Here is a 288,358-nt window from a genome sequence, read left to right on the forward strand (position 1 = left end):
CTCCACTCCAGGTTCCCTTTCTCTTAGGGAGAACCCATGTCTCATGGCCTGCTCACCCATTCATCACTGTGCTACTGAGACTAAGTGATTTTTATGTCTTTCCTACAGTGTAGCCAAACTTGTTGATTAAGCTGGCTTCTTACAGAAAGTAGTGCTATTATTCAGCTGTCTGCATTGGACCTAAACTCCATTTTGGAACCAAACTTGAGGTCAATAGTAACTGAAAGTGCTTAGGGCAACCTCAGAGGAAGCACTCAGTACACGATAGACACCAAAAAGTACGCAAGGATGGTCAAGTGATCATCAAGCTATGATAGAATGGGATGGGTGTATGTACGTATGTGTGGCTGGCTGGATTCTGTGCTCATAATTCACATGAACAATTCACTCCATTGTTGTGCTATGTTCATATTAAATATTTTGCCTCTGTTAAATAGAGGGATAGTGCTAATTTGACACCTCAATCTCAGAGTTAGGAGGGAGAGTTGTATAGATTATGTGGGTGGAAGGAATTTCTCCTTGATAATTAGTCCACTTGCTTTGCTTCAGCTTTCAGCATTGTTTTTCTAAAGCTGGCCTGGCCTGTAAAATCCAGGTCTTAATTAATACTATTACCTCAGGATGACATTTCCTCAGTCTGTCGTTGGTTATTTTTTAATTCTCTAATTTGTTTTAATATGCGCATTGCCTGCATATCAAGTCAGCCATGAAGACTCTGCATTTCCAGGTTCCTTCCTCTCCATCCTCCCAAAGAAATTAAAGCAAAAAGGCTGCGGGACCACAAGTGCAGGAAATAGAATTAGGGGACATATTAATTGGGGCATCAAGTAGGATTTCGTTCCAGGCGGTTTCCTTCCGTGAGCCACTTTGATGCTTCCCCTTCGCAGCTCTGTTTCTCATTAAAAGTATCCCTTAATGGCAAATGTTGTTTATGCATGTTGCAATTATGTCATGCTGTAACCCCTATGCTGGCAGGCTCAGCAGATTGACGGGGAGGGCGGGAGGAGGAGGAGGTCAGTTTTGAGAACGGGTGCAAGAATCAGTGCAGAGGAGGAAGAGAGCAATGGAGAAATGGTTTCAGCTGCTTAGTGTGATTTGATGGCTGCTGTGTTGTTTGAAACCTCCCTGATGTACTTAGGCTGTAAGTTCACTTCAGATCTCAATGTTGTTGTTATTCTGCTTTCTTCTTTATGCAGCTCACTGGCTTTTGGATTTTCAGCTCTGCCAGAAAGTGCCTAAATGGCTGGATAAAAATTAGAGTCCTGCTTTTCTGAAATGAAGCACATGTCCCCTCTTACTTTTCTAATTCACAGGGTTTTGTTTTTTTCAGAGAAGTCTGGTTATTTTTGTACTTTCTTTCCTTCTTCCCCCTCCTTTTGCCCTCCCTGCATCCTTTCCATCCATGTTATCGCAGGGGATGATTTCAAACTTTTGATGAATTGCAGAGGATCTTCTTCAAGCCCCCAAGGTTTGTTCCGGTCCTTCAGCAACATTACCTTGAGCAGCAGAGCCCAGAGGTGGTTTTTGCCAGCACTAATTCAAGGCTGTGAGAATAGTTCATTGTGGGAGGGCGTTTGTTTTTCCATCAAGGCAGCCAAAACCTCTGGCTTTTCTATTCATTCTGGAAGGGATGAGGGACACAGTGGGTTCATTTTGTCCTTTAATCTTCAGCCTGTACAGTCAACTCTGGACAAAACTGTTGAACTTTTTTTTGGTCATTCCCATTGTAAAATGGCTTTGTCCTATATCCGGATCACATAGGCAAACAATAATGATCATAATCATATATAAAAAAGCTAATGTATATGGGAGTGCAAGCCAAGCCATGTTAATACCCAAGCAATTCCATAAGCCAGTACAAATACCACAGCTGTGCTTTGGAAACTCAACTGGCTTCTTTATCTACCAAGCCAATGTAAAGCAACCAAAACTTTTAGTGCAAGCAGTGAGTGAAAACCTCAAAGCCATAAAAATCTGAATGTGAAACAAATCAAATAGCAAAGAAAACTGTTTCCTTCCCATCTAATATCCTATTTTAAGTGACTGGAACTTAAGCAGTCAAACAGACCTGAAAAACAAGAAAGATGGGATGATAAGACCTGAGCAAGGAATGAGGGGCAGCAGACAAGTGTAGGAGTCAGAGAGGAGAAATCATTCAATGCCTAGAGCTAGAGCTGCTGTGAAATGACTCATTTTCACTTTGCATATATGATATTTGCATGCAAAACACATTCTTGCTCTATGAACAATCACATGGGCATTTGATTCATGATTTAGATCAGGGATGAAATTTCACCCTTTCCTACGGAAAAGGCATATATATATATATGGGGGTTGGAGGAGGAGTCAAACCTGTGGTTATAAAATTATTAAGTTTCATGACAGTCATTCATCATTTTCATAGCACAGGGGTCAGTTCCAATGCCCCCATTGCACAGTCATCGGATGTGTTTCCATGTTCTTCTGCGAACATAAAGCAAGGTACAAAGACAGGACTAGTTCTTGCAGGTCTGAATTGGGGGATTAGTCCCCCCTTGAAGCTTTTACTTAATTTTCATCTGAGTTCTTCCTCTGACCAGAATCTCAGCTAAAACCAAGTGAAAGCTTTAGACCCACTGACCTTACTGGAGTTCCCGGTGTTCAGGATATCAGAGCAGTTCATGAATAGCTAGGTTCCCATAAGGTAGTGCTGTGACCCTGTTTCCCAGCACCATGGGTAGATTTGGAGCTGTTATACCTCCCACCTGGAACTACACACCGCTGCAAGTCAGATCCTTGTGCAACGTGGACTGGCACTGTCTTGCCCATACTGCAGTGTCAGGGAAACAGATGAATAATCACAATGCTGTGTGGTCACACCCTAGGTGATAAATATTGTCTGTGAGAATGCACCCTCACACGCTTCATTCCTAAGCAGACCTTTGCCATAAGGATCTTTGGTCTATTTTAAAACAAAGCCTCCTTTGTCAAGACTGACTTGTAAGCCACTTCCAGTGGAGTCTGCTACTGATTTTTCTCCTCTCTCCACCTCAGTTCACTGGGCTTTGTGAACATGCTGGTGATATGTCAGAACAAAACAAACACAAGGTATGAATTGGTGTCAGTACACTGTGACAGTATGTTTCCTAAACCCATCTGAGCTGGATTTATGGGAATATAGCTTAAGTTTTAGGGTTGATGGTCTTTATTCTAGAGATACTGGGTTCTGCCCCCTTTGATGAGCAGATGAAGCTCAATGACATTCCCAGTTTAGTTTGTCAGTATTGCACCATATATTAGCAGGGTATGTGAACAATTAGACATTTGCCCTTCTAACTTCTCTGAGCTTAGACTAAACCTGTTTCATACAGCAGACCTAAATATTTCCACCAGGTCTCAGGGTTTATTCACAATATCCTTTTTACTTTAGTTTCCATCTTGAAACATATGAAGGACTTTCTCAAGGTAGGGCTGCTACAATCCCCATGTAGATATACTGGGTAGCTTGCTGTCTATGGCATGGTACATATAGGGACTTATGGCATATGTACAGGCAGCATGCTACAAACAAGGTTGAATCACTTCCTTTATCCTTGTGCTCAGAGGCATAACAATGTGGCTGAGTGCCCATGAGGCAGTGGCAATTTCTAGTTGCCTCCACACCACTTGTGTGATTGCGTGGCTGCAGCAACAGCCACTTTTTTCTGCTCTGCTTGGCCCCCTGCCCTCCCAAGTCAACTTCCAGGGTGATTAGCCCAGTCACCCTACTCTAATTATACCTTGTGCTGTTAGTGCTACTCTCCTTTCAAAGTGAGCAAGCCCAGTTGCTGTTTTGCAAAAATTGTTTAGTGACTGAATGAGGGAATTCATGTTGAACACCCTAGGTGGAGGTGGTGATCATGGGAGTCACACCTCCATAAAAGAGTGTAAACAAAGAGGTCCCTGGCAGAGCAGATATTTGGACAGGCACATGTTGATTGAATGCAGAAACCCTTTGGCCTTTGAGGAACTGTATAGCAATTAGTAGGACTGTGGGAATCAGAGATTAAGGACTTGTCTACACTTGCATGGGCTTATGCCTTTATAATGAAACTAGCCAACTGCCTGTCAGGAATGACAGGGGGAGGAGGAGAGCGGATGGGGATGGAGGCCCATGCTCCCCCATCCGGGCCCGCTCCCCCTTTACCTCCTGTTGCTTGGGGTTCGGGCCCACTCCCTCCCTCCCTGCTGCAGCAGCCCGGGGAGAGGAGGAGCAGGCCCAGGTCTGACGTGGAGGAGAACTGGGCCCAAGGGTGGGGAGAAACTGACCCGCTGTGGCGGGGGGAGCAGCAGGCCTGGGCTGACCCGGCAGCAGCAGGGGGATGGGAGGAGCGGGCTCAGAGCCAATGTGGGGGAGGAGGGGGTGGGGGCTTGCTCCTCCCGTCCCCCAGCTGCTGCTCCATCAGGCTGAGCCCGCTGCTCCCCCTCACTGCCACGGCATGCCAGCTTCTCCCCCAGCTTGGCCTTGGTCCTCCTTCCCCACCCACAATGGCCCGGGCCCACTCCTCCCCTCCTGCCACCGACACTGCTAGCATGGCGCGCTCACTATTCCCCCACCCCATGTTGGGCCCGCTCCACCCTGCAGTGCTGACATGTTGTTTCATGTCTGACCCAGCAGGCAGTGGTGATGGAAGTGGGGAGGGGCAGGCTGTGGCCAGATCCAGTGGCCATGCCCCCCCTCCTTGGCATCCGGACCCTGCTCCCCACTGCATCGTTGCTGCCATCACCTGCAAAGAGCAAGGGGGGGTGCAAGGCCAGGTCTGCTGGCCTTGCCCCCCCTCCTCCACTCCATCGTTGCCCCCTGCAGGGACCAGGGCAGGGGGGGCGAGGCCAGCGCTGGCCTTGCCCTCCTTGTTCCGTCCCTCTGTTGCCCCCACTTCCAGGGAGCAGGGCGGGGGGTTGTGCGCCACCAGCTCCTGTTCGAACACTTGCTCGCACTCTGATTGGCTGTTTGTCAGCCAATCAGAGTGTGAATAAAGTGTTATGGACAGACAGACAGGCGGATAAACAGACCTAGGCTTTTATAATATTAGAGTTGGTTGAAATCTCCGTATTGACCCTTTTTAATCAGTACCATAGTAGTAGAAAGTAGTAAAGCCGTTAAAAGGGTCCTTCTGGCACAGCTGAATAGCTGCAAGGTAAAGGAAAAATATCCAGGGACAAGCGAATCTCATAGCCAACTGCCTGTAAAAGCTTTTTCTAGATAGAAAACAAGTGATGTGCTGCCAGTATTTTCATATGGACTTGTACCATTTCCCTTATCCCATTAATCTATATTAAGTCCCAAGTTACAGGGATGCACATGCTTAGAGATAGGCAGCAAAGCTCTTTTGATTTCATTCATTTGCCCTCCCATTTAAACACAATCATTCTCCATAACCATAAGCAAAGAGAGAAGCTGTGCCACAGGGCAAGCAAACTTAAATGAAAGCTACTTTGCTGGAAATGTTTATACATTGTTCCTGAAAAGTACACAGAAGATATTGATAATATAGCACAGAGTTCAACTTGTGCAATCAGAAATGGGATGTGTATGTGCGTGTGTGCGTGCACGTGTGTGTGTGTGTGTTTGTCTCCCAAGAGTCTCCTTTCTCTGGACTCCTGATGATTCCAAAGGCAAGAAAATATTTTTCAAACATTCTCCGCTCATCTGGTTAAAGTCACCTCTCTTAGGAGTGTTTAAATAGAATCTAGGTAAGGATACACTTCAACAGTAAAAGGGAAATCACTCCAGTTGTCTCTCCCCAGTTTGAGGACAACATTTTCATAAGGTGATACTAGGTGCCCTTCTAACCCATCATTATTACATCAACTCTAATGTCTGAAAACAAAGACTACAAATATCGCTGGGGTATTCCACTTGTGACATAGCACTGGTTTGCCATGGGTAGATAAAGCCAGACATACAAAATCTCCATCAGAAATATAGGCTGCAATACCTTTGAAGAAACAAAACAGAGACAGCACCATTTCCTTAGAGCTGTGCAGGTTCACTGAACTTTTATGCAAAACAAATAAGACTCAAGGAAATTGGAAAAGTAAATTGGTATGAAACTATCAAGGTTGTGATCTATTTCCAACAAGAGCCATACAATTTTCTGCCTTTTATAAGCATTTCCCATGTGCTGCTTTTCTCCCCTTATTCTGCTCTCCCCATACACTTATACACACAAACAAACACACTCCTCATTTTATATGTCCTCAAAATCACATGCATGTGTACACATTCTGCCAATAAACACTGATTTCCATTGACCTTGTGGTATCGGAAATCTCTTCAAATGAAAGATTTTCATATGAAAATTCCTCCCAGTTTAGTCTACTTATGAAAAAATGGAAACACCCAAAGTAAACAAAACAAGAAACAACTTGGGTGGTCGAACATAACAAGCAATGAGGTGCGACTGAAATAATCCCTAAGTTAATTACAGAGACATCTGTCAAGGACTGATTTTCTTCCTTCTGCTCTTTTCCCCAAGATTGAATAGAATATGGATTGTCATGACCTTAGAACTTCTCCTTATTGCCTTACCCATGACTTCAACTTTTTCATGGAAAAAGTATAAAGAACAATTGAGCTGAGAGAATACCATCAAATCTCCTTGCTTGGTCATTCCTGGATATCCTAATCCCAGTAATGTCAAATAGTACTAGTCTGTTTTTTTTTTCCTTTGGTTACTGGTGGATATATCAAAACCTTGTTACTAATTCCTTCTGCCTTTGGCAGATAGTGAGGCATCTTCATTCCAGATCCAAAACTGATTTCCTTATCTGATTTGCTAAGTGACCCATGCACCTGTGTGTTTGATGAAGGCACACAAATAAACACGCCTAGTTTGATCCCCTTCTTTCACTGGTGTTCATCAGGAACATCACAACTGAGGTCAATAGAATGTAAGTGCAAAACTGGAGTAAGTGAGAGAAGAACCAGGCCCTTTGTTGCAAGAACTGAAATCAGCCAGTTAACTTCACTGTTTAGTGTATTAGTGTTGGTGGAAATGAGGTGTTGTATTGCCAGCAGTAGGGTAAGAGCCACAAAGTTGCAACATCAGGGAGGTTAATTATATACAGAATCTTGGCTAGTGTTGGGTTTGACATCCTAGTGTACAGCAGTGCTACTGAAGCAAACAAAGGTGACTATCTTTTCCCAAAATTTCATCCTATTAAGCACAGTGGCTTAAATTCATACCTACTCTAACTTCAATTGAGGACGGGTGCTAATTCTGTATAAGGTTCTAGTTTCATGACATAATATTCTTTCTGCGAACAGTCCAAGTTCAAAGAAATGACCCTGCTTATATGGAAGATTAAAATTCTCAGTAAAGAAACAGTAATACAAGTGCGTTTAATTTTAGATATATTTTTCAGGGGCTGGACAGATTTGAAATTGCCACTTCCAAACAGGTAAACCTTGGAAAAGCTCCAGATAAAATAAAAGAACAGTCATAATTTTTGGTAATGGAAATAAATTTTACATTGCCAATATTTTAGAAATGTTAATGAGTGACCAGCTTTGTTTTGGCATTTTTTTCTTTAACTGGGGGTAACTAACAGTTTTTTAAGAGTCAGGGAATAGATTCAGTTCTGAGGAGACACCTCACCAATGACTGTGCCTGAATCATTTGTCATGTACACACAAGAGAAAATGTTTTATTTTCTTAGATATTTTCAAATAACCCACAATATTTCTACACCCCCAGCAATACTGAAGTCCAAAAAAATAAAGCCCATTGATTTCTCAATATTTGTAACCTCGTCAATCAGGGCTTATCTTCCTGATAAATAAAAGGACACAAAAAACACACATTCCTTATCCCTGAACTAACAGACGACTCTCCTTACCTCACAGAAGGTGAAGCCATGGGAAGTACGCTGTCAACAATTTAAAACAATGATTAAAATATATATTGATTCCTTTCTCACTTGCACTGATTTTATACCAGTGTGAGCCATTCAAACATTTTTGATTTACACCTAACTTAAATAAGAGGGTATTAGTGCTGCTTTCTAAAAAGAAAATTAAATTTCATCTTTTATCTTTGTACTATGCATTAGCTAGAACCAGAGCCAGGATACAGGATTAAACTGATCAGCCATGTCTTGAAGCTCCATTTGCTTATACTAATTGAAGAAATGTGGTTGCATTGGATAATTTTAAGAACAATAGGCTTGACTTGGTTCCTAGTTCATAACAATTAACTGCAAACTTGCCTTCCTCACTCCTATGCAAATGATTTCTATCCCTTTAAGAAAATGTCCTGGCATTCTTGTCCCTTTCAGATGGGCTTTTTAATTGGTTTAATTTGATGCTCTAATTTAGTGTCCTCATGGCCATTGATTGATTTCAATTAACATTCCCATGCTCCAGGCACTATAAATAACACTATTGGGGCTGCTCCTCCACTGGCAGTTCAACCTTTCTCCTTTAGCTGCTGCTGCTCATCTTGCTTCTTGGCTTGGCCTCAGGCTCAGCCTATAATTCTTTCCAAACTTCCCTGTATAAAATAATCACGTACATGAAGTAAAACAGGAGTCTCATATACACACTTAATAACTCTTGTGTACTGTATGAGTGGGAATTCCACTTTATAACCCCCAGAGCTTTCAAATGGTTCTCATTTTCAGCAGCATTCCTCTTGTGAGATCTAAAACTTCCCATTTTGTCCCAGGCCGTTTCTTCCCCTTTCAACCCCCCCCCCCCATTTTTTGTTGGGTTTTTTTTTTTTTTTTCATTTAGATTCCTGGGGACAGACAGCTTCTTCTTCTTTGTCTGTGGTTTCAGGAGTAAGGCGTCTAGGAGCTGATAGCACCACTGTTTAGCTCTTAAGCCAAATGTCAGGGCTTTTTCCACAATCCCACATTTTCCAAATTAAAGATACAACTAGCTTGCAATTTAGAGTGAAAGTCTGTGAGTCAAGATGTAAATTGATAAGATAAGATTGCCAGAACTTTGTCTAATATTCTACATATGTCTGTCTGTCTACCTGGCTGGCTCATATTTTATCGGTCATATCTATTCCTTGGGCTACTATGGCGACATTGTCAGCATACATGTATCGCTTAGATGTTATATGCAGGAAGTCTGAGGTATATACATTGAAAAGTATAAGTGCTAGCTCTGACCCTTGGGGGAATCCATTCTGCAGAGTTCGTACTCTGCTTTTTTCTCATTGGCTGGTAGTGAGTTTGAATGATCTGCTGGAGATCATGTTCAAGATGAAAGCTCATAGCTTAAGGTCAGGAATCATAGAGTGCAGTTTATATTTGAGGCCTTGGTACAATACAGTGTCATAGGTGGCTGTAAGGTCGATAAAGACCGTGCCTGTTTTCTGTCTCATTTCAAATCCATTTTCTACGTCAGATATAAGTAACGTAACTTGGTCAGTGGTACACCACTTTTTCCAAAAGCCAGCTTGTTCTTTTGGGAGCTGGGGGTCAATGATGTTCTCTATTCTATTCAGGATTATGCACTCCATGGGTGCATCTACACGAGATGCTTTACTTGAGATTAGAGCAAATCACTGTGCAGTAAATACAAGTAGCAAACTGACTTGCACTTACTTACTGCACTGTACAGCATGTGTATACAGCTGACCAGGAGCAAACTTGCTCTTGCTCATCTGGGCAGCAGGGGGTGGAAGATTTCTCCCTACCCCTGGGAGCTGCCTGCTGCTGGGGCACCGGAGCCCAGGTGGAGACTGTGCCCCAGCAGCATAGAGGTCCCAGCCCCCGCTCCCCAAAGGGCTTGCTGGGGGGCTTTCTACAAACAGCTTGGGGCAGGGGTCTGGGACCTGCCCCTCTCCTGCAGCTCTTTCCAAATCCCCTGCTCCTGATCAAGGAGCTAGGGCCAGGAGCTCCCTGCTGTTGAGACAAAGGATTATTGTCCCCACCTGAGCTCTGTTGGCAGAGCCTGCCCTGGCAGCAGGCAATCCTTCCCTGGGAGTAGGGAGCCATCTCCCAGCCCTAGCCAGGGGACAGCTGTCTCCCAGCCCCATGCCCCCTGCCAACCCCTGACCTAGCTCCCAGGGAGAGCCTAGGGGTCCCCCTGGCTCTGCAGGGGACCGCTGCAGGGGCGGAGGAGCTGGGAGCAGACTGCTGTCAGGAGCAGCAGATCTGCTCCTACATTCCTACACGTGTAGACACTTGCCTGGCGTAGGTTTATTCTAGAGTAATTTACTCTAGGGTTTACTCTATAGTAATTTACTCTTAAGTAACCCCACCCTGAGCATTTACACATGTAGACACGCCCCATGAGTTTATATGTAATGCAGACTAGTGAGACGGGTCTGTAGCTCTTTGGATCCTCTGGCGGTTTATTGGATTTCAGGATAGCAATGACATCAGTTTTTTTCCCAGATTTTTGGAAGTCTGTTACTTTCTAGACATTTACACATGGATTTCTGTAGCCATCTGTTCATTGCAGTTCTGATCTTGATAACAAATTCTGGGAATATTTTATCTAGTCCAGTAGCCTTGCCAGTCTTGATCACATTAATACCTGCATTTAACTCATTGTCAGAGATGGGGGCAATTAAATTAAGTTTGATGTAGGGTATTTTAAGTTGTTCACAAGCCAGGTGTCTAATTATTTCTGTGTTGCTTGGGTTAATGTACTTGCTGTTGTTGCACAGTATTTTCATGATGGAGTTTGCTGACATAGGGCAATAACATTTTTTGGTGCCTTTGCCTGTAAGGTAGTTAATGATGCACCATCCTTGTCTGCTTGAGTGGATCATATCCAATCCTTCTATGGTAGTAAGTCATCTGTCCTTTCTGATATTGCTCAATGTGGTAGCCAGCTGTTCTGTAGCTCTTTTTATGGTTGCAGGATCATTTCATTGCTTGATGATGTCAGCTGTTTGCACTGCTTGTCCCAGTATGGCACCTAATGGCTTCTATAGCCTCTAGATACACAGAGTTTGGCTATTTCAATTAGGCAGTTTGTAAATGTATTGTAGCCTCAATCAATGTTAGCTTCTGATGAAAAAGTGGTTTTCTTTCTCGTTGGTCAGCCTTTGGTATTTCTGCCAATCTGCCTTCTAAAAGTTCCATCTTGGAGCTGGTCTGGATGGCATGGGCTGAAAAATCATATTGTCAATGCTGATGAGTGAGGGTCTGTGCTGAGATGATGGAAACTTGTAAAGTACTTTTCTTATTGGTATTTTACTCGAGTCACCCTTGCACCAGACAAGATCTGGGTTTGTCCGAATGTTCCAATGTCCAGAGTAGAAAGTAAGTGGCCCCTTCAGGTCATATATGAGGGACATCATTCAGGTTTGCCCAGAGACAAAGATCGTCTCCATTGCTACTGTTAATAGAGTATCCCCAATCTTTATGTTGACAGTGGAAGTCACCTGCATATAAGGTCATCTGGTCATAAATAGGCAGGGATGTGATTGACAATACAGCATGTGTGCTGATGATGTTGCCATAGTAGCCCAAAGAATAGATATGACAGAATTGGAAAAGATACTGAGTACTGACCTGGAACTCATTGCTGAATAGCTCCACAAGTGGTGCTTAAAGTTGAGTATCAATAACTCAGTATCATCACTCTTCCACCTGGACAATCATTGAGCCAAGAGCATGCTGAATATCAGAGTAAATAACTACAACCTTACCCATGAACATACCCCAAACTACCTAGGGGGTCACATTAGAACATTCCCTCACCTATAAGCATCACATTCTGTATGGGGAGCTGCCTTACAATGTTTATCCAGTACAACATAGGGTGCTAACTTCAAAGTGCTCAGAACCGCTGCACTTGCAATCATATATGCCCCAGCAAAATATTGTGCTCTTTTATGGTCCAGAAGTTGTCACACTAAAAAGCTTGACACTGTACTTAACAGTGCACTGAGACTCAACGGGCTGCACAATTTACACACACATAGATGTACTCCCTGGCAAAAGATGACAAAAATCATCTGCTCCACCAACTGTTAACTGAAAACCCGAACAAGTAGAGGCTCATAAGTCATAAACTGTTTATATATGACACTCACAAGCTCCTGGAAGAGATTGGGGAGGCTAAACTAAACCTAGGGCAGCAATGGAGTGGGCTGACTGTTGGGAAAGGTCAGATCTATTACTACAGTATTTTATACCAACACCAGATGAATCCCCCATTGGGCACATCCTTGACAAAGAAGCATGGGTCAAGCTGAACAGACTGAGATCTGGATGTGGATGCTTCAAAACAATACCATACAAGATGAACATGATGTCATAGGGATAACGGAGACCTGGTGGGAATCCACCCATGACTGGACCACAGGTATAGACGGCTGTATCCTGTACAGGAGGGATCGAGTAGACAAAAGGGGTGGGGTGTAGTTATCTATGTCAAGGAAAGCTATGTGCCCCTGCAAGCCATTGGCACCCACGGTGGACAACTTGAGACCCTCTGGGTTAAAATCCATGGGGAACACAGCACAGGGGATACTATGGTGGGAGTCTAATACAGACCCCCTACCCAGGGTCAAGACCTTGACCAGGAGTTTGCCAGGGAATTGGTTGAGGCCGCGCACTCCTGGTGCATGGTTGTCATGGGAGACTTTAACTACCCAGACATCTCGTGGGAGGAGCACTCAGCCATATCCGAGCGGTTGCGAAGTTTTCTCTCATGCGTGGATGAGCTCTATCTGACGCAGGAAGTCTATGGGCCGATGAGAGGTAAAGCGCTGCTCGACCTGGTACTGGCAACTGGGGACAACATAATCAGCAACCTAATGATCGAAGGGAAGCTGGGTGACAGTGACCATGAGCTGATCACCTTCACCATCCACCATAAAGCTGGTGAGTCAGTCAGTAATACAGATGTCCTCGACTTCAGGAAAGCTGACTTTGACAAGCTAAGGAGGCTTGTCAGTGAGGCCCTGAAGGGCCACAACACAAAGGGGAGGGGAGTTCAGGATGAGTGGTTGCTCCTCAAGGGAGTGATCCTGTATGTCCAAGCAAAATCTATCCCATCTCAGAGGAAAGGCAGCAAAAGGGCACAGCAGCCCCCTTGGCTCTCTAGAGAAATAGCAGACCTTCTGCATCTTAAAAGAAAGACCTACAAAGGATGGAGGACCAGGACCACCACCAAGGAGGAATACTCTGCTCTGGTCCAGACCTGCAGAGAACAAACCAGGAAAGCCAAGGCTACGACAGAACTCCAGCTAGCTACAAATATCAAGGATAATAAAAAGTCTTTTTTTAGATATGTGGGGAGCCAGAGGAAAAGCAAGGGAAACATTGGACCCCTGCTAAACCAGATGGGAACACTGACAACCGATGCCCATGAAAAAGCAAACTTGCTAAATGGGTACTGTGCGTCAGTTTTTCACATTGGGCATCCCACAGTACCCACTGTGGGTCAGGCCCAGGTGAGGGAGCTTCCTTACCCTCCACTGAAGCTGACCTCGTGAAGGAACACCTTGACAGACTGAATACCTTCAAGTCAGCCGGCCCTGACCATTTACAGCCAAAGGTACTCAAGGAGCTGGCAAACATCATAGCTGAGCCCCTGGCATGGATCTTCAAGAGCTCCTTGCACCCTGGTGAAGTGCCCAAAGATTGGAAGAAGGCCAATGTGGTGCCTATCTTCAAGAAAGGGAAGAAAGTAGATCCGGCAAACTACCGGACCATCAGCCTGACCTCTATCCTGGGGAAGGTCTTGGAAAAGATTATCAAAGAGGCCATCCTTAACAGACTAGCTGACAGCAATATTCTACCCAGCACAGGTTTGTTGCAGGTAGGTCTTGCTTGACCCATCTCATTTCCTTTTATGACCAGGTGACCTGTCACCTGGACAGGGAGGAAGAGATTGACGTCATATATCTTGACTTTAAAAAAGCCTTCAATCTGGTATCCCATGATCACTTCTTGGCAAAACTGGCTAACTGTGGCCTCGACCTCACCACGATCCACTGGCTGGGGAATTGGCTTGGTGGTAGGACCAAAAGGGTGGTGGTTGATGGAAGTCAATCATCGTGGTGCCCTGTGACCAGTGGGGTCCGTCAAGGCTGTGTCCCAGGGCCTATACTTTTTAACATCTTCATTAATGATGTAGATATTGGTGTCAGAAGCGGGCTTGCCAAGTTTGCCTATGACACCAAACTCTGGGGTAAAGCATCCACACCTGAGGACAAGACAGTGATCCAGGCAGATCTTGACAGGCTCATGAAGTGGGCAGATGAGAACCTGATGGTGTTTAACACTGAAAAATGCAAGGTTCTCCACCTTGGGAGGAAAAACCTGCAGCATGCTTATAAGCTCGGCAGTGCTATACTGGTTAGCACTACAGATGAAAGGGACTTGGGGGTCATGATTGACCACAAGATGAACATGAGCCTGCAATGTGATACTGCATTAGTAAAACAAGCAAAATGCTGGCTTGCATCCATAGATGCTTCTCAAGCAAATCCTGGGACGTCATTCTCCCATTGTACTAGGCCTTGGTGAGGCTGCAGCTGGAGTCCTGCGTCCAGTTTTGAGCTCCACAATTCGAAAAGGATGTGGAGAAGCTTGAAAGAGTGCAGAGAAGAGCCACGTGCATGATCAGAGTTCAGGAAAACAGACCTTATGAAGAGAGGGTGAGACCCATCGGACTCTTCAGCCTGGAAAAGCATAGGCTCAGGGGCGATCTGGTGGCCACCTCTAAGTTTATCTGGGGTGTTCACCAGGATCTGGGGGAATGTCTGTTCACCAGAGCGCCCCAAGGGATGACAAGATCAAATGGTCATAAACTCCTCCAAGACCGTTTCAGGCTGGACATAAGGAAGAACTTCTTTATTGTCTGAGCCCCCAAGGCCTGGAACAGACTGCTGCTGGAGGTGGTTCAAGCACCCACTTTGAACGCTTTTGAGGCACATTTGGATGTTTATCTTGCTGGGATCCTATGATCCCTGCTGACTTTCTGCCCCTGGGGCAGAGGGCTGGACTCGATAATCCTCCAGGGTCCCTTCCAGCCCAAATGTCTATGAATCTATGAGCATCTTGCACAGCCCCCATGTGCAAATGTGGTGTCCACAATCAGCACAGCACTTAATCAAAAGCTGCTATCTCTAAAAATACCCAAGTGGGGCAGATGGAATCTGCACATTGAGCAGTAATACCAGACAGTGGCTCATAGATTTGGAAATTCATATCTGATGCCATACAAAAGAAGAAGATTTTATCTCTTTGCTAATGAAAGAGAGGTGAGAGAAGAAAGAGAGGATCATGTATACTTACACTCTCTCTGTCTTCTCTCCCACTCCCCACCCCCACAGAACTATAACACCTTTATATATGCACATGGATACAAATGCTAAACTGACATAAACTGACAGGTGCAGATTAACAGATTTCTAAGGCCAGACAGGACCATTAGATGGGACTTCAGCTAGTTGGAATTTTTAATTCAGAAACTTATTGACATTTTGAAGTTCAGAGGAACATATGTAAAATTCTAAGAGCATTTCACGAATCCTTTACAGTTTTCAATCAACTCTAGATCTGGTTGAAGTTTTTTAAAATGTTGATAACATTTTGAATTTAGAGATACTGAATTAAAAAATTACCAAAAAAATCATAATTTTACCCCCTACCTCCACCCCCAAACTTCCAAGAAGACTATGGAAGTCTCAGAAGCCGCAAGGGATGGATCCAATGGCAATTTTAATGGGAATGTTCTCGCAGATTCTGGATCAGGCTATGAATTTGGAGGAATTAAGGACTCAAATTTTTATCTGCAGAAATCAAGGCATTCAGAATTCAAGACTCCGTTTTGATTTCCGTAAGATAGGGTAGAAGAGAAAGGTTGTGATCTTCCCTTTAGAAATGTGGTACATTTAAATAGTTTTTTTCTTGCACAAAGCAGTCAGTAGAGGACGATGAATTATACATTCCTGGGCATTGGTTTCTTGCTTTGGGACACAAGCAGGTATGAAGAGGTGGACACTGAAGCGATCCATGAAAATAGCTGGTTGAAAAAGTGGGTGGAGAAAGCAGGAAGGAAGGTATACAGCCTAGTATGGCACTTCCTTATTTCTAATGGGTATGTTCCACAGGGATCAGAAGTAATGTCACTTAGAGCAGTGAGAAGCTACAAGAATGAGGTCCCACATGAGGTGCATAGCACAGACAAATCACTGCACAGACAGCTTATTGGTACTTTTGATGTTAGGCTGGATTGATGTTTAAGTCTGTGTGAAAACCCATGTAAGATGTACGTATTGTCTCCCTTTCTACAACTTGGTGGGCATGAGCTGCCATATTGCTGACTGCTGTGCTAGACATGCTTGTTGCTCTAACTTTTATCCTTCAATAGTGTGACATTATCCTTGTTGCGTGCAGGAACCCATGTGTTCTTTATACATTGTCATACAGCTGCTCATTGTCGGTACTAATTAAGACATCCTTCCTAATGACAATAACTTTGTTTTTCACAGACCACATGTGGAGCCTGATTTTATTCTTTCCATTTTGTCAGTTGTTCTTCTCACTGTGATCTATGCAAATGTGCTGTGCCTTCAGCCCAGCTGTTGCTTGGTTGCTCCCCCTCCCGTAACATGCACATGATTGTTCTTTGTATGTCACCAACATACATCTCAACACTACAGGCCATCCCTTACTGCCCCTTATGGAATCTTCCTTTGGTCAATAGAATTAACTACGTTGGTTTACTTAGGTTGGAGGAGTCAAGGAGGAACAATGTTGTTGTTAGGGCTGTGCAAAACACCATCATTTCATTTCAACATCCATTTTGAAGGGACAGTGTTTTGTTTCATCATTTAGTTTCATTTTATTTCGAAACATTGTCCCATTTTGTTTTGTTGAAACTGTTTCGCTGTTTCAACTCATTTCAACGTTTTGCTCATAGGCTATAATGGGGAATCATGAAAATGCCTAAAACATTGTAATTTCCTCCCTGATTCATATGCAAATTGCAGGGATGGTAGCCCCTTTGGAGAGCATGAAGCCTGCCAAGTTCCAAGGAGATAGGTGCAAGGTTTCTTGGAAACTGCACCTCAAATTCTTGAAAGCAAAATTTGCCAGCAGCGGCAGCCTCCTATCATCGAGCACACAGATCCGGGGGCTCACACCCCTGGGAGGGGTGCGGGGCTGTGCCAGACTCCTCCCAGGGGTTCAGGCCACTGGATCCGTGCTGGATTACAGGAGGCTGCCGCTGCTGCCTGAGAACAGCGCTGGGTGCAGCTCGCACCCAGTATAGCTCCATGAAGCTCAGCCCAGAGGCAGGAGGCAGAGCACAGCCCAGACTCTGCCTGCCTCCCACTGCTGGGCTACACTCTGAGCATCTCCACAACCTGATGGAGCTCAGCCCGGTGGTGGGGGCAGGGTGCAGCACCAGTTTTGCCTGCCTCCCACCACTGGGCTGATCTCCAAGCGGCTCCACAGCCCCATGGAGCTCAGCCTAGTGGCGGGAGGTGGAGTGCAGCACTGGCTCTGACTGCCTCCTACCACTGGGCTGAGGTCTATGGGGCTGGAAGAGCCAATCAGAGCACAGCCCAGCGGCAAGAGGTGGGCAGAGCTGGCGCTGCACTCCGATTGGCTCCGCCAGCCCCACAGAGCGCGAAACATGTTGAAACAGCTTCAAAATGAAACACTTGGTGGAATTTCGCACAGCCCTAGTAGTTGTTAACTTTAATCATGAGCACAGGTACTTTTACAAGACTTCCATATGCATTTCTGTCATCTAGCTGCGACATGGTCCCTAGGCAATAGGCTTCTTTTGTGGACTGTTCAGCTTCACAGGCAGCACTGTTAGAAGGAATGGGCCTGCTTCATTATTGTCTGACATCTGGTATAGTCACAACAGGATAAAGCAAATGTAAAATGAAACTATTTGGATCTGAATTTTGCGTTGATTCAAATAATTATCTAGGGTCAGAGCAGTGGTGAATTAGAGATCTGAGTTAAGTGCATAATTTTACCTTATCCTTTCTCTGAAAGCATCAGAAAGTCTCCATGAAAGTAACAGTACTAACACATCCAAATTATATTGAAGAAAAAACTGAGAAAAAAGAAATACATTATATATATATACAATAATTATTTTATATATTACACGATTGTTAATACATAATTAATTATTGCAATTAAGTATGATAATTTTATATTTATATAATGTCTTTCTTTTTTTGTCTCAGTTCTTTTTAAAGTATATTTCGGATGTGTTAGTACTGGTACTCCTATCTATCTATCTATCTATCTATCTATCTATCTATCGGCAGTTTCAACATGGATTTTTTTGGTTTCTTGGTAATTTCAAAATTTTAAAAAGCTCCAATTTGGAGTTTTAGCACATATTTCCAAAATTTAGGCTGAAATAAAAATTGCGAAAATAATTTTGAGTCATCAAAATATTTCAGATCAGTTCTAACATTTTACTTTCTTAATAAAACTAAAGGAAAATTAGAAAAATGAAAGAAATTTCAAAACAAAAAATTAAAATATTTTGTTTTGAAAATGTCCAAGCTGGTTTTTTTTAATAAATTCTAGAAAAAGAAAAAACAGAAAATTCTATAGGTTTGGCAGCCATTTGAGAAATATTTTGATGTAATATGATCTACATTTTCTTCCAAAAGAATGTTTTGGGGGAAATTTTCAACCAGCTCTACTAGCAAGACCTTCTACTAACTCCCACTTCTGGAGAGGCTAGAAACACTGTAGCACAGAGATCCTGAGATCAAAAGGAGAAATAAACAGAATGTAGGAAAAAAAGGAGGGAGTGAGAGACTGATGGTCTGGATGATATGTGAGACTTCTAAAACTATTTTTGTGCTATAGGATGTAATTTATTCAGTTAGAAAAAACATATTACTTTTTTCTTTCTTTCTGAGTTTCTAGGCTTGTCTTGCTGACTTCTGTGTCAAAGAGCACTTAGGGACTTAAAGCCTTGACTTATTTGACTGTTACCAACAAATAATACTGGTATTAAATCCCCGAAAGCCACTTTCTTCTTACAAAATTAAGTTGTTTTACTCTAACACAGGCTTTCACGGCATGCAGATACTGTGTTATTATTAGAGGGATCACACAATGTGAATTGTAGAACCAGGGAAGCAGGGCTGGATCTTATTTTCACACTAAAAGGTACTGAGGCCTGTAGCATTTCATGGTCTTTTCTCAGGAAAAGTTTCAATCGCCATCATAGTAAGTAACCTGTTATTATTAGACAGCTTTGGAATGGGCTCAACTTTAAGTAGTCAGTGTGAACAGTGCACACAGTGCTTTATATGGTCAGGCACCAAGGAAAATGAAAAGATGATAGTTTCTTATAAGACTCATCAGGCAAAGGTCTTTAGGATAGGAGTGAGATGTAGCTGCTCCTCGCCTTCTTCACAGATCTGCTGTAACAGAGGACTCCTTCTGCCTGTTAATTGGAGCAAATGCAGCTTGCAAGGAAAGCTGTGCTACCTGCATCTGCTGCCAAGTGGGCTGCAGGGCTCAGCCTGCAGATTGCAGGCAACAGGACAGCTGGCTGCTGAATAGGGGATAAGCAGCACCTGGGCCCTATTAATAACCAGCCAAGTTAGGTGCTGTGAGAGAGGAGGAGAAGTAAGGGTTGTATGTGCCTGAGCTTGGAATCTCACTATGGCAGGAGCTCTATAAGCATGCTATATATAAGGAGATAAGTTCTGTATTTTTGCTTTTGTTGTTGTTCAGATCAGAAGACTAGGCTGTGGTTGTAGAGGAGGAAGACACCTAGCAGGGTGCCTGGGGCACTCGGGGCTTTCAGCTTTTAAATTGGATGCTTATCTTGCTGGAATCTTATGACCCCAGCTGACTTCCTGGCTTTGGGCTGGGGGCTGGACTCGATGATCTTCCAAGGTCCCTTCCAGCCCTAATGTCTATGAAGCCTACAAGGGAGCAGATGGAGTCAGCTGGATCAAGGCTGAGAGGGCTGAGGCTCAGGCACAAGCACAGTGAGGCCGGGAGGGATAGGTGCTGCAAAGGACAGCTGGTTAGAGACTGACAGCAGGAGGATGGCTGGTGGGGCCTGATGTTCAGGCACAGGCAGGGCTGAAGCCAAGGGGCTAATGCCTGAACAGAGAACCAGAGATGAAAGGGGGCATAGGGTGAGTGCCTTAGAGACAGCCCCTCACAGTATGGAGGAAGGCCCAGACAGACCTGGTAGACAGCTAGGGCTAAAGCCCAGGGTGGTGGCAAGGGGGGAGCAGGCCCAGGTGGGTGAGAGGGACAGATTGGGCCAGGGGAGCCCAGACGAGAGAGAGAGAGAGCCCTGCCACAGTTAGGGACAAGTCAACTGGTGGCCTGATGATGAAAAGTCAGGGCAAGGAACTGAAAGCCAAACTCTGGGCATCTGAAGGCAGGCTCCCCAAATGTGTTAATTTTTGGCATCAGGACATGGCAGACAAGAGAGGAGGAGGCCCAGTGGGAACTGGAATAAGGGAATGGGTGTAGGGTGGACTCCTAAGGGGCACTGCAGACACCCCGTGAGGTGGCACCCATTACACCTACTTAATAAGGTTCATGGTGTAGCTATCTTAAATACCAGTTCTCCTCGCACCAACATGTCTTATAGGTAAGAGCATAAAACCATCTGATCCAAGAAGGAAAAGGTCTCTAAAAGGCTCTCTCCCAGTGCTACAAGGAGACTATCCACTGGAGGTCCAGACTCTGATGGTAAGAGATCCGATGTGTTGGAGGAGGCTTGCATTTTGCCAGTGTCCTTCATGTTTATGGTGCTGTGATGCTGTGTAATTGTACCCAGCTGTCCAATTGGCCGTCAGACTCTGGCTCCACACAGCAATGGATCCTTCCCTATCCCTTTCATAAACTCTTGTAAAACTGGTGAAAAGCCAAAGTGGCCTGCTGTCCCATGCAACCCATTTCAAAAGCGACTCTGCTAAAAGGAAAGCCATTTTTGCTAGCAATCAAGTAGCCCTCACTAAACCAATCCTCAGTAGTCTAGGTAACAAAGTAATGATACTAATGCCATGTTTACACACTACCTGGACCCCACGGACTGGTTAAAGCCAAAGTATTACAAGGTTCAGATTCTGTTTAGGATTTCCTGGCTCTTCTGTCATCATTTCTCTGACAGACTAAGCATGTCAACACTAGCTATGTACTGTGCAAGGGTGAACTAGAGTGAAATAATGCATGCCCACTCTGTGCTCGCTACCTCCCAGACCAGAAATGGGATAGCCTGCCTCTCAGAAGCACTCCCTACCATCATCCTAGGGCATTTTAGACATGTCCACTGTTCCCCTGCCTTGTTCCCAGTTCCCCTCCTTTCTTGCCTTCTATTCCATCTCCATTCTGGAGTGAGGTAGGATTTCTTAATATTTTCACTGCTACATAAAGTTCACATCTCTGAGTAGGTATAGACTCTGGCCCTGAGACCAGGGTCTCCAGCTCTGCTAAATCATTTAAAGCATTTGCAATAACTGTTCTTTCTTTGACATCAAGGTCTCTTATCCCAGGGAGACTATCAAGGTTAGCTCTAGCAGCTCAGTTTTTTCTTCCTAGAGCAGAAGCTGTTTCACAGATAAAGTAAAGAACATGTCATCTTCAGTGCTTCTGGACTGTATGTGGAGTTTTTCATACTTCAATGAAATGAACTGGTGAAATTCTCAGCTTGACTATTAATGGACAGTAAGTCTACTGACAAAATTATCATTTATATATCATTTTAAGTGCTGTAGCAACACTTGCTATAAGCCCAGAATTAAACAAATAAGAAGCTAATTGTTTTATAGTGGGACCTGCTAGACTTTTCTACCAGAGCTGAATATTTGTTAACATTTCTTTAATGAACTCTTATATGAAATTTCTAAATGGTTGATACCAATTGAAATTACTGAGCATACCCTAGAGTCTACGTTGCATGTAGAGGGCAAAGACACAACAGTGGAGTGGGTATTTTAGAGAGGAAGAAAAGGCTTGTGGTTAGGACACAAGAACTGAGAATCAGAATGTTTATACTCCATTGCTGGCTTGGCAAGTGATTCCCTTATAAGAATAAGCCAGTTGATCTCTGTGTCTTGATTTCCTGTCCGTTATATGAACATAATCTTACTTGTCTTTTGTCTAGATTGGAAAGGTGACTTACCGTGCTTAAAAAGCTGGGTCAGTAGACCCCAGGGACTGAACCAGGATCTCATAAGGTTAAAAAAAAAATATGGCTCTCTCTCTTATTCCAACAAACCCAGTGCTAACAGTACAGGCTCTTAGACATTTTCCATGAAATGGGCACATATGAAATATACTGACTAGTGGGTTACGCACAGATAGCACACTGGCTGGAAATGTTGTTTGTTATTATGACAACCCACCTTTCTCAGATAGATCTAGCATTTATGTCTTCTGGGTTGGATTCCATCAGTGTGTTTCATTTGGGAACTTGAAGCCATGGTGGCCAGAGCCCTATTCAGAGAAGTTAGAGAGACATGGGTTCAAACTCTTTCTGGGTGAGGGGAGTCTGGAACCCAAGTTTCCTGTTCCTGAATAACCTAATCACTCAGCTATTAGAGACGAAATACAGAAAAGTCCTTCTCCTCTTCTCCACATATATGGCTGTCTACCTGCCCAGATAGAGCATAGCCTACTGTGCTTGCCTAGTCTATCCCCACACAATTACATGTCCGTAGTGCAGAAATAACAGAATTACAACCTATGTGTAAATGCCACTTGTACAGCTGGAAAACTGTCACTTAGGTGCACAAAGGGTAATTGAATTCCTCTTGTGGGCACAAAAAGTTTCAGGGGGCTCTGATCGTGCATTTTGTTACAATCAGTCCTGTGTTTTTCTGCTTGGGTAGGCCAGTGGTTATACATGTTCTGGGATCTCTTCTTTGATTTTGACTGGGGTTGGGACCAGTGCTTGACTGGCAATTTCCCCAAGTGTCTTAATCCTTGGCAGTGCTTGTACTGAGGATGCACTGTGGTTATTGTTGGCAGTTGCTTGGTGTGGTTGTAATTGATGTAGATATTTGTTGGCTGTAGCAATTGTTTCAGCATGTGGTGTGCGTTGGTGGTTTGTTTCTTGTACATGTTGTGTCTTCAACTGCTTTTTTGTTGTGGTCATTGTGTTTCTTTTGCATTCTGATTTTTGGTGATCATGTATCTGTGGAGACTGTTACTGTTCCTTGCCTCCTATTGTTGTGGTTTCTTGTTAACCATTGTTTGTTGCTGTAGATAATATGTGGTGGTGTTTTTCAGCTTGTTCTTTTGCTCTGGCTGTTTGATGTTTGTACTGTAGCAGTGGATTTCCTCAGTAAACCCTCAGAGCTCGGACAAAGAACAAACAAGCTTTCTCTCCTGTAGTCATTTGTGAAACTCAAACATGATCTTGTTCAGTTCAACCACTAAAACTCAGAGATCAAAACGAATAAATTGAAGTGGTCCCACAACACAGAAACTCACTTCTTCCTCCTCTCCACTTTCCGCCCTCCACAATCAGATTCCTCATGCCAGCTCCAAATAGAAGGAAGATGTGCTTACCACTAAGTGGGCTGCACATGTTTCCATTGAATGGGATGTGTCATTAATTATGGCTCATCACCCGAACGTTATTAGCTCTCGAGCTATGCAAGAGCTTTTCATCTCCTCAACTGCAAGCTCTTGAGTTGGTTTTGTTATTCTTGGCTTTATAGCTCCTAAATTTTTTTAGTATATATTTTTATTACTGAAGGGAGATTCTGGGAGCATTTGGGCAAAGAATAGAGAAAAGGAGGTGCATCTAAATATCATATTTTTCCCCATGTAAAATTAAACTGGATTGTTTGCATATTGGGCAGATTTGACTAAAAATCCCCTCAAATTAACTCTTCTTCTATCTATATACAATGAATTTGTTTTGTATGTTTCACAAGCCTTGTGCAGTTTTTTCACAGTGTTCTTTTTCTTTTTATAGGGGGGAAAAAAAAATTTGATGGAGCAACCATAATGAAAAACATGGAATTAAGGTAATTATATCTGGAAATTTCATGGAGTTTGCAAAAAGTTTTGCTCCTTTTTTACTCATGAAAATTTAGCTAAACATTTTTAATCAGAAAAATGACTCAAATAGTAATAGAAAATTCAAGTGTCATGGGATTTATGATGTTGTCCCCTGAAGTGCCAATAACTTGCTTGTGCTGTGATAGCAGAAAACAGATGTAAGAACAATCAATGAAACACTGAAACCTTTCAAAACCCAGGTTTGCCATTCTGTTTTTAAAAGCCCTGTTATGTCACCCATATTCTTCTTGAGTGGCACCATACTCCACAAATAGCCCTCACATGACTTTTTGTCTTATGCCCTGTAACAGGGGGCCTTCTCCGGGGGCTGATCTACCAATGCCCTGCCCACCTGTTCTGGGCCAACCGCCCACCTTCTTGCCTGCCTCACCTTGATTATATCTAATTAAGTTGTTAATTAGGCAGGAGGCTGCCCATTTCTTGCCCCAATGCCAAGGGGCACTATCTGCAGCTCTGTTCCTCCCCTACACAGCAGCCCAAGCCTCACAGATGGCATCCACCAGTTATTAACATTACTGGCCCCACTCTGGGCCCCAGAATCCTCCAGTCCAGACCCCTACAAGATCCCTCCCCTCAGATGGCCGACTCCACTGCCCAGCTCCCTGAACCATTTCCCCTCTCAGGCATGGTCCCCCCAGGACCTTTGGCCACACAGGCCCTGGCCTCGCCTCCAGGCCAGTCGGAAACCCCAGGCCCTCAGGTCTGGGCATCCCTTGCAGTGGGCTCCTGGCCCTTTTGACCATTCTGGTCCTGGCCCCAGTATGGACCAGTCAAGAGTACTCTAAGTCAGGCCTCTGAACCTCTAGCCCATTCTCTCTTTCTTGGGTCTGCCTTCTTGGCCCTACTAGGTGTAACCCACCCAATTGTGGGAGCTGGGGTTCTTAAGGTGCCCCAACCCACCTTTCACCAGTTTTAGGTCATGCCCAGGACCAGGATCCTCCAAACCATCCCCTACAGCTCCTCCCTTACCTCCAGAATGTTGCATGCAGCCCTGCAGCCAGGCAATATTTCTGCCAGCAGCAAACTGCTCTGTTTATACATGCAGCCAAAGATCTAAAACGGCCACCGCAATCAAGCACCTGCTGGCTGCTTGGCTGAATTCTTAAAGTGGTAGGCACCAACAGTGCCCTGCCACAAGCTCCAACCCTGCAAATACATGTTTTAAACATTATGCATAGTGAGTAATCCCATTAAAGTTCATTGGACAGTCCACAGAACTACTGACAGGGTCTAATCCAAAGTTCTTTAATGTTACTTGATACTTGAAGACTTCCGTTGGCTTCACTGAAGCTGGATCAGGTCTATAATTAAGGATGTGCATAAACCTTTTTGCAGAATTGGGTCTTTCCTCTGCCAGCAGTCCCATTGATTTTAAAAAGGCTTGTTCACCGTGTAAAATAATACACAGTATGAGAAAAGGAGGCATTATTTGGCCCTGTGCTACTACTTTCTAACCTCTTTCAGAGGTTAACTTGGCAACATTCAAAGTTCTCGATAAATTTAGCTCAATGTTAGCATCACATCTACCCACTCATATGCTATAATCCCAAAATGTCAGAAGTCATGGGTATTTTTTTAAGCATGAAATCCATGACTCCCAGGAAAACTATGACAAAAAATGTAGGCTTAAAAAGAAGGGTTTTGAAAGAAAAGAAGAGAGAAGGGAAGGGAATTATTTTAGTGGTTTAGCAAACAAAATCAAGAGGGTTTTGGATTTTTTGTCAACATTTTATTCAGGTGCCTACAGATTTGCAAAATGAAGCTAATCTTGAGAACCATATGTGCATATGTTCATGTGTGTGTGGCTCCAGTTGTGTTTGTGGGTAGTGGATTCAAATGATATATTGCTAAAGCACATGCAGAGTTTTACAAAACAGCTACAAAATTTTGCCAAGCAAGTATCTGAACATTTTGCCTAGGCCTTAAGGGAAGTTGTCAACCTATGTAAAAGACATCAGTCCAATTAAACCATATTTATTTGTTCTGTTATTACTCCTACTGCTCTTTACTATCTCGCAAGGAAGTAATAGTTTTCTTCAACAGATCTTAGGTGATATTCTTTGAAATGTGTTTGTTTTTTGTAATGTCCCTGTGGATTGTTTCTTATTTAGACTAAACTCCTTTTACAAAGCCACAAACAGTCTTTTAGGGATAGGTGTAAAAGCTCTTTGTATTGCCTGAGCAGTGTATATGGAGTTTAAGGTAAATCAGAATCAAATTCTTTGTTTCTAGCTTAAGATCATGAAAGGCTTCTCTGTTGCTAATGGGCATTGTGTTATCTTTCCTCTTTGCTGGCAGAATAACCAAGATAAATAAAGGGCTATCTGGAGAGATTGTAATGTTTCTGTGAAGAACTAGATTTATGTCCATGTTACGTAACTCCCATGCTGCTCCCAAATAGGACTGTGCGAAGCTATGGGTGGTGATTTGATTCAGAGGAGATTCAGCCCAATTCAGTGGCTGAATCTATGAATCCAAATTGAATCAGCAGACCAATTTAAAGGTCTGAATGGATTCCAAGCTCTCCGAATCTTCGGAAAAGATTCGGAGAGCTTCGATGATTTGGGCAGTCCCCGCTGGCTGCAGCAGGGAGCTGGAGCTGACTCCAGCTGGTAAGTATTAGGCGCGAAGGAGGGGGGCTGGGGAAGGGGTGAGGAGACCATGGGGGGAGCCCTGCCAGCCCCTCCGACCCCCCATGCCCCCAGCCCCTCCCCAAGCCACTCCCGCAGCACCCCTATAGCTACCCCTGGCTGCCCCAGCTCAGTACTTTTAAAAAAAGCCCTGGCTCACTGGGTGCTGCCGGGTAGGGAGGCAATCCCCACTGCCCCCACTGCCCCATGCTGCATGGGGGGCTCTGCCATGAGCCCCCCGACCCCCCCTCACCCCCCAGCCCCTCCATGGCTGCCCCTCCCCGGCCAGCTCTGGCTCTTTAAGAAAAATAAAGCTGAGAAAAGCCCCGGGACTCACCACTCCTGGTGCGGCCTTGGGGCTTTGGGGGCTTGTGCAGTGCCCCCCATGTGGCACGGGGCAATAGGGGAAGTGGGGATTGCCCCCGCTGGCAGGAACGGTGAGTCCAGGGTTTTTTTCGGGGTTTTTGTCTTCTTAAAGGGCCAGAGCTGGCCCAGGCAGGGCACCCATGGGGGGGCTGGGGGAGTGAAGTGGGGTCAGGGGGTTCCCACACAGCATGGAGCAGTGGGGGCAGCAGGGATCATCACCTTCCCCCCCTGCCCAGCAGCACCCACTGAGTTGGGCCTTTTTTTTTAAGTGCCAGGAGCTGGGGTGGGTGGGACAGCCATTGCCGGGATGGGGGGGATGGGCCTGGCTGATTCGGAAATTTGGAGACAGTGAATCAATTTGGGACAGTGATTCGAATCACCAAATCGAATCACTGTCCCCCAAATCGGCCAAATCTGAATCTGAAATGAATACTAGCCACTTCGCACAGGCCTACTCCCAAAAGCTCAGGTGTGAAACAGGCCTTTAAAATATGAAACTAAGCACCCCTCCACCCCCCCCCCCCCCAAAAAAAAGAAACACACACAACCATAATAGGCTGAGAAGGGAACAGATGGAAATGAGTTATTGGGGTAAACATGGTTTGATGAAGGCAGGGCAGGGTGACATCTTGTAGGCTAACTCACTAGTCCAACTGTATGAAGTGCCATCCTCCCCCTGCCTTCTGCTCAATTTTAGACTAACACAGCTAACTTCTTTCTCTCTCCCCTCATAGTTTGATGAGTCAGTGTCACTGATTCTGGGCATGGGGGAAGGAGGGTGGGCTTAGTTTAGAAACCTGTGGTGGGCTTTGTTCCCTGTTCTGCTTCAGACTTGGGCCAAATCCTAACCTCCACGGAAACCAATGAGAATTTTGACTTCCATGTGTTTGGAACTGAACCTGTGTGTGATCCTAAGGAAGTCACAGAGAGATAGGTTATGCTTTGGCCTAGCACTCGTACACATGGAGAATGCAAGCCACTTTCACTCCCATAATTTCCCCTTAGATGGACCAAGTTCAAAATTGCAGAAAATATTCCTTTTTAGTACCCCCCAGGGGGGCAGATTGCCCCAAAGACTTTGATGAAGGGTGAGGAAAAGACAAGGCCATAGCCCTGCTTCCTCTTCAGAACAGTTTACGGAGTTATCTGGGACAAGAGGAGAGTATCACAAATGTGAATCCCGCAAAAGTGAAAGTAGGTGGAAGCAGACAGTGAGAATGAGTCTTCGGAGGCAAAATCCTGCTTGGAGCTCTCTGTGGGGCCGATGTGACTCTCCTCCATCCTTTACAGGCCAGTACATTCAGGGGACAGTCTCATTCTTAATTCATCCTCTGGCTAAACTTAGCTTTGGTATGAGTGACTTGCCATGCAGTAGACTATAGTCCTGTGAGCCTCTGTCTAGTACCTTCTTCACAGTCCATTGGAGGACTCTGCTCTTTAATATTTGATTAAAAAAACTGTTGTGAGATCTTGGCCTGGAGGGTTCTCAGTCCCAGTAGGTTATTATACAGAGGAGAATGATGAAGGGTAAGAGTAGGCTTCCATGGGAGGGAAATGCAGTGAGCAGCATCCTCCCATTACCAAGAGCTGCAGGGAGATCCTTGCTGGCAATGCTTCCAGGGAGAGGATTTGAGGAAATGCTCACATGGTAATAAGCAGAGCTGGCAAGAAATGTGCATTTCATTTTATGAACATTTCATGGTGAAACTTAAAACTTCCACAAAATTTGGGGGACTGGATAGCTCAGGGGATTAGTAATGGGATACAGAGCCTTTCATCTTGCCATTGCCTTTTCAACTGCAGCTCAAGCTGATACCAGTGACTGAAAGTTGTTACCATCTGATGGCTTATGTGTAATGAGTTGATGGTCTCATTCCATTTCCTGGCAGTCAGGTATCCCCATGTCACACACAAAAACATACCATAAAGCCTGGATCATTGCCAGCCTTGTTGACAGCCAAGGGCTGGATTCTGGATGAGAATGAGATTTAACTGCCCCATTCACCTCTAGAAAAAACCTTTGCAGTGTGAGGAGCTTGTAATATAGAAAGAAGTTTGAGGCCCATTTTGATCATCTGCTTTCTATGAACCAGTTCTTCCATTCCTAAAAAACATCATAGGAGACAGCATCTCGGTTGAGATGCCTCTCCTCTCTCTCTCAGTTCTTGATACAAATAATAATACTAGTAGCAATAATAATCATATTAATGATAATGATGATGACAGCAGCAGAAACAATAACAATAAAAAAGATGTGTATGAAATATTTGTTTTGCACACAGAACTAAGGTTTGTGAAATAAATTCAGACAAGGTCAATTTTGCATATTTTCACTGCCCCCCCCCCCCCCCAATAATTCAAGTTCAGGTTGAAAAGCACTTTATGAACTTGAATTAATCAATGTATCTACAGTACTGCTCTGACATAGGAAAGCATTATCATGCACATTTCATAAATAGGAAAACCAAGGCACAGAAAAGCCAAATGGTCTGCCCAAGACCACAAAAGGAATCAGTGTGTTAGGACTGAAATGCAGGAGTTCCTAGCTCTTGGCCTTCCTTAGACCATTATCTGACCAAATCACGTGCTTGGAAGAAGAGCAGTAAAAAAGAGAAAGCAGATTAAGAGACCCAAGGAAATGGCTGGAGGACATCACAATGCCAAAGCCACTGCCACTGCCTCTGCTTGCACCTGTGAGGTTTCTGTCCAGGGAAGACCACTCACCAACAAGACTTCCACCCAGGTCCAGGTTTGGCACTGGGGGGACTGCAGCTTGCAGGTTCCTTCCAGTGATGGCCAGATTGGGGAGTGCCTACGGTGTGAGAGGTGCCTGCAGTGTGAGGGAACTAACTACAGGAAGGCCAGTAACTACAGGAAGAGGTGGTGAGGCTCTGAAGCATCCTCTGCCATGAGGAGTTCATCAATTCAGTGCTGGAGGAGACCTCCAGAACTGTGAAGGAAGAAATGCTAGAGGCAGCGCTAGAGAAGAGAGAGGACATGGACTTGACCACTGGCAACAAGAAGAGATCTTCACCTCCCCCTACAGTGGTTCATCTAGAGAACAGGTATGCAGTCCTATCAGCATAGAGGGAAGAGCATGTTCCATTGGTAGAGGAAAACAGGCCAGGCCTCACCAAGGTGGGAAGGATTGAGATGACTACCATCAAGAAGTGACAGGTGGCCATGGTTGGAGACTCCTTTCTGCGGGGGATGGAAGGAGTCATCTGCTGACCTGACCTGTTGTCTCGGGAAGACTTCTGCTTGCCTGCAGCCTAGATCTGAGATGTCATGGAGGGATTACAGAGACTCATCCAGCCCTCTGACTACTACTCCATGCTGATCATCCATGTGGGCACCAATGATACTGCTAGGGGAAACCCTGAGAATATCAAAAGTGACTACAGAGTTCTGGGTGCAAGGGTGAGGGGGTCTGAGGCTCAGGTTGTATTCTCATCGATCCTTCTGGTCAAGGATCAGGCAGGAGCAGATGCATCCTGCAGATCAACACCTGTCTGCACTGGTGGTGTCACCAGCAAGGATTTGGCTTCTTTGACCATGGGATGTTGTTCGAAGAATAATTGCTGGAAAGAGATAGGATCCACCTGATGAAGAGAGAGAAAAGTGTCTTTGCAGACAGGCTCGCTAACCTAGTGAGGAGGGCTTTAAACTAGGTTTACTGGGTGATAGAGACCAAAGCCCTGAGGTAAGTGGGGAAGTGGGGAACATGGAGGAATAGCAAGCAGGAGGGGGCAACAGGGGATGTGTTCCCATACTTCCTGAGAAATCAGGACAATCAAACTTAGGTGCCTGTACACAAATGTACGGAGCCTGGGAAACAAGCAGGAAGAACTAGAAGTCCCAATAAAGTGCACAGAGTACACCCTTAGCAAGTTTGCAGCTGACAACAAGCTGGGGGAAGTAGTAGATATGCTGGAGGGTAGAGCTTGGATTCAGAGTGACCTAGACAAATTGGAGGATTGGGCCAAAAAAGATGTCATGAGGTTCAACAAGGACAAGTGCAAAGTCCTGCACTTAGGACAGAATAAGCCCATGCATCAGTACAGACTGGGGGCTGCCAGTAGTGTGCCCTTGTTGGCAAGCAGGCTAACGGCAGACTGAGCTGTACTGGTAGGTATATTTGCCAGTAGGTCCAGGGAAGTGATTAAGATTATTCCCCTCTGTTCAGCACTGGTGAGGCCACATCTGAGTACTCTGTTCATTTTTGGGCCCCACGCTACAGGAAAGATGTGGACAAATTGGAGAGAGTCTAGCGGAGGACAACAAAAATGGTTCAGGAGCTGGGGGGCATGACTTATGAGGAGAGGCTGACTGAACTGGGCTTATTTTGTCTAGAGAAGAGGAGACTAGGAGGGGATTTAATAGCAGCCTTCAGCTACCTGAAGGGGCTTCAAAAGAAGATGGAGCTAGACTGCTCTCAATGGTTGCAGATGACAGAGCAAGGAGCAACAGTCTCAAGTTGCAGCAAGGGAAGTTTAGGTCAAATATTAGGGAGAATTTTCTCACTAGGGGGGTAGTAAAACACTGGAACAGGTTATCTAGGGAGGTTGGGAAATCTCCATCCTTGGAGGTTTTCAAGACCCAACTAGATAAACCTTTGGCTGGGATGATCTAGTTGGGATGGTCCTGCTTTGAGCAGGGATTTGTACTAGATAACCTCCTGAGGTTCCTTCCAACCCTAACTTTCTATGATTTTATGATTCAGTAGCTTCAATTTTCTCCTTCTCAACACAGCTACCTAATCTTCCTCCATCATGAATCTGAGCCTGCCTGGGCAAACTTTTCTCTATTTAACCTTAGAAAACCTGCTGCATCTGATGGAAAATATTATTTCATGCTGAATTCCCCCAGTGGCAAGAAAGTCTTGTGATTAGAATATAGAAACTGGCTGGGAGACTTTGGTTGTATTTTGGGTTCTGTCAGAGACATTCTGTGTCTCCTTAAGCAAGATGTTTAGAGCTAGGTTTTCTATGGTCCATGTAAGATGATGTTGTGGCAAGAAGATTCAGAGTCATTTATAAACACTTAATTTGACGTGCTCCCTGGATCTGAGTGCATGGAAATTCAGTCCTTCCTGGAGTTCTTCCTGGAGCTATGTATCTTTGAACCGCCATTCCCCAATTCAGAACTGTGCATAATTTTATCCTTATTATCCCTTACCATTATCCCAAGCCATTCTCCAAAACTCAAGCAGGAGTTCAGGAATGAAGGGCTCTGCTTCATTTAGACCATGTCTACACAAGACACTTAATGCACAGTAAACTAATTCTGCGCATTAGCATATCATGGCAAAAACTGTGCATTAGTCTACTGCATATTAAGCATCACAAAAAAGACCGTGCGCCTTTGCTACTATGCATTAGCGCTGGCTATGTGCATTTATGTAGTACCTCATATCAGAGGTACTAAATAAATGCATAGTAGCAAACACACACTAATGCACATGTAGGCATGCCCTCAGGGTATAATATTGCAATAAACAAATGTCTTCCCATTCTAACAGAGTTGCCCTCCCTGATAAGGGATCCATTACCAGGTGAAACACATGGCTGCATCCCAGCAGAGGGCTCCAAAGCAGCAGAAGCTAAATTCAAGTGAAGAGGCCCACCAGGAGGGAAGGTGGTTTGGGTATTTTGGTGAACCTTGTCAATAGCTGGCAGAGCTGTTGAGCTGCATCCCAGAGTTGTAACCAGGGCCTAATTAAGGAAGCACTAAAAAGTGACACCGGGGCAGCATTTTCCCTGGGATGAAGAAGGGAGCAGAAGGAGGATTTGGGATGAAGGGGGGCTGAAGAATTCTGGGTTAATGCTAAACTATATTTGAAAATAACATCTGAGAAGCAAGAGCTGAATTGCATTTATCCTCAGTCCCAATGCATTCACAAGGTCCTGCTGCTACATGACACAATGCACCTAGGACTACCATTACAGCACGGTGTGCCTTTGATCTTCCCCATTCCAATCCTGGAAGGGGGCAACACTGGGTAAGTCTAAATGAGATGCTGACTGCACAGTAGCCGAAAAATACTGTGCAGTAGTGCATCATGGCACGGACAGTGCTAATACGCTACTGTGCAGTATTATTAGGCTACTGCACAGTAGTATCACCTAAAAAAAGTTTGCTGGCACTACCGGTTAGTGCAAATTTATTTAGTACAGTACTTGCTAATACAGGTACTAAATAAATGCTCAGTAATGACTGCACAGTAGCATCTCATGTAGATGCATCCACTGGGACCTACTTCCACTCCCTTGTGGGATTTCTAACCCTGTCACCAATATCAGACAACCCACATCCTCTGGATTGCACATAGCCACGTTCACAACAATGAGCCAACATGGAGATGAGGCAAGGCTCCTCACGGCTCGCTGGCCTTTCCGTGCTTATATAGAGCCAGCACAATCTGGCCTTCAGTAATCAAGTGATGTCAGCTTCCACTGGAGTTATTTTAAGCTGATTGTATACATTACTTGACTATATGTATCTCTGGACTGTTCCTCACTCTTCCAAGTTCTCTCAATCACACACACAGACCCTTTTTTCCATTTTTTTTTTTTTTGGTTAGGGCCAACATCTGTAGGTTTGTTCTTAACAAAAATAAAGCCATCTATCTCCTTCGAGCTGCAGTTATGTCATGCAAGCTCAGGAAAGCTGGCTCAGTTAAGGTTTACAGTAGCCGTCGCAACCCTCAGTGGGAAAGGCACTTATCTGTATAAGACTGTTCACAGTTCTCAAGAATGCATCCTTCCCTCAGACCGAGGGGGTGGCTTTTGTTTATCCTTTGGCACACAATGAAATGATGGGAAAACATGCTTGGATGCACTGCTGTAGTGAGGTGGGGCAGGGCAGCAGTTAAAAATGGAATGGAGCCTTTGATCGCAGGCCAACACAGATGACTCCCAGGGTTTGGGGTTTAGAGTGGACGTCATGTTCTTTCTCTCCGTCTCTGTGTACAGATCTAACAGTTCCCTCCTACCTAGCAAACGGAACAAAGCCACAAAGACAATCAGGTTCAGGAAAAAAGAGGGAAAATAATCAAGGTTAGAGAAGGAGCAACAGTTAGGAAGGGCCATGGGGTAGAATACATTATACCAACCCTATTTTTTTTCATTACTAAGAGGCCTTGCTCAGGTGTTTGGTAGGCTCCTCACAAGCCAAAGTTTTCCTGTCATTTGACCAGATTAATGAATGAGCACATCAATATTGCATATGTCGTAGGATCTCAAAGCACTTTAAAAAGCATACAATTGAGCTTATGTGTCATTGCCTCAGGGGTGGAATGTGGGGGCCATTTTTCTTGCCAGGCAGCTCATCATATGACCGCTTCTAATTTTTTTGACAAGGTTTTTCTTATTAGTCTTTCCCCTGGCCTTCCCCCGGCAAATGAAAGAAATGGAAACTTCATGAACAAAGAGAGAGGGTGCAGCTTACCACCATTTGTAAGGGTCTTGGGGAAAGGCTCTGGGTCCATTCTGAATTCCCAGGTAGTAAATAAATATAAGTCCTTAAGATGGTAGGAATGTGATGTAAGTATTAACATGGTTGTTCTTTAGTCCTGCACTATCTCAGCTCTAGAGTGGGTTGCTTACAAGACTAAAGTCCTGACTCCATGGAGCCAGAATGTGTCATCTGCTATGTCTCTGGGAAGAGAAACAAATTAAAGGTCATCTTGAAAAATCTGGTTAATGCCCTTGCCTAAGTAGACAGAGAGAAATATACAGATGCCTGATAGGTGAGTAGGTAGGTGGATAGATCTGTGGCTCAGGACATGTTTGCTTTCTATTCAGCTTTGTTTCTGCAGCTAGGTATATTGTTTTTATTATTTATAGTGTGTGTGGGAGGGATGCTGTATGTTTTAATTTATTTGCTCTGCTCTGTGGCTGATTTGGAACATGTCCTATTGCAAATGTGGTTTTTAGTAATTTTTTTTGTCAAGGAGTCCAGAAATCTTTTGGCACAGGGTGCTGAAAAGTAAAAAAAATGATTTCATTTAACTGTTTACTTTTTATTAACTAGAAAACTTGATGCTTCTGCTTCATCTCTTCTTTGAGGTCCTCAAACCACTTCACATGCCTTCACTATCTACACTTACCAGCACATCAGAGGTAGATGATGGAAACAGTATAGCCTCAATTCAATGGGATTTTAATGGAATTTAAGCGCATGCTTAAAGCTAAACCTGTGCTTAAGTGCTTTGCTGAAATGGGAACACCATAAGGAACACTTTGCCTGACACTGAAACAAAGCTACCAGGGAGATGGAACACAACAGCTGTTTAGCAGCACACAGCAACATCAGCCAACATTGTACAGTAAGCCAGGAAGTGAAAAAGAATCCTTTACAATGCAAGTTAGCTTTTGGTTCAGTGATTTAACATGAATGATTCAAACCACTGCTAAAATGATGAAGGAGGCTCTGAAAAAAGTGATCATTGCCGAGGAATATGTGAAGGGCCAAATTCTGGAGACAGTGGAATTTCAGCCAAAGTTCTTTGCCAACTTGAAGGCATCTTAAAATAGTTTAGCAAGGAAAAAAGAGAAGTACAACTCCTAGTAAAACTTAGATAGTCTGGGTCTGCTTCATCATTACTCAGCAGTACCTTTGCACCAGCTAGCCTGACAAAAATGGGCCACAGTGTACATGTAAGGAGCTTCTAGTGCATATTTCCAGCATATATAACTACTATTCCTCTGAACCACTCTCTACCAGTCCCAGGTGCAGGAGATGTTCTGGGCTGGTAACAGATGATGGAAAGAGCAAGCCAGAGAGTGTGACCAATACATAAGCACAAAATTTTTCTTTGCACCTGTAAGCCTGCATGGGGTCATTGCATCAGGATCAAAAGCTTGAATAGGGCCATAGAGGCTACAAAAGATACAGCTGTATGCCCTACTGGAGACGTTAGTGTAGTCGCTGCCATATTAGCTAACTCATCAGGGACTGAGCCAGGAAATACCAGACTTAAAAGCCTGCAATTCTTCAGTGTCTATCTGCAAATCAGGCACAGTGGGGAACTCCTGGCACTTTCTGAGCAATGGTTATTACCTACTTCTGCATAGAAGTAGCTCATGACAAGCCTTAGAGGCCGTGACAGTTCAAATGCACTGGATGAATTCCCACTGATGTGAGAACTGCTATCTTATCCCATACAAGGGATTTACCTGAAGTTCTCCAGAGCTGAATAGCTTGTACCAAAGAACCAAGGTCTGTAGCCAGCAGCTGTAACAGCACCCATTCTCTGTAGATAGGTCATACCTGGCCACATGTATTACACACTGCTTGGCATATTTTCTTTGTTAAAGTTGTTTAAATGCAACTTTAAGGCTGAGCAGTCCAGCACTTGGAGTCTTGGAAACTGTACAATGTAAACAGATTGAGGGAACATTAACTCAGCAATATGGCACACACATGGCATTAGCTATACTTGTTTTCCTTAGCAGATATAAAACTTAACGCTTTCCCTCTTTGTGTCATTTCATCTGTACCAAATTGTCATTATGCTGTACAAAATATATGCAACCTGGCTGAGTTAGGAATACAGTAAAAATCTGAGTTTGATTTTTGGTCTTTGAAAGATTGATTTCTCAATTCTAACATCACATTGACCATAGTTTTTTGCATTCAGTTAGTATTGTTACCCAAATGGGAAGGAGCTGGGAAAAAGACATAGATAGACCCTTCTTTTCACAAATGGCATGGTCTGCAGTTCTCACCAGTAAATTTCAAAGAATGTTACTGGCTGTTTACATCAAAGTGTATTGTTGCATTGTGCCCTCAGTCCTAACAAGCTCTATAGACTCCTGTGACGAGTCCCTCTGCCAGTGACTGGAGATACAGAAGGGTAGAGATTACACAATGAGAGATTCATCTCTAGTGGCCATGGTTCTGGGTCATTACTAGGCTGGTGTAGATGTGCCTAATACAGCATGTCAAAAATTTTTCTACAGCAGTTTTCTGTTGAAAAAATGTCATTTTGACAAACTCTGAATGTTTTTATGGGCCTGTGCCAATTTCAGCTACATTTGCAACAAGTAAAAGTCGACATGAATCATTTCAACTTTTCTGTTTTGTTTCAATAACGTCAATATGTTTCATTTTGATAATGTCAAAACATTTCACTTTCATAAGTTAAAAGCTTTCCGTTTCAGCTTTATCATTTTGATGCATTTAATTTTGACTTCTAAATGATATTAAAATATCAATTTTAATACATTTTAAAAGTCTATTTAATATGAGATAATATATTGCACTGAATATATTACATTGTAATATTTTGACTTTATTGAACAAAATAGTTCAACATTAGCTAAATGAAATGATTGCAGCCTCCTTTCTAGTTCAGATTTTTCAGAATTTTCATTTTGAGGGAATTTCAGAAATTCAGCTTTGTACTCTAGATTGGAATGGAAATACAATTTAAAATATCAGAATTTCTGTAGAACTTACATTTTGGTTTCTGGCAAGCTTTTATGCCTATTGATAATCTTAGAGTCTTGGAGATGAGCCTGGGCAAAACCTACCATAGACTAGGGCAAGGCATTTAAAAAAATCCAGAGAAAACTATATCAGGGAGGGATACTTTTCAAGACTCAAAGAAAAACAATTGCCTGAGATACATAATAACTAGCTGCTGCTTGGCGGGCCCCCATCCTGGATAACATTGCTTTTTCACTGCTCAACTCTGTTTGACAAGTAGAGCAGTTATAATAACCCACAACCACAAGGGTTATTCAGTTGTGTTCCCTTCTACCCATGATGTTTACTTGAGAGAGAAGAAAACTCTTCTTCTCTTTGGTAAGAGGGATAAAGGCAGACTCCCGGATCCAAAATATGAAATGGAGGAGGGTGAGCATTTCAAGAGCAGAATGTATCAGAGCAACAATGTGGCTGGTGTGAGCACTACAGGGCATAGTGCCATTAAGGGCACAAAGTCTTTAGTTTCTGAACAGTAAGCAAGCTGTGTTCTTGTGGTAAGGCACACAGGCTAATAAGCGTTGCTGCACAGCAGAACTAACCTACCTGCAGCAGCGCGCAGATGAAGCTATACTGTTTTGAGGTTTGGAGTTCGTATGTACAGAGCAGCAATGGCATAGCTCTGAGTGCATGCTCTGTGCACACTTCCTGATTATCAGTTGGTACTTAGTTCGGGCTATTTAGCTCCTCAGAAAGTGTAGCATCCTGCTGCAGGGGAAGAATACACCGTGATGAGGGAAGGGCCTTACTTGGGGGGGGGGGGGGGGGCGGGGAGCGGGGCAGGGTTTGTACAGGTGGTGCCCTGCTGGATTTGAAGAATGAACTTCTTTGGGTACAGAAATCTAACAGTCCAGCTCTGGAGTTTGCTAGTTCAAAATGAGTTAGCTTCACTGCTTCATTGGTTTTCAGAGCAATTGGAGATTCTTAGCAAGCTCAAAGGGTGATTTTTCTGCGTTGTGTGGGGCATTGTTTTTAGATTTCTATAAGAGAATGAGAGCACCTAATGTTTTTACATTGCTTTTATTTGATTTTATTGAATCCTGGTGTCATTCCTTAGGAATATGAATTTGGTTTTCCTGGATACTGTGTCAGATTTCCTTTCTGCATTTGTGTAAATTGTGATGTTCCCACCTTTTTTTTTTCATTTTTTTTCTCCATGTTTTCTGGCTCAGTGCAAGTTCATCTACACCTTCAAATACAACGTCTTCTAAAAACCCTTTGGTTAATTACAGCATTTCTTGGAAGATACCGCTAATAAAATCACCAGCCTTTGAATTGGACACATTGTTTGCTTCTCCAGCAAGCCTTATGTCTCACATGGCAGCATCAGTGAAGAAGAGCTGAGATTAATCTGCTTTCTTCTCTATTTTGTTTACAATTTCATCTTATGGCTGAGGGCCATTGAGCATGTGAGCATGCCTTCTTCCTGGTGGCTGGCTACGCAGGACAGGCTTTGCCTGTCCTACACTGAGTCAGATGACATATTGCTACACATTTAGGGGAAAGAAGGAGCAGAAACCAGTTTTGTTGGTTTCATAAAAAGCAAAATAAATAAATAAATAAGGAAGAGTATATTTTAACAGTGTCACTAGATTTCTCTCAAATTTAACTAAGAGTGGTGAATTTTGTCCAATTTTTTCATCATAACACAAGCAGTTTTTATTAGTGGTTTCATCTAGGGACAAATAATTGGCCACCTGGCTGTGGACATCTGATCTTGGGCATGAAAGATGTATTTGCCTTGACACCTGTAGTTCAGATGTTGGGCATGGTCCAGGGTTTGTTTTTTGTTGGGTTTTTTTTTTGGGGGGGGGGGGGGGGCGGGGGTTCCCCAGTGATTTACCATATGTACTTGAATACAAGATGAGGTTTTTTTCCCCTAATCAGTTTGTGGCGGAAAGCTCCTCAACTTATATTTGCATACAAGGAAACCTCATTAAATGCACCATCTATCATTAAATTGCTGCACAAAGCAGCATGTACTCAGTAATCAAAACCAACTATCAAGTTAATTAAATACAGCCAACACAGAGCATGACTATAAAACACATAGCCCATATTGGGCAAACATACTCATGGGAACCTACCACAAGGATAGGTTCATGCAACCCATTTAAAATATATGGTAGTGCCCACTAAGATCAATCGCCCTTAGCACAGGAAACCCTGAGCGTATCAAAAGTGACTACAGAGCTTTGGGTGCAAGGGTAAGGGCATCTGGGGCTCAGGTTGGTCAAGAGAAAGGGCCCAAGCAGGAGCAGGTGCATCCTGCAGATCAACACCTGGCTGGGCAGGTGGTGTCACCAGCAGGGATTTGCTTCTTTGACCATGGGACATTGTTCTAAGAAGCAGAATTGCTGGGAAGAGATGAGATACACCTGACTAAGAGAGGGAAGAGTGTCTTCTCAGACAGGCTCGCTAACCTAGTGAAAAGGGCTTTAAACTAGGTTCGCTGGGGGATGGACACTAAAGCCTGGAGGTAAGTGGGGGATCTGGAGGAAGAGCAAGCAGGAGGGGGCAACAGGGGAGGTGTTCTCATACTTCCTGAGAAATCAGCGCAATCGACTACTTACCTCAGGTGCCTGTACAGAAATGCACGGAGCCTGGGAAACAAGCAAGAATTGGAAGTCCTTGCACAGTCATGGATCTATGATGCGATTGGAATAACAGACTTGGTGGCATAGCTTGCATGACTGGGCCACTGTTGTGGATGGATACAAACTTCAGGAAGGACAGGCAGGGAAGAAGAGGAGGAGGAGTTGCACTTTATGTAAAAGAACCACATGATTGCTCAGAGCTCCAGTATGAAACTGGAGATAGGCCTGTTGAAAGTATCTGGGTTAGGATCAGAGGGGAGAGCAACAAAGGTGATGTCAAGGTGGGTGTCTGCTACAGACCACCAGACAAGGAGGAAGTGGTGGATGAGGCTTTCTTCAAACAACTAGCAGAAATTTCCTGATTACCAGCCCTGGTTCTCATGGGGGATTTCAATCACCCTGGCATCAGCTGGGAGGGCAAAACAGCAGTGCACAGGCAAACCTGGAAGTTTTTGGAGAGTGTTGGGGACAACTTCCTGATGCAAGTGCTGGAGCAGCCAACTAAGGGCCATGCTATTCTTGACCTGCTGCTTACAAACAGGGAAGAATTGGTGGGGAATGGATGGCAACTTGGGCAGCAGTGACCATGAGATGACTGAGTTCAGGATCCTGAGGAAAGGAAGGATGGAGAGTAGCAGAGTAAGGACCGTGGACTTCAGAAAAGCAGACTTTGACTCGTTCAGGGAACTCATGGTCAGGATCCCCTGGGAAGCCAAACTGAAGGGGAGAGGAGTCCAGAACAGCTGGGTGTACTTGAAAGAAGTCTTACTAAGAGTGCAGGAAGAAACCATCCTGATAAAGACTAGCAAACATGGCAGAAAACCTGCTTGGTTTAGCAGGGAACTCTTCAGTAAACTAAATCACAAAAAGGAAGCTTATAAGAAGTGAAAACTTGGACAAATAACTAGGGAAGAATATAAGAGCATTGCTTGGTTATGCAGGAATGAAGTCTGGAAGGCCAAAGAACAATTGGAGTTACAGGGACGTAGCAAGGGACGTAAAGGGTAACAAGAAAGGTTTCTAAAAGTATGTAGGTAGCAAGAGGAGGATCAGGGAAAGTGTGGGTCCCTTACTGAAAGGGGGAGGCAACGTTGTGACTGGATGCAAAAAAGGCTAAAGTGCTCAGTGCCTTTTTCACCTCAGTCTTCACAGGCAAGGTCAGCTCCCAGACTACTGCACCAGGCAACACAATTTGGGGAGAGAAGAGAGCAAACAACAGTGGTAAAATAACAGGTTAGGGACTATTTTGACAAGACGGGCATACAGAAGTCGATAGAGCTGGATGGGTTGCACCTGAAGGTGCTGAGGGAGTTGGCCAAAGGTGAGTAAGGGAGACTACAGTATTAGTAGTAGTTCAAGGTAGAAAAGAGGCATGTTATAATGTGTCATAAATCCAATGTCTATATTAAGTCCATGATTTTTTGTACTCAGTAGATTTATGAAGTGAAGTTCATAGGCTCATCTACAAAAGGTGTTTTATAAGTTCCCTTTGAGGTTTAGAACTGAGAGATCAGAAAGGGAGTGATTGTCCTGTGTGAAGTGCACCCCCACAGGTAGTTGGGTATTCTTGTCTGATAGATTTTTGGTGTGCATTCATTCTGGTGCGCAGTTGTTGTTTGGTTTCTCTTACATGTTTTTCATCAGGGCATTTGGTGCACTGGATGAGATATATAACATTTCTGGAGATGCAGGTGTAAGATCCAGGAAGGGTGATGGTTCTGTTGTGGGGTGTGGTTATTTTGGGACTGGTGGAGATGTGTCGGCAGGTTTTGCATTTCTTGTCCTAGCATGGTCTGGATCCATTCCAACTACTCAGTTGTTCTAATAAAAGATATCCCGTCTACTCGAAAAACCTTGCCTGCCTATGTCCTTAGACGAACACGGCTACAACCAAAAACCCATATATAGAATCTGATTATTGGTGGATCATCTTATATTTAAGGCTGTCTCATATTCAAGTAAATATGGTATTAGGAAAGAGAAGCCAGGCATATTTTCTTCTTAAACTAGCCACAGCTTGAATGTGACTAATCAGAGCTAGATTGTGGCAGGATTTGCTCTCAGTGAGAGGTGGGACATAAGTATGCTGCCACAGAAGCAGAATGAGAAGGAACACAAGAGCAGACAAAGACCTGTAACTATAGTTGTCCCTGTGTGTCCCCCTTTTGTTTCCAGAGAAAAGTAATTTTCTACTTGTCTATACTGATACCAGAGTTCTTCCCATTATATACTAGCTCAATACTGCTGACTTGTACATCTTGGAGGCAGAGTCAAGGTCAAGACTGAACTTTTATCCGTTCTTTACTTACTGACTCCCTTGCTCACCTGAACAGGAAGGAAAACAGTTACTGCATCCTCTCCTTGCCTGTGTTGTGGTTCACAATGTGGGTAGCCTATGTAAGTGAGTGAGGACATGCCTTATATGAATAAACAACACAAAGAAAAATAACATCCTAACCAGGTAACATATTTTTCCATCTCTCTATTTTGCTGACTGCATTACAGTCCAGTATTTATTTCACCACGGCGATGAGATCACTGAGTGATTTCCCCACTTTGAGGTATTTTACCAATGAATCGCCGATTTTGGGGGCCATATACTGATATCTTCATTCATACTCAATGGCAGTACTAGGCTGCAAAAGTAATCCCATTGAATTCAAATGGGACTGGCTGAGGAGTGATGTACTACTCAATCCTTAGCCTTTTAACAATGCAAGGGCTTCAGACAGATTCAAGGATAAATCTAAAACATAGCTCTGGCTTTGGGAGGGGCTAGGGGTAGCATGGGGCCCCAGATCTGCATGCAGGATGACAGCAGGCTGCCGCTGCCAGCAAGTGATATGAGTTTTGCTCTCAGCACCTTGAGGTGCAGTTTCCCAGAAACCTCTGCACCTATCCCCTTGAAACTTGGCAGGCTTCATGACCTTAAGGGGGTACCATCCCTGCAATTTTCATTTGGATCAGGCAAGAAGTGACAAAGTCATAGGCATTTTCATGATGCTCCATTATAGCCTATGGATGAATGGTCGAAACGCATTGAAACAGCGAAACAGTTTTGACAAAACGAAACAGAACAATACTTCGAAATGAAATGACGAAATGAAACAACTGTCCCTTCGAAATGGTGAAATGGAAGTTGAAACGAAACTGCTGTTTCAACCTCATGCAGCTCTTGTATGGGATTTGGGAGCAAGAATGCTTTGTAGTTTTCACTAGGCAAAGTAAGGGATATACAGATTGCATCTGTATCTAGTAAGATGCAGACTGAGAAGGTGTCTGTTCTCCTGTCACTAAAAAAGTTAGAAGAGAAGAAAAGGATTGAGACCAGCAGTGAATTGAAAGGGTTCTTCTTTCCCCGTCAAATAAAAAACATGTGGGTCACAAGTTCAAATTCAACCAAATCTTAACAATATACATTGGTAATGCTAGCAAAAAGAGGAACTGATGTTTCCTATTTATGATGCTTTTGCAACCAAAGACCACCACATTACATCCATCAGAGCAGCTGGAACTAGTGACTGGTCCATTTCTTAATTCTCGGAAAGCAACACACTTGGAGATTCCCTACAGTGCTTTAGGTTGTGACCAGAGAAAAGAAACACCAGAAAAATGCAGTGAGACCCTAATGTATCTGTATGAAATTACACTGGAGAGTGTGTGTGTGTGTGTATGTGTGTGTGCGCGCACATGCGCGCGTGCACGTGCACATATGGACACAAGTGAATGACAGCCATACATCCTCCTCTTGACAGGATACAGTTTATACTAATTTGGTTATTTTTTTACTATATTGGACTCCAGAAATCTGCTCTGTACTCTGCAATGTGACTGAATGCAGTCAATCTGCTGTGATGAGATTTTAGCAATACCACAAAACATCTCACCAAAAGACAGAGCATGTGCTTTCTGAGTCAGGAGTTTACAGTGAAGCCAGATTTTCAGCAACGGGAGAAGTGGGTCAGATTGAACTTTGTGGCTCAGAGAGTTTCTGTTCTGCTTGCATGATCTCCCACAAAGCCTCAAGGTGGGAGCCCTGAAGTCCTTTCCCCTTCCCAGTCCCTGCCTTCACTCCCAAGGTGCTTTTTCTCCCTTCAGTTAATGTGAAATTAAGATAATGAGTTAAAGAGGAGAGAGGGCTGGAGGAGGGGAAGGGGAGAAGAAAAAGAAATACAAAGATGAGATATTCTTCTGACAGATAATTAGGGAGATTGGTTTACCAGCCAGGGACTAAATGCTAGCTTCCCAGCTAAAAGAGTCTCTGGTGACTCATTTTATGACTTTTAATTTCTCAGGGGTTCCTTAAGCAGGTGCCCTCTGACAGGTAGTCAATAGAGAACTTCTGGCTGAGCACCAGCAGCTCTTTGGAGAGGTCAAATCCAGAGGTCAAAGGGCAAGGCTTGAGAGGTTGTCGGGTCAGGAGCCATCATGGTGACAGATGAACCTAAACATGTTCCCTTCTCTGTTGCTCTCCCTTGTAAAGAAGCTAAGCTGGCATCTCTTGAGACCAGCCCCCCTTCACAATGAAAGGTTCCTGTTAGTGTCCTGCCTGCACCTCTCAACTGGTCTTCATTAGCTGTAGTATACTGCTTGTTCACAGCCCTCTGTCCCATACTGAGAGGGTGCTGTCTCCATACCTCTCAACTGTTCCTCATTAGGTAGAACAGTCCCCTATTGTCCGGCATGAAGACTCCTTTGTTTCTTATCCACAGCAGGGCTGGAAAAGCAGAAACTGATACAAAACAATGCAGTACTATTTATAGGGAGCCTAAAGTCAAAGAAAGAGCAATGTTTCTCACAGCTGTCACTAGACTGGGGTGGGGAGGTGTTTGTGTGCGTGTAAATATAATATAATATCTATCTATCTATCGGAGACTGATTCATTCTTGCTGTATAGGGAATTATAATTTACACCTCCCTACACCAGCATATCCTGCTGCACCCTAAGGGAGAACATATCTCAAGGGAGGTCTGGTGTTATTACTACCAGCCCCTCCCTTATAGTCCCACTGGCAGGGAACAGCTAAGAAGGTGCAGTACATGCCCAGCTGCTCTAACCTGGCCCCCATGTTTAGGGCAGAATTAGCTCTTCTGGTGGATGGGGAGGTTGGAGCTACTTTGCATTTCTTCCAGCCTGGCCTGGCTGACCCTTTGCCAGAAACTGAAGTCATGGCAGCCAGTGCCAGTTAAGACTTTTTTTCTGAGATTTTTCTTTTAACTTAATCTTTTCTTAGAATGCAAATTCCTATCTTTTCCTTAGGAAGTGATGCATTTGTCAAACAGAGTTGTATTTGCTGTGAACTGGCATTGCAGCACAAGTGTCTAGTGGGTTATAAATCACATAGAAAAAATAACAAAAGTCTACATGCAAAGATGTGCTGGATTCTGCTCCAGTTAACTGCTTCTCAATGCCCAGAAACATCTGTAACACAGCCCAATACTAGCTATGGAATTACTAGATCAAACAGAACGTTTTGGAGGTTGGACTAAAACCCAGGAACCAGTAGGATTCACGCCCATCTAGTTCCAAAAAAGGGAAAAAATGGATTTTGCTCAAGTAGCACTTTGAACCCTATGAGACTAAGCCATATAAATGCCTAATTTTGAGAAATGCAGGACACCCAAAATGCAATTGAAATTGGGAACACTGAAAGCAGACCTCCTGAAAATCAAGCCTTACAATAGATCAATAAAATGAATGCTGTACCATACCATGTGTAATCTAGCCCTCATAAAACTTGAAGCAAGGGGAAAATAGCTGACCAGTAGGGCTGTGCAAAGCTTCGGTCCCTGGTTCGATTCAGCGGAGATTCAGGCCAATTAGGTGGTCCAATCTCCAAATTCAAATCTAATCAGAGGACCCTTTAATCTCTCCAAATCAAACCAGAACCCTCTGAACTGATAGGGAGAGATTCAGAAAGATTCAGTGATTTGGACACAGAGACAGCTTTAAATGTTTTTTCTACATACCTCTAGTTTGGAGGCAGCTCGTGAGTGCTGCAATGCTGGGGTGCATGGAGTATCCCATAGAAGCGGGGGAGGGGGGAGGGGAGGCAGCAGGCCCAGAAGCACTTCAAATTCACTTCCAGGCCCCACCAACACCTCCCTGGCTCAGTAACTGGTGCCTCCTGGGTCTGGGGGGCGGGGAGGGGACACCCGGAGTCCCCCTGTGGATGATCGCCAAGCCGGGGAGGCCCCAGCATGCTCCCTGGCAGACCCAGAAGTGGACTGGAAGTGCTTCTGGTCCACTTCCAGTTTCACCACCAAGCATGTGACGGATATGGGGAACAGATACGGGGCCCTAACAACCGTGAAGGAGACAGAGGAGGAGCATTCTCCTGCAGAGTAGGTGATCCCTGTAGCCCCTACCGGACAGGCTGGGGGATCACTGCCCAGGCAGAAGAAGAAGAAACGCCAAGTGATTGTGGTGGGCAACTCGATCCTGAGAGGCATGGAGGGGCCAATCTGTCGACTGGATCCTATGGTGAGAGAAGTCTCCTGCATGCCTGGAGCTCAGATCAGGGATATCACTGGGGCAATTCCTGCTCTCATCAAGCCCTCTGACTACTACCCCATGGTCCTTGTCCATGTGGGAACCAGCGATGCGGCTAGGACGAGCCCTGACTGCATCATGAAGGACTTCTATGAACTGGGAGACAGCCTCAAGAAGACTGGAGCACAGGTTGTATTCTCTTCCGTCCTTGCCTTTGGCAGAAGCCAGAGACGCCAGGGTCCCCGCATCAAGGAAGTCGACCGGCGGCTCCAGAGTCGATATCTTCAGGAGAGCTTTGGATTCTACAGCCATGACCAGCACTTCCAGGGAGGAGGCTTTCTGGGAGATGACGATCTTCATCTCTCTCCCAGAGGTAAGTATCTGTTCGCCCACAGGTTGGCTGATCTCCTCCGAAGAGCTTTAAACTAGGCTCATCAGGGGTCAGGGAACCGGTGGTCGGAGAGAGCCCAGGGTTGGTAAACCACAAACAAGACACCAGATCGCACCAGGTAAGTATTAAGGGGTTGGTAAGTCATAAACAAGGCACCAGACCACACCAGGTAAGTAATAAAGGGAACACATGCCATCAAGGCACAGGGGCACCAAGAGTCCCCATTGGGGGATTAAAATGTCTTTATACAAATGCCAGGAGTATGGGCAACAAGCAAAAGGAGCTCACACTCTTGCTTGCTAGCACCCAGTATGACCTAGTCGGACTAACCGAAACATGGTAGGATTCTACACACGACTGGGCGGTAGACATTGAGGGGTATAGGTTGTATAGGCATGACAGAGTGGGGAAAAAAGGTGGGGGGGTAGCACTCCATGTTAAGGAGCAGTATACATCTTCCATCATCAAGGCAGGGATGGAGGAGGGGAACACCGAGGCATTGTGGGTCAGGATCCAGGGGGGGCCAGGGGAAAAGGACTTGGTTGTGGGGGTCTACTACAGACCTCCTCAACAGGATCAAGAGCTAGAGGATGTATTCTCTGGACAGCTAGCAGATGCCACACAGGCGAGGGAGGCGGTGATCATGGGAGATCTGAACTACCCAGATATCTGCTAGGGGGAGCAGACAGCCAAAACAAGCTGCTCATGGGGGTTCTTACACTGTGTGCAGGACCTCCACCTAACCCAGGTGGTGTCTAGTCCCACCAGGGGTAGCGCCTTGCTTGACCTGGTCTTAGCAACAAGGGATGATCTCGTGGGGAACATGCGAGTTCACGGTAGCCTGGGAGACAGTGACCATCACCTGGTTGAGTTCACTATCCAGCAAAGGTGGGTAAAATAAGTAGTGGGGCTAAGGTGTTGGACTTCAGAAGGGCCAACTTTAGCAAGCTTAGAAGGCTAGTGATGGGATGCAACTCAAGAACATAGAGCAAATGGGGGTCCATGAGGGTTGGAGGTATCTCAAGGGAATGATCCTTGGGGCTCAAAAAGAGTCTATCCCATTACGTAGGAAGGGAGCTAAGGGGGCAAAAAAGCCCCCATGGCTGAACAGGGAACTCCAGGAGAGTCTGGGGGCAAAGAAAGAGATGTATAGGCAATGAAAGCAGGGGGCAGCCACCAAGGAGGAATATATCTCCCTGGCATGCTATTGCGGGGAATCAGTTAGACAGGCCAAGGCAGGGCTTGAGCTCAGGCTGGCTTCAACAATCAAGGACAATAAAAAGTCCTCCTTCAGGTATATAGCGGGCAAAAGGAAAGCTCAGAGCAACATAGGGCCCGTGCAGGACAAATCAGGACAGTTGGTGGTTGATGTGGGGAAAAAAGCAGAGCTCTTCAATGAGTTCTTCGCTTCAGTATTTCTAGGTACCGACCAAGCCAATTCCCCCACCTCGATCACTGACGGATGTCCACGTGGCACCAGTCCACCTACCTTTAGTTCTGAAATAGTTAAGGAGCTCCTGGAAGAACTGGGTGGGTACAAGTCAGCAGGCCCGGATGACCTCCATCCATGGCTGCTGAGAATTTGGCCAGTGTCATAGCTGAGCCACTGGCACAACTGTTTGAACACTCGTGGTGCTCCGGCCAGGTCCCTGAGGACTCGAGAAGGGCCAATATGGTGCCCATTTTCAAGAAAGGGAGAAGGGATGAGCCGGGTAACTTCAGGCCACTCAGTCTTACCTCTATCCTTGGAAAAATGCTAGAGAAAATAATCAAAGAACACATTTGTGCAGGCCCAGCAGGGGAAACGATGCTGATGGAAAACCAGCATGGGTTTGTCACAGGTAGATCCTGCCTGACAAACCTTGTAGCCTTCTATGACCAGATCTCACACTGCCTGGATGCGGGAGCTGAGGCTGATGTAATCTTCCTGGACTTTAGGAAGGCCTTCGACACAGTCTTGCACCCTATCCTCATTGAGAAGCTAGCAGACTGCGGAGTGGATGCCTACACGGTCAGGTGGGTGGCCAACTGGCTTAGGGACCGCACCCAGAGAGTGGTGGTGGATGGTTCCTTCTCAGCCTGGAGGGAGGTGGGCAGTGGGGTCCCACAGGGTTCAGTCCTCGGACCAGTATTATTTAATATCTTCATCAGCGATTTGGACGAGGACACGGAGAGCACCCTCTCCAAGTTCACTGATGATACCAAGTTATGGGGCAGAGTTAGTACACCGGAGGGCAGAGAGCAAATTCAGCCCGACCTGGACAGGTTGGATCAATAAGCAGAGAGAAATAGGATGCAATTTAATAAAGATAAATGTAAGGTACTCCACCTGGGAAGGAGGAACCCCCAGCACACCTATAGGTTGAGGAGTGTTCTTCTCAGCAGCTTGGAGGCAGAGAGGGATCTCGGAGTCATAATTGACTCCAAGATGAACATGAGCTGGCAGCGTAACGAGGCCATCAACAAGGCCAATCGCACCTTGTCGTGCATTAGCAGGTGCATGACTAATAGATCAAAGGAGGTGATGTTCCCCCTCTATGCAGCACTGGTCAGGCCACAGTTGGAGTACTGTGTCCAGTTTTGGGCACCACACTTCAAGAGGGATGCGGAGAATCTGGAGAAGGTTCATAGGAGGGCCACTTGCATGATTAGTGGCCTTCGGGAAAGACCCTACAGGGGGAGGTTGAGAGAGCTGAATCTCTTCAGCCTTCACAAGAGACAGCTGAGGGGAGATCTTGTGGCCACTTATAAATTTATTAGGGGAGGTCAACGGGAAATAGGTGATGCGCTGTTTACTAGGGCGCCCCAGGGAGTGACTAGGAATAATGGGTGTAAACTAGTTGAGAGTGGATTTAGGTTAGATATTAGGAAGAAAATTTTCACAGTAAGGGTGACCAGGATCTGGAATGGACTTCCAAGAGAGGTGGTGCTTTCACCTAGCTTGGAGGTCTTCAAGAAGAGGCTAGATAATCACCTGGCTGGGGTCATCTGACCTCAGTCCTCTTTTCTGCCAGGGGCAGGGGGTCGGACACGATGATCCATTGTGGTCCCTTCTGACCCTACAATCTATGAACCTATGTGGAGGGCCCCCCAAACTCCTGTGGGATGCTCCATCCCCCCAGCATTGCAGCAATCACAAGCCACACTGCTACCTCAAGGTATGTAGAAAAAACATTTAAGACTGTGTCTGTGTCTGAATCGCTGATTCTCCAAATCAGCATCAAAGCTTCAAATTTGGATTTGGCCAAATCAAATCAGGGACAGTGATCTGAATCAACAAATCGAGAATCACTGTCCCTGTTTTGGGCAAAATCCGAATCCAAATCGAATAGGGCCCGCTTCATACACCCCTACCGATTATCTAAAGAAATTGTCAATGAACCAGGAGGATAAGGGAAGGACTTCCCTTCCATAGTTTCATAGTTGCTGGGGTCAGAAGGGACCTGAACAGATCATCTAGCCTGACCCCCTGCCACAGGCAGGAATAAATGCTGGGTTCACAAGACCCCAGAGAGGTGATCATCCAACCTCTTCTTGAATTTGCCCAAGGTAGGGGTGAGGACCACTTCCCTGGGAAGTTCGTTCCAGATTCTGGCCACCCTAAGTGTAAAATATTGCTTTCTGATCTCTAACCTAAACCTATTCTCCATTAGCTTATTATCATTGTTCCCTGTCACCCCAGGTGGTGCTGGGGAGAAAAGGGCTCTGCCTATTTGCTGATCTCCCCTGATGAGCTTGTAGGCAGCCACCAGGTCCCCCCATCAGCCTCCTCTTGCTGAGGCTGAACAGGTTCAGGTCCTTCAGTCTCTCCTCGTAGGGCCTGTCCTGCTGCCCTCTCACCAAGCGGGTGGCCCTCCTCTGAACCCTCTCCAGACTGGCCACATTCCTCTTGAAGTGCGGCGCCCAGTACTGGACGCAGTACTCCAACTGCGGCCTGACCAAAGTCACATAGAGGGGGAGTATCACTTCTCTGGACCGGCTTGAGATGCACCTTTGGATGCATGACAAGGTATGGCTGGCCTTGCTGGCTGCGGTCTGGCATTGGCAGCTCATGTTCATCTTGGAGTCAATAATGACTCCGAGATCCCTTTCCACCTCTGTGCTTTCAAGAGAGGAACTCCCCAGCCTGTATGTATGCTGTGGATTCCCTCTCCCAAGGTGCAGCACCCTGCATTTGTCTATGTTGAACCCCATCCTATTCTCATCTGCCCACTTTTGTAGTCTGTCTAAATCTAGTTACAGCCTCTCTCTCCCTTCAAGTGTGTCCACCTCACCCCACATCTCAGTGTCATCAGCAAATTTGGACAGCGTGCTTTCCACCCCCTTGTCCAAGTCGCTGATGAAGATTTTAAACAGAGCGGGCCTAAGGACCAAGCCCTGGGGGACCCCACTGCTCACATCTCGCCAGGTTGAGTACAACCCGTCCACCACTACTCTCTGGGTGCGCCGCATCAACCTTTTTTTTACCCATCCAACTGTGCAGGCATCAGTGCCACAGTCGCTTAACTTATTGATGAGGATGGGGTGAGAGACAGTGTCAAAGGCCTTCTTAAAGTCTAGAAAGACTACATCCACAATGACACCATCATCCAAGGATTTAGTTACTTGGTCATAAAAGGCAATCAGGTTGGTCAGGCAGGACCTACCTTTGATGAACCCAAAGGATTCTGGGTAAGGATTCTGGGTAAGAAGTACTTTAGGCACCATGAGTTAAAGCAGCCCCCCTGACCCAACAGACGTTCACCTGTTGGGCCTAGGCAGGAAGGGGTAAGTATCGAGCTCCACTTTGGTGTTGATGGAGTGGAGATGCCTCCCTGCAGCCTCTCTCCCTACCCTCCTCCCCCAGCTCTGGTGCAGTCTGCAGAAAGGGAAGGGAGAGGAAGGAGGGGGAGTGAGCTGTGGGCTAGGGTTTGCCCATCCTCAGCTGGAGGGGGAGGAGGCTGGGGGTGGAGCTTCCAGGTTGGGGGGAGCTCCAATCCACCCCCCCCCCCAACTCAGGCTGGGCAAACCCCAGCCTGCAGCTCATCCCCATCCCTTTTCCCTTCCTGTAAATAGCACCTGGGCCAGGCCTCAACTGCACTGTGGATTAATCCTAGGGACCAGAAGTTCCCTAAGGTGCTCCAAAGTGGAGCGCCTTCATCTGATCTCTCATTAGATGAGATTTAATTTGTTGTGCAATCAGCCACTTTTAAAGCACTCTGCAGCCATGCACATGTCACAGCAAGGCTGTAGAGTGCTTTCAGGGGGGCGATCACATGATAAATGTACTTCTGTCTATGCCCTTGGAGGAAATGGGATGTTACATGACATGTGGAGTACCCTGGATGGGAAAAAGGACTGGAATTATGGAAAGGAAGGTAGCTTTTGCTGTTTTTTTCCACAGCAGGACTCTGTTGGTTTGCTTGTACAGTCTTATTGCTGCACCCTACTGTAGTAGGGATCTATGAATAAATACTTACAGTAGTCTACTGTACCAGGCTGGCCTGCGTTTGTTGCAATACATCAGTGAACTGACGCCTATATTTTGCTTATGCAACAACAAAGCTACCCACATAATCCTTTGGCTGTGTGTATCAATCCCTAAAATTGAACCCAAATGGCCGATAGAAGCTGAGAAATGCCCCTAATACAGCATCCATAATGCCCTTTGTGTTGTGAACATTCTCACTCTGATGTATGTTCCAATCTTGTTCAGCTCATGCAAAGAAACCATCGTGGACACATGGAGTCAATAGAAAAGTGACACATGCAGAGTTCGGGGTATCTGGCAAACAGATGTTTTATTGGGTAGCGTAATACTTTTTGGATGCCATGACAAATCTTTTGCAGCAACCATGGAATAGTTGCTGATTGGCTCTTGTGACAATATTGTACCCTCTTCCATTAGATTCTGTTCTTATCCCTGGTCTTTAACATTCACTTCTTATGCCCCATGTTTCTATACCCCTTGCAATTTGGGGGCTGGCTCTGTGGACTGGCATCAGAAAGATATCACTTGTACCACTAGCAGCTGGTCTTCCAGTCCCTTTTGGAACTATTGTAACAACAGATTTTTATCATGACTTCAAGCAGTTCAATATTGAGAAGTGGGAACAACCGGGCCTTTGATGCTGTATTCTTTTTGCTGCTCAGGTTGGAGGTTGGCACCGCCTTGGCCTGGATGCATGCCCTTTGTCTGTAAATGGGGCTCTTTGAATGCAAAACTGATGTGCCAGGGTGGAATGTTCAGACTTGCACCACCCTGCATCTTTACTGCAAATATAACAGTAAGAGGTTCTACGTGGTTTTTTGATGGATTAGGAGCTAAATTTAGCCATTTCTTCCTGCTCATTGATTTTACAAGGATATATATTTGTCTGAAAGACTTATCACAATCAAGTTTTGCTTGTAGCCAGACTTTGTAACCATATGATCTCATTGCTGCTATCCTCTTACATTCTCTACTCTTTCCCCCTGCTGTTTGCTACTCTAACTTATGATTTATCCTCAGTTAGGCACAATTGTTCAAGGCAAGTAACATGTCTCTCTGTTTATGCAGCACCAAGCCCAATAAAGTGCTAAGATTTCAGGGGCAGAATTCTTACAGGGTGTGAATCAATAATGGCCCCTTCAGAAATGCTGGACCTACACCAGCTGAGATTCTAGCCTTAGGTGTTCAAAATGATCACAAAAAACATGAAGGATCCAGATTAAATAGCCAATCAGATTTGGACCCCAAGCTACCACCATATTATCTGTGGGGGAGGAGGGAAAATTTTAGGTATAAATCCAATTTCACACTTGGATATCACCTCCAGAATGATCTGAACTAGAACTCTGGGTCAAGATCTCCATTTTGCAGTTTTGTCCAATCTCCAATCAAAACAAAGGGGGCACATCCAGACGAGTGCACATGTGCGTCTTGCAGCATCTCAAACCCCTTTGAGACGCTGCAAATTTGCAGTACAGAGGCAAAATTAGAGCCCTGGATACCCAGGGGTCAAAAAATATCCCAGGGGGAAAAAGCGGGGCAGGGCACTGTCTGGGATCGTGCCCTGAGGCAACTGGAGGTTCGGTCCTCCACAGAGACCCTCTGGCAGTCAGCCGAGTGTCACTATGGCTGGCCCTTGCTCCGGTGCTGAAGCATGCTGCCTGCTCATAGGAAGCAAGCAGCGATGCAGGCTGCAGGGACCTAGACCCGGCTTCATGGCAAGTAAGTAGGCGGATGGGGCCATGGGGGGGCCCGCCTGGCCCCAGCCCCCGCCCCCGCCTCCTGTTCATTCCCCCAACTCCCCATTTATTTCCCCTGTCCCCTATTTGTTCCCCCAACTCCCTGTGCATTTCCCCCACTCCCCATGGCTGGGGACAAGCGGGGGAATGTCTCCAGTTCATCTCCAGGGGCTCATCTCCAACCACCTACTTGTTCCCCTGCTCTCCCCTGCTGTCCCCTCATTTTCCCTGCCTGGCACACCACCCCGCCCACATGGCCTGAGCTTACCAGCAGCAGCAATCGGGGCTTCTTGGAGCCTCATGGCAGAACCCCCCTGCATGGTGGGGGGCAGCAGGGCTCAGCCCCGGCTACCTGGCACTTGAGCTGCCGCTGCCCCATTGTGCAGGTGCAGCATGCTTCAGCAGGACGCCACGCAGCACTGCATGCTGTCTGGCAGTTCTGGCTGTCACCCAGGCTGGCACTGCTCAGCTCCAGTGGCCCCCAGCTGCCAGACAGCACGCAGCACCCTGCCAAGCCAGGCTGCACCCACATGAGATGCAGCACTGGCAGCTCATGTCAGGCAGCTGGGGCTGATCCCCGCTGCCCCTCACTGCTCCCTACCATGTGGGGGGGGGCTGTGTCATGAGGCCCCAGTGGCCCTGACCGCTGCTGCTGCAGCTGCTGAGTGCAGGGATGCTGAGGCTGGGTGGGGGAGCGATTGGGGGCTGTGACCGGGGGAGGAAACGCTGGGGGAGTGAGCGGGGGCTGGCTGGGGCCAGGCGGGCAGCACATGGGCCATGCGGGGGAGGGGGTGATAGCCCCTGTGGGGGGGGGGGGGGCATGTGGCCCCTGTGCTGTAGGCCCTTGGGGGATTTGGGCCCTTCTTGAGGGGCTGTGGTCCTGTGGGGAGAGCAGTCTGTGAGCTGGGGGTGGGGAGGGCTGTGCCTTCCTGAGCAGCTCCCCCATACACCCTCCCCACACCCACAGTCCTCCCACAATCCACCAACAAACCCCACACTTCCAAGCCCCCCCAACAAACACCTCACCCACATACCTGGCTCTGTGGGTCAGGAGTGAGGGGACTGGGGTGGGGGCCAAGCTGTGGGTTGAGAGTGAGGGGCAAGGGTAGGGGCAGGGCACTGGCATTTCAGTGCTGCGCTGCACATTCTGGTGAGCAAAGCAGGTAGGGGCGGCTCTGATTTATCTATGACAAAAAGCCAAAATTCAATGCCAAACTATATAGATATTTAGAATTTATTTTATTATGATGATGGAGGCACTGGTAGGCTTCCAAATTATTTTAAAATTGTAAATATATCAATAAAACATTTGCCAACTGATTTGATCTCTCTCTCTGTATGTATGCCTTGTGGTCTTTTCTTTTATTTGTGGAAGAACATGGATTTTGGGGTATTTTAAAGAGTGACTTTGGGATTTTTTTATAAGGGATTGTGCAGTTTTTAAATAGGCAACACCAAAATTCCTGCTAGGGAGGCAAGTGGCAGGACCCAGGCAGAGGAGCCTGCTCAGAGCTGGCACCCAGGACCCGGCTGGATATGGCCAGGAGGACATGCTTTGACAGTTCAAAGTAGGCCATCACCCTGAGAATATATTCTGTGCAATAGCCGCCCAGATGGCCAGGCAGTGGCACACATGGCTGTAGTGCTGCACAAAGGCCAACTAGGCTGCCACAGCCCTGGCAGCTGGCCCATAGGTACAGATGCCTCTAATGTCTATGCAGTCCCCATCCAGGTCTGGCAGGTATGCAGCCTTGGGGCCACCTGCTGTTGCAGGTGGCAGCAGGTCACTGCCAGGTAGCAGCCCCCATTGCAGTGGGTAGAGGGTGCTGGGAACTCACAGGGCTGCTTCAGCAGTCCAGCTGGCACAAGGGGTAGTGTCCCCATGTACCAATTGTCCAGGCCCCAGAAGCTCCTGAGAGTAAATAGCCCTGAGCTGCTTGCCAGGGCATCTTTGTATACTGCTGGGGCCAAAACAGGGCAAATTTTTATACTGCTGGTGACAGCACAGGTGCTGGCCCCAGGATTTAGCTCCCCCTGCTGCAGATCCAGGAGGAGCCAGGGTTATTTTGCCCCAAGTGGCACAATTTGCCCCACACCAAAGTGTATGTCCAGGCATGTGCATTGAGGCAAAAAGCCCTGTCTCAAATTTGCACTGCTTCTACCCGGGGTGCTGCAAGTTCATGTGCCTGCATGCGTAGACATGCCCAGAAAGTCTAAATACAGACTGGATCAGTGGGCCAGGTGCTGCTGGAGTTGTATGTATTTCAGGGGTTTCAGTTCATGGGGAATCTGTTGAAAACGTTCTTTGTTTTCACTCCATGGTGTTTTGAGCAAACCCACTGAGATTTTCTTGGAGATTTAGGTCTGAATCATGAGTTTCAGTGGGGACTATAAAACAGCCTGTAGTTTTTTGGAAAAATACAGTAAAATCTCTGTTATGCGGTACTTCACCAACCAGAATACTCTATTAACTGGAGTTCTAGCTGGCCGGCCGGACACAGGAGGGTGCACCCACTACCACCACCCACTACCCCACACTGCTGCTGCTTTGTGTGCGCCCCTCCCGCCCCACACTCCTCTGCCTGGACATGGGGAGGAGAGGCAGGGAGAGCTCACATGCAGCAGTCACCACCACCCTGTGCTGCCACCGCTCTAGATGCAGCTGCCGCCACCCCTCTCCCCCCGACCCCCACTCTGCGTTTTCTGAAAACCCTGCTTGATTATTTCACATAACCAGAGTTTTTACATAAACCAGCAATCCCCTTACCCCGGGGATGCCGGATAACAGAGATTTTACTGGACCTCTATTGTGATGTACAAAAATATTCTTGAGACTAGTGAACTTACATAGTAGTGAGCATGTCTACACATTCATTAACGCACTATAGTTCCTGTGCATTTAGTTTAGTACTTCCTTAATGAAGTAACTGCATTTAAATAACATACTTTAAAGTAACTACAAATAACTACATTTACTGTGCAGTAATGCTGGCGCATGGGTTTTTTCTGACTGTTTCTGCACAGTAGCCTAATAACACTGTGCAGTAGCTTATTAGCACGTTTTTTGATCAGCACACCACTGTGCAGTGTTATTAGACTACCGTGCAGTAAGTGTCTCATGTAGATATGCCCAGTGAGTTTCATACAGCAACAGGCAGTATCACTCTTCAGCAGGAAATTCAGAATCTTCATGCAGGAGATTTTCAAAGGCGGAAAGCAGAGTGTAGCAAAATACCATCACTAACTTCCCATTGTAGTTCCTCACCTAATTACTATGTGCCTTTGAAAATCATCCCATTACAGTCCATCTGAGCATGAAGGAGGGTGTAATGGGAGCAACTAGGTTACATGCATTCAAAACAGATTTATTCAATTAATACCTGCTTCTGCTATCCCTTGACACCTGCTTCTGCTATCCCTTAGCTCTATAAAATAGAGCTACCTTGTGGTTTGGGAATGAGTTTCCAAAATCAAAGGCCCATCTCCTTCAAAAATCTATAAGAATAACTGTTTGGTTTCAATTGAAAGATGTTGTTTCCTTTAAAATGTCAAGATTGTTCATAGATAGAACAGCTGCAACAGTTTCCTCACTGTTATCACTCACTCAGCACTTTGTGTTTTTAAAGCTATGCATAAATATTCTCAGCACTTCTCTAGCACGTTATCTCTGTTTTACAAGTGGAGTAACTGAGGTAGAGTACTTAATGGATGTGCTCAGGACAGCACAGTGAATCAGTGTCAATGGCAGGTTAGAGCACAACTATTTTTATTGTTTGGTCCTTGTTCTGATTTTTTCTTCATTAAACCAAGCAATGCATTGTACTTTGCTTGTGTTCCCAGCTGAAGAATTTGAAGTGCTTTATGAACATCAGCCTAATGAAGCTTCAGGCAGGCATACCTATTCCACATAGTAAATAAATACCATTCCGTTTTACAGCCTAGGAAACTGAGGCACGGGGTAAAGTGTCCGAAGTTCTACAGTATACATGTGGCAGTACTGGAAAAAGAACCTACATATCTTGACTCCTGCTGCTGAGTTGCCACATTCTACCCTTCACATTTAGTAGCCTTCACAGTTGATCCAAGACCTGGTTAAAAAATGGAAATATAGCAGGGGTTGGAAAAGTTTTTGGGTAGAATGCCACAATCATCTGCAACTTTGACTTGTAAGATGCTGGCGTGCAGGTGGAGGTCAGGGGGCTCGTAGCAGAGTCCCCCATGCAGTGTGGAGTAGTGGGGGGCAGCAGGGATTGCCCCCCCGCCTGGCAGCACCTGCTGGGTTGGGGCTTTTTTTTTTTTTCAAAGAGCCGGGAACTGGAGCTGGCGAGGCAGCCATTGCCAGGCTGGGAGAGCGGGCGGGGGATAGGCCTGGCCTGAGTGATTTGGAGATTGAGATTTGGCAGCCGAATCTCCAAATCAGATTTGGCCGAATCGAGTTGGGACAGTGATTCAAATCACCAAATCGAATCAGTGTCTCCCGAATCGGCCGAACCTGAAGTGCATACTAGCCACTTTGCACAGGCCTATTGCCTACCCCTGACTTACAGTTTAATCAAAACTGTATACATTATTTTGTTTTTGAAATGCTCATGAGGGACCAAGTTTCCAAAAATTCCTCATTTTTTCTCTTGCAAATTTTTATCAAACAGTATTGAAAAAAGTATTCAAGAGCTATTTGAATTTACTGAAAAACCCAGTTTTCAATACATAAAAACTATTAATGTAATCAAAACCAATTTTTGGTAAATGACCAGTTGCTAAGTGAACTATTTAAGTAATGTCTTCAAAAAAATTCCTCACAACAAAATTTGAACTGCTCTTTTCAAATATAGGCTATTCTTGGGAAGAAAATTTGATTTACAACAAAGATACTCTTGACTGTAAGAGTTAATGAACCTAATCTAGTCTCCATGTCAGGGAAGATAAATCTTTCCATTGACTCCCATAAGGTTTGGTCAAGCCCATGGGCTGCATGTAACAGGGTAAGTTCTAGGGCTGTGCAAAGCTTTGGGTGCTGATTCAATTCAGAGGAGATTCGGCCCGATTCTGAGCCAGGGAAGGGGGGGGCTGGAAGAGGGGGGATGGGACCATGGGGGTCCCTTGCCAGGCCCCATCCCCTGCCTGCTTCCCCAGCCCCCCCAACCCCCACCTGCTTCCCTGCCCCCCACCCATGGCTGCCCCGCCTGCCCCAGCTCCTGATGCTTTAAAAAAAGCCCCACTCACCGGGTGCTGCCAGAGAAGAGGCAACCCCTGCTGCCCCCCACTGCCCCATGCTGCATGGGGGGCTCTGTCATGAGCCCCCAACTTCCCCCTCACTCCCCCAGCCCCCACATGGCTGTCCTGCCTGCTCCAGCTCTGGCCCTTTAAGAAGAAAACAACCTCAAGGCTCACCAGCTCCTGCAGCAGCCTCAGGGCTCCTGGGGGCTCATGGAAGAGCCCCCCACATGGCACAAAGCAGCAGGGGGCAACAAGAGATTCCCCCCCCACCCAGCAGCACCCTGTGAGTCCAGGGTTTGGGGTTTTTTTCCCTTAAAGGGATGGATCTGGGGTGGGTGGGGCAGCCACTGGGGGGGGGACTGGGACGGGGGGGGGTCAGGGGGCTCATGCAGAGCCCCTCACACAGTGTAGGGAAGTGGGGGGCAGCAGGGATTGCCCCCCTGCCTGGCAGCATCCGCTGAACTGAGGCCTTTTTTTTTCAAAGTGCTGGGAGCTGGGGCAGGCGGGGCAGTCATTGCCGGGCTGGGAAAGTGGGTTGGGGATGGGCCTGTGTGATTTGAAGATTCGGCCAAATCGATTTGGGACAGTGTTTTGAATCACCAAATCAAACTGCTGTCTCCCGAATCGGCCGAATCTGAATCCGAAGGGAATATTAGCTGCTTCGCACAGGCCTAGTAAATTCTTCTAAAAAGGGTGATATTTCGAACTCTGGTAAATGTTTCAGGGGAGAGGTCAAAAATATTTTAGGGCCTTTGGCAGGCACTACTCAGAAATGGTGTTTTTCAGTTTCAGTCTACATTTTGAAGCAAACGGTCACTTTTGTACACCTGGAATTTGCTTGCCATTTCAGCTTCCTCTCAGGAGAAACACTTATTCCTTTCTGGTCACGACAGTTTGATGTACAAAGGAAGTATCCTTGATGCTGTGTGGGAGACATGGAGGGAAGTGGCTTGGTTGCACATGGTCAGTTAGACAGTTCTGTGGTGGACAGAATGGAGCTCGAGATTCTTCAGGCCTACTGGATGACGTACAAAGCGGATGTTCACGCGTATTTTTAATTTTAGACCTAGCCCATCCTTTTTTTGGAAAGCCAGATTTATTTTTAAAGATTGGGCATTGTTGCAATGATAGCAAGCAAGAAGGTGCCCAACTCTGTCGTAGATGCTTCCCATAGTCTCTTCCTCTGCTTATTCCCTGAACTCCCAATCCCATGCTAATTGGGTGCTGGATCCAAGCATTCTATTTTAATACTGTTTGATGATAATAATCGCTCCTGTAGGATGAATGTTTGAAAACAAAGACAGGAAGCATCCCCCTGATTAGATAGAGGCAGGGCAACCATTGGAGGAAAAAAAACAAATGACAAAAATGATAGATGAGGGGCTCATGAATTCTACCATCCTTTGGGGAAAAAAAGGAAAAAATAACTGAAAAATAATTCATAGATTTGACAAACCAAGTATTAGAATTTTAAATCATTCCCACCCAAAAATGAAGGCAGACAGAAGAGGAAAGACCCATCAAAGAATATAATAACCAACACTGGGTTGCTTTCAGCAGCTTCATCAAGCTTCGTTCATTAATCACATAGAAATGTATTAGGAGTTTTCCTTCTATTGCTGAAAATGGGCAGCAGATTCAAGGTTTGGTGTTGGGTTCAGATGCTGATGAAGATAAGAGCTGTCACCAACATTCATACTTTTCTGGTCTTGGAGTTGGCTCCACTTCTTCAGCCATGTTTTTAAAGGAAAGTTGTGACTACCACTGCATTTTGTGGGGAGCCCAGTTCAGTAGGTATACTCTGAAAATGACTGTTGGACCATATCCCACAGCAGAAAGAGGTGAGATGGTGCCTAGTTTTTGAGTGTCTGTAGTTGCCATGCTGTTTAGCCCTGTCAAGAATGAGGTGCTTCTGGGCCTGGGCAGAGAAGGACTCAGGCACTTGGGGAGCATTCACAACAAAAAGTGAGGCACATGTGGAGTTTCCGCATCTCCAAGGCAAAGCAACAGCAGAGTAGAGAGATTCAGTACTGCAATATTGGACTTAGGTGCGTAAATTCTGCTTAAGCTTCATTTTGGATCTGACACTGGACTACTCGAGAGATAATCTGACTGAATAAATAGTCCTAGATTTTTAGCCTCTTGAGTATGCATCCATTGGATTCCTATAAAGTTTTATTTAAATGACTGCCATGATGCTTTGTGGCTTCAAAGTCCCTAGAAGTCCATGGAAAGACTCCCACTGACTCAGTAGGTTTTAGGTCAGGCTCTATGGTGTGAAATATGCTTTCTAACACTGCAAGGTTTTTATTTTCTTGAGGAAAATATTTTTTTTAGTACATTGTTTGAAAAAAATCTTTTATCTGTTTAGTGGTATTTATAACCTCTTTCTCAGTCCTGTGCTGTGAAATAAATGAGACACACTCTTGGAAAATACTGGATTTGCTGAATTTTTTTCCTTATCCCACATTTTAAATTAAAGAAATGTGATGATTTAAGTCATTTAATTTTGGGATGTTGCAATTTGCTTTCAGTTGTGTTTTTCTTGGAAATCAGTTTATGAATTTTTTACTTCTTGTTGTTGTCTGTGGGCGCATCTACATGAGACACTTACTTACTGTACATTAGCCTAATAAGACTGAGCAATAGTGTGGCAGTCAAAAACATGCTAATATCCTACTGCACAGTATTAGGCTAATGTGCAGTAAGCATCACAAAATAACCATGCCCTGGAGCCACTGCACAGTAACTCTAGTTACTGTGCATTCAGTTTGTACTTTATTAAACAAGTACTAAACTAAATGTGCAGTATCTAAGGTGCATTAATGAACATGTAGATGCACTCAGTGTTGTTGTCATCTGTATTGGTCAGAACTTGCCACCTGAGTATTCTGCTCCCAACGTTAAATAAACTGATCTTTTCCTAGAAGTCAGGAGACTCCACAAATCCAAACTACCACTGCTGCAACTGGCACTTATTAGCATGTTTGTAGGCAGTCTTAGAGAGGTCAAGAGCTAAAAGAACACAAAGAATTAACTATTCTATCACCTCAAAATAGGTTAACTTCAGGCCAGAGCTGTTAACCAGGATTTCTATAAACCAAGTGAATCGAGTGAGAGTCCAAACCAGAATCAATTATTTGATTTTTCACCCCGACTGTACACTTCTGGGGTTGTGATAAATTAGGACCTAACCACTCCAATAGGAATAAATCTGACCCTATTTTGATCATTTCAGGATTAAATCTGTATCTGTTGGAAACTCAGAACATTATTGGCAAGGAAGCACCTGAATGATTGCTTTAAACAGATATTTTAAGGCATGAACAAACTTAATTTGAATTTCAAAATGACAAAATGGTAAATTTTGAAATTAAAAAAGGAGAAAGTGGGGGAAGAAACATTTCTGAATTTGGTTCCCTTTTATCCAGCCCTAGCTAATTAATATGTCAAATACATCTTTTGGGGGGGGGTTCAGACAATGCAGCATTTCTCAGGGCTCCAGTGCATATACCAACATGTTCATGCACCACCTTTGTGAAGTTTTCATGTTCATAGTACTTCCTTCCCAGCATGTTCTTGTCTTCAGCTCCTGTGTCTAGCATATCCCAGATGACCTACTACTGAAGCAAAGTGTTGTTCCCTTTGTAAAAAGGTGAAAGCTATAATTTGGTATAAGCAGACACAGCTTTGAGCCTTGGATCACTCTCCCAAAGCATGGCCTATCATTCTGACCTTACATAAGCTTAGTAACATGTCGTTCCAGCCTTTGTGTGTGCACACGCTAACTGTTTCCATGTTTTTGACAGATGGCTTGGTGTACCTCACAGCAAAGCCAACATCCTGTTGAACAAACAATGAGGAAGGGGGGAGGGAGGAAGAATCGGGTGTGGGGGAGAACGCAGGATGCCATTTATATTTTTCTTTATTTAAGGGATGGATTTTTTTTAATATAGTATGCTGGCATGTGTGGAGGCAGGAGAAAATGGCTCAGAACCTGACTTCAATCTTCTTTATACAAGTATTCCTTAAATGGGAGATCTTAAATCACTCTTCAGAGACCTGTTATTCCTCGAACTTGTATCTACATTAATTAGATGAAGGTTAGGGCAGAGTGACCGCATCTACACGTGTAATTAATACTATGAAGGATTACTGGGCATGTCTACCAGTTAATTAATGTGCCATAGTTACTGTGCATTTAGTTTAGTACTTCCTTAATGAAGTACTACCTGAATGTACAGTAACTACATTTACTGCGCAACTGTGCCAGCGGATGATTTTTTTGTGATGGTTACTGCACAGTAGCTTAACAACACTGTGCAGTAGCTTATTAGCATGCTTTTTAATCAGCCCACTACTGTGCAGTGTTTTTAGGCTACTGCCAAGTAACCATCTTGTGTAGACATGGCCACTGTGCAGTAAAGTACTGCTCAGGAAGCCTTCCTGGGAAGCATGACTGTATGTGCTCCCTGTTACTAGCAAATCTGTTCCCAATGGGAGCAGCCCTGCTCTGGCCCCTGCAGCAGGCAGGGGGAGCTCCAGGCTCCACCTGGGTGCTAGCTGGGTGGCTGGCAGGGAGCATGGGGCCAGCCCTCATGCACATGGGGCCAGAAAAGCTCTGCTGGCTACAGCAACAGCTGTCTCCTGGCCCCATGCACATCAGGAGGGATCCTGATGTGCAGGGGCCAGGAGACAGCTGCTACTGCAGGGCTCTCCTGGCCCCCTGCACATGGGGACAAGCCCTGTGCCCAGCAGGGCTTCCCTCCACAACCAGAAGCTAGCCCAGAGCTGGCCCACTTCTGGGGCAGCTCCCAGCCAGGTCTGGGCCATGTGGGGATTTCCCTGCCCAACCTGGGACTGGCCGGGAACTGTCCCACTTCTGGAGCAGCTCCCACCCAGTTCCAGGCTGTGGGAGGATTCCCTCAAACAGCCCAGGGCTGGCCAGGAACTGTCCCTTCTGGGGCAGGTCCCATCCAGCTCTGGGTTGCATGCAGAAGTTGGACAGTCTGCACCCAGAAGTGGGATAGTTCTCAGCCAGCTCTGGGCTGGGCAGGAAAATCCCCACGCAGCGGAGCTGGCTGGAACCTGCCCCAGAAGTTGGACAGTTCCTTGGGGAGCCAGGAGCTGAGCAGTGCCAGGACCGGGGGGAAGGAGGGGACAGAGAGCTACCCCAACTTGGTGCTGTTCAGCTCCCACCTCCTATGGGGAGCTGGGAGCTGAGTAGTGCCAGAACTGGAAGTTTCCCATCCCCTGCGGCCCTCTAGTGTTGGGGCTGACGGGGAGTAAATTTGCTCCTAGTCAACGTCTACACATGCACTACTGTGCAGTGTCTACTGCACAGTTAGATTACTGCCTGTAGTTACAGGTAGTAGCTCACTGCACAGTACACTAATTTATTGCACAATAAACGTGCACACGTGTAGATAGTGATGCTTTACTGAACAGTAGATTAGTCTACTGTGCAGTAAGGTGTCTCATGTAGTCACACCCAGTGGCACCCTTAGGGGTTAATTGGTTCAGAGAGGGATGAGCTTTTGTAGGCTACAACCTATTTCATCAGATGCTAACTAACATGCAACCTATCATCGGACAATCTAGGTTGTGGCCTATGAAAGCTCATGCCTCTCTAAACTAGCTAGTCTCTAAGATGCCACCCTGCCCTACCTTCTGCCTGACTTAAGATTCATACAGCTACCCTTCTCTGCTGATCTCAATTGGGACTGATTCTGCTTGAAAGCAATAGAGTATCTGGTATGACAACTGTCAAGTAATACCTCATGGTAAACCTTGAGGCTCCATTCAAGATTTCAGCCGCTATTGTGCTAGGAACGGTGTAAACATAAAACACTAGATAGTCCCTAGCCCAAAGAGCTTAGACGTTAATAGAAACAGGATGCAGGGAAAACATAGTGGTAAAGTGATTTCATCAGGGTCACACAAAAAGTCAATGACAGAGTTGAGCTATAACAAGATCGTAAATACTATGAGCTAGGCTCCCTTTTTTATTCTGTGGATGTACAGCATTTAACCCATTATGGTCCCAGTCCATGACTAGGGCTCCTGACTGTTACAGCAATATAAATAATAATTGAATTCATGTCTTCTGCCTCCCATTCTTTTGCCTTAGCCACTAACTTGCAGTTGTTGTTGACCATATTTATCTCATGAATTAGTTTTGGAGTAATGGCTCTTCAAATTTGAAAGAAACAGCTATGCCCTGGCCGCATCTACACAAGACGTTGACTGCTCAGTAGCCAAGATTACTGCACAGTAGTGTCATGTGGCAGCAACCATGATGCAATGCTACTGCATAGTAGTCTCAGGCTACTGTGCAAACAGCATCACAAAAAAGCCGATCGTTGCTGCTACTGTGCAGTAACTTGAGTTACTATGCAGTCATTTAGTACATGTTTATACAAGTACAAAATGACTTCACAGTAACAATTGTGCAGTCAGCATCTCATGTAGATGCAGGATTTCCAAAATAGACACATTTCTTAGTATCTTAAATTGCTGTTAAGGAGTAGAAGAGTGCTTCCTCCTCTACAGACAGTCCCTCCAGCAAACCCAAAAGATTTGTGTGCTTCTTGGGAAAGTTTCCAAATTCACTTTTCTCTTTGTAGAAGGAGAGCTCTTGAACCCTCAGCTTGTCATGAAAGTAAATCAATTATATAAAGAGCTGGGAGGAGGTGTATGGCTTTGGATGGAAAAAGAACCCCATGCTTCTGAGTAGAACCAAACTGCACTGACTCTGTTTTGGGGTTTCTGGGGCTGTTAAGAGGGATGGTGAGTTAGTTGAAATGGAAGAGGTAATATGGCTATCATTGTCTGACAGATATTGTACCAGAGGACTGTCAAAGCTCTGCAGTGATGGAAAATGCTGGTGCATACTTCACAGGAGATTCTTAACCCAGCTCTTTCCCTTAGGCAGAAGTAACACGCTAGTGCTACCAGCAGTAGAAAATTCTAACTTTTTTCAGCAGACAAGCTTGTGTTACACATGAAGGAAGATGCATGTTGCCTAGTGGCTAGAATGTTAGTGTTGGACTTGAAAGATCTGGGTTTCGTCCCTGGCTCTGAATGACTTTGAGCAAGTTTCTCTCTGTGCCTTAGTGGTTCCATGCATAAAATGGGGATAAGGATACTGACCTCCTTCAGTGCTTTGAGATCTGCTGATGAAAAATTCTGGAAAAAAAGTAGGCATTATGGAGAAACAGTGCCTTCAAGGTGCTCACTAACTGACTGCTGTCTGAGGTTCAGAGAGCCTCACTGATATATAAATCTATGGGTATGTAACTTTGACAGGGGTACATTTCCAGCTCAGCCAGAATGCTGAGAATGAGTAACATAATGAGACAACCAGTTTGAAAGAAAGGAAATGTGGATTGTGGATAACAGTAGTTTTGTTATTATCCCCTTTGTACTATAGCTGCTGTATATATATTTCCCCTTTCAAACATACAAAACACAGTAATTGACTCTCACAGATAACCATAGAGGTGAACTTCATTCCAGAGATAACTTCATGAATAATTTTGCATGGCACAGGTGGGACTCTCAAAAATGCTCGGGATTTGCTCCACCCTACTTTCAATGAAACCAGTAGGATTAATTTAGAAGAGAGCAAGAGTTTGGTCCCCGCTGACTGTTCATGAAAAATCCTACCTTGTGTCCCTGAATGCCTTTCTTTCATCTACGTCTGTCCATTCATACATTAATCTACCTTCTGTCTACTGATGCCTAATTATTTTATTTGCTTCTCTCTTCCCCTTTATATCCCACTATCTATATCAGTGATTCTCAATAGGGGTGTTATAAGATCCTTTTAAGGGTGCTCTGACTTGCTGTGCAATATTAGTCCTGTTAAGTGTGCAAGCACATACTTGTGATTCACAAAATAAAACCAGAGATTTAAAAGGGAAATCCATAGTGTCAAAACCATTCTGTCCTCTTGTGGTCTTTCTGTTTTCTTTCTAACAAAAGAATTGCGCTATTATTTTTCCATAATCAAAAAATAAGTGAAAGCTAAGAGCTGGCATTTTCTGAGTGGTGCCTTGAGTCTAACAAGGGATACATTAATTCAGAAAAGTTTGAGCACCAATAATCTATATCTACTGCCATATGCAAATTTCCATTTTCTTCTGTCTTTCCTCTTCCTTATTTTGCTGCTTTTTTCTCTTGATATTGCCCTAGTTTACCATAGCTCTGTCTGGTCAGATTCTGTGTAAGCACGTAGCTGATTTAACTAGATTCTCCCCATTCAGGATTTGCCTGACACAGAAAGGAACAGATTTTGTTCCCTTGTTTGATGGTGTAGGTCTTTGATAGTATTACACCAAGCTGCTCCAGGGTGCAGTCAAATTGAGGTTGTCAATAGCTGTGGCTGGAGCTGTTGATTTTTGATACCACTCTCTTCTGCACTTGTGTCCTATTAACTTTAATTAAATTTACTATCACAATCCCTTCTGTGATGTGGCAAGGATCTTCTGAACCAGGCAGCAGAGCTGTCAACATGGGCATCTTTGATGATAAGCTTTCTGCCACTGGAATTTCTGGATCTAGCAATCTAGGAGCAAAGAGCCAAAATATCAAATAGACGTTATCAAAATGAGGTAAGAACAAAGGCAGTATGAGTCTTTGCATCCAAATGGCCTTAAAATTACAGCTGATCATGAATTATTAATGTCAAATTTTGGTTTTATGTCTCAATTAGTCATGCATAATGACTGTTCTCAGGCCCTCAATCCAGAAGGGCATGAGGTGAACTTGAAATGAGCGGAAAATGCAAAGCAACAGGGTATTTTTACAATAGGAGTAGTGGAAGAAGAGAAAGAATGGCATCTATGGAAAGGCTTCTGTAGACTTCAGTGGGTTTGGAATCAGGCTCTGTAAGAATTGAACCAGCCCCCTTCTACTTTAGCAAAGGAGGCCTTGCATGGAACTGATTTTGAAGATGCATGCCTTCCATCTTCCAGGTGTTCTTCTTAAATTACTTCTAATATTGTTTTATCCCCTCAAGGTACCTGAACATCTGCACGCAGAGCATGTTAGTACCCTTTCCTCTGCCAGAAGTACCCCAAATTCTAATATTGAGAATGATCTTTGAAAATCTCAAGTTCTGTGGAAGTATTTGCCTAGAAGGCTAAAGCTCATGTAGCCCCCAAATAACTCAGCCTGTTAATAATTGCTACCAGCTTAAAAAATGTGCCATGATAGCCAGTTTTCATAGAGTCCCTCTGCCAAGTTCCCATTTGTAAAACACAATCCTTAATTCCAATATTTTCCCAGACAATGCTAACATTTTTCTACTCTGCTGTGTTGAGTAGAAACCAATATACAAAGTAAACTATAAAGATATTAAGGGTAGCATTTGCCGTTTTCTGGACTGGAATATCTGAGGTCATCCATAGTACTACAATATTAGTAAATATGTATTTGGCTTTCAGAGGTTTCTTTCAGAGAAACAGCTAATAAAGCTACTTGCCTGTGTTTGTTGCTCATGCCAAGACACTTTTCAGTATCTGATTATCATACTTCATTTCTTTACTGTGGTATGACAGAAAGAAAAGCTTTGCTTTGCTTGTTCCAGGTGGGTAATCTTTTTTGAGGGGTCACAGTTGGAGTGAGTGGTTTGGATTTAACATTGACCCAAGCCATTTCCTGCATTCAAACTGCATTCAAAGAAAATTTTCAGAGTGTGAAGTTTAAAATTGTGACAGTTAGTATTAATTTGGGGGGAATTCTTGCCTTCATCAGTTTGGGATGGGACTAGAAATAGAAGGGGAAAAAAGCAACAGGCATTTTTGCCATGTATATGACCTGACTAGAAGAAGGAAGTAATAGAAACCATGCAGCAACCCTTTCTTTACAACATTTGGACCATCTTAAACAGGGAAACCAAAATTTCTGTTCCGTGAGAAATTCTAGCATTCTGGAAAAACCTAATTCCCAGTTGCAATGAACGCATAAAGCATATTCCAAACGAATGCAATGCTTCAGACCAGTCAAAACAGTTTTATAGGGTCATTCTTTTTTTCATTTCAGCTTCTATAAATAGCATAGATATATTCAAGAGTGAAACTAACTGAATCAAAAGCAAATGTGTCCAACAAAAATGTCATCAGGATCAATTGGTTCATGTGGATGTTTCAGAGTTCAACAAAACTGATTTTTTTTTATACTAAACAGTTCTGTCAATTCTTTTTAACAACTTTAATCCCACTCCTAAGGCCTGATTCTTAGCCCTGTAAGCAATGCTTGATCACATGAGCAGTGCTGTTCAATTCAGTGGAATTGGTTGGATGAGTTAAGACTAGTCAAATTTGAAAATATTATAGGTAAGGGGAATATACAGCTGGGTGTGTTTTCACTGGCCGTGTCTACATGAGACACTGACTGGTGTGTGAAGAGGGCCCTATTTGATTCGGATTTGGATTTGGCCCAAATCAGGGACAGTGATTCGAGTAGTTGATTCAGATCGCTGTCCCCAATTCGATTCGGCTGAATCTGAGGATTTGATGCTGAATTGGAGAATCAGCGATTCGGACATAGACACAACTTTAAAAGCTTTTCTACATACCTCGAGATAGCAATGCGACTTGTGAACACTGCAATGCTGGGGCAGAAGGAGTGTCCCACAGGAGGGGGGGGCCCTCCACACAGTCAGTGGTGAACCCAGAAGTAGACCGGAAATATTTCCGATCCACTTCCAGGTCCACCAGGCAGCACACAGGGCCCCCACCCTCTCACACCCTGCTGCCTCCGTGATTGGCCATTGGAGGACCCCGGGTGCCCCCCCCCCAACCCAGGAGGCACCAGTCACTGAACTGGGGGGCCCCCAGCACGCTCCCCAGGAGACCTGGAAGTGGACCAGAACTGCTTCTGGTCCACTTCTGGGTCTGCTGCCAAGCATGCTGGGGAGCCCCCCCAGGCTTCTGTAGGACACCCCATCCACCCCAGCATCACAGCATTCACAAGCCACCTGCTGCCTAGAGGTATATAGAAAAATCATTTAAAGCTGTGTCTATGATCGAATAGCCGAATCTTTCCGAATCTCTCTGAGTCGATTCGGAGGGTTCTCATTTGATTCAGAGAGATTAAAGGGTCCTCTGATTCGATTCGGATTCAGAGATTCAGCCACTGAATCAGGCTGAATCTCCACCGAATCAAATCAGGGACCAAAGCTTCACACAGCCCTACTGCACAGTCATTTAGTACTTGTATAAACTACTAAACATTTAGTTCTTGTACAAACAAGTACTAAATGACTGCACAGTAACCTAAGTTACTGCATAGTAGTGGCAACAAATTGCTTTTTTGTGACGGTGACTGCACAGTAGCATTACGTCACAGTTTCTGCTGCACAACTCTACCATGAAATAGTATCAGGCTTCTGCGCAGTCAGTATCTCATGTAGATATGGCCACTGTGATCTAACTTGGTTGCTGTAATGGCTTTTCTTCTAATTTCTACAGGTGTAACTGAGATCAGAATCAGGTCCTAAATTACCAGACTCAAAAGTCTTTAATTCTGATCTCGAGCTGGTTTCACACTAATATAATTCCATTGATGACTCTTCTTAATTTATACTTGTGTAAGTGAGGAGAAACAGGATGAAAGAGCTTTGATAGTTTTTGTTGGGTTATTAGATATAAACATTAATGAATGGAAAATTAGAAATCCTCTTTATCCAGTGAAGTTCTACTTTGTTATCCCTTTAATAACTGCAGTTCCAGACCCCATAAAAGTTGCAAAGTGTATTTGGAAATAAAGAGCCTTATTACCACTGATGTTGCTAATCCTTTTGCTGGCAATAGCTATCTGGCTGAAGTGACATAATTTTTGATTTGCCATATATCAGTGGTATCATATATAAGTTAAAATTAAAATCCAGTTTCCAATATCCTGCACCTATCACAGGGCAGGGTTGAAATAACTTGCCACTGCCAGAGACAACAACATTGGACTAGATGGACCTTGCTTCTAATCTGGTTCTATGATTCTTATTCTAGGAATGCTATTGCAGTTCTAGATGCCCTGAGAAGTCTCCCAAAAAGGTGGTATAGTGAGGATAGTAATTAATTGTTCTCCATGCCCTCTGCATGTTGGACAAGAATTATCTGGCTTGATTTGAAGCAAAGATGATTTAGGTTTGAGCTTAAGGGAAAATTAACTGTAAGAGGAGTTGAGCACTGGTACAGGCTATTAAGGGAAGATGGGGAATCTCAGGGCAGGATTTTAAGAACAGATTAGACAAATGTCTGCGCACTTAATCTTGCCATAGAGCAGGGGGAGTGACTCGGTGACATCTTGAGGTCCTTACAATTTTGTTAGTACAGAAAAACGAGGGGAACGGCCCAACTACTGCTCATGCTGTAACATTTTGTGGGCAGAGGTAGATTTTAGCTTCCAGGGTGATCCATCTTGTACTTTTCACCAACAGTAAATTAATTTGCTAAAACAGAATCAATTAGTTTTCATGCCTTAATATAGTCCCCCAAAATGGTATTTCTGAAGGATTCTAAGGAAACTGGATGTCCAAATTACACTGACTTTTCCTTTAAAAACTTTAATCTAAATCAGTGCCTCATCTACCAGGGGACCTGATATTCAAGAGTGCTAAGTACTATAATCAGCTCCCACTATTGCCAGTTGGAATTGCTGGGTGCATGTGGCATGGATTAAATAATCCCCTGAAAATAGGTGGATAAAATTAGGCTCCTGGGAAAACATAGACAGGAGTTGGTAGGAGCTTTAACGACCTGATAGGAAGTGATCACTAGCCAATAGATTTACAAAACAGGAGGATGATAGCACCTGATACTCCATTTGATTCTCAAATGTGGTGCCTAATATACAGATTTAAGACCCTTATCATAAACTCTTAGGGTACCTATACCTGTGCAGAGAGGCTGCTCTGACACACTGTAATTACAACACATTGGAATGGATTTAATTAATCAGGTCTGCTGGAGCATGGTAATTGCCGCAATCCAGCAGACTTCAGCATCACATATATCAGTGTCCCCATGCTGAAAAATGGTGGCATTCACACTTTAAAGTGCTCCCACCACCATTTTTCAGTGCAGGGACTTTTGATGCACATGACACTCCAAGTGCTTTCATTAGAGCTACTCTCAGAGCCATTCTAGTTAAATTGCCTTCCCCGAACCCCAGCACATCTGTACACGGGTGACTGGTGCCTTCCAAGTCTGGGGGAGCACCAGATCGCCGATGGGGGGGGTGCACCCGTGTGTACCCCCTATGCATCACCAATGGATCTGTAGATGCCCTTAAAGTTTGAAAACGTTGACCTCAATGACTAATGAAACATGGCAAAGAGGGATTCAAGAAGCCATAGATTTTCAGTACAGGGCTAAATTTGAAACATTGCAATGCTCAAACTCCAGGACAGTCAGATCCTAATAATTTCCTTAGGCCTATTATAAAAATAGAGCCAACTGCTAAAATGTGGATTTGTAACAAGTTTCAGATTTTGAACATACACTAAGTTTGGGTACTCAATAATGATGCCTTTAATACAAGCATATAATTAACCCATCCAGTTTAAATGCTTTTTTCCCTTTTGCTGAGTTTGTGAAGGCTCCCTATTAAAAAGAAAACTTTTAAGGATTTTATGTAGGTTTTGATGCTGAGAGGCAAATGGAATCCATCAAGTTTCTTATCTTGTTTGTTAACAACTGCTAAAGTTTAAACAAGGATTTGTGCCTACAATCCAGATTTCTCTTCAGCTGGCTCCAGCAGCAAAAAAAATAATAAGTATTATGTCTTATAATTCAGAATATAATGTTCACAACGTCAAGACTCACTATGCTCACCAGGGACAAGAAAAACATGACTAGGGTATGAATCTTGGACTGACTTCAGTAGGTTTGATATTGGCAAACTCTATGGGGCTGCTTGTTTTTGTTGGTTTCTCATGCAAAATCAACTTTGTAAAAGGAAATTATATTGAAAATAGGAGACTGACTGAGATTGTGATGCAAACTGGAACCTTTGCAACAAATGGTTCAAATGGACACAATAATGTTGAGAGGACCCAACAACTACAAATAACCTGGGATAATTTGGGGTTTTTACCAGGCCAGGCAGCAGAGGTGGTTCTTAAGGTACAAGAATCATGGGGAAATAAAGTTTATTAATCTGTGCATATTGAAACACTTACAAAAGCTTTGTAATGAGACACATCTCCAGACCCTTGTGACATTTTTAGAGAAAGGTTCATGCTAGAGTAGATGGACTTTTAATTTCCTACTAGAAAGTAGAAATCATCTTAGTACTATCTGATTGTTTTGAATGCCTTAGAGAGTAGAAGAAAAGGTAGAGGAAGATATGGAGGATTTCTTAAACTAATAATATCTGATAAAAATGTTTGCGAGCATTTTCAGAGAAAATTTTCAAAGAAAACATGCTCCTCTTAGGACACAATTTCTATCTAGGGAAATGTTCTTTCTTCTTTTTTTTAAAACTGAAACTAATATGCCCAGATGTCATTGACTTCTCATTCTGAACTAGTCACTTGCATTTGCAGGCAAAAAATTGTCCCAAAAGGGAGACATTTCTAGTAGGCCACTTTAATTGCATTTATAGAATTCAGTTCTGTTCTGCCATACAAACATAGAGCTAAGAGAGTAGTAAAAAGAAACGGTTTTACAATAAATGATTCCATGAATATACCATTAACTCACTGAATAATTATTTTCAAAATATTATTTAACCATCTCTCTGAAACAAGCACATTCCAAAATTTCATGCATAAGGTGGTGCTTGCATGCACCATTACCCATTTAGAATGCACAGCTAAAGGTGTCCTGCATGTGACGCGGATGTGGGGGTAATCAAGGAGGCTCGGTGTTGTTTGTACTTCCCTTTGTAACACTAGCACTAGATTAAAAGCAACTACAGTCCTTCAGGTCTTGAAATGTGGCTGGCAAAGGACAAAAATTCCATCTTGGGAAGGATTTTTCAATTTGGTTTCATTTTGATTTGAATGCAAAACCAACCATTTTGAAATTCTCCACCAAGCAGAAATATAAAAAAGTTATTTTGGAAATATGGTAATAGATTTGGTTTTGGATTTTGAACCATTTCCAAAGCAACTTGTGTAAAACTGCAGCAACTCGCTAAGCAAGGAGCTAGGCAGCTTGGGAAACATGGGAGCCAGGAACCTAGCAGACTTGTGAGGAGCTGAATGGGTGAGCTAGCAGGGAACCAGGCAGGTTTCAATTTTACTGATGCCAGCACATCTCTGCAGAACATTTCAATTGATGTTTGGATTAAATGTTTCTAACCTATTCTAATCACAAATTAATGCATTTCTCTCAGCCAGTGCATTGGCATCAACTGTGTCTCAAATAAAGAAAGATCCTGCAAATACAGTGGACTAGGTCCTTAGCTGTTATACATCAAATTTGAAGGGGATTTACATCAGCTGAGACCATGGCCCACTAGACCAGCTAAAAGTCAGTTTAAGCTGAAGGAAGTTTAGCTGTAATCGGGACTGTCCCACACACTGGGAAGACAGAGCAATTCCAAAGGAGAGTAAGTCCTGACCCCACTCTCCACCCTTGCCATCCATCACTGTATGCTGGTGTTTTATTCCTCTAGTATGTCAATCATCATTTCAATTAGTGTGTGGGAGGAGAGAGTAGGATGATAGCACCTGATATTCCATTTGATTTAGGATGAATCACACTTAAGAGGGCATCTGAGGTTAAAGAACACAGAATTCTGGACACATGTATAAATCAGCAGGCCTGAGGTTTTCATTATTCACCTTCTAGTGCATGAATTGATATGACTCATTGGATCATAAAAAAGATCAAATAGCTTTGTTGCTAATAATTCTTTCCTTGACCATTGCCTGGCACATTAGGTTTGTAAACAGAGTTTTAATGGCATCCCTTGGACATAATAACATCATGACTTTATAGCACCTTAGCTGCCTGTACACTCCCGGCTGTAACTGTGCTTAGGTTTAAGCCTCAGAAGTTTGTGGGAACTACAGTAATGTACATTCATATCTACTGAAGTTTTCAGTTATTGCCTTTAAAAGAGTGAGCCTCCAGTTATTCCACCTCCCCTTCTCACCTGATCTCATGCATACATCGTTTGAACTATCTCAGAAGATTTCATAGACTTAATCTCTAATTCCCTAATCCATCTCTCCCCAAGTGATAAATTGTCCTGTTAATATTCTGTTGGGATCATGTTCTTGATTGTCAGTGTACTCTTAATGCCTAATGGTCTTGTGGCGCCACTTATTGCTTTATGAGTAAATTGTGATTATTCATTAACAAAAGAGGCAGCATGACTATGCTCCAGGTTTGGATTCAGCAGAAGGGTGGGGAAGAATGATATGGCACTTACCTGTACACTCAGCAGCTGTAGAGGATAAGAAGGACAGAATGTATAGGATGGTGAATGTGGCATAGAAACACAAGCTTTCTCTTAGTTTCTGATTCAGTGCTGAGGAGATCTTTTTGTGGTGATCTCTTGAGCAAGAAGTTGGCAGCTTTTGTGGCAAAAGTACCAAGAGACTCTAGAGATCTGGGTTCAGTGCTCAGCCCAACCACAGACCCCACTCTGTAAATTTAAATTAATTGTCTAATCCAGTGGTTCCCAAACTCTAACAAATTGCACACCACCAATTTAAAACGATGCAACCTTAAGTGTCACCAGCAAATTTTTCAGTTCAACCTTAAGTACCACCAGCAAAATTTTGTCATATAAATTAATTATAATAAATCTGTTAATGTGTACCACTAACAAGATGTCTGTGTACCACTGGTGGTACCCATACCACAAATTGGGAACCACTGGTCTAATCAATCCTGTGCAGCAATCGGAAAAATGCTTCACTACCTCATAGCAGGGATTGGAGTTTATCCTTGTAAACTCCAATAATGATTTGAGTTGGTCAGGTGAAGGCCGATAGAGGCACCCAGACAGAAGGAAACAGAGAAACCATTCTACTGGAATCTGAGTTGATGGTGCCAGGGCTATAAATCTTGTCCTGCTATAGGATCCTTTGTTCATGCTATTATTTTTAAGGGTCACCTGCCTTAAATTAGATCCACTGGAAAATATCTCCATAATTCAAGAGAGGCAAACGAGCAGATCTGCCTATAAAGAAGAATGAATGGATGAGTGTGAGATCTCAGGGTGAGGAATGGCCAAGAGATAACCTGTAGTCAGACAGCTAAAATATGCACAGAAGAAAAATTAATTCCAATTTTCCACCTGCGAACATTATGGAATTGGATGGAACTGAAGATAGGTGTGGAACTGACTTAGAGGAAAGGGCTACAAGTGCTGAATGACATCAAAGTCTACCAGTGCAGTCTATGTGCAAGGCAAATTTGACATAAAGACTGTCAAAGCCAAGTGGAATCAAAGGCAGGTAAAAGACCTTGGTGGTGATAGAAACTGAAACTAAGAACTGAGCAAGGAGTCCAGAAGCTATGTCTATTTGAAGAGGGTATCTATCATGTGTGGAATGGAAGATTCCCAAGGACAGCAATCTGTAACCATGAACATATCAAAAAGGGCCTTGTCTGCACTAGAATTGAAACCCTCTAATTATGGTTTGGGGTTTGAGCAATAATGCATATATGGCCTACTAGCTAGACAGGAATGTAAAGGAAGGAAATATTACAAATGACAAACATTAGCTAGCTCTCTGGAAGGATCTACATGACTTCATTCTGTCTGAAAATGTTACTGACTGTATCAGAATTGGTCATTCCTTTCAATTTGAGACTGTCACTTGCCCTAGATGATGGTCTGCTTTTGGTACAAATGATCCTAGCAGAAGACTACCACGAGCTTGTCTACACAACACTTGTATTGTGGTAACTATATTCATTTAGAAAATTTGCAGGAATAAATTATACTAATATAAGTACCTTCTTACTGATATAACTGACTCCACAATAAGGAGTTATACTTCTTTATACTGGTTAATAAACCGATGTAGCTGTAAGACATTAATTGAAAAATTTCATAAAGAGATGCTGTAACTTAACCAGAATTAAGGACCTAATGCATAAATTACTAGGGGAGTGTCTCCGGGCTGTGCTATTTTTCTGATAAGGCTAGATTATTATTTTGGGTCCTTCTGGCCTTAAAATAGCTAAATCTACACATATATAGATCCAAGCTGTTGCCTGATGTTCTTGGCAGGGATTCTCAATGGAACCTAAAGGAGTATGGAGGGATCTACTGTAGTGAGATTTGGGCATCTCAATTAACATTCTTTGAAAACTCCAGCCTAAGTTATTAAGAATATGAAGGAAAAATCATCCCTGACTTTCATAAAATCCACTGGCTTCACTAGAAATTTATCTGGCTCTGGGAGGACAAAATCCTCATCTCTGATCCATACTCTAGGGCACATACTGCACTCAGACTGCATGACAAATTCCTACTGGCTTCTAGCAATGGAAGTGTGGTACAAGGAATGAGTGAAGAGCTGCCAACAGAGACCTGTGGTGCCAAGAAATTTGCCTAAGGACTTGTGTAACTTTTCAAAGACAGAGAGAGAGTAGAATAGAAAGAAAGTAAGGTCACCCTATTGCTACAGGGCAGACGTCCATCATTAACTCCTTTGCCTTAAGAAGAAATGTTCCCTTTAGGCAGTTTATCCCATAATGGTACATTATGTATATTCCTCTTGATCATAGCGAGTGTTTTTCATGCACTGTACTCAAAATTCTTTACAAGGGAGGTAAATATTATTATCCCCATTTTTCAGATTACAAAACTGAGGGTAAGAGATTTGCCAATTTACCCAAAGTCACCCTGCAGGCTGTGGACTCACCAAGAAAAGGTTAAATCTCCTGAGTCGGGTCCATCAGCCTGTGAAACAGCAGGCACTGGGCAGGTTCAGAGACATAATACTAGGCTTCTGGTCTGATTTGATTCCTCTGTGCCCTCTTTTTATGGGCAACACCTGAGCCTGCTTTGTGGTGGCACTGGTATTTCTAGTCCTTATAGGAATTGCTCAGAAATGTGGAGGCCCCATTTTTTTTTATCCTGTTTGATGGTATTTCTATACCAGCTGTACCACTCAGCTCCTCCCTGCTCTCACAAGAGCCGCAGTGCACAGGACAGGAAGACTGACTCCACAGACAAAAACAGAAAAGCCCATTACAGAGTTATTAGCCTTGTCTCGCATATCCTGCGGAGTGAGAGCAACTGCCAAGCCCACTTTGCCTTAAAATGTTTAACAGATTTGCCTACGTCTAATTTCTGCCATTGTGTTTACAGAAGGTGGGTGGACGGGGAAGGGGAGAGAGTTCAGGGAAGAGGGGCAAGAAAAAATTACCAGCATTCCATCAAAGAGCTGCATTCCTGCTTGCGGTTTCAAAACGCTTCCTCTTTCCCCAGCCGTCCTGTAATCACTCTCCAACATTCACCAGAGCAGTGTTTACATCCAGCACCATTACGGGCAGGGGAGACAGGAGAAATTAAGGCCTCATAGGCCCCATTATCTCTCCCACCTCCCTCCCTTTCACCCACTTTCATCAAATGCCTCCAATCCATGAAGGAGTAAAAGCCTTTAATGGGATTCTGAAGATCTTAAAATCCAGGTGGTTTGTTTAAAAAATAATAGTGTTGGGAGTGGGGGGGGACCCAACAGTGCAGCCTTCTTGGCTCCTTTGTTCCTTCTCCACAATGTCCTGAACCTCCTTCTCTTCGCCCTGCCTGCCAAGCAGAGCAGTGGAACTGCAGTTCAAGTTGGATGGCTGGCAGGACCACACATAGCTTACTCTGACTGGAATTAATTTCCTACATGCAGCTGAAGAATCCCATGCGCACAGAAATGCAAGTCTTTTTGTTTCCTTTTGATTTCCCGCGCACTTCCGTCTCTCAATAAACTTTGTCAGTAGCAGAAATATCTGCAGTACCATCAGTGCAGATGACCTTGCAAGCAGAAAAGGGGGTGAGGGAAAGAGAAGTTGGGCCAATGACTTTAAATGTGCAAAACTGTGAATATTAGACAATACATGTGATTTTTAATTTGTTTTTAAGGGAAGGGTCAGAAAAGCATACTCCTTTGGTTCTGGTGCTTGACTGAAGCTCATGAGATTTGGATTCAATTCCTGGATTTAAAATGTTTATTATTTATTACTTATTTTTAGTAATACAGTACACGCTTTGTTATCTGGCATGAGTGGGGTAACAGTGGTGCCAGTTATATAAAAATTCCAGTTACCTGAGGGCAGGGGGTTTTTGGCCAGACATGAAGTGGGGGCGAGGGGGCATGTGGAGCGGCGGCAGCACAGGGTGGTGGGTGGAGGCAGCGACAAGCTTCTCCCTGTCCCCCCGCATCCGGGTGGAAATTCCAGTTAATAGAGTGTTCCGGTTACTTAAATGCAGGTTAACACAGCTTTTACTGTCCTTAGATGCCATCTGAGAGCCGGATTCCATTATTATTAGGCACTGTAAAAACAGACCATGAAAACAGTCCCAGTTCCAAAGAGCTTCCGATCTACATGATCAAAGAGGGGGAAAAGGAAACAGAGGTGAAATTACTTCCCAACTTCACCTACTGGTGATAAATCAAAGATTAGAACTATGTCTCTTGACACCTCTTCTCTGATCTATATTCACTATGATTTTAGTGACTCTCATTTTCTAGGCTTCGTATGTCCTCCTATAACAGAGGGTTGCTAACATTATTTAGTAATAGGGAACATGTGCATAGAAAACTCTGAATCTATAATGCCTCAGAATACTGGGATAGTTTTACATCTATGAACATGGGAACTGAGTGACTCAGGGTGTTGATGAGTATGGAACTTCTCACTTCTAGGTCCCTGTGAATGAGGTCAGTGGTGACTAATATACATTGCCATGTGCTGGTGGTTTGATGGCCAAATGAATAAGTGGTCTCAATTCCTAGTGAACCACAGTTATATATCTGATACTAAATGGTATCCCTCTGGGCATTCTCATAGGAGTAGCCGAGGATGAAACAGCCACGGAGAATGATGTTGCTCTCTTGCTCGGATGCCATGCCATGAGCTAGAGTGATGCATTGTGGCAGAGTAGTCAGGAGAAGTTCAAACTTCTGTTGCCAGTTCTGGACTGTCTTCATTGCCCATCTCCTCCTATATGGCAACCATCATTGGGATACCTGAGCACCCCTCCCGCTCATCATAAAACATATAGACAGGGATGGATTTTCAAAAATGTTCAGTATTAGACCAGCTCCTCCTGTCAATGCTAAAACTCCTATTCACTTTATCAGAAGAAAGACAAGCCAATGCCAGAGCTTTAGAAAAGACCATGCTTACACGTAGCTCACATGCCTCCTTTATCAGTTGCCTTAGTGCTGTGCAATACGCAGCTGAAAACAAGCACTCCCTTCAAGAATGAACATTTCTAGATATGTTTTAGATCAAGATAGTTATTCTTGCATGAAAAAGGAAATGACTATACTGGCATAACTGCGGCCACATCAGTGGACTTTTACCAAGATAACTAGCCTGGGAAAATAGCAGGCATAAGTTATGTGTGTAAAACTTTTAAGTGTAGACCAGCCCTGTTTGAGGTAGCATCCTGAATCCCATTTAAAATGGCTTTGAAAACCCACCTAAACACATTTATGTTAAAGTTAATAAAACAGGGGTAAATGCATTGATGTGGGCCTCACAATACTTGGTGCTTCACTTAAAGCCCTAGTACCTGAAGTTATATGATTATTATATATCATAAAAGGAAAGTAAATTTCTAAACCAGATGGCTACAGAGAAAAGCCTGAAAATGAGATCAGTGTGAACCCAAATGGCTCAAAATGCAGAAGGGACATAAAAATATTCACCAGTGTAAAATTTTAAAACCCTCATGATTTTTAAGCTCATTTCTTGATTTTGAGTAGTCTGACTCCATGTTTTTTAAATTTGGGTTGGAGATGTTGCAATCCTTTGAGTTTATTCACGGTTTTGGTGAGTTTGGGGAAGGCTTGTATATAGGAAGGCTATGCTGGGGGTTGGACAGCGTGGGAGTGCTAACACTTCTCACTTGACTGTTCTCAGTAGAGCTGAGAATAGAAAAGTTACCAGCAATCTGATTAGAAATGAAAGTTCATCTCCAACCCTGTTCCCAAATTGCTTGATCCTTTTTTTATGCTCCAAACAGGATGACGGGTTGACCGTGCCTCAAATCATACGTGCTGAAAAGCTTATTTCATGAGATTCAGACAGTTACTGCTTTTCGCACTCCTTGAAATTGGACTCCCACCCTCACTCAGAGTTGCAGAATTGAAGTACAGGGAAGAAATAGGCCCAAATGGGTTATTTTAACATTCTGTTTTCAACCTTACCAATATAAAATGTCCATAAAATTAAAGAGATTGGCTTGATGATCATCCAATTTAAAATTCTGGGGATTATGTTTATCTGCTTTCTGGATTTGATTCATTTGGGGTTTATTTGGGTCACATTTTCAATAATTATTCCTGAGACAAAGTTACAAACTATTATAGCTACAAACTATTATTTTGTATGTGGAAGTTGGGATTCTTGTGTAGTTAATTTCCTGTAGTCGGGGCTTTAATTAAAATATCATATATGAGACTCATGTCAAAGTCATGACAACAACGATGTTTTATTCTAATGTAGTGAAGTTTTTATTAATGTTGGAGGTCCAGTTCAACAAGATTACCACATAAACAACATAATCGTTGATAGTGCTGTTGTTGTTATTTAAACTGGTCAATTTTTTTCTGATGGAATAATCTTCCATTGGAGAATGCTAATTTGATTAAATCAAAATATTTTGCAAGAATGTAGCAATTTCAATGAAATTTTCATGGGAAATGATTTAAGATCAAACTGTTTCATTTCACTAAGACTGCAACATTTCCTTTCAACTTGATTGTTTTGACTTGTCTTATATTATATGTAGTTTATCGTATAATTTAATATAAAGGGTGAAACATTTCAACTTTTATAATATAGGCCAAATGCTGAAGTCAAAACTAAACATTTCAACCTAATTGAAACAAAGCATTTTGATAAGAGCTAAACAAAATATTTTGTTTCAGGAATTCTGAGATTTTTGGGTTTTTTGTTCTGATTTGAGATTAACCCAAATATAGAAATCTCAGAATTCCCCACAGAACTGAAATTCCATTTGTTGTTGTTATTTCAGTCTAAAAAGATTATTATGATCATAGAAATACCCCACAAAAATTATCTGACTTTAAATAAGACTTTTCTTGCTCTCCTGTTCTCCCTTTTATTGGAACTTTGTTCTGAAAACAGTGGTTAAGAGCCAAAAGAGATCATTTCTGATGCAATGTTAATAAGTGCAAAGAGGCTTAAATTACAAAAAATAGCTGTCCCCATTACACACAAGTAGTTTTAGTCTCCATTTGGCAGCAATTTGATGGGTAAATGTGTAGAAGAAAAGGGGGGAAAGGATTTGGAAAAGAATAGTAATATCTGGTCCAGGTTAATAAAGGAGATATGGTTCTTATATAGATTTATTTTATTTGCTGTTGGAAATCAGGATTAATGGTATTATAAGTGGAAAGACAGAACAACCATGGATAAGAAACATTGGTATTAGTGGTGGGTGAGCAGCTTTAGATGTTGTAATAGGCCTAAACAGTGGAAAAAGCAAGGAACACATCTGCAAATTTACCACTGATTTAGGTACTAAACATAGATTATGGGGCCAGACTTCAGGGGTCCAAGTCAGAAAAGTTTTCCTTAATGTCTTGCACCTTGTGAAGAAATAAATAAGACCTCCTAACTCACAGGTCCTTATTCCAAGCACTAGGCAAGCTGCTTCTCATAATGCTTGTGGGTCTAGGCCGGGCTCGCACAATCAAATGAGAAGCAACCTGTCCCTGGCTTAAATTGAACCTAAAATGTTAACTTGTTTATAACTCTTTTATTCCCTTGTTCTTTTGATCATTCATATTTTGGTAATACCTAATGAAATCAGGGCTGTCTTGTATTAAACTCTGTTTGGACACATACTGAGAGTCAGTCCTAGTACAAATTACTTGTGTGTGATAATTTCTTTGACCCTAAATGGTGAGGCTGACACAGTTGGGAAGTGACTTATTTGGGGTTAATATTAAAAGCAAGAATACAACACAGGTTTTCTAGCTGCTTACCCAATGTCTTGAATACTGGACCGCACAATTGTAGTCTGTCTGCTGGACTATCTATAACTCCTGCCCAGTTTCTGGTTTCAACTGAGACAAGAGTCCTGATTGTGATCTTAGCAAACGTGAGTTCTGCTCTCATGTCACTGGGTTTACTCCTAAGGGATTTCTTCTGGTTTGCACAAGTATAAGTGAGATCTGAGTTAGGCCCATAAAACAGAAATAGCTGAACACCAAGAGTACAGCTCTTCTCACAGATAGCTGGAGTGCTGGATCCATCTATGGTATAACTCCATTGATTTCATAGCATTAGCCCTTATATAACACTTTACTTCTTCAGAGTGCTTTTGCAGACCTTAATCAGTTTTTGCAATGAACTTGTGAGGTATCAAGGTAGGTACCATTATTTACATTTTACAGATTAAATAAATAACAAAGAAGAAGCTTTGGGAACTTGCCCAAGATCACACAAGCAAGCAGTGGCAGAACAAGATCAGAACTTTACTCTCACAGGACTTTTTCTCAAAGCCACCAGACATGCTATCCTGAAAGTAGAGCCAAGGAAGAAGGAAGCCAAAACTTAAAATACAAGTCCCTGGCTCTTGACTTCACAATGGTGAACTTGAAGAACAAGTTTTAGTTTTTGCTTCAGGGACCTAAGAAAATGCTTTCTTTGTCTTGCAACAATGACACACTTAATGCTGCTAATCACTGTCCATTCTCTCTCATGGCATCAATGATTCTAGTCACTGCTGGCTGCCTGCAGTTGAGGATGTGAAACCACAAGCAGTGTGCCATTGATGTCATACCATGAACATACAAGAGCATGATGATACATGAGATCTAAGAGAAGATCCTTGAGACTAAAAGGGAAGCAATCTCACAAGCCATATTTTCACGCCCCTCCCATACCCCCAAAGGTGGACAATGGCAAGCCAGGCCTGCACTTGCTTAACTCCATTTGTCCTTCCCTAAGGGAGGTTAGAGGCATTGGACACCCATGATAGGCACACCCCACTCTGTCGCAATATCCCAACATGAATGTCCTCTGATCCACAGTCTCTTGTGAGTTTGCAGTCCTCATTTGGAGCAATGAATGATAGCCTCCAGTGTATTGGGAATCAGGCCTGTGGGTCTCCAGTGTCAAGTGAGTCATAATGTATTAGATCCGAGCACTGCCCCCACGGGTGTTTAGTCTCAACAAACCCAACTAATTCAGATTTAACTTAGCTCTTAATATGCTACATTGCTGAGTCTTCTAATTAATGCCACATGTTGCAGTCAGCTGTCACACTGAATAAATGTTTACAAAGCTATTAACGTACTGTATTTGTAAATCAGCCCAGCTCCTCTTTGGAAATCATGTGGTATGCATTTTCCCCTCAAAGATGAAAAAGTTTTAACAATAATGAATACATTATTTTGCAGCGACAGACACTTCCTGAGAATTCGCTGTTAGTTTCCCTGGGCCACAGCTGCTATCCAAAGGATATAGGGTTGTTGGTTGTAGCCATGTTAGTCTAAGAACATAGACGCACAAGGTTCTTTGGGGAGATGTGATATCTTTTATTAGACCAACTAAATAGTTGGAAAAATTGTTCTTTGCAGACCTGCATTTTGCATATTTGCTTCTATTCTACCCAGGAGAGCACACGTTCACCAGCAGGCTCTCCCTTATGCCTGAAGAAGGGTTTTTATGCCCGAAAGCTTAGAAAGAATATTTTTTCCAATTATTTAGTTGGTTTAATAGAAGATATCACATCTACCCAAAGCAACTTGTTTATCTAAAGGATATGAAGGTTATTGCTCTCCTTGTGGCCATTTCGTTTCGTTTCAGATTCAGACATGTTGACAGTTGAAACGCTGAACCTGAAACGAAACACAGGGCTTTGAAACAGCTCCAAAATGAAACAGGCCATCTGAAATGTTTCAGAAATTTTCCGAAATGATTTGGATGTTTCTGATCTGTTTCGAGCTGTTTCAGAGGCAAGCTTGAAGCGGGGAGGGAGGACTGCTCTGATATTGATATCTGGAACTGGCCAGTGACAACGATCTGTCCCCAAGGTCCCTTCCAACCCCAGTGCTGGGGAATTGAACCGGGAGCTGGGGAATTGAACCAGGGGCTGGGGAATCAAAGAGGAAGCTGGAGAATCGAGCCGGGGGCTGAGAGAGTGTTCAGGTTCCTGAACATTGCCCCAATTCCCAGTTCAATTCCCCAGCTTCCCGATCTTTCCCCCAGCTCTTCTCAGGAGGGGCGCAGGCCCCCAGATGATACAGGATGACAGCAGGCTGCCACTGCCAGCTGGTGATGGTGGCAGCTCTGGGCTATTTCCCCAGGTGGCAGCAGCAGCCTGCTGAAACCCCATGCAGATCCAGGGACTGCACCCCCTGAGAAGAGCTGGGGGAATGATCAGAGAACTGGGGAATTGAACTGAGAGCTCCAGATGACTGCTGGAGCCACCCCAGCTCCCAGGCAGCGCGCCGTGCCCTGCTGAGCCGTGCTGCACCCACCTGATGGTGCAGCTGCTGTGCGGGTGCCAGGTGGGGGGAGGGGGTGATCCCTGCTGCCCTCTGCTGCTGTGCAGGGGGGCTCTGCCAAGCCTTCAGAGGCCCCAGCCCCCGCTGCCAGAGCTGGAGAGTATGGGGCTTTTTTTTTTTTAAACTCCGCATTCACTGGCTGTGGAGCATGTGGATGACAGCATGCTGCTGCTGCCGGCTGGGGCCAGCACTAGCACTCAAGTCTGCTTGGCACAGCCTGTGCCAAGCACAGGGAAGAATGCAGTGTTGGCACTGGCCCCAGCTGGCAGCAGTAGCCTGCTGTCATCCTGCACACAGATCCAGGGGCCCATGCCCCCCAGGAGGGCTGTGCGGCTGTGCCAGACTTCTCCCAGGGGGAGCAGGCCCCAGATCTGCATGTGAGATGAGAGCATGCTGATGCTGCTGGCAAGTGATACCCGTTTGCTTTGAACAGTTTAAGGTGCAGTTTCACAAAGACTCCTAAACCTATCTCCTTGAAATTTGGTAGTCTTCATGACCACAGAAGATGCTAGCATCTCTGCAAGTTTCATCCAAATTGGGCAAGAAATCACAACATTATAGGCAGTTTTGTGATTCCCCATTATAGCTTACGGCTGAAACACCGACTCACCGTTGAAATTCCGAAACAGCTCTGAAGCGGTTTCGACCGAAACAAACGGGACAGTGATCCAAAACACTAAACAAATCACTGTCCCTCCAAAATGCCGAATCTGAAACAAAATGAAACACAGCCATTTCAGACAACCCTACAAAACACTGAAATGAAACACTGTCCCTCCGAACTGCCAGATCCAAAAGTGAAACAATACACAGGTGTTTCGCACAGCCCTAATGACCAGTGTCTTTCTGTGAAGTGCCATGAGTTAGACCAGGGAACTGCATGTCTATCAGCTCCCTCTGTTTGCAACAGCTCCCCTTAAGAGAAACCACTTCACAAAACTAATGACACTACAGCAGTTCTTCAAACTGTGTCTCGCTTCTAGGCCAAGAAAAAAGAACTTGTTGGAAACTCTGTAATAAAAGCAGCAATTTATTGAACCCCTCTATAACAATAGTATATGAAATGAAAAGAGGAGAGAAAGAGAGAGCAAAAGTAGAAAAGAGTAGCAGTGAATGAATGCAGTACAGGAAGTTGATCATAAGGCAGGTTGCTAAGGGATTCAGGTTTAGGAGACAAAATAATAGAATAATAGAAAATTAGGGTTGGAAGGGACCTCAGGAGGTCATCTAGTGAGTCCAACCCCCTGCTTAAAGCAGGATAATTTCCAACTAGACCATTCCAGCCAGGGCTTCGTTGAGTTGAGCCTTAAAAATCTCCAAGGATGGAGCTTCTACCACCTCTCAGCCTGTTCCAGTGCTTTACCATTCTCCTAGTGAGAGTTTTTCTTAATACCCAACCTAAATTTCCCTTCCTACAACTTGAGATGATTGTTTCTTGGTCTGTCACCTGCCATCACTGAGAACAGTCTAGCTCCATCCTCTTTGTAACCATCCATAAGGTAGTTAAAGGCTGCTATCAAATCCCAGTTTAATCTTCTAAATAAATAAGCCCAGTTCCCTCAGTCTGTCCTCATAAGTCATGTGCCTCAGCCCCCTAACCCTAACCGCTCCCCCCCTCCCCCCCCCCCCCCCGCTGGACTCTCTTCATATTGTCCACATCCTTTCTGTAGTGGGGGGCCCAAAACTGAACACAGTACTCCAGATGTGGCCTCACCAGTGCTGAATAGAAGGGAATAATTACTTCCCTCAATCTGCTGGCAGAATAGAAGGGAATAATTACTTCCCACAATCTGCTCCTACTAATGCAGCTCAGTATGCCGTTAGCCTTCTTGGCAACAAGGGCACATGTTGATTCATATCCTGTAACCCCCAGGTCCTTCTCTGCAGAGCTGCTGCTTGCCCAGTTGGTCCCAAGCCTATAGCAGTACATGGGGCTCTTCTGTCCTAAGTGCAAGACTTTGCACTTCTCCTTTTTGAACTTCATGAGAATCATAGAAATTAAGGGATGGAAGGGACCTTGAATGATCATCGAGTCCAACCTCCCTACTCTGGGCAGGAATGAGATTTCTTTTGGCCCAATCCTTCAATTTGTCTAGGTCTCTGAATCCTAGCCCTACCCTCCAGCATATCTACTACTCCCCCAAGCTTGGTGTCATCCACAAACTTTCTAAGGATGCACTCCATCCCATCTTCTAGATTGTTAATGAAGATATTGAACAAAACCAGCCCCAGGACCAACCCCTGGAGCACTCCACTTGATACCAGCTGCCAACTAGACCTTGAGCCATTGATCAATCACTACCCAGTGAGCCTGATGATCCAGTCAGCTTTCCGTCCACCTTACAGTCCATTCATCCAACTCATAATTCCCTAAATTGTTTGCAAGAATTCTATGAGAAACCGTATCAAAAGCTTTGCTGAAGTCAAGATATATCATGTCCACCGCTTCCCCACATGCACAGAGCCAGTCATCTCATCATAGAAGGCAATCAGGTTATTCAGACATGACTTGCCCTTGGTGAATTCATGCTGACTGTTCCTAATCACTTTCTTCTCCAAGTGCTTAGAAATGGATTCCTAGAGGACTTTCTCCATGATTTTTCTGGGGATTGAGGTGAGGTGGATTTGGTCTGTAGTTCACTAGATCCTCCTTTTTCCCTTTCCTAAAGACAGGCACTATATTTGTTCTTTTCTAGTCATCTGGGACCTCCCCTGTTTGCCATGAATTTTCAAAGATAATGGCTAGAGACTTCCTCAGCACTCTCAGATGCATTGCATCCAACCCCATGGACTTGTACCAGCTTTTCTAAATAGTCCCTAACCTGTTCTTTCACCACTGATTGCTGCTCCCCAGACTGTGCTGCCTGGTGCAATAGTCTGGGAGCTGACCTTGCCTGTGAAGACCGAGGTAAAAAAGCATTGAGTATTTCAGCCTTTTTCTCCTCACCTGTCACTAGGTTGCCTCCCCATTCAATAAGGGACCCACACTTTCCCTGACCTTCCTCTTCGTGCTAACTTACTTGTAGAAACAAACCCTTCTTGTTACCCTTCATTGTCGTTTGCTAACTGCAACTCCAGTTGCACTTTGGCCTTCCTGATTTCATTCCTGCATACCCAAGCAATATTCTTATACTCCTCCCCGGTATTTGTCCAAGCTTCCACTTCTTGTAAGCTTTCTTTTTGTGTTTAAGCTCACTGAAGAGTTCTCTGCTAAGCCAAGCTGGTCACCTGCCATATCTGCTATTCTTCCTGCACATTGGGATGTTTTGTTCCTGCACCCCCAGTAAGGTTTTTTTTAAGTACAACCAACTCTCCTGGACTTCTTTCCCCCTTGGACTGGCCACTGAGGGGATCCTGTCCATCTGTTCCCTAAGGGAGTCAAAATCTGCTTTTCTGAAGTCCAGGGTCCATACCCAGCTGCTCTCCTTTCCTCCTTTTGTCAGGATTCTGAACTCAATCATCTTGTGGTCACTGCTGCCCAAATTGTCATCCACTTCTACATCTCCCATCATTTCTTTTTTTCTGTTTGTGAGCAACAGGTCAAGAAAAGCCTGGCCCCTAGTTGGTCTCTCCAACACTTGCACCAGGAAGTATCAAGAGATTCTGAGGAAGAAACAACAAAAGCAAACCCTTCCTGTCAATTGTCAAGCTACATACCCTCTTACTGCTTTTTTCCTTGCCTAAAATTTTTGGAAGAAATATCCTTAGGGGACTTTTATATCTTCTGCTTCCTAGGTCCCCAAACCTTCTACATCTTGTTCCTCTAATATCCTGCAGAAGCAATGGGAGACTCTAAGACTTGGGAGGCCTGGGTTCAAGACTCACACTGCTACAACTTTGTGCGTCACTTTGGACAAGTCACTTAGGCTCAGACTCTCAAAGATACCTTGGGAAATCCAATAGGATTTAGCACCTTAGTGGGAGACAAACACTTTTGAAGAGCTTGTCTTTACCTTTTGCATGCCACAGTTTCCTTCTCACAAATGGGGATATTAGCTTTATCTTATGCCACAGGGTTTGTGAAAATAACTACATGGAGGTTTGTGAGTTGTTGAGAACAAGGATAATGGAAACCATATAAAGGATAATGGAAACCAAGTTAAAACCTGGCAGCTACAATAGGAAAGCTTTCCCCCAGTCTTCTCTGAAGATATTTGCTCCTCAGACAAGGAGACTGCCAGGCTTTTCCAGCATACAAAATGTCCATTGTATTGAATCCTGACCCACAGGTGGTTCTGTGATTCAGGCTTTCTGTGCACTCAAAGAATGAACATAAAATGACAGCTGGGAACTGGAATCTCCAAAAAACTGAAATTCCATTTAAGCATATCAGAATAAAACATGCTTTCCTTCTTAGCTCTGGTCACTGTAAAAATAACAATAGGTCTCTACAGAGTTACATTCAAAGAGTTTTGCATATGATAACAAATTTTTCCTCATAGCAAGCCTTGAGCAGGTAGTTGATACTGATAGACCTAGCTGAAATTTTCATTTTTTTTCAGTTTCAACAAAATGTCAATGGAGAAAAAATAATATCTATATCTGTGTTTCATCTGGATGAAACATTATCCCCAATTTTTAGCCAGCTATGAAGAGGGTAAGAGGCTTCAAAATTTGAAATAATAGCTAGTCCTCTTGATTTTACAAATTGCTAAACTGAAGCAAAGCAGTTAAGTGATTTTCCCAGTGCCACACAGTGGATGAATTCGGATTAGATTTGATGAATGTCTTGTTTGCAGGAATGAGCTCATCACACTAGGAATCTACTATACCAGTTAAGAACTCTACTTCACAGCTTTTCTGTTTTTGTAGTATTCATTGCACATCACTCATAATGCTGGGAGAGTTTTGATTTTCAAATAGGAAGTAAAAAGTAACTTCGTGCCAGAAATAATAATAAGACCATATGCTTGGCACCCTACTTCTATATACCCTTGTTCAGCTGATTCCTTTTCATCCATGAAGGAGTTAGATAGATCCCTCCAACAGTTTATTTCTCTCCACTTTCTCAAAGACTGAGGGCCAACCATCCATTGAAGGAAAGCATAAATTCCCCTAAATCAGAAATGAGAGACACATACACTCATCTTACTTCTTTCTTTACATATGTGAGGAGAACTGTCTATTGCAATACTTGGCATTAGCAGCATATGGTTCACAGGGCATTGGCTATCTAGATGCTTTTTGGAGCCTCCGATGCATTGTTGACCCTTAAAAATGATAATTCTGAATAAGAATGGCTTGATAAATCATCATCATCAATAATTGTATTGTTGGATGTTGGATGCATTTACAAGGAGCTGTGTGAGATTAGGTAATAAAACATGCATAGTGATGATTATCTTGCATTTGTGTCTAAACCCCAGATACAGCTTTTGTCCCAGCATCAGAGAAGGCTGAATGATATCCATAGTCCTCTAGCTTTTCTCTTTCTTTGACTCACTCCTGCCCCTTCATATGCACATGGGTATGAGTGATCTTTGCTCTACTGAGCACTCAGAATTGACTCTAGTTCAGACAGGGAGAGGGGGCTTGTCCCCTTATCCCTTACCTAATAAATGCTTATATTCTAAATTGAGACTAAAGGCATGAATGTATGAACAGTTTAATGGGAAGAAAAAAGGAGTAGGGCTTTATGGCACATTAGCACTAACTGCCTATGTGCATGTTCTTACCCTGTGGCAAGTAGCCCACAATGGAAGGCATGCATATATTTCTAAACTCCTCACTACCTTTGTTCCAGTCATCCAAGGAGCTGTCTCCACCATGGGCAATGTCTACATTGCACAAAAAGGAATGTTTTTAACTTGGTTTGGCTAGCCCAAGTTAGTCAACTTGGATTAATCATCAGTAAAGGCAAAGCAAGTTGGTTTTTGATTTGGATTAACAAGTTTGGTTTTTACTTTGGGTTGAACTTGAGTTCAACCCTGTGTTGCTCTATAGGCCTAATCTCAAGCTGCTAACTTACCTTATGTCTTGTCTTCACTACTATTTTAAGCCAGGTTAAGAACACACCTGTTTTTTGCCATGCAGACATACTCTAGGGTTCTCTCTAACCCCTGAGACTAGTTTGCCTTGCGCACTGAATGGGGAAGTGTGCTCATAACATTAAACTTCCCTCATTAGGCAGAACATTCCTCTTTTTAACCTCTTTAACCTACAGCATTCCCATTGGGAGGGTCCTGTCTCCATACTTCTCAACTGCCCTTAATTAGATTGGGCATTCCTGCCTCCACTGTATATTTACAATTTAGGAACAGGAAAAAATATAGCCCACACTTAAGGGCTTTCTTCCCTAGTTTGTTTGCTTGGTTGAGATTTCGGACAGGGGGAAGTAGAAGCTTACAAAGCCCAGTGGAACAAAACATGGCCTTTGATTGCTTGAGAGGGAATTTGTGGGGTGTTTATATAATTCTTTAGGGCACACCAATTTCATATCTTGATGAATTTTCCCAACAGCTCTCTTTCTCCTTCCGCATATGTGCGAGCACGCACACAAACAAATCCTCTGCCTTTCACTCTTATTGTGCCATCAGCCTCTTAATAATATTATTGTTGATGTCTTTTCATTCCCAATGCCAAACCTGATTTGGAGATTGCGGCACTGAGGGCTTCAGTTTGAGTGCTGCAGACAGAAAACTGGAGTCCTAAGTGACTAGAGCCTTCAGACAATCTAATTGTTATTGGCATTTGTGTCTGATTGTTCATCAAAGGGGATTTGACTTGCAGGCCAAATCATTCTATTACTGGGGTTCCTTTCAGCCTCTCTTCTAACAAAAAACACAGTCAGCGGCAGAAGAATCAATTGCAATATCTATATACATCTATCTATCAGTGCGGCATTTGTGTGTGTGTAGAGGGGATGGAGAGGAAGCGGGGGAGGGAGATCAGCCACATTCCATTTGAAATGGATGTGTGAGCAAAGGATTGGAGAGGCGGCAGTATTGCATTACAGAAAAAGACCTAATTAAAGAATATACCATTTTTTATGGTAGGTGGAGGAAGGGGGCTAATTATATTAAGGTCATTTCACCTGTCAAAACTTTCCCTTTAGTAGTGTCCTCAGTGCCCCGGGATAACATCCAGATTTCTGCTGAATGGCCCCTCTGTTCCTGCTCAGGAGGCCTGACTATTGGATCATGAAGCAAGCTGAATGAAAAGAGCCCTGAGAGCACCCTCTTGCATTACTGCCAGTCTGGATTCTTTTCCTCAGATTTTTACTACCTTTCGTTCCTGCCATCACCTAGTGCAAATCAGCCTGGTCTGATGTAGTCCATCCCAACTGCCAGGAGGGGTTGGGGGAGATTTTAAGGCTCTTGGGTGCTCTCCTGTTGTCTAGAACACAAAAGGATCGGTCCAGCCTGAAATAATTAATTAGACCTGTGGATGCCACTTCTGAGATAGGCACGAATGGAAATATCAAAGCAGAGAAAAGGGGAACGTGCTGTTATTAATTACAAGTCAGGGGAGCTGAAGATATGGGTGAAAAACTGGGTGTCCTGCTGATGAATTTGTGAATTGCCAATCTCTTCTGGAAAGTATTCCAATTCATTAGGCTGTTTCACTATTTAAGGGCAATAGGCAGACCTTCTTTTGTAAGATTATTTTTCAAGGCAGACAGATGTAGGGTGGAGGACTTTGCCCTGCTGACATTAACAGGTACAGGTAATTTGGGGAAGGAGAAGGTGGAAGTTTCACAAAAGGTCCATTCACAATCATGCAGTTTATAGTTGTTACCATGGAAGCAGAGCAGAAATTTCTGAGATCAAAGGCCTCTCTCCAAAAGTGCTGCCCAAGTACATTGGATAGAACACCATTGAAGTCAAGGAAAGAAATTGGCCTGGAATATCTTATACCAGCTAAATACCAGTATGAGAGAGAGGGATATAATATCTGAAATCAGATACAAACTTCCTCAGAGTTTAGGAGTGTTTTTGGTTCCTTTGACTGGGTATTCAGACACTGAAATGTTAACAGCCCCATAAGTAGTTAGATTTTTATTCCATTATGGAGATAAGCTTAGATCCTGATATCCAGAGCAGAGCTAGTCAAACTTCCCCATGTTTCAGTGGAACTGCTCATTCCAAATAATTGCTGCAGAATCCAACAGGAACCTTAGTATTTGTCTTAATGAGATGAAATCCCTAGTACAGTACTAATTTAAGGGGCTCTCCATAAGGACAACATTTGGAGCTGATAGCTAAAGGAAAAGAAAAGTCTGAGAAGGCCAAAGGGATTGTTTTTCACTGTGTTCAAAATCACATGCATTAATGACAACATATTAACCAGTCTCTTGTGTGAGAACCTCCTCCTGTGCAGCTTCTAACATGAGTCAGGGTTCCTTTGTCAGTCTGCTTCTTGAATCTTCATACTTTTTCAGTTGTAAGTTTAATGCATATTTTTTCCACTGTTATTTATATTGGGCCAAATTCAAAATTTGTCCCAGGGAACCTAGCTGACTTGTCTGCCTCTGTCTTTGATTTTTCCTTTCAATTTTCTAACTGTAGGATTTAATTTTGTAAAACATTTTGGATACAATTCTTATTAGCAGTCTAACTGAAATCAGCTAGATTGGATTAATGGACATCCATTAGGAAACAGGACTGGTTGTTTGGAACTGACTGGGTGGCTACTCAGATTAGAATAGCAAGGTCTGTACATGCTTTTGCCTGTATTAACACTGAGGACCAGACCCTCAGCTGGGATAATAAACAGAAGTCAAAGGAGTTATGTTGATGTACAATCACCTGAAAATTTGGCCCAAAGCAAGTTGTGGGAGTGACTCCTAGCCAGCCTGTGCCTTTTGGAAAGCCTGCCACATTTTCAATAAAACTTGAAGCAATGGGAAACACAGACTGAGGAAGAGACAGCACTTGAATATTTTGGTGTCTCTCTTTTGACAGGCACTCCAACTGCCCAAGTAAAGCACTGCAGGAGAGAAACCTAAAAAAGCAGAGGAGCATCCAGTGCCGTAACTTGAATCATATAAAGAGCAGAGACAAAGCATGGCATTGTAGGCAGTGGCGTTTGAATAAGAAGACCCTTAAGAGACCTGCAACTTCTCTCTAATCTGATCAGAGAGCAACATTCTTGTAATTCCCTCCAGGTCACTCAGAATTCCTTGGGCTTATCAGCCAGGTAAAAAAGAAACCTTCCCATTTGATATTAAAACCCCACAGGCTACATCTAGCAGGATGGAATACAATGCGATAAACAGAATATATGCAATACAAAACATTGCCTACTTAACATGCATACACAGATATTTGCATACTGCTTCTATAGCCTCTACTACCACTAGTATTATAACATAATTAATTCATGAATAACACTTTGCATTCAGATAATGCTTTGTACCTTCAAATCGCTTTGCAAAGTAATAATTCATAAGTATGCTGTTATTTTCGAAATGTAGCATGCACCACCTATTATTTCCGTCCCCTGCACCAATATCCAACAACACATCTACTCTCCTTTACATTTTGCTTCCAGGTGCCAGTAAATTACAGCACTAACCCTGAAGAAGGGACAACAAGGCACAAAGCAGAAGCAGCTCAGAAAGTCACAGTTCTCTCCTTAGTTTTCCAAATGCTCCAGGAAGGAAGAAATCTGATATGAGCCTTAAGTCCATGACTAACCCATACAAAATGAGCTCAGCTCTGCTGGACAGTTAGTGTTAGAAACCTTCCCACCTAATTCATGAAGGGAGTAAATAGGCATGTACCTTTTTATGCCTGTGTGTCTTGAACCATCAATGTAAGAGGTGGCTCCTGCTGTAGCGATCTGCATGGAACCAAAAGGGAGGTGCACAAGTTGTAAGAGGGAAGATTTAGAAAGGCACCAAGAAGTTAGTCTGGGTGCTTATGGCTAAACTGGTGTTAAAACAACTTTGTAAATGGTTGCTTTACTAAGAAGCTGATTTATTTAAGAAGCATGGAGTAATCTGGATACTTAGCAGTTAGTACACGAAACACTCCCTGATATTACTGTCTTGCAGGAAGGCCTAAGGAAATGTCTACACAGGCAAATGAAGGTCTGATTATAGTTTGGGTAGGCATATGCATACCAGCTTTAATCTACCTAGTGTAAGTAATGATAGTAGTAAAGGCACAGCTGAGTAGAGCAGCAACATGGTGTATAGCTAGGGTCCCTTGCCAGGTTGTCTTCTGGTTGTTACTCCATGCTGAAACTTGTGCATTACCACAGTTACCCACAGAAACTAGTCTAAAGCCAGCGACTGCAGTCATACCACTTGGCTGTTTAGACAAACTCACTAATTCAAGCACTTTGTACCTAAAATACCACTACTCTCTTCAGTTGGTACTGGTCACTTTAAATCAGCAGAAATGCCAGTGCCCAAGATCTCAGTGATTTCAAATGGAAAAGGAATCAGTTCTGGAACTTGCATTTGCCCTCAGTCCCACAAAACCCATGCGTGAGCTGGAAAGGTGGAAGGGCTGAATGTATGGGGTAGGGAGATAATAAAAATAGAGTTATGTTACCACTGAAAATCTGAAAGAAAATTTAAAAATGATATTTTCTGAAAACTTTCATTTTGAAAAAACAATTGATTTTTCAATCCCCCCCTGCAACTCCCTCCCCACAAAAAAAGGATTACTGAACATTTTGACCATCGCTACCTGGGTAGAATTTAAAAGCCATACTCAAAAGTATTTAGGTGTCTTATTCTACTTCAAATCAATCTCTTTGAAAAGCTAGGTGTAATGGTCTTACCAAAAGCTTGATTCATTTAGAGACCTCAAAGAATAATCTGGGAAAGATCCTAGATGGAAACCCCTTGACATTCAGAAAAGATAACACTGATACAGGTAACAAATTTTGCAAATAGCCCAAGTCGTCATATTGGAGTGAACCAAACCCTTTGATTCAAACACCATGAATTTTAGGCTGTTTCAAATGTAATGCTGATTCCCAGTGTTGCAGTTTGAGCTCATCTCTCGTTTCATTTTTAGAAGCATGTCTCAATCTTTATTTTCCTTGAATATGTCACACCGACCTGAATAACACACAACGCAGAGGAAGTTCATGGCTATGTGTATGGGAAGGAGGCTGCCAATGCTCTGTGGTATCATATAGAAGTACTAAAATGCAGGGTCATGCACTTCTCCCCTTCAGTGCACACACAGTTACCTCTGTCGGCTTTTTCCTGAATTAGAATATTTTGATTCACTCCAAAGAAAACTGGAGAGCTCTTGCTTCCTTTATAAAGGTTTCTCTTTGAATTACCCTGAGACTGGGTAGCCAACAGCACCCTGATTTTGCTTTACTCTCTCATTTCAAGTGGAGATGTTGTTCTTATTTGATTCATACACAACGACATAACATTGTTGCAAGCTGTTTAATAGTTGTCACATTCCATCCTAGAATAGACTGCATTGCATCCATGGGTTCTCAGCCTGTGCCCAAACACCCCATCTGCAGCTGCTGATTCATAGCTAACATGAAATTCCCATATGGCCTGATCTAGTGGCCAGAGCCTGGCTTCAGTGAAAGCAATAGCCTTCCATTGACTGCAGTTGGCTGTGTCTCAAGTCTTACAGGAGCCTGTCCTTTCCACAGAGTTACACTGTGCTAGAACTGTTAGTGCTTGCGTGGGGGGAGGTGGAGTCCCTTTAGGATGATTTCAGCCTATGCCTCATGGTGTACTGGAGCATTTGATAACTTTTATTCTGGTTTTCTATGAATAGAGCTTTACTCTAAGATCGTTACAAGCAGATTTCAACCCAGTTTGCAAAATGGAAATGGATATAGCTTTGCCTGCCTTGGAAAAGGACAGAGGACCTGGAGAGAGAAGAGTGATATGATTGATGATGATTGCCACATTGCTTATGGAGGAGGCACATAAATAGGATTTTTTTTCCAGTTGTTTAGTTTATTCTGATTATTGCCAATTGCAGGGTTTTTTTTAATTTCCTCTTCCATATTGTTCTTGATCCTCTAAATTAATTTAGGTTCTGCTAGCCCCGTATCCATTTCCCCCCCCCTTTTATTTTCTTTCTATTGCTTTCTATCTGCTTTTTCTTTCTTTCTTTGGAGAAGGGTACAGCTCTCTGGGGACTGGTCATTTGAGGAAGTATGGTTAAAGACTTGAGTTTGGGGAATGATGCAACTGAAAACTGAGTTCACTCATTCAGGTTTATAACACATTGTAAAGGTGTAATTAAGCTGGTATATCTGCAAATACATTCAATGTGAAAAATAAAAGTTCTGGTGGTGAAATAAGGAACCTGATGGTCCTGATCTCCAGTTTTACTTTTTTTTGTGGGGGTGAAGGGCATGGTGGAGGGGTGGGGGCTTTTCTAAGCTTAGCTCTGAATTCTAGCTGGAGATGCTTTCTCACATGATGATACTTTCAGTACTTTTAAATCAAGCTCTTCCAGGTTTTTCAAATATTAAGAATTCAGATATTAACTTGATCTAGTTTTTTGTGATTCTCCTGATTTTGACCTTCCATAAAACTGGTGGAAGTGTTTCTAATTTTGACAATATTTCACATAAAATATAAAATAATAAAATATATAATAACATTCTCCTCGTGTAACTAGCTTCCCTTTTGATCTCTAGTTGCAGGCAGACTCTTCTGAGATACTGAAGGGCTCAAAGATTTTTAAGGGGACAGGGTGCTTTTACTTCCACTTACTGTTTTTTAGCTTAGCCCTCATATTAGTGACTGAATTTTATCACCACATATTTGGTGAGCTCTTTCTACTACGCATACCAATCAGAAGTTGCAGGAGTGGGTATGTACTGGGGCTGATGTTCTGCAGACATGAGGACGGGGCTAGAGTGGAGCAGAAGACTCTTCTGAGGCAACTTGAACTGCCACTATTCTTGTCCTGAACCTACTGGACACTTCAGTCACCAGCACCATATGGGAAAGATGTCTGAAATCACTACATTTCGGATAACTCTTCAAAATCCCTGCTCCACCCAGTCTTAAAGCTCCATTTGCTTCTGGTGTTCTGAACCCTAAATTACATGAAGGTCCCCAGTTGCTTCTATTTCATCTCCCTATGCAAAAGTCCCTATTGTGCTGGAAGCAAACAGTACTGCTACCGGAAGTGTTCTTGACACCTATATAAATGTGTTCTTTGTGCTTTTGTGAGTAATCTCTCTGCCCTTCTGCAGCTCTGTCTATACTGGGTAGATGTGCAGACTGGGAGGGCCTGAGTTCCAAAAGCTACATTTCATTGAGTAATTAATTAGTGATTCTTGACCCCAGGCAGCATCAGCCCTTTGACAATAACAAGATTGCAGCCTTGTGTATAAAAGGGACCCCTTGCCCTTGCTTCTCTCATTACATTAGCTAAAACCCTCTACAGGAGAGATATAAACTGCGTAATGGTGTGTACATGCAAGCAGTCACGCTTACTCACACTTTCAGTTTGTTTTTGCTTCAGAGTTAACTCAAGCTGTTACAGAAGTGTTGTCCCTAATATGCCCTGTCATCTACACACAAATCCCCCTCGCCTGTGTATAGTGATGCTTTCAACCTGGCACTCCTGTGACATAAATCAGGCTTCTGCTTAAGCTGGCCATTCACCCATTTTGCAGTGGGGACATAGGTTTAATCATTTGAGTCACAATAATCCTCCAGTGTCTTCCCACAATTCTCCGAGTGTCTAGAAAGACAGACCAGTTCCCCCTCAAGTCATTCATCATAGAGTGGTTCCACTTATTGCAGTACAAAGAGAATGGAGTGCGTTGAGAAAAACAAAGACGATTATTCAGGTCTGTTTATTTTAATGAGTCTGGTTGCACACAGGTGTTGCTCACTTAAGATAGTTCTGCTGTGGAGACATGATTTGTAAAGTTACTGTTACAGATCAGTATGCACAGAAAAGCTTGCCTTTACACATGAAATCTTTAGCATTTGAAGACTTCTAAAACAAACTTCTCTGATAATGAAGGAGCTTCAGGTGGTGGAGCTCATCCAGAGGTGTATGTGTATGGCTTACTTTGTTTAGTCATGGCCAAGGTTTATTTCTGGAAAGAATGTATTTACCAAGGGATGCTACAGGGACGGGCTTCAGTGTAAGACCCTAGGTATTTGAACAGAGAGGAATTTGGGAACAGTTAGTTTTGGTGCTGAGATCCAGCTTCATTAAATTCCAGATTAAATTGTGATTACCCATTAAGTCTCTTTTCTGATTATTATATGCTTTGAATATAATGGGGCACTTTTTTCCCAACTAAGAGAAAGGTGTAACATCTCCTTTGAAATGATGATCATGTGGCTTTGGAAAAGCAATTGGCAGATGCCACCAAGAAACCTGTCTCAGACCTCAAAAAAGGAAAGGTGGCTTGGTTGTTAAGGGATTAGACTGGGAGTCTGGAGAACTAGGTTCATTTTGCAGATCAGTCTTACGTTTCTTTTTCCTTCATCATTGGCCCACACAATATAAGACTTGATGCAGAACCCATTGAAATCAATGGAAAGGCTCCAGTTGTTTACAGTGTTCTTAAGATCAAGCCCTTAAATAAGAAAAGAGAGGCAGGGGAAAAATCAAGAATAGAAACTGCTACAGATATGAAATGGAGTTGAGTGCAGTTGCCGTACGAATCTTAATTGTTGCATTTCCTGACTTCTTGTGTTTTTAGCTGTGCAGACATAATGTTGTGCTAATGGAGTTTTTTGTAATAGTCAAGAGAAATACTGTAATGCAATGCCAGGGCTGCATTCTAAATTGGGAAACTTAAAGACAGCTAAATGCTCAGCACTGCCCCCTACACACGGACATTGTAGCAATTGCAATCCTTTAAAATCGCAAACAATAAATGCATTTTGTCACAATCTGACAGTGCAATCTTATGGAATAGTAGCACACAGTAAAGTATGATACAGTACAAAACCATACCTTTTTATTATAGAGCAAAGTACAACTGAGTGTAATGCAACACAGTACAGGGCAGAGGAATATAATATATTGCAATTCAATACATGATTATAAAGTAAAATACAATATAGTGCAATGCAATTCAATACAATGTAATGAAGTACAATACCATAGACTTGTAAATTACAATATACCATGATGCCATGCAGCACAACACACATGCAGTGGAGTGCAATACGATACTTTATGAAAGCACATGGCACAATGTGATATACTATACAATCCCTGACAAATGCAATAAGTATCAGCTTTTGTTTTCAGCTGACTGTACTGTGTATTTTCCAGGGAAAACACATCCTCTTTTAGTGGCTTATCCTCTCTTGTCATGTTTAGAAAAGTTGTTTTTTTGTTTTGGGGTTTTTTTGCATGTCATAATGTTTTTCCCTCGTGCCGACATCTTTCAATACAAAAACGATTCTTTGTGTAAACATGCTGAAATGTTGATAAAGGCTAACAACTGAATGGCTAAAACCTAAATAAAACAGAAAGTAAATTAATTTGCATATAGTTTTTCATATAACTCAGTTCAGAGGAAGTAGAGGAAATGGAGAGATCTGAATCTGAGTTTCTTATCTCCATTTTCTGCTTCTCTCCCTCCTTAACCTCTGCCCCTTGAATGCCATGGGAGAGTTGTCTGGATTTTCCATTCTGATTTGAAGCAACAGGTCGTTCTTGTAGGTCTCATGTAGGTTCTGCCCCCCCCCCCCCGTCTTGTTTTTCTCTACCCAGTCTGGTCATTTTATTTTATTCTTCTGTTAATAACCATAAAAAGCTGATGTCAGAGGTTTTCATCATCTGAAAAACTATCCTTTTGCTATTGTCCATATTAGCCACACAGAAGGTCAAAATGCTGATGTGTTAGTATATTAATGCTCATCTTATATTGGGCTTCTGTACCACAAGGTCTCAAATAATCAGTCTCATTATTCCCATTTTATAACTGGAGAAACTGAGATGCAAAGAAAGAAGGGACTTGTCTGAGGTCACCCAGTAGTCCAGTCCAGTGTTGACCCAAAAACAGAACCCAAGTCTCCTGAGTTCCACTTTAGTATAGCCTTTTCACTAATACAGGACTCGATGCACATACACAACAGCCTGGGCTTTGTAAATCAATTCCATACCGATGCCCACATTTGCTTGTGACCACACACAATGCTTTGCTTTTGAATAGGTTGTTCCTGGCTACTATGTTTAGAAGGATTCTACCATATTTGCTAATTTTTAGCAAAACACATCTGAACAATTAAATAAGTCTTGGAAATAAATATAAGGAAAACAACAATCAAATGTCAAGTTGTAGACTACCTGTGACTTCTTGCAGGATGGTTGAGATTAAAAGGGATTCTGAGCCTGGAGACCCTGGTCCTCTATAATAACATGCTTCATCTGTGTCTTTGTAATTCTGTCTGTTACACTCAAAAAAACATATTTACACTCACTTTGCTGGACTTTTAGTGATGGATTTCAATTAGTTATGGTGTACTCAGTATCTGAGCAAAAACTGTCCCTTAACACTTTACTTAACTTTAACCCATAACACCCTTACCAAGGTGAAGCAAAGAAAGACAGCAATTGAATGCAGAAAGAATGGCAAGAGTAAGACAAACTGAAACAAATGAGCAAAGAGTACATCACAGAAGGGATGCAATGGAAAGCAAAGGGTTCACAGAGACAATAGAAAGCAGGCTGAAGGAGTAGGCAACAATAGATTCACTGAAGATGAGATTGAGGAACATAGTTGTGGATTGATAAATGTGGTGTGCCAATTTTGGCAGACAAGGTTCCTTGGGTGAATTTGATATCTTTTATTCGACCAACCCAAATGGTTGGAGAATAGTTATTAAGCAAGCTTTCGGGTTCAAAAACCCTTCGTCAGGCTAAGGAAGCTTCAGCAGTTGGTACGTGCTCTTCCTGGATGGAATGACAAGTAAAGAAGCCAGGGGCTGGGCTGGGCTGGGCTGGGCTGGGGAGTCAGTTGCCAGGCAGATTATAATGTATCAAAAATCCAGTGTCTATGTTTAGTCCATGATCTCTAATATCCAGGAGATTGATGAAATGGATCTCATAGGCTCGTCTCTGGGAAGTGTTGTGTAAGTTTCCCTTGAGGATCAGGACTGAGAGATTGGAGAGAGAGTGGCCCTCCTGTGAGAAATGTGCCCCCACCGGTAATTGGGAGTTTCTGTCTTTGATGGATTTCTGGTGTGCGTTCATTCTGGTGCGCACTTGTTGTTTGGTCTCTCCTACATATCTTCCATCAGGGCATTTGGTGCATTGGATGAGGTATATAACATTTCTGGAGATGCAGCTGTAAGATCCTGGGATGCTGATGGCTCTGTTGTGGGGTGTAGTAATAGTGGGGGTGGTGGAGACGTGCTGGCAGGTTTTGCATTTCTTGTCCTGGCATGGTCTGGATCCTTTTGGTGTGTTCTGGGGTTGAGGAAGTTTGCTTCTGGTGATGAGGTTGGCGAGGTTCGGTGCTTGTCTGAAGGCTAGGATGGGTGACTCTGGGAAGATCTTTTTAAGAATAGGGTCTCTGTGTGGCCGTGTGCCAATTTTGTAACTCTTTAAACTTCCAAGCTGAAAGACTGTCAGATGGCCAATTCTGGAATTGTTGTCATAAGGGTAAAATGATTCTGCCTCCAAGAAGACCATTTCCAGAGTATTTGTGGGATTTGATGACGAATCGGAACAACGAGCACTACCAGAACTTTAAAACAAACATTCAATCATACAACAGTGCATTAAGCAAAGATCATTGTGATGAGATGTATGCTTCATGGACTGTGTGGAGGACTGAATCCAAATGCACCGTGCATGGAAAATCATCAATGTCTGAAGAAATATCTGAAGGAGTTTACAGAGGAGACACTTGGGGAAATGTTCATGAATACCTTGTATAGAAGAAGACCAGGTAGAACAGCTCAAGTTGGTAATGACACAGTGGATAACAGAAACATGGTACCCTATAACAAGTATCCTATTTTGCCTGTCATTTTTATGGACTTTTACACTAGTCAGAAAATAAAAATGAATCCAAGACAGAGTTGAATGGAAGGAGTAGAAGAAGAGGAACAAAGGGAAATGACAAATGCAAGCTATGAAATCCAGATATCAAGTCCATTTTTCAAATATTTCTAAAATTGGAGGCAGGTCAGGTACAAGGTATTGGTTTGGTGCCAGTCCTTAATAAGGATAACTTTCTTCCTGCCCCATTCCCCTCTTATATACCTTCTCAATCAGGCATTTATATTACAGGGAGACAAGCACAGCTACTTCACATCTTCAGTTTCCTGCAGTTGAATATTGGCTGGGGGTTGCTAAACTTGACACAATGGTGTCATCCAAGCTAGAAAACCCAGGCATTCCAATGGTTTGCTGTACAGGAATTTTCATATACCTGATCTTCAAAGACACTAGTAAGCCATGTCAGAACCAGGCTTTCTATTATCTTCAATTATTTGAATCCTATTTGTAGCCATCTTGCAACAGGGACTGTCCAATTGACTGCTAATTCCCACACTAACTTCCCCTGAATGCTGTCATAATTTTTTAGATTGGACTAAGTAGACTGGTAAAACTGTCAGCGATGTATTTGGGGGTTTTTTCAAAGAAACTAAAGTTAGGTTCCCAGGTCTGAGTTTGGTGCTCAAGTCTCTTAGTTTGTCACCCTGGGAAAATGTCAGTGCACAGTTAAGCTAGGGAGTGAATTTAGAGTGTACTGGCTATTATGAGCTTTCTTCCTTTCTAGCACAATGTGTATTTGAGTGCCCCTGCATGACAGTCTAATCCACTTTGAAACTGCAGTGACCAATCTCGCGCTTAGTAAGCACTCATGGCCAGATCCTACTCCACCTATGATGCACCTAAATGTGAACCTATTCTACCTTGCTCACATTCCTGAAAAGCTGTTAATGCGAGAGAGGTGTGTGGGTGTTAGGGCTGTGCGAAGCTTTGGTCCCTGATTCGATTCGGTGGAGATTCGGCCCAATTCGGTGGCCAAATCTCCGAATCTGAATTTAATCAGAGGACCCTTTAATCTCTCTGAATCAAATTGAAACCCTCCAAATCAATTCGGAGAGATTCAGAAAGATTCGGCGATTTGGACATAGACACAGCTTGAAATGTTTTTTCTATATACCTTTAAGTAGCACGTGGCTTGTGAACACTGCAATGCTGGGGTGCATGAAGCATCCCACAGAAGTGCAAGGGGCTCCCCTGTGTGCTCGACAGCAGACCCAGAAGTGGACCATAAGCATTTTTGGGTCCACCAGAGAGCACATGGCCTCCCCCCTCCCCCCACGTCCCCCCGGCTCGGTGACTGGTGCCTTCTGGGTCAGGGGGGGCACGCAGGGTCCCCCCCATGGCCAATCGCTGAGTGAGGTGGGCGCGGAGGGGGCCCAACGCACTCCCCAGTGGACCCAGAAGTGGACTGGAAGTACTTCTGGTCCACTTCCGGGTTCGCCGCCAAGCACGTGGAGGGTCCCCCCGCACTCCTGTGGGATGCTCCATCTGCCCCAGCAATGCAGTGTTCACGAGCCACGCTGGTACCTAGAGGTATGTAGAAAAAACTTTGAAAGCTGTGTCTATGTCTGAATCACTGATTCTCCGAATCAGCATTGAATCTGCAGATTTGGATTCAGCCAAATCAAATCAGGGACAGTGATGTGAATCAACAAATCAAATCACTGTCCCTGATTTGGGGCAAATCCGAATCAAATAGGACCCGCTTCGTACACCCCTAGGGGTATGCTGCCTCCTTATTGCCTTTCAGTGGTTAGTTTTGAAGGCTAAGATGATAGCATGTTACAAAAATAAATGTATTAAAGAATTTTCAGGGATGTAAGCAAGGTGGAATAGGATCGCAGTTAGGTTTCTAATAGGATCAGATCCCATAATGTCTACACAGGGAATTAAAAAAGAATAAGCAGTGCACTGAAATACTTGGGATTTCCTGTGCTGTTGCCACAATATAGAAAAGCCTTCAGAGTTCTTTGAAACATCCAGCTCTGTTCTTTCTAGCCTAGCAGACAGACCTTGAGGGGAAGCTGCTCACCTTGAGGAAGTGTCATCTCATCGTTGGCGATAGAGCAGAGGAAGAGGGAGTGCTTCAACTATTGTTTACCTTAAGCAACTCCCTAATCTGTTTATGTGTCTTTTGTGGCTTCCTTTCCTAGGGGTCTCTTTCCCCACTCCCACCCCTCCCATGTGCACTGGATTGAAATTTTAGGTGCCTAACTCAAGGCTTTGAGTTCTACTATAATGGCCAGGTACCTAATACTGGTAGTTAGGTGCTGTGATGCATAGTGTTGGGGCATCTGTCTCTTTGCAAATTCAGCTTTTGATCCCTGAGGTCCTACAACCTCTACAGCTCATTTGCTAGCCCAGTCTTGAGTTCTAGAGCCAGTGTGAAGAAGGCCAATGCTCCCTGTCAAACTTCTTTCTCCCCTTTTGGTATTGAGAGTTTAGCAGGACAGAACTCTTAGCATTAAAGTAGTAATTGACTCCCAATAATTGCTAGGCCAACCCCATCTAGAGAAACACAAAGAAGTAGACCCACACATCAGGGGTTCTGGTGACAACATCGCAAGCTGGATTCTGGAGCTAGGGTGCTTTGTTATGTCAACATAACCCTGAGATTGCTTTGTGTACCCTTATTTACAGTTTCCTTGCACTGTTTCATATGCTGCTTGGAGTTTAACGAGAAAAACATGTGTTTATGAAAATCCTAGACAAAATGTCCCCACAGCCAGAGTCTTTGTGCATATTTGTTTTCTCAGATGCTGAGATTTCTTTTTCTTTACAGGAAGCACGCACACAACCTTGGAAAACTATAGAAAACCATTTTTTTAAAATTCCCTTGAAAGTAATGCTGAACAGTAGGGTAGTGGGTGAAGCTATAGGGCCATGGTACCTGGGTCATGAACTCAAAGGCTAGGGACAGACATTACACACTAACTGGTTTAAGTGATCAGAAACTGGTTGAAACCTGTAACAGAACAGATGTTCAGTGCACATAAACCAGTTTGAAAATGGCTGAAATTGGTTTGAGAGAACCCTGGTTGAATGTAGTATCAGACTTAACTGATTTGGCTCAAACCGGTTTATGCAATGTCTATCCCAGACCCTTTGCTGGTTTAAGATAAATCAGAGTCCCCCAGCATCCCATCATGTTCTCTGCATTGGGCAGGGCTCTCTGTTCCACAGCAGGGCTGGTCCCTCACCTCTGCTTCCTGGCTGCAGCTCCAGCAGAGACTTGTAGGCACAGCAGTGCCTGCCTGGCTTCTCCCTGCTAATCAGGAATTATTCCCCCCTCCCCTCTGCCTTATGTAGACACCTCAGCATTAGCTAGCAGACCACATGCCGGCTATGGTCTTTGCTGTGGGAGACAACAGACAGACAGGCTTTTTGGAGCTAATCAACAGGTAGCTTAATGTCCTTCCTTGGAAAAGCTGTTTAAGAAGAGCTGTTTTCTCCCCCACTTCCCCTCACCACTCCCTGCTAAGCAGGAATCTCCCACCCCCGCCTTGCTGAGGAGGTGTCTGTGTATTAGCTAGCAGACCACATACTGGCTACAGTCCATTCTGAGTCAACAGGTAGAATCAATAGGCAGAATCAACAGATAGCTGGTAATATCCCTGTGTTGTTTTCTTAATGGGGTGATAAACACTGAGTTAGGGGTGATAAACACTGTTATCAATTCCCTGCTGGACTAATAGGAGCATCCTGGGGGGCCTGGCCATGCTCCACCCCCTCAGCTCAGTGCTGTACAAGGGAAGGAAGGACTGCTCTAACACCCCCCCAGCTTCTAGCCTGAGCCACTGTAGGCATGTGCCTGCATGTCTGGGATGTCTGTACAGTTACAAAGTGATTTAGCCTAGCCAGATGAGACTAACCTGCAAAGATTGAATTATAGTTTCATAGTTTCTAGGGTCAGAAGGGACCTGAACAGATCATCAAGTCCAACCCCTGTCCTGGGCAGGAATGAGTGCTGGGATCATAATACCCCAGCCAGATATCTATTCAACCTCCTCTTGAAGACCCCCAAGGTAGGGGAGAGCACCACCTCTCTTTGCAGCCCATTCCAGAGCCTGACAACCCTAACCGTAAAGTAATGCCTCCTGATATCAAGCCTGAACCTACTCTCAATCAATTTGTGGCCATTATTCCTTGTTATCCCAGGTGGTGCCCAGGGGAACAGAGCCTCATCTATTTTCTGCTGGTCCCCCCTGGTGACTTTATAGACAGCCACCAGATCCCCTCTCAGTCTTCTCTTGTGGAGGCTGAATAGATTCAGGTCCTTTAGTCTGTCTTAGTAGGGCCTGGCCTGCTGCCCCCTGACCATGCGAGTGGGCCTCCTCTGGACCCTCTCAAAGTTAGCCACATCCCTCTTGAAGTGCGATACCCAGAACTGGATGCAGTACTTCAATTGTGGCCTGACCAGCGCCGCATAGAGGGGAAGGATCACCTCCCTGGACCTGCTTGTGATGCATTTGTATATGTACAACAAGGTGCGGTTAGCCTTACTGACTGCTGCCTTGCATTGGCAGCTCTTGTCCATCTTGGAGTCAACAACGACTCCAAGATCCCTTTCTGCCAGCGTGTTGACAAGAAGGGTGTTCCCCAGCCTATAGGCATGTTGTAGATTCCTTCTCCCTAGATGCAGCACCTTGCATTTTCTGCGTTAAATCAATTCAGGCTCAGACTACTTGACTGTCTGTCCCTAGCCAAAGAAAATTCCCTCAGATCTAGTTCTATGTTTATCATTAGATCTCTTCTATATTGCAGCCATTTTGGGGGATTGAGGTGGCAGGGAAGGAGGTGACTTGCTTTAGTCATTCACCAATGAGTAAGATTACAACTGTGCATTCCCATGTTTTTTCTAATATCCATATTTATTTAGTTTAAGTAGTAATTGAACCTCAGGTTGCCAAAGCTCATAGATACAATTCTAAGAAAGATGGTCTTGTGGTTCAAGTACTGCTCCACTTCTTTAAAAGATCTAAGCTCCATTCCTGGCTCTGTGAAAAAGTCATGCTTTGCCTCAATTTCCCCCTTGTCACATAGGAATCATTAAACAGCATTGACCATCAAGTCTCTTTTTACTATATTTACTATATTGTATTTACTTACTTTGCTGATGCAGTACCCTGGCTTAAGCATGTAGCCCCCATAGATACAGAAAAATACCTGAAAACAACAATCAAAAAAATCAACCCCACCCCCCCAAATATATTCCCTCCCTCAGTTGCCTTTCTTAGATGTTTATGCCAACTTCTTGACTTCTGGGGCCTGACTCATGATTGTTTTTGTTGTAGTGCTTAAGGTTGACAACACTTGTGGGTTTCAAGCCAGAAGAAAGAAGGATCTATCTAATATATCTGTATAGCCTGAGCCTATTCCAAGGGGGGAAACATCCCATATGGATCCAACTAGTGGCTGTCCCACAGTCTGTGTTCTCACTCATCTTCCTTCACTGCACATCAGCAACAGGGTTCCCCTCGTAAGTGAGGTTCTGTGGCTCTCACTGCCTATATGCCCTGCGCACTGCTACAGAAATGCACTGGTTTCTCTTTCCAGTGGGCCCTCCACAACAGCAGTACTATGATTTGCCCCTAAGAAAGACCTCAGCTTGTTACTCTCACCTAAAGGTAGGGAGACATGGTTAGCCAAGTTGGTCTGAAGTCAGGCAGAAGGCAGGGCAAAATGGCAACATAGAGACTGACTGGTTCAGAGAGGCATGAGCTTTCATTGGTTACAGTCTGTTTTGTCAGATGGTTTGAATGGCTATTTAAGAAAAAAAAAAGAAAGAAAAAATCAGTGGAACTGCTTAAAGGTTTACACTGTTGTAACTAAGATCAAACTCTGGTTCAAGTCTTCTCTTTTCCTTCCCCAAGTACCAATCACAGGAACCACTGAGGAAGTGAATAGCCAAATTCTGAAATCATTTACAGGCTAATTAGAACAGGAGCCCCACACTGCTGCAAGGGCGGTTTGGTTTTTTTTTTTAAGCAGCTTTTATAAAAAGGGGAAGTCAAGCCTGGCCTGGGAAGACTGAAGGAGTGGGGAGTGTATTGGCTGTCAAGGGTCAGTCTCCCAATAGCCCTGTGATCAAAGGCTGCTCTCGGCAGCATGAGTTTATAGGCAGCCAAGACAAACAATGAACAACTTTATCTCTCTTCAGAAAAAAAAAATAAAGGGACCTAAGTTCCAGGAAACTATTTCTGGACTAGAGAAATTTTAGTTAGTCTCTCCCTCCCTCTCTCTCTCCTTGTGTGTTTCATAACTAAGAACTATTTCTAGATGAATGATAATAACAGTAAGATAGAAGGAAAGCAAAGCATTAAACAGAATGTCCCATGGATCGGCTGGTGTAAAATGGCATTGTTCTGCTAAAATCCAAAGAGCAACCCTGATTTACAGCTGCTGGGGATGTCACCCAACAATCAGCATTGTAAAAACAGCTGGGAAACTCAGAATTGAACCTTAGCCATAAATCTGAGCCCTTCTCTTAAGGTGTTGCCTCATTTGTTTGCAGCTGGAATATTGCTGCCTCTTCCCCAGTTCCAGCTGTGGCCTCCCATGTCAGCTGCTTAGAACACAGCTGGCCAGTTTCAAACATACTGATTCCAGTGCCAGTTCACTGAATAAAGAGGACAGGAAAATATTCTGGGCTCCAATGGACTACATAGCTACACGGTAGGGAGAAGAGTAGAATCACTAGAAACTTGCACTTTTTTTTCTTCTTTTAATCCTTCTCTCCCCCACCCCACCCTCCCCTCCCTATGGGCCTGGCTCTAAAATATTTTGCCAGGTTTAAGTCTGGGTTTGGATCAGGAATGTTTATTTTTCCCCAAGACCAAAGAATGCTGCCCCCTCCTCCTGTCCCCCCCCCCCAATCACAAATGGCCAGATCTCAGCTGGTATAAATCAGTATAGATCCACTGACTTGTATGAAGTTATGCCAGTTTATTCCAACTAAGGATCTGGATCTTGATTTGGTTTGCATTTTAGGAACCTGTTCTCTCTGGATCTGACTTTTAGCTTCAGAGTGTGGTCAGGTAAAAAGAGAGAAACTAGTTCTGAGATTCAGATCTGGGTGTTTGCATTTCTTCTGCTTACCCACAGAGCAAATGCAAGTGACTTGAAATTCATAGAGGACTGCACATGTTTGTCCATGATACTTAAACATTATTTTTCTTACAGGGATAAGTAAGTCAGGTCAGAAAAACATTGCATCTCACCAGCTTCAACAAATTTTCAAAGTCAAACTTGAACAAAACAGTCCTAAAGGTCTTTAAACACATAATTATTATTCAATTTTTGCACTACGCATTTCTACCCTACTGCATTTTGGAAGTGAAAATCCAAACTACTACAGAAAAAAACCATTCAGCCCAAATCTCTGGTCCCAGTTCTTTAACTGATCAAGATAGACACACAGGAGGATTCAGTTATGAATGTCTGTATCCATCCATAAAGAGGGAGTATGGTTTATGAACTAATGTTTTGCCAACAGCTAGACTGACCCTGACCTAGCAAATAATCATATGGGATGCTGATGGGTGCAGGCTTTGATAGGCACTTCAGTTTATTTTCAACCCATAAGCTATTCATCCTGGTGCCTTCCTCATATATGCTGCTCATTCTTAGGGTCTAGACCAGTCGTGGTCAACCATCTGGCCTTGCCAGACACCAGGCCCTGCCATCTAGTCCAGAGAGCACACCACAGGTCTAGAAATTTGCAGCAAGGGAAAAACAATTAACACTGCTACTTCTCCCCCAGCCGCAAATTTCCAGACCTGTAGGAAGACCCACAGGCCAGATGACATAGACTTGTGGGCTGGATCTGGCCCACAGAGTGGAATTTGAACACCATTGGTCTAAACTTTTCAGGTGTAGAGTCCCTTCTTAATTTATCTGGGATTTTCAAAGGAATCTAATGGATCTAAGAAATCTGCCTCCCATTGGATTTCAGTGGGATTCATGTTTCTAAGTGCTGTGTGCGCCTTTGAAAATCTTACCCAGAATGCATTGCATTTTACAGTACCTTTATTACATAGGTCTCTGTGCTCTGTGGATGCTAAGAGATGGCTTCTAATTTCATTTACACAGTATAAATCAAATTCTATTTGTTAGTAATTCTGATTCTCCAATATCTTGCATCTTATGTGGCTTTTTTCTCAAGCAAAATTCAGGTAGATACTAGGTACAACTCATTCCATAAAGAGTCTGGAAATTCTCAACTTAAACAATTTTTTGAAAATTCTCCTACATTTCATAGATTTCATAGACATTAGGGCTGGAAGGGACCTTGGAAGATCATCGAGTCCAGCCCCCTGCTCAAAGGGCAGGAAGTCAGCTGGGGTCATAGGATCCCAGCAAGATAATCATCCAGTTTGCTCTTGAAGGTGTTCAATGTAGGCGCTTGAACCACCTCCGGTACATCTAAAGGTGTAGAACCATTCTAGGATCCAGCTCAAAGGGCTTGGCTAGGGAAAAGGGGATATTACTGAGCATGGATGACTGGTGCCTCCTGAGTCTGGGGGAGCACCCGCAGAAGCCGGCGGCAGCATCAGTGGTGGGGTCAGGGCTGGCAACCACCTGCAGAAGCCAGCGGTGGTGGTGGCAGTGGGGACAGCCCTGTCAGGGGGGGCACATGCCCCCTGATACCCCCACTACCAGTCGCCTATGCTACTGAGATTCTTGTACTTTGACCACTCTCAGCTAGTCACTGCAACAGTTCTTCAGAGCTGTGGGCAGCCAGATGAAAGTTAGTTTCCCAAAGGCAGCTTCAGTTGATGATGGGGATAGAACCAACTATTCACAGAACCTAGGAAGTTACTCTAATCCATAGTGAGTTACTCTGGATTTCCACTAATATAGTTACAGTTAGAAAGTGTCAGCACAACAAGGATTTTTGAGTGTCTCTAACTTATTGTGCATCAACAGCAAAGAATTCCTCCCCTGCTGAATTGCAGCTGCTAAGGTGGGTCGCTACATCTGTGTAACGATACATAGAAATACAATACAAAACTTTAGGTTAGAAGTCAGGAAGAATCCTATCACAGCAGCTTCCACATTGTAATCTTTGGACCATCAGTGATCTTGTTCCCTTCAGAGACTGCTTTACAGATTGTTCTGGTTTCCATTGTTCATGTTGCATGAAGAAATATGTTTTGAAGTGGGACTCCTAACTTAATACAGATTTTCTATGGGGTATTATATGATGCCTTTACTAATTATGAATCTATAGCAAGACTGAGATTGTCAACACTTCCACAATTCAGTAATATATTTATCTAGACTGGGATGAGTCAAAATAGATCTTCTATTCTCTATAAAACTTAAGAAAATTTGCATATTTTCATCTACATTTTTTTCCACAATTTCTCATGTTTCATGAGTTTCATCACCCCGCCCCCCAAACCACAAAAACTTTGTTTTGTTGTTGTGTTTGGAAAGAGGAGGAGGCTGAAGCGTTTCTTCTTGTTGTTGTTTCCTAACATCCCAAAACTGAAATTCTTTTTGCTTATGTCAGTTGAAAATGGGGAATGGAAGGAAATCAATGCTTGCTTGCTTGTTTGTTGTTGTTTTCAATAAAGCCCTGACCAACTTCTGATAAAAGGAGAAACTTCCTCATGGGAATTTTTCTTTAATCAAAAATCTGCTTTTCATCTCCCTTCTTCATCCTCCTACTCCTTGCCCTGCTTTTCTCCTCCTTTCCCGCCACCCCCCAAAAAAAGAGTTGAGAAGGTTTTTTTCCAAGTAGCTCTAGTTCAAACCCATCTCTGCAAGTAAATGCACATCAATACACTCAACAAAATTCCACTTCGCCTCAGTGCTTACTGGATTTATTCAAATGCCATAAACCTTCCAAGTGCAATTTCTTCCGTTACAAATGTGTTTTTCATTTCATGTGTTTCGCTGTTTGTTTAGGACCTCAATTCCTTGCTTGGTATGAGAAGCTTCTGCACTTTCCCCCAACTTTGTCTTTTCTGAGCATTTATTATTATTGTTTTGTTCATTTGGATTATTTTTAATTTACAAAACGGATTAAAAATCTTCGTCCCTGTGCCCCTTCACTGTCAAAAACCACACGAGAGAGAGAAAAATATGTAGAGCTCATTTATTTTTAAATAACTGTAACTAACGGCTTGATCAGCTAACGTAGTGGAAAATATGCAAACTGCTCGGAGGAGAAGGGATGTTTAAAAATGTAATTTACCCATTATTGAGATGTCTCTTCCAGCTCTAATGACAGGATGCATAACAAACATGTCAGAAACTTTGTTGCTTCTCTCAGCAAAACCAAATCACTGCGTTTCTATTTTGTGACAGTTTTGCCCTTCATGAACTGATCTGCTTGTCTGTTTCACTGCATTTTTCTTCCGATTTCATGTTAGCCACTTTTCTTTGTGCAGGGTTGGAGGGGGAGCAAACCTTCTTGGTAGCTTCCCTCTTTTTTAGTTTCTGCTTTTCCCCTAGAGATGCAAATCCCTACAAATTATTAAGTCATCTCTGTGTACCTTGGGTGTGATCCTCCACTGATGTAAATGACATTAGCCCCTTAATTTCAAGGAAACTGCTGCCTTTTGCCATCTGAGGGTCTGGTCTCCCTATTTTGGGGCCTGCCAGGCATTGATGTAAGTTAAGGCAGCCTAAGTGCTGCTCTAATTTGCACCTATGAGAAGCAGAGAACAACCATAGGTGGAATTTAAGGTACAGCCCTGGTCTTGGCATTTCCTACCTGCTATTTTAGATTACACCCTTCTTGGACAGCTGTTTTTTTGGATCCTCTTCTTAGGTGGATAGCTCTACCCCCATATAATGTGCTGTGAGCCTGGCCAACCAACTCAGAGCTGCACACTTCTGGAAGGATAATGCCCAAAATACCTAAGTCATCTTTTGGGAACCAGCTCCAGAAAACTTGCCTGAGATTGCACAAGGAGTTTGTGATGGAGTTGGGGATTGAACCATGGTCTTCTAAGTCTCTGTCTAGCACTACAACCACTAGATCTTCTTTCCTTTCTGTTTCCACCCACTTTAAGGCTGATTTATATGGCCTTGGTGCAAATGGGTGAGGAGCCAATATCTGTCTGGCTCCACTCGGTGTCCCTTCCAGGTTAGTCAACAGGGGTTACTCTAGAGCAGGCATCAGCAACTTTTTGCTGCTACAGACCACTGGTTGTGACCCAGCTCATATTGCAGGCCACAAATCTCTACCCCCAGGAGAACCCAAGCAGCTTGCACTTACTATTAATCCCTATCCCCAAAACAGCAATGGAGAAGGGCAAATCCCACGGCAGGGATAAATGCAGACATGAGAGAACATCAGGGAGGGCAGTAGAGGGCCTGGGTGGCAGAGTGCAGCTGTCTGCCTCCAGTCCCCTGGGCTAGATCTCTCCTGCAGGCTGTAGGTTGTTGACCCCTGCTCTAGAGCACTAAGTGCTGCTTAACTGGTAGTAGATCCAAGGGCAAAGGGGGTGCAGCCCCACACGCACGCTGGCTGTGCCACATGTGAGCAGTTGACTCTGAGATCACTGCCCAGTCCGTGTGGGTTCCTGTCAGCACTCTGCCTGAGCAGTGAGCTCTGAGCTCACCAACTGATAGGGGTAGGGTCTGGCTTAGGGTAACCATTGGTCCTGTCTTATAGTGGACCATCCTGTTTTTAAACCATTTGTCCCCTGTCCATTTCTGAATAAGGAATAGACTGCAAAAAGTCCTGTTTTTCAGTTCATTTGTAGAAATATATGTCAATGGTTTGTCCTCATAATTCTATTGTTTGGGCTTATAGGTAGGGTGGTGCACAGCCAAGAAGAGCAGGGTTCTGAGCCAGCGAGGGAGGGAGGTGGAGGATCCCAGGTGCTGGTCGCTCTGTACCTGGAGTCAGACCAGAGCCTAGTGGAGGGGGGACGGTGCTCAAACCTCACGCCTACATGCTGTCTCAAGGTCGGACTGTCCGGAGAGAATGGCAGAGCTGTGGAGTATGTGAAACTACGATGTAGGGGGTGGGAGTTGAGGCTCCGTGCTAGTTGAACTACAAAGGCTCACACACTTGCTGCCGCTTCTAGTACTGACTCTCCCTTGTTTTATAGGGTGTCAAATTATTATTTATTATGTTTTATTTAGTTGGTACTCATGAACAAAATTGCTGCTATCTGCATTCGGTGCCATTTAAAAGTGCAAAATGAAAGCAAATTAATATTTTATTATAACAGTCAGCAATAAGCCAAGGCTGGTGACATTTTCCTGATCTCATTGTGTTGGCCCTGCCCTTTATTGCTGATTGGCCAAGGGGCCTGGTGGTACCACCCCTCACTGCTTATTAGCTGAGAGGACTGGTTGTCCAACCCACCACCAAGGGGATATCTTATATTCTGGAGATGCATCAGTGGCCATCCTACTCTGGCTGGAATCCCTGCTTTCACATGGCTCTGGAGCCTGGGGGATGGATGCTGCTACCATTCACTCTCCCACTCCCTGCTGAATTCACAGAGGGCCAAAGAGGAGATAAGTGGCAATGGCAGTTCTTGTCCTCAGGCTCCATGTGAAAGCAGGGTCTTTGGGCAGACCCCCCAACCAGCGCTCATCTTCAGTGTAATCAAAACAGGGTATGGCCATACTGTTGCACCCCCTCTGAATCTGCCCCTGCATTACCCCCCTGGGATATGACCCCCCACCCCCTTCCAACAAATTCCCTGTTAATCCTGGCACAAGGAAGCAAAGTGGGGCTTCAATTCTGCTTCCTTCTTTGAGCAGCAAATTCTGACCCCTCAGCTGGCCTGCAACTTCTCTTGTCATTGGAAAGGGGAAGGGGAAATTATACTAAATGTTATTTAATGCAGAGCTGCAGGGCACCATTCCACCCGCAGGTGAGATCTTTGGAAAGCTAACTGCCTGAAGCTCAGAAGCTTGCAGGCTTCACACCAACGCATGGGCCCAGCTGGCTTGAGATTAAAGAGTGAGTCTGAAACCAAAAAGCATTTGAAATCACACCACTGCCCTGGCAGGAAATTCCAGCTTTTGAAGACGTAGGAGTCGTTGGAACTGCTGAGAACCATAAGGTAATATTCAGAACTGAATCACGTCATCTGCATTTCTTTGGAAGAATATAAATATCTCATCCCACCCAGCACAGAGCTTGCGATATGGATTATGTAAACTGCAGATTAGCTGGGTCAGAATGGCAAGGCTGTTCTTCCTGAATGGGACTGCTATTCCCCTCTGGTCAGAAGAAATCTCTTGTCCTCGGGGTGAATCCCACAGCATAATCATTTACCATCTGTATGGAGCTAGTTCTGATGCCAGTTTTGCATGCAGAGCATGCCAGAGAATTACAGTGCAGATAGGATCAGGAGACTGTGCCTGTAATCAGCTGGTTCTCTCTTGATGCAAGTTGCACATGAGTCTCTGGAGAAAACTGATTCATAATTTTTTTTAATTGTCCCAGAAGAACCAAAAGAAGGCACTATGCTAATAGAGCACCGAGATTTGCCTGAAAGGAACAGTGAACTCTCGATAACTTTAGAGAAGGCACCTCTGGTTGACGCTTCTTAAATAAAAAGGTGCCAAGACTTTCCTTCCCCCTCACTCCCCTCTTCCTCTCTCCACCCTCTCCCTCCCTTCATTCCAACTCTAAATACTTCCAGACCTGCTGGCAATCTGTACCTGGACTTCACAGCTGGTCCCTCCCTATAAAAGGCTAAACCAAAACTCCACGTGTTCAAATATGCCTGAACCTTGAAGAAGGTAGGGACCAAATATATAGCTGGCATTAGAGGCACTGGATAAAATGCATAAATGGTATTGGGAGCAGAGGCTGGAACCCTGGAATTTCCTGTTCTGGAGAGCGATTTCACCACTGAGTTCAGACTCATTGCTCCCTCTACCTGGTCCTATGCATCTTGCTTGGCCTTCTACACAGTGGCTTGCTTCAACAGGAGGGCTGAAGAGTGCCCCTCCCTCCCCCTGTAACCTAGTCTGTAGCCTGGTGGTTGGGGGGAGGAGGGGAAGCAGTCTATTTGGAACCCTTTGGCCTTAAGTAGCCTTAAAGTTAAATGTCCCATGACTTGGGTAACTGCTTTAAGCATTGGGATTTTATGTTGAAGATGGACATTAACACCATCTCCTGCTCCTCTTTGATATTTTAAATAGGTGAGCCTGTTGTTCTGTGCCCAAAAGACTGACTTGAGCCTGTAGGTCTAAGAAAGGATTTGGGGCTGTGAATCCCAGTCTCACATATGTGACTAATGCAGGACCTCAGCACCCAAATCCAGAAGGCAGGCAGGACCTTAGCCATGCCCTTCTCTGTGGCTTTTCCTATTTGTGAATTTAGGCATCCTCCCACTCAGCATTCTGGGTGGTATGAGTCCCAGTTTTGGACAAGCAGCTCTCTCTACTCGCTGGGCCCAGCTACATGTGCAGTTAGCTTGATGCAATGAACTCCGCCATGTTTATACCTGCATCCAGGATGGCAGCATGTTGAGCTGGGTCAGAGCAGCCTCAGCTGGCAGGGGTCTGGGAGGTCAGCCTGCCACCCAGGGCTGCTCTGACCTGGCTCAATGTGCTGTGGGGGGCTGGCTGAGGTACACGGGTGCTCCAATGTGAGGCTAGCCAGGAGGGAGCCCCCCACAGTGAAGCACCCTTGTGCCCCAGCCAGCTCTGTTGGCAACTACATGTGCATTGCAGCACCCTAAATTAATGCTGCTGTAGGATAGTACTTGTATTTAGTACTTGTATTTACAAGTACTACCCTGATGTGGAGTGAATTTGTTTACTTTGGCTTAATAGGGCCACACATGTAGATGCAAAAACTTTACGGTGGAGCTAATAAGGCAACTGCAGTAAATGTCTCATGTAGATGTGTCCACTGTGTAGAGAAACTAGATTTGTGAATTTTACTCCAGGAGCCAAGAGCCTGAGGGTATGTGTAGACCAGTGATTCACAACCAGGATGACATGGCACCCTGGGATACCTTGAGTTCCTTTCAAGGGTTCCACCGGGTGCTGCACATTGTTACCACTGTTAGGTGTGCAAGCATGAGTCCCCACTCCCCCCATTTCCAAATGGGAATCCATAACGTCAAAACCATTCTGGCCTGCTGTGGTCTGAGTCCTTTGCAACAAAAGAATGATGCTATTATTTTGCTGTAGTCAAAAAACAAAACAAAAAACCCAAGTGAAAACTAAGATTTGGTATTTTCCAAGGGGTCTCTGGAGTCTAATGAGGAGTGCCTTGAAGCATAAAAGGTTGAGAATTGATGGTTTAAGCCAGTGGTTTCTCAGCCTTTTTAGACTCAAGTCACCTCTTGGAGAATGTCAGCTCTAAGCTTTCATGTGTGGCTTATAACTGTGCAAAAGAAGAACATAAGAAATGCCATACTGCATCAGACCGGTGATCCATCTAGCCCAGTATCCTGTCCCTGACAGTGGCAGAAGTGGTTGCTATACAAGGAGAGCATTAAACCGGATATCTCTTGAGTGATCCATCTGCTATTCAATATCGTCCCTAGCATCCACCATTATTGATTTAGAGATGCTAGAGGAAACATCCAATGAATCCATTCAATCACCATTAATAGATCTATCATCCATTAATTGATCTTGGGTATGACCATAAACTGCATCTGACTGGAGGGCTTGGTGGCAACGTGGTAGGGCTACTGGTGTTGGGGCAGCTCTTATAAAATACCACAGTGTTGCAACCACCAGAGTAAGGTGAGTGTGTATAGGGTGCCTCAAAACCCTAGCTACCACAGCTTTGTTGGTATTCCTTGGTTGGAGAAAGGCTGAGGGACATCACTCTGAGAGAAACACGCCCTCGCTGAGGTGTTGGGCAGTCAGCAGCAGTTCTTATCTGTTGCTCTGTAGTAGGAGCTACAACCACTGAGATACTGAACAACTGGACTCGGTCTGTCCTTTGGATTCTGTCTCAATAGTCTAAAGGTGGGATAATAGGTCTTGGGCAGCCTCCATTCCTCCATATTCTTGCCTAGGTGTAAGCGTCAAAGGTCTCAATGTGATGGTCACAGGGCTCTGTACAAATGGATTCATCAGGCACTTGGCTAGACTTTTTATATTGTACACCATGATCCAGAGGATGAATAGTTGCTCATTAACATCCATTAATTTATCCAGCCTCTTTTTGAACCTGACTGTGCTATCTGCTTCCACCACCTCAGTTTTTTATGCAATTCATAGTTAACTTAAAAGGATAGAAAAGTACAGTACAGAGGTAAAGAGGAAAAAAATAGAGAAATTCTTCTGTTGCAACAAACTCGGAGGGCTCCTGTACACATGCAGGGAGGCTGTTCTAATGCGCTGTAATTTCAGCCATGCTCCAGTAGACTCCAGTGTCATGTGTATCAGTGTCCCTGTGCTGAAAAATAGTGGCAAGGGCACTTTAACTAAAGCTCATCAAACAAGGTTTAGTTTAAGTGCCGCTGCCACCATTTTCCAGCACCAACCCACTGATACATGTGATGCTATGGGTGCTTTAATTAGTATGGCTCTTATAGCTGCACTAACTAAAGTGCCCCCCCCACCCTCACCCCAATGCTTCCTGGAGTATGTCTATAAACACCTGGAAAGACCACAAGAAATCAGAATGTTTTTGACACTAAGAATTCCTATTTGGAATCTCTGTCTTTATCTTGTGCAAGTGTTTGCACACCTAGCAGTACAAATATTGCAGAGCACCCCTTGGCACCCTTAAAAAGATCTCATGGCACTCTGGTTGAGAATCACTGGTCTACACCATGGCAGTAGTGTGCCCCAGCAGGGACACTAATCAGTATGCTCCCTGCCTGTTCCCACTTCTATGATCCAAGCCAGAAAGAGGGAGGTGACGCAGCTCCAAAGTGGTCCCTTTCAAGTACAAGAGACAAAGATCACTGGGGAACATCCTTGCAGTATCATAATCACCTATATTTCTAGGTTTTGAGCATGCAAGCAGGCGTGGGTAAGTGGGGAAGGCTTGGGAATGTCCTTGCCAGGACATGCTGCTGCCACGTGGTACCAAGTCCCTTTTTTGCAGCAGGGGTGACATAACTAGCCTGAAGTCATGCAAGAAGCCTGTGATGGAGCAGGGAATTGGCCCATGTCTCCCCACTGCCAAGAAAATCCCCTATCATCGGGGCCTGAAACTCATGGAAAACAATTTGTTTTTTGAGCATGAAAAATAAGGCAAAAAATGTAAACACACAAATCCCCTTTTTCTTGGAGGCTCTTTTTTGTGCACTCTACATAAAGCCAAGCCAGAGAGCATTGTTTTCAAAGACACAGAACTAGCAAGGGTATCTGGCTCCTTGGAACTTTTCTTTTTAATGATGCATTTTAGATCATCTAGGGAGAACCTAAAAAGGAATGTGCTCTTGGTGGATGTTACTGACTTATGAAATATTTTAATTCAATTATTAGCAGGACTGCTCCTTCCCTTTTTCTCCTAAACAAGAGTTGCTATAAAAAGGGCAGGGAGTAAAGAACTAGCTCATAGCTCCAAAGCTCACAAAAGTGGATGACCGCCTTTTATCTACTTCAGTGGACTTTGGATTGAGCCTTTGCAGGGCAAGTTGTGAATAGCAATTTAGAGATGAACAGAATGCTGAGACCGTATACTTCAGCCAAGGTGTTGTTTTGTTACCTTTACATGGCAACTTTTGCTATGTAAGAATACCTTGCTGAACTAGACTTTCAGGCAGGACTTAATTTTGTGTTCACTTCTACCACAGCAAAATTGCAGGCACAAATAATTATGGATGTTGAAGCACCCCATTTCACCCACAAGCAACAAGGAATTGTCTCCGATCCATTTTAGATGGACATGTTCACCTGTGTAAATAAGAAATGCTTTCTTTTCAGGGGAGGGAGGACAGGGGAGAAAACAAATTGCAACATGAAGCAGATTATCTGACATGTCAGGTATGCCCAAACTGACCTGAGGTCCTTGCTGTAGAACACTGAGCCAAGCCAGTCGTTGCAACTTGGAATATTAGTCAGATGCTACTTGTATTACACAGCACTGTCATATATCAATACGTACCTGCAATAGTGCCACCTCATGCATTTAGACATTATGGCTAAGTACAAGTGTTCAAGAAGCCTGCAGTGGAAGTGCTCTAACTTTTGAGCTTTACTCTAAGTGCCTCTGTTTAGGTCAGGAGGAAGAACGTTACCCCTTGTGTGTGGGGGAGGGAGCAGGGAAGGCAAGGCTTGGAGCCTGCCTGCACGTCCGGAGTGCAGCTGGTAGGTGGCAGAGGAGGCTGCTCTTGCACACCTCCCAGCATGCCCCACAGGCTCCCCAGGCTGCTGAAGATTCCCAAGCGGAGCTGAATGGCCAGCCATCCTTGTTTGGCTGGAGTGGACATCATAGCCACGCACCTGGACCTGATGAGGCAGCAGCTTGTCATGGCATGAACCCTCATGGCCACAAGCTACCTGCATGTCCACTTGGTGCACCCTGCACCTACTGAGTGTGCATGTGTGTATGTGTATGTGTGTCCCAGATGCCTGGGTTATGTGTGTGCTCTGTGCACACATGCACACACAGAACCCAGGCACCCTGGACACACTCTCTCTCTTTCGCAAACACACACACACACACACACACACACACACACACACACCCAGGCATCCAGGACATGGCTGTGCCACCCATATTCATGCAGCTGATGAGGATGATGCCCACTTCTTGCGTAACTCCCTGTTCCTCAGGGCAATGGAGAGCAGGCACTATGCTCTTGGCATCTCCAATTTTGTCATCTGTGACATCATGACCCCCCAATCCCTGTGAGGGCCTGACTTACCCCTCTTGCTGTGGCTTATGTGGCCCTATGGAGTGTAGCTGGACTGTCATAAGGAGCACTTCAACTATGGACTAGGTGTGGCAGTGCAAGCACATGGAGGGCAGGAATGCAGGGCAGAGCAAGTCCCCATGCAGATGTGTGTGGCCCCAGCCCCGCATCATGACAGACTGTCCACATCCATGAAGCCTTGGTCAACTGCCTCCTCACCCATGTGGTCCAGGAGCCCTCCCTGAATGAGTAGGACCAGAGGGCTTTGAATGCCCATACCCTGGCACCACAAGCTCCTCTGGCTCTCCATCACAAGCACTGCTGCCCACAACCCAGGCTGCCTGGGCACTGTCCCCCTTCCCCTCGCCCTCCCCAACCTGACCAGAGGCATGCACTGGGGTCTGGGGGATTGTGTCCCAAGGAAGAGACATGTCTTGTTCTAATCAAATGTTGAAGCTGCCAAACTGCTAGTGTGTGTATTACACAAAAACTGCAATGTGGCCTGCTCTAGATCTTGGAAGCTTCTTCTCAGTTAACCATGAGAGAGTGGGGAAAGACTCTGCTTGTGCCTGGGGGGAAGGAGGGTGGCAGCCTGCCCCACTGCTCTGGCCCAGGACGGCAATGTTTTTCCCATGGGAGGCAGTGCTGACACGACTTAGGGGTGTCATAGCTGGATCCCAAGTGGTCTTTGACCCTGTGCATAAACTCTTTATCCTGGTAAAGTGGCTCGCTCAACTTCATAGCAGTTCATGAGGCCTGCCTCAGAAAATGGTTGGCCATCTTTAGACCTTATTCTTGGACCTTTACAGCATGTTCCTGGTCCTGGACAGTTCATTCACATGTTGTGGCACTGTGGGTGCAAGCAGTCACTAACCTGTCCATTTCAGCTCCCCACAGTGAGGGTCCCTTTTGGTCCCCATATCACCAGCACCATCTACACACACATCTCTGGCACTCTGCAGATGTCCAGATGACCATCCTGGATCCAGCATCCTGGGCTCCACAACTGGGCCGACTGTGCACAAATGTGGAGTCTTCAAATAAGGGAGACACTGAAGGACTTCTGTATGGCCCCTTTCCCCTACCTGGGGCTGGGAACCGTGCAGCTCCCTGTGACCCAAGGCTGACCATGGCGCAGAACGCCTGCGTTTTGTCTCCCAGCTGGGAAAACCTGGATGCTTAGGTTCCTTCTCCCTGCTGTGGGAGTGGGGAGGGCTGAAAAAATCAAGTATCAGGGCCCAGAGGCATGAGCCTTTTCCAGTTCTCTGAGAGAAGAGGGAGGGAGGGATTGCCATGTGTTGATTTTGGTGTGATATACATATATGTATTTAGACTCTTCCATTTCCATTCAAAAATATTTTTAATGGCAATGGGGGTCTAAATGCACCATCTCAGCTTTCTTTCTTTTCTTTCTTTCATTTTAGTAATACATTTCATTTTAGTAATTCATTTTTTCATTTTAGTTTTGATAGCTACAATGAAGTGACCTCTTTTTATCTTGTTTCATTGTTTTATATTGTAACGCATTTTATATTATGTGTTTAAATATGCATAATTTAATATTTATATTTGTCTGTTTTAAAAGAAAATATTATGTTCTGACACCGTCAAAGCAAAACACTTTATATTAACTTCCTGAAATTAAACAATTCAATATTTCCAAATCAAAATTTTACGGAATGTCTGTTCCACAGAAAACTTCAATTTAAAATGACAGAAAAAGGGAGACATGGAAGAAAGGACCCTCCTCCTGGCAAATTAGTTGTAGAAGTAAATGCCTTGCATGAGGGGAAGTGGATAGTTGGACCTACTGGGCCAGAAAAGGACCTAGATAATGTTTAACTTGTGGCATGATGGTTAGAGTACTGTGTTGGGGAGTCAGAGAGATGTAGATTCAAAACCTTTAGGCAAGAGGGTGTAGAGCCTGGGTCTGTACTTTCTAGGGCACGTAAACTAACCACTCAGCTACTGGCATTAAACCATGACAAGGCTGTCTTCCTTCTCCTCCTCATCTAGCACCTATTAATCATGGGTTTCTGGCTGGATACATTTTCAGGACTTACACATACATGTACATCCACAATGGCCATGCATACATAGCCATGTACCTACCCAGGCAGTGCATAATCTACTGAGCATGCTCAGTCCAAGAGCGCACACTTAAGTGTCTACACTACAGAGGAAATAATATTGGTACATGTATTTTACGAGCCAAAAATGTCACTTATGGGTGCTAACAAACACGGAGAGAAAACCCAACCCACTTTACCAGAAAAGGAATTGCATCAGTTTGACGTAGCACGCCCAGCGTCTGTATAGCTCTTGTGCTTCAGCAGGGCTTTTTGGTGTACTTTTATCTAATAGCTGATTGAATCAGCTATTAGATGAAAGCACCAAAAAGCCCCACTGAAGGGTGTGAGCTATATAGATGCTGGGCAAGCCGGGTCAAACAGACACAACACCTCTTCTGGGCATGTGCTGTGCTTGGTGCTGGCGCATGCCAAGCTGAATGTAAAGCACCATTTTGGGGGGGGTTCTACATTTGTAAGCACCCTAGCACATTTTTAAGCATATCTGTTTCCCCTGGGACAAGAAGCAGCAGCACACCTTGTGCCCTCTGGCATGCAGCAGGTTACCCTGGGTTGGGTAGAGGAGGCTGGGGCCAGCACTGGGCTGGCCCCAGCAGCCTTACTGGGGGCTTCCTGGGACTGCAGCAGTGGCAATTCTGCCACTTGGAGCCTGACCAGCAGCTGGAGCATGGCTCTGGCCAGCCAGGCTCTGGTTTTGTACAACGTACGTTGCCTCAGTATGCACTACTCCACTTTTTTTTTTTGCACACTTTTTTTTGGCCCCAGGATCTCCCAGGGTCAAAAAAACCCCCTGTGCTGCTACCTTGCAACATGAAGAATGTCTGCAGCACCACATTGTACATGGCTGTGCTTATCTGGACACAGCCTATGTGGCTAGGAAACTGCCATTTAAACACACAACGGGAAATAGAAAACCTGCCTTGGTGAACACTGAGTGGAGCAAGCTATCTTGAGCTAATCATCCACTTAATACAGCAGCTGGTAAAAGTTAAGCATGGAGTTGCACATGATCTGTAAGTTCAAATCCTATCTTAGCATACACTAACTTCTAGGGCTGTGTGAAATTTTGCCGGGTGTTTCATTTCGAAGCTATTTCAATGCGTTTCAAGCTCAAAACAGCAAAATCAAACTGAAACAAAAGGCTTCAAAACACCTTCAAAATGAAACCAGGGCTCTTGAAACATTTTGAAAGTTTCAAAATGTTTCAAGTTTCAAAGCCGGGCTTACTTGGCTTTAGCGCCAGTCACAGGCAGCAGCAGCAGGCTCCTGTCATCTGGTGCACAGATCTGGGGCCTGCGCCCCCAGGAGGGCTGTGCCAGACTCCACCCTGGGGTACGAGCCCATGGATCTGTGCGCCGGATGAGAGGAGGCTGCCGCTGCCACCTGGGACCAGCGCCAACAGCAATCTTCCCTGGTGCTGGGTGTGGGCTGCACCCAGCGCCAGTCCCAGGTAGCAAAGGCAGCATCCTCTCATCCAGTGCACAGACCCTGGGACCCGCACCCCTGGGAGGAGTCCAGCATAGCCCCACAGCCCTCCTAGGGGTGCAGGCCTCCAGATGTGCGCCCCAGATGAGAGGGAGCTGCTGCTGCCGGCAAATGTCAGTTTTGCTTTGAACAGTTTGAGGTGCAGGTTCCCAGAAACCTCTACCCCTATCTCCTTGAAACTTGGCAGGCTTTGTGCCCTCAGAAGGGGCTACCATCCCTGGAATTTGCATCTGAATCAGGGAAGAAATGACAAAGGTTTAGGCATTCTCATGATTCCCCATTATAGCCTATGGGCAAAATGTCAAAACACATCAAGACAGCGAAACAATTTTGACAAAACAAAATGGAACAGTGGTTTGAAACAAAACTATGAAGCAAAACACTGTTATGGTGAAACGAAAGTTAAAACAAAAAGGTGCTGTTTCTCACAGCTCTGCTAACTTCCCTGTGTAGACTCAGTTCAAAACCTATATGCCAACAACATTGCCATGTTTCCTTTCTAAAGGCCTGATTCAGCAGTACTGATCCCTCAAGAGTTGGGAGAGGAAGTTTCCATGAGAATTCTGTTTCCTGCTCCTTCAGCAAGGGAAATAGTACTCTTCTGTGATGTCACAGTTGTTATGATGTCACAGAAGTAATACGGTCAGCTGCAGGAAGTAAGGAGAGACCTGCAGCAAACAAGAATCCTGGACCTGGTTGTCATTAAAGGAGCAGTAATGTAGATGTACATGTAAATTGTTCCTCCTTTAGGGCCCCATTATACTGACAGAGAGCTGGTACAAATGGAAGTCAGGTGCTCTGTTTTGATGCAAAACTCCCTAGATGGAAGAAAAAATATCACATACGATCTGTATCAGCAAAGTTGCTTTTAAGTGGCATCGGGGTGTCTTTTTAATTCAATGAAATCTTTCTGTTTCTATTGATGCTTCACCATAAAGCAAAAGTAAAGAAAGAGAAGAATTAAGAACTGGAAGACTTGGTTTTTAAAAGGTATATAAAAATGAACATAAAGCAAGAGATGAAGAGAACAAGAGAGTCATGGAAATCCAACAGACAGTTCCCAGGCCACTAAAACTGTATCTCCCCCACCCCAAAATACCCCAAAACAAAACATTAATCATTATTTAATGGAGGAGGAGGGGAGGGAGTGTTTTTTATTGTGAACATGTGCAAATGGAGACTTCAGCCATATAAAACCATTGCCACAATAAGTATATTTGTGTAACAGTTAGTGTGAGAACAGAGGTTCAACTTTTGCCAAACAGTAATGTCAGTAATATTATGTGTGTCAAGAATCCAGTTCCCCAGTGTGGAATACTTTGGAATAGTTATAATTAAATGTTTTGTCACTGAAGGGCAAAGCTGCATTCATTTCAACTGAGAATTATACCTAAAACACAGTTTCCAAACATTCCTTTTTTGGCAGCTCCTGAAGGAAACTTTATGCAGAAGGAATTTCAAGACACTTGTAATTAGAGCTTTCCAAAAAGGAAAGAAAAGAATATGCACAGGGCAGTTTTTATTTTGTCTCTTAAGACAGAGAGACCCAGTCCACATTTTTCCTTATTGTAGCAGGGATTATCTCTCAGGTTTGTTCAGTTGATATATCTTTTCCATTAGGTTTCTGTTAAGGTTTCTAATAACACTTCTGTGAATCCAATACTTTCTGGGAAGTTTATTACAGCAGCTGTTAAAAGCAGAGCAGAGGTATCCAAATAGTAGAAAAACATGCATTTACCACACTTACAGCTCCAACAGATTTAGTTACCATGTACCGCTTGTAGTGTTGTGTCTTTTCCTCCCATATATTCCTTGTAGTCTTATTAAGTACGTGGATTCAAGCAACACTGTGGCCCCCAGTATTATGTTTTGGAATTCATTTAAGTAAGCTGAGGTTGACGTGTAGTATGGGAAGGTTCTTGGCAAACGTGGCATTGGCTAAAGATTGTGTAAAAAGGCACATTTGTAGGGGAGATGCATGTGTGAGAGAGCGGATAATATATTTTATTCATTAAGTGCTCCCTTCACACACACAGAGCTATCTACAGACCTATCAGGCTTTCATCACCCAAATGTGATCCAAGGGTGTTCAAAAAGTGAAACACATCATAAATCTGGAGGTCTGGTCAAAACCTGGAATGTTTTAAAAAGAAGCAGGGGTGGGAAGGGCAGGGGTGGGGGAAATAGAGAGTGAGGGGTTGATCAACACAAGGTCTCTTGCAGATGAAGCACCTTTCTATGGCTTCATGTCTCGCAGTCATATTTTATCTCATTATTAGGTGGGACAATTCCCAACTCTTTTTCCTTTTCATCCAAAGGAGCTAGAACAGATGTGTCCCACTTTATAAATGTTGACCAGCTGAGAAAGATACTTGGATAGTTTACAGTGATTTTCTTTAATGGTTTCCCCAGTGGCAATGTGAATATCATGTTAGAATAAAGAACACACAAGACCATCTTTGTTTTTACCTTCTATGCTGCTGCTAAGGTCAAGAGTTGTTTTTTTTTTCTCCCAACAAGTTTGGCTAGGAATCGTTAGACTTGGGAGAGCAGTGTTAAAGACAAATAATAGTCCAGACTCTTCTCTCTGCCTCCCGTCCTCCCCCTCCACTTTCTGGATAAAATTAAACACAAGACTTGGGGACTTATTTGCTTTTCCTTCAAATATGGTGCCAGATTCTGATGTTTTCCCTCACATTGAACAACACCTTACTCCAAAAACAATTCTACAAGTCAAGCCCAATCTTGCTGATTTATGTCAGCTGAAGGCCTTCATTTGCTTTGTTACAGCTATGCTAAGTTACACCAGCTAGAGATCTAGCCCCAAAAGATCACTTGCCTAGTAAGGTTATGAACATTTCATGCACGCTAATCACATCAGAATTCCTTCCTACCACTGATTCCCCCGGTACACGTATAGAAATCAGTGGTATCATACATTAAAATTGTTTGTCATAATGATTTTCCTCTGGTTCTACTCTGGGCTAGATTATATATAGAAAATGTTGTCACCCCAGGAATAGCCCTCCTGTGCCTTAAAAATACACCTGCAAATTTAGCCTTAGGGTCTTGGATCCAACTTTTTGGGAATGGTTCTTTAAACTTCTTAAACTCCTCTTTTAGAAGTTTTTGCTTCCTTGAATAGCTATGCAGTTGATACTATAACCCTGTGTCATTACATAATTTGTATGTATTATCATGCATTTGATTGTAACTAATTTCCATTTATTATAGCAGATGAATGAGCCAGATTGTTTTGGTTTTTTCTTATAGGGGTTGCCAAGAGATGCAAACTAGTTTATATATATATAGTTATATATAATGAGTTAGGTACTTTTATTTTATATAAGTTCTTTTATTATATATATAATTTATAAAAGTATATATATATATAAATAAGTATATATTTTATATAAATATATATAAAATAAAAGTACTTAACTCATTGACTTTCTGAGCACTTGCTGCATGGCATACTGCCACCATGCCAGATCTATGGAAGATATGAGCAGTGTATCCCCAAATAAGAAGCCTTCACTAGAGTTGTAAAAGCTCATGATTTTAGCTTTGAGGTCATTGGTTTACTGCCCAGTGCTTTAGCCAACATGGCTATCACACACACTATTCTGAGTTTGACTTGAATGGAACCAAGCCTCTGGGTGTCAGAGCTAGTAGAGAGGAACATTTGGAGGGGAGAACAGTTGGTTGCAATTTTTTCTATGAGAAAGTAAAACATATTTTGTAAAAATGACTTTTGATGGGGGGAAAAAAAGAAAAATCTCCCACAGAAATAACTAGAGCTTTTCAACCAGCTCTGCAATGTCCTAGGTAACATTTTAGTTGACCAAAAGATGAATTTTCTGACCTTCTCTAGGTTATGTCAAACAAGTTAACAGAAATATAGTACATTTAGTTTGAGATTTCATAGGGAAACTGGACATTTTTACATTGCAAATCTCAGTGACCCCAGATTACATTTTATTTGAGCTTTTGAGGGCTTTTTGTGGTACTTTGGCATCACTATTTGTATTTGGAAAGCCGGGGTGGGGGGGATCTGGGTTTCGTGAATTTTGCATTTTGGGGCTGATTATTATGAGTATTCTTGGGAATACTTAAAACTGAGTTCTACTCCTACCTCTGCTTTGCTGTGATCCTGGGCATAATACCTAACCTCCATATGTCTCATCTTCTCCCTACCCCTCTAAAAAGGGACTAAACAACATTTCTGGAATAAGTGAGAATGTGTTGATTCAAAGGGCTGAGCAAATATTTTACTTAACTATCCAGTTTTCTTGCAATTGGACAAAGTATTGCAATTTCAACATTCCAACAGAAATGTTCACTGTAATTTCAAGTCACTACAAAGAGGAGAAGGGATGATTTTTCTTTTCTCTTCCATGGCTTCTACAGAGCTTTGTTTGTTTGTATGGGCCCTGTGCTCAAGAAAAATCTTAGTCCCTTCATGTTTTTTCTTTTGAGAATTATTTGCTGCATAACTGCCACTCCTATGTTCCCAGGAGTGCAAGAACCACTGAAGGAGACTGAGACAGGAAAGGAGTTCTCATTGCATCAGCCAAAGAAGAGTGGCAGCTATGATAGAGTATTGCTCATCCATCCTAAGAAGTATAGAAATGGCCACCCTGTGTCTAGTAATGGAGGGGAATCTGTAGACCAGGTGCTATTCAACCTATTGGGAGTCTAGGTAGACTTAGATGCTAGAGTGCAATACTATTCCACACTGTCCTGAAAATCCATTAACACATTCACTAAGTAACTGATGTCATCTTACCTTTTAGATTGAGTTGGACAAAACAGCAAGGAAGAGGACCTACCCACCCACCCACCTTTGCATGAACTGTTCTTCAGGAACTGGAGTAGGGCGGAATTGTACTTAAGTGCCTACATCCACTTATGTACCTAAAAGATGTGTTTGTACCGTTCCTCACTTCTTCCTTTAGCTTCTCTTCTGGTTGCAAACAGGAAGCCAAATTAAGGCCCTGCCTCCCAGTCTTACATCGGGGGTGGGCAGAATATAGATTCATAGATTTTTTTTTTCCAGCCCAAAGGAAGTATTATGATCCCCTGCTTTGATCTCCAGGATATGAAGCCAAAGAACCACACCCAGTAACTTTTGCTCCTATTACCAGTAGTATTATCATTATAGATCGGGGTATCAAACTTATCAGATGCTGTGGGCTATATGAGGGGCATGGGGTCAGTTCATAGATCGAATTAGGCCTGCAGACCAGCCCCATGTGCCATGTATAGCACATACCCTAAACCATCCCTGTTCGCTATATGAAGCATGTGGGGCCAGTCCAGGGCTCACAATCAGCACCAGGGGTGTATGGTAGGACTCCATGGGCTGTATCTTTGATACCCCTGTTGTAGATGAAGTCATCCCCTGAAGTGATGCAGCAATGGATATACTCCCTTTGCATCAGTGAGGAGGCCAGATTCTGTCCTCCTTTGGGCTAGTACAGTTCTGTAGTGACCCCAATGCAGAGCTGCTTTGGGTGGATGCCTTAATGGATTTTTCAGACTAAAGCAGGGTAGAATAGAGTCACACCTATGTCCACCTCGATGATACCCAGTCATTGGAATAGAATCTGGCATAGGTGACCCTTCTATTCTTCCTCAATCCACACTGAGGTAAAATACCCACTGAAGTTAGTTCCTAATTGGTTCCCTCTAAAACTGAGTTAGATCTAGAGATTCAGTCCTATTAATCATAACAAAATACAGTATGCATATACTTGGCAACAATCTCTACTGAATTCTTCTGAAAATGAATGAGATTTTCCCTGCTGTTATGATCTCCCTGAGAAACCTATGTTCTGCAGCCTTCCCCTCTACATCCAAAGCAAACTTTTGAACTTTACCTTTAAGCTCCAGCAGATTAATTATTTTCTGATTATCCTTACACAAATTGTTGCACATATGGAAAAATAAATATATGACTCAATTCTCCACTTTGCCATGTCTCTGTAGATGTCTCTCCCCTTCTTTGTGTACTTTAGACTTTGTGTTCTCTGCCTGCTACAGGGCATCCTTTCAGGTGGGCTGAGTGATGTGGAGCTACTCTTTGATTTTCGGTGGATGAGAACAATGTCTATAGTGAAACCACTCTACCATCCAGTATACTAGTTGATCAAGGTACACAAATACATTTTTCTTGAGGAAGATCCTTCCTTAATGGGCGCTCAAAATATTTTACTAGATGCCTCCATTGGCTTAACATAAACATTGCTACCTGAGTTAGTGTTCAGCATACATGTAGTCATTTTCCCTAACTAAAACCAGCTAATTACTTCTTGTATAAAATAAAGAACAATTTATTCTAAAAGGCCCAAGCATTCATAAGGTGGTCTCTGAATTTATCTTCCCAGCATGAGCCACAAAGTTAGGAGTTTAATTCAAATCCAAATTTGTGAGAGTTCAAGATAGCACTTGTAGTAGTTGTGATGGCTCAGTGAATATGTGCGAAGGAAGATATTACCAAACAAATCTTACTTCTCCCAAAGTTCAGTTTCATTCTTTGGTCCCTTGATCTGGTCTTGTATAGCAACAATGTTTGATTATGTTTGTGTTTATAGCAGTGCAACTGCACTAAATGTAGGAGAATTGCATCTGTGTTAAACCACTGTCAGAAAAGAATTGAGGTCAAAGGGGCTGACTGTAAGAACCCCTCTGATCCTTTCCTCATTCCATGTAATGTGAGATCTGCTGTGAATTCTTCATTCTTTGTATGACACAGTCTACACACAAGTTTGCATGGGTTTAGTTGAATCAGTTTAGATAATACAAATGTTTGTACAAACCTTCTGCTTCAACCCAGGCTTGTTTCAATTTAGCATAAGTTGAGTTGGAATTGGTTTAATTATGGGTGGTTTAAGCTGCTCTTAAACCAATATAAATGTGTCTGTACAAGAGTTCACACCCATTTAACAAAACTGATTTAAAATTATTTAAATTAAACTGTTGCAATTTTCCTGTATAGATAAGCCCTAAACTATGTTTGGAATGAAATAAACCAGTGCAAAGTCTCTGTTAACTCAATCATTTTTTTTTAAAAATCATATCTTAAATTAATCCAGTACAGCACTGAGTCGAAAATGGCCCTTAGGGTAGACTCTTTTTCCAGTGGGAATGTTAAGCATTGTTGGGGGAAGGATTGTTAGATTTATCCCTTCTATCTACTACCCTTTTTTAGGTTGGTTTATAAGATCTGATGAAGGACATCAGACTGACAACTCTGTCTATGCTAGGATCTGTCTTCACCAGTGGTTCTCAACCTTTTTAGACTCAAGGCACCCTTGGGAAAATGTAAGCTTAGTTTTCACTTGTTTTTTGACTATAGATAAAATGATGGAGCAGTTTTTTCTGTTGCAAAGAACTCAAAAAGCCCACAGAAGGACAGAATGTTTTGAACACTATGGATTCCTATTTGAAATCCCTGGGTGTATTTTGTGAACCTTGTTTGCACACCCACCTAACAGTGCTAGCAGTTTTAAGACACCCTTAAAATGATCATGAGGCACCCCAGGGTGCCATAGCACCTGGTTAAGAATCACTGGTCTACACTGTAGTCTGAGGTGTAATTGTAGTCATGGAAGAGCTTGATCTGACTTGTGTACTGATAGCGGTGAAGCTACAGCAACATGATCTTGAGACATGGGTCATGGATGTGTCTGTGCAGCTCACCCTGACACGTGGGCTGACCCTGCTTCTCTATTATTGGTACCTGCTCTAGCTAATTAAAACTAGCTCAATATGCCTTCTAATTGCAGTGTAGACATAGCCTGAGACTGACATGCTATCACATAAAAAGCACGATATATGATCTAGGAAGCAGTATCCTCATGCAGGATTTCCCCAGATCTAAATGGATTATATCCTGTTCAGTCCTTGGCCTCTCTTCAGAGACTGCTGACATGGATATTAGCTAGTGCCAGTGGTGGAAGGTTTCATTATATGTCTGTCTGAGATGGTTACTGAGAGCACATTCTCATCCAACCCATTCTTCATGTGATCCAGTTGTGTGAGATAAATCTGTCCCCCATTTTCCACCTGCTTTATGAGGCAATGTTAGTGATCCAGGCATTTGGCTCTTTTCAACACTCTGTCATCATGTATTGGGGTCACTCTGCTGCTGGCCCTGATGTCTTTTTTTTACGTGATGTGAAACCAAGGTCATGACCACTTCTGATCACAAAAGATTCCATTATGTTTTTTCCCAAGAGTAGCAATGCTACAGGTAGCATGCTGGCCAGTTTCTAGTTTGGATAACAACATTACAGCCTGCTTAACTGCTACAGTGGGATCTAGGGTAATAAATGAGTCCTTATCACTGATAACCCTTTACTTGTTGTCACCATCAAATAAGCAAACAATTTTAATAAAGAAATTATAAATGAAACTTGTACTTCATCACATGTGCCCATTCCCTACACAGAAACCAAAAACTTGTCAAATCAAAGAAGGCTCTCTGACACTGATATCCAGAGGAAGCAGGCAATAGTATCATGGGCCATCCTGTAATAAGGCCCTGCTTTCCAGCTTTGTAAATATATTACATAAGCTTGACATCGAAAGCAGTGCTGCAGATCTTAAATCCTATAGGTTGTCAGGAAAGGATCACCTTTTATCCAAGGATCTGGCAAGCTTTCCTGGTTGAGAAATGTTGTTTAGTCCTCTTTTAAAGCTGTAGGGAAAAGATGAGACATACGGAGATTAAGTATTATGCCCAGATTCACAGCAAAGCAGAGGTAGGAGTAGAACCCAGTTGTAAGTCCTCCCAAGAATACTCATAATGGTCCAAAATCAGCCCCAAAATGCAAAATTCACAAAACCCAGACCCCCTCCCCTTTTCAAATACAAATAGTGATGCCAAAGTACCACAAAAACCCTCAAAAGCTCAAATAAAATGTAATCTGAGGTGATTGAGTTTTACAATGTAAAAATGTTGTTCCCCTATGAAATCTTAAACTAAATGTACAATTTTTCTGTTAATTTGTTTGATATAACCTAGAGAAGGTCAGAACATTCATTTTTTGGTCAACTAAAATTCTTAAAATATAGTTCTGGTAAAGTTTTGTTTTGCAAATAACTACAGAATTGTTTCTACTTATGCTGAAAACTATAGGCCTAATCCTGCAAACAACCATGTGCTTAATTTTAAGCATGTAGGTAGCCTTACTGACTCTTGTGGGATTATTTCTGTGCTTAAAATTAAGCATATATGTCGAACTTCTAGGACTGAGGCCTTCTGCATTTGATGCTTTCTGGAAACCTTGTTCAGAAACATTTGTGTATCTGTTTCCCATGGTTAGTGTATATTTCGTCCTTCATTCTAAATTTACTAATATTTACATTCTTGTAACATTGTTGTTTTTTAAGAGATCATCTGCTCCCACTGCTTTTCTCTGCTTGAAACCACCATCCTGTCTGATGTCATAAACATTTCTGTAGGAGCCAATTTTGATGTCACAAACAGAAGCTTCAAGCAGGAGATAAATGGCAGGACAGTAAAAGAAGCAGATGAGTTCTTTACCCTAAGATCTTTGTGTTTTTAAGTCAACCCAAAGGCGAATAAAAACAACTCTGATGATGTTGGTGGACTGTTACTACTAGAGCTCAGTTCAGACCTGATACTTCCCAACAGCTAGTATTAGCTAGGAAGAAAAGGAAGCAGAAACAAAATGTTATGGAACCTAATTCTCATTTCACTCCAGTTGGTGTGAATCAGAAGCAAAGGCCTTCTCTGAAGCCATTTGATTTACAACAGTATAGAATCATTGTGCACAGAAGAGTAAAAGGAGAGAAGCATAAATGGAGCTATGCCAGTGTTACACAGGCTGAGGACCTGCCCCCTCCGATGATATGAATGTCTAGTCCTGAAGTCCTTGATGACTATTAAATGGGGAAGAACCCTTGACATCTTGTTTCAAAAGCAATTTTTCCCAGTTTTCCCCCAAGGAGACAAGTCCTCATTGGTGTAAATTAGCAGAGTGCCAAGTGTAAATTAGCGTCACTCCTTCCACTTAAGAGCTACATCAGTTGAGGATGTGGACCATAATCTCAAACTTGACCTGTGACCTCAGTGTCACAGTGTATTAATGATCTTCAGAGTGGAAGGATACTGGAAACAAATGCATGCTTTGATTTGGGAGGCAGGGAAGGGGGCTTTTCTATGAATACACACAATTAGCACAACACATTCATTTCTAAAGTGTAACTTGTTTCCACCTGTTTCTCAAATGGATTCTGTGGGCCAGTTGTGCTGTCACAGCCTAGCACTGAATAGGAGGTGGTGCAGGGCTGTGTGGCCACCATGGTTTCTCTTTGGAACACTGCACTTGATTCTCCCCTGCCTTGTAGTCTGCATTGTTGTTTGAGCTGATTGCAAAAAAAATAAAAATAAAAATTGTCAAAGTCGTTTTCCACCAGACAATGCCATTTTTGGTGGAACAAGTATTTTTTTTTCCAGGGACTATGATGTCACTGAGACTCTTTTTGATAAATTTGGTAATATTGTTTGCAGAATGGAAAGTACTTTGGATTTTTTTGATGTATTATTTTTTAAATGTAACTTTTAAACTTTTTTCGCTGTAAAACAATGAGGAAAACTGATCATTAATTGACAACCCATGATTTTTTTTACAATGTTCCTTTGTAAAAAATTTGTCCCAATTATGATGAATTAGGAAAAAAAGTCTCTCCCTCCATCTCCTGCTCCAGGCTAGACAATCCTTTTTCTGACCAGCTCTATTCATGATCCTGGTTTCCATGTGGACTTATTCATGTACAGTTGTGATTTAGCATTTGTGTTCAACTATATATCAACATACAAAGGCCAAGGCAGTGGCCAGTTGGTTCCAATCCCTCCTCAGATCCAAACCATTTTTAGAAGAGTGCTACATATGCTTCCTTCTGCAGGTAATCCTCTTCAAGGGCCTGCAGGACAATAAGGGCATAGGCTATGCTCTACCAACTAAACCTGTCGTTAAGAATCTAACACCTGGGAAGATGGTAGCCCCGATGAACAGCAGCTCTTACATCTAGGAGAGTAGCCCACCCCTGTAAGGCACAAACAAGGGAACAAAAGACTACTTCCTTTTCTCCCCCATTAAAGATCCATGTGTCACATGCCAGTTGCATTCTGACCTTATCTGAATGGATCTGTTTCTAACAGTAACATCTACAAATACCTTTATCAGCCAAACGATAAATGTTCGCAGCTTCAGTTCTGTCCTTTATCCTACTGCAGGCGAAAGGTATTATGGCTTTGAATCCTGTCGCTGGTACTAAACCAAAAAGTTGATATGTCCTGAACTTGCAGTTTTTTGTTTGTTTGGAGGGGGGGAGAGGAAGGTCGTTGTCAAAAATGTAGTGTGGTATTTACTTCACACAGAGATGGTGAAGGCTAGCATGTCTGAATGCTGAACAGAAGACTTATCAGTCAGTAAGGCTGGCAAAACCTTCTTGACATTCCTTCTATCACAGCACAAAAGGCAGGGGTTATGTTTACCCCTTTGGAAGCTATAGTCAGAGAACTGGGCAGACATACAAATTATGCAACAAATGGCTGTGTGCATGCATGCATGCGTGCATGCGTGTGTGTGTGTGTGTGTATGTGAGAGAGAGAGACATGCAAAAAGAATAGATTAGTGACATTTTTAGTTTTGCTACAGGAAGAAAAATATTTTACCTCTACACATACTTACATGTACTCACAGAGCTTCATGTGATAGGCAAACTGATAGGGTGAGAAGTATGTGATATATCCCTAAACAGATCTATGTATAAATATTATGACAGATCAGTAAATCCCTAAAGCCTGGCTACTCCTGTCTGTTTTCCATGGATGCAGTGAAGGTGAGTCTCTTTTCACCCATCTTTGAGGAAAATGTTTTTCTCTGAATCCTAAAGGATTCTAATATCTCCACTTCTTTTAGTGCCTTCAGGAAATTGCTAAGGGAAAAACATGCTGGGGAAAGGTACAGACCTCTGAGATGAGCAAAGAATTTGTTGCCTTTCAGTTGAATGGAGGGGGTGGAAAGAGTTGCATTCAGACTTAAGGTGGTGACAAGATATTGTCCCTTGTGGCCCAGAGTCCCTGGTAAACCAGTGGCAGAAGGGGAATGCCAGGTCCCATTGGCACGTGGGAGGTAGAATGAGAAGCATTGCATGACTTCAGCAGGGGAAACAAGCAGACACAGTTGCTGCTGTCTGGTAGATCTGGAGGACTGGTGGAAAATGTGTGACCTCTGGTTCACATCACTGCTGATGATGATCAAAAGGAACTTCTCTGACCCTAAAAGACCAGGCTTTTCCACAGCGCCTCAGCCTCTATATCCAATACAAACAGAAGAATTCAAAGCTACTGGATTAGGAGCTGGTGTGGCTTCCATTAACCCAAAGGTTTGGCTGAGTTGACTCCAGGAAAAGCTGTGCATCAAACATAATGAATCAGAAGGGAAGCCTATACATCAGACAAGCCTGGTGACCTTTGGGGCTCGATAGCATTACTTACAATGAACATATTGGGGTGGGGGAGGGGGAGATATTCAGAAAAAAACAGTATGGGTTAAAAAAAAAAGTCCCTGCTGATAATGCATTTTAATGCATTTTGTTGCTCCATTTTTCTCTCTAATTCTTCCATTTCTATAAAGTATATACACTGGCTCCTATATATATATATAATACACACACACACACACACACATATATAATATATATACACACACAGTAATTTTTGTCAACAGTGACAACTTGCTGATGGGAAGCAAAAATTAAAGCAGGAAATCATTTCCAGTGAGAAGCCATCCTCTTGTAAGCAGCAAGGATTTACTGTACTGTGACAAAAATGCTTATTCCTTATAGCATAGTTCAACTGCTCTTTGTTTCCTACTTGTTTGCTGCATGCACATATAAATATTGATACATTCTTCCAGTATATATTCAAGCCTGGAAATGCATTAGGGAGTCCAACAGAAATGCTCCCCTTCCTTGTCTGTCTATTTGTGTGTGTAAATAGTTAGATATAGTTACGCTGAGATATATGGGTGGAATCTGCACTCAAAGGAACCAGATCAGTTTCATACACTGATTGAGTTCATCTGGGGGCCAAACTCCATATAAACTACTAGAGGCAAAAAAAAAACCCACCTTAAGCCAATTCTAGCTAGAGTTAGGTGAGCCTTTTGCCAACAGCACACACACATATGCACACATACTCACACACATTAATGTCGTCCATTGCTGTCATAAAACTAGAGACACTTATATGAGGGTGAAAGGCCAAAAGGGGCCTTGATTTAATAACAGGGGAAACATTATTTTCTGTTATTAATTACACATTATCCATCGTACATTTGCTGCACTGAGTTTAGATAAGGTTACATCTACATTTTATTAGAAAACTTCTCAGGTCATGTTGGGGGATTTGACTTGGATGAAAAAAAAGATCTGTTTTAAACTGCCATGGGGAAATGCTGTCTTACTGTACAATCCCATCCCCCACACTCCACCACGTCTCAGTCTGCCTTTTTAGGGACTGATTCTTGCACATTCTTGAAATAGTTCACCCTGCAAATGCTAAATGAATTGAGGCTCAGAATAAACTTGGGGCTGTATCAGCCTGAAGTTCCCAGAGTCTGAACACACACACTTTCTCTCTCTCTCTCTCTCTCTTATACATGCACACACATATGCGCACGTTCATGGCTGTTGGATCAGTCAAATCCAAAGTGAAAAGTTATGCTCAGCAAGTGGAGACTTAAAAGTTCAAATCCAGGTCTAATTCAGTGCATTCTTTCTTTCATTTCCTTGCATTCAGCTGCTTTGGGGGAGTTGATATTGAGCACATATCTCATTCCAAATGAGAGATGGGGGTAGGAGAGTGTTCTAGGATAAACTTGCAGCTTATGTGGATGATAGAAAATTGGTATCATTATAGAGAGCTGCATAGATTATTTAGAACAATTGGCTCTAAACTGAGCTGCACAGGTGTCTCCTTCAGCCTTCTACCCCACCTCTATATCACCAACAATTACAAGATATGGAATTATTTTCGTATACTGGTCCTCCTTCCACCAGTCCTTCTTCCTCATCCTTCATCCAAGTGGTTGGCTAAGAAAGCTTGAAGGAAGGTGAATATGTAGCACATGAGAAATAAAAGAAAAGACAGGAAACTGAGCTAAAACAACTCTCATAGATACAACTCCAGATAGATGGATGTTACTGTTGGTACTATTCCAAAATTGAGAATCTTGGATAGAGCCTTCCAGTGTGCCCAAGAAGCTTTTCCAATATAATCAGAGTTTAAAAGACATGGATTTGCCTTTTAAATATACTTTAATAAAAAGCCATTAAGCCTGGTTCTGTCCACATGACTCTTTGAGGCTCTTCATAGGGCAGTATGAGGCCAGGAGAGATTCTGCCACTTATCAAGGGCTGTATGTGCTAACAGTTGTCTGTGAGTTCCCAGACCATCTTCTCATTTGATACAGCTGGGAAGTAATAACAGTGCTTTATAGTACATAACAATAATTGGAAATGTGCTAAAACCAAGCACTCACAAATTTGAAAATACCAATAAGAAGGTTTGTATGTAGAACCTTAATTTGGCCCTGCAATGCATGATGCACTTTGAAATTAAACACATTGTTATTCTCCTTTTAGAAACAGAGAATTGAGGCAAGTAGAGATTAAAGTCAAAAGTACCCCCTAATTTTGGGTACCCAATCTGGCATGCCTAGGACATGCCTTTTTCAGCGTATTTAGCAGTATATAGTGCATCATGTAGAAAACAAAGTACCCACTAGGTGCATCTCATCCTTGCACGAAGTTAATGCAGCATAATAAATTCTGGAGCTGTTTGCACCATTCAACTGCTCCTGGGCCTAGTCTCTGCACATGAGCCCAGGACAGCAGCAGTTTGAGCTGAGGCAGAGTAGCCCTGGGCTGGCAACACGCTTGGTGGGTCAGTCCTGGGCTCAGGGTGGCAGCGGAGGGAATGGCCGGGGCATGAAAGCATTAAAGTATGGAGACATGCAGCAGGCAGTCCCCGCACTTTAGCACCCCTGTGTCCCAGCCAGCCTGTCACTATCTACACATGCATTTCAGCAGAATAAGTAATTGTGCCATAAGATAGTACTGGTTCTCCAAGGCAACATTTAACTGCCTTAATCTTGAAACCATCCTTTCTCTTGTTGTCCCCTTCCTCAGTCACTACACACAAGCTTGGCCAAATACAGACAGTTTTTCACAGGAATAGCAAAAGACACCTCCTTGACTGATACAAAGGTTACCCCTCTGCCAAAGATCAGATCCCTGCTTTGAAGTACTGTAGCACTATAGCATTTCAAAGGACTTAAGTAGTTTTTAAACATGGACCAACCAGTACATTTTTCCCTAGTCTCATTCTTGAAAACAGCTAAAAAAATTAGGCCAATTTTCCAGATTTCTTCAGTTTGAAGCAAACACATGGTAGGGAAATTTCAACCCATACTGATAAAAAGTATGCTAATCTAGAAATAACTGAACAGGGGCTTATAATGGGAAATGTCAGAGAACCTTAAGAACTGAAAGTGCTGTTATTCCTCACCTATCTTCTTAAACTGCCTTAAATCATCTCAATGGCTGTGGTATCTTCTGAGAACATATTAGGCGGTATGATGGACATTTGTCATGAGTCTTTCCCTTAATTGCCATCTTTCAATGGCTGGGCTTTTTTGGTAGGTTTTGGTTTGTTTTTTAATGGCTACATTGGTCTATATTTCTGTTAGAAAAAGCAAGATGGAGACATGTACTTTACACTTTTAAGACAAGGTAATAACATTTGTCATGGGCAGACCCTCAAGTTTTTGTCATTGCAGACCCTCATAAAACTCCATCTCCTGCATGGATGAGCTTTCTCATCTAAGATCAGTCTCCTCTTTGCTACTTTTGCCATGTCAAGACAAGACTTCAGACTTTACTGAAGCATCAGGCAGAAAAAATCTTCAGCTGTACTGACGTTTTAATTTACTTCAATGGGCGTTGGCCTGTAGGAGAGAGAGCAGAATTGTACTGTCACACACAGTTATGAAAATCTTCTCAAAAAGTAAAGAAAACTGACATTCTGGCCTTATCCATGGATATTGTACTGCGTTAATTAACTAAATAGCAGGGGTAAGTTAAAAGGAGATGAATGTGGTTTAAACTAATGTAAGTAAGTCCATAGTGTTTTATCAGTTTTAACTAAAGCCTTTTAACATCACACCTTTAGTTAAATCACTGCAAGTGTATATGTAAATCTGACAGTACTTGGTCCATTAATTTTGGTTCCATCGGGACAAGAAAAGGCTACCCTGATACAAGCGTTTCTCATTTTGTGTTATGCAAAGGCTACTCCAGTTTAATTTAAACCAGTTTTTAAACTGACTTAATTAAACCACTGCAAACCTTTGCATGGGCACTCTTTTTGCCCTGATAAGTGGTTTATTTATGTTAATTTAAATTGATCCTCAACTGATTAGCTAAGCATAAAGCAGGGCAGGGTGGCAATTTCTGCCACTAACTAGATTAGCTAAATTAAGGCTGATCTGAAGTAAAACAAGTGTGTTCACACAGCCTTTCATAGTCTTTTTAAAATCAAGTCAGTTTGGAATCATACCAGTACAACTTTCTTGTGAAGATATAGCCTGTCATATAACATTTTCCGCAACAAATTTCCAAAATGTCTGCTCTTTCAAATTTCTCTGCTAAAATATTTGTTTCATTTATTAATTTCTAGCATCAGATTTAGGGGATGATTATCTGGTTATTTACATATGTATCCCAGAAGCGGGAATCTAAGCTTTCACATCTTTATTGCAAGCCTAGAAATTGAATAGTTATTGATATTTATTAAAGACTAAATCCCAGAAGGGAAAGTGGTACCTGGACTAGAGTTAGGTTTTTCATGCTTCCAGTTTGCTTAGTTTTTTGGAGGTTCACCAAGGTTTTACTTTTTGTTTAGGTATAGAACCAATAGTATTTATCAGAAATGGCAAAATGCTTCATGAGGTTTCATCTTGCAAAACAGCAATCAGAAATGATATTCACTGACTGCACAGGCTTGTATTTCTGATGGTCATTTCTTGATCCAAGCTGAACATATCTGGTGTGGAGGCCCACATTCACAACATTAGAGGGCATGCATGCTTTTCTTTAATCATTATTATTTCAGTTACAACCAGGATGAGTGATCCCATCTGGTAGATAAGAATCAAACACACACAAAAATGGTTCATCTTTCTCAACATATGGAAACCCGAATGGTAAAAGTAGTTTCAATCATACCCCCCCCACTCTCTTTTTCTCTCCATATGGCTAAACTAAATTTGTGGCCCTACTTTAACTACAGTTAACTGATTAATAATTACCTAGCACATGTTAGCTAAGCCTGACCTAAAGTTAGCTTTTGTCCTAGTCAAGAAACAAGATAATTCCTTATAGTTTGATATATCTGGAGCTAGACTCCTGAAGTTAAGAAGTGGCTGGTTCTTTCTTCCTGCTTCAGGGTATTGTATGCTCAAATACTTGCTTGGGTATAAATACACAATTATCTATGCATTTCTGGTTCAAGACTGCTGCTTTCCCTCCATCATAGGTTTAAAAGCCAAGTTTGTTAGTGAGGCATACAAGAAGGTCAATTTTGCATTACATGGTGGTTCCTATATGTTTACACTTTTAAGAAGTGTTCTCCTCTTTTGTTTAATTCCATATTCAGGAGCCTTTTTCAAAATGCCCCAGCCCTCTTCCATATGTACAAAAAAACCCAACTTTTTTTTGGTAATATAAAGAGCCCCTGATGAAGGGGAAGGGGGTCTAATCTAACAATGTCTAATCACTACAGGACCATCTTGAGCTAATTGAGTTTGTCTAAAATTCATCCAGCCTTTAAGGTTTAATAGAAGATGATAGTCTTAATGCATCACATGCCTTGGAGTAAATGGATACTTTCCCTTTAAAGGCCCTGTTGATGTTATGTGAAGGGGAACAACAGTTGTTATGATTCTGAAACTCAGATTGAACCCAATTAATCAATGCGGAGATGATTTGAATCATGTGGCATGCTTGGTCACCTCTCTGATATTTTATCCTCATCCCTCCATAGACTTGAGACATGATTGATGTCAAGTGTACACTGAATTTTCAAGGCAAGGCAAGGCAAGGCAAAGCCAAGTCAGTTGGACAGAGAAACAAATTAGATCAAAAGTGTGATCCGGGGAAAGGCAGATTAGTTTCAGAGAAGAAGCTTAAATTGCTCTTTATACCTTGGGTGCTTAGGTCTGAATCAAGAGGCATCCGGGCTTGAGTTGCAGAGTGGCAGCGGGGAGCCCTGCAGCCCGGGGAGCGGCGCTCGGCCAGGGGACTGCACATGCCCCAGCGGAATCGCGACGTGCAAAACCCCTCAGAGGCACGTTTGCATCCTTGAGTTGCTCTTAATGTAAAAATAATCTCCCGGCCATCTTCAGCTCTTAGGTTACAGCCGCGGGGACCTTGTGCCTTTCCTCCGAGAAAACGGATCTGGAAGAGGAGCCCTGATCCGTGCAGGGAACTATTTCAGACCGCCCCCCCCCCCCCCCCTTTCTCCTTACTTCTCTCCTCTGGTTTCTTCCCTGTTTGTTTCACAATCGATTTCCACATTTCGTTCATTGGTTTCATGCCTTCTCCCGCCTGCCAAGCGTTGGACAAGGGTTAACATTTTTGATCTCGCCTTGTATTTCCTCCCTCCTCCTGGATTTCAGGAGGGGGATGGGGGAGAGGGACTTGGCGTGCAGGGCTGAGTCTTGGGAAGGACCAGGCACAGCCCTGGAAAGCAGAATCGCCTTTCACTCAAGACGGGGCTGCGACTTTTTTATTTGCTTTTCCCACCTCAAAATATTCCGCAGCAGAGTGTGACAAATTAAAGGGAGGGTGAGGGGGGATGGTTAATTGCCAGTTACCACATGTGTGACATTTGGCTCCTACTCAGTTTTGGGGCTAAATCCTCCGCTCAGTTCAACGGGGTGCAGTTCCGCTCCTGCCTCCCAACCCTGCACAGTGCACGACTGTCCTAGGTCTAGTCCAGCTCCTTCAGAGCTAGGGATGCTTGCTACTTAGCTTATGGGATGCAGGCTGTCAGGGCATGATCTTGTCTCCTCGAAATCAATGCCTTCCTCACTGATTTTATTTAACAAGGGGGCCGATCTTCCTCTGGTTTTTAATTCTTATGTTAAGTACTTTGTAAACTGCGGTCTAGAAGAAGGGGGTGGCGGTAAAACTGGTCCTTTGAAGACCCCCAACTCAAACTGCCCCATAAAATTTTAATCCGGTATCTAATCACTTCCCGTGTCTGCATGGTGGAGTCATCTCCCTTCCCTGCACACAACGTGCGTGTGCCTACGGAGCAACATCTGGCAGGAGGCACATGATGGAGCCTGCTGCTTCGCATCTGGTTCTAATGCTGGACTCAGTAGTTTTATTTCTGCTCTGCAGTATAATATAAACTATACTGTTACATTACACACATCGGATTCCAGGTCGAGTCTGAGCTCCCCTGGCAGCTTCACAAAACGTTGTGTTTGAATGAAGCTTACCCCAAGCCCCGTGGTCTTAGCAGATTCCCCCTTCATGCCCGATGTTGATGCTGGGGAAGGGGCGAGGTGCTACTCCAGTTCTCCGAGATGCTGTGGGACAAGCTCCTTATCTTGTCAATTAGCAAATGACAGCAGGGGTATGGTAGATTTATTTCGTACAAGGATCCACATTCAGTTTCCATTCATCTGATGTCGTTTGGGGCTTGCCAGCCCTGAGATGGGAGGATGGCAGCGCTGGGGGCATGGGCATGGGCATGGGGCTTTAGCACTTTACCAGAAAGGTGTGTTTGGAATAGGATGGGGGCTGGACCACTCCACACAACAGCCCTTGGACGATTTGTATGGAGACACTCGCTGTGCCATGCCGATTAAAGACACCCCTGAGAAGTGCACCTCTACCGAGCTGTGGCTTGCTTTTGCAAGCCTTCACCCCTGCCAACTGATCGGGCTGGCGAGGCTTTCGGATATTGGGCTGGCAATGAGGAAGCTTGGAGATGCTAAGAAGCCAATTAACTTTCTTGAAAGTAAGAGACCTTGCCCCATTTTTTAAAAATGATGGTATCTATTTTTATGAAATCGCCCGTTATTAACAGTTCAATACAGCGTCTCCTCATCTCTTTAATGGCTTGTAGAGTGGCTGCGGGGAAAGGGGGGCGAGGGGGAGGGGGGAGCTTGAAGAAGTTAAATTATGTCAAGATTATTTTTCATTACAGTTTTTAATAGTAAAGAAGACCTCAACCAAACTACTGTTAATCCGGTTCAGTGACGAGGCAAAAGCCTTTAACTGTATATTTTACTCATTAAACACATTTGCGCAAAAATCGTGCAGTATAATTGCCTGTTTATCCTATACCTTTATTCGTTTTCTGCTCTTTTTTCAATCAAAAAGGCACTGCTGTATGAATATTAGCTACGTTTCTTGACACATTTTTTTTCCCAGTGGAAATCATGAGAAGACGCTTCCTAAACAGAAGATCTGCTGCAAATTATTTCTATAGGATACACAACCTATTTACATCTATTTATCTCTACATGTCTCTCCTAAAGAGTCCGGGGCTGGGAAATAGATGTTCTGGCGAACAAAAGACAATCACTTCTGAGATGTCTATGTATTGAATCGCATCAGGTCTTGACTGCACATTCCCCCCTCCCTAAAAGCCGAGAGCGCCAGGACATCTTGGATGCTTTGAAGACTTCCTCAGTCATTTAAGAAAGGAAAAATCCACTCTTGATTGCATTAACCCTTTATATTCCCAGATCAACTGAAGGAAAACCTATAGCTGTGAAGTTTTTGTCCCTGTATAAGTGGGATGTTTTCGGTTGAGGAGATGGACGGTGGGTTTCCACAGGGAGAAGTCTGATTAAGATCGAGTTGTGAGGAGCAGGTATTAAAAAGAGGGACCTTTCTGCTTGGGCAAGGCAGGTCTGCCAGGCAGAGAAACCAATGAGAAACAAACCTGTGGCTGTGCTCGGGTTGTTCAAGTGCCACTCACTCCTCTGCCCTCAAACAAAGCGGGGGCAGCCCGAGGCTGCCCTGGAGCGGCTGGACCTGGGCTGGACGAGTGTCTGCGGAGCGGGGGTGAGGCTCTCCTCCCTCCCGGAGCCGGGACCGCTGCCACAGGCCGCGACAGTGCCGGCCGGCCGGGGCCGCGCGTGGCGGCGCTTTTGCCATCGCGCTGCTGAAAGTTGGGTCCGCGCACAGACGTGCGTGTGCGGAGTGCGTCAAAGCGGTGATTTCGGGGAGCGGGACTGAGCGGAGCCTGAATGCCAGAGCGGATACAAGAGTCTCACACACGCACACACACACACACACACACACACACGCACGCACGCACACACCGCTTTTGTTTCAATGCTGGTGAATGCATGGCTCCACAATCACTTTAGCTTGGCCAGGACAGTGCTCACGAAAGCCTTGCTTTCTTGCAGGCTGGAGGAAGGAAAAGTAACCCGTTTTAAGCCCCCCCCCTGCACAAGCTGAAATGAATTTACATCGATTTTGTTTCCTGCCCAGAGCCTCCTACAAATCACATTTGCCGGTTCCCCCCACCCTCTCTCAACTTTTCTCCCCCTCCTCCGTGCTGCGGCCGCCTCGCGAGTCTGCACATTGTCACTCAACGGCAGAGCCCGTTCCAATCTCGACTCCTTTGTGTTCTTTCAACCCTCTGCCTAATTGTATTCCCAAATGGATTTGCTTTGATGGATTTACTTCCTTTTATAATTTCCAAGTTATGTATCCTGGTTTTGCCTTTCCAACACTTAATGTGGAAAAAGTGCCCCCTTCTCCCCTAAACCCGAGCTGTGCTTTGCTGACTTTCAGAGGTGTCTGCAGGGGTTTTCTGTTGTTTTCCCTTTACCGAGTCTTTTTTTCTTTCTCCTTTTTTTTTCTCCATTGGTTAAATTTTCACACAGCCATAAATCACCCTGTCTGCTCCAAAAGGCAGGTATGGCATAAGATATGGCGAAGCATTCCAAGAGAAATGAAAAATGAGGAACTCGATGAAATACAGGGTAGATTATATCCTACTTACACACAAAGACATCTTCTATAAAGAAGTCTGGAGAGAGTAAAGCCATGATAAAGATTAATGTATAATATATGCCACATATGCACTCCCTCTAGCCCTCTCTCTACTAAATATCTATTTATTCTATTTATGTTTAATATGTCATATACTGTAGTATGATTTTATTTCTATCTTTCCATCTATACAGTGTGTATACACACATATGTTTAGCCTATATATGCATAGGATTTTTGTAGATAGGAAAAAGAAGCCTGGAGAACTTGGAAGGGAAGAAGACAAAAAACATGGATTGGCTAGGCAAAGATACTGGGCCTGAGAGAAATGCGGCCTGGGATATTATTTAGTGGGAAAAAAATAATTTGAAATTAAGAAAGAGGCTAGGAGACTGAGGAAAAGGACTGCCTGGGCAAAGGGACTGCAGATAGGGAACTAGCCTGGAAACTGGGATGAGCAACCCTGGGAGGAAGACAGATCAGATTGAAAGCTAAATTAAGAGGAAGCTGGGTCTTAGATGGAGAGCCCAGAGGGGAAGACTGGCAATGAGTAAAGAAACTGGGATTGGGATAAAGAGCCCAGAGATCTGAGGATAGAGTAGAGGCATAAGAGAGCTAGGGTCTGTGTCCTGGGCAGCAACTGTGGCATGGGTGACACCTGGTGCTAGGCTGGTAGGAGCAGCAGCTGCATTTCTCCTCCCTCTTGGTGGGTGCCTCGGGCTGTTGCCCTAGTCGCCCTAGTCGCCCCTGCCCTCCCCACTATGCTACTGGGATAGAGATTAGAACTAGATAGGCAAGGAGACTGGGGTAGAGTTGGAAAATAGGGCTGGGACAAGAATAGGTTAGAGAAGACAGAACAAAGAAGATACGCTGTGATAAGAGAGTGGAAGTATCCCCTTAGGGAAGACTCCCCTCCAGAGCCTGGAATAGAACCAAAGATTTCCAAGTCTTAGCATTCCTCTGCTGTCAGCAAATACCTGTGAAAACCTCTGACCAAGTGTCCCCCTCTCCCCTTGAGTTGCCCACAAAAGGGAGTGACAACCTACTGCAATTGGTTACTCCATTAGGTCAAGTGGGAGAGGTTGTTACAGTAGATCTAAGGGTTCCAGTCAGGTGGATGGCCCATGTGAACACCACTATGATGCCATGTGATTTAATAGTACACACTAAACTAAATGCAACACATTGAAACAACATGGCAGTGGCAAAGTCAAGCACTCAGTTGTTAGGAAATACTGAAGCAAAGTTGCCTGGGCAACCTTAATTCATCTTTCTTGTTTACATGCATTATAATCCCATCTCTAATTACATGATCACACACTATGTTTGCCCATAGGGCCCTTTGCCTCATTCAGTTCCTGGGATGGCTTTTGCTCTGGGGTGTGTAAGAGCTGCATATTGAAGGAGACTGTCATCTATAGGGCCTTTGCCTTATCTTTTGTGGAAGTCAGGTGGTATGTAGTGACTGATGCGGTGGATGTCAGGATGGACTCATGGCTAAGACTGCACTTGAAAATCAGGTCCTATCCCTGCCTCTGTCACAGTGTTCCTGTGTGATGCTGGTCAAGTCACCTAGACCAAGGTTTCCACAAGTGATTACAAAATGAATATTCCTCATTTTGGGGTTCCCAATATAAACTCTTAGGCCTGATTTGCAGAAGTGCTGAGCGCTTGCAACAGCAAGTGAAGCTGCTGAAAGCTGTGTTTTGAGCATATAATGCAGAGATAGTTTGATAAATACATTTCTATCCCTCTTAAATTGGGCATCTAAAATTAGTTGATACTTTTGGTTCTTCCTTGCTTCTGTTTCCCATCTGAAAAACAGAGGAGAAAAAACACCTCACTTGACAGGGTCTCATGAAAATAAACTTGTTAATGTTTTTTAAGCACTCAAATATTACAGTGATGAGCAGCAACCAAGGTCCATTTAGAAAATGATGATGATGATAATTCTGTTTTCAGAGCAGGATTTGAACAGTGGGTAGGATGTATATAAAGACTGTATTATAATGCACAGGCATAAGTGGATCAAATGAAGGTTCCACAGGTCATCTGAATTCTGAAATTGTCTAACTTTTGCATGCTTGATGTTTCAACCTTACTGGTCTCTTAGCAGTGTGTGTAAGTGGGTGTGTGCATGTGTGGTGGGCACAGCTACACTGCCAATATTTGGGTTATACAGAATTTTTTTTAAATAAGGTGTGATCTTTGAGTGCCTAACGTGAGACATTTGAAATGGCCTGAGTTTCAGAATGTGCTGACCATCCTCATTATCAACCTTAGTTCACAGGGGTAGTAGCACAGTAAACTAGATCTCCCCACAATTACCGAGTCATTGCTAACCTTGCTGTCTGATTGTTCTTCATTTCTGTCCTCTGCTCTATATTTTTTATCCAAGCCCTTCTTTGTTTTCCCCTCCTTCTTCCTTCCGTTCATCCTTGAATGATCATCTTCTGTAGGCAACCTCCTTCTTTTCTAATCCTGTATTCTGAAGAATATGAATTTCCTCCTTTTAATTGCGTTGATAAATTCTGAGCATCCCCTCTCTGAAAATAAGGCCCCTTTTAAGTGCCCTTTCTGAGACACCAGAGTCAGCCTTGAAAATTTTGGCAGGGCAGAAAAAAGAGAAAAAGAAAGAGAGAGAGATTCTGGATTTGTTTTAACCGATATTTAGATAAGGATGATTGTTTGTTCAGCACCAGCATTGTTCTAAGAACCCTCGCTTTTGTCTCTATGAGGATCCGTCTTACTCATCTGGAGCTAGGCCTCTTGAGAAACAGAGCTTGTTTACTGTCAACTGCTTTGTGGAACACTGTTACACAACAGATGGTCTCAAACCCAGTTAAATCCCTTGAATTGCTTTATGGTGAGGTCTACAGGTCTTTGAGATGTATACAGAATATTGTGCCATCCAAATGATGCAAGCTTGGCAGAAATGCACTTTCTTGTTTATGCTTGAGAATATTCACATACATGATTTTGTTTTTATGGACATGAGTATACAGCTGCCAAGGTTTGCAAGTATTTGAGAGGGGGTCTTGTGGTTGTATGTTCATTTGTGCATATCTTGAAGTGTGTGTACATGCAAATATGCATATATATATATATATAGACACATGAGTATGGATGCTGGGGTTTCCGTATGTGTATTTGACTCCATGATTGCCCCCAGCTTGAATTTTTATCTCAGTAGCCTTGTATCTTTAAGGCATGTATAAAGGATGTCTTTTCCTTATCTAGTTCATATGACTATTATTAAATATCAATTTATTTTACTTTTCTGAATGGATGTGAGCTAGTGTGAGCAAACTGAGCCTAAACAGCTAATACAAATACAGACTTCTGTTGCTGTGACTGAATTTTATTTTCAGCTGAGGAACTGAGAGACCAGATTCCTTTTGCAAGAAAGCAAGTTACATCCAAAAGTGATCCACTTAAAATGGATTTACACTGGTGGAAAGAAAGTGATCCCTGAACATTTAATTATAAACTGAGATATTTGCCAGCTTATTTGTATATTAGTTGATTATTTTTATCTTGTATTTGTCTGCTCAGTAATTATAAAATCAGTGCTAAAAGGGAGTTGGACAAGCAGAGCAATTCAATGGTAACAAAGTCACTTTACCAGCATTACCCTGGTATTATTTCTCATCCTGTACTTATACACCCTGCTTTCCTTGCAGAAGATAGACAAGCCTAAGAGAAAGCTTTACAGTTACTAAAGCAAATGTGCTCAAGGGAGGCATCCAAGAAGTAGCAGGACATAAAAAATGAAAGCACAGGATGCTTCAGAGTACCTGAAGGTCTCAGTCATTTAAGGAGAAAGCTGCAGCATGAGAGTGAAATTTCCTGGCAATAGCAGTCTACATGCATTCACAAGGCAGACACTGGTAGACGAGTTAGTGGATATTCAACCATAAGCATCCAGGCCCATAAATGGCCTTCACTACACCTGGAAATTAGTAGGACTAAATGGCTATAATCTGCTCCTCCTTCCCCCTTAGCTTTTACATTTAACCTAGAGGTCTTATCCAGCCCCAGCTAAAATCCATGGCAAAACCTCCTGTTGCTTGCACTGGATGCCAGATCAGGCCACAGTAGAACATCTTGGTCCTTTATCCAACTAAACTTGTTGTCTGGGGTTGGGAGTCTCTGGGGAAAGGGGTTCTTCCTTCCAAGGGTTAACTCCTAGCAATATATTTCAAAAACTCTTAGAAGCCACTAGCTCTCCCCAGTGGAAGGGAAATTATGTTATCAGTACGTGTGTGTGAGGAGGTGCAGTAGCATGTGCCCACTTGTTAGCTGTCTTTTATCTGCTTTTTGGAGATACGGTGCTTTTCTTTACCATTTCAAAATGATGACGACCCTCTTCGTTAGGTAAAATAATAGCAATGGGTTCAGGCTTTTTGATGCTGTCTGTATTATAACATACTTCTTAGATCTTCCCTTGCTATTCCACACAGGCTGCCTCTGGAATTCCCACCTAGCATTTTAAGATGTCTGGATTCATTTTTTTTATTTGAAGAGGGGCTTAGGGGGAGATTGTGGAAGGTGAATAGTCGGAGTGATATAAATTGGTTCAACGGAAACACAGGACTTTGGTCATGTGGTGCATCATGCCAGCTGTATTTCTAAAATGAAATTAACAATAATCACAATAATATAGGGAAAGGCCAAGGACAAATGCAAAAGGCGAAAGGCTCCAGCAATTCAATCAAAGTCTGTGGAGGGTTATAGATCCTTGTTTGCGCCACAGTGCCGTGTACCATGGCTCACCGCCTATTTCCCGATTACCTTCAGCATGTTAGGAAGCATTATCCATATTAAATATATTGAAAGGATATACATATTTTTAAATATCCTGGAGGCTGAAGCCATTCAAAGTCAAGAATCAAAGAAGAATGTTCCAATGAAATAGAAAATTAGAATGACATGGGGAAAGATATAGAGGGAAAACTTGGCAAAACTCAAAATCTAAGAAAGCAAAGAAGAAATTACTGTTTCACCAAGAAACTTGAGAATATCCATTTCCTAGGTTTGACCTTGCCTTTTCAAATGCATGAGTATTATTCTATTCTAACAAGGTTAGAATTTGAGTCGTAATTCTGAAAAAGTAAAAAATTGCTTTTGCTTTAGCTGCTTAAAGCAATCAACTCACACATTGTGTGAATCCAGACAATGAGAACTCTGCATACCATAGCTTCCCAAGAAGAAACAGGAGCTTAAAATATATTTATCAATAAGAAAAGCAATGGATAGGAGAGGCACCGAGACAAGACAATCCTGTTTATACCAGGTCCATTTCTGTAGTACAATTGAATTTGAACTTCCCTCTTTAGTGCTGCTGAAAACACCAGTGGGAAAGTACAGTTTCCAGCAATATGAAGAGCTGGTCATCTGATGGATGGATCAGGAATTCAGAGACATGGCCTGCCCGTGACCTGCTGGGTGACCTTAGGCAAGTCAGTTCACTTCTTTTTGCCTCTGTTTCCCCAGCTGTAAACTGTGGATAATGATACTGCCCTCCTTTGTTACGTGCTTTGAGATCTACTGATGAAAAGTGCTATCTAGACATTATGAACATTAAGTTTACTCAAACTATGCACTCAGGTAGTTGAACTTTGACCTTTACATAAGAGTGGCCAGTTAGATAAATTAAAGCAATGACACTATATGTTAGGGAAGGGCAAGTTGGAACCTGGATACATAGCAAGTTGGGTTCATTGCGCTGGTGGACAATGCAAGGGACTGATCTTTGGAATGAAAAAACCTTAGGTGGAAAACAGTTTGCAAATCTGCTTATGAAACAGGCTCTTTTTTCCTATATAAAAGTCCACTGGATTCTAGATCTGGGTGGAAAGTGAATGATTGATTAGTTTTATTTAAAGACATTGCAGAAGCACTTATAGGTGTCTTTATATCTTTGTCCCAAAGCAAACACTTTCCCTTTCTCTCTTGTTCACAAGCAATTCCCAGCAATGGTGCAAGAGGTCAAGTTAAAGACAAAGGTTATTGAAGCACAAAATAAATCAAAACACTCTGTTCCCCAGAAAGTCTCCCCCATGCCTCATCAACAACAACAACAGTTAGACCTAACACTCTTGTCATTTTGAGAACAATCCTTTTAATCAGGGAATAATCCACAGGACACTTTAAAGAAAAGCTTGGGCATTAACCCTATGCCCTGGTATAATTCCTGCAAGAAGCATCTGGTACTTATATCACAACATAGGGATTAACTTTCTCCATGAGAGTATACAGGATCAAAGAGCTATTCTGTGATAGACATAGGCTTATCAAGATCTTATATTCCTCCTCCGTATTTCTAGACACTGTTCTGCCCAACTGTGTATGATATGCACCTATATACAAAGGTGTGGATAGATGGAGGTAACTAGAAAGATACAGAGTTTACAAATATGAGGAAAGAAAGTCGTGTCCCTTAACAGTCACATTCAAAGCACAAACTGGGTCTCTCTTTAGGAAAAGGTGCCATTAGTTACTTCTCTCTCTCCTGATAAATCCTTTGGGAGTCTTGCTGAGGAATCATTGAAAGGACCAATTTAAAAAAGGTGAGTATCTGGACACTAACATTTTTTTCTTTTGGGGTCTCTCTTCTCCCCTCATCCCCTGTTCAAAGTAATCAAAAGTGAATGCGGTTTGAATCTTCCTCAACCAATGAATTAATTTCTTGGTCCATTTGATAAGAGCAGAAAGCTGCTCACAGAAGCAAAATGACCCCATGGCTTCAAATCCCCCTCTTAAAATCTTTTTGGCTCATTCTATTTTATTTTTTAATTGCAAAAGTCAGAGAGCAGCTCTTTAGGATCAATACATTCCCCCCCTCCCATTAAAATATCTGCTTCCAACCATTTTTAACCCCCGTACTCATCAGCTGCAAGTCCTCTTTCTTCTTTAATTTTTCTAATAGTTCTTATGGTTTAAGGGGGAGAAAACAAAAATCAATGGATGCCATTTCAGCTAAAAATATATCTTCTTCCTTTGTGGTATAGACATGGTGATGAATCGCCCAGTTGTCGGAATTGTTGAGGACTGTGACATTGACTGGGGAGAGAGTGAGACACTCAGCAAGAAAGCCCTTTTTAAAAAGGAATATTTTAAAAAATATCCTCTTGGATTGACATTTTGTACTGATAAGTCTGTTCCCGTGTCCTGAATTCTGGACAGCCTCTCTGCCAGGAAATAGACCTGGCTGGATTCTAGGAAACAAAGGCAAAACAAATGCATCTGAATTTTAAACTTCACCTGAGATCTGTGCTCAGAAGCTCACAGGATCCTTGTCTGAAGGAAAGTTACTAAGTTCCCAGCTCTACAGCACTGAGGGAATTGGAGTGGGGAAGACTTTGCCAAATCTATTATTTTCCTGCCCCGCCTTACCCATCCTGTTATATTTAGGCCTCACCCATGCTCCTTGGCTAGACCATAAAAAGATTTACAAGACACTTTTAAACGAGCAATAAAAACAATTAACTTTAATGGCACCTAGGTTTTTTTTCCTGCAGAATCAAGTAGCCCAATGCAGTATGTAGATCCTTCAATCTTCTGTGCCCTCTCCCCATCGTCCTGTAAAAAATAGCTTGCCTTAGACTCTCAGCGTGGCTTAATTACCTTCAGTTTGAAGGGCGGTATCAGCCTGTCTTTCAGACCTACTAACACAGCAATTCAATGTGCGTTGTTTCCGTGGGACTTCCCCACCCCTGCTGGGGAGATAAGCAAGGGCTGAGACTGGACCTGTGGGCTTCTGGAAAACAGAGAGAAAGTGGGAGAGAATGTGAAAGACAGTAAGAAAATGTGAGAGACTGTCCAGGTATTAAAAGCTTTTTTCTTCCCCCTCTGCATGCCCTCCTCTCTGTCCCCATGGCAGGCATTTTTCCTGCACAATACAGTGCAGCTGCTGGAGGCAAAACTGCAGCCTGACGAAGCAAAATACTCCCAGCCTGGGTAGCACTGACCATCGTAACCAGTAGGAGCCTGCGGGAAGCAAAGGCCAGCCCTGCTCCCAGATCACTGCATGGTTCAGAGCAGCTTATTTTTGGGAGACAGGGAAGCCTTCCTTGCCTTCCCACACTATTCCCACAGACTCTCTCAGCAAAGCCAGATAGTTCATCTGTTCAGTTCCTTGTTCCTTTTAGGACACCCATGCCCTGGTTTCGCCTCCCGGGAGGACTGTACTATTGTGGTCTCTGTCAGCCCCCCTCTTGCATTTCTTAGGCACCCACAAGTGCACCTCAGCAATGGCACAGCTTCTTAGCAGCAAAACAAATGCAGGCAAATAGCCCTCCAGACCAAGCCTTGTCATTTATTTTTCCCCCTCCAGTATGGAGCCGTGTCTATCCTTCAGAAGAGGGATAAAGGCATCTTCAGGCTGAGTAATGGCCTGGTTCTCAAAAGCTCAGCCTTGGCTACAAATTACCTCGCTGATTAGGGAAGATTGGCCCTGCTCTGTGTTCTGCACAAGAGTCCCTGGGCCTATTGACTGGTCTTTATCCCTTTTCATTCATTTTTCCCCCTATTATTTCTTTTCCTTTTTCTTAGGAGGGGTATTAAAGAGGCTCCTTAGCCCAGGGTTTGTCCAGCAGGTGAGACAGGAGACGGAAGTTTACCCTCTGCATACTACAGTCAAATGTCTCCTTTGTTTAGTCTTTTCAGTCTTTTCAATCCCCAGAAGCTTTTGCTGCATTAAAAGTAACCATTGGGTCAAAGGGAAATTAGTTTCTGTCCCAAGATGGTGATGATTTACTATCTAATGCAGAGTAGTCTGCACAATTATCTGCCTGTCTGTCTGTCATAGTCTGCACAATATTCTGTCTGTCTCCAGGAATGTATATTCCTAAGGGAGGCTATGCTGCAACTGTTTTGTTTTATTGAGATACGGTCACTAGTAACCTTACAAGCAAGCTTAAATACTTTCACAGATGCCCCTAACGCTCCTTTTAAAAAGTGCTCTGTGCTTCTCCATCATCATACTCTTCCACGGGAATATCTATTCCACCTGATTCTATAGTTTCCTCCTGGCATTTCCTGAACTGCTCAAAGCTATCTCATTTCTTTTTTGGTAACAATTACTAATAGGAATGCAGGGTTATTAGTTTTTAAACAAGATGCAGTATTAATTTGTATGGCATATATTTTATATGCCCAAAACATACAAAATAATTTTCTTGTGAGGTCTGATTAAAGAGAATAAAATATGCAATACAGAACCAGCTTTCAGATAGAAGTGCTTCAGGTTTCAGCCTTTCTAAACCACTCTAGTCTGGATTAGTGATACTTTTCTAATTTCCTATTCATATTAGGGAGTAATAAGCAGGCAAAGGGATCTGTAAGTAAAGACAGAGTCCTAAAGAATCACCAGATCCTGAAAGTATGTGTGTGCAAGGAGGTGCCACATAGGGAGGATATACATAGCATTGTGCATGTGTGTGTGCATGTAATCTGCAATAAATATTGACACAAATTTGTATCCAAACAACTGAAGATGTGAATGGCGAGTCTCCCTGGTTTAACTTCAACAGTTTCATGAAGCTAATGCTAACCCTTTGATGACACTTTAAGCCAGGCTTAGTTCATTTTAGTTTGAAGACAGTCAGGAATGGTATAACCAACATTCAAATAAGCCACTTTTGAACCAGAATAAGTGTGTACACACAGTGCCATAGCAAGGGGGTGGGGTGAGTGGGGCAGCTGCCCTGGGCACTGAAGCGAAGGGGCACCAACAGGTGCTGCCCAGATGGATTGGGGGTGCGGGCCGGAACCACAAGCGGCTCAATTTGGGGGGCGCGAGGGTGGGGGGAGGGCGGCTCCTACTGCTGCATGCACACCCGGGCGGGGGGAGAGCGGCTCCTACTGCTGCATGCACACCCGGGCATGGTTGGGAAAGGGGGGGGGAGGGGTATGTATTCTCCGGATCTACACATGGGGCAAAGGGTAGGATGCCACAGCAGGATTTGCCCCAGGCGCCAAATGTCATTGCTATGGCACTGTGGACCACACAGCAGCATGCACCTGTTTTACTAAATCAGTTTAAAATTAGATTTTAAGTTAAACTGGTGCAACTTTCTCTTCTACTTCTAGTATGTGTAGCCCTTGCCTACATACTAAAATTGTAGTGTTTTAACCATGGTGCTATAGTTAAATAGTGTAAACCTTTTAACATAGATAGTTAAAATGGTATAAAAATACTTATGTCAGTATAGTTTATTGAAGTGAGGGGCAGAAGAGAGAGCATAGGTCATGGCTCTGTATGTGTATGTGTGTGTGTATGTAAGATGTATTATTGTATTTTCTGTATCAAGTCATAATGAATACATACAATCTTTGCATCTCTTCAATGCCAAAAATAATATTTTTCCTTCAAATAAGGGAATCAATTTCAAGAAACTTGAAATGTCAATGGCAGAAATAAATCAAAATTGTCCAGAGGATGAGCATTACCCAAAGTGAAGCAATTTAGTAAGATCATTCTGCCCACAACCCAACCCAATGAAAATTAAATTATTAGACCAGCAGTATAAATGATAGCATGGCAGCAGTTGGAATTGCTGTTTGGGATGAACTTATCAGAAAGATGGCTTAAAGAAAGAAAGGTTTACAAAAAAGAATTGATGTCCTCCTCTACTGATCATTTGGGTTTTTCAGCTACCAATGATGAAATGGTGTACATGTTGCATAGAGCTATACTGCTTTCTTTTGGATCAAAGTTTAAGAAAATCTTTAATATTCATTCTTCTAGATAGATTTTGTGTGTAAAATCACCTCAAGATGTATTATTATTTATCAGTGATCTCAAGAGTCACTAAGAATAAGACAGATGGTGAGCTGAAATGTACATCCATTTAGATAATTTCCACATGGAAAATAATAGCAATAATAATAATAGGAATATGCTGGCTATATCAGAGTATTTGTTTCTTAAAAGACCAACTCCAGCAATATAGATTCTCATATTTCTGGGTAATGCAACCCCACCAGTCCAAAAATGGGGAACCAGGCATCAGGCATACAGATGCTGGTGCTGTTATTTTTAATTTTACTAGCTGATAGGGATCCTAAACAAGATAGAGCATTCTGCTTAAAAATCAGCTGCCCAAGAATTTTTCACACTGTGAAATAATCCACTTCTTTGAAAGCTTTGCTGATGGAAAAAACCTGTTCCTAAAAATCAATCCTTTTTTTGTGCAGAAATCTAGATCATATCACACTGTTCATGTGTGGAAATACTGTTATAAATGCCATTTATATGTTGAAAGACTTTATGGCTCTGGTTTTACCTCTAAGACACAATGCACATTGCTACTCTAGAGCTTCTTAGAGTAGGTCTAAATTGAGCAACTGACTAGCAGAACTGTGAAGTTAAAATTATGCTGTTGTAGCTGTGCCAGTATAATTCTCTGTGGGGACTATTTCTTTATTTAAATGACCCTTTTCAATATAATTTGCATTTTTAAAAGTCCTGATAGTCAATTTCACTGTGTAGGTAAACCCTTACTCTTTAAATATCATTTGAATAGAAGATGCCCATGTTCCATTGACATAAGTACTTTGTGTTGTAAGTACAAATTGACAGTTCCTTTTTGCCTCCCATTCTCTTGTGCTGATGGTAGTTAAATGGCTGGTGGCTTCTAAGATTAGAGAGAGAGAAAGGAGGTATAAGCAAGGGTAATATCTCTGAATTGCTTACACCTGAGCAGTAGGACAGAGACACAAGTTTTCCATCAGTCAAAATGTATAAGGCTGGCTGTAGGAGAGGCCTCATGGAAGAAGAAAGCACTAGCAGCTATTTCAGTAGTGTTTGCATCCAGGGCTTAAGGGGGATGCAACAATTATTTTGTTGAAGCTCTCCCATTTTAAGAGAGTGTCTGGGTGTTTGTTAAAATTTTCAACAAATCAAGAGTTTGGAATATCGACCTTCAGGGTGACATCATTAGGATTCAGAGGTGTCACCTCACTGAGTTTGCTGGCTGGATTTTCAAAGCATGAAGGAGCTAAGCCCTGAAATGAATAATAAATGTCAGCTCAAAACTCTCTTTGTGCTGTGTTTTTGGTCGGGCCATTTGAAGGCTCAGGAAGAAATTCAAAGCCCAGTTTGATAGGTGTTCTCCAGACATCCATATAGAAATATAGCACGGAGGAAAAGGTGGTTATTTATTTATATGGCATAACATAGGAGTTACAGCATCCTCTTGGGATGTGGCTGACCTAGGTTCAAAATTTCAGGTACAAACACCATTTTTCAGGCAGAGGAAGCGACAGGGAGCCTAGGCACTTATTTTTGGCCGTGGAATCAATTAAGTCAGGTCCTGGCAACCTTTTAAACAATGATGGGTTGCTGTGGGCTTCTGATTTCCTCCCCTTATCAGGTGATTTCCACCTCCCGCCTCCCCCAATACCTCCTGGTGCACAGCTAACACAAGTAGCATGGATTTCACATCCTGGTAGCTCCAGTGCCTTTGTCAGCCTCATAGCCCCTCATCCCCTTAAAAGATACAGCTGCTAAAAGGAATGGTGTTGGCATGGCCACCAGGTGCAGGGACTGTCTGGCACCCCCCTACTGCAGCCATCACTACTCAACCCTGTCACCAAATGCTGTTGAATCCCATTGCCAGCAGCAATCAGCAAGGATGAATCTGTGGTGAGAAAGGCAACAGAGGCAATAGGGGGGCTGTGTTAATTCCCTTGCTGCTGGCTGTGAGCACACCTTTCTCTGCAACAGTGACATCTCCCACAGGGAAAAGCAGGAGCAGGTGTGTAGCTCTGGGACCCTTCACTACTACCTGCTCTCCCACCAGCTTTACAGGCCATAGGTTCCCAACCCTTATACTAGGTGACAGAATACCTAAAAGTTAGGTGATCCAGCACCAACTTCCTTGGTAGATTTAGCCTAAAGTGCCTTATTTTCTCAGACATGAACTCACTAAGGTGGTTCCACCTGTCTCTCTGGAGAAAAACAGGCTTTGAATTGCTACTTAACAAGGCATTTTTTTTTTGTTTTTTTCTTTGCTGGGCCCAAGGATGATAGAAAATTGCAGACATTCAACAAATTCACTGTGTTGGAAGAACATTCATGTGTATTACCGAGTAGATTAAGGCTATACACAGCACATGAAAACACTCTAGTCTTTTAGCACCTTTATTGGGAGTTTAAAGGGTAATCAAATTATGTTCTTTGCCATTTGCTTGTGTGCTATAAAAGGCCTCTCGTACCTGTGAAATACCGTGACCTACAAATAGTAAAATTGTATTTTTATCCTCACTAAAAAGGTCACTAGCAGAAAAGAAATGCTAAGCAGGGAGAAGGAAAAAATTTAATGCTACAGGGCCATCCAGGAGATGGGTGGTCATTTTATTCAATCATGTTTCAGCATTTCTGTTGGTGAAGGGAAAACAAATCTGGATTGATGACAACTAACTGGACTAAATCTTGGCTGATGCAACCCAGCCACTGAAATCAAAGCTGTCTGCCAACTTATCTCAGTTGAGGATGTTGCTCAGCTGGCCTGACAGTCTGTTCATTTATTTACTCCCTGAAGTTCACACCTTGTTACCAAGCAGCAGAAAGGGGCATAGCTAATGGAAGAGCCCACCATAAATCAATGGAGACTCTATGCCCCAGCGTGAGAATGAGAACATTATCGAGAGAATGATTGGAATCCTATAACTTTTGTAAAGAATGATGTTATACCAGCCATGTCAATGTGTGTGGCACAGTGGCAGGGCAGTTAAGATAACTTGCTGTGACACCAGGGATGTACATTTAAACCTTATTCTGGGCTTGTACTAAAGGCAAGTTGACCCAGCTATAAATGGGTACCAGGTCATTTGGGCTTGGATGTCAGACAGCTGGACATGATGCTAGCTAAGCTGTATCACTTCCTTGTGTGTTCCCTGCTACAGAGACTAGCAGGTCTTACCTCTACTAGTCAGATGGGGCTTAACACAACCTTTGACTGTGTGTTTGCATGTGTTTCTTCTAAAAAACTTGAGCGTAGCAAAATTGAGTCTCCCTCTTTTGGAAAATGCAACCCCAAAAGGTCAGAAAGGCAGATGGAGCATCAGTCTTACAATCAAATAAGCAAGGGCTATAGGCAAGGCCTCTAAACTTTTTTGTACAGCTCCAGACTAGGGAGGGACTGCTGAAAATATGTTGTTTAGTTAAATTTTATTTTAAGAGTAATCTCTTTGAGGCAATTCATCCCTTTTACCTGATGTGGGCTGAAGCAGGAATCCCACTCCCATACTGTGAGAGATCTCCTGTCCTGAAACTAGTACACCATCTTCCTTGAGCTGGATCACTGAATGGTAGTTGTGAAAGTGCAAGTTAGAAAACGTTCTCAGCCAGGTAAATCTTCCTAGTTCAACTGGTTTCAGTGGCGCTACACCAATAAACAATAGCCCTTATCTCAAACTTGGTCTCTGATTTGTGTCACAATATATTAATAATTTACACATTAGAAACATATACAACTCAAACCATTTAATTCAACCAGGTCAGAAAATGTTTCTTTTTTATCATAGATAATTGAAGAAAAACAAAAAAATCAATTGTATTAACATGTCCCATGAGGGGGAAAAAAATCAACTTTTTGACCCCCCCTCCCCCAATTTTCATGCAAAATATAACTTTTCCAGAAAAATTCTATGATGCAGCAGTCCATGGGAATATTTCATTGGAAGCTGACTCATTCTTTCCAAAAATGTTGAAATATGCCCATAATATTCCATTATAAACCAGTTTTGACAGAATTTCCATTGAGGGAAGGGGGAGATCTACAGATCAGGATTAGAGCTGCATCTTTGCCTTGGTGAGCAGAAAACCATGAGTTGACTCTGAATTGCTCTTGTTGTATATCCCTTCTGTGTTGTCTCCCTTCTACTGAGTCTTTCCATTACGTACGCTGTGAAACCACACTGATTCTACCACTGCGGACCCTTTGACATAGTTATGTAGGGGGGAGCAGAATGTCTTTGTGTTACTAAGGCCATCTCCCTTTCTTACTGTTTTTAAGTTTTTTCCAAGTCAAGCTCAATGAGAGTCTGAGAATGAAGTAAAACAAGTGAGTCCAGTGGCCTTGTTCACACTGGGTCAAAAGATTTTGCAACAAATCACTCCTTGGACTTATTGAACTTTCAGTGTCAGTAGAATGCTTCGACTCCATGCAGACCAGCTCTCCAGGCTGTTTGGTAAATACAGCTTGCACAAGTAGATTGTAGTGCCTGGGAAGCAGCATTCAAGCAGAGCTGCAAGGGCAGTAATAGCACTGGTTCCACCAACCATCTGACTATCCAACAGACTTATATCTGGAAATTACCCAAATATCTCTGGTTTTGGTATCAGTTCTAAGCATTATGTTCAGGATTCCCAGGATCTCAGCTGTAAGGCAGAGCATGTTTGGGTCTCTTGTGTTCTGTTCTAAGAGTTGCTGTGTTTGCAGCCCCTAGTGTCTGTGCAATAGCTTCCTTGCTCAGGGTTCAGTTCCTTAAAGTGCCAAACACTTTCTATTGCCCTTAAAATCTGTGGGAGCTGAGAAGCTCTGCACTCTGCCTTTAGTATGAATAGGTTCCGTCAATTTTATTTGGTTTCAGTATTTAATCATCCAAGTCTGTCTAACTAACTAAATAACTAATGAAAGGCAGTTGAAAATGTATACAGGTTCAACATCACCTTTGTCTCTTTTATACTGCTGTAATTCCATTGAAATCATCAGGGTTGCTGCAGTATAAAATGAGTAATTCAGAGGTGAATCAGGCCCCAGGTCTCCCAATAAATAGTACAATGTACCAGTAACTGGGCCAAGGGTCCAAAATAAGTCAGTGTCAGTTCCTCAGAAGCTTGCTTTCACTCACATTTGTCCCCAGGGGAGCCTGGTCTGTGAGAGCACCTCACTGTACAGTGCAAACAGCACAACAGAATGAACAGTACCTGGGAAATCGAGTAAGCTTTGAACTTCTTTTACATTACATTGACTGCAGCCAAAGAAAGAGGGATGGATAGTAAAATGGTGAAGCAAAAAGAATTAGCAATGCCAGTTCCTCACTTGTCTCCAGTTAGCTGTACATGGTTAAAATCCTGGGATCTCTTTCAGTGGTTCTGAAACACAAACATAGCACCAAGCTTATATGACAATATCTCTTTGCTGGGTATCAGAAAAAAAGGTTTCTAACCATTAGAAGAGTGACATTCTGGGCCAGGCTTCCGGTAGGTCTAGTGGGAGAAAAAAAAAATAGTGTGAAGATGGAGCTCGTTAAGTCTATGCATAGAATTATATGATATGATGATAGGAGGGACTAGGGTCAATGGTTCAAAGTCCTTTTCTGTTCTGTGTCAGATATTCCTATGCTGAGTTAGTTGTCAGTATGGGAACTGGGCAGGTTGGGAGATGTGTGGCTTAAGAAAACTCTGATCTGGATATCAAAGGTGTCTCTAGTAGAACCTGCAAGAGGGAATGTATTCCCCAGAGAGAAGGGGATTTCCCTGCCTCACCTTCCATTTGATTGCTCCTGGGTTTTTTGTGAAAATAGCCATGAGATCTTGAAATCCCCAAGTGGCCAGGACCTTGGGTTTGTCTCATCTTCAGTATGGCACTTGCAGAAGCAATGTGCCTTCAATTGGTTTAGTACAGTCTTAGAGCAGATTAATCAAGTAAATCCCTATCATCAGCTTCTGTAGTGCATAGTTGTTTTTCAAAGATCTCTCATGAAAGTAATTGGCACAGCCCAATCCTACTTACTAGGTGAGAGCCTTATTTAATTCTTTGACTGCTGATGCCCATTGAACAAACATCTTCAGCAAGGTGCTGACAGGGCTGTGCCTACTTTTATGCTCTGAAACTACCAGAGTTTTGGAACTCATCAAACTGCATTAGTGGACTAGAATTTGTGGTCACTGAATGCCAGTCGTGGCACACTTTTTTGGCAAGTGTGCTACAAATCCAGTCTGAAATAGTGGTACTCTAATCAGCCACTGCCCTCACCCAGTGCTGCCAAGCCCTGTTGCCACCAAGACATAGCAACATTGAATTTGGTGGCACCTACCCTTGTAGCTTCCATGGTCCCAAACTCTTCTGCCAACACCAACCCCCAACACTCTTCCTTTCCCTAAGTGCTTCTCCAATACGCTTTCCCTCCCCAACTGTTACCTTAACTCCCATTGCCAGGGATCCCATTAACTTGACAGTCAGGACTTTCATGCCAGACACACTGGCTGTCCACATATGGCTTGGTTGCCAACGGTGCTAACTTGCATTTGTAAGTAGTTGAAGTTTGCTTGCTAGCAGCTTGCCCAGTTATGTCGTTTTCTCAGGTTTCTCTGGAATGTATAACAGTTCTACCTAATCTTGACTGACCTCAGTATTTGGAAATTACCAGCAAAACATTTCTGTTTTTTTCAATAACCTCTTCCATTTCAATGCGTCTCAAACATTAGGTCACAACCCTTTGGGGGATCATGAAAGGCAATTGGTGTGTTGTGAGTCATTAAAAATTTTATGACACTCTTGCAAAGAAAATCGTGCTCCTCTGCTAACACTCCCCTACCTTTTAAGGTCAGGTATTCTCTTTTAACCTCCTGAAACACACATCCATAAATGAACCATGCAGAGTTATGACTGTTATTGTTGATATGTTTTTACTTTTACTTTTATAGTAAATTAAGGGGTTGTGAACATTTTTTACTTCAAGTAAGGGGTCACCAGCCTGAACAGGTTGGGAAAGTATGAATGTTTCTTTCCTTTAAAAGCACCTTATACTTCCTTTGGGCCTGAGGCTACTCAAATTGAAGTAGGGAATGACAAAAGTGTCTTCTATTTCTATAGATACTGGATCAGCCATGTTTATTATTATGGTTGTTGTTATATATTCTCCTATTGCAAATTAATACTAATCACAAAAACAGCATGCTCTTAGCTGCTTTCCAAAATCATCCTGGAGACACCTCTCTAAAATTAATTCCATGCTTGTCATTTGCTGTTTTATTTCCTACTCTCTGCTTTCTGTCTCAACAAGTTTTTAATCTGTGACAGCATTTTATCTCCCAACCACCTGATTATAAAATATCCTTCAGAGACTCCAGTGAAGGACTTTTATCAAAACCCCTTGAACCTCTCCATAAAATATACTCTCTGCCAACTATTTTGTTAACTCTTTCTGAGAATTTATATGGATAAATGAGTCATGATATACCCATAGTGAAGCTTTGTTCTTTTCTCCCAATTTATAACATGTTTATCAAGGCCCTTTTATAACACATTTTTAAATTATCTGTTCACCTGCTGGTAAAATCCAATTCACTGGCCTGGGATCCTTCTTTCTAATTTTGTTAAGATAGGTGTGGACTTGGTGGCTCAATAATCCTCTGATTTCATACCTGTGGTTAGTGGTAAGTACCAGGGGCCAGATCCTTAGGTGTTATATGTATCTCTGTAGACTACCATGGAGCTATACTGATTTACGCCACTAGTATGTGGCTTCCTAATTTTCATTAGTATGCGTAGTTCTCAGGTGAATTTAGCATGGTCTATGTGATTTGTTGCAATTGCCTCGTGTGGTGTAACAGTCTCTTGTTTCAATATATCTGACTTGTACACTTCCTCATATTCACTGCTTGCATAAAAATAAGTATGGAATAGATACCATCATCCTCTGGGGCAATGGTTCTCAATCTTTTTAGACTCAAGGCACCCCTGGATAGACTCAAGGCACTCCTTGGAAAATGCCAGCCCTTAGTTTTCACTCTTTTTTGACTACAAAAAAAAAAAAAATAGAGCAGTTTAGCTCTTGCAAAGTCCTCAGAAAGACCACAGCTTTGAATTTCTATTTGAAATCTCTGGGTTTATCTTATGAATCATGTTTGCACACTTAACAGTGCTAACATAGTATGGCACCCTATGGCACCCTTGAAAGGATCTCAAGGCATCCTAGGGTGCTATGGCACCCTAGTTGAGAATCACTGCTCTAGGATAGTGCTTGCATCAAAGAAATGGTGGACAGAGGCAGTATGGCAAAGTGGATGAGGCAATGGAATGGGACCTGGATTATGTACTGTCCCCTCACATGCCATGTCTTGTGTGTTTAGATGTTGCTAACTGTAGGGTAGGAATCCTGTTGTGCTATCTGTTTGTACAGTGCTTTGTTCAGTGAGTCCCTGTAATAGAAATCCTGTGTCTACTTTGAACTCTCTTTTGTACTTGATTCTCTCCTTCTGCCTTGGTGGTCTAATACGCACTCCCCTTTAGTTCCCACTGCTAATGTAATTTAAGTGCATCCTCTTTTTTTTCTAATGTGACAACTTTATCTCATGACAAGTACAGGCATTGAGCATCTTATAAGATCAATTGGGAATACTGCATTCCCACCCTGAATCAACTCCTTGTAAGTCAGCTCTCTGACAGGTGGTATTAAATGCTGTGTGTTTACTTACTTCTACAACCATATCTACTGAAATTTATGCAGTGAAAGTAAAAAGGTGGATATAGTAAGTGTCTGGACTCCTGCATTCTCTTCCTATCATGGGCACAAAATGTGTGTGACCATGATCAGTCACTCAGATCAACATTTTTAAAATGTTTGCCAGTTTTGGGTGCCTGGACTTCTGGGTGTCCAGTGTGAGACACCATCAGACTGATTTCCAGTCTGATGAAGGGTGCAGTTTATCTACAGATTCTCTTGGTTTTTACTGGAGCTTTAGGCGTTTAGCATCACCTAGTAGTTATCTTATGCCTTGAGCACTCAGAAAATGAGGTCCTCCAACTAAGCAGACACTTCTGAAAAAATCAAAGATTTATCTTTTCTGTGCCTCAGCTTACTCCTAAGTAAAATGGACATTGTAATGCTTATCTACCTCACTTGGGCCCCTGAGTTAAAATTCCTTTATACTTCAAAGTCCTTTAAAGCACGGGTAGGAAAGACACCATAAACAGTAATTACATCATGTCGTTTTTTCCATGATACTATGTGATAGGAAAAAGGTTGCAAGGCAAAGTTGGAAAAGAAAATCAACTCTATACTGCCAATCCCTTTTGGGGAAAGTGAAAGATTTACTGCTAAGCTGTCAAAATCAGCTGTTGCCATTTAAGGCCTTTGCAAATGGATTGGAGGCAACACAATATTGCAGTAAGCTCCACTTTACAGAGAACAGCAGAAGTCTTGCAAATCTCTGTCTGCTGGTACTGATATCGTGGTTTGTAGTGCAGCAGATGATAAGACCATATTCTCAGTGGGTATAAGTCAGCTTGGCTCCATTGGTTTTACTTGGGCTACTCTGTTTTACTGAAGCTAAAGTTCTGGCCTTTTCCTTTTAAAACAATTTCTTCAAGACAGAAAGGAGGGCAGGTATATTAGACAATGTTTTGTTTGTATTTAATGCTTGACTGTGGATTTAACATAAATTATCCTTACAGAAAATGTAATGTGTGCAATTGCACCCCCTAAGAGAAAAGACAGTCTAATTCATGAGTGAGTCAGTTTGTCCCTGGGGCCTCCTCCTGTGCTCTGAGGGAAAATAATTTGAGCAGGCCCTTAACATAGAGAAGGTCATTTCCTCCTCCATGCAGGCTGCCATGCCAAAGGAAAGAATCAATGTTTCAGTCCCTGGCCCTTGAGTAGCCATTTTCTACTTACCTGCACTAGAAGAGGAGTGGCTTCACTATGTTCTGTAATGCAAGTAGCCTGAGGAGAGAAAGACGGTTGCCTTATGCTTCTGCTTCCCATGAGCACCTGCCTAGAACATGCCACAGTCTCCCCCTCTCTTTTATTACCTGTGGCTGTGAAAAGCTACAGTTCTCCCCCTGCTGCCGGTTTCGTCTTCTCTGCCTTACTCTTCATATTTAGCAGCATCACTCACCATCTTCTTGCATCAAGGAAGATGTCACTGCAAGATGATAGATGATGAGACGCATGCATTATGGCTAAGGGCCTATTAAAAAATGAGACGCCTTTGAATTTGCGGAGTAATAACAGGCACGGGGTACAGTTTATTGCTCTCTTTTTCAACAAAGAAATGATGAATGTTGGTGTGGAAAGATATGGCACGCCCACCCCAACGAGACGCCTTTACATCTCCCATCAAAATTCCAAGTCAAAGAAAAGGATTTCATTTCACTGTTAACACTCAGCCAGGAAAAATATGTGCTAGGTGCGAAAGCCACCTGTTCTTGGTGCAAACCTGGAGAGAAATGTGAAAAAAGTGAAGGCTGCTGGGCAATTTGGCCATCACTCATTTTCTCAGGAACGTACAAGCAATGTGTGTGCGTGTGTGGATGTGTGTACTCACCCATGTTTATCTCATACACACATGCCCTTAGGAAAACTATCACTTGTGGTGAAAGGTACAAAGAGCTGATACATTTCACAGCTTCTCCTTCAAAAAAAAAAAAATCTGGAGTCACCACATTACTTAGGGTTATGAATACTTTGTAATGTACATGGATTAATTTTTCTCCCCTTCCATTTCCAAATGTCCTTGTGCCAGCATTTAATACCCCATCTTTTATTATTTTGCTGAATGCTAATCTCCAGGCTGTTTGATATTTATGTGGTTAGGTCTTGACCCAAAGCCTATAGAAGTCAATGGGAGGCTTTCTATTGACCTTAAGTGGGTTGTAGATCAGGTGCCTATTGATTTTATTCTGGTCCACCTAGTGTGCTTATATCACAGCCTCCAAGTACAATGCTAGGTTTTAATAAAATATTAAAGCAAGGTATCCAAACCAGCCTGCACCTATATATCATACAAAAAAAACCCCCACATTGTCATGCTAAAGTATCTTTCTAATTTGTATAGCATCTCAAACCAGCTTCTTCCTTACTCTGAATGTACTCCCCACCTCCAGACCATGCTTTGGAGGGCAAAAGGATCCTGCACTATGCCCTGAAGCATGGCAAAATCTGGATTTCAGTAAATGAAAGAGAGAAGTGAATTGTCTAGCTAAGAGCAAAGCCTGCTGTCAGCACCAACCCCTTCATGTAAGTCAGAGACTGTTAAAATCCTAGTAATCTCAGCTAGCCAGGTAGGTTTGTAACAGTCAAGATTAACACCTTTCACATATCCTAGTAACTGGTCACTTATGCAGATTTCGGAGTGCAGGTATGTTGTGGCTTGAACAGGAGGCTCTGCTGAACAAGTGGGCAACCTCATTCAGCCTTCCCAATGGTTTGGAGGTGCAGCTATTTAACTTTGCATTGTAGTGCATGTGCATTCACTTATCTAATTAACAATTAACCCTTAAAACCAGGTAGTCCTTATAACATGCTCTGTGCTTTCCCCAAAACAGCATCTTAAACTATTTCCTTTAAGAGGGCTCTTTCAGAGAGCAGTTATTGTTTGCAAGTTCAGTCACAGTTGCAGATCTGAAGCATGCACTTTGCAGATTACAAAATAGATGCTTATCTGCTATACTGCAGTTAATCTCTAGCAATTTTATTAGCTGCAATTTCTAGGCATTTATTCCAATGTGTCCACTGAACCTGCCTACCTCAGAGCACATTATAAAATTACAACCATTACAAAACAAAATAAATATAATAACCTGTTGGAGTAGGCTCATTCCAAAGACTCCAAGGCCTCTCAGAGCATATTCACAGTCTATCAAGCTCACCTAATTTCTTCCAGCCCAACATTTCCCAACCTGCAACTGTTATCCCAATCAACTAACCCCAGTCACCCCACCTCAATTAAGTGGTGAATTTTATCCATGTGCAGAGAACAAGCAAAAGGTGATGTCCATCTATGCCCCAAGTTTCATCACTATCACTAACTGTCTTTTCACAAACTCTTGGACAGGGTTTAATTTTTACCTCAGAAGAACAGATTCATTCTTAAGTACTATACAATAATGCATTTACCCTGCTCCCTCACCTCAAGCTACTCAATAAAGTGATAATTGGGGCACTCTCATGGGATATGGAAGGCTTGGGTTCAAGCCTTTGTTCTAAATCAGGCAGATTTGAAAACAGGTCTCCTCTCTTCCAGATGACTGCAGGTCACTGATCTCTTGGGTCTAATGGGATGGGGGAGTCTGGTTTTCCATAAGAAAGGGACAACCTGGTGTTGTCACTGAACTCCAGAAGAGGTTCATGGTTGAGGAGCCCAAGCAGAGTTAGATGTCTAAATAACTTAGAACAGCGGTTTTCAACCTTTTTTTCCACTTGCAGATCCCTAAAAATGTCCAGTGGAGATGCAGATCCCTTTGGAAATTTTAAATGGAAGTGCAGACCTCTTGGAATTGGAAGTGTGGGTATTCACATACTTTTGATTGATCATAGTTGTCTTTTGTGGACCCCTTAGACATAGTCTGTGGACCCCCAGGTTGAGAATCACTGCTTAGTTTGACATTTCCAATAAGACACCTTAGGCAACACCTCCAGTAGCCTGCAGGCACCTGTGAATCCTAGACATCTAACTCTCCCTGTGTGCTATATGGAAAATCCTAGTTCCTAATACAGGGCTCACTGATGATTCACCCAATTGACAGAGTACTGATTGTGGCAGTGCTGAAGTCCTTTTGTGGGTTTAACCCTTAAATCCTAATGGTAGGGGCTTATGGACATGTTGGTGACCTTCTAGCATAAAAAAGCATTTGCATGATATTAGGTCACCTTTAGTACAATGCTACTAGCTATTGAAACTTCAGCGCACACTCTCTCACTTGCTCCTTCTCCCCTCTTGCAGCTAATGTATCTGCCAGGCCTCCGCAGCTGTCCTAGTTTGAATGACTGGAGTGGGCCCTGGTGCATTGAATGCAGTGGCTGAGTGGTCCTGGCTCCACAAGACTCCACACTCAAGGACTTGCCTGAGGGCAGTTTTCAGCAGGCACTAAGAGGTGGCAACAGGCCCTTGTGCGATGGGAATGCAGCCTTTGTCCCCTTCACCAAAGATTTCAGCTTCAACAAGGCTGGATTCCTGAGGCATCTGGATAGGCTCTGTCAGCAAGGTATAAGGAATGGGCAAAGCAGGGAGGGTTATCTCCCTTTTTGAGGGGACTGGGAACTAGCCAGGGCTTTAGACTTCTGCCCTCTCCACCCCTTAAACAGATTCTTCTGGCTGCTTCGCAGGTGTAGCCAGGAGGCTGTGCATATATCAGCTGTGCAGTCTGAGAGCCCTTCATTAGCAGGGAGGTGCAGAGAAGGGGCTTCAAAGGGTCAATTATGATATTTGTCTTACTGTTAGGAAGGGGAGGGGGAGGAGGCTAACGAGTGTGTGTATGTATCAGTTTGGCTAATCTCCTTCCATTTTGTGTTGTGTTGCAAGAAGAAGAAGGAAAAAAAAGTTAACTTGCTGGCTTCCCCAGACTGCCTGGCACCAGTGGTCATTTCTGTAGGCTATAAGGGTTGTCAATTTAAGCTGTAAGGACAGGTGTAAATCTGTCCTGACATTCCACCCTCCCAGCGCCTCCTCACCTGAAGGGCTCTCATTTATTACAGAGAACAAGCAAATAAACCCAACAATCACTTTGACTTTAAAAAGAACCCCACACTGCCAGTTAACATCCTTGCCCCCTGTGTGTAGGTTTTTATAGTGTGCCTTAAAGTAAACCCCCCTCAGCTGTTTGTTAAAGCAAAGCAAATAAGGGCAATTCCAACTTGCACACAAATCCATTTGTTTGCTACCTTTTGAAACAGCAGAAAGACACTGGTGGAATGAGATAGACAGGAAAGCTGAGCTATTACCTGAACAGACTCTGTCCCAGGGCCAGCAGAAGTAAAACAGTGACAATGTAAAAAATGTGATTTATTTTTTTTATGGTGTAAGAGATTTTGTGAAGAAAAGGCATTTGTTAAATGTGGAAAAAAATTGCAGAAAATACACTTCTGTAAAAACTAAGGGCTTGGATTTGTGTGTGTGAGAGAGTGCATTTCTTTATGCCATTTTTTTATTAACTTTGCCTTCCAAACACCAGAGAGCTGTTTTTCTACAGAAGCAGATCCAAGGAACTGCTTGCTGTTCCTTTATCAGCCCAACTGTCCCCATGTTTTTCATTAGGCAGTTATATGGTGCATTTCCCATCAAGAATTGCTTTAATCTTGATTGCATTCTAAAAGCTCAAGATTTTGCAATTCTGCTGGGCTACCTGTGACTTTTTTTTTTGGTTCAATATTATGGATCCTACCTGCAAGCTGAAAACCTTATTGGCCGGATCTCCCCCCAAAGTAACCATTCTGTGGATGTAGCAAATCCTAATTAATTATAACTTATCTCATAACTTGTCAGCATCAGATGTTTGATCCTGTTTAGAAACCATATTCCCAGGGGAGGAGGTACTGGGGGAATAGCTCGATGCTGCTCAATAGTGATTTAATGGACGCATTAATGCTGAGACAGATAACTGTATAGGCATGTTAAGTAATACATCAGAAATACTTCCAGAGAGACAACTTTACAGCTCACTGCAGAACTACTAACTGATTTTATACCTTTCTGTTGCGCTTCATACATGGAGAGCGTGAATTTCTCTACACGCGCAAGTCTGGTCTTGTCTTCCTTTTCTTTGCTTTTTATTTTATTTTCTGGGAAGAGGCACTATTATTTCTACCACACCTCTCCCACCTTTTGCCTTCCCCTGTACAAAACTGGGTGAATGAATACGAGATGCCTCGTTAGGATTGCTTTGTACGGCTAGAGGAGAGGAGATAGGCTTATTCACAAGGTTTATTTTAAGCAATGAGCTCTGGTGTGGATGAGATGGCTGGGGTTTGAGTGGGTCCGGGCGGCGATGGCAGGAAAGACCGAAGTCTAAGCCCGTGGATCAGTGCAGGGAAGGGCGTGTGTAGCGATCTCCATGAATGTCTGTGCGCTCAGTGCTCCCGCTCCAGCTGACCCGGGTCAATTCCAGCTCGGGTCCCCGCTTGATGCACGCTGAGTGTTTAAACGAAAGAAACAAGACTCCTTCCCAAGTGAAACATGTCTGATTCTTCTCCATGTGCTCGGACCCGCTCTCCAGGGCGTTATTCTTTCTTGAAGAAAGGACCATCCGTCCACGTCCAAACAGCAGGGCTTGAAAACCCCCCTCTGGGACAACGCAGCCTTTAGCAGTAGGTGGGGTAATAGGAGCCGCGGCGCTGAATTTGCTACATTTCCAAAGGCTTTCTTGGAGAGAGCGACTTGACCTTGCCCCGCTGGAATAACGTGATTTTACAGCTGGGGCTGCGAGGGAAGGGGCGGGGGGCTGCCGTTCAGACGCTGGCAGCCTGGGCACGTCGAGGTTGTCCAGGCGATCGCAGGCAGGAGAAAGCGCCCACATGGCAGTAGATAGCAACATTACGGCTGATGGCAAAACACGGGGCGTGCAGGTGTGATGCTGGCAGCGCTGGGGGCTTGTGTAAAAACCCACAGCCCTAAACGAAGCACGAAGCCGTCATGTTTCAAGCGCTGAGGCTTGGGGGAAATAACGCGGTGCAGTGCCTGAAAGCAAAGGCAGATGGAGTCGGCAGAGGGGGTTCGCAGGGCACTCAGCCCCACAAGTCAGCTGGAGCCTGGCAAACTTCCTTGACAAAAAGGCAGGGTAGATTTGCACCTTGCAGATAATTAAATCACACACGCACACATCATAAACTATATAGCCACAACAGTTAGATTACGTGTGTGTGTGTGTGTTCGGCCGGAGACGGGTAGATTTGCAGTTTATAGACTAACTACATCACCATCATATATATATATACATATATATATATGTCGAGGTGTCAATTCAATTCCTAGTCACAGCAGAGCCCGGAGACTACGTAATTAGTCCTGAGCCACAAAGGGATGTTATTACTTAAGCAAACACAGACAATAGAAGAAAAGACAAATTAGTGAGCTCTGCAAATAAGGGGTGGGAGGAGGCGATCCCTTCGGAGCATTCATTAATTAAACTGCTTCATCATCCGGGGAAATCCACTGGGTTTTATAAATAGGAAAGGGCAAAGTGTGCGCCTATAAAATGAGAAGCCTTGGTCGGACAATAGTGTCTACTGAGCTGAGTCTGGGTCTCCAACCATGCCATCATACCCTAAGCACGCAGGCATAGTGGATAGTTTGTCTCCCCAGTTTCGCCCTGTGATATCCCAACCGAGCAGTGCGTTTGGGTAGCAGGGTCTCCAGCGGGAGAGTACTACCCTAGTCAGACAATACTTTGTAATTGCTGGGCTCTCATCGTACACTAATACCTGGCCAGAATAATACATGTTAATCTCATACTATCATACATGAAGAGCAAACCACACTATAATATGTGATCTGGTTCTCTTTTCTTTCTCCGCCTTTCCCAACAAGCACCAGGTAATACAAATCCTCTGCACATAAGCCCACGGGAAGTGTATGAGAGACCTTATTCCTTCACACACAGCAACGGGACCACCTCCCTGCCCCTTCGTTTCCCCAAGGAGATGTGTATGCTCCCGTTTGCTGAGGGGCCCGAGCACCCACGGGAATATAAAGCCATATCCTTCTTCCCACCTATTGTCCCCCCTGCACTGTAACAAGCAGCGCGGCGGAAATGGATTGAACAAGCCTCAACTCAAGTGTCTAATTACGACCTTGGAAACAAACACTAGCATGAAAACAGGTTGGGGCCGGGGGGGGGGGGGGGAAGAAGCAGGGTTATTCGACAGTGAGCTCCTGAATGCTCCCCCATGAATTCACGCTAGGATAAGCCTGTCTCTTGCAGTCGCATTTTACCTGCCCACCTTGTGCAAATCTCAGCACACACTATCGCTCTCTGCCCCGCACAGACCGATCTGTCTGGGATTTCCTCCCCACCAAGACCCATTGGAGCCCCGTCCCGCAGATTGTTCCCGTAGGGGTTGCCGATCAAAGCAAGGTTATGAATTATAAACTGGAGCAAGTGAGGAGATTTTGAGGGTTCTTTTTTTCCCCGTTGTGAATCCCTCCTCCCCAAGGAATCCCCCTTGGACGTGCAGGTGAAGCACGGAAGGCAGCAGCACGCTGCAAGGATTTCTCTCTCTGGCTGTGAAGGTGACATGTACCAGATCCTAGGGGCCAGACAGGTCCCGCGTGGGACTCCCCCTGTTTGGACACATCCTTCTCTCCAAAGGGTTAAATCCTGCAGTCTTTAATCCTGGGAGTTTGGCACGAAACGGAGCGGCCGGATTTGGCCCGCCGGGTTTCCACTGAGCTCTGTTTCCTCTCTTGAGAGCAGGCGTATGCGCTGCTGCTCAGCACCTGTTGAGCTCTGGAACAGACTCGTGTTCCGCTGGGGGCCGAGTGGAAGCGGCGGGGCCGTGTTTGCTCCGTACAGGTGCAGCCTTAAAAGCAGGACAGGAACCAGTCCGCCCTGGTCTTCTTCCCTGGGACTCGTCTGACGAAGATTTCCAGAGCGTTTAAAACTTGCAGCCTCCAGCTTTGCCAATACCCAGGGTCTTTGCCACAGGTCAGATCAGTTGAGACACTGGGGAAAAATTGACTTTGAAGCTTAGATGGGGGGTCATTGTTATTGTTACTCGAGAAAAATGGCCTTCTGTTCCCACACCAAGTAAAATGCTCTTCGTGTTGTGGGGCCTGGCTCCAAACCCACGCGAACCCCTAGCCACTTCAGGAGGTTTTAAATCAAGCTCTGGCTATGTACCCTTTAGAAAACGTGTCCTGAAGAGTCCCCCTCCGCTGCTGGCGCCGATCACGAATATGAATCAAGCATCAGAAGCACTAGCACTCATCCCCCCCACACCCCTTGCACCGCATCGAAGGGCTTCACAGAGTTGTTTCAATACAACGTCGCAGCATTTTTCTGGCAGAAATGAGGAATGGGAAGCTGTGAAGGACGGCTGGGAAGAGAGAAGGCGTCGGTGGTTTGCATGCGGCCACGTTGTTATCAGCAAGGCCCTGAAAGACTGTGTGTGCCACTGCTGATTAAGTGCTGTCCCCGAAAGATGGGATCAGACATGAGATAATGAGGCTCTGTGACAGCGCTGGGTCCCCTTTAAGTTTTCCCATGGACCAGAGCTGTCGCCAGTTCACAAAACTACAGTGCAAGGCAGCACCACGCTACTCACATCCAATTTGTCCTGCACAAAAGCTGATTCCCAAATCCCCACTAACAAACCGGTACCCGGAGACAATTCCTATAATGTTTAGTTTGATTCATTTCTTGACTAATTAACTGGAATCCCACCTCCCTTCTTTTTACAGTGCCCAATTAATCTCCAATGTATGTCAAAGGTCTTCAACCCACTGCAGACTAGTGAACCTTTGTTCAGGTTTGTGTCCATTCTATATTGATCTTATTACAATTTTCCCCTGTTGCTGCCTGCAAAAAAGCTCGCGGTCTGCTTTAGTTTTCCTTTCCAAACTTCAATAGGATGTCTGAATTCTCCTTCCTCCCCCTCGGAGTTCACTGAAAGAGCCTTCTTTTCCGAGGCTTAAAATGAACTCAGGAGGGATGCAACCGAGATGAAGTTATCTGAACACAGAGAGCGGTTCCCCCACCTCCTCCCACAGCTCTGGACTTGCTGTGGGAGATTCCGTGTTTAAAAGCCATTTTGGAGCATAAAAGATCCCGAAGTGTGGAAGAAACACACAACTTTATCTTGGCAATGTGGCAGACGCCTTACTGTTCCCCCCGAGCCTTGCTATTGCTATTATATAGTCACTGATCACCTGTAGGTGCGTCAAAAGGAGTGAAGACCCAGGTCCTCTACGAGAATGTTTAAAGCGCCGTATTACTTTATTTCTGCATTAGCTTAGGGTGGGGAGTTACTCTTTAAGCAATCGGGGGGAGCGAATATAAAAGAAGAATTTAGTAGCTTTCAGCTCATCAGAGGAATAAACATTGATTTTATTGACCTACGTATGGACCAAATGACGTCTTGCATCGATCACATAAAATTAAAGGAGTAGGGGTTGTTGAGACAAAAGTGTGTGCGCGCGTGGGGGGTGGGGGATATAACAGGTCTTTTAAATATATTTGCAAAAGAAGCGGGGGGGGGGGGAATAAAACGTAGTGAAGTTTTTCTTTTCTTTTTCTTTTTTTAAGATTTTCCAATACATTTAGTCCTGAAAAATTGAAACATAATCAAATTCTCCCCGGGGACAATGAGGAAAAATTGCACTGAATGTGGGTTTGTAAACTAATGCTTGCAGTTCCAAACCGGGCAACCCATTGGGCTAAGAGAGCATTAAACAAATGGACTCCGGGTTTTTATTATTATTATTTATTTATTTCTCCCCCGTTGCACTTTTAGCCAGAGAAAAGTTACTGCAAAGTTACTGTACAAGCCAAAGACAACACGTAGTCTCGGCTCCACTGCAGAGATGTCTCGTCGTTGAAGTGTTACAGCCTCGACGCTAATAAAGACTCAATCTTTCCGCTGGAGAAATCCAGCTATGCCCCTAGCGCGTTTCTTTAGGATCTAATTAGCTCTGTTTCAGACCTGCCAGGAGAGTGATTCTGCTGGGAGTACACCTGGAAACACCTGTCCCAGGTCAATGAAAAAAGCCTTTGTCAGTGCAGTTGCAAGCCCCGTCTTCGTAGTCGCCCTGCTCGCTGGGGCATGGAGCGATCTCCTGAGATTGCACCGAGCTGCTCGACAAAAAGAGCACGAGTTGCCTTCAGATGGAGTTATGTTTTTGAGATTTCGGCTGGAGGTAACATTATTTGGTGGCCGGGTTTCCTCCCCCCTCCCTCTCCCTTACTAAGAAGGTACTGGGTATTTGACGACACGTTTCGCCTCCTTTGGTTCACATACAAATCTCTCAGATCCCACACCCTGCTGGTCCACTTCAGCCATGAGAGCGAGCAAGAGATCAATTCCTCTATCAATAGCCCTGATCATTCCGTCCTCTCCCACCGCCACCTCTGTGCTGAGTTGGTCCATCCGGCCTCTGGCCACATAAGACCCCACTTCCCTGCATCTGGGTCTGCCTCTGTGTCCCCTTGCCAACCCCCACTGCCATAACCCCCCAGTCTCAAATGCCAGGGATAAGGGCTGAACCTAACCCCAGCTCCCTGCAAGGAGCCCCGAGGGCGCGAGGAAGACCGGGTCCAGCAGCGAGCACATTGTCTCAGTCCATACACGCCCACCTGTCCCCTCCAGCACCTGGTCTGGGGCCATTCAGCTGAGACGCGCGGTGCCACCGGACTGAGTGGCCGTCTCTCAGTCGCAGCGCACAGCGCAGGGGAGGCAGCGATCGCCCTCCCAGGCTTGCCAAGTGCCCCCCTTCCCCAATCCTCAGCCTAACAACTGCCCCCCCTCCAGAGCTGCTCAGGTAAGGAAAGCACTTTCCTGGTAGGTGAGAGGCGAGACCCCAGTGGCGCCATCAAGTGGCCAGAAATGGGCGGTCCCTGGGGATATCTGGCCCGTGCTAGAGCTCTGCAGAAGCAGCCGGGTTTCTCGAGGCGCTGGAGGTGCGGCAGCAAGAGGTTAAAGCCAGGAAAGCCCCTGGCAGGGGGTCCTGAGCATGCAGACAGCTTCGCCGGGGCACTCGGCGCGGGGCTCCCGCTCGGACGGGGCTTTCTGCAGAGCATCTGCGAAGGAGGGCGAGGGTCATGGCAAGCCTTGTGCAGCGCCTCCTCCTCCCCGCGCTTCCCCGCGTTGCCCCGCTTTTTGTGCTGCTGGAGTCTTGTTTAGATGCTTGTACATGTCATGCTCTGCCCGCTGGGGACGACTCCTTTGCTGGAGGACATCGGGTGTGTTTGTTCTGGGAAGGAATGGGTGTGTGTGTGTGTGTGAGAGAGAGAGAGAGAGAGAGAGAAAGAACGTGTGTGTAAGAGAGAATGGGTGTGCGTGCGTGTGTAAGACAGAGAACATGTACAGTAGATGTATTTGTGCTGTGCTGTGCTGTGTGCGCACAGGCATCAAATTCATTGTTAGATGTGTGTGAGTGTGAACACCGTATGTATTCGTACCGTGGAGGGAGACGTGTGTATTTGTGAGAGACAGAGTATAAAATAGATGTATTTGTGCTGTGCTGCGTGTGCAATGGCATCAGAGTTATGCAGAAATACGTTGTGTGTGCACATCATAGGTATTAGTACCCCGGAGGGGGGCGTGTGTGACAGGAGAGAACAACAGCGGTGCTTGTGATATGATGTGTGTGTGTGTGGAAAACCATCAGAGGTACAGGGGATGAGTGTGGAGGAGGAGGGTGTTTGTGTAAATACTTGAACTGTGCAGAGCGCTGTATGTGTATGTGTGCGCCTGAGAGAACATAAGGTGTACTCATGCAGCCGTGTGTGCGTGTGAAAACATCAGATGTGCTGCGAAGTGTGTGTGTGCGGGCGTCCAACCTGTAGAAACACAGAGGCAAACACACTCACACAAGGCATCAAGCAGTTCGAATGACCTGCTGTACAGGCAGGCGATGAAACATAGATACACTTTACTCCCCTGTTGCCCTGCTTACAATCACTGGAGCCTCTTTGTGCACTTGAAATTAATAGGATCTCTCCCTCCCTTCCGAGCTTGGATCGGGACAATTGTCCTGATGGCATTTTAAATAAAACATCTATTAAACATTGACCAAGCCTTCATCAATCATTTATACCTGTAACCTTAATATCGAGTGTGACCTATAAGTTTGATTCATGTTACACATATGTCCTACCTTTACTACAATGTTATATTGCCATTCCTGCAGGAATGTTGTAATAAAACGATTGCCTCTTAGGTGCAGATCCGCAAAGGTAATTGCAGTAAGAGTTAAGCACCTAAAGCTTCAAGACATTTAGGGTCCTACCGCCCATTGAACTATTTTTTAAGATCTGGGACTTAAGAATCAACAGGTAAAGAAATGACCCGAGTCCCAGTCGAAAATTGGCAAATCACAACCAAAGTTCAGTTTCTAGCCTGTGTATTTTTTCCCCTCTCCATGTCTACAGTGGAGCTGGAATAATCTATTGCACATCAACCTTTGGGAGGTTTCAAAGCTGCATGTGTTCAACCTGAAATAGTTTTCTTTCCTCGTGTGCTCAGAGAAGGGGAATAGCAAAAGCAGGCAGGTCTCACTACTTTCAACCAGGTTAGTGACCCCGAGGCATTTAGTGAAGCTAAAATGCAGGGACTGAATGTGGGGACCCAGCAGTCTTCCAGGCATGGAGCAGATGTGGCACTTATCGAACAGCTTCACTGATGGGCTGGAGTGCAGGGCTGTAGCTTTCGAGACATCTGAACTCAGAACCATTCCCCAGTGCTCATTCCCTCTCCATTCAGCGTGCTGCCCAGGAAATCCACCCAGGATCGCACCCTGCTACAGCGAGCACTAATGGCATGTCAACTTCACTAGCTACGTGGGGGTGCACCCTCGGGTTTCCCACATAAATCCACTAAGCCTCAAAATCTGTAATTTACCCTCTTCAGAGTCACAGGAAGAAAAAAAAGGGGGTGGGGGGATTAACATGAAATGGGAGCAGGGAAGCATGGCTCCTTCGAGCAAACATTATTTACACCTGAGATGTAAAGATGACTGTATTCTGCTCCAATTGCCTTTAATTGTAAATCTTTTCCTTATGCCCCAACTCCCGAATCATCTGTGTTTAATAAATTTTCACAACACCCCTGCTGCAAAAAAACTTTGTGGCAGGAACCGACTCTGCCTGTTCCACTGAACCCTAGCAGAACAGTAATTACTGCCGGCATGGTAATGGCTTGCAATGTGTACATGGTGCGGAGAAGGAATTGGGACTGGGGTGGATTGCAATAGGTGGGTCCTTTTAAAATATGTTTTTATCAGCTGAAAAGCAAAGAGCAAGTGCAAGAGCCAGTGCAAAACGGGACTTCATTCCACGCACAAAGAAATTAGAGGGACGTTTAAAAACTGTAGTTAAACACGATTTAAAGTCTGCACCACTGATTTACAACCTTTTTAGATTTACGCCTCTCGAAAAATTACAGCTCTTCGTTTTCACTCTTTCTTGATACAGAAAAAAAATAATAGATACATTTTTCTGTAGCAAAGAACTCAGAAAGACCCCCAACAGGTCAGAACACCGTGGGTTCTTATTTGAAAACTCTGGGTTTATCTTGTTAATCATATCTGCCGACGTAACAGGGCTAACACCGTGTGGCACCCCACCGCACCTCTGAAAGGATCTTAAGGCACCCTAAACTGCCGCAACACCCTGGTTGAGATCACTGCTCAGCAGGCTTGGAGCTCCGTCTGTTCCGTCGGACTCCCTTTTCCTGTTTGCCTCTTTCATTTACCTTGCATTTCCCCCTCACCTATATGTTTTTTGGGGGGAGGAGGGGTTGTTTGTTTGTTGTTTTTTGCATTTAGTCCACTTCTTTCCAAAGTTTTCTCCAGGAGAAAAAGAATGCATGGACAGATCACCCCCAAGCAGCCCAGTAAAGAAGCAGCAGTGCTTTCTAACCCCCCCTCCCTTTGCTTTTCCTTTTAAAAGGGGGCTGCTGCTATGATTCACTTCCTCTTTAAAAACAAATAGTGACTTTTAGCCGTGATCAAGCGGTGTCCCGTGAAACTGAGATGCGGACCCTTGGGATGATTTGGATGAAAGTGCTGGTGATATCGAGGACTGCTCGAATAGGTAGGCTAGGCATCAGGCATGCTTGGAGCTGCGGGTACCCGGATAGTTTCACGTTGGACAACATCTGCCCTGCACAGATTATAAAAGGGACTGAATTTGTCCCCTGCCATCAGGCACGGGAAGAGTTGAAAACAAGCCAAGCATGTAAGGCAAGTGAGGAGAACCCCTTCACAAGCGCACTGCCTCCCCCGCCCCCCGCCCTGTCATCGTGAAAATGTCGCGACATCATAAATCACGCCGATGTCTCCCCTTCCTGTGTCTGAATGTTTCGCTCCTCAGAGCATGGATTTCCCCGCAGAATAGCGAGTTTCACGTCTCCAGCCCGGGAAGGGTACGGTACACAAATGTAGCCCCAGGTCTTGGTTTTCAGCTACGCGTTTGCTTTTCAGTCTTTCCCGATGAGTCTCAGATGAGAGGATCCTTGTGGGGAGATAAAAACACTTTCCTCGCCCAGTGCACGGAGCCGGAGGGACACAGGGCTCTAACGTGTTAAATGACAGGGGTCAGTCACAGAGAAGAGCACCCAGCTGTTCTGAAAGGAAGATTTTCCAAGGATCTCCAATCCCACCACATCCCGAAAGATTGAGAGGTATTTTCCCTCAATTGGAACAGCATTGACCTCTAAGTCGGGGAAAGTGAAAGGGCATTGCCAAATAAATTAACAGCATGCCTAGGTTTTTGTTTTGATTTTTTTTTAATTAAAAAACCTAACACCCCTGCCAGTGTTTGGGGGACTGTATCTCGAGCTATCCTGAAAAGTTCCAATCCTTTCTCTTCACCCAGTGTCTTGAATAGACTATCTGCATTATTGCACCCAAATAAAAAGTTGAGAGGAGAGTAATTTAAAATTACTAATTGTGACCACTTTACACGGATGTATCAGCTCATCCTATGACAAATACAACCTAGATGTTTTAAATTCCATATATATAGTATGTATGTGTTTGGGGAGAGAAAAGCTCGACTAGTTTATTGGAAATCTATTAACTTTATTTTTTTTTTAATAAAATAGTTTCAGAGTGTCCGTGCATGCAGACAACCTCTACTTTTTTTTTCAACGATTTGAGGAAAACACGCCTTTGATACTGCGACTCTGGAAGTCATATGCTTAATTAAAGACAGCTCTGGATCTCTGATTCTCTCTGTCCTACATCAGGCTTTCTGCTCTGTGTAGTTATACTGTAAATCTTAGATCTTCAATTATAGGCGTGCTTTGAAAACATATACACTTAACAAGGCTGCCTTGGGAGGGGGAAAAAAACCCAACCAAGAACTCCGTTTTCTATTAGCAAGGAACTTCCAGCTTTTAACATGCCGAAACACTAAGCACAGGACGCTCTCTAAAAAAGCAAGAAGGAAAGTTCAGCTTCTTGGGCTTTGCTGTTTTTAAGTAAATAGATTAAGGAGCATTACCGGGAACACGAAACAAGCATTCCTAGTAAACCCTTGCTTGACTTGGGGGGGGGGGGGGGCAGACTGCTGCTTGGCCTGAAAGACTGACTTCCATACCTCAGTGCAATCCAACTGTTGAAGCAACCCTAGCGACTGAGGCGTGGAGAGTGGGGCAGAGAGAGAGGAAGCGAGCAAACTGCAGCTAAAGAAAGGGAAGGGAAAGAAAATGCAGTGCCTGGACTGGGCAGCTTCGTGACTCGGTGCCGTTCTCGGTCAAACCCGAAGCTGCCTGGGCATATACAGGCCTGGGCAGCTGTGGCTGCTTCCACCAAGGGACAAGGCGCCTTCTAGGCTTCGGTACAAGTTTGGAAAGGTATCCCCCTCCTCTCACCTGCTCATTCGGGACCCTGGTTTCATCCTGTTTCCAGACACAAATCGCTTGTGTTTGGTAACAAACCCAGTGAGCAGCACGCACTTCGCAAGCTGCGGCCTCTTCCTTTTCATTTATCTCCTGCCTTTAGTACATGAGGGGTTTTTTTTGTCTCTTTAATTGAAACTCAGTAAGGGAAATAGTAATGGATACCAGGCTCGAATTGAGAAAACGTGTCCGCAGCTACATGACGAGTGTTAGTTCAGCAGATCCGAAGCAGGCAATCCTTCTTCTGCCTGTCATTTTCCTATTGACAGTGGCCACGATTAGATTTGCCATGCCCTCCTGCTACAGATGGCCCTTCCCTCCAGCCCTCTCCCCACCAGCTCCTCTTGAAACTACCCGACTGGGTATCAATCGATTGCTTCGTGGCATCTGGAAGAACATGCTTGAAAGCAACAAGCAGGCTGCCAAAGGATCAGCCCCCCACTTTGTTTTACTCGTGCCGGCAAGGCTGCTGCTGCTGCTGCTGCTGGGAGAGAGAGAGAGAGAGCGAGAGAGCAAGAGAGAGAGCTCTCTCTGTGTTGCACTGGGCTAAGAGGAAGCTCTGCCTTGTCAGGTTCATGAGGACAGTCACCCAGCGCTGCTCCTTTCTGCAGTTCATCTCTCCAGACTAAGGCAAAATGCTACACATCCAAACACATAGTAATTTTTAAACACTTACCTTCATCTGCACCAAAAAAAGGGGGGTGGGGAGGGCGTCTGGGGCTGGAGGGGGAAGGAGGAAGATTCCTCAGTGCTGTGCCTGAGCTATAAAAGAACACGTTTGATGGTCAAAGAAGATAAAAATCAGAGCCTTTGCTGTGTAATCTCGAGTGCCTTGTTATACTGGGTCTACAAGAAACTGGGAGGGGGGGAGGTTGGTTGGAGCATCTTGCGTGATAGAGGATCCCTGTTAGAGAGCTCGGCCAGTCTCTGCATCGTTTGCTTGTGTGTGTGCATGAGTGTGTGTGTTTAAGTAATTGAATAAAATATATTCTCTCTCCCCTTCCCTTTGATACGCAGTCGCACACAAAGCCCGCATTGAACAGATAGATGTGCTCGAGAATAGGAAACGACAATTAGCTCAACTTCACGAAGAGAAAACTGTATGTATATGCCTATTTCCTTGTAAATCATGCAGCTAGTTAGCTACTTAGACCTTCTACCTAATCAACACTGAGGAAGGAAAGATGAGCAGACGAAAAGCGTGGGAGCTTTCATTTAGCTGTTGCCAGCAACATGTTGGCAAAAAGGAACGAGTAAGAAGAGAGAGGGAGAAAGAAAAGAAATGATCAGCATGCATTGCATGTGTAACGTATGGTGCTTTATGGAAAGCCTAAACCAACTGGCGCCACAGCGGGTCTATAGGCTAAAAATAATGCAGCCCCCAGCTAGACAACTTTGACAATCTGTACCAAAAAAAAAAAAAATCTCACTATTGCACTAAATTGCCCTGATCAATAATTCAGGAGCCCTGTCAAAGGACATGTAAATGTAAGTTACAGGAAAGCCAGGCTCGCTTTTTATGTTTTTTTATACATGGTGAAATGGAAGCAACTGGAGTCAGGGATCATCAGGGACCTGCGACGCTGGCTGCAAGGGGAAAGCAGGTCTTGTAAGCAAAGAGTGAAAAGGCTCGAGGGGAAGGAGGGAGGCTTTAAACAGAGCCATAAAATGGAGATGTTTCTCTAAACAGTGATTCGAAAAGGTCCTGGGATCCGGATTCTTTCTTTTTAAAGTGAAGAGGTCCCGCATGGGTTTGCAAATGAGACTGATCAGACACAGGGAGACTCACCGCTCCGAAAAGAGGGCGGAGGGGGACTCTCTTTGTCTCTCTTTGTAACCCCCCAATACTCCCCCCCCCCCCTCCTATGAATCTGGGCAACGATCTGGCCTGTACTCCGGCAGCAACGTTAACCAGTCGCACCACCCCTCCCACCCCGCCACCCCCGCTGCTGGGGAAGGCTCTGGCAAATCTCTGCATTCAACTGGCATGCTCTAGCTCCAGCCTCAGTCAACTAGCGGAGCGCCCATTGCACGCTATATTCACTCTTGGCTCCAGTGTCAGCTCCCGATAACCTTCAAGCACACGGTCCAGGGACCTGCAGGGAGACAGGGAGTGTTTCACTGCAGGCCACATTCTACCGTCCTTATTGACTAGGAATGCCCGGTGCTTTCTCGTTGTGAGATCCCAGGCAGATAAAATCTATCAACCAACCACATGACTTGTTCAATACCCGAGAGCAACACACAGCTTCCTCCATGCTTGGAGCTAACCTCCTGAAATCTGTATTTCGGATCCTCAAATCCAAGTGGCCTCCTTTTCCCATGCCCTCACTGATTTCAGTAGAGTTGGTGAGCGCTTGGGAAAACTGGACCACTTTGATGCCTCCTCATGGAGTGAGTGAGCATCCCAGCTTGGAGAGTCAGCGCTGACGAGGAAAGTGCCCGGGTGCTGGCGATTAAGCAGGTCTTGAGAGCAGAGGATGAGAAGAGAGAGAGAGAAAGAGCTGTTGCAGCGACTCCCGCCCCTTCCCCAGTAAAAGTTTATATAGTCTAAGTATATTGACTGACCCCCCGAAGGAAGCTACTTAATTAGGACAGAGGCCTTCAATGAGAAACAAGGATGCATTTGTGTCAACACTGCCTTCTACTTAGTGACACCTTCTGCAGAAGTGAAATGGCCTGAGAATAGGCGGGGGGGGGGGGGGGGAGTTAAAGAGGAATAAGCGTGTAATCGTCGCCCGCCAGACCTCACAAGTGCTAAGGAGACTATTTACAGCAAACTGGCCAAAGTAAACGAGCCCAATCCATTTTATGTCAGATAAACGCGAGGCTCCGGGGCTGGGCGGAAGGGGGGGGGGGGCGGGAGAGGACGAGCAGGATCGCACGTAAGTCCACTGGGAGCTGCTCGCGGGGATGGACGCACATCGGAACAGCGACGGGCATTTGCGCAGACTCGCATGCCCTCGATCGGCGTCGAAGGAGATACTCGTCTATCCACCTACGGATGCACGATGCGCGCATAGGTATGGTGTAGGCACATGCAAGCAGGCGCACAACCATCGCACACACAATACACACAAGTCTGCAACGCACAGACACCCCAAACACAAAGGACCGACTGCAGAGATATGAGGTAAATGAAGAGTACTGTCATGGAAGAGCCCCGAATACACAAATCACGCGCGCGCACAAGTACAGATGTACTTATAAAAAGTGTACGTACAAGGTGCAGGAGCACAGAGAAGGGCCTGGACGATGCACACATGTACCCACCTCCTGGACACGTGTGAGGTGCAGGACCACACTCCTGCACACACTGTAACTGTACAGGTGCGTGCGCACACACGAAGTGCATGACCTCGAATATAACAGGTACACATACGTCGTGTGCACGAACACCCTTCTATATCGTGCATACGTTAAGATGGGCATAGCCATCCTGCACACATACGCGCACACACACACACACACACACACACACACACACGATGAGCACATACATCGTGTGTATCAGCACATGCCACCTCCAGCATCTACACGGCTCCCACCACGACAAGGGAGCTGTGGCGCTACCCAGCCCCGGGCCTGCTGGCTGGGCCCCCTCGGCGTGGCCTGGAGCAGAGGGCAGGAAAGCCTGGCGGGGGTTGCAGGTCGGAACGAGCTGGGGAGAAGGTCTGATCGCTCAGGGTCAGGGCAGGCACCACTGCCTTGTTTATTTATGTCCTCCCAGGCTGCAGTATTACAGCCCCTTGAGCTCTCGAGCTAACAGATTAGAGGAGCCCCGGCCCGAGACCTCTCCGGAGAGACAGGGGAGAGGCGACTGCTTCTTTGAAGAGCAAGATAGTGTCTACCAGGCCTTGCCCCTCTCTTCAAACGGAGCGAGGGCACCCGGCCTTATCTCGCCCAGGGATCTGCTCTGCCGCGGCTCAGCCAGGGGCCGCAGCTCCGTGCCCCGCAGCTCGCCGTGCCCGTCCCCCCTTCGCGGCGGGTGTCGCTTGGCCTTGCAAGACACCGGCTAGCGCGGCGCTGGAAGCACTGGCCAATATTTAACTAAGATGGCTGGCCAGCGGGTCCCTTTTGTTTGCTTGCAAATTAATCATCCAGCGCTCAGTCGGCGCCAGTGTAGATTTATCACACACAGGAGGGGGAACGAGGCGGCCAGGGAGAGACAAAGGGAGTTCGCACCTTCCTGCTTTTGATCCTAGATTAGCGCAGCCTCCCTTCATAATACGAGTCTCCAGGGGGCTTAGTCTGGGAGGTCACTCATAATTGGCGGAAGTTTGTGCACCATTAGCGAGACGCTGAAATTTGAAATCATAATCCGCAACCAGCTCCTTTTTCTTTTTTTGCTTTCTGTGCCTAGCTCAAAGGGGCGGGGGGGGGGGGGCGGCACTGGAGGCACAGAAGCTGCCCAGCTCTCTCGTGCTGCTCGTGGGCTCTCTGGGAGGGGTGCTGGATGGAGATCCAGGTCGGGACTGCAGCAAGGAGGATACTTGCTCTATGCAGCTTTGCTCCTAAACCCGAGACGCTGTGGGCGCGCGAGCTGATGGCTCTTGTGCTCCGCGCTGTGTTACACGCACGTGTGTGCAGGCGGGCGCGGCTGTGCGCATCTGCCCGTGCGCACGGCGAGGGCTGCACTCAGAGAGCGCCGTGAACACGAGTGGTAAGGGGCCGCGCTCTCGTGGGGGGCACAGGCGATCCGGGGATCCTGTTTCGGGAAGAGTCCAAAAGGGTTTGGAGCAAACTTTTGGTAGAAGTGAGATTAGCTCCGCGTAGCTGTCAACCCACGTGTGTGTTTCTATCGCAGCAGGGAAAGGTGCGGGGGGGGGGGGACGGCATCACTGATCGCCAGCAGGGGCTGGAGGAGGGAGCCGTGACCTCTCCTCTCCCCCTGGCTGAGCCACGACTGGCTGCGGAGTAGAGGCAGGGGGATTAGCCGGCCCGGAGACACTAGCGGTCCCAGGCTGCGGGTCCGTGCAGCCTGCAAGGCCCTTTCCCCGCCCGGCCCCCACCCCCTCTCCCCCTTTCCTTTGAAGGCGTCGCCCCTGCTTCCCACCCCCGCCCTGAGAGCGAAGGGGGAGATATTTCGGTGAATGCAAAGCGATCCTAGACGGGGGGTACTACAGGGATTTCACCAGGCTGGCGCCAAGCGCTCTTAACCATGTGCGTCAAAAATGCAATGTTAGGAGAGCTAATCACTTTAGATGTTCCGCTCCTATCTGCTGGCCGGAGCCCGCAATGCCGGGCGAGCTCCCCAGGCACATCACTCCTTCCCTGAGCAATGCGGGGAGAGGGATCCCCACCTCCAGCAGCACTGACACCCACCGCCCTCTCCCCTACAGACGCCCCCCCCCCCCCAAATCCATGGATCTCGCACTCGCAGGCGGGAGCCCCATCTGCAAGACAGGATTTGCAGGCAGGGACTGTCACTCCCAGTGGGACTCGTCCCCCTTAAACTGGACAAGCATCACCCCCCACTCAATGGCCCAGCTCAGGGGCCTGATCCTTAGGGCTGGAGGGGGGGGGGTGGAAAAGGACCTGATCCGATCCCCATAGCCGGCTTTTTTATTCAAGGGGGTCCCCCCACACACACACACTCCAAAGCACTCGGAAACCTTCACTTCCCGACCGCTCCTAGAGCACCCACATGGAAGGGGAGGGCTGGGGGAGGGGGAGGTAACCCCTTCGGCGCCGGCACGAACTGATAGTGCAATCACTTTAGAAAGTGACCCCCCCTCAACACCTCCACCCCTCCCAGAGAAGCCACAGAGACGAGGCCTCAGTCAGATCACACGCCGGCAGCTGGGTTTCACGGTTTGCTTAAAGAAAAAAATCAACCCCGATTCCTATGTAGATAAAACCGCGTGAGGACAGAGCCAGGAGCAGGAGCCTGTGAATCATAAAAGCGATCCCGGCCTAAGATATCCACCACCCCCCGCTCGCCCCTGCCCCAGGTTTTGGTGACCATAAAAGATCACCCCGGGAGCCAGGCCTCAAGCTGCTGCCACCTTCTACCGGGAGCCTCTGTCCAGGTGGCCAGAGCCGCGGCTGCAGGCCAGGAGGGCAGCAAATGGTTCCCGACGGGTCCCGAGTCGCCCCCACAAGCCGATCGCCCTCCCCTGTCCTCTCACACACGTGCAGCAGGGATCAGAGGCGCCCGGCGGTGCCTCTCGGCTGCGTCTACACAGCATCGCCCCGGCGCCCAACACGATCACGTACACCAGGCAGTGCCTATCGGCGGCAACAGACCTACTGCAGGGCCGGGCTCTTGAGCGTGTAACAGCGCAGCTGCCCCGCGGCGTGCTCCGGCCACGCTCGGCGTGTGCATGCAAAGGGGAGGACAGAGCCCAGCTCTCTCGCACCGCCTGGGGAAAGAGAACCGCATCCGCCGCACTTCTACCGGGTCGGGGGGCGGATCACAGTCCCGAGCCCCTCACGGGCTTCGCTTCATGAGCACCCGGGCACCAGCGGCCAGCTGTGCCCCCATCGCGGCGGGCGGTGCAGCCTGCAGCTCGGTTCCCAGCCCCAGCCCCTTATCAGCTCCCTGGCGAGGAGGCGCTGAAACGGGAACCCTAGCGAGAGAGGCTGTTGATAAGTCGAAATTGAAAATGCCCGGCTCGGGCCAGCCCCACATCTGCCCAAAAGCTGCTGAAGCCCCGCACTGCTCCAGAGAGAGAGAGAGAGAAAAGCGAGTAGTGCACCCCCCCCACCCCCAATCGAGCTGGGTTATGGGCGATTTGGCCTCGATAAGCCACCTAGAGGCGGTTCTTCCCCACTCCCCAGTGGCTGCCTGCTCCCTCCCCTCTGATCATGTTGACATATTCACACGGCATGGAGCAGTAGTGATGCTTTGCTGCAGCGTTACAGTTTCCGACACCTTCTTTTTATAACTCGGCTCTGTCCCCCTCCACTCGACCTGTCAAAACCACGCCTATGGAGCCACACAATTGGTCCGAAAGCGTCAAAGAGCCAATCAACTAGGCTCCAGCTCCCTTGCAACCCGCGACACATCCATACAATCCGGTGCGAGGGCGAGCACAGACTCACAGGGAATTCTCGGCGCGGAGAGGCTCTCTTTCTCTCTCTCTTCCTTTCTCCCCCTTTCTCTCTCCTTCCCTCCCTCCCTCTCTCTCTCTCTCTTCCTCCTCTCTCCCCCTTTCTCTCTTCCTTCTCTCTCCCCTGCCGGAGTGCGTCGGAGAGGAGGCGAGAGTGTCATTCTTCCCCCTTTTTCTTCCCAAGGCAGAGAGAGAAGGGGAGGAAGGTTACAAGAGAAGCGATCTCTATTGCGATCGGGACACCTTCGCGGAGCCCTGCGCTGCAGGGGAGGGGGACACGGAAGCAAGATTCCGCCACAAGTGCTGGGGCTGCCGCCTGCTCCGAAGGGGCTGGAGACCGGGGGCTTTCCCCTCTTTGCGGAGGGCTCGGCATCTTCGGTTTCCTGTTTGCTTCCCTTCCCTTCCCAGCCTCCGCTCTGCAGCCTGGCTCTACGAGGGAGGGCGGAGGGTGGGGGAGAAGACAGCCCCAAGAATACAACCGCAGAGAGAAAATCCACCTTCCAAGCTCCCGCGGCTGCAACAAGAGAAGAGAAGGGGGGTTGAGAAGAGCGAAAAAGAGAAAGAAAAAGAGGAAAAAAATAAAGAGTCCAGAAGCTCCCGTCTCCAGCCTGGAGATCTGCTGGGCCAGCAGCCGCGCAGAACTCGTTGGATATTTCCCCCTCTCCAGCTGTGTATATTTTCAATTGCAAGAACTTCCACTCAGGAAAGAAAAAAAAATCACAGTACTAGCGAGCACCTCTGCCGAGAAGAAGCTGTTCTGAGCGATTATGTCTCCTGCCTCGGCCACTCGTAGCCTGTAAATTGCCCCCGTTTAACGCACTGTGTGTCTGTGAATCGCCTCCCCACTTTTGGTGATTTTTGTTTCATGATGTGTTGCTAGAAACCACTCAAGGACTATTCCAGCGGCAGGAAGAACCAGGGGTGGATGAACATACCGATGAGAGATCCAGTGATCCCTGGGACAAGCATGGCTTATCATCCCTTCTTACCTCACCGGGCTCCGGACTTTGCAATGAGCGCTGTACTGGGCCACCAGCCTCCGTTCTTCCCGGCTCTTGCTTTGCCTCCCAATGGAGCGGCTGCTCTCTCCCTTCCCGGGGCTCTGGCCAAGCCAATTATGGATCAATTAGTAGGAGCGACAGAGACTGGCATCCCTTTTTCTTCCCTGGGTCACCAGGCGGCAGCTCATCTGAGGCCTCTAAAAACTCTGGAGCCGGAGGAAGAGGTAGAAGATGATCCCAAAGTACATCTGGAAGCCAAAGAACTTTGGGAGCAATTCCACAAAAGAGGGACTGAGATGGTGATTACCAAATCAGGAAGGTAGGTCTGTGTGTTTTCAGTCTTTCTTCCCCCTCTCCACTCACCCGCCCCACATGCTGCTCCGAGCAGTCTGCTCGCCAGCCACTTCCTCCATAAAACTTGCTTCATCTGGAATTATGAAAACTTTCAGACAGTTGAAGTTCTGGGTTTCTCTCGGAGACTGCACTGCAGGGAAATATTAAGCTACTGAACCACGAATAGTCAATGTTTACTGCGTGTGTGTGCATGTGTGTGAGCGAGAGACTGTTCATGGTTCAATAGTTGAGCACTTCCATGTAACACTAGCAGCAGAAAAAAAAATCATTTGGGGTGAGGATTTTAAGGGGCCTGATCTGGCCTTTACATGTTTTCTTTCTGTGAAAAAAAAATAGGGGAAAGGAAGAACAATCGAAGAAGGGCATGTCTCTGCTTTAGGGCAGTGAGTGCAGGGAGGGAGAATGAGGTAAATTCACTTGCCTTTATCAGTAGCTTCACTTAACGCGTGTTCCTGCTGAGACCTAAGCTTGCATTTGTGCTGACAAATTGCGTGTGTAAATACACCGACAAACTGAAGAAAAGATACATTAATTTTACATACACTGCCAAGGTAAAGGTTTCTGTCCCAGGAAAAGCTTTCTACCCACGTTTGGTATCTAATGGCCACTGTGTGCATGTGGCTATTTCCTTGCAGAATGTACACGCAGTGTAGTTTAAGTGTGCGTGGTTGAAATACATAAATAACAGGCTTGCCTATTTGCAGTGATAGCTACACGTTTAATTTTATTTATACACATACATACATACTTATATTATCTGTACTGGGTTATGCTTTATTATAAACACGTAATATAATTCATGTGGTCTGCACAGCAGATGCCTAGTAAAGCCCATTTCTGAGAAGGGTTCCTATAACTCCCACAGCAGTAATATTTTAACTTGCAGATACCTTTTTTTTAATCGCATCAGTGGTAGATTGCAGAGTCATTGACAACCGGGGGGAAATACTTCTCCTGTAGACATTACCGCCGTCCCCACTTTTCTGTGTTGATTGTGGTCAAACTTTTGCGTGAAGGATTCAGAGAGTTTGAAGCGCTTATTTGTTGCAAAGTCATGTGTTTTCTTTTAAGTTCTGGTTGCTGAATGCCAACCCCTCGATATAATAAACAGCAAATTTGTGGTATCCTGTTGCAGTTTCGAACTGGACTTAGGAGCATGGGGGGATGTGGTTTGCAGAGAGCACTGCATGGAGACGTTATCATGCATCGAAGCCTTATTGGTTTCTGAATCTCACACTTGCATACAACATCGTGGTTCTACTCCCATCATAAATATTTTCCTCTATAGTACTGCAGTGACTCCAGACTGCGAACATTTACACAGAGAACCACACTGTTCCCATGTTTCTTTGTTAAGCAGTCGGGGGGGGGGGGGATACAATACAGTATAGATCCAAATACCAAATTGGGCGGTAATGTTTATTGGAGCGGGGGAGGGTAGGTTGGCGAAATTCACAACCCCGGGAACATGCTATGTGAGGGAAACATTTCTCCTGAAACTTCTGAGCCTTGAAGGGGGGGGGGGGGGGGTCTGTTGGGGCAACCCAAATAAATCGTGTTTATTTCCGAGCTAGGCTTTTCTCATGCTGAAGCCTGGAATTGTTGCTGGGAGAAATGGTATCAGAAGCCAGGAACTTGCTCACATTGTGATTGTATTTTGTTGTCTTGTCTCTTCTCTATCTCCCTTTTCACGACTCTGTCCATAGGAGAATGTTTCCTCCATTTAAAGTGAGATGCACTGGGCTGGATAAAAAGGCCAAGTACATTTTATTGATGGATATTGTGGCGGCTGATGATTGTAGATATAAATTCCATAATTCCCGGTGGATGGTAGCAGGCAAGGCAGACCCTGAAATGCCAAAGAGAATGTACATTCACCCGGACAGTCCGGCCACGGGAGAACAATGGATGTCCAAAGTCGTCACTTTCCACAAACTGAAACTGACTAACAATATTTCTGACAAACACGGATTTGTGAGTCCCTTTTTCATATCCATTCTCCTCTTTGGTTCTCTTGCACGCCTTCCCTCTCACCGCCCCTGTAGCAAAACTTGCCAGGAAACCGAGCTCGGAGTTTGCAAAGAGCCCAGTAAGAACGGCTCTTCATTATGGTACAAAGCCTCCAAAATCAGTGTTCCCAGGGACTAGAACCCGGGGAGCAAGCGAATAGATTATTTATAAAAAAAAAAAAAAATCAAGCTCCAGTCTGTGATATCCACGTGTCCACTTTATAATATCATTCCTTTATTTCCCTTCTAGTAAAGCCGCTAGTAAACGGGTGGCCTTTACCACTAACGTTTCCAAAGCTTTGGCCGAAGTGAACTGTGCAGCCTATTACAAGCTTGGGACGTTTAGACATACTTTAGAACCACGCTACAGTTAAAATGATCGCACTTTTCGCCCCCTCTTTTAACTGGGCCATGCGATCGGTATCTCTGCCGACAGTTTACACTTTCCTGGAAATGCAAACAGTTAAATACAAATTAATCAGGATATCAGAAGAGAGAAAATGAACAGGGATCAATCTGAGAGGTCAGGGGCCCGCTGGTTTCTACCCACCCCACTGCATTTCCTGGGTGCGCAGCGACCAAAAAATAACAATAAAAAAGAAAGAAACCCGAACTTAATAATTAAATCAAACAAATGGGCTGAGAAGTGCTCAAAGAAGTTACACGATCGGCCTTGGTCTCTTTGGGAGAATTCTGCAGAGAACAGGGGCGAGGGTGGAATCGCTAATGCTGGAAAGATTGCATTTGCTGCCTGTGATTTGATTAGATGATTAATGTTTGCCCTTCAAACAAGGCCTCAGTGGATTGGGACGGCCGGTTCGTTGTAGCTCCGGCACTGGATTGCTTGGGGTTTAATTAAAATGAGTTTTGATCCTTGATCGTAAACTGTCCCCCCACCCCCTCCCCTATCATTGGGTGGATTTTTTAAAAAGTGTGTGTTCACGGGAGTCGTGGGAGATCAGGGCGGACAGCTGTCAGTGTCCTGGATGCTACGAGGTGTGCGTGTATGGGGATGGGAGGAGGGGTCCGACCCTGGAGCCACCGGAGCCTCTGGGGTCGGGGGTCTGTATCTGACAGTGTCGCTTTCTCCCCTCGCTTACAGACCATTTTAAATTCCATGCACAAATACCAACCGCGGTTCCACATAGTGCGAGCCAATGACATCCTCAAGCTTCCTTACAGTACGTTCAGGACCTACGTGTTCCCTGAAACTGAATTCATCGCTGTGACCGCATACCAGAATGATAAGGTAAGGAGATTAAGGGGGATTTGTTTGGCGTGTTTTGGCTTTTCAGAAAGCTTTTATTATGCATTGTTGCTTTTAAAAATCACGGCGTCTCCCCCTCCCTTTTTTTTTTTTTTTGCACAATCCAGTTGTTGCAATTTGCAGGGGAAGGGGGGAGGGGGACGATAAGTGTGTCCAATTTGCCTCGAAAGCCTTCTTTGCACGGGTGTGTGTGTGTGTGTGTGTGTTTGTGTGTGTGTGTGTTGGGGGGGAGCTCTGTTTGCTGTGTCACTTCCATCTGAGGCATCTCAGAAAGGAAAGAAAACGATCTGATGCTGTTTTCAAAGAGAGACGGACGATCTGTGTGTGCTGGGGCTTTTTGGCAGGTCCTTTGGCCTCTGCAGTACTTGTCTCCTTTCAACGCCACTGGCAGTAGGCTTCCAACACCCGCCTGCTTTCTATGATTGTTGGTATCGTTTTATCCTGCAGTGTGTTTGGCTTATATTTTGTGTGCTGTCGAGGTCTCCGCTCTGATCTGGGAGGTTAGCCACCCCGAGCTAAGCAGTGAGGGCTGAGTGAGCCCGGGTGGAAAAGTTGTAGCGTTTCCTTTCCCTTCTGCCAGTTTATTGCAGGTTGCAATCAAGGTGGCATCTCTGGGAGACGGGTGCGTGCTGAATTTATAGTAATGTCAAGTGGAGGGACCCAAGGAGCCAAGACTGGCGGGTTTTTAATTTTTCTTTCTATAAATCATAACTTTTGGGAGGGTTTAAATACAGAGTCATCGGTGTTAAACGTAAAACACTTTCCAGATTTAAAGCACGTGATTGAATCGCTGGAGTTTTGCGATTTTGCCCCCCCCCCCGCCAAACTTCCCCATTCCAGATATCTCCGATTTTAAACATCGGTTGTGGGGGACTCTTCATCTCCACCCGAGTCTGTTTTTAAAGAGCTATTTGTTACTTAGGAGAGGCTGTTTCATTCATACTGTTTCTGCGGCCCTGAGTTTGTAAAGGCAAAGACTGGCGAATTTGTGCACAGCCGAGACTAGACTTTGCTCTGGGGCTTCCGAGGCAGGGTAGGGTGTTCTCTCAGTTCCATCAGCAGAGCCCGGCCCCACGGCAGCACTGAAATAAATGGACTTGTCTTATTGCCATGAAATCGCGTGTAAAGCGTATTGTAATGGAAGCAAAGTGCCCTGGCCTCTCGCATTATCTTCGCTATCTTCTCGGAGAGGTCAGAGCGCGCATACCGCGGCGCACCTAGGCAGCCCCTGGGTAGTTTCCAGTACTTTCCGTACAATCAGTGGGGCGAGGGTTTAACTTTCTGGGCAAGGGAGATGCCACGCAAAGTTCACGGGATCTAGCACTGGGCTAGGCTTGATGGGACTCTGCTCCCAGATCGCAGAGGGATGTGGTTGGGGGAAAGACCCACAATTGCCTACCCCCGCCCCACAATTTTGTACATGGAATTCTTGGCGCATTTTTTTCTTGTGCAAATTCCGCGCTGAGCTTCGTCCTTCCAGACACTTCACTAACGTGAAGGGGGTTTAAGTCTGTCCAGTGTCTCCTAAAGTTTCACGGGCACACTGCTGCGTCCTTAACCAGACTTAAATATGTAAAGCGGATAAACGAAAACAAATGTTTTCCCTGGTAACTCAGTCCTTGTGATCTAAAAACATCGATGGGAGTGGAAGGCATTTTAAGTGCAGTCAGTTCTGTGCTCGAACCCAGTCCCGCCAGCTCACTGATAAAATGAGATTGTATGCAATATTTTATGGCAAGCGGGTGGATAGGATTCCTTTGCGGTTTAATTATGGTCTTTAAAGAGTTTAACTGAAGCAGAATTTTAATGGATCGCAGTGCACAGCGCTTTATCAGTGCAAGTACGGTATTAGCAGCGCCGGACAGTTTTAGTGGGGAGTAATTCTGTGCAATTGACTAGCCCAGTCTGTGTAATTGACAAGGGTAGTGATTGACTAACCAGTCTGTGTAATTGACTGAAGCAGGGCTATCTATACTTCTTCTGAATTGGCCAAAACCGCGTATTAAACTGCGTCGTAGATCCACCTCGTATTGTGCTTACATCTAAAGACGCTTGCACTTCTGTGAATTTACTTATGTGTTGTGTGCTCCTAGGAGATTTAAATCACCTCTCCTGAAATTTGGAGGGCAGAGGGAGAAGAGTGAAATTTGAAAATAGAGGTGGCTTAATTCTGCTCCTCCTCTACTTCTTTTTAGATAACCCAATTAAAAATCGACAACAACCCATTTGCCAAAGGTTTTCGTGACACTGGGAATGGAAGGAGGGAGAAAAGGTGAGTCAGAAAAAAAGTGTATGCATTAGCCTGTTTGGTTTGCCTTTGCAAAGTTTAGATGTGTCCAGAGGTCAATGTAACCTCTCGATTGCCCCAAACCAGTTCTTCCCCCGCCAAAATTAGTAGTGTATTTCATAAAGTAAAACGGACTGCGTGTGATTCGAACCCGTTTTCACGTTTCTGTGTATATGTTACCTGGGATTATTGTGAAAAGTGATCTCGGTGTGTTGAGAAGAGAATTGCAAATACTGAGGACAGAAATCTCAAGACAGTGATATTGAAACACGTGTTTGCAAGTTTGAATGAAAACAAGATTGAAGGGTAGGCGGGATAGCTGTTGGTTAACTATCACACAGCACATAAAGGGTATCTTCCTAGGGATATCTAAAAAAAAATCATAATCTATACCGAAAACAGAATAAACTACTTTCATGATGACAACATCTTGACTGCAGCCAATTGACTAGGTAACATCCTTATTTCTATGCAGGGTAAGAGATTAAGTCTAACTAGGAGGGAATAAAGCATTCCCCCCCCCCCTCCTCCCTACACACACAATAATAGATTATTTTAAATACGCCAAAAGATAGGTGGTTTGCAAGGGGAAAAAACTGGTTTGTGTTTTTAAAGGGGGGGGGGGGGGAGAGAGTTACAGGAACAACTCTCCCACCCACACAGGCCAATACAGGTTCATCCACTTCCAATCCATCAGGGTGTGAAAGTGAAACCTGTACTGGAGCCACAAGAGGAAATGATTTCTAATTTCTCTCTAAATATAAATAGATTTTACTCCGGGTTAATTGTTGGTGAAAAGATTACATAAAGTGCCTAGCAAAATAACCACTTCCTAGCAATCTTAGCAACCATTAAGATGCCTGATATTCTAGGAACATCCTAACATTTTAAAAGCTAATCGCCTGGGAATGTTTTTTCCCCCTCTCATTTATTTAATACTCTGCCCTCACTTAGTACTGAAGCTAACAGCTTCCAAGAATCTCTTCTCATTAACAGCCAGTGCGGATGGCTTCAATTCTGCCTGCAAAATGAATTTGCTCAATAAAGCCTTGATCCTTAATAAATGTGCACCGATCTGCACCAAACGCACATACACATGAAATTAACCAAGATGTTATGAAGGAGCACAGTCCAGCTGTCAGATGTGTTACCCACACCGTGCGGATCAGCCAAGGGGGGCATTGCTGGGTTGTAAAGCAAGTGGCTTGTGTTAGAGGTGGTGTCTGTTGGAGGGCAGCTGGTCTAGGAGCCTGTGTGTGTGAGAGAGAGAAAACAGGACATTTCCCAAATTTCTGCTCCATCGTTGTCTCTGCAGAAAACAACTAACCTTGCAGTCCATGCGCGTTTATGATGAGAGGCAAAAGAAGGAAAATGGCACCTCGGATGAGTCTTCTAGCGAGCAAACTGCCTTTAAATGTTTCGCCCAGTCCTCGTGCCCTGCTGTGCCTGCAGTTGGCACTTCCAACCTTAAAGGTGAGGCGAATCCCCCTCCCCTCCCCTCCCCTCCCCGGCCCGGGAGATTTCTAGACAAGAGCCCCTCCGTCTCCCTCCCCTCCTCTTTCTTACTCCACTCTTTGATCTGAAGGAAAAGTTTTGCTTGTGTCCAACCTCTGGAGCGACTGATTTTGAACATGCCTCCGTAAAGGCGCTCCAGAGATACAGACCCACCTCTCCTCCCTCGCTGCTGCTGTGTTTTCCTTTCCTCCCTGCGGTTCAGGAGGGAGCCAGCGCTGAGTCAAGGGAGCAAAGACAGACCACGGGGCAAAAGTTCAGACCTGGAGCCACTCCATTAATATTCATGTGCGGCTCTGGCATCAGGGAAAGGAGCTCTTTCCCCAAACCCCTTCCTCCGACCCTGCTTTGCTGCGGGGAAATTCAGTGCTGATTCCCCCCCCGCCCTTTCCTCCTTTTCCCAGTGGGCGGGTTAGAGGCTTCCTTGGCAGTTTTCTGCTCTCTTGGAAAGGATAGATTTGGGTTTCTGGATGTTTTCTCTTGTTGATAGTATTTATTCATTGAAGGGAAAGGTGGGTGGGGAGGGCGGGGGGGCATCCGGGAAGCCAAAGCAGCCCTCCACTTGGATTAAGAGATAAAACACCCCAAACTGATCACACTCTGCATAGGTCAAGGGGTAGCGGGGTGGATGGATGGGGGGAGGGGGAGGGAAGGAGCAGGATGCTGTTCAAAGCCTGCTCCGATCTCTCGCCTGCCGGGAGGTCTGCGAGCCCTTCAGAAAGGCCGATCTAGGCAAAGCTAAATAGCTCCCTGGTGAATGGGTCGGTCACGGGAAGAGCCAGGCGCTTGCAGGGTAATACCCCCCCCCCCCCCCCCCGGCCAGGCATGATGTCCGTCACCGGAGAAGCTGGCACCAGGGGTGATCCGGGCTTCCCCGGCGCCGCGGCTCCCGGCCCTGGCCGCAGGCGCGTCAGTCTCGGGTGCCCCGGGCAGGGGCCGAGGAGGGCCCGGCCGCTCACAGCCGCGCCCGCTGCTTTGCAGATCTGTGCCCCAGCGAGGGCGAGAGCGACGCCGAGAGCAAAGAGGAGCCGCTGGCCGAGGCGGGGGAGGCCGGCAGGATCAGCACCACCAGCGCGGCCGCCGCCCCCTCGGCCGGGGAGAAGGGCTCCAGCCCCGCCAAGGGCTCCTTCTTCCCCGCGGAGCCGGCGGGCGGCCGGGAGGGCGACAAAGCGGCCCCGGACTCGCGGCACAGCCCCGCCGCCATCTCCTCCAGCACCAGGGGCCCGGGCGAGGAGCTCAAGGGCCCGCTCCGGGAAGCCCCCAAGGCGGACGAGGCGCGGCTGCCGGGCAAGGAGCCCTTCGCGCCGCTCACGGTGCAGACGGACAGCGCCGCGCACCTGAGCCAGGGGCCCCTGCACAGCCTGGCCTTCCCGCCCGGCCTGGGCCAGCAGTTCTTCGCCCCTCTCGGCAACGGGCACCCGCTGCTGCTGCACCCCGGCCAGTTCGCCATGGGCGGCGCCTTCTCGGGCATGGCCGCGGGCATGGGCCCGCTCCTGGCCACCGTGTCCGGGGCGTCGGCCGGCGTCGGCGGCCTGGACAGCGCGAGCATGGCCACGGCGGCGGCGCAAGGACTGTCCGGGGCGTCGGCAGCCGCGCTCCCCTTCCACCTCCAGCAGCACGTCCTGGCCTCGCAGGTACGGCCAGTCCGCCCCGGGCAGGGCCACCCCCGAGCCCGCCCCCAGCGCCGCCTGCCGCGGCCTCAGCCCTGGGTACATCTCGGGGTGTGGGGGGGGGGTCCTTCTGGCTGCTCTTGCCAGGGGTGCATCTCGGGCTGCAGCGGAGGACCCGGCTTCAAGGCCGCTGGTCCTCCGGAGCCTGAAGGGGAGCGGTGCCTCTCCTGCCCCATCGGGCGGCGGAGGCGCGGGCGCTCCCAGGGAGGGCGAGTGCGCCCGGGTGGGGCGGCAGCGGCGGCTCCGGAGCGCCGGCCCGGGCAGGCGGGGAGCGGGGCAGCCGGGGGTGCTGCCCGGCCTGGGACAGGCCGCTGGGGGCGTGTGTGTGTGGATGTGTGTGTGAAAATGGGTGTGTGGACACTAGTGTGTGGATGTTAGTGTGTGCGCATATATGTGTGAGTGTGTGAGCGTGGGGATGTGAGTCTGTGGGTATGCAGACGCGTGTGAGAGTGTGTGTGAAACTAGGTGTGTGGAGGTGTGAGTGTGGGGATCTGAGTGCGACGGGAATGTGGATGTATGCGGATGTGAGCGTGTGATTGTAGGGGTGTGTGGGGATGTGTGTAAGCATGGGCTTGTGAGTGTGTGGAGAGGGGTGCATGGGTGTGGGTGTGATCGTGTGTGTGTGGATGCACGTGTGAGCAGGTGTGTGCATGAGAGCATGCGCATGCGGGTGTGTGGAGGTGTGAGGGTGCGCTTCCCAGAGCCGGGCTGGGTGGTAGCCACTGGGCAGGGGGGGTTTCCCTCCTCGGCTGCCCGGGGAAGCTCTCGCGGGCTGGAGCCACTGACACTTGTCGTTTCCTCCTGTGCTTCGCAGGGCCTGGCCATGTCTCCCTTCGGCAGCCTCTTCCCCTACCCCTACACCTACATGGCCGCAGCAGCGGCCGCCTCCAGCGCGGCCACCAGCTCGGTCCACCGGCACCCCTTCCTCAACGCCGTGCGGCCGCGCCTGCGGTACAGCCCCTACTCCATCCCCGTGCCCCTGCCAGACAGCAGCAGCCTGCTCACCACGGCCGTGCCCACCCTGGCCAGCAGCGCGGGGGAGGGCAAATCCAGCACCATGGCAGCGAGCCCAGCCTCGGTGGCGTTGGACTCTGGCTCGGAACTCAACAGCAGGTCCTCCACGCTGTCCTCGGGCTCAGTGTCCTTATCCCCCAAGCTCTGCTCGGAGAAGGAAGCCACTAGCGAACTGCAGAACATCCAGCGCCTAGTGAGTGGACTTGAATCCAAGCAAGACAGATCCAGGAGTGGATCTCCTTAATACCGGCCCCCCCCGCGACTCTAGGTGAGGGGCAGAGAGAGTGAGGAAAGAGGTGTGTGTGTGGGGGGGGGGTCCCCTTGATTATCTCGTTTCAAATCAGTCTTGCAGTGCACTTTGTTTGAAAGAATGCCCCCCCCCCCACAAACTCCGGCCAGTCCAGGCTCATCAGCCAGCTTCTGTGGAGAAGGGGCCAAGGGGGGTGTTGGAGTTGGATGAACTGTTTTGAAAGCTGCTATCCAAGATCAGCCTGGATGCCACCAAGGCGGGACGGGACAGGTGGGGCTGGGCTAGTGATGGTGGTGTGGTGTGGGGAAGGTGTTGCTGTTGATTTCTTTCGTTTCCCTTCACTGTGTAAAAGAAAACATATGAATAAACACTAAAGTAAGACAAGTGATCTTTTTTTTTTTTCTCCTGAAGGAAAAAAAACTTGTATAAGTAACTTGCATATCAGTTCTTCAACACTTGTTTTCTTTCTCTTTTTTATTTTTATTTTTTTTGGGGGGGGGGGTTATAAACTGTAATTCCTGTTTAGTCTGTCTTAAGGGGAAGCTGTGTCTCTGAAATATTCTTGTGATGTCTAAAGCCACCTGCGGGCTTTTTGCATGTTCCATAGTAGTCTGCTTTTTTGAGAGGGGGGATTTTATTTTTTATTTTATTTTTGGGTGCTCGTTTCAATTCCCAGGGACAAAATACTACTACTACTAATTAAAGAAAAAAACCTCTTTGCCCCTTTTTGCCCCTCAATTACTCCCCTTGTAGCAACAACAATAAAAAATGTAGTTGGAAAGGAAAAACAAGAATTTATTTTATCTAAAAACCTCTGTAGCTTGACTCTAGGTTATCACAGCTTTTCCTGTTTTATTGTATATGCAATAACAAGGTTTAAACATAATAATGAGAAGAAGAAAAAAAGCGGACACTATTATTAAAACAAAGTATTTATGTAATTATTTGATAACTCTTGTAAATAAGTGGAATATGAATACTCAAAATTAAACTTTAATTTATTGACATTGTATATATCTCTGTACATATGAATGAAGCTGTCTTTTCTTCTATTATTTTTTTAGTTATTTTCATTTCAAATTCATAATTCCTTTTAAAACACACTTGAACCCATCAAACCAAGCAAGCAAAAAAAGATACCCTAATTTCAAGTGCTCAGTTTTTATTTTGGTTCACCATGCAAAAACTTAACTGATTTTTTAAAGAGTTGAGTGCAAAAAGAAAAGAAAAAGAAAAAGTCAAAGAACTTTTAAAAAAAATAAGAAAAAATGGAAGAAATGTGCCATTGTAGCATTTAACCCTTGTTTTTCAGTGTTAAAAAGTTTTACTCTCTATATAAAAATTCAAGATATATGTATATTAATGAATGACAACGCACTTCTCCCATGGCTTGAAAGAAAGAGAAAAGATGATGACTCTAGGATTTTTCTTTGCTTTTTTAATTATTGTTTTCCAATTGTCTTGGTGTGTCAAAAACACAATGGGTTTTTACTACTGTGGTTATTGTTGTCTTTGTTTGAGTGGATACATATTTCTCATGGCATGAAAGTCAGGTGCTCAGAGCTGGTTAAAAGAAAAATGAAGGTATATTTTGTGTTATCTAATTGTCAAGAGGTTCTTGGTTTTTTTTCCTGTAATTTTTTCCCTTTTAAAAGTCACTGAAGTTTCAATAAATTTTTATTGAAATGTGTTTGGGCCTTATGTGAAATACCTTAACAGAGATGTGCCTAAAACCTGGAGTGCAGGGGAAATAGATTTTTTTTTTAAATCTGTTTTTCTGTCTCTGTTCCTCTTTGCACCAAAACTCAGATCTTTTATATGAAATGTGTTAAGAAGGAGGCTTATTGAAGCCAAAAAGTAGAGGGGAAAAAGCTACCTTGAGGCATGACTTGGAAAAAATGCAAGTTTTAACTAAACTATTTAAAATGAGGTTTTCCTTTTGTTTTTTTTCTTTTAAGAAGTGGATTGATATGAAATACAGTCAAGCCTTTTAATGGAAAAAATATTAAGTGGCATTTGAAAAGTTAATGAGGATGGCTCAGGCATGCTTTTATCCATCATAAATTAATAAAGCAAAAGTGAAGAATTGGAGACGAGATCTGTTAAAATTTAATGTCCAGCCCTCCTCCAAAGTTTGCAGGTAAATTGCTTCCAATGCGGAGTGATCTTATCCCTTTGATTTCTTCTGTTCTGGCTGGAACAAAAATCGTTAAACTTTCTCCTTTCAGCCTGAGAACTATATATATTTTCCCTCCTCCAAACTGCCCCGTTTTTAGTGGTTCTAATAATATCACCAACTAGAAAGGGGCTGAGGCAGTGACACCAATGCTGTATTTAATAACTGGCTTTATATTCCAGTTACACTACCAGTGACCTGGGAGGTCATATTAAGAATAGAAATAAAAGGAATTGGCAACAGCTCTCTGTACCTTTGCCAACCCCTTGATCACATTCTTCAGCAGTATGTATATATTTTCCTTCTTAAAACAGATTTTTTAACAGTTACTGACCCATATATTGGAAAGTGATTCATCCTCCGCCAGTAATAAATATTATAAGGATGCACTTCCAGGCTGTATCCTGTCCTAGGCTCCTGCCTCCTGGCCTCTGAGTTGTGTCTCTCCTAGATAAACAGAGGTCCAGTTGGTGAAAGTGGATATATACATCGACATCTTCTACAGGCCTATTAACCACCCCCACCCCGCAGTAATGGGCACTTGAGGCTTCCCAGTCCCTGACAGGGGCGGGCTGCAGCTACAGATTTCAGGCAGGAGAGAGCTTGATGCACTCTCTCGAGTTCAGTCTTGGGTTCCTCGGTTCCTGGGGAGTTTCAGAGCAAGATGGGACAAGAGAGATCCCTGTTAAGCAATGTTTTGGGCACGAGCAGACTTCTACGGGCCCAGGCCAGAGATTTTTTTCTGGGTCTTCTTAACTCACAAGAGGAAGCACCGCGAGATGACCAGGAGTGTTATGAACAGCCATGGAGAAGCACCGACATAAACAGCCCCTCTCCCCCCCGCACCCGAATACACACCCACACCGGCGAGCACACGCAGCCTCGTGCCTCCGGGTGCTCCTAGCACAGGCAGCCTCCCTCCAGCTGTGCAGACTTCTGAAGGGGGGTCCCAGGACCTGGCCCTCGGGGGTGGTACAAACCGTTCAGTGCTCTCAAGGGAACCGATTTGCATTCGCTGAAATCAGTGGGAGAAAAAATGGGGTCCTGGCCCTGCTTTTTCCATTCTGAGCCCTTGCCAGCCCTTTGTGGGAGAATTGGGAGATATCCCATTTTAGTGATACCCCCTGCTATATATCCAAAAAAAAAAAAATCCTTAGCTCCTAAAATCTATCTCCAGGAAAGCTGGACATGCCAATGCCTCAGAAGATGTGTTTTGCATGAACAAAATCCTACCCCCAGGATCTATAAACAGAGTATCGCTATCCCATCCAGACGTCAGTGGCTATGAATGAGCTATTGTAACATTTGAGAGACAGAGCTGGGGGTGGGGGGTACAAAATGATGCTGTGTTTCTGAAGCCATGCTTCCCACCTCGCTCGAGTCTATTGAGTGTAAAAGGGACAGAGAAGAATTTAGGGAAAGAAAGAAGTGATCCTCTATTATGATTGTTGTTGTTGTCGTTGTTATTTTTCACAGATGCCGTGTAAGATTAATCCATTTGGAAGGTCACAGCTTTAGCTGCTTTTCCTGATGGCCTGCTTGCACTGAGGGCCAGGCGGCGTTTCAGAGGGAGCGGTTTTGTTCGAAGAGCGAAGTTGCCTGCTGATGGGTGGTAGGAAGCGATTTGCCCCGCATGAACTCCCTGCCTGTCTGTGCGCGGTGTTAGACCGGGGCAGACGTGGCAGCCAGGGTCACCCAGCCCTTAGGAGGAGAGCTGAAACGTGGACAGTGGGAGGGGGTGGGTGCAGAAGCAGCTCACACCTGGAGAGCGCAAGCCCGGACAGGCCGGGAAAACCTCCCCCTCGCCTGTTTGATGTTGCTGGTCAGTGAGGCTGGATCAGGGAGAGGAGCCGGCACCCCAGGTACAGCTCGGACTTGCAAATGCCTTTATCTCCTGTGTATCTTGTTTGTATGTAGTAACGTTAATGAGTAACTCTCGCGGCGCTTGTGGATGGAGGCAAACAGCGAGCAATCTCTCCGGATTATCCTGTCTATTACTCACCTGGCGCCTGAGTTGATATCCCCAGATGGTTTTATGGCCTGGCAGGCTTGTGCTGCAGACCTGGCTGGCGCTGCGGGAGGATTTCGCGGGGAAGGGGCGCCACCTATCCGCCAGCCTGGGAACAGGCCTGGAAGCCAGGCTCCCAGCTGAGTTCAGGGGAGGGACTGGAGTCTTCCCCCCCACCCTCACTACCAGGGTGTTTAATTTCCTTCTGTTGCCAGGAAGGCTGCATTGAAAGTGCTGTATCCTTTAGAAGACAGACCGACATGAAGGCTTTAGTGGCATGAGATTGCTTGCTTCTCTGCAGCTTTGAAACTGCAGCCCATTTGAAGCACAAGGAAGGGGTGGGCAGTCAAGTGGTTGCCTGTTTATGCCACCTTTCTATGGGAGCTTCGCCTGCGCACAGTCCAAAGTCTCTGGGAATCAGCCCCGGAGCCCGGCGCCAGCACGGCATAGCAGACAAGGAGGGATAGGCCTGCCCGCGCGGACCTGGGCCCAGGGCACTGAGCAGCGCCGCCCTGCTCCTTATTTCTACAGAGGAAGCTTGTTCCTTTAGCATCCTGGCACCTGGCAGGTCCCCCCGCGGGGCGGCGTCCCGTCCCAGCGGTGCCAGCTGCTCCCCTGGCTTTGCAGCGCCCAGACACTTCGGAGACACTCTCTGATCCCCCTGCTGACAGGTCCAGCCCGCTCTGGAGGAGGAGGAGTTAATTATTTATTGGTGAGCCTTACAGTTCCCCACTCTAGTTCTTCTTCAAACACACTCGGCCCGCTCCCCCCAGCCACACCCGCCCTCCCTCCTGCTTGGGCTCGCCCCGCCTGCCTCCTACACGCACTTGCCTACGGCTGGGGTTGCTGCTCTTGGCCTTTCCAGCTTGCATGAGATGTCTCAACCCCTGGAGCGCTTTGGCAGCGCAGGCTTTTTCTGTGGCTGCCACTGGCTTTGGGACTCCTTGTGTCACTCTCCCCCTCCTCAGGGTCGCACTGATTCAGGCCGTGCAGCCAAGGTCGACAGCCAAGGGCGCCCCGGGTTCAGGAGGGGGAAGGACAATGCTTCCTCCTGGATTGTTCTGCCGAGGGCTGATCCAGCCTGCGTGTGTGTGTGTTGCTGCCCTTTCCTCTGCCCATGCCCGCACTCCCCGCTGCAGGGTTTCGCGAGCTCTGCCATGGGGAAGCTCATCTGAACACGCCAGGGCATCGCACCCAGAAGCAAAGGCGAACGGATCCCGGAGCCTGCTACAGAGAATCGCCGTTTTCATCTCTGACAACAGGAATCTTTTCATACCAAAGCAGAAAGGGGGGTGGGGGTGAATTTGAAGACACTCGCAGTCAATTCAAATTCACCCCTTTGGGCAGCTACTTAGTTCACAAAGGGCTTTTTTATAGCAGCCCCGATGCCCCCCAAACACACGTGAAATCGTGACGACTAGAAAGGCAGAGATGAGGCATGTGCCCAATGAAGCTCTGCTACAGCCATCGGGCTGCATGCCTCCCCCACGGCAGCCAGGGCATGTGATCCTTCCCGTCCGTTGCTGCTCAGGGGGCTGGCTCCACGGGGCTGGACCAGAGCGGCCAGCGCTCTCTCCCGCACTGACACACAGTCCTGGAGCTCTGTACGTGCCCATAGTGATGTGTTGCCATCTAGACTGGCTGGAAAGCAAATACCTGCAAAGCACCCAGAGGTGCCCAAGTCAATCAAGCTGGGAGCGATTGCCCCGGGTAGGGGTTTTTGCCTGGGCAATGGGAAGAAGCTGCGGGCTGTTTAGTTTCCCTGGCTCTGATCAGACTCTAGACCCACGCCTTGCCCCTGCCCCTGCCCCTGCCCCTGCTTCAGTGTCCTGGGCTCTCTACCCCCCGGGGATGAAACTCCTGGCCAGGCGGGGATAGCAGACACACACACCAGCACGTCCACACCGGGCAGCCTCTGTGCCCCGACAGCGACTTCTCTGCCTGTGTCGCACGCGCGCTAAGGAGCTGGGGGTGGCAGACTGGGCAGCACGGTGCGTTGTCGGTGCCGGGGGAGATCGTCGCCACCGACCCACCGCCTGGCAAGGGAGAGGGGTCGCCCCGGAGGGGGTGCTTGCTCCAGGCACTAGGGTCCTGGGCGTGGGGGGACATCAGATGGCTGGCGGGGGGGGGGGGCATAGCTGCTGTGGCGACGGACACAAGCACGCGCGATCTCTTCCACGCCAGGTCCCATCCCGCTCTGCCCCCACCTCGCTCCCCCTCTCCCCCACCCCGCTAGGTGAAAGGGACGTTGCAGAACAGATCCGATAGCTTTATCTCCCTGACCCCGCGGCCCCGCTTTGGAGTTACAGAGCTGCTGTTTACACCTGGCAGCCTTTTGGCCAGCGGCGGGGCGGATAAAGCGCGCATCTCGGCCGGCCTGGGGCGACCCGCTTTGTCCCGTGTTCCGACCTAGCCTCAGCCTCCCCCACGGGCCCGCGGAGCCGCCAGTGCAAACACGGGGTCGACCTGCACCGCGGCGGAGCGGCTGCCCCGCGGGGCCGTGGGGATCTCCCTGACGCGGAGCCGATTCATTGCGGGTGTCTGAAAAGAAGGCAAACCGCGGAACAAGACGAGGCAGCGAGGCAGGGGCTCAGATGGGAGCGTGCTGCGGTTGGCACGGGACAACCAAGCAAGCAGCGACTCCAACGTGCAGCCCATGGGGTCCAGCTTTCCCATTTCACCCCTGCCTGCTCCGACTCAGTCTTTTCCTCCCATTCTCCCATGCACAGGCAATGACAGAGGAGCCAATGCTTTCCTTTGCTGGTGGTGTTTTTTCTTGCCACTGCACCCCAGGCACATGCTTCTTGGTGTCCCTCAGTTTTGTTCCTCTGATCATATAGGATAAAATCCCTTCACATGTCTTGAAGCAGAGGTGCCGAGTACAAGGGGGCCCGAGGGCCCTGCCCCCCTGGGGAAACGGGCTGTAAACTGAAATGCGTAAAACTTCCTACATGTCCATCATCTTAACCCCCTCCCTCGGCAAAAATAAAAGTCAGCCCCTATGCTGAAGACAAGACACCATTTTTCAGAAGAAGCCTGTGGGTGAGGGAAGAAACCCACGTCTCCTCGTGTTTGGTCAGGAACAAACTTGCTGCTGAATTCGGAGTTACTCCTACTCCAGTTCGCATCTCTTCCCCTCCCTTGCTGCTTGCAGCAAACAGCCCCCTTGGACACCTGGAGTGGCAGGGCATTGAGAAAAGCCCTTGGTCGCAAACAAGGCGAACAGGGCCATTAGATCGTGAGACAGTTTCGGAGAGCTCGGGGCAGCGCCGGGAAAACCTGGCTCATTTCCCTTCTCCGATCAAGTCCGCGGTTAGGGTAGCTTATTTTTTTTTATTCTTGCCAAATCTTTAAGCACAATATCAAGGGGGGACGGAAGGGGGGACCCACCGTTGATTCAGTCTGAGGGTACTTTGGGGGGGGGTTCTTTTTTGCTCGCTTCTGTCTTTTCCCACTCAGGCATCCCTACAGCAGCAGGGCTTCGTTGCAAGTTTCCCCTGAAAGTAGAAGGGGATTTTGGTGGGCACTTCCTTAAAAAAGAAATACCCAAATAGAGGCACGTCGTTACAGCACTGAGGGGGAGGGGGGAGGGGAGAAGGGGGGGGGGGGAGTTGGCAACGAGGGGGAAATGTAGCCTGCCACCCAAGTCTACATTTCTTTTTTTTTTGCTCAAGTGTTAATAAAATGCAGGAAATTTATTCGTATAAAAATCAGCTGAGAAATGGAGCCGCGGACGGGGTTTGTTTAAAGCGGGCACGTAAACTTTTACAGCGTTTTCCTTTGAGGAAGACGCGGGCTCCTGCCTTGCTCCGCAGCTTGCAGCCTCCAGTTTGCAACAGCAGCGGCAAGACACTCCCCGTGCTCCGGGGACACGGCGGGGACAGCCGGCGCTCTCGCCGCTCGCCCCGGACGTGGCCCACGGGGAGCCGCCTGCTCTCCTCCACCTCCCGCCGCGCGCGGCCGCCGGCCGGTCCTGCAGGTCCTCGGACGTGCCATCAGTGAGGGAGGGGCTCTTCTGTTTTTTTCGGTGCCTTCTTTTACAACCAGTTCACAGGCGCTACTTAAAGACCGGGGACCCCCGGAGCCTCCCTCAGCCTCCAGCCAGGCTCGGGCAGGCCTCCGCTCGGAATAAATCCCAACCCACCCGAATGAAAACTGGAGCCCCAAGTTGTCCTGCCACGGGGGACCGCGCCAGGAGCGGCGACGAGCTTGTTTTAATGGGCGGCCGGGGCTCGCTCTCACCTTGGGGCCAAAAGGGCTCGTGACCGCTCCACTCCTCACGATTTATGTATTGGCCTGGCTGTCACGAGTCAGCAGGCACTAGCGGGGAGTTTAATTTCCCAACTGCACGCGTGCGGCTGTTTTCAGTCTGCCGGGGAGAAATGCTAGGGCAGGCATCTCCCGCCCCGATTTTACCCCTAAGGACGGGAAGGCTCCCACCGGGGATTCAGGGGCCAGGGATTTCGCTGCCCGGGTAAAGCGCTCCGGGCCGCTCAGACAGACGAGGCAGAGCGCACGGCGCTGTAGGTGCGCGCACCGCGGAGAGGAATTCCCCTCCCCCCCCAACACCGTGCATGGGTATAGCTGTGCTGCCTCCGGTGTAACAACGCTGGCAAGACGTAGGAGATAAAGCTCACACAACACAGCCTGCACTATATCATCATGTTGTGCAGATAAAAATACACCTTTCAAATTGGTTGGCTCTGTCTAGCTGGCTACCTAGTTTATTTTGTCACGTAGAAAACTTTGTTCCCCCCTCCTGACAGCCTCTTCTGTCCCACCAGCACGAATTTTTTTTCGAGACAGTTTGTTCTTCTCCTCTGTGCTTAGCTCTTAGGTAGAAACGCTTCTGTTCAAAGCCATTTAGAGCAATCGCTCGCTCCGGGTTTTGTTTGCCAAATGTTTCAGTAATGCTGGAGGGAGTGGAGTTGGGGTGGGAGAAGAGCTGGGGCAGGACCAAAAATCTATTTAGTCTTTCCCTAAACAGAGATCCAAAGCCGGAGCCGCCAGGGAACTTTCCGAGGACTGCTGGGCTCTTTCAGAGTGATTTACTTGCACTTAACTTGTCCCAAAGTGCAAGCGTGACCAATGCCGAGCGCGCTCCAGGCTTGCCCTGCAAATAGGAATCAATAAAGTTAGGGCTTGTGCCTGTGACTAGAGGAAATCACGTTCAAAGCAATCCCTGACCGCCCTGCACCTGAAGTCATCTTGTCTTCCCCACCCCCCCCCCTTTTTTTTTTTTCTCCTTTTCTGTAATTTCTTTCTAATCTTCAATGATCTCAGTTTGCATCCGAGAGCAAAGGGGCCTACCTGGGCATGGGGCGTCAGAGGCAGAGTCGGGATCTACAGCGCAGCAGCTCACCGTTCCAGTCTAAGCTGTTCCTGGATTGCCATCTGCTGGTGACCACTGGCAAAGGCAGCTCGTTTTATCTTGACTGGGAAGACACCTTAGCCGGGAATTTGAGGAAGACAATTCACAATAAGGCTCATAGGTCTGTTCTTGTCGTTCCCTACAGTCACTTCTTCAGGTCCCCCACCCCCATCTTAACATAGGCCTGAAGTAGGAAATATCTCCACAAACTTGAGGGCAACCTCGAAAGATTTGCTTGCTTATTGGAGCCAACTTCAAATGGACTTAGTTAAGGGGAATTAAATGCAGAGGCTAATAACAAGCATAAATACAGAATGAGCTGACATCGTTTATTGCTCAGAAACCGGGCAACTGGAAATGTCCTTTGCCCAGTCTGACAACCAGACCGCTGTGTAGATCTATGTACAACACTGTCTTTTTCTTTTTTCTTGTTCAAGCGATCTTGTACAGCTACCGGCAGTCTCTAGGACTCGTTCAAAAACTCGTGGAAATCAACAGAAGGAGGCACAACGATTTCAGTGGACCCTGAACAAAAGCCTTAGTTCTATGGACTGCAATGGCAACAACATTTGGTCCTTTATTTAACAGAACAATTATAGAAAGCATGTGTGGGCATGTGTGTGTGTGAGCACCCACGTAGTAGGAGGAAGTTTTACAAAATGGGAATTTTTCCCTTCTAAAAATGCTGAGGTTTATACAATGCACTTATAAATATTTTTGTCTCATTAGTTGCTTTTGTATTTGTGTGTTAACCTCCCTCTCTCTTTCTCTTTCTCTCTCTCTCACAGATCCCGTGCTTGAGGATTTTGTCCAGTTATGGTTTTATTTGTAGGCTATTTACCACTCCCCGTTCTGCTGAACTCCTCTGCTTGAGAAGCTGAAATGCTGCAACAAATGTTCTTTCCCAATCTACTGGTCAGTTTGCTGAAGTGGAATGGAGTCCGCTAATATATGAGAACAAGGATATAAAAGCAGGAAGACATGCATCAACCTTCAGGGTAAACAATGGGGACTATATTGATTGCTTTTTAATATGCAGTGGTCACACAGTTGGAAAGAAATCCTGCCCAGTGAAAAGGACGTGAGCTCCTACTCCTGAACAGGGCACAAGCACCTATATGTTTAATTGAAAAATGGAGTCCTGGCCCCAACCTCAAACTTCTGGAACAGTGGAGGGGCCTTTCTGATGCAGACACCCTTCCGTTAGAGGAAAGGCTCTTCAAAGCTCAGTAGAGCTAGAAAATAAACTGCTGTCCTACTTTCCAACTGCCCTCAATTGTTCATCAGGAATTCCCATTGTCCCTTCTCAAGCTGGTGTGCACTCTCATTAAGGCTGTGAATTATGTGTGCGCGCGTGTGTACGCAGCAATGGTGTTTAGCAGCCTTCCCAGAGATAAACATGTATATTTTCTGGGGAAGGTGATTCCTGGTTTACAGCAGTCGAAAAGATTTATGAAGGAGTTAAATCCTCAGAGTTTCATGTTAATTCTTCCAGAGGGGAGCTTGGGAGGAGGTGGGGGTGGGAATGATTGTCATGCTACAGAATAGCAGATCTTGCCACAAATGCTTAGTGAAGCTGTGTGAACAAAGCTTTGGGGGAATTCGCAACTAGATGGCCAGCAATTTTGCTGGAAGTAGGAAGACTAGCTTTAGATGTATCAAAATAACAACGCTTAATTCCTCCCGTGCTGGGTTTTGATCCAAAATGACAGTCTGGAAAGGAAAAGCAGAGCTATTCCTTACATTTGTTAATGTGTTATCTGAAGTCCCAATCACTTTATTTTCAGTTAAGATGGTGCAATGTACAAGACAAAGTGTCAGAAAATGTGAAGGCACATCTGCTTTTTCCACTTGGATAACTGCTATCCGTTTGGATAATGGACAGTCTGTACAGATCCGTAGGGGGGAAACTTTCGGACTAAAGGTTTTCACTAAAAGGAGAAGTGCTGATTTATCATTTATTTATTGAATTACAGCCTCCATGTTGTGGGTAATTGATTACTTGCTTGCTTTTCTTCTTTTGAAATGACATTCTTTCCAGAAAAATTAAGGGAACAGGGAAAACAATATATTTCAGTTTGCTTAAATATATTCTCACATCAGTTAAACAGAGGAGCAAGTGGCTGATAGAACAAGTTACTCAGTCTTAGCACCGGCCAGAGCTTCAAATGTGGCTCAACTTTGGCAACTTAATCTTGATGTAAGTGATCAGCCTGAGACTGTAGCCCAGGACTCTGTATTACTTTGCCAGTGAATACTGGGTAACCTTTTTCAGAAGGCCCTAAGTGATTTAGGAGCCTGGGTTCTTTCCTTCGGATGTAAAAGCTTTGGAAAAACTTTGCCTGTCATTCTCAGTTGTGCATTCCTCGGTTTCTACTGTAGACCTCACTTCCCAAAGGCAAGAGACCCTCTTTTTTCGTATCTGGAACCTCAGCGAGGTTTGCAATTGCACACCAATTCACATTACAGCACTCTCTTCTGTTCCAAACTTCCTCACCCCCTCCCCATCAATGCTCCTCCGCCTAGACCTGCACCAGTCCTAATGTTCCAGTCCTGGGGCTCTGTGACAGAACAAACTCTCACATGAGTGGAGAAAAAAACCTGCGGTGGGTGGTGGTTTTCACTTGAAAATGCGAACTAGGGTGTGGTCCTACAGACTGCAATTACCTGTTAATCCTCTCATCAGAGGCAGCTAGAAGACGAAGGCACCTGGGATCTGTACGAGCCAGACTCAGCTCATTCTAAGAAGAGGAGAAGTTATATTTGGGAAGTTTAGCATAGTGCTACAGGGGGAAATGGTTTCAGAGAAGGGTAGAAGAAGCAGTTACCTTGAGGAAGAGAGACTGAGTTTAGAGCAAGTTAGGTACAAGTTGGAACATGCCTCTCTCCAGGAAGCTTTGGATTTGCCAGAGAGGTAAGAGAACCCGTGGGGAAACAGAACTGAGGAGTGTGGGTGGGGATGAGTTGACTGGGATATATTTACATGTGAAAATTAGTGACTCGCAACTAGGGTGATGCCAGATTCTTTGAAGGGTGATAAAGAGTGTGAGGAGATAAACAGATAAGCTAAGCAGATAAACCACAGGCTCAGGTTTGTCTCTGCTTGGCCAGCCCTCAACCCCCACAACCCTGCACTTGTGCAAGGAGTTAAATACTGTAATATTATTAGTTACATTAAATGTTGTATTAAAATTTAATTTTAAAACTAAATATTTGTTCTTCAAAACTAAATATAGTTTTGCAAATTGGGTGCCACTCAATAGACAGTTGCCTCAGGCTCAGTGGGGGTGCCTCAAGTCCAAAAAGATTGAGAACCCCTGGTTTATATACTACACTCCTTATGGCTGCTTGTTCTCTTTCTTCATTCTTACGTTAATAACTCCTGCAGTGTTTGCCCCTTACCCTGACCCACCAGTCATTGTGGGGCATAGGTTTTATTGAATCAGGGTCTCCTGATCATGGTGTTTCTTCTAGTAGCTTTTGTCATATGGCTGAAGCTATGATAGACTTCCAAGGACACTTTAACAAGCAATTGGAGAGAAGTTTTTTGAAACCAGATCTCCGGGGCTATAGTCCCAGTGACTAATTCATTCACACCTGCCTGCCATCCCTTCTCTTCCCTGATGTAACTCTCTGACATTCAGTAATATTCTTTTTTGCATAAAGTAAAAATTAATTTCATGGAAACCAACCCTGACTTTTGCTCAAAGGCTTGGTGGTGCAGCCGCTGTACAAGAGGATGCTGGGAGATCTGGGGTTAGGTTGTGGTCATTTGGAATCCTACCAGAAACTAGATCTGAGCTCTGTAGCAAGCTACTTTATCATCCCTCTGGCATGTTCCAGTTAATGGGGATATAATTGGGGACGTAATGGGGTCCTGTAGGAGAATGTGGGCAGGACGACTGGCTAATCCAGTTGGAAGGATCAAGGTTAGGGTTGCTTTCAGAATCATGGGAGGGAAATCCAAAAGCCTTTCTATGGTGTCTGAGTAGAGAACCAGGAAACAAGACCTTTTTGTATACCATCTCCAGCTCATCTAAGAACTTAAGGCAAAGATGAGTGTCTACATCACTTTACCAACATCAACCTGCCATGCTCAATAGTCAACTTCTCAACAATCCCCTCCATGTTTTTTCCCACACTCCCTTGCAAATGGGAAACTTCCTGAAAAAATGTGCACAGCTATGGCCATCTCTTATAGAACTACATCCGCTACTATTCCAATTAACATCAGCCTGCCTATCACAGCTAGGTTTGGTAGCTGATAAGCTGGGCCTTTCCCCCTTGCGCTTATCACTCTTCACTTTCCTCCAACCTCAAGAAACAGAACCTGTACAACTAGATTCGACCTTCACCCTGTTAACTTGCTTGCATGCCATTTTCTCAGTCTCTTGGACTGTAGGTGCTGTAGGGCAGGGATAGTTTTATTCATGTTGTAAAGCACCTAGCACAATGGGGATCTGATTCTGACTGGGATCTCTGGGCAAGCTATGGTGACTACCAAGAATGTAACCCAGTGGAAAACTGAAAATAAGGATGATTTTTTATGGTTCCTTGGGGTAACTATTTCAAAGTTATCCAAGTGACTTAGGCCAAGTTTAATTTACTTTTGATGGATTTTAAGCTCTTGAAGGCAGTTAAATGCTTCTGGAAAACATGCCCTTGATCTAATGCAGTGTTTCATTCAAGTGTGAGATGAAAAGGTTTAGCTGCAAGGTGTGTGGAGTAGGAGATGGACATCTATTTAAATGGTTTTCTAGAGTCCCAGATTTCAGTGAACTCTTAGCTCTTGCGGTTGTGAAAATCCATCAAAATGTGACCTGAGTACAACTTGTTCAGGTGCTGTCTACCTGGATTTGCACAGAGCTGGACACAGAACAGCTTGGAGGAACAAGATGTTCCATTCGTGTCAATGGATGCTAGCTTGGATGGCAATGAAGAGACTATAAATGTCATCACGGTTAATGACTTCATTGATCAGGAAACCCTGACAGAACTGATACAATGATCTACTGCTGCAGTCCTCAAAGCCTGCACATGGGATGTAGGGTTGCTAAAGACATGTACTTTAAGATGGGCTGGCCTTTTGAGACTATGGTGAAAGTTGGGGGCATCATAGGAGAGATTAAGTTGCCAGAAGTTTGAGGCAAAACTTCTCATGTAACCATTGGGAAATGTGTTTAATAGGAGTTCTCCTGTGGAGATAGAGGGCTTGGGAACAGGTACCAGGACAGAGCTCTCCACTACTTCCACAGCCGTGAAATGCACTGAATGTTCGTTAGTCCAGTTGCTAGCAGATAAGTAATCATTCTTCTCACAGAAACTTAACTTGTAGGTGGCAGACCTTGTGGTTTGGCAGAGAAGCCAGGATGATCACAATATTCCTCACCTTTACAAGGGGTATCTCAGGTCAGCATTTATGTCTCACTGCTCTGCCTGTACAGGGAGTAACATACCCAGTCTTGTTGCTATGCCAGCTACCCATTTCAGGCAGCTAGCCAGATCCTTGGTATCTGTCTTTTCCCCCATTTACTGCAGTTAGTGGGTGTCTAACAATCATCCTTCCCACAATCCTAAGAAGTAGGAAAGGCCAGCTGTAAAATGGGCATGGGGTTCTGGGGCATAGGCTAAATATGGGGACTGGAGACCATTATTTTATAATTGAACTATTCTGAATACCCTATCAATGCAACTGCCCTCTTCCTTATGGAATTCAATGTGGACAAGGGACAAAGGCAAAAGGTGTGATCCTGTGGTGTGAGGAGGACACCAGGGAAATGCTGAATGCATTCAACCTCCATGGACACCACTATGAACCCAGAATGCTTAGCACCTCGTGAAAGCAAATCTAAAGAGACTCCATTCTTTAAGACTGTCAATTTAGCAAGACCTGCTCCTCACATAACAAGGCCCCCGTTCAGTAAAGCAGTTGCATCCCATTGTCTTTCAGGGTCTTTAGAGGTGGATCACTAAATGGGAGTCTATAGGAGTCTGCGCAGGTGGGGTTCAGTGTTTGGGGCAGAGACCTTTCCATTGGAATGGGGCCCACACTGCTGCCCAGACATCATTCTTCTGAGGTTTGAATCTGTTTCCCTAAAGACACCAGACTTATTCCAAGTGTGTGTGAAACTCTTGTCCTATCTGAAGCAAGATGTTGTGGGTGGGTGTGTTTTGGAGGCTGGCTGAAATACCTCCTTATTTCTAAAGCCCCCCAGATGTCCATTGGGCTGGATGGCCAGTGAAACAAGTTAGCCCACAGTCAAAAGGCCTGAAATATTTGAATACCAAGCAGCAGCAATACTGAGAGGATTGCATGTGTCAGTCAATTCTTTTACTCCTTTTCATGTTACTTGCTTAAGCCTACTTTAACAAATCTAACTGTCTTAACAAGCTACCAGCTGACTAAGATGATCCAGTCCCCTTTTGTAATAGCCAGGGATTTTTGCGGTCCTTCACAGAGCCTGTTTGGAGGCTTTTATCAAATATGAGAGGCCTTAATGAGTTAGCGTCTTGGAGATCAAAGGCTGGGATATGACTGTTGTCCTGTCTCCTCTGCTCAGTCTGCTGTGACCCCCTGTATGGATCTGGTCATGGATGCTGATGTCTGCGACTTCAGAAGTGCAGAGGAAAAGAACCAAGTCTCCGCTGAGCAGACAGTAGTTAATTAGACAAGAGGCAGAAGTGCCTGAGTGCATGGAAGGCTGTCTTGCCTCAAAGAAACAAAATAGCTGCCTCCAACCCCCTCCCTACAAAAAAAAAAAAAACAAAACCAAAAAACCTCCAACTGACAACTCTGCATTTTTTTTTCCATCATCTTTTCCTAGTGCTGGAGAGGCTGCTTACAAAGTGGAAATTCCTGAAGAACAGGCCTATTGTCCTCTTCTTAGCCATTTTCAACTGAGAGCAGGTCACCCTAGAGACTGCTTCAGCTGGACCTCAGCATCTGCAGAAGTGAATTAGGGGAGAGTGAAGCTTCAGGGTTGGGGGCAGGGTGACTTTTACTTAAGCTGTCAGATCTGGCTGGTGAAACTGTCAGAGTGAGATCTTTTTTTTCATAAGAGCCAAAATGACTTGGGTGACTTTCGCTGGATTTTGCATCCCTAAATTCTTTAGGTGCTCTTGAAAATCCCACCTTAACCCTGAACTAACCAAACACTTTGTGAGGCTCTGAAATGCAAGGTGAGCTTTATTTCTTCCAGGTGTGTGGGGCTGCACTTCCACTAGAAACTAGGAGCATCAACAATCTTGGGTGAAGGGTATCCTGCTTATATGACTCTTAGGAGCAAAGGTCACGAGTAGAGCTAATATACTTCTATTCCAATATAGCTTGAGGCCTAAACAATCAAGTGTTCATCCAGGGATAATGAACGCTTGATTAAAACTTCACCTGAAGCAAAATGGAGGTGGTATGGTTCAAGGTGTGAACACTGTTTTGAGTCTAAAGCATCTATTCAATTTCTGATATTGTGCTGGTGGCTTGCTATCACAGTGGTGTCTCCTTCCCTTGGTTATTTGCTGCGTTGGAGGAAGTAAATAAAGACGCTATGCCTACAGGTGGCAGTATGATACACTAGTGAAAGCAGTGGCCCAAGACTTAGAATGGGTTTCTGTTCTTGGCTTGGCAACTGACTTCTAAAACGAGTTACTTCAGCTTCCTGTGCCTCTTCCCCTGGGTATATAGATGAAGTTCTTTAGGGTTGTATCTGTTTTACAATGCGGTGTAGAGCAGCTGGCACAGTGGGGCTCTGGTCTCATTAAGGCCTTCAGTATTTCACAAGTAATACTAATTAGCCTTGGTATTTTACTTCACTCATCACTTCTCCCAGGTACTTGGAACTGAGACATGAGCCCTGCTTTTAACTTGCCCAGAAAAAGACCTTTTTTGAGATGAGAATCTGGCTGCGACAGTCATTCATTCATCACTTGCACACTAGACTATTGTGATTTACTATATCTTGGCAGAAGGTAGAGGTGACATGGAAACAAAATGCAGCAGCCTGCTTCTTTCTTGGGCAATCTTCCCAGACCTCGTTGAATCATTTTATGGGCTCCAAGTTTGTTTTGGTGCATGTTCAAAGCCTTGGTCTTACTCCTTAACCCACTGTGTTGGTGAGGAGCCTACTGGTATAGATTCACAGATTAAAGGCCTACAGGACACTGGGACTGTTTAGACTGACTGACTGCATATCACAGCCCACTAAATTTATCCAATTTGCCCTCCATTGAGCCTAATAACTTGTTTGGTTGGGCACATCCCTGTCACTGATGGGAAGATTCTAACAGATGGAGAATCCCTCGCTTCCCTTGGTAGTTTGCTCTAACGATTGTCCTTACTCACAGTGCTGATTTCTTATTGGTCTGTGTCTGATTCAGCTTCCTGCCATGGGTTCTTGTACTTTTTTGACTAAATTTAGAGAGCTTTAGGGCTTGATCTTTTATCATTAAGGTCTCATTTACACTACTGCCAGAAGCTTCTGATGTCAGTGCAGTCATGGTGAGGCACTTTGAGTGACTTTGTTACAGCAGCTGCATGGGCAGGCAGTGAAGTGCATTCTGGGAAGACACCAGGGAGACCAAAGTGGGCAGCAGCAGACTCCTTCTTTCAGTCAGCGACGTGGTGAAACTGCTGGCAGAAAGAGAAGGTTATGCTGCTGCAGGGGAGCATGGGTGTAGATGCAGGATGCCTTTCTAAGGTCTTGCTGACCAGTGACATAGGTGCAGCTTTCTAGGTCTGTTACTACAAGACTTCTCTGCCACTGAATTACTTATTGTGGCTCTACTGTATTCTTTCCAGTTCATCCATGTTCTCTCTTAACATATGGACAACAGGACTATTTACAGTACTGTTGGGTTGGCTGTCATTGCTGCCATCAGGGAAAAGCAGCCTTGCTATTCTTTTACATACAAGGATCACATTAGGAATTGGCCACAGAATGGCATAAAAAGCTCTGCTCAATGATCTGTTCATTCTGGCCACATAGTCATTGACTGGGCTAGTAACTCCACCTATTAAAGGTGCAATATTTTTATGTTGGGATTGGATTTCTTAAGACACCTTAGGTGTCTAGATACCTTCATTTTGTGTGTTTGTACTTTGAGGGGGTGGGAGGGCAGAATTCCATTAGGACATTTTCCGTCTCCTGCCCATTGCATAGTCTCTTATGTCAGTAAAATGTGACTACAAAAACAAATGGAAAAGCTACCCTGATTTGGCAGCATTTTAGACCTCCCTATCACTTGCTCTGTAAATAGCAACATGAGTTGTGGGGTGAGTCGGGCCCACTGCTTTCTCTTCTGTACACAAGAAGGAGAAAACCTTCTGGAGATCTTGGCTTAAATGAATCGGTATGAGTAAAGACTTAAACTTCCTGTAAACTTCTATCATCCTCAGATCAAATATAACAGGTATGCTACAAGCAACAGCTGTAGAGAAAATGGTCTTTGATGTAGATCTCCCAAATTAATGTGCCAATAGAAAACAAGCTGTTGAACATTCATTGCATTATACTTGAATGTCTGCTGCTGAGCAGCTCCAACATGCTTGTGGCAGACTGTGGGCAGTAAATACAAATGGCTTAGAGTTTGCCTCACATGAATGTTTCCTATTACTTACTCATTGCAACACCCCTCTTCATGTAAGTAAGAATTAGAAGGAAAAGCTGCCAGATATAGTGGAGTGCCTAAGTAATTGAAATAGGACCTTTTAAGAAACAAAGGTAGAAATTATCTAACTTGACCATGACCACCTAGGTGGGCTTACATTTTTAGCTTCCTGATTCCTAGTCTGGTGTTTTGGTGCTCAGACCAACCATATTGCATTTCAGCATCTGGCTAAATGAAATTGTGTCTGCTTTTCTCTACTGTGTGTTTGTGTGTAAAGGGAATTCCAGGAAGAATAGACTGTTGCTGGTTTTGAGAAAATTGGCCTTGTAGTAAGTAGGGTGCCTAATTTTTATCCCTTTGTAGTAGATGTGATGGCCACCATCTGAGCTGGAAACCACTAGAGCTAAAACACACAAGTTTTCTACAGGTGTGAGATAAGGTTCTTGAGCTACTGGTTACAGGGCCACAGCTTCTGTGGACTCCCCACAGAAGAGGATCATCAGATCCCACCAGTGATAAGTGCACACCTGCCTTCTCAAATGGACCAGGATTGACCAAAAAAAAAATCCATGACATGAGACCATTCAAGGTAGTGTTTCCAGCACTTCCAATGCCTTTGTAATTTCAAAACTGTCGAGGTCTGATTAGTTCTTCAGAGCAGAGAGAAACCAGGATTCCCATAGCAGCTGTATATGTATACAGCTCCGGTTTGCTAAATACTGCCTGCTTTCTCATTTGACAACCACTTTTTTTAAATGCTTCCAAGGTCAATAAGCTGTGGTTATTTTAAAGTAAAATATGAAATAAATGTGGATGTCTGTGAAGTTAAAGGAATGGGGAAAAAACTGGGCCACTAGATGGCTCTAATGAGCAATCCCTGTTAATATGCCAATAGGCATAAGATTTTTTTGGCACTAAGGACTGTCTTCCTAAACTCTAAGCTTTCTTTGATTCACAGAATCCTTGGCAGATGCCCTAAAAACTCAGAGCTACTTTACATTCCCGAATGATAGCAGCTCCCTGTACCAAAAGAGGCTTACATGTTAGAGAAGTTCAAACTGAAACAGCAGCAAAGCAAGGATGACAATGGAGGGGAGGTAAAGAAAGAGGAGTGTCTTTAAGAGCACTAGGGTCTATGCGAGAACAGCACTGCAGTCTGTCATAAGTAACACTATTTGTGTAAAACAGTCAATGCATCTTAGAAATGGGCTGAGAGAGAGAACGAACAGGCCAAGAGAGTCCAAAGTGTCTTGAAGTGACTCTTCTTGTAAATGCTTAACAATGAAAGGTTTGAGTTTGGAGACTGATCTGCTTTTTCCTGTGGTAAAAAGTACCATTAATCTTCCCTTTCCTTTCAGGATACAGAAAGGAAAAAGTTAAAGCCTTGGAAATATGAAATATTAAGTTAGTACTTTTAACAATATTCCTTATAGCCTTTACTTTCAGCTGTAAAAGTTTTATTAGGGGGAAGTGCCAAGTTTTAGATGGCAGCTCTGTCCTTGAGATTTGGAGTTTGCTATTGTAGTTGGAAAGAAAACAAGGCAAACATAAAAGGGGAAGAAAAGAAGAGTAAAGCTAGAAATGTGGCTTCCGTTTCTGGTGCTGACCTTTACTTGCAGTCTTGCAACTTGGGCAGCACTGTCACAGTGCACATGTTTATCAGCAGAGATCCTGATTTTCTCTGATTTAAAAACATCCCCAATTTTTTGGCTGAAAAAAAAAATCCCAAATCCACATTTTTCTGTGATTTAAATGAAGCACTATATTTGTCTATCTGTCTGTCTATCTCAAACTTTTTAAACTGAACATTGGGTTGTTGTTGGTTTGGTTTTGTTTTGTTTTTTAAACAGAGAAAGCCAGGATCCCTGCTTATCAGCTCTCCAGAGATTGGGCCATATTTACCAGTGCCAGTACTGGGTTCCCAGTGATGTTACTAAAAAAATACAAACTGGGCAGGTGAGGCTGTAGACAAAGGACAAAAGGAGAGGAATGGAGAAAGAAGGTAGATGGGGATGGAAAATAACTTGGGGCAGTGGGGTGAGAGCAGGAACCCAAATCTCTAATTCTAGGTGCTACTAGCTCAAATAGGTGGAAATAAACAAATTACAGCCTGGTCAGGGTGCCTTTCAGCATTGGACTTATGAAGACAGGGTAGCGTTTGGGGATTTTAGATCCCAGATCCGGTGGAAGGGTAGCAGTTGTGATGAGATCACATCCTTTACTCTGCCCATAGTCCTGGCATCAGCATCATTTAAGGGCACCAAAACAGAAGTAATGGGTAGAATAGCTCATCTTCATGTTATGATTTTTTCATAGATTTCATAGACATTAGGGCTGGAAGGGACCTCGGAAGATCATCGAGTCCAGCCCCCCGCCCAAAGGGCAGGACGTCAGCTGGGGTCATAGGATCCCAGCAAGATAAGCATCCAGTTTCATCTTGAAGGTGTTCAATGAAGGCGCTTGAACAACCTCCAGTGGCAGGCTGTTCCAGACCTTGGGGGCTCGGACAGTAAAGAAATCTTCCTTATGTCCAGCCTGAAACGATCTTGTAGCAGTTTGTGACCATTCGTCCTCGTCATCCCTTGGGGCGCTCTGGTGAACAAACATTCCCCTAGATACTGGTGGTCACCCCTGATAAACTTGTAGGTGGCCATCAGATCACCCCTGAGCCTGCGCTTTTCCAGGCTAAAGAGCCCCAGGGCTCTCAGCCTGTCATCGTAGGGTCTGCTTCCCTGACCTCTGATCATGCGCGTGGCTCTTCTCTGGACTCTCTCAAGCTTCTCCACATCCTTTTTGAATTGTGGAGCCCAAAACTGGACGTAGTACTCCAGCTGCGGCCTCACTAAGGCCGAGTACAGGGGGAGAATGACGTCCCGGGATTTGCTTGAGAAGCATCTATGGATGCAAGCCAGCGTTTTGGTCACTTTACTAGCCGCAGCATCGCATTGCAGGCTCATGTTCATCTTGTGGTCAATGATGACCCCCAAGTCTCTTTCTTCCATAGTGCTAGCCAACACAGCACTGCCGAGCCTATAAGGATGCTGCGGGTTTTTTTTCCCAAGGTGGAGAACCTTGCATTTATCGGCGTTGAACACCATCAGATTCTCATCCGCCCACTTGCTGAGCCTGTCCAGGTCAGCCTGGATCATCCGCCTGTCTTCTGGTGTGGATGCTTTGCCCCAAAGTTTGGTGTCATCGGCAAACTTGGCCAGTCCGCTTCTGACTCCAGTGTCCACATCATTAATGAAGATGTTGAACAGTATGGGTCCAAGGACAGAGCCCTGGGGGACCCCACTGGTCACAGGACACCACGATGAGTGACTTCCATCAGTTACTACCCTCTGGGTCCAACCCCGGAGCCAATTTTCCAGCCAGTGGATCGTGGGGGACCCAAGGCGACAATTGGCCAGTTTCTCCAAGAGATGATCATGGGACACCAGATTGAAGGCTTTTTTGAAGTCAAGATATATGACATCAATCTCATCTCCCTTGTCCAGGTGATAGGTCACCTGGTCGTAGAAGGAAATGAGATTGGTCAAGCAAGACCTACCCGCAACAAACCCGTGCTGGCTATCCCTTAAGATGTTGGCGTCGGCCAGTCCATTAAGGATGGCCTCCTTAATAAACTTTTCTAAGATCTTCCCCGGGATAGAAGTCAGGCTGATGGGCCTATAGTTAGCCAGATCCACTTTCCTCCCTTTCTTGAAGATAGGCACCACGTTGGCCTTCTTCCAGTCTTCGGGCACTACACCAGAGCGCCAAGAGTTTTCAAAGATCCGCGCTAGAGGCTGGGCTATGATGCTCGCCAGCTCCTTGAGTACCCTGGGGTGAAGATTGTCAGGGCCGGCTGACTTGAAAGTATCCAGCTTCTCAAGATGTTCCTTCACAAAGTCAGCATTAATGGAGGGCAGGGGATCACCCTCACCCGGACTTCCCGCCCCTGTAGCGGGCACGGGCGTCCCATGGGGCTGATGAAAGACCGACGCAAAGTACCTATTTAATAGGTTGGCTTTTTCCTGGGCGTCAGTTGTCAGTTGCCCCATCTGGTTCAGCAGGGGTCCAACGTTGCCCCTGCTTTTCCTCCGGCTCCCCACATATCTGAAAAAGGACTTTTTATTGTCCTTTTTTTTATTGTCCTATTTTTATTTTTATTTTTATGCTTGTTCATCAATTAGGTATTACTTTCAACACCAATTTAGTCTGCCATCTTTACCAATTATGATTTCAGTAAGTTTCATGAATGAATTGGCTATTTTTTGTTTGGCCTAATCAATCTATCACTTTTTTTGCTGACATGTACACAAAAGGATGAGTTAGATATTTTTTTTTCAAAGCTTAGACAAGTTGATGGGATCATAAAGAACAGCTGTTACAGGGATGTAAGATAAGCTGTTACAGTGCTGACAATGCCTAACTTTCAGCCTCCTGACCAGACATTCCCCTGCTCTGACGTAGACGCCCTACCCCTGCTCTTGCTAACTCGGAGTGGGATCCATAACAACCAATATGATGAATGGGGAGCTGCATAGAGCTAGCCAGCAGGGAAGCAGTGAGAACGGGGGTATATCCTATAGCTCTGGGATTAAATTGGACACATGATTGGATCCCTCCTGGAAGTAGGGGCTTGTGTCCTTTGAGAAAAAGACCTTTCCTTTCTCCAGTGGCATAATAAGAGTGCACATGGTATGCAGGAGACCCAGGTTTGGTGCTGCAATCATTGATCAAGGTACAGCTTGTTCTGGGGTTGCGGGGGGTGGGGAGGGGAAATCTCACTCCCTGGAGCTATTCTGTCTCCTTAGAAATCTTAAATCTACTGTTCCAGAAGGAGAAAAAAGAAGGCAAGCTCTCTAGCCAAATGGTTAGGGCACTTGTCTGCAAGGACAGGGGAGTACTGAATTTCCATCCTTGCCTGGAGGACTCTCTCTCTAAATTGCATAAATAATCATGGGAGCAGAGATCTGGAACCCAGGTGAGAACCCTACCTGGGGTGTCGCAGTCCTGCTTGTCCAGGCCTAAAGCAACTCAATCTTTCCTGCACCATGGCAGAGTTTCAACAGGAGCAGCGCACACTGTCCTCACCACAGAACCCATATAGCTTACTTGATGGGAGGCAAATTCTTGGGAATGTGGGAGACGGGAAGTGAATCACCTCAGGTAGAGAAGGGAGCAGTCACCGAGGCTGGCCATGACTTCCTTCTTTAACAGAAGGGTGGCACCGGGCCTGTCTTATAAGAGGATGCAGCAGTTATTGGAACTCGGTTTGTACTCTGAGAGCGCCTCAGCTGAAGTAGGCAGAGGAATCCCAAGTTTCTGGGCCCTCATGGGGTAGGCACCGAATAGTTTAGCCCCCTCATGAGTGAAACATTTCTGGGTATGTGCAGGAGCTGATGTCTGGAAAGTTTTAATATTAAAACCGGGCTCTTCTATAGCTTAGAAGCTCCTAGTGTTGGGAAGCAGTGCAATGTTGGCTGTAGGGATAATACTGGACTCTGTTCTTTGCTACTTAAGCCCTTTTTTAAGACCTGGCTTGTAGCTCAGAGCCCTCAGGATTCCCTGGGTTGGCATTCAAACCTGAATCTAGATCTAGAGCAAACCATAGACAGTAAAAAGCTATGTGACCACAAATCTGGCACTGTATCTGCTATGGCTTCCTTTGAAGTTAATAGATTTATTCAGCTTTAAAATAACCAGGAACTTCCTGGACCAGAAGAACAATTCTTTATAAGTATCCTTTCTGGTGTATTTGCAGTGGCATTTAAGAGAGAGTGACAAGGTCAATATACCTGCATTCAAACAGTAGGTCAAATTTGTATGGGAAAAAGAAATGGGGCCAGTGGGAAATTGCCACTTATCCATTCATGGTATCTGATGAAGTAGATTGTTGCCTACAAACCCCATGCCTCTCTAAACCTTTTAAGACCTTTAAGTTTTTAAGGGCATTTTACACATGCTCTAAGGATGGGAGAGGGGTAAAAGTTGTTGAATGAGCTTCAGTTAAAGTGCCCCCACCACCATTTTGGAGCATGGGGATGCTGATACATGGGATTTGGAGGCTGTCTGGAGCATGTCAATTAGCATGCTCCAGCAGACTAGATGAATTAAGTCTGCTCCAACGTGCTGCAATTACAGTGCATAGGAGGAGTGTCCCCACATGTGTACAGGCACCCTATGGTACTACCCTGTCCTACCTTCTGCCTGACTTCAGACTAACATGCCTCTAGTGGAAGAGGGAGGAGGCAGCATGCTCTTTTTGTACAAAGGTACCTATCTGATACTTGCATGACAACAGATGGAGTGGGGGGAGGATGTGTGCTGGTGGCAGCTAGCTATTCCAACCACCCCAGATTAGGCACCAGCTTGTATATGCATAGTAACATGCAGCCCCTGCCCTGAAGAGCTTAGTCCAAGTAGTCAGCACACAGTGAGAGTGAAAGTGTCCAAAGGTCATGTCATACAGCAGGTCTCCTGGAAATAGACTTATAGGTCTACTGAATCCTCCTCTGGTACTTTATCCACAGGCCCATGGACACTTTTACGCATGCTCCAGGGGTGCGGGGGGGGAAGGGGGGGGGGACAGTGCTTTAATTAGAGCAGCTCTTGGAGCTGTGAGCTGCTCTAATTAAAGTGCCATAGCATCTTGTGTATTGGCCTCCCTGTCCTTCAAAATGGTGGTGTGGGCGCTTGATCTAGCTTGTTTGACCGGCTTCAATTCAAGCGCCCCCACTGCCATTTTGAAGCACTGGTACATAAGACATGGAGGCTGGCTGGAGCAGGGTAATTACTATGCTCCAGCAGACTCAATTAATCAAGTCTGCTCCATCGTGCTATAATTGCAGTGTGTTGGAGCAGCTGCAACAATTATAGCACACATACAGGCACCCATATTGACTGCAAACCGAAACAATGGAGTTAGGTCACTAACAAGTAGGAAGAGACTTAAGGTCTCATACTTTTTGTATAAATGCAACTTACCATGATATACCAGGATCAGATGGTATTCTGTCCTTGAATATGGCAAAAGTCAGGAAGTCTTCTGGGACTGATAATAAAACAATGCAGCCTCCATTCAGGAGCTTCCAGGCACTTTCTGTAGGAGGGGCATGTGTTATACACTGTACAGACTGTGAAGCTGAATTCTAATAAGGACTCCTTCTGAGGCCTGGGGCAACTTCGCCCTTTAAATCAATTAAGTTGCCTCAGGGGTTGGTCATCTTTCTGCCTGGCTTCCTCATCTGCTTAGTGTAGTTAATAACCTCTCTGTGTTGGGAGACTAATTAGTTATTGACCTCGAGTCTTTTGAAGATCAGAGGTTATAGCTCCAATGTTGTGGCATTCTCCCTCAGTGAGAGGAGCTTTTAAATTTGGTTTCCTAACACAGAAACCTTTGACAGCTGTTTTACTTAAAGAAGGGTCCTTATGCCCTATACAGGTCCTTTCAAAGGTCTCGCTTTTGCTCTCTCTTCTCAGTAATGCCAATTAGAAGACAACAGGGCATCAAGAAGGAGAAAAGACCCTTTGGAAAGTTTCAGGATATGTGCATTGACTGCTTAAGATGTCCACAAGGCAAAGACACAGATCTGGTGGGGAAGCTCCATTGTTGCTTAGAAAATAGATTCTGCCCTTGGATGCTCTTAGTCAGTTAGGCACCTTCTCTTTACTTGGGATTCAGTCACTAGCAGTCAGCACCTGATACAGGGCTCCATCATTTGTCAAGAAAAAACGTGTTCTGCACCTTGAGCTTATCCCTTGTTCAAAGGTGGAATAAGCTAAATTGCTGCAGTTAATGGGCTTCCTCCTCCCCACTCGAGCTTTGTAGCGATGCATTTTAGCTGGATCAAGGTTTGCCTCAGAATACTTAAGGGCTAAAAAGCCCATGGATTTCTCCCAGGTTGCAGTGATCCTCTTAGTGACACAAGGCTGCCTGTCATCTGCTGTGGAGAACCTTCTTCTGTTTGGATGGCAGTTGGGGAGGATTTGGAGGAAGTCTCATCTCAGCCTTTCTTAACCAGAGGCAAAAGAAGGCCTGTATGTATGTATAGTGGAAGAACAACACAGGAAAGTGGAGGTGAACTCAGATGTTTCACCCTTAAAAACAAAAAAATCACCAAACAAAATGTCTCTGCTCCTCATAAATGAACATCTGTGCTTCAGCTTCCTCTGAACTGGTCCTCAGATCTGTACTTGGATAACTATTTATTTACTTCCTCACTGGGGTCAGTTTAAATGCTGCTGAAGACCTCATTTCAGCTAACATTCAGCTGGCTCAATTACACCGATGTGAAGAGAGCCATACTGATTGACACCAGCTGAGGATTTGGCCCAGTATTTTTAAGCCAGAGGATGTAAAGAAAAATTATTTTATTGATCATGCTGGCATTTGGCAGAGGGACAACAGTTGACATAAGGGTGGGGTAAGGCAGTCTTTTCTCCATCTCTAGGGACTTAGAGCAGGTAGAGGCAGGAAGAGAATAAATCCAGTGCTTTATAGTTTACAATTTGTGTTACAGTAATGACTTGGGGCTCTTGTACTAGGCTCTGTGTCTATGTAATGAGAGAGAAATGTATAATTGGACAAGGAGTTCACACTATTAAGGGAAACCTATTAGTAGAGGTCACGATAACAGGCCAAAACCCTCAGGACATTCTGCTGGAGGGGACACCTTTCAAATTGCTTTTGCCTTCTATGGGTGTGTCCAGATGAGTGTGCACGTGCCTCTTGCAGCATCTCAAACCCCTTTGAGATGCTGCAAGATGCACGCTGGGAACAAAAAAATGTTCCCCAACCTGCAAATTTGCAGCATGGGCTCAAAATTTGATACCTGGAGATCCATGTATCAAAAAATACCCTGGGGGAAAAAGTGGGGCAGGGCACGGTCCCAGACAACTAGAGCTTGGGTCCTCCATAGAGATGCTCTGGTAGCCAGCCAGAGTGTCTCTGTGGCTGGCCCTTGCCCCGGGGCTGAAGTGTGCTGCCTGCCAAGGCTCCATGCCACGTAAGTAGGGGGTGGTGGGACTGGAGGAGGAGAGAGGGGACCATGAGGGGGCTGCCCCCCCTTGCTCTCCCAGCTCCCCTCTTGCTCCTTTCCTCAGCCCCACCCCCACCCCCCACACAGCCCATATTCACCAGCTGTAGCAGCGGCCATTGGGGCTGCTCGGAGCCACATGGCACAGCCCCCTGGGGCAGTGGAGGGCAGCGGGGATTGGCCCCAGCCACCTGGCACCTGCCCTGCCACTCCTGCATCATGCAGGTGCAACCTGGCTCAGTAGGGCGCCACGGACTGTCTGGCAGCTCAGGGTCACTCGGGGTGAGTGGCTTCAGGCCCCAGGTGACATCTACAGTACCCCAAGATGCCAGACAGTGCGTGGCATCCTGCCAAGCCAGGCTGCACCCGTGCAATGTGGCAGCAGCAGCATGGGTGCCAGACATCTGGGGCGGAGCCCTGCTGCCCTGTGCTGTGTGGTGGGGGGCTGTGCCACGAAGCCCTGAGCTCCCCGATCACTGCTGCCGCTGTTGGTAAGCTGCAGGTGGTGCGGGAGGCTGGAGCCCAGTGAGGGAGCGATTGTGGGGAGGGGGCAGGAGCCGAGCAGGGAAGCAATCAGGAGGCTGGATCCAAGTGGGGGAATCCCTGAATAGTCTCCAGCGTCCTGCTCCTTCCCCTGCTCATCTCCAGCCTTGGGAGGCTGGAGACGAGCAGGTGGCCAGCGGGGGTCTGGGGTTGGGCAGAGGAGGGGCTCTGGGCCCGGGAGGGTGCTGTGGGAGGGTGTGGGGACCCTGCAGGTGGGGCAGTCCATGTGATGGGGGGGGCAGGGGACCCACCCCTCCTAAGCAGCCCCCCATCAGTCCCCCCCACAACACCTACCCACACACTGACCCCCATCCCTCCACATCCACCCACACAACACCCACAGGTGCTGGCCCCAGGCTCTAGCTCTCCCTATGATGTGTCCAGTTCTTCTATTCACATAATGTTTCAGTTGTGAATATCCGTATAAATGAAAGGACCATAATTCCCTTCAAAACTGAATTACCAGAAGTAACTCCTCTTGCACTACCAAGGGAGGGGATTTGTTGAATTCTGTCTCAGCTATTTTAATGCATTGGCTCTTACAACTAAGGAGAAAGCTAAGGTATTTTATACTAATGTATGCAAGTCAGATATTTCTGTCCTCAGTTGCACCTTGGATTTCAATTATAGTAAAGTCATTGAAATCCTTTCCATCTACCTTCTTCATTGCTCCTGACAGATTATATGTACCTATCTCTGTTCATCATGTCACCTGCATGCATCACCCTGAAACTAGGGCTAATATTGATTTATTTCAAAATAAATCAATGTACATAATGGGAACAAACTTGAAAAGAGGTCAGATCTAGGTAGACCAAAGAAAGATGGTGCTTTTTCACCATTATAAATTTAAACTTTTCATCAAAAACTCAAACACTAAAAAATAATGGCAGCAGAAAACACTTTTTTTTCCCTCTATTGGAAAACCAAAACTGTGAAAATCAAATTTCTAAGGAACACTGATGTTTTTAATTGCATTTTTCCTTTTATTTGAAAATACAATTTCCTATTTAAATAAATGTTTTGATAGATTTTTTTTTTTTTTTTTTTTTTACCAGTCCTGCTACATGGTTGAGAACTGGGCACCTTCTTAAAACCTGATCCTTGTTTAGAAATCTATTTTAAGCTGTGTTTGCTTGAAAATATGTCTTTGGGTGTTGGAGATGAACACACACAAACTTTACCATGACCTCTGGAAGTTGTACTTGGGGACGCATAGAATATTCAAAGATTATTGTATCAGTGTGGGGAGGGTTATAGTTATCATTGTGTTCTTGGCTAGAGGGATATATTTCCTGTTGAAAAGGGAACTCCTGAGCTGTGTTGTGACCTCTTAAAATTACCGATGGCAATGACAGACCTGTGAAAATTTTTACCTTGGAGTGTGAAAATTAGTGTATACTGTTTTCTTCTGATGCAAGAGGCCAGATAATTGAAGAGCAAAATGGCAGAAAGAAATGGTCCAGATCTGAGAGGAGACCACATCTGTACCACGTCTAAAAACCAAGAAACTTTGAGTTTCCTACCTATGCAGCCTTTATCAGGAAGAAAAGTAACCATCTGGAAAGCATGTGTAGAAGGTCTTTGCATTGTTTTATGTTTTCTCTGCAATACTTTTGACTTATGTGAATAGTATTGTATTTTAAAAAAATAGCTGGGCACTGGTCAACCACTGACTTGCAGAGAACAGGTCTGTGGATGCTGGACTAAGTTCAGCTGTGCTGGAATAATTACAGCAGACTGCAGGAGAATTGCAGTCTAGAGCCCTGGTCTGCAGAGCAGGGAACCAGATGCTCCCATCCAAGAGAGGTGGTTGCTGGGGGTCCTGGAAGTGGGGTGCCCATTAGGCCTGTGCAAAGTGGCTAGTATTTGCTTTGGATTTGGCCAATTTGGGGGACAGTGATTCGATTCGGTTATTCGAATCACTGCCCCGAATCGATTTCAGCCAAATCTAATTTGCATATTTGGCTGCTGCCAAATCTCCAAATCACACAGGCTGCTTCCCCCGCCCATTCTCCCAGCCCCGGCAGTGGCTGCCCTGCCCACACCAGCTCCTGGCATTTTGGGGAAAAAAAGCCCCAACTCACCGTGTGCTGCCACCCAGGGGGTGACCCCTGCTGCTCCATGCTGCATGGGGGGCTCTGCCACAAGCCCTCCAACTGCTGCCCACTCCCCTGCCCCACCCCCGCACATGGCTGCTTCACCTGCCCCAGCTCCTGGCCTTTTAAGAAAAAAACCCCTCATAACTCACCGGTTCCTGCCTGGTGGGGGGGTGATCTTTGCTGGCCCCCACTGCCCTGTGCCATGTGGGGGGCTCTGCAAGAACTCCCTGAAGTCCAGAAGCTGCTGCAGGAGCTGGTGAGTGCAAGGGTTTTTGGTTTTTTGTTTTCCTTAAAGGGCCAGAGCTGAGGCGGATGGGGCAGCCATGGGGCAGGGACTGGGACAGTGGGGTGGGGGTTGGGGGACCTCTTGCAGAACCCTCCATGCAGTGGGGGGCAGCAGGGATCGCCCCTCCTTCCGGCAGCACCCAATGAGTCGGGGCTGTTTTTTAAAGGGCTGGGAGCTGGGGCTGGGCAGGGCATCCATGGTGGGAGAGCGGGCAGGGGTCAGCTGAGCTAGGGGAGCAGGCAGGAGATGCAGCCTGGCAGGGGTCCCCCCATGGTCCCCACTCCCCCGTCCCCTACTTACGAGCTCCAAGTCTGGCTCCAGCTCCCTGCTGCAGCGGGAGGGGACTGCCCAAATCATCAAAACCTCTCTGAATCTTTTCTGAATTGATTTGAAGAGCTTCAAATTGATTCAGACCTTTTTTATTGGTCCCCTGATTTGATTTAGATTTGGAGATTCAGCCACCAAATTGGGCTGAATTTCCTCTGAATCAAATCACCACCTGAAGCTTCACATAGCCCTAGTGACCATGAGGAAGCTATAAAGGGGTCAGAAGTATAACTAGCCCTCAAAACACAATGATGTCTCTTGCAAAACCAGTTTTGGCCATTTTAAAACTGGTTTAAGATAAACGTGGTTGAATGTAGTATCAGACTTAATTGATTTGGGTCAAACTGGTTTATGAAACTTCTGTCCCAGGACCCCTTCCTGGTTCAAGTTAAATCATAGTCCCCCAACACTCTTTGCAGCCCTGGGCTGGGCTGTGGTGTCTGCTCTAGAGAGCAGGGCTGGTGCTATCTGTCTGCTACCTAGCTGGAGCAGTGAGGGCTGGCTCATTGCCCCCACCAAGCAAACCTCAGCTGGGGTCTGGGGCCAGGGGCAGAAGGAGGGTAAACTCCACACCCTCTGAGTGTGGAGCTGCCCTGCTGGCTGCAACTGTGGACTACAAACACCGGAGGCACCTGGAAGGAGGAAGAAGTGATGAGCAAACCTGCAGAATCCTGTTGTGATTCTGGACTGCAAATCCCAGAGACCTTGAGGGCAGCAGAAAGAGCAAGTGAACACACAGCCCATGCTGTGTTTATAGTTCTTCAGAGAAATAATTATTCTTGTTCAAGCTTTTATGAATTCAGTGCCACTACCTCCCCCACCCTCCCCTCCCTGCCCAGGTAGAACCTAGGCCACATTCCCTCTGTTCCAGCAGGGAGTGGGAAAAAGTCTCATAGGGCTTCTCTCTTCCCTCCCCAGCTTCTGGTTTGAGCCACTGCAAGCATGTGGCTGCATTTTCTGAATCAAAAGTGATTGTGTGTTCATTTGTTTATCAGTTTAATCTCTGCAGCTTAAGCTAACCTGAAAAGACTGAATCAATTCAGTCTTGGGCTTTTTGACTGTCTGTACTTAGCCACAGTGTCAACTCTTTCCCTTTGCTGCCTCCTATTCCTTATGCTGAGTCCCAGGCCATCATCCTCTCCACTCTTTTCTCACATTTTCCTCACGTTTCATCCCTTTCAACAATATGATTATGGGCAAGCTTAATACAAAGAAAGCACAACCCCAAAACATAATTGTAAGCAATGTCATGATCTTATTACAGTTGTTGTAGTTCCCCTCCCACCATTGAATGTTAGGCCTTCCCCATCTGTGCACATTTAGATTATAATCCCTTCTAGGCAGGGATTGTCTTGTTTATGATATCAGATATATAAAGAAGATATAAGTCTGATGTCATCCTTTCCATGTTGGCTTTGCTGTTAGATGGGGCTTCAGAGCTTTCTGCCTTATCTGTGTGGAAAAACAGTTATAGGCAGAGCCATGCAAAGAATTCACAGGGTAACATGTTTCCTAAACATGTTTAGAAATTAGTCTGAGCCCTTCATCCAGATTCTGAGGAGGTAGTATCCATCCCTATTTTATGAACTGTTACAGCTCTTTCTTTGAGTATTTCATTGTTTCATGGGGCTCAGAGGACTATTTGAATGTTCCAATCATTTTCCCATGTTTTTGAAGTTCAGCTTCCTCTCCCAACATGTCACCCCTTAAATGGTGCAGTTGGGTGGCATTTCCCTTCCCACATTGTATTTTTTGTATTCTAGATGCTTCCCTCCAGCTTTTGCCTAACTGTGGCAATCCCTGGGGATAATTCAGCACCTGCCACTGTCACTAGGGATGTAACAAATTCATGTGCTTTCCCTCTCCACCCACCAGAGTCTGGAACTCATGTAGTTTTTGAGGTAACGTTGTTGGGGTCTGCTAGGAAGCCAAAGTGCAGCACAATTTCAAAATATGGGAGCTCATGGTAACCAAAGCCTGGCACAGGACTTGGAGGATGTGAGAGCTCTCAGGGACCAGTGCCCTTGAACTGCAACCAGTAGGTATGGGAGCTCATGATGCTGAGTCCCAGAGCATTCATGGATAGCTAGAACTGAGTCTGGGTACAGCATATTGAGGGTGGTGGGAGCTGGGAGAAGACAAGAAACAAGTTCTAGCCTGTTGCCTGCAGTGAACTGGTTCTTGCAGCAGTTCAATGCCTACCATTAGTTTTTCACAGCAGCAACTGAGTTAGCTTTGGCTTTTTGTCTGGTGCTTCAGTACAATGAAGATTAAGAAGGAGGTAACTGATAAGTTCAGAAAGGTATAACCCAGAGCGAAGCAGTGAGAACTTCACAGAGTTGAGTTGAACCTGTTCTGTAGGGTCTCTAGTACCTTCATTACATTGCTTTAACCCATGGTGATCTAGTCTGGGACTCTTGCATGTGTCTTACGTAAAACCAAAATATGCCTTATTTGGGCCATTAGCTCCTGTAGGTGTTTAATTGGCCCTGTTACAAGTTTTCACCAGGATTTGAACCAGGGGTCTCTATCTTAAGTAGCAGAGATCAGTGTTGTGATCCTGAAGAACAGTAGCAGTAGGCTATTATCCTCTTTGTAGAGTTTTCTCTGGAAATGGACATGCAATGTATTACAAAGTCACCAAACCAGTCCTTCACAGAAGTACAATGTGTTCTGATGTAGTTTTTATCTCTAGGTCTCTCTGCCAATGTATTATGTACCCACTACTGGTATTTGATTACTATTGCAACTATTAAACAGTTTCAGGCTATGGTCATGTGGCTGCCATGGTTTGGATGACTATTGAAGTATTTTCTCAGGCCAGGTTTGGTTAATGTGTAGTGTTGTTTAGAACTGTTGGAGTTGTACTGCTGTACATCACTTTTGCTGAGAGCTTGTTTCACTGCCTTGCTTCTCCCTAGGGATAATGCTAGGGAAATGTAGTGGATGTAGTCTTTCTGGACTTCAGCAAAGCCTTTAACACTGTCTCCCACCCCATCCTCATTAAAAAACTAGGTGACTGTGGCATTGATGCCTACACAGTCAGATGGATTGCAAATTGCCTGAAGGGTTGTACTCAGAGGGTGGTGGTGGATGGGTCATATTCGACCTGGGGGGAAGTGGGCAGCGGAGTCCCCCAGGGCTCGGTCCTTGGGCCCGCACTGTTCAATTTCTTTATCAGCGATTTGGACAATGGGGTGAAAAGCAACCTGTTCAAATTTGCTGATGATACCAAAATTTGGGGTGAGGTGGGCATGCTAGTAGGGAGGGAAAGACTGCAGCAAGACCTGGATAGGTTGCAAGGGTGGGCTAACAAAAACAGGATGCGTTTCAATACTGACAAGAGCAGGGTGCTGCACTTGGGCAGTAGTAAATGGCAGCACACTTATAAGATGGGAAACTCCCTTCTTGAGAGCACGGAGGCAGAAAGGGATCTTGGAGTCATTATTGACTTCAAGATGAACATGGGCGACAATGCGAGGTCACGGTCGGCAGGGCTAACCGGACCCTATCGTGCATCCACAGATGCATCTCAAGTAGGGCCAAGGAGGTGATCCTCCCCCTCTAGGTGACACTGGTCAGGCCACAGCTGGAGTACTGTGTCCAGTTCTGGGCACCCCACTTCAAGAGGGAAGTGGACAACATTGAGAGGGTCCAGAGGAGGGCACCCGCATGATCTGGGGACAGCAGGGCAGGCCCTACAATGAGAGGCTACGGGACCTGAACCTGTTCAGCCTTCACAAGAGAAGGCTGAGGGGGGACCTGGTGACCATCTATAAACTTACTAGGGGGGACCAGAAAGGTTTGGGAGAGACCTTGTTTCCCCTAGCGCCCCCCGGGATAACAAGGAATAACGGCCACAAATTGTTGGAGAGTAGGTTCAGATTAGATACCTGTAAGAACTACTTCACAGTCAGGGCGGCTAGGATCTGGAACCAACTTCCAAGGGAAGTGGTGCTGGCTCCTACCCTGGGGGTCTTTAAGAAGCGGCTCGATGCCTACCTGGCTGGGGTCATTTGAGCCCAGTTTTCCTCCTGCCCAGGCAAGGGGCCGGACCTGAAGATCTGCAAGGTCCCTTCCGACCCTACTTCTATGATTCTATGAAATAACCATGAGAGGCACAATTCCCTTCCTGCTCTATCCTTGAGCCAAAGTTGTAGCCTGCAACATCATTTTACTAAAGGGGTATTCCTTGCCTCCAGTACCTGTCCGCATCCCCAACTCCCCATTGTGATGGAATGTGTGTCATATAGATTCTGTCCCATATTAAAGCCTGCAGGTGCCACATGGAGTTGGGCATGACAGAGTCATCTCCACCTCCCTCATACACTGCAGTGGGTGTGTGAGATGGCTCTATCAACCAGCTGTAAATCCACATGCTGAATGCAATTCTCTGTGAATGAAAATCTGTTAGAAACAAGCCGTGGAAGGGCAGAGGGAGGGAAGGAGGGAAGCTGGAAGTATCAAGGTGAGCTGGAAGAGCTACGCGCTGAGATTTAATTTCCTTCCACATAATTTTCTCAAGCTGTATAAGCTTTCTTTATTTAAAATAAATACCCCCAAAAACACATCCTGTGTCCACAGCCCTGTGAAAATGCTCCCAGTAACAGCTTTTGCCTGCCCTTACCCTACACTTCAGCCAAATGCCAGCAGTTTTACATTTTTCTCTATTAACACGAGCAGCAAATTTCCTTAAGCAAAGTCTCCCAGGCTGTGGAATTAATTTTAAGTAAATAGGGTGTACAATAATAGACTTGTGTTAGGGCAGGTTTTTCAAGTGGCCTGTAAGTTCTTCTAAAGCTCTCTATGGTCCGATAGGTGTGTAAGGGAGACATAGATCAGGCATGTTTGCCTGGAGAGGGGAAGAAGTTATTGTAAATACCTTGAGGAAACTGTTTGAAGCCACCTGCCTCATAACTAAAGAAGTGAATCAGGTGTTTGATGGGCAAAGGTAGACAGATGAAAGATCATTGCTCAGGATCCTATCAAATTTAGCCCAAGGTTTTCAAAGTGACTAGGAATGTTTGGTGCCTTCATTTTGGAGTATGCCGAGGATCAGTCTTTTGAAAATCTCAGCCCATTAAGGGGCCTCATATTGGGCATCCAAAATCAATGCATAGGATACAGACATGTATGCAGAGATTATTGGAATGGAAACATCTCTACGTGTTTACTTTCCAGTGTGGGGTGGGCCTGTCTCTTCGTTTAATTTAATGTCCAAATCAATTTTAATGATGTACAAAAGGAATGAGTGGAAAGATGATCCAGGGTGTTTCACAGATGCTTGGGTCGGAAGGGACCTCAATGGAGCATTGAGTCCCAACCCCTGCCAGTGGCAGGAAAAAGTACTGGGGTTATGTGACCCCAGCCAGGTGCTTGTCCAGTCTCTTCTTGAAGACCCCCAAGATCTTCAGTAATAGAGTTTCAGCATAAGGATATATCTTTATAAAGTTGTGGAAAACACGTCTAGGAGTCAAAAGCATGGAAAAAGAGCAAAACAGATGCAGTAAGATTTGTAGTGATTAATTTTCCAGATATCAGCTCAGACCTGTACTTGCTGCTAGTAAAGAAGGGTCTTCAATGGAATATGCAGTTTTTTATGGGAACATGTGTAGTATGGTCCCATGAACTCTAGGAATGGGATTTTCAGCAATGCTGAGGGTCAAATCATACTGTATCAATGAGAGTTGTGTTTCTAAAGCATTTAGATTCTTTTGAAAATCCTGTTCCAGATCAAGTTGAAAAGAGCTCCTTTTCCTTCTGAACTGATCGCAGCCATTGCCTAAATGAAAGGGTTGTTGCCACTATTATCTTGGCATAAATGTCCATTATCAATGGCTTCCCTGAACTCTACTGGGTCGCAATATTTTGTTTATCTACCTTCAGCCAAGACTCTGCTTGTAAAAGTGTCGGCAAACTACTTCTGGTTTAGCTAAGTTCAGGGAGTGGAGAGAGCAGATATGGCAAAAATCGGGTTTCACCCTTAAGGGCATGATTCAAAGTCTAGTAGAGCCAATGGGAAGGTTCTCTTACCTCAGTGGGCTTTGAATCAGATCCTTGGTGTGTGAAGAAATGGTTCAATTGGGTTTTTTTTACTCCACAATACATACTATCCTGGGGACATGTGTAATTGTGCTTATTTGATCTGTAAGCCAAGAGAAGTTGCCAACTGTACCATTCAAGGCATGACAGATGTTGAGCACATCCTTTCAAATCCACACACAATTTTTAAACCAAAAGCAGTAATGTATTTGGTCCATGCACTTGAAAGATTTGCATTTGGGGCGCTTTGTCATGGCTCTGAGAGCTGTTTTGAAAAAGATGGGAAAAGAGAGGGTGAGAATCTTGTAAACCACTTACACTGTTATCTTGGTTGTTCCTAATACTGGCTCAAATTCTTTGCTACAATGCAGTCATTGTTTGTTCTTCAAAGAGGTGGTGAGATCCAACTCTGGGTTTTGGCTTGCCTTGAGGTATAGGAGGTGGATGTAATAGCTACCCAAACGCTGAGGGCTCAATTTTGTAAATCTAATTCATGTTGGCCAGTACTTTACTGACTTCCAAAGACATCAAAGTGCTTGGTTAAATGGCCATTAATGTTCATACTCACAGATATTTATTCACAAAAGGTAGTATTACTATACTTGCTGCATATTAAAGCAAGCAAATACTTTGCATGATGAGATTAGAGATGGACCTGAAACTATTATAATTAGGGATTTAACAAAATTGTGATTTTTGTAGAAATCACATAATCTGGCATTGCTTGCAAAAATGGGCAATGTCCACAAAATCCAGAAAAATAGACAAAGAAAACTCACTGAAAATAAAATGCTGGCTCCCCAGAGGGACCCACCAGTCCTTATGGTGCTGCAGCCAGGCCATGCAGCCCACGGGGAGTGTGTTAGTTGTGGGGGGGGAGGCTGGCTGCCTCAGGAAGGGCTGTCATGGCTGCCACCCTGGTCCCTTACTACTGATTGGCTGAGGGCTGCTTGTCCTGTGGCCCTGCCCCTCTCCACCAGTCAGTGGTGAGGGACCACATTATAGACAGCCATTACAGCCAATCAGCAGTGAAGGGTGGGGCCACCGCACCCCCATGGCCAATCAGAGGCATGTAGATGCCCCACTGCTATCAGCCCATGAAAATGGTGGGCAGCCCTGTGATCTGGCTGTGAAACTGGCTGGCCAGCTCCTTGAGTTGAGTAGACCCCTAATTATGGTCATACAGTTTAAACTTCCATATAGGAGTTATAAAACAAGTTTAAAAACTTGTGGTTGAATTAAAAAATAAATTTTATTATATTTTTTTTGAGGATTGCAATGGATGCAGAAGCCACTAGAGTCCATGGAAAAGCATCTAATTCTTAATTACTCATGCTGTTAAAAATGTGTGCCTTACTTCCGGCTTGAACTTGTTCAATTTCCAGCACAGATCTTGTCCTTTACATTTAAATAAATAAATTTTACTGTCAAATAACTTCTCCCTACACAGGTACTTATGAACTATGATCCTCTTAATCTTCTTTGTAATAAGCTAAAAAAAAGTTATTACCCCCAAACATTTTTTTTCAAAGGCATGAAGGCATCTGAAAATGCCAATGTTCACCTGGTGTGCAAATCAATAGGAATGAGAAGTTTTGGGAAATCTCAGTAGATACCAATCTACATCTATGGGAAGACTAAACATTTGGCCCCGGACACTTTAATTTTTGGAAATGTTTTGTTGAAATTTTAACTATAACTTGTCACTACTAAAAGAACTCAACAAAACCCAAAAGAAACAAAAAACACAGCAATTTGTTTTGAGGGGGGAGGGTTGGGGTGTTCTGGGGTTTCTTCGGGCATTTGGGGTATTTTTTAAAGTTCACTCATAGTAACATTTCATAGTTCATAGTAACATTTGTTACAGAATGAATTCACACAAAGCACCTCTCAGGCATTTCACAAAATCTGGGAAGTACTACAATTGGCTGCCCATCAATAATCACTTTAAAATCAAATCATGGCATCATCAGTGTCCCTGAACTTCACCATCATGACCACTTTTACAGTTATTTTCCTCCTGGGAAATTCTTGTGGCTGTATAAGAGAGGTGTCAAACATGGGGCTGCATTGTTTGAGCCCTGGTGCTGCCTCTGGGTCTTGGAGAGACTCAGAAGCAGCATGTGGGGCAACCTGGATCGCCCCACAGGCTGCATGGGGCATCTGTTCCAGTTCATGTCCCAGAGTGTTGGATCAGCCACCGTAAGCAGCACAGGCCTAGAATGGCCACATGTGGCAGCTGCTCTGCGACTCTGGGGCCCTGTTGCACAGCCCCCTGGCTGTAGCAGCTCTGGATCCAGAATCCACAGTTGGTCTGTGGGTGTGGTGTTGTCTGCAGACTGGCCCTGTGCCACTCACTTGGCCCATGGGGCCAAGCAAGTTTGACAAAAAAAAGGCCACTTTAACGGGTTAACAGCTAATCACCTCCTTATTCTCTTGATTCACATTGATTTGTGCCTTTGTTTGGATTCACGTAAATCTGCTCCCTTCTGGGTTATAAATGTAGGTAAGTCTTGATGGTGTTTGTCCAAGCTATGCTTTAGGACAGCGTTTTTCAACTGGTGGGTCACGACCCAAAAGCGAGTCACAAAAATATTTGAAAGGGTCGTGAGCAAGTTCCCCAAAAAACCCATGAAAGCACAGGTTTCCCCTTGCAAGCTGGTTGGGATAATTGGAGGCAGCAGGCACATATGCGTCTGTGCATGCAGATGCATGTGGACAACATAAACCAAGGCCGGGTCATGGGAGAAGCCCCAGCCACTGGATGCAGGTAAGTATGGGGAGCAGGGGATGGAGGTACAGGGGACTGTCTGGAGGACTGGTAGAGAGGGGGGAGCATGTGTGTGTGTGTGTGTGTGTGCCTGTCTGCCAGTGCTGGAGATGGTGGCTGGGTGCCAGGCTTCAGCAAGGCAGGGAGAGCAGGGGGAGACGATGCCTGGCCCTTCAGCGGGGGAAGGAGGCAGGGGTGGCCCTTCACAGTGGGGAGCTGCGTGCCTGGGATGGAGCCCATACATGTAGGAGTCTGCGCTCACTGCCCATGCTCTGGCCCGAGTGGGTACAGAGGCATCTGGGGGCCCCCTTTGGTGGGGCTGGGGTTGGGCAGAGGACTGCGGATCAGGAGTGAGGGGCACTGGCATGGCCTGGGGAAGTAGGGGGCTGTGGTTTGGGGGTGAGGGGCACCAGCAGGGCCTGGGGAGGGTGGGCAGGGGACTGTGGGTCAGGCACTGGCAGGGCCAGGAAGGCGTGGGTAGGGACAAGCCATCCATCTTGGCAAATGGGTCTTGGAACGAAAACGTTTGAGAACCACTACTTTAGGGGCTAGAACAAGGCGAAATGCAAGCTCTCAGTAGTGGATCTGTTATAGTGGCCAAACAGCGAACCACAGCTGTAACTGATTCAGGAACAACCAGTGTCAATATGCTCAGAAATGGTAACTCAGAAACAGATTCATGCTAACAGGCTTTCAGTAATTGCCAGATATGGGGTCAGAAAAGATTTCCCTCCCCCAGGGTCAATCTGGAAAAAAAATAGTGGTTCTTCATTTGCCTTTCTCTGGTGTAAAGTATGGTCCTATGCTGAGAATCATTTGAGCCAGTCAGCTGTAGCATGTTGTAACCTGTCTGCTTTGTGGCTATGGCATGCAAGGGGAATCAAAGTGGCCAGTCTTGTAGATGCTTTTGGACAAAGGTGGCTTGCAAACACAGGGCTCCAGACTTGATGGCCTTTAAAAGGCCCCTTTCAGCCTTATGCTCTTACATGCAAGAAAAGGCACGAATCATTTTGTTGGTGCAGTCAGGTTGTCTACACTGGCCTGTGACCCAAGATCTTGGTGGCTGATTTTTGTTGGTAGTGGTGGTTTTAGATAGATATCATATTTTCTATTTACACTTGAAGAAACAAGGAAAATGTTAATGGTAGGCACTGGGTACTGACTACCTTCATGTGGAGGACTTGTGGTGGGCCAGGAAATAATGTTCAGTTACTTATCATTATTCCTGCATACGATACATTTATTTTTTGTTTTGCATCTTCCCCATGTGCCTGGCTTACTGCTGCTTTTGACATTCCTCTCCCAGTGATATTTCCTATCCAATTGGCTTCTCCACTGAGGGTATCCATCTCTTCTTATCTAGTAGTGACCCCTAGTGGAAAGAGCTTCGCTCGCTCACCTGGCTTCTAGATGCCCATTTTGATTATTCAAGTTGAAGGGAAAAATGGAGATACCTGGAAAAGAACCTAATAAAATGGAGAGGCTAGCACTCTGTGATCCAGCAGGTCTCTTCTGACTACCAGGAAGTGCTTCACATGCTGCAGTTTAAGAGTACTTGCATCAGCTTTTCCAAAATAGGATAGCGAGGCATAGAAGACAAGGAACACAATATTCTTTCATGGAAGCGTGCATCGGGGGATTCCAGAATGTGCAAGTTGATGCACAGGTACATCTATTTATTTTGTCTGCAGGTCTTTTTGCCTGCAGTATTCATCATACTGAATGTATTTGCTAGATGTCACTAACTCATGCCAGACTACTGACATGTTTGTTCTAAGGCCAGGGCTCAGAAAGCACTATGATTATCAGGATGATTAACAATAGGGATGGGTAAACCAGTTCAAGTAAAACAGAATAATCAGAACCGTTGCCAAGAATTCTGACTAAAATCAGATCAAAACTATCCTGGGGCTCAAAGAAAGGAAAAAAGAATATCAGCAGATGTGTCAATGTGTGTTTGTAATGTATCTCTTTCTTATCCAGTGATTCTTTATGTAAAATGTGCCAGCTGCTCTTGAAGATGGGAGACAAGCCGACTCTTCCCTCTCCTAGATGAGTAGGCTAACCATTAAGCTACAGTCATGTTCACTCTTTTCTTCTCTCTGGCTCAGTAAATCTTGAGTTCTTTTGTGTGCAGTGGTAGTACAGTTCAACAGGAGTGGAGAATGCCTCTGTTAGTTAGATTAGTCTCCTCAGAGTTGGGAACTGTATCTCTGAACTCCTCAAGCTGAGAAGGTAATTAAACCTACTTTGATTTTTCTAATGACAAAGCTGTGTGGCATGTGTAGTAGGCAGCAGTGGTGATACCATCATCTTAAGAGCAAGTGATGGCAATTGCATTTTGTAGGGAAGCCAGTTCATTCAGGTGTGATGATCCCTATGGTATTGAGTTTCTAAAGTGATTTAGGCAGAGGAATATCTAGTTTCTAGATTCTGATTTGGGTAAATCCCAAACTACTGAGACTGAGGTGGTTCTGGGCATATCCAGCACCAGAAAGCCTAGAGGAGTTCAGGTAACAAAGTAAGCTGCTTGTGGAGTTGCATGGCACCTGGGCAGGGTTTTTAGATGGGCAAAATTTAAGTACCTAAATCCAACGCTGCCAAGTCCTGCTGCCAAGTATATGCTCTGTTTGGATTCGAGTCTTAGCTGCCTCAACGGGGATAATAGCACGTTTCTACATCACAGGGCCATTTTCAGGATAAATGTTAAAGACTGAAGTGCTGTTCTAGTAACGATGATTAAATAAGTAGCTAGAAACATCTGAGAGACTCTGAGAATCCAAATTGTGAAGTAGTGTTGGAATAAACTGAGCTTCCTACCCCGTCTAGATTTCTGTCTACCATCAAGATGGAAGAGAATGAGAGCTGGCAGGCTTCGACCCATTCATGAGAGAGTGCAAAGACCTGTGCGGTTCTAGGGCCCCCTCTACACGTGCAGGTAAAGGCATGATTGAATCTCATGTGTGAGCCACACAACTCTGCCTCCTGCCATACTACATGTGCATGGCAGGAGGAGTGATTGTGGGATCACACATAAGATCTAATCATGCCTTCTTGCTTGTGCAGGGGGAGCCTGATCCTGGGCTTCTCCTGCACTGGCAAGAAGCAGGCTCCAATGGCTGGAAGCCCTCTTTACTGAGGGGGCTTCCAGCTCTGCGGGGTCGCACAAAGCCGGGGCAAGAGGCCTGGAACTGGGGCTCCTGGCCCTGGCTGTGCATCGCACACATCTGGGACTGAGAGGCCCACAACTGACAGGACTCCTGGTGGCACCTCACTTGAAGCTGGGCCCAAGAGTTAAACAAGTGACTTTAGGTGCAGCTGGGACCAGAAGCCCCACAGTTGCTGGATCTGTTGGTTTTGGCTACATGTAAGGTGCAGCTGGGATTGAGAGCCCTGTGCGGGCTCACACACACCAGAGTCTTGGGAATCGTGGCAGCTGTGATCTCCAGGACTCGGGAGGTTCATGCTGGGCAAGGTGAACCCCTATGGCTGACCAGGGCTCCCAACCAACCTGCTACTTATGCAAATTAAAGTTCAATAGAAACCAGCTATAAAGTTAGTATATGCTTTTGAGGTCTATAACAGGTTGGAGCTTTTTATTGTGCGTTAGCTACCTTTCATGTTTAGCTGGTCTGAAGATAACTGTGCAATTAACCAGTTAATTGTGAAGCACCTGTAACATGTAGAGGAGGGGCTTGTTTTTATAAACCAATGTGGTTTGGGGAGGGGGTGCAATGGTACAGTTGCACCCTCTTGGATTCCTGCTCCACCCAAAAATTAAAACCAACTCCTGGGAGGGGCAGAAGTATTTCTATTCAGGAGCCTGATGGGTTCAATTGACTTCATGGCACATTATCATTGACCTGATTCCTGCTAATCTCTCTCCACTCCACAAGTGTTAAGGACCCTCTCTCCTTTGTAATGGTCTTGATGTTCCACCACTCAAACTACCTTTCATTCTGTAATTATACTGACTGTTAGCCATATCTCTCTCTTCTATCCTATAGCTAAAAACCTTAATTCGGGTATGGTAATATTAACTCAGGTATGGAAATGACTGAGGTGATATATTGGAGACACTGTCAAGACTCAAAAGACTAGATTTTACAAATCTGAATGAGACATATGTTTAACCATAATGACTACAGGACTAATGACACTATCTCTTTACTACTGTATTTACTTGAATATAAGATGAGGTTTTTGCTCCTCATCTTATTTGCATACAAGGAAACTTCATTAAATACATTCTCTGTTATTAAACTGCTGCAAAAAGCAGCATGTTCTCAGTAGTAGAAGCAAATTACCAGTGATTAGATGCAGCCAACACTGAGCTTGGTTATGAAACACATGTCCCATTCTGGGTAAATACACTGATGGGAACTTACCACAAGGATAAGTTAATTCAGCCCATCTGAATAAGATGCATCATAATGCCCATTGTATTCAGTCCCCTTCACAATCAACTCTTTTTTTTTTCCAAGTCAAGGTGAGACATTTATATATATTTAATTCCTTTTCACTCCCACAACTGAGCTACATCTTTCTTTCCCATTTCCAATGATTCCTGACTCTTCACCAGAGTTGAAATGTCTGGCAAACCTCTCCAAACGGGGTCCTAAACAGTTTATCCAGAATCGCTCTGTCTCCCCCTTTCTTAGCCTGTTGCATATGATTAGTACACCCCCCCCCCCCCGCCCCCCCTCCATAAGGTAGAGCTAGACCAAGTTGCTCTGAACCTCATCTGCAAATAAATTTTTGGAGGATCCCAGGATGATTTGTTACAAGAACATCCAGTTCTGGTCATGAATAGGGGGTTAAGTTTGCACATGGATCCTTTGTGGGGGGTATCTGGAGCACACATGCACATACAGCAGTGCTGAGCTATGGGGTCATCATAGCCTGAAACACTGTTGACTCTGCTGGGGCCGAGGCATATGAACTCTGGTAAATTATGAGCCTTTTGGCTTCAGGGTAATATCATATATAACTTGCACTCTTTATAAGTAGGTACAAAAGTGCTTCTTAAAGGGTTTCTCTGGAGTACCTGTGCCAAAACTTGTAGTGGTTTCAAGAAGGTGAAATGCATCAATTCTGGATAAATGAAATTATTACAGACATATTTATTCAAAATCTGTGTTTTCAAATTTGCCCCTCACTTTAATTAGCTCAGAGAGAGCAGGATCTGACAAAGGAAGGGGCTACAGGGGGAATATGGAGAGGCAGAGGGGGCAAGGGGGGCATTTGTTTTCCCAACTGTAGCAGTGGAAGGGGGAAAATTCAAGGCAGACCTCCAATAATTAGATGCTGTACATGGAAAATGATAATAAATGTATATATTTTCCATAAACAGAATCTAATTATTAGAGGGTTGTAACCAGGTGATAAGCTCTGGGGCAGGAGCTGAGCTGCAGGGAGTTAATGACAAATAACCTATCTGCTCAGGTAGATGGAGCCCAGCTGAGATGGATGCTTACTAATCCCAGGAGAAGTTAAAAGCTCTGAGGGAGGGAAGCTGGGTGAGACCGGGAAGAGGTGGTGCAGAGGAGGTAGCCCCAAGCCATGGTGTCCTCTATTCAGGTTCGAGGAAGGACCATAGCTGTGTTAACCCTTTGTTGATTGTATTGTTGCTTGCTTAATGCTTGCTTTGTTATAGACAGTGTTTTCCTTGTAGGTACAAGTTTGTCGCAGGAAAAAATCAAAGAACTGAATGACAACCTGCTACACATGGTGGAGAATGGGCAGTGTAAACCCCGATGTCAGCCATGGAGACTGGAACCCTGCTAAAATGGCTGGAGGGACTGAAGCAGCAACAGCTGTTACAGCAGCTCCAAACCTAGCAACAGCAACTCCAGGGAGAGCAGAAACAAAAACTGCAGCAGTTTTGGCAAGTGCAGTAGCAGCAAGGAGTTCCTGATACAGCAATTGAATGTGAGATGGACCCCTGCCCACACTGGTGAGTTGCTGGGTTCCCTGAGGGTAGAGGGAGGAGTCCTCACAAAGATAGGATTGGAAGATGATCCGAAGGCTCAAACTCACCATGTCTGAGTGGGTGGCAGAGACATATCAATGACCACAGGACATGTGGGCTGTGAGTGACTTTCCTGTTGATTGGGGACATGCAAGCTACTTACCAGGTCATGGGAGCAAACTCAGCCCAAGGTGATGGGGCCCTCAAAGTAGCCATACTGGACCAGTTGGGACTCATGAAAGAGTCTTATTGCTGCCAGTTCTGGGAGGAGGCTTGGGACCCAAATGTGTAGCCCTGGGCTATGGCCCAGAAGCTAAAGACTTAAGTACCTGATGGCTCAGCCTGAACACCTGGTCCTCAGCAGAGGTCATAGAATTCATTGTGTTGGAACAATTCTGTCCCATCCTCCCAGTAAAAGTCCAGAAGTGGGTGTACTGCCACCACGTGGCCATCCTGGAGGAAACCACATGGAGGGTAGTGGACTTAAATTACTGGGAACTCCAGGGAAACTGACAGGACTCCATGACAAATGATATAGGGGTCTAGGGTGGCTCTGGTAGGGGTGTTATCTCTGTCTCCCTCAAGGCCCCAGACAGGAAAAGAGCCTTGCAGAAGGAGGCCACCTGGGGCATCCCCACAGCTCAGGCAGAGGAAGGGAGGCACAGATAACATGCTTCCAATGAAAAGAAAAAGGGTACAGATAGCAGGACTGCCTACAGATGGACTGTGGATATTTGCACACCTTGGTCTCAGAGGCAAGATGAGAGAGCCTAGGTCCAAGGGGATATGAGGTCCCTGTAGAGATGACTGAGGATATCATGTAGTAGGACTCATGGACTTGGGCTCTGGACAAATGTTTGTACACAAGCAGTGTGTTAGTCTGGCGGAAGTCCCAGTAGGTGTGTGGGCATATATTGCCTGCATTCATGGGAATACCCAACCATACCCCCTAGCCCACCTGAGCCTGCCCACTGGGAGACAGGAGGGATGCATAAGAGCAGTGGTGGCCTGCCATCTAGTCTACCCTATGATTGTGGGGCAAGACTGGGGATTCATGACCAAGCTGATCCAGTTGATGTGGAGAATGGATAAAACCCAGGTGGATCCCAAACTTGCAGAACCAGAACTAGGGGAGATATTTTTCTTTTTGGATCCAGAGGCTTTTGGACTGCAACCTAGGTCACACAGATCATGATGCCAGATCAGGTGGGAGGCCTTCACCAGCCAGAAAAATGCTCTGGGAAGGGGGTTGGGGTGCAGTGCAATCTGAACCCCCTTTCAAAGGAAGCAGAGGATCAGGGGACCTCTGGCAGTCATCAGGAGGGTGGATTAGATCAGGTAGGAGAGAGCTGAGATTTTATCTGGGATCAAAGGGAAGATCGGGTGCATGTCCCTCTGTATGGCCAGTTGGGATGGGTCAATGGGGCTATAGCAGATGCATGTTTAGCAGCTTAGGAACCCCATTTTGAGCTTCAGGTGAATCTCCTCATGAGGGTGACCAAGAACAAGATCACTTCAGCCTAGTGGTCCCAAATATTGGTCCTGAAACAATACCAGTACCTTTGCCAGGTGTTGAAACTGGCAAATGGTGTACCCTGGTGAGTCCTTTGGGGGTAGGAAATAGGAAATCATAGGAAAGTAGGGCTGGAAGGGACTTCATGAAGTCATCTGATCCAGCCCCCTGCTCAAGGCAGGATCAGCCCTGACTAAACCATCCCAGCCAAGTGTCTGTCTAACCTGCTTTTGAAAGTTTCCAACGGTGGGAATTTCACAACTTCTCCAGAAAGCCTGTTTCAATGTTTGACCAACTTCAGAGTCAGAAAGTTCCTCCTAATCTCCAACTTCAATTTCTTATAAGGCTGTTCTTCCTAGTCCTGTCCCTTACAGCCACAGAGAAAAGCTCAGCTTGATCCTCTCTGTAATCACCATTCGGGTATTTGAAGACTTATCAAACTCCCCCTCAGTCTTCTCTTTCTGGACTAAATGGCTCTTTCAGCCTTTCCTCAGGAGCCTTAGTTGCCACGCCCCCCATTTTTGTTGTTCTGTCCATTTGTTGCTGGACTCTTTCCAAACTGCCTACATCCTTCTTAAAGCGTGGGGCTCAAAACTGGAAAGACCCAGGACAGAGTGCCGGCAAGGGGGGTTTTTGGCCTGGAATATATCAGGAAGTCAAAGACTACTGTATATCCTGCCCCAAGTGCTACCTGGTTGCCCCCGGCTCACCCAAAAGGCCAGGCTGGTGACAGTCCCACTAGTTGGCATACCATTTGAGTGGGGTGGGGTAGACTTGGTGGGACCACCAAAGCCCAGTTCAAGGGGATGCAGTTTCATTTTGGTCCTGGTCAACTATGCCACCCGCTATCTCAAGGCAGTGACAATCTGCTTGGCATCAGCACAGATGATGGGCATGGAGTTACTATAGATTTTCTCCTGGGTGAGCATTCCTAAAGAGATTTTAATGGACCAGGATATGGCCTTCATGTTCTAGTTACTATGGGAGGTCTGGGACTTACTGAAGGTCCATTTTCTACTAACTTCAGTGTACCATCTCCAAGTGAATGGCCTAGTTGAAAAACCAAATACTGAAGGGGATGTTTAAGAAATTTGTATCGGGGGAACTGCATAATTGATATCAGTTATTGCCCTATGTGTTGTTTGCTATCTGAGATGTTCCACAGTCTTTCACAGGACTTTTGCACTTTGACTTACTGTATGGGAGGCAGCCCTAGGGCATGCTGGACCTCCTGTAAGAGTCCTGGCAGGTCCAGGGGACCGTGACACAAACGATAGTTTGGTATGTTTTGAAGCTGTGGGAGAAGTTAGATCTGGTGGGGTTAAATCAAGTCACTGGCAAAGTGGCAAGTACCTCTTGAGGTCCTGTGGAGGGTAGGGCACATAAATTTATGAGGTTTGCCTGGTGAAGAAATGGTGAGGGTCACAGATATACCACATTAACCTGCTGAAATCTTGAGAGGCCTGTCTGGTCTTTACAAGTCTACTGGAAGCTGGTCTAAAGATTCGGGATCCACTCCCGGATCTGATAGTGGGTCCCAAGCTTGGGGAGACATTTGACTCAACGGGCAGTAATAAAGAGCCTCCTGGAGGAATTTAAAGAGTTGTTTGCTAGGGGTCAGGGCCAGGATACATAAATAGAACACTGGATTATCCTCAAGCCAGGCTGTGCAAGTCAAAAGGGACACTTGAGAATCCCTGTCCAACTGAAGGAAATGGTAAGACAGGAAGTTAAAAAGATGTTGGACCTAGGGGTAATCAAGGAATTGGGCAGTGAGTGGAGTAGCCTGACTGTGTTGGTGCAAAAGCCCGACCACACCATCCAGTTTTGTATTGACTTATGCAAAGTTAAAGTGGTTTCAAAATATGATATGTACCCTATGCTTTGAATAGATTAGATGGTGGAGAGAATAGGTAACACCAAGTATATAAACACCTTGTACTTGACAAAGGGATACTGGCAAATCCATTTGGATTCCATGTCTTAGGAAATTATAGCCTTTGCAACACCTACCACTTCAAAACATTACTTTTCAGTTTATACAGAGCCTCAGAAGTGGTTAATGGACAAAGTACTCCATCTGCATGGGGCATATGTGGCTGCTTATCTAGATAATGTGATAATATTTACCAATATGTGAGCAGAATGCCCCCAGCAGATGCAAGAAGTATTTCAGTCAATACCAGAAGCTGATCTAATGGCTAACCTGGCTAGATGTCACCTGGGATATATACTAGGCAATGAGAAAATCATGTCCTTAGTCGGCATGGTAAAGGCTTTGGTGGAAGCACCAATGCTGACAATTAAAGAGGTGAAGTCATTCCTGGGCTTGGCCACCTGCTACCAGTGCTTCATCCCATGATTTGCAGGGGGATGTATAACTGGGTGCATAGCTCCAGGACAACAGCCCAGCTGCCAGGGGTTAATGAGTAGTTGCTTGCCTGCTCAGGGAGATGGGGACCAGCTGAGAGGGATGATTACCAATCCCAAGGGAGTTAAAAGCTCTGGGGGGGGGGGGGGGGGGGGGGGAGCTGGGGAAGAGAGGAAAGGGGACAGTGAAGAGGAGGTAGCACCAAGCTACGGTGTCCTCTCTCCAGGTCCAAGGAAGGACCATAGCTATGAGTTAACCCTTTGTTGATTTGTATGGTTGTTTGTCTAAATGTCTTTGTTATGGACATTGTTTTCCTTATGGAGACAAGTTTGCCCCAGGAAAAACAAAGAACTGAGCAACAACCTGCTATAGAGGTCATCTAATATGCTATAACCTGCTATAGAGGTCATCTAAACACTTTCTTATATCTGAGTAAATATGGTATTTTTTTCCTTAGTTTGTTGTGGGTTATATTTCTTTTAAATTTACTATATAATCTAGAAAATCAGTGCATGTTCCATTAGTTATATTGGTTTTTGCTTTGATCTTAAAATGAATAACATAATGCTAGCCCCCTAGCCTATTTATAAAGTTTCTAGTTTACCTTTAACTAGAGAACATCTTACTGTTCTATGTGTTGATGCACCACACTACCTGCACCCCCTACTTTTCAGAATCTCAGATCCTCCCTTGGTAGGTTCTCACATACTTGTGCCCAAAGGTGAGATTTTCTGTATGCAGTAGGTAATGTGTTTGTGGCTAAAGATTTTGTGCACTTGTATCAATCAATGGGTGCTTATGCAAATAACTGCACCCCTAATGACACAACATCCATACCCAAATGTGCATTTACATATGCAAATGCAAGGCTTTGTGTGCAAAAAGTTATGCACTTCTGATACCTGGGGCACAATTTTGTGCCACCAATTTTAATCCAGACATTTCACTTACTGGCCTGTGGGCCAGATCTGGTCCACTGGCCGAATCCCACTGCACAGGGCTGACCCAGATGGGGCCCAATCCTTCCCACTTCTTGCACTACACTTCTACCACCCTTGTGACATACTAGTGTACCACGGCACACCCTTTGGGAATCACTGAGTTAGGGACACTTGTCTGGGATGGCTTAGGTAGGGATGATCCTGCTTTGAGCATGGGGCTGGACTACATGAGGTCCTTTCCAGTTCTACACTCCTATGATCCTGTGATTAAGGTCTTACTTTCAACATTATGAGCAAAATAAATCCTTGATGCAATGCTGTTGATGGCAGTTGTTGCATCAGGGCTGTGATTGGCGTGGTCTTGTCTAACTTAGTGTAGGTTTCTATGGAGTTAGATGAGAAGTGCTACAGAAATTCTTGGAGCCATTTGTGCTATCTGTTGCACCAGAATACATCCAGACTAATTGCATTAACATAACATTATTCCAGCTATGTCAGGTTTACCAGGGAGAGGGGTAGCTATCATTTTTCATGTTGCTGCTAGCTGTGCAGGTGCTGGGCTGTTGTTGGTGTCAGCTGGAAGTTTTAATGTGCTGCAAGTAATTTTAGTATGCAAATAAGAAAAGAACAACATAAATAGGGAAAGTTACTGGCCTGAAATCACAGCAGTTATTTAAAGGGATGCTACCAAGAAACATCTGAATGTAAACTTGCACTTTTTTCAGCTGCTAAAAAACAAACAAACAAAAAATGCTTCCTGAAACTTTAACAACAATTACAGTTCCTTCTATTCAAACACAGTTGTTTCTTTTAAAGTGTGTGTGTGTGTGTGTGTGTGTGTGTGTGTGTGTTTGCATTTTCCACTCCATGGTCCTAAAGAAATAGGGATAAAAGCCTGGAGACAGAGTCTAGGAACATAAGCGCTGTCATGCTAGATTAGATCAGTGGCCAAGACAGGATGAAGAAAGGTATAAGAAAATATTGCAATAGGAGGTTATGAGATAATCTGCTCCTTGGATAATCTGTCCTCCTAATCCCAAGGTCCTGAAGCCTGTGTGTGCATCTTCTTTCCCAGTCTCTTTAAATGCTTGTTATTGTGACCTCGGACAGCCTTTTTTTTTTTTCAGATAAATGTGTCCTTTTTCAGCCCCTTTTAGGCCTGGCAGTGAGTTCCAAAGAATTCTTGTCTAAACCAGTTCCTTGTCTTGGGTTTGAATTTGCAGACCTCCTATTTCACTGAAAGTCCTGTCAACTGTGTACACGTGGCTGATTTAGTTCTATTGACTTTAAGGGACTCATCCTTGACTTATGCTAGGGGAAATAGGAGGAGAAACAGGCTTCCCAGCTGGAAATTTTGCCACTGGTGTCAGGGGAATACATTACTTTGTTTCTAGAGCAGGTAACAGTCATGTTTTAACCACCTAGATCACTGGTAGCCAGCCCATGACATGTGTACCACAAGAAGCATGGGCATCTGGCACTTGGCTTGTGAGCCCTGAAAATAGTCAAAGGGGGTACTAGCAATGGGAGTCAGAGTAAGTGTCAGGGTGGCTCTTGGGGAGGGTGGGAGTGGGTGGGTGGGTCACTAGTGGCTCAAGGGTTTGGCTGGGGTCTGTACAGCTGAATTCAGCGTTGACATGTCCTGATGGCAATGGGATTCAGTAGAACTGGGCAATGGCTGATTTATTAGATCACCTCCTCTCATACTTTGAATTTAGCTTAAGGCATGTTTGCCAAAAAGGTTGGCCATCACCTATCCAGAGGCTGGCTGTGCCTGTGTACAGAAGGGAGAGAAGGAAAAGGACAGCCCTGCCTTTACATTTCCTAGTTAGTAGCTGAGCACATTATAAACCCTTTTGCTCCATAAGAGTTAATGCTGCTACCATTTGCAAAGACTGTGAGACGGAAAAGAAGTGGTGTTATTGCATCTGTCTTGCCTCCACAAACAGCTACAACCTGCCAGGAAGGGCTTGTTCATGGCACCCTCTGTCTAGATTGCTCAGTAATCAGAGACACATTGCTTCCCAGAGAGTCAAGTTTGTGTAATGAGCAAGAATTGGATCTGAAGTCATCACCTGGACACCCTGAACCAGCCTCTGGGTATCTGAGGCAAGGTCAGGAGTCAGTTGCTGGCTTAGGGATAAACATTGTTGGGCGATTACTGCTGCTGCTTCCTGTCTTGTCTCTTTAATGGCTGAGAAGCTTTTTATATGGCATGTACCAACGGGAATCCAGGACAGAATAGCCAGTCAGGCCAGAGATGTGTGAGGATGAGTCATTCTGCTGGAGGTGAGGGTGAGTCTGCCTAAGCCCAGGTTTTATGTTTTAAAAGTGAATCATCAATCATCACCTACAGCTTCTGCTGAGCTCCTGCTTTGCACTGTTGCCATTGTGGGCTGTGGCTATGCACCTCCATTCATTGCTGGCCTAGCAAAGTGTAGCTCTGCTACACACCCCCATCTGTCAATCCAGTAGTGACATGCTCCTTTACTATTCCAGGGTTATGGCTGCTTTCAGAGTAACTGAGCTTTCCTCAGCACCAGATAAATCCTTGGGTGGTTGGTTAATTCTTGCCAGCTTCCAGGCAAGCAACATAAACCAAATGTAGCAGAATGATCCTTAACTAGGATGCTACCATATCTTTTTTAAGGGTAGTGCCAGGTACCATGTAACATTAGCACTGGTAGGTATGCAAATACCTACACACGATTTGTAAGATAAACCCAGAGAGATTTCAAATAAGAATCCATAGTGTCAAAAACTTTCTGACCTGTTTTGGTCTTCTTGAGTTCTTTGCAACAGAAGAATTTTTTTTTTCCATAGTCAAATGCATGGAAACCAAGAGCTGGTACCTTTTGAGGGGTGCCTTAAGACCAAAAAAGGTTGAGGACCACTGTTTTAAGGAGCAGTTAATGGCAAGATCATTAACTAATTTACATGAGTGGGTCAAGGTGATTGAAAATCAAAGATTTTCATCCTACAAGAAAGCCTGATATTTTGAATGCTTTTCATCCTTAATTAGGACAAAATGTCAAAATATTGCAAGAAAAATCCTGTCAAAATTGAAGCTGGAAATGTCAATGCTTTTGGATTGCTTTCACATTAACCTCTGTCCATATGAGCTGGGTGGTGTCTTATGGGGATTATCTAGAGGGGGTGCAGTGGATCCAGAGGTAGTGCAGTGCCACAGTCGCACCCCACTTTGGCTGTGCTACATGTCCTCTTGACATGGGTTTGCTCAGAGACCCTCCTTTTGTATAGCTCCAGAGCCCAGAGGCTGAACACTATTATGGCTCTCATTCATGCATTCTTTTCTACTGAATTCCTTGTTGAGGGGGAGGAAGGAGGGGAAGGGTGAACATCAGCAGCGTTCACCCCCTGGGCTCTGGAGCCACTTAAAAGCAGAGAATCCAGCCAGCCCTGCTCTAATCAGCTGGTGAACTTGGAGCTCACTGCTCACATGGAGCTCTGGCAGGAGACCCTGCTGACCAGGCAGTGAGCTCAGAAATCTCTGCACGTTTGTGGCACAGCCAAAGTTGTGGGGGAAGCTGCACCTCCCCCTTCCTCTTTCCTGGATCCACTACTACACTTTAGATTTCTCATTCGTCCCTGTGAGTCAAGCTTTCTAGCCTGGCTACATCTCCCATAATCCACACTGGTCACGGGACACCCACAGTATAATCTGGCAGCATAGCTAGGGGACATTAGTGTATTGTAGGAGAGGCAGTTAAGCCAGGAACCCAGCCAGGTGAAGAGAATGGTGGCATGAAGCACCTGAATTACACCTCTCGTGAGGCACCTAACTAGTAATATAGTGAAGGCTGAACTGACCTAAAACCAAACCTTTGATATGGATTCTTTTTAATGAAAGTTTCATCAAAACTGACCTTGTCCCATGGAAAAGGCTGATTCCTCATTTCATAGGAATCTCACTTCCACATGAAAAAGGCTTACATGAAACATTCCCAAAGAGCTGTAGCTGTGAGCTGCTCTGTAGGTTTCTGAAATAAATGTTCCAAAAATAGCATCCCAGTGCTGACTGGGAATGGGATGCCCCAGGGTGATAAACTGCCTCTCCATACAACTTGCCTTGTTCTTTTTCTACCTTTGAAGTTTACAGCCTGAATGCCTGCACAGATCTGTTAGTTTATCAAAACCCCAGCAAAGTTGGCTACTGTCCATTATTTTGGGGTTTCTTTCTCATCCTTCAGCCTACCACTGCCTTTCCCTGCAACTGCTGTGAAGATTTCATGTGAAATGCTCTGCCCTTAGAAAAGAATTAAATCAAGTGGAAAGAAATATGAAAAGGGTGAAATTTGATTATAGGCAGAGTATTAACCAAGTATGTTGTGTCTCCCTCTAGTGCCCAGTGTATGTCGGAGATGAAAATCTATAGCCAGTGGTGATGGGTAACAGAATTACTTTGAATTCAAGTGGGAGAGACTGGTGTTGTGATATTGATGGTTCAGGATGAACCTCAGTATAAGCTATGTGGGAAACTGTTCTAGAAACCATATTTTCATGTATAAAGTGGTATTACCCCCTCTCTCTCTAGGGGTATATTTCATTTAGAGTGAATTTGGCTGAGATCAGGTAAATGTAGTCCCTATCCATTGGATTCCTTTGTGCCACAATGGGCGCATCTACGTGTGACACTATGTTGCCGTAGTGACACGCTACAGTGACATAACATCTATGGGTGTCTACATGTGACCAGCAGCTACTTTGCCATAGCAGCACGCTCCCCTGTTGTAGCATACTGCTACAGTGAAGTAGCTGTTAAAAATAACCATGTGTTGCGTGTACAGTGCAGTATGGGCAGTTACTGCTCTGTGCTGTAGCACTTCCTAAAGGAAATACTAAAACATAGTTCAATAACAATGTCACCATAGGGCAACATGTAGACACACCCAGTGTGTAGGAAATTTCAATCTAGGAGCATTTCAAGTTAACTCTCTTGCTGGAAGTAACAGGCAGGGCTCAGATGCGGTAGGTGCATCTACACATGCACTTTACTGCAGAATTGACTAATTGGCTCTGCAGTAAAGCATTACTGTTTATATGTGCGCTGGTATTGGGGCATTGTAAATTAACTCCATGGTAAGACAGTACTGCTGGGGACAGTACTATCTTATGGTGGAGTCATTTACTATGCTGCAATGCAGATGTGGACAGTGACTGGGATAGCAGCACTTTGAGCCAGGGCAGAGCAGCCCCAGGCTGGCAGTAGGTTCTTGTGAGGGAGTCACACAGCTCTGCAGTTTTGGCACTCTCATGCCCCGGCCAGCCCCTCCACAGCTGCTGTCCAGGGCTGACATCCCCCCCCCCCCCCCTCCTCCCCGCCCCAAGCCTGCTACCAGCTCAAGACTGCTCTGCTTCAGCTCAAAGTGTTGCTGTCCTGGTCGCCATCCACACATACACTGCAGCACAGTAAATGACTCTACCACAAAATAGTACTGTCCCTGGCAGTACCATCTTACTGCAGAGTTAATTAATTTAAGGGGAAAGATAACATCAGCATCAGTTTATCACATTACATTAATTGCACATGTAGATGTGCCCAGTGAGTCTGATTCCATATTGGGACACTTTGCTGGAACAGTTAAGCTATCTTGAGTACTTGACCGCAAATTAAGCTGCCATAATGGTGCTCATGGAGAGTGTTTGGCTGGCAGATTAGAGCTGGTCCCTGACAGGGAAAGATTAGGGTATAGCACCAGTTAGACAACACAGTCCTGGGTCTGGCCTTCTCCAAGGAAAACTTAACTGAACAAACCCTGTAAATGGCAATAGGCCATTTACCTAATGCATAATTTCCTCCCTTTCCAACACACTCCTGCCCAGGAACACATACACAAATCAGCCATTCATGACTGATGCTGTGAAATACATCTGCAAAAAAGATGCATTTCCCAGAGGTCTGAAAGAGTTGCTGGATTTTGCTGTCACCTGACACTAGGCTTATTCAACTCTTCAGCACAACAACTGAGAATTGCAGTCTCTGAAGCATGAACCAGTGGGCTATGAAATACTTCTCTCCTTGGTATCATGATTATACTTCCTAATACACTTACAGTGTGGAAGTATTTGAAGAAAAGAGACTGACAGAGGCAACTGAGAAATGAGCCTGCAAGGTGATTAGATAAATAGCACTTCATTAATAGCAACAAGTAAGCTTGCAGTGTCTAATTCTGGCCCCCTCCCTTCCCATATGGGCTTTTAACAGTTGAATTAAGTCAGACACTGGGCTTGATTTCTGTTTTAGGGGAAGTGAAAAAAGGAAGGAGACAGTGAAAATATTCCATGAGGAAACATGGAGAGAGTAGAGAGGGGTCAAAGGGAATGAAATGACTACTAGAAGCAGCTGCCTTCCTGCTGAAGCAGGACAGAGCTGAAGATCTGTCAAATTAAGAAGTCCTGTATTGATAAGCTTGGTCCTAATTCTCCATTGCCATCAGCTATTTATTGTTGCTTACTCCACTGCAAAGTGAATATGATTAATGTCCAGCCTATCTGGTTGAACATATTACTCATGAAAGGCCAGATTCCCTTCCGCATATGGGCCATTTAAGTGGACTTAGGTGCCCAACTTCAATTCTATTCCACCCTGTTCAAGTTTCTGAAAATCCATTAATGCATCTTTTGTAAAACCCTGTCATCCAACCCTTAAGACTGAGCTTCACCAAACAGGAGGGAGGAAAAGGGCCCAGCCACCTTTCCATATTAATAGTTTTTCAGGGATTCAAGCTGAGTGGAGTAGAATCTCAGGCACCTAAAACCATTTAGATGCCTAATAGGCCGCATAGCACCCAGAACAACAGTGAATTGGATTTCCTTCAATCTAGCTCAGTCTGTTGGACAGATTTGCACAAATTAGGTGTCAAGATGCACTTGCCTTAGAAAGATGTGAAGATAAAATAGGACATAACATTATAACACCCAGTTTTGTGGTAATTTTTCTATAGAAAAATCTAATAGTAAAAGTGGATGGATGGATCATCTGAGACTGTGATTAACAAAGTCATCTCCTGACTTTCATCTCTTTCTCCTAAAGAGTCACTGTAATATTATGCAAGCAAGAGGGAAAAAAAATCCTTGATACATTCAAACAAAAACAAAATAAAACCAACCAACGAAACAAATCGCAAAAGAGATGGGAAAGAATAGTATATTATGCCAAGTTATTCCTTTCTCCAAGATTTGTAGTGTATGTATTCTGCACTGTTCTTTTTGGGCTGGAATCGAGTGTCTATGATTACATTGAAAATAGTGCATAATGCAGCTAATTGTTCCACTGACTCCAGTGGGACAGTCCCTATGGTGGAAGACACAGTATTTCAGCAATGATATTAGAATATGGCCTTTAGTTTCAAAATCAGGGTCTTGAGATCAGAGTTGATCTTCATTTTTGAGTCTTGTACAGTGCTCACTACTTCGCTAGAGTTTGACAATAAAATAAAATAATTGGCAAATAATAATTTAGAGAATCAAGTTTTGTTTTCAAGAATGCTTTTCTTGTTCCCAAGAGACCTGCCACTCTTTCAACCAGAGGAAACCTGTGGATAGCAGTAACACACAATTATGGAAAGAATGTGGTTGGTAGATAGGGGTATTGCTAATAAGACATAAATAATAGCAATCCATGCAGACAGAGGTAATTATAGTGACAGCAACACTGATGAATTGCTAAATAAATAGATGGAATGATTTGCTAATGAAATGACTTGGCTAGCAGTAAACAGATATATGGACACAAATACAGAAGGAAATGAGAGAAATATAAATTTGGCACATCCCCAAAACAAACTTTGAAGAGCTATTATGCAGACCATATACTATTCAAAGAAGACCGTGGCTGTGCTAAATCATAGGGATAATTTAATGAAGGCATGGATTATAGGGCTGTGCAAGGCTTCGGACTGTGCTTTGGATCCAGGGAAGATTCAGATGCTTTGGACACCGAAGCAGCATGTCCAGGTCGAAGCACTTGCCTCTTTAGTCTTTCTGAAGTGGTTCAGAAGCTCTGAAAAGCTTCGGAGCTGCATCGGAGATCCGGCCATAGGGTACGATGGGGAATCAATGAAATACTGATAACTTTGTTGTTTTTTATCTGATTTGGATGAAATTTTCAGGGACGGTAGCCTCTGCTAAGATCATGAAGCCTGCCAAACTTCAAGAAGATGGGTACAGGGGTTTGGGGGGAATTGCACCCCAAATTCTTGAAAGCAAAACTCATGTCATGTGTGTGTGTTAAGCCGCAGTGGGGTCAAAACTGCAGGCATGCTAGCCCCTGCTGAGGCCACAAAGCCTGCTAAGTTTCAAAGTGATAGGTGCAGGTGTTTGGGGGGAACTGCACCTCAAGCTGCTGACAGGCAAAACTCATGACACAGATGGTCCTGTGTGTGTTAAGGCACAGTGGGCTGAAACTGCAGGGGCAGTGGCCCTTGCTGAGGCCACAAAGCCTGCCAAGTTTCAAAGAGATAAGTGCAGGGGTTTGGGGGAAAACTGCACCTCAAGCTGCAGACAAGCAGAACTCGTGACATGGGTGACACTGTGTGTGTTAAGGCACAGCAGGGTGAAAGCTGCAGGCCTGCTAGCCCCTGCTGCAGCCACAAAGCCTGCCAGCTTTCAAGGAGATCGGTGCAGGGGTTCTGGGTTCTGGGGCCCTGCACCTCTGGCTGCTGACAGACAAAACTCATGATAGCAGGCTGTTATGCCTGAGAGAGAGTAGGCTCTGATGCTTCTGCAGCAGTACTGGGTACAGGGGTTGTCCAGGGGTGCAAGGCAAGGTAAAATGGAGGTGGACTGAAGTTAGGTTGGAGGAAGGAGGCATTTTGGGGCAAGGAGGCAATGGTATATGCCGATCCCCAGCTGTTCTGCACCCTGCAATGTACCTTAAGAGCCACTGCAAGAAGGAGGGAGTTTAAGACAACCATCAGCACTACCTTGGCCTGTGTTGGGGGTGGGGGGGGCTGCATCAAGCTTTACAGTCCATGGATAGGAGAGGCTCAGACTGTCTTGCTTCTGACATAGGTACAGGGACAGAAACAATGAAAGGATGAATTGAGTTCAGTGTATTTAGTTTAACATAGTTCAGAGGGGCCAGTAGTGCAGCAGGTCTGGTAACTAACACTCCTGTCCCAGGATTCTATCTTCAGTTGCTCCAGAATTTCATTACTAGTGGCATTTCTGAAAAAGAAAAGGCAAAAATCCTGTCTATTTTGGACCAAGAGCTAAAAGCTCCCATTCAAATCACTGTCAGAACTCTCTTTGATTCTTCTGGCAGCTGGAATCCTTTCTAAAGATCAACATCACTCAACACAACACACGTCAAGTTAAAAAGGCCATCAAAAGTGGTGTGTGCTGGTTTCTTCCCAGTTATAATTCTCATTATGTTAATAGAACTCCCCGCAAAGGCTGCAGGGAATTGGAATTTAGGTGCTTTATTGAGACAAGATGCAGGGAAAGAACTACAGGAGGTGAAAGGGAAGGGTGAACCTGGGTTGTATGTAATTTGCAGGCACTCTGTAAAATATACACCCCATTCCTTTGTGTCTTTCAGGTTGCGTTAAAACCAGCACCTGTTGGGACTTGAATTTGAGTTTAACCAAAAATAAAAATAAAAAAGGAGGAAGGTATTTTTTTCCTTCTCCCCCCTCCCCCTGGCTTTGTTTCTGATAAAGAGCTATCAATCAATTCTTTGTCTTGGTTCTTTGCGCCTGTGTTCTCTCTTGATTAATTAATTAATTGTTTGCAAAAAAATGCTTTGAAGCTAAAAAGTGCCAGGAGCCAAGTATCATTATTTTGATGTCTCTCAGTGTTCTGTAGGGAAGACTGAAGAGAATGTGTCAAAGTTTCCACAGTAGAAATGTGCCTTTCAACTTGTGCAATCTCTTCTACCTAGGAAAAGGTAGTGCAAAGCCAATGTCAAACTACTTGCTACATCCAAATTAATAGGATACTGACCTACATAATCAGCAGAGCTGAGTTTCCTCCATCTGTGGTTGAGCTGAATCTTTTAGTCTAGCCATGGCCAATTATTTGGGCTGGAGGGCCACTTTAGGAATTTTCATGAGCTGTTGAGGGTGGGGTATGGGGGGTGCTGACCAGGCCTTGCCCCCCTCCCCCCCATGGCTGTTTATGCCACAGTGGCCAGGGAGATACCAATTGATCCTATATGGCCCCAGGCCTGTCTGCCCTGCACCCACCTCCAGGGATGCTGGATGGAACAGGTGGGTCCATGGAGACTGGTCTGGGACCCCTGCAGTTGGAGCACACTCCACCAGGCAGATGGGATGGGGCAGTGAATGGGTGGGGAATGGCACCTGGAAGTGGGGTTGGCAGGGCCAGAGCTAGGGTCAGGGCTGGGATGGCAGGGCAGTGATACTGGGGATGGGGTCCAGGGAAAAGCTGTGATCTTTTCCACACATGTTCCTGGAACCAGAGCACATTGCAGGGATGCGTGAGGAGAGGATCACAGCTCTGCCCTGGGCTCCAACCCTGCACTGTCACCACCCTGCGATCCCGGCCCCAGCACCAGCCCTGCCTGCCTGTCCTACTCTTGGACACTACTTCCTGCCCTCCTGTGACCCCATCCCATCCACCCAGCCAAGACTGGCCTGCCCTGGGGGGCCTGATCTAGTCTCCATGGAGATCCTGCCTGCCTGCTTTGTCTGGCACCTCCAGCAGAGATAGGCCAGGGTGCCTGGGCAGCGGGCCCAGGTCTGGTAGCAGCAGAGATGATGGAGGGAGCCACTGTTGCTGCAGGGGCTACTGGAAATCAGAGTCTGGCAACTTGGCTTAAGTCAACTGACCTTTAGGCATGTCTCTGAATGTTTGAACACTTGTTTAAATGGAACAAACTTTGATCCTGATACCATGTTCATCTTTCTCCTTTCTTCTTCCTATTAGTAGTTGCTTAGCATTGACCGGGGCTTAATTTGAACTTCACATCTCCTTGGTTCAAAACAGAAAGGGCTAATCTTGCAAACATTTTACATCTGGAACTTATAGCATGTAGGCCAAATGCATAATTTGTTTATCTTCCATTTGCAATGGTGCCCCTGCTGCATCCCGTGTAGAGCTAGACCCCGAGAGCTGAAAGCCTAGGCTCCTAATTCTAGGGCTAAAGGGTCATATATAGTTATAATTGGAAGTAGCAAACCTTTTAGTAGTTAGGCCATACATGGATAAAAAGCTTCTTTGTGTTACTACTTGTAGTTGCAGTAACACTTATGAGTACCAGTTCTGCATCCAAACTCTCATTTTGCCAGGCACTGCACAAACACTTCTGCTCAGTGTATTTTCCTGTCTTCCATTCACGCTAGAGCCCTGAGCAAAATATAGCTCCCTCCCCACAACCCCCGTTTGGTACCTATAATACTAGATACCAGCAATTCCAGCACTTGCTGTCTCTTCTGGAGTGATGTTCAGGTGAATAATCCTTTCTCAACAAGTTGTGTTGCAAACACCCAGCAATAAATTATTCAGTTGTCACAAAACAAATTAGCAGAAACTTGTTTCTCCATGCAAGTAGGTCATGGTAACCTACTGACTTAATGAAAGTGTACCTATCACCTACTGCATTGCTACAGGATAAGTTGTTATGTACTAGACTGATTGATAGCCTCAGATAATATGCATGCTGCCTTGTAAACTGATCCACAGAGCAACCATTAAGAAACTCTGGGTGTCAGCTGTACCTTCTGTGTGGCTCATGTCCTGGGATCGATCCTGTGGGAACACACATCTTCATTTCCCACTTAAGAGTTGTGGTATTATTATTTTATTTTTATTTTATTATTATGGTAGCTCCCAGAACCTGCCAAAAGAAACAAGGTCCCTCAGTGCTTGGCACTAGACAACTAAGGCTTGTCCACACACGCAGAGACGCACCCACACAGACACGCATGTTTTTAGCTTTAAGAACAGTAGGATAGTTAATAGAATACAAACTCCCGGGTTATGGCATTATAAAAGTTGTAGTGATGTAAGTGGTCTTGTGTAGCTGTCGTTAGTTCTGAGACACACAAGTGAGCTATGGCAGCAAAAAAGAATATACTAGTAATAAAATAATATACACACAATGGTTCAAACTGGTGTATCTGTCTGGCTAAAACAGGGGTGCTGAACCCCCTAGCCTGCAGGACAGATCCAGCTTGCAGAGCCATGTCATCTGGCCTGAAGGAGTCCCCAAGGGAGATCCAAAAACTTGGTGGCAGGGGAACAGTAACACCAATTGCCAGTTCCCTGCTGCCAAATTTCCAGACCTGTGGGGAGCCCTGCAGGCCAGATAGAATGCTGGATCTGTATGCACCACAGGACTGAAAGAATCACACCTGTCATTGAAACAGATTTTATGGAAGTATAATTATAGACAGATATAGATAACTATATATAGTTATTATATAGCTATTAAAATCATACACACACACACACACATAATGTGATTCTAAATGGATGTCAATATATAATATATGTGTGACCATGTCTACACAAGATGCTGCCCGGGCAGTAGCTTGTTACTACTGCACAGTAGTGTTGACTGGCACAAAGCATGATGTGATGCTACTGTGCAGTAGTAATGAGCTACTGTGCAGTCAGCATCACCAAAAAGCCATTCAGGGACGCTACTGTGCAGTAACCCCCAGTATAGGGCACCACTATGGCAATGTACTCTGCGCGTGGTGCAGTAACCACGCGTACTGTGCCATACTTTAATACTTCCAAACAGAAGTACTAAAGCATGGCACCATAGCAACATTGCTGTATGACGATGTGTAGATGCGCCCCCCCACCACATATATTTTAGCCTATAAAGTGAAAATCTACCCTGCCTTCTAATTACAGACAGACTAGGTCTTAGTAATAAAAGCAGTCCTTGCTCCAGGGTACTTTTAATTTACATGTTGGGCAGGATGAAGCCTTCAAGTAGGGGACTGCAGTGGGTAGGGAGCAGGTTGTTACAAAACTGAAAAAGAGTGTATGGACCTATGAAGAAGGTTAAGAACATGCACATGAGCAATTACTGCAATACAGTAGAGCCCCTCCCTCTTTTTCTCCATCGTGTATTGTTCACAAGTCTATACCCGGAGCTTAGAAGAGAATTCAACTCCCTACTGATCTAGGCATTGCAAAAACTGTATTTGATAAAATTTCCAGGTCTCATTGCATCTTCAATTAGAGCCAGAACCTTTGGGTGATCCCTCACATTAGCTGAGCATTTTGAAAGAGAGTGCCTCAGACTAGGAATCAAGAGTCTACTGGTCTGTCTTAGGTGTTGGCAATGGATTACTGAGTTTTGTCAAGTCACTGATGTACTGTTCACTTTATCCCCAGGTAAAATAGACCGATGAAAGGTGGTGCATGTGTGCAAATGACACATTTCCAAATGGATGATTGATGTGCATGCACCCAAAGGGCAATGTGACTAGGTTTCAGCAGTTAAGTAATTGGTTGGAAATCCAATCCCATACTTCTCAGTATGGGTGGATCCAGGATCTCCCAAGGGAGTGCATGGCATATTGCCCTTCTGACTTTGGGGTGGGGGTGGGAATGGGAGCAGGATGTGGCTGCAGCCTCCAGGTCTGTGGGAATGCTGGGGAGCTGGGCAGGGAGTGGGTACACAAAGGGAGGTGGACCTGCCTACTGTTGCTTCCCCTAGCTGACCTGAGCAACTTCTGCTCCACTCCAGCTGGGGGCTGTGGGGAGTGGCTGTGCAGGGTGCTGGGCTCAGCTAGAGACAGCGGTGACAGCATGCTGGTCCCTCCTTCCAGTACCTGCCCCCCACCTGCCTCCTCAACCCTCATGTCTCCCACAGGCTGGGAGTAGGCCCTGGAAGGGGGAACCTGTATACCACCACTGTTGTCTCCAGCTGAGCCTGGCTACCTGCACAGCTGCTCCCTGCTGTGGCTGGAATAGGGCAGGAGCAGCTCTGGGGCTGTTCCCCCCTTGCCTGTGGTAGTTACAGAAAGGAGAAGGTATAGCCACACTCTCCTCAAGCTGCCCTGGCCTCTCAGTGATTGTTCTGAAGAGATTCTATACTAGCATCTGTTAAAAGCCTTCTACCAGAATGAAAGGTGAGGTGACACCCCTGCCAAGCACTGAGCTATCCCACTGCCTCTAGCCACTCCTACTCCCCGATATGCAGGATACATCACAGAAGTCACTTTTGTAGAAGCTCCGTGTTAAAATATCAGCAGCACTATGACCCTTTTGGATCACTGAGGAGAGGTGTGCGAGTTATGCAAGTGTCTCAATCCTCTCTCAAAGGCAGAAGCTGTTCAGAGAGTGCCAGTTTAGTACCTGTTGGGTAGCTGAAATAGGGAAGGGTAACAGCCACCTAATCTCCAAGGATCAACAAAATTCATAAGCTCCTTCAGGAGTTTGCAGAAGTAGTTTAGCTTCAGTTCATTAACACCTTCCTCTGTAGCCTACAGTTACATCTCTTCAAGGGTTATTTGGTTTTTTAAAAGTGCCTCATTCTTGTCACCCATACAAGGTGATGTAGGGGGGCTGTGGGGTGTGTGAATGGGTGACTGGTGCCTCCTGAGTCTGGGGGGGGGGACAGGCACCAAATCATCAACAGGGGGAGGGGGGGTCCCCCAGTGGCCAATCGCCAAGCCTGGAACTACCAGCAGCAAAACTGGAAGTGCACTTCCACCGGCACCTCCGGCTTCATGGCTGGCATTTCCAGGGGGTGCACAGCCAATCTCAGGGGGTGCACGTGCACCTGCATGCACCCCTTACGTGTTGCCAATGGGTGTGTGGGTGGATCATGGAGAGACTGTGGGGGGAGGTCTACTCAGGAGGGGGGTCCCCTGGCCCCCACAGGGCACAGCCCCCCTGGCACAGCTCACAGATTGCCCCCCCCCCCCAACAGGGCTACAGGCCCCCCCCCACAGACACCAGAGTCTCCCAACAGGGGCCAAAGCCAAGGCAAGGCAGCTGGGGCCACCATGACTGTCACCCAGGGCCCGGCACCACTCAGCCTGAGCAGCTCCAGCTGTCTGACATTGCATGCAGCCATGCAGTGGCCTGCTGACCCAGGCCGCACCTGTGCGATGCGGCAGTGGCAGCATGGGGGCCAGGCAGCCAGGGCCGGTCCCCTCTGCCCTGCGCTGTGTGGGGGGGCTCTGCCAGGAGGCCCCAGTGACCTCAACAGCCACTGCTACTGCCAGTGAGTGCAGAGCGTTTTTTGGTTTTTTGAGTCCAGAACTGCTGGGGCTGGGCAGGGGGAGGGGGGTGATCAGGGCCAGGTGGGGAAGAGAGCAAGGGGTGACTGGGGGTGGGACCAGGCAGGGGGGGCAATCAGGGAGCAGGGGCTGGCCAGGGGGGGCTGGGTGGGCCCCCCCACCATGGTCCCCTCCTCCCTCCTTCAGCCTCCCCTCCACCCCTTACTTGCCTGGCATGAAACCGGGTCCAGCTCCCTGCAGCCTGCACGACTTCTTGCCCCACACAGGCAAGCAGCATGCTTCTGCAGCAGGGCAAGGGCCAGCCATAGGAGACGCTCTGACTGACTGCCAGAGCATCTTTGTGGAGGACTGGAGCCTCTGGTTGCCTCAGGGAGGTCCTTGATGGTGCCTTGCCCTGTTTTTTTGCCCAGGGTATTTTTTTTGAACCCTGGATTTTTTTTTTTGTTCCCATACGTGACTCTTGCAGCTTCTCAAAGGGCTTTGAGATACTGCAAGAGGTACATGAGCGCTCGTCTGGATGCGCCCCAGTAGTGCAAAGCTGATATGGTGGCTCTATTGCACTGGCTTTTCACCTTTTTAGTCTAAAGGCTGCCCTCAAAAAATTCCAGTTCTCAGTTTTCACTATTTTGTTTTTTACTACTGAAAAAAATAGAGCAATTCTTCTGTTGCAAAGAACTCGGACCACAACAGGGCAGAACATTTTTAACACTGGATTCCTATTTGAGATCCCTGAGTTTATCTTGTAAATCACATCTAGGTGTCTGCTCACCTAACAGTGCTAACTTTGCACAGAACCCAGAGGCAGTCTTGAACAGATCTCACAACACACTGGTTGAGAATCACTGCTTTATTGCCTCCCTTAACATCCCTCCAGAGTGGAGGGTGTAGTTGAGGGAAGAAAGGATTCTCCACTGGCCCATCTTTGAGCTTCATCTCTTCCCAGCTGTTGGAACAATCCCTTGGTACATACATAGTTCTGCCTGTTTCCAAGTACACAAAGCACATTTGTCTTCCATAAAATGTTCTTGAGTGATAATCTCTTCTCAATATATTTCCATAATTTCCATTAATACCAGTGCATTGTTGGACATTGTATCTATATTTCATATTCGATAATGGAAAATGCAGGACTCATGTATGCCCATGTGAATTTTTGGAGCCTGAATCTCTGGTAATGAGGTGCAATGCAAATCCCAGCAATAAATAAATCATTGGCTATGAAACAAACTAAGCTAAACCTGTTTCTCCATACAAGTAGGTCACATTAACCTGCAAAATCACCCAGATTCCACCCTTAATTATTATTGTGTTTTAAACATATTAAAATTTGTATGACAAGCACATAAAAAAATCTATAAAGCAGCCTTTAAGAAACTGCAGCACAGTTAATGGCTGCAGTCTGTTTAATTATATCCTGGAATAAATTCCAAGAGAGCAGGCCACTAAACAGCTGTGCTGCATTAAATTGGTTGTATTATTATTAGCTACTTTTTTGCATTGATGTCTGTAGGCTCCAAGCAAGGACTAGAGCCCCATTATGCTTGATATAATAAAAACTTACTAGACAAAAACAACAGAAAATTGACCATCTATGTTGATGTTGAGCCCTGGAAGACAGGAGTTAAAGGAAAGCCTAAAATGAGCAGAGTTAGTAGGAATCCTCCTATATTAAGCTTCTTTACCCCTACATGCCTCTTCTTGAGCTGGAAAGTTAGAACTATATCATAGCATGGTACAGTAATATTAATACTGAGACACATTTAGAAGAAGGTTTATGGCCAGATCCAAAACTGGGAGGTAACAGTTTTGCCACTATCTTGTCTCATATGTACAGCACGGTCAGCAATTCTTACTTCCTACATAGGAGGAGGCTTAATTAGTGTTTGAAAAAAAAGCTTGGAAATTGTCAGATGAATGATAATGCATAAGCACAGAGTATTAGAATTGCATATCATCCAGCAATTGCTCACTCTGGACTTGATTACAGGGAAATGTGTTTAGATGTCAGAATTTGATCAATTATCTAAGCACGTCATTCTGGCTCCTCAGCATAGTGTGAGTTGTGCAAGAACACTTGATCCCCTACATTGCAAGTAATATATTCCCTATGATTGTGATAAAAGCCGTATTGATGTGCATGGGACCCTCACATTAGCTCGGGACCAGATACAATGTAGTATAAAAGTCCAAAATTAGGAGTATAAATGCAGCATAAACATGGTAATATAAGGTAATACCATTTGATAAAATAGTATATGCTATAATTTATGGTAGCCATGAATTGAATTAACCTATAGACAAATTGGAGAGACTGCATCCAAGCAAAGGCTGTGAGATTGCCACCCTAAACCTTAGAACCTTGCAGCTGGTACATCCTCTATGAATGTGGCCATCCATTACAGTGGTAACCCGGGCGGTACTCCAAGCGGTAACCCCTCTCCAATTGAAGGGATCAGAGCAGGTACACAAGCGCTGTGGGAGGTGTAGGGACACTCCTCCCCCTATAGAGCAGAGCCAGACCACCAGTGGGGCCTTAACCATATACCTTTTAATGAGCGAACAGTACTGGGAACATAACCAGTATAAACCAGGGGGTATAGGGGACACTACAATGCCCTGAGGGGGAGGATTCAACAAAGGTTAGACACTTACAATCATAGACATATTCATCTAGTTGTCAAAACACAGGGTTAACCAAAATATAAATCACAAACAGCAGAACAAACAATACTGGTTGGTGAAATATAAAAGGCACAAAACACAAAATGTCAAATAACAAGGAATATAGGGCCTAGGTACCTGGAGGGGCAGAAAGGGGGAAAACACAATGACCCCTTTTCACTGCAACAGGAACTTTTCCCTGTTACTTTATTCACCCCAGCTGTGGCTTGAACTTAGATCTCCCACATGGTAGGCAGAAACTCTACCACATAGCCAGCAGTGCTGGTGCTACTCTAAACTGCTAGGGGTCTTGACCTTCCTGAAGCCCCTGTCTCAAGTCAACCTGCCTGGCCTCTGATTGGAGAAGCTGGAAGCAGAGCTGGGAACCTCTCAGGTCACTGCTCAGATCCTTGCTGGAGCTGGGGGGGAGCCTCTCCTGCTGGCCACAGCCTCTCGTAGGGGATCCTGGAGCCCAGCGGGAGCCTCTCCTGCTGTACTGCTGAGGGTCCAACTGCTGCCTGCAGGTCCCACTCCTTCAGGTGCTTCTGGGGCAACTGCTCCCACCCCGCTGGCCCAGCTCTTGCCAGCTCTTTGAAACTCCTTCCTTGTGGTCCCTTGCTGGTCTCTGAGTCAGCTGTGCTGCCCCTTTTATCCCCCTCCAGGTGACCCAAGGGACCAATCGGGACATGGAGGGTGAGTCTCTGGGGTCTGATTGGTGAGGAAAGGAAATCCCAAGTCTTCCAATCATCTTTTACCTGTTCAAAACCCCTGGGCCAAATCATTACCAGATTGGTGAGGAAAGGGAATCCCAAGTCCTCCAATCATCTTTTACCCTTTCAAAACCCCTGGGCTATGTCACTACCATCTAGCCCATCACACAGTAACACCAAAGATCCTGTGCTGTATGTGCACCAAACATGAGATTGTATCTACCACAAAGTGTTGAAGATAAAATCTTGGAAAAGTGGGGCTGGAAGGGACCTCCAGAAGTCATCTAATCCAACCCATTGCTCAAGAAGGGACAATTTCTATCCAGAGCATTACATACAAGCCCTCATCTAACCTCTTTCTAAAAGGATGCAATCAATCTTTTTGCACAACTACAAGGCATATTGCAGAGAAAACAAAAGTATTCTAACCTGCTAAAGGTAAAGCAGGGGAACAACAGCTGTTAATGGCCTGCTGTTGCAAAGATGCACTTGACAGACCCAAGAAAGAGGGCCACGCTGTCTGCTACAGAGGAAGGTGGAAACCCCTACAGTCAGTACCAATCTGATCATAGGTTAAAATGTCTTCCTGGTCCAAAATGTAGCAACTTCTCTGACCCCAAGCAAAAACAAGAACGTCCAGGTTTTCGTCCCAGCAGGAGCACTGGCACACCTTAGTCCAAATCCTCAGCCTTGGCTGCAGCCAGAACCCAGTGTTTTGGAGGAAGGTGAAAAAAAAGACCCTTACCTCTGTAACAATAGGAAGGATAAAATATTCCTTCACAGCCCCATGTTGCAACCAGCAAAACCCAGGAGAAAGGGAAAAATCAAACACACCCCATTCTGCTCTGCAGCTTGGAGACAACAAGCATAACTCCACACATCACACCCTCTTCCTGGATAGCCAGAACTCCCCGTTCTGTATCCCCTCCAGAAATGACTTCCAGCTCCTTTAATCTTTCAGAATTAAGCCAATCATGAAGCTGTTTTATTCTCCTCCTGCAGAGCATGGTCCTCTCCCATATCCACCTGTTTTAGGCTGCAGAGATCTCCTTTTTATCTCCCAGCAATTTGGTGTTGAAGGGACAAGGGCTCTTGGGCATCTAACTGTTGCTCTTTACAGAGTGCTCTAGACATAGCTACCCATAGATCATCCTTGGTCAATGCTTACCAATCTTCTCTTGAAAACCTCCTGTGGCAGAGTTTCCATGCTTCCCTAGGCAGTCTGTTCCACAGCTTCACTGTTCTAGCAGTGACGCTTTTTTCTGAAATCCAGTCTAAATCTACTTTATTGCAACTTCAGGCCATTGGTATGCTTTCAGCTCTTCACAACAACAGAAAAAGATCTAAAAGATCTAAATAGCTAGGACAGAAGTATGACCTTATTTTTAAGATGAAATTAAATGACTTGCCCAAGTCACAAACAAAGTCTGCTTCAGAGCCAGGACTGAACCAAAATCTCCCGATTGCCATGCCAATGCTTTAGTCATGAGATCTGCTTGCAGGCCTAAAGCAATTTATCTTCATACTGCTAAACTGAGCCATAGGCTGCAGAACAGGGTGGGCCACCCGGGCCTGACCAACCTTTAGCATGCTAATTTATATAACCCACAAATGCACAATTGTCATTCTGGTTAAAACTGTATAGCTATTTTTTAAACTGCATAGCTAGCTAAATTAACACACTAAAAGTTGGTAGGGCCATTGCCCAGGTGGCCCACCCCGTTCCACGGCCTATGAACTGAACCTCTACAAGCTTCTATTGGCTTCAAAGGCAGCTGCGCTAGATCCACAGAGTAAACTGCTATTGTCTGTATAGATCTTGAAGAGGAGATATTGGACACTGGATAAAATCTGCCAGGACTGCCTTTGAATGTTTCGAAAGTCGTGTCTTTCATGATCACAACATCAGGATGCAAACCAAGCTTCTTGTCTACCAGGCTGTTGTCATCCCTACCAGTTGTATGGGTTTGAAACTTGGACAACATATTGGGAATATCTGAAACTGTGGCAGATTACCATCAGCATGTCTTTGGGAAATTCTCTATATCAATTTGAAGAACGGAAGAATGAATGCCAGCATTCTGGCTCAGGCAAACACCACCAGCATTGAAGCCATGTTTATATGACACCAGCTCCATTGGACAGGTCATGTTGTTAGGATGTCTGACAACCAGATACCAAAACAGTCCCTATACTCCCAACTCACCAATGGTCACTGGCTCTAGAAATAAGTAAAATAAGAGATTTAACACTACCTTGAAGGCTAATCTGAAGAAATACATTATTAACACCAATACCTAGGAGACTCAAACATCCAGTTGTTCCCAGTGATGCCATGGCATACAACAAGACATTGATCATTTTGAATGAGTTTCCCTCACTGTGTAGGCAGATAGACCAAGGGAAAGAGCTGCCTCCTAACATTAGCAGGAACTCCTCCTTGCTTCCAGAAGTATTTGGCATGTCTGCAGTAGAACATGTGGATTTCAGATTGGCTTCCTCAGCCATCTCTGAACTCACTGATGACTCCCCTATTTACTGTAAGATTGGACTTCTCATATTGAGGGACTGCCAATGATGTTCTTGAAATGAGTGCACCCTTTATAGTGCATAGTACTATGCTCCTGCTTTGGACAGAGGGAAGCCCAGTGGCCCCACTATTCCAAGAGTGGGCTTTTAGCTTCAGTTTCACTCTCTCTCTCTAAGGCTCTTTCCACAAGTCCAAAAGAGCTTCAAAATGCTGATAGACTTTGTCCCTGGGGGAGATATGTAACCAGTAGGTATTTGCAGTGACATGGAGAGCCTTGTCCAAATGAGAGGCTTTTAGTAGATAACCAAAAAACAATATTTTAGGATTTTTAATTTCAAATGAAAAGCAGTGCTTAACTGCATGTCCATGCTGGTTGTGTCACCTCTAAAACTGGCCCACAATATCTGGGATTGGCCCATCTCATCTCCTAGACCTACTGTTTGCACCAGGCTTCCCTGCCTTCCTTGCCTGCCAGTCTGGTGTTTGGTCTTCCATAGTATATCCATGGTAACTCCAGTCATATGTTTGTATTGACCAAGGAGGGATCCAGGATTTTGAAAAGTGGGGTGCAGAAAATGCGGCATATTATCACGTATAACACAACACATTTTTCTCCAGTTAAAAAGGAACTAGAAGCTTTACTAATGTGGTAGGAGGTTAGCACTATATTATTTAGTTTAGGATCAAAGCAAACACAAATATTGGAATGTGCACTAATTTGCTAGAGCATATATCAAGTTAAAAAAAAACACAACAAACTAGGAAAAATAGTTAAAAGATATTGTATCGTTAGTCCTGTAGTCATTATAGCTAAATGTACATCTCTTATTCAGGTTCATAAAACAAAATCTAGCCTTCTTGAGTGCCTTGACAGTGCTTCCAATACTTCAGTGCCAGTCATTTCTATACCTGAGTTCATACTATCACACCTGAGTTTAGGTTTTTAGCTAAAGCTATAAATAGTTGGCAGTGCTATAAAATAGAAGAGATACGTTCCTAGAGACAGCTAACAGACAGAAAAATTGCTAAAAAAGTATAGTTTGAATTAGGGTTGGCAAGCTGGTCAATTGACTGCATATTTTTGACTGGTCAAAGATTATAGCAATTTAAAAAAAACAAACCCAACCCTACTTTTTTGTAGTTTGCTTTACAGAAATATGATTTTTAATTGTTTCTTGACATATTTCTTGATGGGAAATTTGTGCTTTTTCTGTATATTATGTGGACCTATTGGCAATTTTTTACAATTTTTGATGGATATTTGACCAGTCAGTTGACCAAACTTCATTTGACGGGTCAAATGCCCAACCCTAGTTTGAACAGTGAAACATCAAGGCCATTAAAAAGGAGATAGGGTGTTTAATACCTGTGGTGCGGAGAGAAATTAGCAGGATAAAGAGCCATGACATCATTGATAATACTATCATGATAATGAGCCATTAAGTTAACTGACTCTCAGCATTACCTGAATAGAAATGCTGCTGCCCTGCAAAGGTAGTTGATTTTAAAGTTTGGGTGGAACAGGGATAAAAGGGGGATGCAACTGTACCACTGCACCCCACTGTGAGTTCAGCCCTGTCATTGATTCACACGTGTTGTAGGACCAATATACATTACATATTAGGACTATCTAAGCATTGGGCTGGTTAAGACTGTGCAGGTTATCTAGAGAAGTTGTGAAAGGGAGTTTTTAAGTGAAGATTAAACAAATGTCTGTCTGGAATAGTTTAGACAGGGATGGTCTTGCTTAGATTGGGGTTGGACTGCATAATCCCTTTGTAGACATGTGCCGGCTTCCCACTCCTGTTCCCCTCAGGACTCACCTGCCATGACTTTGGAGATGGTAAAAAGGATTGGATGTTAATCCCTGGGGGAAGGGGGAGGTGATGAGTAACAGACCATCTGGAAGTTAGCCACCCAGGTGTTGGCCTTTATTGAAACTGCTACAGTTTAGAGAACCACGCTAATTGCCTCATTAACATGGAAGTGGCTGTTTTGCTGCTCAGCTAATTGCCATCTTCCTCTGATTGCTTGCTGAACCTGTTCAGCCTCAGCAAGAGGAGGCTGAGGGGGGACCTGGTGGCTGCCTACAAACTCATCAGGGGAGATCAACAGCAAATAGGTAGAGCCTTTTTCTCCCCAGCACCACCTGGGGTGACAAGGAACAATGGTAATAGGCTGATGGAGAATGGAGTTAGGTTAGAGATCAGAAGGTAATATTTTACAGTTAGGGTGGCCAAAATCTGGAACCAACTTCCCAGGGAAGTGGTCCTCACCCCTACCTTGGGCAAATTCAAGAGGAGGTTGGACGATCACCTGTCTGGGATCTTGTGAACCCAGCATTCATTCCTGCCTGTGGAATGGGTCAGGCTCGATGATCTGTTCAGGTCCCTCCTTACCCTAGCTATTATGAAACTATAAAACTATCTCATGAGTGCACCAGCTATCATGGGAGCAGTCACTGAACACAGGGGGACGGCTTTGGGGAACTGGGTGGTGTAATTAATTATTACCAGGGTGAATGGGCAGCTGGTCCAGCTGCGGGAAAAAAGTCCCACTACGTCCATGGCAATCTGTGACTGCCTCAGTTCGATTATCTGCTCCCATGCAGCTTTAGCATGTGTGCCCGGTTTTGGATGTGATGGGACTTCATACAATCCCAGAGAAGGCCCTCGGTCACTTTGGGGAGAACCCCAAAACTTTCCTGCCACGACTTCGGATAGATCTTCAGTGGTGGGGACTCCCATTGAGGGGAGCTCTGGAGTTGTCGTGTCCCCTGGTGGATATATGTGGGGCTTCACCTCCCCTACACCCTGTCCATACGCCAGCCCTCGAGACGAGCCTCAAGATGTTAGTACGGCTTGCCCTTCCGGTGATGCCTACTCTGGACCCTCGCTCCCTACGTTTTTGTTGGTCTGACCTTTGTTCTGTCTTTGACCCAAGGGCCTCTGGATGTTCTGCCCATGGAGATGTGTCTCAATAGCCTGGTGGTTCCATCGGGCACTGTACGCTACCACTGCCCTTTTTCCCCACCAGAATTCCCTTACTGTTGCCTTAAGACCTATCTGCAACAGCGTAACCAGTGAGAGCCTGCATCAGAGTAAAAGAGGGAGGACAGAAAACCAACGAACCAAAACAAAGGGAAAGGAACTACCCCTAACTGTCTCACCCAACAGCCCCCCTGGCTCACCAAGGGCATTTGGGAATGCCTGATTGCCAAAAAGGAGGTGTACATCCAGTGGAAGGGAGGGGCTATCACCAAAGAGGAGTATACCACCATCGCTCGGGTCTGTAGGGGGCCTGTTAGGAAAGCTAAGGCAGATATGGAACTAGGGCTAGCATCAAGAATCAAGGACAACAAAAAGTCTTTTTTTAAATACATAGGGAGTATGAAGAAGGCACTGGGTAATGCGGGGCCCCTGCAGGATACACTAGGCAATCTGGTGGTTGCACCAAAGGAAAAAGCAGACCTTTTTAATAATTTCTTTGCCTCCATTTTCTTGTTCAGGGACTGGGACCTCCCCCACCAAAATTCAGGACAGACTCAGGAGAGACTCCACCAGGCCTAGGGTCAGGGAGGACTGAGTTGGAGAACTTCTGGAGGGGCTGGACGTGTTCAAATCAGCAGGTCCAAATGCTCTCCACCCCAGGGTGTTGAGGGAGTTGGCAGGGGTTATCACGGGGCCCCTGGCATGGCTTTATGAGCACTCATGGTGCTCTGGCCAGGTGCCGGATGACTGGAAGAGGGCCAGTGTGGTTCCCATCTTCAAAAAAGGGAGGAGGGAGGACCCGGGCAACTATAGGCCCGTTAGTCTTACTTCAATCCCGGGGAAGCTCTTTGAGAAGATTATCAAGGAGGACATCTGTGAAGGACCAGAAGCAGGGATGATGCTCAGGGGCAAGCAGCATGGTTTCATTAGGGGCAGGTCCTGTCAGACAAACCTGATTGCCTTCTACGATCAGGTCACAAAATCATTGAACACAGGTGTCGCAGTAGATGTAGTCTTTGTGGATTTCAGGAAGGCCTTTGACACTGTCTCCCACCCCATTCTCATTAAAAAGCTAGGTGACTGTGGCATTGATGCCTACATAGTCAGATGGATAGCAAATTGGCTGAGGTGCCACACTCAAAGAGTGGTGGTGGATGGGTCATATTCGACCTGGAGGGATGTGAGCAGTGGAGTCCCCCAGGGCTTGGTCCTCGGGGCTGCACTGTTCAATTTCTTTATTAACGACTTGGACGAGGGGGTGAAAAGCACCCTGTTTAAATTTGTGGACAACACCAAGATTTGGGGTGAGATGGGCATGCTAGAAGGGAGGGATAGGATACAGCTGGACCTGGACAGGTTACAGGGGTGGGCAAATGAGAATAAGATGGGATTCAATACTGACAAGTGCAGGGTGCTGCACTTGGGCAGTAAGAACCAGCAGCATACCTATAGGCTGGGGAACTCTCTTCTCAAAAGCACAGTGGCAGAAAGAGATCTTGGAGTCATTATCGATTCCAAGATGAACATGGGCCACCAATGCGAGGACACAGTCAGTAGGGCTAACCGTACCTTGTCGTGCATCCACAGATGCATCACAAGCAGGGCCAAGGAGGTGATCCTCCCCCTCTATGCAACACTGATCAGGCCACAGTTGGAGTGTTGTGTCCAGTTCTGGGCGCCACACTTCAGGAGGGATGTGGACAGCACTGAGAGGGTCCAAAGGGGGGCCACGCGCATGATCCAGGCACAGCAGGGCAGACCCTATGAGGAGAGGCGATGGGACCTTAACCTGTTCAGCCTTCACAAGAGAAGGCTGAGAGGGGACCCAGTGGCTGTCTATAAACTTACCAGGGGGGACCAGTGGGGAATGGAAGAGACCTTGTTACTCCGAGTGCCTCCCGGAGTAACAAGGAATAACGGCCATAAGTTGTTAGAGAGTAGGTTCAGACTAGACATTGGAAGGCACTGCTTCATAGTCAGAGCGGCTAGGATCTGGAACCAACTTCTAAGGGAAGTGGCGCTGGCTCCTACCTTGGGGGTCTTTAAGAGGAGGCTTGACTATTACCTAGCTGGGGTCATTTGAGCCCAGTTTTCTCTCCTGCCCAGGGCAGGGAGTCAGACTAGAAGATCTGCAACGTCCCTTTCAACCCTATATCTATGAATCTATGAATAACTAACTATGAACAAAGCCAAATAAAGAAAAGACTGAAAGAAAGGGAATCGGGCTGGGCAGCCCTGTTCACCACCAGTGCGGGACATTCCTTTAAGCTCTGTTGGCGCCAACACCAGCCTCCGCATCAGATCTTGCTTCTGCCAGTGCTGGGTGCATCCAGCATGGGGGAACCCTGCAGCTTCTCCTGCTCCCGGCATCCCTGCTCATTCCCTCTTGGAGCTGGCTTTTGAATCCACTGGGCGGCATCTCCTGCTGATGTAGCCTGGCTCCAGCTGCAGATGAGCGCTACTGATGAACCGCATGAGTCTTTCTTTTGTTCCTTCAGGTTGTTGGCATCCTGGAAGGGATAAGTTTGTTTCTTTTACAGAGTTTCTCTTCTGGGGTTGGGTTCCTCTTGTCCCATCTTCCCTAGCGGGTGGGGTTCCTTGCTCCCCCCATACTTGTATCCCCAGGACAATCCTATCGAACGGTCACCCCACCAACAGCAGTGGCACCAGCAGGGCCCTGGTGGGTTTTGCCCCCTCTGTCTTCTGACACTTGGGGCATTCCACACAATATCTCTTCACCATTTTATAGAGGCCAGGCCAGAAGACTTGCCACTTCAAGTGGGCTTCCGTATTGTCCCTCCTCAGGTGTCCCCCCATCGGGAGGGTATGGGCTACCCATAGCAAGTCACCCCAGTATTTCTGCGGCACTAGGACCTGTCATTTTTCATACCCCTCTTCCTTATCCTCCATTCTGTACAGGATGTCCGTCCTTACCTCAAAGCGGGGACTCAGCTTTGCCTTCTCTGGGTCTAACACCTCTCCTTCTTGCCTGGCCAGCTGAGTCTGCCAGATGTTCCAGAAAAGTGGTTCCTGCTTCTGTTCTTCCCAGAAGTATCAGTCTCTGATAATCTGTTCTAGGTCAAGGTTTCCCCCCTCTTTGTCTTTGGGAGCCCCGAAATATGCTGCCTCTGGGACATTCTGCCACTCTCCTCCACTTCTCCTTAAGACCTGTGTGATGACTTCCTTCAGATGTGGCCAGTCAACTCCCAGGAGCATGGGGCAGGGAAGGGTCTCTGCTAACCCTACCACGATCTCTTCTGTGTGGCCCATCATCAACAGCCGGAGCTATCTTCTCTTATAGGTATACGAGACCCCATGAATGCAGATCATACTTACGGGTGACTCGGGGCTTCCTAGCTGCATGGTTACAAGGTCCATCCTTACCATGGACTGGGAGCAGCCAGTGTCAACAACCACTGGGATGATGGTGTCTTCCACTGTGACTTCGACTACTGGCTTATTCTGATGACCTGGCCTTTTGTGCCACCCGAAACTACAATCCATTTTTTCATCATGTGGATTCTCTGTTGTCATCTCGGCTTGGGGTCTTTGCAGACAGAATCGGGATACGTGTCCCTTTTCTCCACACCTATTGTCACAACCCAGTTAATCAGTGCCCATGCCACTAGCAAGAGATACCATTCAAGTAGTCAACTAAGGGTTAAAACAAAATCCTGGCGGAGAGCTGTATATAATTTATGCCCATGTCACAAACAAGAAACGAAACTTAAGACTGGTCAGGGTGAAAGGGGATAGCCCTGCCATAAATCCCTGCAATTGGTCAAGAAACAAGCATAAGCCCCTCATCATAACCTCATACGTAACAGGCAGAAAACCTAACCCACTACCTTGTAACCTGATAGCAACCTGAGAGCACAAAGAACTGCTGCTTGCCAGAAAATTAAAGATTCCACATAACGGTTCATCATTGGGTATCTCTGTCAGACACCTCTGTCTATAAATAGTTTAGCAACTTCCGCCCAGGTGGAGAACCCCGGAGAAACCTCTGAGGAAAGACCTGAGTCCATCACCAGAGTAGATTGACGGTCTGATCAGCTGTCAATACTCCCCGTCATCGAAAATCTTGACGTATCAAAGCCCTGAAGGCACGATAGCACATTTTTGGTGCCACGTCCGTCATTGCTTGGCTGTAACCCGTACGTTTGACTATAATCGATGCAACTGTAACAGAAACAAAGGCTCAGCCTGCGTCGCACGTGACTATCCGGGCGACGTAAGTAAACAATCTCCTGTAACCAACACGCGTCTGTGCCTGGTTAATTTCACCCCATCCATCACTACCCACCTGTCAGGTGAAAGTTTTACTGCTCCGGTGGGGGGGGGGGGTGTCAGAAAGCAGCTGCCGGCGCTGCTCTGATCTCCAACACCTATAACATATTATGTCCCTGGCATCCCAGCCTCAGGGTTCATGGTCTATGGATCATGTCATGTCTCCTCTTTTTCCTTTGCTGGGCTCTTCTGGGTGCTGTCCTATCCCAGCCCCTCCCAGGCGCTCCTTCTTGGGGCCCTCTCCTTCTGCTTTAGCCATGATGTAGTCTTTGGCTAGGCACAAGGCTTCTTCAACCATCTTCAGCTGGTGCCACCTTACCCGGCATTGGGTGCTGCCCCTGAGATCAGTCAGGAACTGCTCCAGTACGATGAGGTCCACCACCTCCTCTATGGATTGGTTCTCTGGCTGGAGCCACTACTCCACGAGGTCCCTCAGGGTCTGAGTGAGCAGGCGTGGGCAGAGGCCCTCCATCCCCTTTCAGTCCCAGAAGTTCTGCTGGTATGTCTCCAGGGAGATCTCAAGGCGGTATAGTATTGCCTCTTTTACTTTCCCATAGTCTCAGGCCTTCATTCATGTGACAGCCCAGTAAGCTGCTTGCACGGGGTCAATGAGGAGGGGACCTATGCGCACCACCCAGCTGCTCAGGTCCCATTTGCAAGCTGCAGCTGTCCTCTCAAAGGATTCTAGGTAGGCCTCTACGTCATCCTGGGTGGTCATTCTGGAGAACTGGGAGCCTTCCCCATCCCTCCCCAGGGACACCGCTTGGGCTTCAATTTTCATGCTTATATCCTGCTGCTGGGAGAACAGTTGGATCCTTGCCTCAACTTCCTGCATCTGTACTCATACTATCTGCTTCAATTGTGCCTGTTGGCCCTGTAGCAACTGTAGGGTGATGTTGTGGGCCTGCTGCCAGTCAGTTGGGGTTTGGATGTCCATGGACTCCATAGTTCTCTGGTGTTCTCATGCACTGCCTCCGCGTTCCTGGCCAATGCACCACTTCGTAGGCGCGTGCCGGCTGCCGCTCCTGTTCCCCTCGGGGCTTGCCTGCCATGACTTTGGAGATGGTAAAAAGGCTTGGATGTTAATCCCTGAGGGTGGGGGAGGGTGATGAGTAACAGACCACCCAGAAGTTAGCCACCCAGGTGTTGGCCTTTATTGAAACTGCTACAGTTTAGAGAACTGCGCTAATTGCCTCATTAATGCAGAAGTGGCTGTTCCACCGCTCAGCTAATTGCTGTCTTCCTCTGATCTTCTCCTGATCTTGGCAGTTTCCCAACCATCCCAACCACGGAGGATGATTGCCTCTGGGGCTTCCCCAGGGCAGAGTTCCCCGGGCTCCCATGGGTTTTGCTGGCCTCTCGCCATCCACAGCCCTCCGGGTAAGTGTCCCCAGTCTCATCGGCTTGCCACAGATCCCTTGGTCCTCTGCTCGAGGTTTGTTTGCTCCACCGTGCCCGCAGTCTCTCTGCTTCACTCCTCTCCAGTTCCCCGAGGACAAGTGCTGGATCTCTGGCTCCTCCTTTTAAGTGTGACGGTGGCTATAATCACTGTCATCCTTCCCTGGTGTGCTAACCCCCGACCACTGTGCTCTGGCTCTCTTTTATTTGTGTCCCTGGTTTACCCTGTAATGGGGCTTCCACTCAAGCCCCTGTTACACCCCTGACTAACTTTTGAAAGTACTACATAACGGCACAGTAACAGCCTGTACTGTAGTGTGCATGGTTATTTTTAGCTGCTGCATCACCATAGCAATGCGCTATAATGAGGGAGCGTATTGCTATGGTGACATAGCTGCAGCATCACTGTGGCTGCTGATGTTGCTACAATGATTCATCACATGTAGATATATGCACATTAAGTCCCAATCCAAAAGTGAGTGGGTAAACTGAGTCATGCATATTTTTCATAAAAAACCCCAAATTCCCCACATTTTCAGAGTCAGTGTAAAAACTGCAAGAACCTGGAAATCAGGTCTTAACTGACTTGTCAAGGGCCATAAACTCAGTCAGTAGTGAAGGCAGGATTATTACTCTGAAGTTCTTAATTTTCAGCCTGTGAGCTCAGTATCTACAAAACCATGCTGTCTGAGGATTAAATGAGAGGGACCTGATAATCTTGTGGGAAAGAGGGAGATTTATGGCTTGTACAGAAGAAGGGTGTGGGGGGGAAACAGGCAGGAGGATAGATTTGAAAACCCTTTTGAAATTCAAACAAACATGAAATGCTGAGAGCAGTTTGTTTTATTGTCTTTTAATCAAATGGTGCCCTATCTTTTTCTCGTTTGGCTGCAGGCAAAGGTGTAAAATATTTAAAGACTGTTTCAAGCCAGCCAGGCCACATTTATTCCTGGTGTAGCTGTAACAACTGCAAGGGAGTTACATTAGGAATTAATTTTTCCTGCTATGGCTGCATCCAGATGTGCAGGCACGTGTGGTTTGTGGCACTGCAGACCTCTTTGTGGTGCCACAAACTGCACACCTGGAATGTTAAAACATGCTCCACACTACAATTTTTGCTCTCAGTAGCAAAAAATAAAAGGTGCAAAAAAAAAAAAAAAGCGGCATTGCGCATGCAAGAGGAGTGTGCACCGGCAGACATGGAGGCTTGGCCCTCGCAGATGACACTGGCTACTGGCCAAAGCATCTTCACACGTTTAGTTGTCCCCAGTTCCTCCAGCATGGCGGGAGCCCAGAGTAGTGGCGAAAAGGCAGTTTTCCCAAAGCAGGGCATTTTACCCCACACCAAAGCACATATGCTGGGGTGTGCACTGTGGCAAAAATTAGTGTCCCATATTTGTGCCACTTCTATTTTTGCTGCTGCAAGTGCATGTCCCTGCATGTGGGGATGTGCCCTGTATGTTTTGTAATATAGTCCCCAAAGAGTGAAAGGGTCATACATACTTCTTCAATAATACAGCAATTCCCTTCATTCTCTGCAGTAGGTATAGATGCTTGGAGCAGTACTGAAGGACATAGATGAGGTTAAGTAAAAAATGTGAAACAAGTGGGATTTATTTCCTGTAACATTATTTTAAAAGGGATCAACATATTTTTATTTGAAAGCTTGTCAACAAACACCATCAATAAGTGATAGTTTTTTTATGAGGTCAACTGACAGAAGGGAGACCTGTTCAGCTGGAAGTTGAGAACAACTCAACATCTCTCTTGAATCGAGGCATTGCACCACTGTTTCGGCAATTGGTAGCCACTAGAGATTCAGTAGTAACGTGAATAGATCTGGCCAGGGGATGAATGTTTTGTTGTGTGACAGCTTCCAATTTCAAAACTTTGATTAAGTTCTGCATTGGAATGGAATCGAAACCTTTCGAACACCATCTCCAAATGAAATGGTGTTGAAACACCTGTTTTTTGGAGTGCAACAATCAGGTTTTCAACTTGGTTCTCTCTGTGAAAGAGACTAAAGAGTTCAACCTAGACCTGAATCCCTCCCATCAAAATACTTTATCAAAATCAATATTTCTTCACATGACATTTTGGTTTTGAGATGGTGTATTTATTTGAATGAAAAGCATCTTCTTGAATGTTCTAGCCAACTCTAAGCATAACATTGTGGTTAACATTTCAGGTTGAGTAAATTATTGATCATATTGGCCCTTTCAGGTTTGGTTAGGAATGGCATTCTTCATTTCCTGTCCTGAAGTGGTGTTTAAGCTCTTAAATGGATGCTTCCTTTTATTCATAAATGATAACTTCTTCATTGCTGCATTGCTTAATTGCTTTATATATTTCTTGTTCATATACTTGACAGGAGTGTTATAAGGCTTAACTACTAATATCTGCAAAGCACTTGAGACTAATGATGAAAAACACCTTCACACCTGTAATGTATACATTACTACAAGTATTTACTACTGTAGTTCCATGGGACCTCATGGCACTTTATAGACATACAAGGAGTAATGCTCTGAGCTGATGGCCAGATTGCAAATCTGCTAAGTTTAGTCATAAAGAGTTGTACTGTACTCCATGAAAAGCCCCATTAAAAATCAAGGAGGTCATTTGTAAAGTAACCTCTGCTCATGAGAGGAAGAGAAGTAAAATCAAACCCTGTGTTTTGAGCTCTCACATTTTGTTCCATTTTTTTTAATACAAGCACTATTTTAGATCAGGTTCAGAAATGGGTGGAAACTGTACAAGAGAGGAAGTTAGTTTGGGGGAGGATGGCTAGTTGTAGTGCTGTGTGAAATTTCACCAAGTGTTTCATTTCAAAGCTGTTACGACACGTTTCAAGCTCAAAACAGCAAAATCTAAATGAAACAAAAAGCATTGAAACAGCTTCAAAGTGAAACGAGGGCACGCGAAACATTTCAAAAGTTTTGAAGTTTAGCAGGATGGTGGCGCCCTCCCTGTATGAGGCATGCAGGGAGTACTTGAGGGAGGAGCTGCGCAAGGCAGGGCTGCAGGTAGCTGTGTACTTCACCTCCAACATCTGGAGCAGCTGGGGTGGAGATCAGACCAACCTCTCCCTCACAGGGCACTGGTGTGATCAGTCAGGCCAGATCAGGTAGGTTCTCCATCAAGCTGAGGTGATGGATGAGTCTCACATGGCAAGGGAGATCGTGGTGGCCATGAATGGCATGGTACAGGGGTGGCTCGCTGGGCAGGGCAAGCTCACCCATGGGTTCATGGTCACTGACAACAGGGCCAATATGGTCAAGGCTGTTCATGATGCCAATTTTATTGACATCTGCTGTGTGGCACACAAGCTGCACCTCATAGTCAGGGATGCCTTGGAGGGGGACAGGGCTGCTTGTGATGGCGCCATCACTACCACCTAGCTGATTTCAAAATGCAGGAAGGTGGTGGCCTACTTCCACTGCAGCATCAAATGGGGCAAAATGGTGTGGGAGAAACAGGCAGAGCTGAGCATCCTGCAGCACAAAACCATGCAGGATGTGAAGTTCATAGGCCTGGCTGTGAAAAGTTGTTTGTAATTTCTCTTTCAGGATCAGGCTTAAGAGACTGGAGACAGAGTGGGTTTTTTGTGAGAAATGTGCCCTCCCCCCCCAGGTAGTTAGGTATTCTTGTCTTTGATAGATTCTGGTGTGCAGTTTGTCAGGGTACTGGAAATATTTTGGCAGGTTTTGTGCTTTGAGCTATAGGAAGTTGGCTTCTGGTGATGAAGTTAGGTTAGCAAGGTTCGGTACTTGTTTAAAGTTACAAACCACTTTTCACAGCCGGGCCTATAAACTTCACTTCATCAGCCTCCTAGGTACAGAAACTCATGGACTCAATATAGACATTGGATTTATGACACACTGTGACCTGCTGGACATCTGACTCCCCAGGTACCTCCCCACTTTTACCTGCTACATCCCTCTTTCCCCCTACCTCAGCCTCTCTCTCTTACCCCCTGATGCCTCCATTTTCACTTTCACTGACTGGCTTTCTTGCCTGCATTGCATACAAGCCTCTGACTTCTTTACTACTCCTTCTGTCCAGGAAGAGCACACACACACACACCAACTGCAGGTGCTTCCTCAGCCTGATGAAGGGTTTTTTTAATGCAAAAGTTTGCTAAGCTATATTTCTGTAACTATTCAGTTGGTCTACTAAAATATACCAGATTGACCCAAAGAACCTTGTCTGCCATGTCCTTAGACCAGCACGGCTACAACCTACACCCCTAGCACCTATCGGATGACCAGAAGGAGGCAGGGCCCTGGGCACATCTAATCCCCAGGGATGGGGCTGGTAGGGAGAG

General features: G+C 45.1%; 1 protein-coding gene and 4 long non-coding RNA genes across 8 annotated transcripts; 2 read left to right on the forward strand and 3 right to left on the reverse strand.

Moving 5' to 3' along the window:
• Positions 1-1,064: 1,064 nt before the first annotated feature.
• On the forward strand, positions 1,065-176,062 carry LOC132243561 (uncharacterized). 2 transcript variants are annotated; one of them, XR_009455188.1, is made up of 4 exons: positions 1,065-1,141; positions 23,894-23,945; positions 171,665-171,743; positions 172,182-176,062. It is a non-coding gene; the product is annotated as an uncharacterized LOC132243561 (long non-coding RNA). The 2 variants fall into 2 exon arrangements; XR_009455189.1 differs by lacking the exons at positions 1,065-1,141; positions 171,665-171,743; positions 172,182-176,062 and adding exons at positions 21,273-21,633; positions 131,164-133,398.
• Positions 134,712-145,188, reverse strand: LOC132243559 (uncharacterized). 2 transcript variants are annotated; one of them, XR_009455184.1, is made up of 2 exons: positions 144,997-145,188; positions 134,712-142,416 (listed from the first exon to the last, which is right to left on the reverse strand). It is a non-coding gene; the product is annotated as an uncharacterized LOC132243559 (long non-coding RNA). The 2 variants fall into 2 exon arrangements; XR_009455185.1 differs by lacking the exon at positions 144,997-145,188 and adding an exon at positions 144,673-144,977.
• Positions 154,524-171,723, reverse strand: LOC132243560 (uncharacterized). 2 transcript variants are annotated; one of them, XR_009455187.1, is made up of 6 exons: positions 171,040-171,723; positions 169,270-169,382; positions 169,133-169,180; positions 164,681-164,720; positions 162,721-162,810; positions 154,524-156,260 (listed from the first exon to the last, which is right to left on the reverse strand). It is a non-coding gene; the product is annotated as an uncharacterized LOC132243560 (long non-coding RNA). The 2 variants fall into 2 exon arrangements; XR_009455186.1 differs by lacking the exons at positions 154,524-156,260; positions 162,721-162,810 and having other exon boundaries at positions 162,978-164,720; positions 171,040-171,715.
• Positions 176,063-192,770: 16,708 nt separating the features above from the next.
• On the forward strand, positions 192,771-204,901 carry TBX3 (T-box transcription factor 3). The gene is made up of 7 exons (XM_006265818.4): positions 192,771-193,167; positions 194,909-195,176; positions 196,314-196,460; positions 198,674-198,750; positions 200,081-200,238; positions 201,259-201,911; positions 202,762-204,901. Exons 1-7 carry the CDS (start codon positions 192,773-192,775, stop codon positions 203,203-203,205), a joined length of 2,142 nt encoding a protein of 713 aa, XP_006265880.1. The 5' UTR covers positions 192,771-192,772; the 3' UTR covers positions 203,206-204,901.
• Positions 204,902-212,092: 7,191 nt separating this feature from the next.
• On the reverse strand, positions 212,093-212,895 carry LOC106738438 (uncharacterized). Its single transcript, XR_001371494.3, has 2 exons — positions 212,706-212,895; positions 212,093-212,508 (listed from the first exon to the last, which is right to left on the reverse strand). It is a non-coding gene; the product is annotated as an uncharacterized LOC106738438 (long non-coding RNA).
• Positions 212,896-288,358: the final 75,463 nt, after the last annotated feature.

The sequence above is a fragment of the Alligator mississippiensis genome, chromosome 10 (assembly GCF_030867095.1).
Source record: "Alligator mississippiensis isolate rAllMis1 chromosome 10, rAllMis1, whole genome shotgun sequence".
Lineage (NCBI taxonomy): Eukaryota > Metazoa > Chordata > Crocodylia > Alligatoridae > Alligator > Alligator mississippiensis.

What these genes read in the sequence shown, in the direction of transcription:
- TBX3 (XM_006265818.4), top strand. Translation starts at nt 192,773, where the DNA reads ATGAACATACCGATGAGAGATCCAGTGATCCCTGGGACAAGCATGGCT. An exon ending in GTGATTACCAAATCAGGAAG is followed by an intron (nt 193,168 to 194,908) that starts GTAGGTCTGTGT and finishes CTCTGTCCATAG; the next exon opens with GAGAATGTTTCCTCCATTTA. An exon ending in AATGGAAGGAGGGAGAAAAG is followed by an intron (nt 198,751 to 200,080) that starts GTGAGTCAGAAA and finishes TTGTCTCTGCAG; the next exon opens with AAAACAACTAACCTTGCAGT.